Genomic DNA, 203,697 nt, shown 5'->3' on the forward strand with positions numbered 1-203,697 from the left:
AAACAAGGATTGCTGTATAGAAGAGAGACATCTATGGAAGGTTTAGTAAAAACACAGTTGGTAATACCCAAGAGCCACCGAAAGGTTGTGCTGGAGACCATTTTACCAAGGGGCGTTTATGACAATCTAAAACCCAGGCACATATTAATGGGAAATTTTACTGGCCAAGTATCCACGTCGATATCGAGACCTTCATCCAGATGTGAGAACTACGTCAAAAGACCAACACACACATCCCATTACCTGCCCCTCTGAACCCGTTGCCGATCAAAGAAGTTCCATTTTCAAGAATCAGGATGGACATAATTGGACCTCTAGAGATATCCAGACAAGGCAATAAATATGTCCTTATGATTGTGGATTATGCAACCCGATAATCCGAAGCCTTCCCAATGCAAAATAATACCACACAGGAGATCCTTAAACACCTTCTACCATATTTCTCCAAGGTCGGCTTTCCCAAGGAAATACTAACTGGCCAGGGTTTGAATTTTATGAGTAAACTTATGGCAGAAGTCAAAGAGTTACTCCACATTACCACCTTGCAAACTTCTGTGTACCATCCCCAAACCGATGGCTTGGTAGAAAGATTCAATAAAACTCAGAAGCTAATTTTACAAAAATTGGTAGTTAAGGACGGGAAAGACTGGGACTGAATGATCCAGTGGGCACTATTTGCAGTAAAGGAACCCCCTCAGGCTTCCATAGGTTTTTCTCCCTTTGGAACTGCACTATGGTAGAGAGGCTGGACATTCTCCGGGAAACATGGGAAGAACTAGAGGAGGCACCCATTCCCATCTCACAAACCGCCACCAGAATCCGAGAACATATGAAAATGGTTCGAGATTTAGTTCGTACTCATACGGAAAAGGCACAGAGCCAACAAAAATCCACATATGACAAAAAGGTGAGCTTAAGATCATTCTCCATAGGACAAAAAGTACTGGTACTCTTACCCAGCTCAGAAAACAAACTTGTTTCCAAGTGGCATGGACCCTATGAGATAGTAGAACGAACGGGAACCTGTACTTATAAAGTAGCCCAACTGGAATAGAAAACAGAATGTCCATTTTTTATCACGTAAAGCTCTTGAAAGAGTGGAAAGAGAACCTGTAAGCTACCCATGCCAAAGTACTAGCCTACCTGGTTCCCGAAGAGATAGATAACTTTGATTTAATTCCTCCCGAGCTATCTATCCAACAACAAGAAGATCTAAAAGATGTAGTGGTCTCATTTCCCGGTGTATTCTCAGGAAACCCAGTAAGAGTAAAAGGCACATACCACTATATTAGAAGACCTAAATGTAAAGTGGTTCATTTAAAACCGTATGGACTCCAAGAAACCTGTAAACAGATAGTGATTGAGAAAGTCAACAAAATGTTGAAAGCTAATGTTATCGAGCCTTCTTCAAGTCCATGGTCCTCTCCTATCTGATTGGTTATTAAACCTGACAGTTCCTGGAGATTCTGCATAGATTTCCATCTAGTTAATGCAAATTTCAGACTTCAATGTCTATCCCATGGCACACATCGATTACCTAATTGATAAACTCAGAGCAGCCACCTTTCTATCCACCCTAGATCTAACCAAAGGACGCTGGTAAGTTCCAGTGTATGGGCCAGATAAGGAAAAGACTGCCTTTTCAACGCCTCTTGGACTGTTCCAGTTCAAAGTCCTCACTTTTGGCTTACATGGCGCGCCAGCAAATTTCCAACGCCTCATGGATCAAATCCGATAACCATATTCCGATTTCTGTGGAGCTTATATTGACGATATCGTCATTTATAGTAAGACTTGGGAGGATCATCTCTACCATCTTTATACCATCATGAAAGTCCTCAGAAGCGCTGGCACAACTGCTAATCCAACTAAATGCAGATTAGCCTAGTCAGCCGTAAAGTACCTTGGCTTCTTCGTAGGGAATGGGAATGTACAGCCCCAACATTAGAAGGTAAAAGCCATACACCAACTCCCAAGACCAAAAGAGATTTTACAGATTTCCTCTGGTTAATAGGATATTACCGTGGGTTTATCCTCAACTTTTCAGACAAACCAGCCTGGCTGACGAATAAAGTTAAGAATGCAGAACCCCAGAAACTTCATTGGAATGGTGAGGATGATATATGTTATAACACCTTGAAACAGACTCTGTGCCAGAACCCAGTCCTGAAGGTAATCGACTTCTGTAAAGAGTTTGTATTACAAACAGATGCCTCCCTTACAGGGTTAGGAGCAGCCCTGTCCCAGTTTTGCGACGGATTGGAATACCCCATATTGGTTGCTATGCGCAGGTTGTTCCCACATGAAAGAAATTACTCTGTGTTGCAACTAGAGGCCCTGGCCATCAAGTGGACCCTCATCCATTTTAGATACTACCTATTAGGATGAAAGTTCACACTCGTTACAGATCACTCACTCCTAGTTTGGATTAGTCAACGCAAAGACTCCAAACCTCGGGTCATGCAATGGTTTCTAGACATACAACCCTATTGTTTCACTGTGGAACACCAAAAAGGAAAAGACCCGAGAAATGTCGATTTTCTTTCCCGGTTCCCCTGTTAAACAAATGGGGCTACATCGCATGGGGGAAGGGTATCTGAGAAACCTGAAGGTGTCTCTCTGACCAGTCCCCTGCGGTTTATCATCCAAGTGTCCAGGACACTGCCATCGATATTGGACCTAGTTGCAAATTGTTCCACATGCTGTTTTTCTGGTTTGACTCTGTATATTTTATTGCTTCTATGTTCCATGTTTGATGTTTTCTGGATGTTATGCTGTAAAGTGCTTTGGAGTAAAGTGCTATATAAACAATAAAATACAAATAAAAATACAAATCTAGTTCCTGGGGATGGACCAGTGTGGGAGGATCACCTGGATGGGGGGTCTTCGGGGAGCGGAAGTAGGACACCGGTGGGTGAGATGTGGAAGCCCCCTTCTTATAACAACTTTGCCCCATCCTACTACGTAGGATAATCAGAACTCTACCCCCTCCCCATTTTCCAACACGAACACTTTCGCACACCACGGAAGACAACGGACTAACACCAGAGCCGTTTACCTGACATGTCCCAACACATGGGTCAGGCAAAGTCAGGTGGTCGCCCGTTGTCTTTCGTGGTGTGCGAAAGTGTTCGTGTTGGAAAAGGGGAAGGGCGTAGAGTTCTGGTAAAGTCAGGTGTTACACTTCTGAAGTCGAAATTATGTTCTTTTGCGCCACGTGCTGGCAGACATGTATATCATTGGAATCGCTGTGCAAAGGTTTCCGTTTGGCATAGGTGGAAGTTGCCATGGAAACGAGTAATAACTGCGCCCACTACGGAGCGTACTTTGTGTCATGTGACACATCAACGGCTTTCGCCAGCCACGCGTCGTCGCAGGGCCTGCCTTCCTTCTGCTGTTTAAATGCAGTGTTCGGCAGAGCGGCGGCGCTTCTACTTGCAACTTTACTCTTACACACCTTTTGATATTACTTGCATTCTGACTTCGGATTCGTTAATTGGACTCCTTTCCACCTGCTCCTTTGGTACTGCAGACGGTCCTCTTGTAAACACCTCCCGGATTTCTACTGTCTCACGTTTTGCTTCGTCCTGATCTCCTGTTGCTGACCCAGCTGCTGTTTTTGGATTCCTTGTATTCCGCTACCCGTAACAGCTATTGAAACTCCAGGTAAGCTCTGTCAGTATTCCACTACTCGCAGCAGCTATTGAACTACCAGTAAGCAGTTGCATCACGTCTGTCTGTGCGGGTGCAACATTCTTTCTTTAATACTTCAGATAGACCTCCAACATCTAGTTCCAGCGAGGAGTTTATTTACCATATACGCTCTTGGACTCTGAACCTTCATCCCAACTTACTATCAACCGTGTAAAGACATTCAGAACCAAGTTCTCCAGGAGTACACCACATGCACTATCGAACACTTTCCTGATTGGTGCACCATCCCGTACCTAGTGCGACCCTCATGGCGCCCGGGTAATAATTCCTGTACTAACTTCCATTTTTGTTATTTTATCCCTACGTTGTGTTCTGGACTATGGACATTCCATGGACATTCCTTAATACTGAATCCATTTCCCCTTGGTAAGCCAATCTCATTATTCCCTATTTTGTGCCCTCTATCTTTAGTTCCCAGGAATAGGGCATTGATAGTTTTCTTGTTTTCCGTCTAGGTTCAGATTCCATACACCCTAGACGCCGACATCACCAGGTATTAGGAAGACCATTCAGGTAATTGTCTGTATGATATTCAACCTTACATTAATGCCTGTGTTTTTATTACAGCCTTGGTTTGGCAGTGTGTGTGTTCCCAGCTCTTTTGTGCGATCAACACATCTGTCGGTCTATTGTTAGAACAGCAGAGGGGTGTATTATAAAGAAGAGTTCCCTCAAGTTGTGGAGGCCTGAGTTCTTGGTGAATTCTAGCTGGTGGTTGGTCATCCAGAGAGTGTTGTCTCCTCTTTCTACTCACTTTACTCAAGATCCACTAATCAATGCCCCTAGCTGATTGGTGTGGTAACAGAAATAGAAGCCAGAGAGATCATGTCAATGGACTCCTCGGATGCCTTGGCACAGATCGTGCAGATGGTTACCAATCTACGGACTGATTTGACCACAGCACATGAGGCGCTACGCCAACGCCTTGACACACTCCAATCTATGGTGACCACTTCCGCCCCGTTAGGAGTTGATTCTGTAGGGGAGGCAGCCTCCGGTTCAGGGTTCCCTGCACCCTGACAAGAGCCTGCGCTGGTAGTACTGTCCACTCAGTTCCCACTGGCTCCCCCGGAACGGTTTATGCGTGATCCCAAACAGTACAGAACATTCATTAATCAATGCAAGTTGCATTTTCTCTGCCACCCAGCTTCTTTCCCTACCTCTACCATGAAAGCAGCTTTTGTGTTATCCCACCTGGGTGGTACAGCTGCTGCCTGGGTGAATCCATTGTTGGAGTCAGTCACTTTCTATACAACTGTGACGCCTTGATCACTGTGATGAGCAGAGTGTTTGACACTCGTTATTCCACTCAGGCCACGGATTTGGAGTTTCTGAAACACAGACAAGTTTACTCCTCACCCCTTACGTACCCGGCTCATTTCAATCATTTGGCTGCAGAGAGCGATTGGCCTGAGGAGAAGAAATCTGCCGTTTTCTATCAGGGTCTCTCTGAAGAGTTGAAAGATACCCTGTCTATGGTCCTTGTTGTTCCCACAGCCTTTGGAGAATCGCTTGATTTGGTATTGAAAATTGATGCTCGCAGTGCTAAGAGACGGGGAGAAAAGAAACCGATCCTCGTCCTGGCACCTTCGGCGAGTACCGTTCTACAAATACCTGCTCCTGGACCCATGCAGATTGGTGCTATTCGGGGTCCTCTGACTCCAGCGCAAAGGGTGTATCGCAGGTCCCATGACCTCTGCATGTATTGTGGGTCCTCAGACCACATTCTACCTAAGTACAACAAAAAACCCAAGAGAAAGGCGGGAAATGCCAAATCCCGACAGTAGACAGAGGCCCTACGTCGGGAAGTCTTGTATTGGACTCACCTATTAATGGTCAAGCACTCTTGTTCCATCTCCCGGTTACTTTCACGGTGGCGTCTGGTGTCCCTTTCTCTGCCATGGCTATCATTGATTCAGGAGCCACCGGTAATTACATCGACCAGCAATTCACCAATTCTTCGGGTATTCCTTTGATGTCTAAGGCCCAACCCGAGATAGTCAATGAAGTAGATGGATCGGCTCCCGTCTCAGGTCTGGTTACTGATCAAACAGTACCCCTTGTCATGTGTACAACTGAGGGTAATTCTGATGAAATAGGTTTTGACATCATCAAAGCCCCAGCCTACAAAGTGATCTTAGGAATTCCTTGGCTCCAATATCACAATCCTGCTATCAACTGGGCTTTCATGTGATCCAATTCCCTTCAGCTATGTGCAACAGTCAATGGGCCTCATTACAATGTAGTCGGTCGCGGAATGAACGGTGCCGGTAAGGGACCGACACTGTTCATTCCAGGCCGCCACATTACGAGGTCTGCAGCGGGTCCCGCTTTGGACGCCTGGCCAGACCAGACGTGCAGAGCGGGACACGCTAGCAGACCAGGATGCTAACAACAGGCCCGTCAATAATGGGGTCGTTGTCAGCATCCTCCCCATTCCCATTGTGCCCTATGGGAGCTACAATGGGGATGGGAATGTACCGGGTCCGGGTCCAGCGAAGGGGAATTACCGGGCCCTCCAAGGTCGGAATGGCCCGGTAAGTCCCCTTTTGCGGGACCCGGACCCGGTAATCGGTTTGGGGGTAGCCATGTCGCTAAAAACGGCACGGCTACCTCCAAACTCGCAATGAGGTCCAATGTATGTTGGCACACAGCATCACAATGGGGAGTCCATGCCAAGCACTAGTCACAAGGTCTTCTCTTATTGGGACTGGATAAACTCCAAACGGAAGCGGAAGTCGGAAGCGGCCTCAGCGTGATCCCTACGTACGCTGGAGAGGTGCGGCTTGACTTCCGGACTCACGACGCTCGAAGTGTTGGAGCTGCGACGGAGCTGCGAGTGAGAGGGAGCCGCGAGCCGGGTGTGAGCTGCTGTGTCACGGCGGGCTGGCTTGACACGTTTTAACGGGCTCGAAAGTGCGTGGCCCCAGGAGTGCTCTGGCTCTGCTGGAAGCTCGCTGGAAGGCTGGCCCGACACGGAGTAGCACTCGCAACTCCTGACTCCTGACGACTGCAATCGCGGCACCTGGAGTTTTATGGCTCCGTTAGAGGCTTGAACCGTGTGTGAGCTGCTGTGTTGCGGCGGGCTGATTTCACACGTCTCACTCCTCAGCAACACCTGACAGCTGTAGCCGGGGCTCGAACGTGTGTGGCACCCGGAGTGATCTGGGCTTGCTGGAAGCCTGCTGGAGGCGAGCAAAAGAGGTATTGCCACAGGAACCTGATCTCAGGGTGGGCCTTTGACCCAGACACAGCCGACTAACATACAGGTATCGTGTTTCCCCTCACGCTAAGCCGTTTGCTGAGTGGCCAGCCCCATGGTTGATCCAATGTACATTGCATTGCAATATTTAGATTAAGGTGACCGCTGACACCATAATATATGCCAGTACAATTGTAACATCCATAGGGAACTCGGCGAGCAGGTCTGGGGACACTTATGTGACTAAGTAGGGCGGTAAAAGCACTACTGAGGACCCTATTTTTAATTTTTGGATCTACAGCAGCACACTACAAGTTATACTCACTTTACTCTTAAGATAAGAGCATTAGGGTCTGAATTTTGGTGATAGCGAGCACTGAAAGGCAAGCGCACCTACTGTGACCCGAAGCTATTATTGTGCTGCTGAACTCATAGCGTCTATAGTGGATCAATTTTCAGACAGCACAGCTTTATATATTAATAACGACTTAAAACAGAGTAACCCTATGCCTCCACGTAAGAAGCTCCAAGCACCCTACAATCTGCGACAGCGGAAAATAGGGAATAGCCCAACGAAAGGTGAGAGAGCGTTGGACAATGTGAAGCCAACAAAGCTAGCACCGGTTACCAAAGGTGCAATAACAGATTTCTTTCCAGTGAACCGACACCCTGAAAACAACTCTACCATTATGGATGAGGGGGAGGTGAATAATATGGACCTGCAGGATCAAGAGAGCTTTGGAGATATTGATAACAACTCTCTACTGGAGCTATGCCTCTCTATGCAAAGATCGATGACACCTGCGGTGATCAAAGCATTACAACCGGCTCCGAGAGATCAAATCGAGGGAGCTATTCAATCACTGAAAGCCGGCCTTGTGAGATTATCAACAACACCTAATTTAGAAATCCACAACGACTCCGAGCTGGAACTTAGAGAGGAGGACGCAAGCTGTATTACATCACCCAGCCCCATAGACCTGGCTGAATTACAATCGTCAGTTGCATCTGTACAATGTGCACTTAAGATCCTGCTAAAAATGTGTGGCCGCATATTGGAAACCACATTAAGTATACATACACAAATCCCTGCTGCAGAAACAACTACTGTCAGACCTTCAGAGGTGAGCTCGGTCTCAATTCCAACAGTAACCGAGACAGTGGAAAACCCGGAAAGGCCTCCTAATATAGTTAGCACATTTGAAGTATTTCTCTCCCGTAAACAGCGGAGACTTGCTAAAAGAGCTGCAATGAGAAAGAAGGCTGGTGAGGTGATACCCCCGGTAATGGAGATCGAGACACCAGGGAAGAACAAGAAAAAAACGAGGAAACCAATCACAGGTGGGGGTAAACGCAAGAAGAAGCAAGCTGGCTATCTAACAAGCTGGGTACTGTCAGATGATGAAGGGGACCACGATATAGAAGGTGGAACTACCCCCGTACTTGTTAATATAGCTGATACAGAACAGCCAGAGGAGTTTTATGTAATAGATGGTGAAGGTAACATACCAGCTGACAGCGATCAAAGCTATACAGAACCTGTGGTCAACCCTAAGAATAAGGAGGTTCTTCCTAAAGAGAACAGGATATGCCTCATTAAAAATTTGTACCAACAAAGTGAAAACTGCTGTCTTGCTAGAACTGAGCTAATGACTAGATTCCACGCTGTCCCACAACTACGAGTACTAAGATCAGATGACTTTGAATTTGTTGAGCCGCTGCAAGTGCCCAATGCCAATGTCTCCGCCATCCATTGTAAATTTATTTCTTCTGCCCAATTGATACGAAGCTACAAAGAAAGTCTTCGAGAAGTCGACATCGAAGTAGATACCGATCCTGACCAGGAGGATCCAAATTGGCCACGTAAAATTCCTTTAGTGGTAAAAGAACCTACCGAAAGCCTGCCTAAACTGAAAAGCCACCAGGTAGCGATAGCTGATGTCCAAAATGTGTTAACTTGGCTAATATCAGCATTACCGAAGGTGGTGAACTCAAATTGAACTCCCTCACTTGTATCATGGAATTGCAGAGGTTTTAAGCATCTATTTGCCTCGACAGGTTCTCTCCAGCTCTTAACTGAAAACACTTGTATATGTCTGCAAAAGACCTGGTTGAGGACATCTATTATCCTTAACGGTTATTCAATTTACCAATCTCTTGCGATGAAGGGAAGGAGAGGGAGACCATATGGAGGACTGATCATAGGTATTAGAAACAATGTTAAATCTAGACAGCTGGAGACATTATCCAGCGATAAAGTGATTGCAGTGGAAATGGAGAGCATAAGTGATGGAGGCAAAGAAAACATACTCATCATTAATCTATATAGCCCACCTTATGGAAATGGAACCGAACCTCTTCAAGAAGCAATTCATGAATTACTAGCAGCATGGGTGATTGATCCGACTAATAAATTGGTAATTATCGCTGGGGACTTTAATTGTCATATGTCAGGCGTAGCTGGTTCTACGAATAATCCCCTGCTGAATCCAACAAATAATATGAAGCATAAAATTAAAGATCCAATTGGTACCTCTTGGCAGACATTTTTTAATGAGTGGGAAATGGAGATGATAAACGGTAGAACCCCAAGCGACAATCCTGGAAACTATACCTGGCATAGTAGGAAAGCAAAAAGTGCCTTGGACTATATATTTGTGAGCCCTCAGATGGCCCTGAAAGTAAGAGATTTAAAGATCACCACAAATGATTGGAGCGACCACTCTACTCTCGTGTTAATGTGTAACATAGGCGTGACAGCTACATATACTAAACCCCTGGGGGACATGTCATCTAATCACTCGGGCACTCGAATACGCTGGTCGGATAAAAACATTAACGCGGCTGGAAATTCGGTACAAACTATGGACGATAACATACTGTCCCAGCTCCAAAACATGTCCTTAAATGAGGTGGAACAATGGGCCACCACTTTTTCCTCTCTACATGCGACATCTGCAGTAAACCAAATAGCGACAGATGATAAAATGTCAGTAACATACGACAAAAGTATAAGAGATGCCAAACGCAAGTTGAGAGCTGAAATTCGACAGGCTAAATGGACTAGCAAATCCTTTGGAGACTACCATGGAGTATGCAGAATCCTACAAAACAAATACAGAGGGTGGATTAAAGCCAAAAGAATTGAGCAAAAACTTAAGCAATGGCAGTCAATGGTTCAAATCATATGCTCCAAAAACTCGAGAAGCATATGGTCTTTACTTGGCCAAGCAAGGGGCAATGGCTGTAGGGATCTGATCAACCCGATAAGTGCAAATGAATGGTCAGACTTCCTTATGTGCCGAAATATCCCCAATGAAGAGGTGGGTAAGCCGGTAGAAAAGATGACACCAAGGTCCGTCCCATTCAACTTAACAAATGAACATTTAATTTGTAAAATTAAAAAGCTTAAGTCATCTAGGGCTCCTGGGCCCAATGGTCTTTCAAATGCTGTACTGAGGAGCCAGCCGGAATTTTGGGCTAAATTTGTAAGCATATTATTTGGCAAAGTACTAGCAGTCGGGAGGATTCCTAAATCATGGCAACATGCCTATTTAATTCCAATCTTTAAGAAAGGAGTCAAGAAAGATCCCTGTAATTACAGACTACTTTCAATGTTAGACTGCACAGGGAAACTCTTTGCAGCACTTCTATTGGAGAAATTAGAAGAATGGGCGTCCAAAACTGAAATATTCAATACATTTCAAAGTGGCTTCCGGAGAGGATATTCAACAACCCATAATATTATTATCTTGGACACCCTGCGCACAAAAGCAATGAGGAAAGGAAATCCACCTTTATATGCTTTGTTTGTAGACTTTAAAGCAGCCTTTGACTCGGTTCGTCGTGAAAAACTATGGGCACAACTTGAACTATTAGGTTGCCCCGAGATCCTCCTGTACTATCTAAAATTACTGCATGAGGACAACACAGTGGCCTGCAGACTTAGTAATCAGGGGGACTTCACAGCGAAGATCCCACAAAACCGAGGCGTCAAGCAGGGTTGTGTGACGGCCCCATTCTTGCACAATTTGTTCACATATGATCTACCAGGTGTCATTTTAAGTGAACATAATTGTCCTCCTGTTGTCGGTACCATCCACTATGCGGTACTAGCGTATGCCGATGATTTGATTATTATGGATCACACATTTAGTGGCTTACGGAGGTCCGCACTGAAGCTGTGGGAATATGCTACAAACAACGACCTAATCATCAACCAGGAGAAAACTCAGGTGACGGCTTTTTCAAATAAGAAGATAGCACGACCCAGATTAATTTTGCATGAAATAGAAATTAAATATACCCAACAATATAAATATCTAGGGGTCAAAATAGAGGCCAAGTTGGGTTATAACATCTGTATTCAAACAAGAAAACATCGGGCAGCACAAGTAACGTCATTGATCAGCCAATTTGCAAGGCAGAACTGTGGAATGTCACTATATGGAATCCGTCAAATCTACACCCAGGTACTAACCCCAATGGTGGTTTATGGATTGGAAGCGCTATTACAGATGGATTTAAGCTGGCTGCAAGTGATAGAGGGGAAGTTCTGGAGAAGAATCCTAGGTCTCCCTCAATCTATCCCAATGGCATTGCTAAGATTGGAAGTTGGGGTTTCCTCACTGAGGTTTATTGTCCTGAAAAGGAGAGCAGAACTGTACTTAAAGATGGCTAATCAACCAGAGTCTCGACTATTAAAAGAATTTAGCATGGAAAGTACAAAGGAATCCACCAAATGCCATCTGAAAAAGGAGATCGAAGCCCTTCTGAGGACAATATGTTGGACTATGAGTGGAGAGAAACTTACTGATCCTCAAAAAAAAGCACTATCTAAAAAAATCGACCTTTGGGACTGGCTAGAAAATTATGCACACCTTGACAAGCTTCCAAAATACAAATTTATTCATCACATGCTCTATACATTTAAACAAATGCAGCCATACTTATCCCTCAGTCCCTCTAGTAGACTTAGACGATTTCTACTCTTACTGAGGGTTGATAACCTACCGCTGCTGACTAACAAAAGCAAACATAACGGTTTGACTTCTACAGAGAGATATTGTAGACTTTGTAAGAATAAAGGATGCAAAGAAACAGCTTATCATGTACTCTCCAGATGTGTAAATATGATGGATACTTACATAGTAAATTTTGGCAACTTTGTCCATGATACGGAGTTCATAAGGGAACCTGCCTTCTGGCAACGCCTCATGAACACTCAGAGTATGCAGTTGCAGATCGCCACCTTTAGAGTATGGTCGGAAATTGAAAGAACTTTGAAGATCTCTATATGAATTAGTTAAACAGCAGGTTATTGATTATGGTAGTGGTTCATGATCTCTGTTATATGTGTTTTAGTATTCTCAGTATGTGCAACCGTTATTAAGCTTGAATGATCTGAAGAATTGTAAGTGTAATAAGTCCAAACTATGCTGTGTTTAATGGTATTTTAAACATTTTTCTTTTTATTTTTATTTTTATCTCTTATAATTGATTAGTTGACTAGCTGACTAGAAACAATATGTAATATGTAATAAGTAATATGATGAACTTATATAATTTATCAGTATGTGTAAAGTTTAAATATAAACTGTAACACATTATTAATAAATAAATAAATATTGGGACTGTTTCGAGTGCCTCAATAAACAAGGTACCTTCCGAATACAGTGGATACTTGATATGTTCGAAAAGGGAATGGCAGAAGTACTGCCTCCTCATCGGATATACGATTGTCCCATAGACTTAGTACCAGGGGCAATATTCCCATCAGGAAGGGTGTACTTGTTGACCTTAAAGGAGGACACAATACTAAAGGGGTACATTGACAAGGCGTTGGCTATGGGGTTCATATGTCCTTCTAAATCCCTGGCTGCCTCCCCACTCTTTGTGCCAAAGAAGGAAGGCAACCTTAAGCTGTGCATAGACTACCGGGCCTTAAACGCTGGTGCTCCTCAACCAGTTGGGTTCTTCACAGGTTTTCACCAAATTAGATCTAAGTGGTGCGTACAACCTTGTACGCATTCAAGAGGGCGATGAATGGAAGACCACTTTCAAAACACTGTTCAGTCTATACAAGTAACTGGTGATGCCCTTTGGGCTATGAAACGCCGCTGCCACTTTTCAGGCATTTATGAATGACTTGTTCCATGATATATTAGATCAATACGTCATAGTCTACCTGGACGACAATTTGATCTATTCTCCCACATTAACGGAACACATTAGTCATGTCTGTTCTGTCTAACAGCGCCTTCGAGAAAACCACCTGTTCGTAAAAACTGAGAAGTGCGTTTTCCATGTAAATGAGGTGGAGTTCCATGGTTATGATCTTACCAATCATGGTATCTGGATGAGTTCCGCTAAGGTGAAGGCCATCATGGATTGGCCTATACCCAAAACAGTGAAACCACTTCAATCGTTTCTGGGATTTGCACATTTTTACAGGCGTTTTATTCATGCTTTCTCTTTCATTGCTGCTCCCCTCACAGCACTCACCAGCGCAAAGGTACCCTATGTTTCGTCCTCGCAGGCCCAAGGCGCGTTTGACACACTGAAAGCGGCCTTCTCTTCGGCACCTGTTCTGCAGAATTGCCATTCTTTGTTGAGGCTGATGCCTCAGGTTTTGCGGTAGGAGCCGTACTTTCACAGGTTTGTCCTCAATCTGGGGAGATACATCCTATGGCATACGATTCAAGGAAACTGACGGTATAGGAAAAGAATTATACCATCACTGAGCGTGAACTATTGGCCATTAGAGACGCATTCGACGAATGGAGGCACCATTTGTTGGGTGCTCGGCATACTGTCACGGTCTACTCGGACCATCTGAGTCTATTGGCATTCCGATCCATGAAGTGTCTTACTGCCAGACAGGCTCGTTGGCATTTTTTCTTTTCAGAATTCCAGTTCAACATCACCTATCATCCTGCTAAATTCCAGGCTACTGCTTACGTGCAGATGAACAACCTAAGCAGAAAGAGCCACTCCCGCTTCTGCCCAATAGCGTGATCTGTGGGTGCTCTGTCCAACCACCCTTGCGCACTATCATCGAGGAATGGGTCTTTTCCCATCCTAATGAGGTTACAGAGCTCAATCTAGATGTCGTCCAGGGACTCCCGTTTATTCAAGGCCGTGTGTTTGTACCCCCGGGACAAGCACATACTCTGGCTCTCCAGTGGGCACATCCAGGTCAACAAAAGACATTGGAATCCTTTCAACGGTGGTTCTGGTGGTTGACCATGTCTCGGGATGTTACTGACTACCTCGCTACATGTTCCATCTGTGCCCAATGTAAGTCCTCCGGGAATAAACCAATGGGTTTGCTCCAGCCTCTTCCAGTTCCTTATAAACCTTGGCAAATGGTGTCAATGGATTTCATTGTTGACCTCCCTGAATTCAAAGGAATCAATACTGTATGCTTGGTGGTAGACTATTTCACAAAGTATGCTGTGTTCGTTGCTTCTTCAGGTCTGCCATCGGCACCCACGCTGCCCAAACTTTTTCTTGCCAACGTCTTCAGATACTTCGGTTTACCATCCACCATATTCTCAGATCGAGGGTCTCAGTTCACCTCCCGTTTTTGGAAAGTCCCTCTTAATAGAAGGCCAATATTCTTCTTCCTATCATCCTCAAACGGACAGTCAAACAGAGAGGGCTAACGCCACTCTGGAGCAATATCTGAGATGTCTCCAGTTCCAGCAATCATGGCTTTCGGCCTTGCTCCAAGTGGAATTTGCATACAACAACTCAATGCAATCCGCTACTGGTGTTTCTCCTTTCTTTGCTCTTTATGGTCTCCATCCAAGGTCTCTGCCGTTGGATCCTATGCTACCCCTTGGACAACCCTGCTGTGCTTACCTGCGTGCGCGATTTAGATCAGTTGCATCGAGAGGTCTGGACCCATCTTCCACACGTGCAAGTGTGAGCTGAGAAATATGCTGATGCTCACCGTACTCCGGCTCGATATACTGGCTGGCATAAAGGTATGGTTATCATCGCGTCATCTGCGTATTCCCGGATGGAAGTCTTTGTTGCCTCGATCTGTGTCTCTAGTGAACCCGGTGGTGGTTAAGCTTTCTGTACCCGTGTCTTGGCATGTCGTTCCGGTGTTCCACATCTCTTTGATCAAGCCTTGCCACCCGGCCACTCGATTGCCTTCGCTCCCTGCTCCCATCTAGGTGGATGGCGAGGAGGAGTATGAGGTGTCTCGTGTTTTGGATTGCAAACTGTCACGAGGTACACTTTATTATCTCATGGATTGGAAGGGTTTGGCCCTGAGGATCGGACATGGGAGCCTTTGGCTCATATTCATTCTCTGAATCTCCTATGGGCTTTTCACGCCTCCAAGGGGTTGCCGGCGTCTTTGGGGGCAGATGCTGTTACACTTCTGAAGTCAAAATTGCGTTCTTTTGCGCCACGTGCTGGCAGACATGTTTATCATTGGAATTGCTGTGCAAATGTTTCTCACTCAAAAGACTCTGGTTGATTCCCCTACTGTTGAAACTACTGATACTAGAAGGCCTTAGGAGAGCCTCAAGGAAAAGGTAGGTCAAAGTGATCATACAAGGGTCTAGCACCTTACGGGTGCCGGTAATCCCTTAGCGCCATCCGTGTAATGAGGCCCATAGACTCGCACAACAGTACACGACGACTACCGACCGTAAAACACCCCAAGCGCAGCCAACGGACACACCGGGCAGAGGCTGCCAACAGCACATCACTGCTCTCTTGCACTTTTCCAGCTTATTCCCACTAACTCACCACCTCCCCTCCCCCCAGTCCCTTTTTTCAGAGCCACCAGAGTGCCAGGGGACCACTCCGGTGGTGATAGTGCACGGTACAAATATCCTTTAACAGTAACATTAACATTATTAAGATGGGGTGTAGGGCTCTCTAGGATAATACATGGACCAGCTGTGAAGCCATGTAGGTTGAAACAGGATACATATTTTACATGCCACATCATATCATAGTTACATATGTACAACTCCAGTTACTTGCAGGCATGTTAATGTTAAGGTATGTTAAGGTATTTATATAGGGCACAGTCACCTGGTATGTACATGCCAGGTGGACAGGTAGCCATAAGTAGACAGATAAGGGACAGACCCACCGGCCATCCTCTCACATCTAGCTCAGGCCTCCAACTGACATTCATGGAACACTCACACACAACACTCCCTCAACATTCTCCTGAGCTGTCCATCATGCATACACCAACATTCTATCAGTATGTATTCCTGGCCCGTGATACAGAACAAGACTAAGATTAAGAACAAGACTAAAGGCCTCATTACGAGGTCGGTGGTAAGGATGCCGGTGCCGTTAACCCATTACCGCCGCATTACGAGGTCCCTTAGCAGGTACCGCTAAGGGCTGCTGATAAAACAAATACAAACAGGAACTAGAGACCAAGAAAATACGCACATTTGGGAGAGATACACTTGACTATAAACTGGATATAGTACGGACTTCCTGAGGAAATTACAAGGAGTGAGATTTGTTGAAAATCGTGACATCCTTTTTACTATAGATGTTACTTCCCTTTACACGAATATCACCCACGAAATTGGCCTAGAGGCGGTCGAATGGATGTTACTTAGAACAAGGGATTGTAAAGCAGACCAGGTGTTTGTCATGACTCTTTTGAAACTTGTACTCATGAATAACTTCTTTAAGTTTGGTGAACACTACTTCCTACAGATTTCAGGAGCCAGCATGGGTGCAGCTATGGCCCCCTGCTATGCCAGTATATTCATGTTCTTTTTAGAGCATGAACATGTGCTAGCATCTCCAATATGGTCACGACATCTGGCAATGTACACAAGGTACATTGATGACATCTTCGGCATTTGGACAGGCCCTAGGGATGAACTCCAGCGATTTTTCTCCATGATGAATAACATGAACCCACAAATTAAATGTACAACATCAACAAGCAAATCTAAAATCCATTTTTTAGATGTCGAAATCTATGTGAAAAATTGACAATTGGAAACACGTAATTTCTCAAAAAAAACTGGTAGAAACAGCTTGTTTTTGGCAACAAGTTTTTACCTGCAGAGAACACTGGACAGTGTACCATTGAGCCAGTTTTTAAGGTGCAAAAGGAACATCTCAGAGACCACTGAATACTCAAGACAATCATCCACCTTGGAAACCAAGTTCATTGAAAGGGGTACTATAGGGCTTTGATCCCCGAAGTAAAGGATAAAGTGAGTCTAATCCAGAGGGATACCTTGCTGACACACAAATCCTTTAAGGATCGAGAGAAATTAGTGTACGTAACAACACACTCAACGCAGAGCAAAAGGATCAAAAGGATTATTCATGAACATTGGCACATGTTACGAATGGACCCTAAACTCCCACAGCTTTTTCCGGATACCCCTACATTTGCCTATAGGAATAACAAATCATTATGGAGCAGTCTGGTGAGAGCAGACATCTGTACTATAAGAACCACAACATCAACTTACAAATGAACGGTCCCATGCTTAAATTGTCAACACTGCAGTAATGTTATAAAAGGCAATGCCATCAGACATCCACATACAGGTAAAACCATCACCTTGAAACACTCATGCACATGTGATTCTTCCAATATGATTTATGGCTTGAAATGCCCATGTGGTATGTTCTATGTAGGCATGACCACCAGAAAAGCGAAAATACGATGGTCAAACATTAGAACCAAGAATCAAAAGTCACCAGTAGCTATGCATTTCCTAGAAGCTAGACATTCAATAGCACAAATTAAATGTGTAATATTGGAACAAATCAAGCCCAGCCCTAGAGGAGGTGACATAGTAAGAATATTTCAACAAAGGGAAATGTGGTGGATCGATTCACTAGACTGTCTCAGCCCTAGGGGGATGAATGTGTATTTTTACTTATGTGTTGTTTAAAATGCTTTAAAAGGGTATTTGAATATAATTTCTGATGATATGTAGATGGTGCCTGAATCTGAGGCACAAGGTATAGGCCCTATCAAGAGGACTTATAACCACTTGGCTTCAAGAAACTATGCCTTAGAATGTGAACGTCTACGTCTATATGACGGCAGGATGGTATATGACAAGTAGATCCAAAAGAACTTCTAATACTTAAGGCACTTACCATTGGTTCCACCACATATACATCGCAGCCCGGCAGACATGGGGACCCGAGCAGACTTGCTCTGCGTCATCCCCACTCAGCCGGACAGCGACATATGTAAATACTCCAATCACCAGGAGCATAGGGAGCATCACCCTCTATTTGCTTAGCAGCATTAATAAATCTATCATATCTTGGACAATGGACATATCGATACCCTGTTTCACCGTAGGATCACATTGTTTATGGATTTCTTTGGATTCCTGGACACAGGCTCTGTATAGACAGTGCAGCGTCCTCTCTTGGATGTGGCTCCGTCTCAGACTGGACAAATTTTCATTGCGCATGTGCCAGAGTTGTACACTGCGGTGTTCCCCGTCGCACTAGCGCGATTGAATTAAATACGAGAACTTCACTCTCTGATTACATAGAAATGTGGGTGCATTACCCACGCCAGTTGAAATACGCATGCGCAGGAGAGCAGTAGCCGACATGATACATCGGCACTGCTCACCTCACTCATGCATTATTTTGGGTTTTTAACCCCGGCATTGAAGTTCTAAAAACAAGGGCTAACCATCATTTACACATGAACGTAGAGTGCACGCTGTGGTGTTCACTTTTATGCAAGTCTAGTTAAAGGCAACATGGGACTCAACGTCCTGAATATACAGACTCAGAGTTGCGGCACACGCGCGACCGGCAACACGCGTGCGCAGGGGAGTAGCAGCCAGCTCCACACGTTGGCACTACTCTCCTTGCGTGTGACCAATGAGGCTTCACTTTAGTACAAAAAGCCTCGAGTCCAGGGAAGTGACATTCACTCCCACGCCAGACGCGAGGAACTACGCTTGACAGACCCGAAACTGATGAAGGGGTAAGGATTGATCCTCAGATTGAGAATCTCGCCTTTTGGATAATCACGGGCCGAATTTCTTATATATCTAAGAGTGGCAGGATTATATTTACCTAGCAAATCAAAGGGGATTTATGATTATGGATGCCTATTTACTTCATTGTTGATTGACTAAACATCTCACCGACTATAATATAGGAGTGTGAAATGTAGAAAGCATATGCAATTGAACTTCAAGGCCTATTATATTAAACTAGAAATAGTTAATATAATCAAAACTAAAATCCATTTATGTTCGTTTTTACTTTAGAACTAACTGCCCCTGATTGGACTCGATTTGGGAGTGAGATCACGGCACCCTCCTGGATACTGATGCAGTGACAGCATTTACAGCAGGGTCGGCTACTAAGCCTGGGATTATAGATCCCACCAACAGAATTCACGAGGTTGGTTATCGGTACTTTAAGAATCATTAAATAGAAAACACTATTATTGACTATAATCCTAATGGTGGGTCCTTTGTATATTCCGTCTTAGGTTTTGAAAGTGTGAATGAACACATGTTCTGGAACCAGTGGTATCATCTGCCCTGAAGATGGATTGATTGTTAGTCCGAAACGCGTTGGAAACAAATTAAAATAGACTTGGTACTTTTTGGGATCGACAAACCTCAACCTGTTGAATTTTTGTACTTACATTGATGGACAGATACACAATGCCCTGGGAATAACAGGACCCCACACCAATGATCAGCTTTTTAAAAAAAAGCAAGTTGCAGTGTGATTCATGTGAGACTCTAAGGAAAAATTGTCTTTTGAAGTTTGACAGTGTTCTGTTTTTTGGTAACACTAATGATGAAATTATTTGGTTACATTCATCCTAAATTATTTTGATTGTCCTAATACATTGACAACGATTAGTGTTGTATGCCTTTTTTTTTTTTGAAATCTAAAAATACCAGTAAAAGGTTGCTTTTCCTTTTTCAAACAAATGGTCTGCTGAATTATTTTATTAATACAATTGAAAGTGTCTAGTGAGTGCTGCAATGTGAAACTTTTTGAACTAGACAACCTACGTTAATTACTTACTAAACGAATATTCTGGGGGGTTCTCCTCCCATTGGAGTGCACTGTGGGCAGACAGGCAGCAATACATGTCTCTTTCTCTTTTTTGCTGATAAAACCAGCCAGTCTTATCGGGAGCCGCTAAAGGACCAGGGAGCTAACAACGGGCCTGTTATTAATGGGCCTGTTGTTAGCTCTGTTCCCTTTCCCATTGAGCCCTATGGGGGCTCCAATGGGAATGGGGATGGTATGGGTCCGGGTTCTCTGAATGGGGAAATACCGGTCCTTCCAAGGTCGGAATGGCCCGGTATATCCCCAGTCAGGGAACCCGGACCCGAGTTTGGCTACCTCAAACTCCTAATGAGGCCCTAACTCACATCACAACATCTCCCTTCCAATAAACAGTCACACACCACAACATTTCCCTTTCATACAGAATGTCACACACACCAGACCAAACCAAACACCTCAGACACACACAGCAGGGTATCACCCACCCTGGTGGCTCAAAAGGGTAAGAGCTATGTGACTACATGCATTTGTTGACAAGGAGAACAGGGTAAGTGGCTGTAGTTAAGTTAATGAATATCAGCAGGTTGTTTTCTGAAATGGGTCTCGCTCAGTTGTGCATATATCGCTCTGTTGAAATGTGAAAACCCCTTCTGTGTACACAGAGCTTTAGGGGGTTGCGGGGGGAGTCACAGGGGAGGAGATCTGCATGACTTCTAATGTGCATACTCCAAACACGAGTCTGGGAGAAGCATCCCTGCTTTTTGACTCATGTGAAAACCTTGCTGCCGTTCCCAATCCACGTGAAGAATAGCCCATCTCACTTTCTGTTGCTGCCCTAGCACTGTGCTGCTGGTGTGCCACGTGGAGAGCCTTGGCTCCGTGGCGCTTGCACCTTCCACATTCAAGCCTGCACCCCCTTCGCTGCTGTGCTAAGATGAAGATGGCCACCACACTTTTGCACGTCTGAACACCGCCGTTATGGTGGATTTACATGGTTTCTTGGCAACCACCTCCGCCGGCTGCCGGACACGGGCCTCACTTCAAAGGCCCTCATGTCTTGAGCCTGTCCGGAGATGCCGGAAGCCGAAGGCCAGAAACACTGCTTGCCTCTTCATCCGCCTGCATTTCTCCCCCGCAACGTCCCCTAGTTGTTACCTTACCCCTTGTTGGACTAGTACTATGCCGCTGCTAAGCGCACTATCATGATCTACTGACTCTAATATCCTTTAATGTCTCCCAGATGCCGCACTGTAACTGCATGATGACTCTTCCTCATCTTTTGTATGACATGCATATCACTGTGTAATCATCTCCTATTGAACGGCTGCTATATCCCAGCCAAACAATATCAATTGGCTTTGCCACCGCCCGCAATTACCCTGTGGTAAAGGTTTAAAGTTGACTTGCTATCTGGCCACGCTTACCACTATTTGCTAGGTCGCGCCGAGTGTATTAACAAATATATGCGCACTCGTATGCTTTGCTTGGTCGCAGACTTCTGCTAATTCCATGTGATTATTAAACACGTACCTTACCTACGATTACTTTGGAACTCTCACAGACCGGTCGCCACATTACTCGAATGGGTCATTAAATTAGCGGCACCGGCTAAATCTGTTGGGTCACCCACGCTCAGCGTACCCCAAACTGTTCAGCCTGAATTTATGCACTGCATTTAGTCCACTTGAAACTGCTTAGCCTTCCTATATCACACCTGAATGTTGTTTCTTGCCTATTTCGTTTTACATTGCTCGTTACCTTTTACATATTCTGTGAAAGCTATGTACGCTGCATCTTAACCAGCCTGTGAGTAACTTGAATGCATTTTGCCCATTTGGCGACTATATTGACGTTGCCTCCTGCCCACCCTGTGATAACCATGATTGTTGCATCTCACCTTCTTTTGTGATAACCTGATTGCTATATCCTGCCCTTCAACTCCAATGTTGAACGCAGCTGTTCATCCTTGCATAAATCCTAGAGTCGCACTTGGGCACTAAGCAGACCGCTACCATACCATACCTTAACACAGCCTTCTGCAATCTCTTGTATGGGGATTCTGGCATTTGTATTTAAGACCCTAGCTCAACGCTGCATGCATCAAGTCATGTTCATGCTCTTCCTTACCACTTCTTACCTACTCACTCTGTCTAGTTCACTGCTCCAGTCCACTATGGCCTCCTGTGATTCTAGGAATCACCTCCCGCTGCCTACCTATAACACGAGCATTATGACCAGAACCCTGAGTATTCTACTAGCTATGACATTGAGACTTTGCTTATCTAATAGCATACCGCCTACCACCTTCTTATCTTCTTGCCTGCAAGAAGTCTCTAAACCTGCACCCATCTCACAGAAATCCCATATCAATCCTTACATCAACTCACCAGCCCAGTGGACTAAACAATTTACTAGAAGACCCACTCCCAACCAACCCTGTTCACTAAAAAAAAGGAAACAAAAGATTAGCCTCCAGATTCTCGCCAGTGCCCTCTTCACCTAACCTCAAAACCATAACTATGACCAAAGACTCCCCTATCAGAACTAAGATTGCTGACATTAAGAAGAACTTAATGAACCCTTCTATATTGGCGAGGGAAAATACCACTCAGTCTAAAAATACCTCTACCTCTATTAAGGGTGCTCTGATCAGCGCCAGATCCTTGCCTGCCCACGCTCTAGATATTGCTGATGTTATAACAACACATGACCTTGACTTTCTAGCTATCACTGGCTGGCTGGCTTCATGCTGCGGCAGGGCCCTCTCTCTCACTTGCTATGGGCTCAATGGGAATGAGGAGGGTGCTACCAATGGGCCCGTTAATAACGGGCCTGTTGTTAGCACCCTGGTGTGCTCGCGGGACCCACTAAGGACGCCTGTTTTTACCAGGCGGCCTTAGCGGGTCCCATGAGAACAACTCGTAACGAGGCGTCAAGGGGTTCACGGCTCCAGCACCTTTACCGGCAATGTTATCCCCTTACCGCCTAACTCGTAATGACCCCCATTGTGCATGTGTCTAGGTATGTTCATTTCCGGTGCGAGAACAGGTGGAGTTCCTGTCTTGGTTGAGTTTTAGTTAAAGAGCATAGTTTTCATCGCTTTACGGAATGCTAGGTTGGAGACTGTAGAGATGTCGCGAGAGCCCCGCTCTCGCGAGATCTCGCTCGCGCCCTTGGCTCCGCCCCCGCGAGCTACGCGCGCAATACGGGACGAGCTGAGGACACGGACAGCTGCGTCCTCCCGGCTCCTCCGAGCACGGGACTAATTTAATATTATAGCTGCACCGTTTCTTCCACTGCTGCCCAGCCCCAGTTGGCCACGTTGGCCTTTGTAATTCTGGATGTCATTTATGCAAGATCAGTTCCAATGTTATCCGGAAAATAAAGCCCTGGTGAAATCCCTGCCTGGCTCCTGTATTCCTTCAAGTATTAATTTACTACAGAGACCTTAATGCAACGGCCTCCGCAACAGCATACAGCTGCAAATTAATCACAGCCAGCAGACTGTTTCTATCTTCATCCAACTGCATCTCCATAACCAGAGCTCTAATACTCTCAACATTAGACTACTGCAACACACTCTACCATGAAACCCGTCAATAGAACCTAAAAAAATGTAAGTTATTCAAAATAACGCCATTAGGTCTGCCTTGAATATCCCCAGATCCCAACCCATCTCCGACTCTAGACGCAACCTGAATTGGCTATCGGTCAAGTGGTCTGCCTTGAATATCCCCAGATCCCAACCCATCTCCGACTCTAGACGCAACCTGAATTGGCTATCGGTCAAGTGGTCTGCCTTGAATATCCCCAGATCCCAACCCATCTCCGACTCTAGACGCAACCTGAATTGGCTATCGGTCAAGCAAAGAATTGCCTCCAAATCCTTGTCAGTCACTCATAAGTGTCTCGCGATTCTAGCACCGAGATACCTGTCCAATAACTTCACTCTCTATACATCAGATCGCCCAACCAGATCTGCACAGGCACATTAAAATCCCGAGTTTCAAGCTTCAGATGGCAGGAGGTAGTAGCTTTCCTGTCCTAGCAGCGAAATTGTGGAACACTCTACCCATACCCTTGAGATCTGAACCGTCCTACCTTCCATTCAGGAGAAATGCAAAAATGTGGCTCCTGGCCCAAGAGTTATAGATCTACAGATAAACCTTCTGCATCTCACTAAATGTTTGTAGCAGCATTAGTAAGAATTGTTCACCTGTAAATGTGTAACTTTGCTTTGTGAATTGGTATTCTTTAATGGCGTTTTCTTTATAACATATAAAATTTAACCTTTGCTTTTGTAAATGTATAAATCTATAAATCTGTTCTGTACAGCATGTAACCTTCGAAGTAATGTTCCCAGATGCCCCAGGGCTGGGAGCGGTATACAACTAAACAAAATACAAAAATACGAGACACTTCATAGGTTAGGTGCACTAATCTCCATGCTTGCGCATGCGCAGTTTCCCGGCTTGTTCTCACTCTCGTTAACAAGTCAGGGATGTATAGTGTCTCAAACTCTGAGCGTGCGCAGTGCTTCCCAGCCGGTCTCACTAGCTGTACTAAGCAGTGTCTTCTACTCTGAGCATGCGTATTGCTCCCCAACCGTTCTCATTATCTGTGTCGAGCCGGGAAGTTTCTCCTGCTCTGAGCATGCGCATTGCCCCCAACTCATTCTTACTATCCGCGCCGAGCCAAGGATCTGTGTCCCCAGACTTGAGCATGCGCAGTACTTCCGGGCCGTTCTTACTATCTGTGCTAAGTAGTGTCTCCAGCTCTGAGCATGCGCAGTAGTAAGAGTTGCACATCAGAGAGTAGGAGGCAGAAGCTGTCCTGTCTGCTTCTCCACCGGCCTCTTGTTGCCCAAGCCCTGCCCTGGCTGTAGAGGTCAACAGTGAAAGGGTTTCCCGCGGGCACTGTGGAGATATGTCTGCGATGGGCCCAGAGGAGGTGAGTGGGCCATCATGTGTGCAGGGCAGGGCCCAGGGTGTGCGCACCCCACTACACCACGGGGGCCCCCAGGGATGTGATGGAGAGGGGCCACACAGGTCATTCTATGTGGTTACACTTCAGGGATTCGCTACTGATGATCTTCACTACGCCCAGCGCTGGCCTTCTTCCAAACAATACTTACTTACGAGGCTCCTGCCTCTGTGTCCCTTCTCCTTACTTGCCTCACATATATCATTGCGAACCAGCTCACTGCCCCATCCATTTCCACACCGACCCAGACATCGGACGGAGGCTGGATCTGCAGGGTTATAGGGGAGTGACGAGGAAGAACAGAACTAAGAGTAATGAAGATTACCAGTAAGTAATACCTTCCCGTACTTCTTCCCTGTTCCAGTACTTACTCTTTGGGGCAATAACCACGCAACACTTTACTGCAGACCCCCGACGTGGATGGAGCCACGCTGCCAGGGCTCCTGCTTTACTCTGACTGCCTCCCAAAGACCTTGCTGAGCACTTGCATATCTGTGGGTAAGCCCTCGGCATTTGTGCTGTGTACCGCACCTGTTGTGCAGATTCCATCATTAATCTTTGGAAACTCATGCATTTAATGTCGGCAGCCTGAAGATTGCAGGTATTATATTTCCGTGCCCTACCGCTCACTGAGTGCCTGGTGAACTCGATCTTTTCTGCACTTTCCACCAGGCCTCACTGTTTGTTTGGCCTTTCTAAGATGGCCGCACTGCTTATTTTCGGATGCAAGCAGCCCTGCCTGGCCTCACTCCCCCTCCCATTGGTTGCCTGACCTTTGATAGGCCAATCACTGCAACCGGGTGGCAGAAGCCGGGAGCTGGCCCTGGACTACTAAGGCCCAGACGAAGGCCCTGTCAACCCCTGTCCACCATGGTACACCACCTGCCCCAGTTGGTCGCCTGTGTGTGCATAAACCCCACCACCCTGCTGCTCGCCTGTGGGTGCATGAACCTCCCCTACCCCGCTGGTCACCTGTGTGTGCATGAACCCCCCCACCCTGCTGGTCGCCTGTGTGTGCATGAACCCACCACCCCCACCCCACTGGTCACCTGTGTGTCCATGAACAGCACCCCACCCCGCTGGTTGCCTGTGTGTGCATACCCCCCCCGACCCTGCTGTTCGCCTGTGTGTGCATGACCCCCACCCACCTCTCTGGTCGCCTGTGTGTGCATGAACTCCCCCTCCCCCACCCTGCTGGTCGCCTGTGTGTGCATGAACCCCCCCCCTCGCTGGTCGCCTGTGTGTGCATAAACCCCCCCTCGACCCTGCTGGTCGCCTGTGTGTGCATAAACCAATCCCACCCCGCTGGTCGCCTGGGTGTGCATGGACCCCCCCCCCCCAATCCCTTGCACTTACCCTGTCCCATGCATTACCTGTGTCGCCACCCGTCAATATGGGTTGGAACTCATGCTTTATGCCACCATTCATTTACCACATGCACTACTATGTTGTTGCTACCCTTTAAGATGGGGCTGGCGCTCATGTTTTATGCCACCAATTTTGACCACGTGCATTACCTTGTTGCTTTATACAAAATTCTTTGACCACATGCACTACTTTGTTGTTGCCACCCTTTATGTTGGGGCAGGTGCTCATGTTTTATGCCACCATTCTTGACCACATGCATTACCTTGTTGTTGCCACCCTTTATGATGGGGTTGGCGCTCATGTTTTATGCCACCATTCTTGACCACATGCATTACCTTGTTGTTGCCACCCTTTGAGATGGGGTTGGCGCTCATGTTTTATGCCACCATTCTTGACCACATGCATTACCTTGTTGTTGCCACCCTTTATGATGGGGTTGGCGCTCATGTTTTATGCCACCATTCTTGACCACATGCATTACCTTGTTGTTGCCACCCTTTATGATGGGGTTGGCGCTCATGTTTTATGCCTACGTGCTCGACTATCCAAACTTTATGAACCTCCCGCGAGATCTCTCCCGCCGATAAACAAAAGGACAAACTCCCAAATTTACCCCAAGCCCACCACTAACCCCGCCACTACCCAACCACATTCATTGACTACTACTACTAAGCAGCACCTGAGGCATAACCTTATGCCAGTTCCTAAACTCGCTACGCCTACACAGGACAGAGTCACCACGAGATCCACTCACTCAAAGGTGCACTCATAAACGCCAGATCGCTGGTTGCCCATGCAACAGGTATAGCCAACCTCATATTGGCTGACAATATAGACTTTGTTGCCATCTCTGAAACATGGCTACACGACGCAGCAGGACCATCCATCTCACTCGCTATCCCCGACGGTTACACCATCCTCAGACAAGACCGTGACAAAACACGAGGAGGAGGTATCGCTATCATATCTAGAATAAGCCTACCTCTGAGACTAGCTCCCGCCTTCAACACCCAATAATGCGAAACCCTCACGGTCAAACTCTCCCTCATGAACTCACAAACCCTCATCTATAGACCTCCAGGCCTACTCGGAACGTTCGAGGAGGACGTCCACATGCTAGTATCTAATAATCTTAAAACCACAACTCAACTGCTATTACTCAGCGACTTTAATCTCAGATTTAATGATCCCTCTGACAAACTTGCCTTAAACATAGGCCAAGTTCAGCTATGCTATTTGCTATCTCAAAATGTTACCAAGCCTACCCACAACAAAGGCAGAATCCTAGACTGGGTAGCGGACTATAACTGTACAGCCAACATCACGTCCATTACACCTCAACTTTGGACAGACCACCATCTTGTGACCTTCACATTATCTACTACTAAACCTCTCCCACCCACCATATACAGTGCCCCACCCCGTTTGACAAGAAATAAAAAGAATATTACAGCGGACAAAGTAACCCAGGATATCCTCCCTACCCTTAACTAACTTGCTGACAACCTTGACCCAGGCACCCTCGTCAACGAGTATAACAAAGTCATGCTAACGGCGCTTGACAACATTTCCCCACTGAAACCTAGACCTGGCAAACCCAAAGCCAACCTTAATAAGTGGTTTACACCCCAGCTAAGGGACTTACGACTTCTCAAACGGAGATGTGAAACTACATGGAGACTACTACCCTCCAAAGACAACAAATCTAAGCTAACCAAAATCTCCGCCCAATACAAATCTGAAATTTGCCTTGCCAAACGAAACTCTTTCAATGACCATATTACTAATGCTAACTCTAACATGAAGGAGCTATTTACTATCTTAAAAGAACTTGAATCTCCCATCACCACGCCTGACCTATGCACTAAAAACAAAACCTGGTGGTCCGATATCCAGCAGGCACTTTCCAATAAAATCACCACATTACAAAACAAAATAGCTATGAAAAAAGCCTCTCTCACCCAATCATCCCATTCAAACCATTAAAATCTCCCGATTAGCGAAAGTCTACACAATAGCCTAAAGCCCTCCAACTGCCAAGGTGACCTATGCCTAGCACAAATTATAAAAGATGCAGCAAGAGATCTTGCCCCTTTTATCTCTAAATGAATCAATGCCACTGTGATGCTGGAAATGCATCTGAGGGACAGGGCCTCCGTATCCTTGTCCTTTACTGCTTTTTATCGTGTGTTCTGTCGTGTTTTCCGTGCAGGAGTTCATGTGGGACTCCTGGCGGAGCAGCTCTCTTTTGGTTTGGTGAATGGACCCGTGGGATACCCTTATGGCACCCATGGGTGGGGGTACAACCCTGTGCCCCTAATGTTTTTGGGCACCTGTGGGTGGCCCGCAGAGCAGGGTAGGGGCTGGTGGCAGCTCCATGCTGAGTTTGACAGGTGTGCGGAGTATCCTCCATTTTGGGATACCCCGGCCCTGCCATTGGGATCAGTTGATTCCTGATGGAAAACAAGATGGCCTGGTGGCCTCTTGCTTTCTATTACCCATTACCTTGTTTTCCCAAAGTCCTGGGAAGCCCTGACTCTGTCCCTTCCCCCTGACTGGCTGTTGGGTGGAAATGCCATATATGGTGTTGTTGTGAAGGCACGGCCAGACTAGCTGGAGCCTTCCCGGTGATGTATGTTGTGGGTACCTCCTGTGGGTGGGACCTGGGTGAATGGAGTGGGTGACAAATATGCATTCTGTGTTGTGGGTGTCTAGTATCTGGTGGTTGACACAATGATTGAGACAACCCTGCCCGAAACCGGTATGAATGCAGCTTGGAGTGTTGAATGGCTCGGTACTTGTCCCAATACACATAACTTGTTCTGAGTGTCTGGAGAGAAGTGAATGGCCTGAATACCTCGTGTGCCTGATTGGCTGCCTGCCTGCATGAATGCCCGTAGTCGTGATTGGATGCTTGAGTGTGACCCAGTGGAATGAATGGGAGATCAACAGTATATCTGGGGACCTCTCACTGCTAGGAATCGTGTTCAGAAGCTGAAGTCCACTATGACGAGTAACTGGAGTAACTGATGCTTGACCTTGAAACCCCCGCTGGACGAGAAGGAGTGCTGTGGCTCTCCCTCACAATCTGAAGGCTGCTGTGTTTCCAAGGACTGACCCAGAGAGGACCTGGTAAGGCGCCCTCTTCCCGAGCTACGAGGGACCATCGTGCACAGCTGATGTTTGCCAACGCTCCCTGGTAGACAGACCTTCGACAGGCTGCCGAACCGATACGGGGACTGCTGCGGAACTCCAAGGAGAAGCCCTCGGACTGTTGTCCGCCACTGTCGATGACCGCCGTCGCCGACCGGAGCCGCCGTGCTCCCGTTTGCCTAAGAACTTTAATTGATCATCGGACGCTCTCGTCTGCATCGTCATCCGCTTGTCTCCTGCTGGAGAAGGCCCGACCATTGACGCGCCGAGGAGCATCCACTGGTGGGTTTCCCACCACCTAAAGACCACAGAGACGCAGACGACTCGACGCACTTGCTGGGGCACAGTTCTTCATCATCTCTTTGCGGTCCAGAATTATCGTCACCGAGGTGCCCCGCACGCCTCTTCCTTGCAGGACGCCAACGCTCTGTCGTCGACGAGCTCCGCTAGGAACGAAGTTGCCACTACCCTGCCGTAGTTCACCCTGTTCACCGTCGGACGTTCGACGACCCGTGACTCCTGCCTTAAAGGGAGGGCACTCAAGAAGGGCCGTCGATTCCCCGACACCGAACGCCAAGTTCCCCGACACCTCTCGACGATCCGTGGCTCCCGCCTGAAAGGGAGGCACTCAAGAAGGATCGGTCGACGCATCGTCAGAGAACTCTACTCCACCAGGTACATTGGGGGGGGGGGTAAAACCTTAATAGGAAGAAGTGAGACTATTGAACATATGGACTGGGCTTGTGCGATATATCTTATTTACAGGTTGCCCAGGTGGGGGGATCTCCACTCAGAACTGTGCCTCGTGGTAGGGTTCAGTATTCTGCCTACTGTTTCAACCATCTTGCGTTCCTTCCTATCTCTATTGCTGGTTTCCTCGTTATTGATCTGTGTGACATTTTAACCCTACAATTGATGCACTTTAATGAGATTTGATAACATTAGTGGTACCACTTTAGAATTGTATATATTTATCATTCTTGACTTCCGAGTACAAAGTGCGTTGTTGTGATCGTGTACATACCTTTGAATACTAATTATATAAAGACTGTGTTTTCAGTAATACAGTGTGTGGACATTCCTTTGTGGGGGTTCGGGGACTACACTGTACTTAAGAACCAGCCTGCATCACCTCCTGAGAAGCTAGGCCTTGATTGCTCGTCCATTGCTACCTTATAGAGAATCTTGGCTGGGGTCTTCTGTGCCTCTCCTCTACCATATAGAGAGCGGAAGTACAGACACCCCCTACCAGTCTTTACACTGGTGGCAGCGGTGGGATGCTTATGGTTTTAAGAATCAGTGTATAACCGCGCCACTTACAAAATATCTGCACTTTATTAGATTAAGGTTTGGGTGTGTACAAAATAACTGCATTACAAGCAATGGAGTCTATTGCGAATGGTAAATTGACTCGGATGAGCTTAGAGGCTCTCCAGAGTGCTTGTGAAGCCAGGGAGTTAGACTTTGTGGATACGTCTAGGGCTGAGCTGATAGCTGCCCTGGTGGACTACCAGACCGATGGTGAAACTCTTGATGAGGGGGCGAATGCAACCAATGAGGACTCTGCCCCTGGGGTTTCTACTGAATCTGTTTCTGGGAATGCCGCCATTCCTGCTGCCTCTGTTCCGAACCCCAGCCATTCCTTGGAACTTGAGTTAAGGATGCCTTTGAATATCGCAAGTTGGAAATAGATGCTGAACTTAAGAAGGAGGAGCTGGCTAAACAAGTTGAACTCAAGAATAGGGATCTTGAACTCAAAGACAAGGACACTGAATGTCAGAGAATCCAGCTAGAGAAAGCTCGAGTGGAGACTTCAGCGAAACCCAGTGAGAGTGTCAGGTCACCAGCAACTAAATTTATGAAGGATTTGGTTGGTGTGTTTCGGAGGGTTCTGATATCCTCCAATGGATTGAAGCGTTTGAAATGGCGTGTTCAATTCATGATGTTGACAAAAGAGATTGGGCTAAGTGTTTGCTAAACAGAGTGCCTCAAACTGGATATGACTGTATTCTGAAGCTGAGTGTGGAAGAAAGGGGTTAGTATGAGTGTATGAAATCTGCTTTGATTGCCACGTTTGGCAAGACGCCTACCCAATACCTTAAAAGGTTCAGGGGTTTTAAGAAAAGAGAGAATGTGTCTTGGGTTGACTGGGTGAGTGCTGCGCACATGAATATGATGGGGTGGATTGATGGTTACAAGGTGAAAACTTTCGTTGAATTGTCCCACCTATTGTTTTTTGAGCATTTTTCTGAAGCCTGTTCACCGGAGCTGCGTCAGTATGTTGCTCACCAGAACAGTTTGGATCCCTTTAAGATGGCTAGGTTGGCTGACAAGTGGGTCTCCCACTGGGTGTCCCCTAAGGACTCCAGTGGGAAGGACAAGGACAAAGAAAAAGGGGCCTCTCAGAAAGCTGAGGAGTCCCAAAAGCAGTCACAGTCGAATAAACCTAAACCCTCCTCTCCTAAGACCCAAAAATCTAGTGGGGATAAGCCATCTGTGGGTGGGAATAAGAGTAGTGGTCCACCTGCTGCAAAGCAGGCTCCCGGTGGTTCCAGTACCGTACCCGGCACTTGTTGGGACTGTGGGGCTCTGGATCACAAAAGGGGTGACTCCAAGTGTAAAGGTAAGGCACTCGGAGTACAGGCTGTCAGCCTGACCTACCCCTACCCCCTGTCTGAGGTGGAGGCCACTGTCCTCCCCTCCTCTACAGGGATCACCTTTGGTGCTCCCGTAGAGATTTCCTTAGTGTCCCTTGAGGCCTGGGACCAGTACGCGGAAGTACTGGCGACTATCCCACAGAACACCCGTAGATTTTTGAGAAGTGTCCTCCTGAATGGCCAGCCTTCTACTGATTTGAGAGACACTGGGGCAAGCATGACAGTGGTGGACAGGACCCTGCTCAAGCCAGAGGACTATGTAGATGCTCCTCTGAGAACCACCAGGTTAGCTGGTGGGCCTCCCAAATTATCGCCTGTAGCCCGAGTCACACTCGTAATTGGAGACAAGACAGCAAAGCTTCCTGCCTGGTTCAGGACAATGTCCCTGCTAACATTCTGTTAGGTAACGATCTAGTCGAGTTTGGATTGATTGCGGATGGTCTTCCCATGACTGCTGCTGCGGTCACTAGATCACAGGTGACACCGGGTCTGGCTGTGAGTCAGGTACCCGAGCTGAAGGCGCGGCCTAAGGCACGACGAAGGAAGAGCCAGAAGGCCACCTCTGTGGAGGGAGCTCCTTCTCTTCCTGCTGTTCCTACAGCACCCATTGGGATCCATGCTCCGGATGGGCTGGTCCAGTGGTAAACCCTGTCTCAACTCCTGTGGGAGAAGAGCCAGAAGACTCTCCTGTGGGAGAAGTTCTCAACCCGGAGGATCATCCCGATCTTCAATGCTTGTTAGCTGAAGAGGGACCCTCCCGGGCAGACTTCTGTAAAGGACAGAGAGAGTGTCCCTCTCTCGAGGGTCTGAGGAAACAGGCCCTGTCCCAGGCACAAGGAGCGGTGCCTAGGACTTTCCGGATTTATTGGGAGGGTGAGCTCCTTGTTAGTGAGCCCACTAAGCCTGAACCTGGTGCCCTCAAGAGATTGGTGGTACCCCAGGTTTACAGGCCCTTCCTACTGCAGTTGGCTCATGAGGTGCCCTTGGCTGGTCATCTTGGTACCAAGAAGACTAAGCAGAGGCTCTCTGCCCATTTCTACTGGCCACGGATGGGAGTAGAAGTGGAGTCCCACTGCAGGACCTGCTCAACTTGTCAGTTGTCTGGCAAAACTGGAGGCAGTATCATTACCCCACTGCAGCCATTGCCAGTGGTTGGCACACCATTTGAGAGGGTGGGCATCGACATCGTTGGTCCCCTTGACCCTCCCACGTCCGGTGGACATCGGTTCATCCTGGTTTTGGTAGATCATGCCATCAGGTACCCTGAGGCTATACCCCTTCGGACTGTTACGGCCAAGGTGGTTGCCCGGGCTCTCCTGAGCATTTTCACCCGTGTTGGATTCCCCAAGGAGGTTGTCTCTGACCGAGGATCCAACTTCATGTCTAGGTACATGAAAACCATGTGGAAAGAGTGCGGGGTAACCTACAAGTTCTCCACTCCTTATCACCCCCAGACCAATGGTCTGGTTGAGAGATTTAATAAAACTCTCAAGGGCATGCTAGGTGCTTTGGAAGAGCCCCTAAGGAGGAAATGGGATCTCCTCCTGCCATGCCTGCTGTTTGCTTACAGAGCGGTACCTCAAGAAGGCGTTGGTTTCAGCCCCTTTGAGTTACTCTTTGGACATCCCGTGAGGGGGCCCCTCGCCTTGATCAGAGAAGGTTTGTAAGCCACCCCTCCCGGTCCGCCAAGCAAGTGGGGGACTATGTGTTAGGCCTCAGATGGAGGATGACACAGATGATGGGTCAAGCAACGGCGAATCTCAAGGCCAGCCAGGAATTGAACAAATACTGGCATGACCTTAAAGCATCGCAAGTGGATTGGATTCCGGGACAGGAGGTCCTCGTGATGGAGCCTACCAAGCCTCGAGCATTGGCAGATAAATGGACTGGACTCTTCAGGATAATCTCCAAGGTAGGCAAGGTCAATTATCTGGTTGACGTGGGAACCCCAGGGGGTAGCCCCTCAGGTATTCCATGTTAATAGGCTTAAGCCTTTCCACAGGCAAGCAGAAGTCTCATGTCCCTTGCTAGCTTCAGAGCAAGAAGAGGATGAGAGTGAGCCCCTTCCTGATTTGCTGCATAGCAACCCTCAGGATGTTTCAGTGGAGGGAGTGAAGCTCTCTCCAGATTTGACAACCGAGCAGCAGAGGGCCTGCAGAACTTTGCTCCAGCAGTATGCCTCTCTGTTTTCGCTGACGCCAGGCCTTACACCGTGGTGTAAGCACGAGATTGACACTGGTGACAGCGTGCCTGTCAAGAGCAGGAGCTACCGTATGTCAGATACTGTTAAGAACCACATCCAGGCTGAGGTCGCCAAGATGTTGGATCTGGGTGTTATTGAACCCTCAACCAGTCCCTGGTCCAGTCCCGTGGTCCTTGTCCCCAAGGCAAGTTCCCAGGCAGGTACCAAGGATTCTGTGTGGACTACCGAGGAGTCAATGCCGTCACCAAAACTGACGTGTACCCATTGCCCAGGGCTGATGAGCTCGTGGACACCATAGGTGCTGCCAAATTTGTGAGCACCTTTGACCTCACCTCAGGCTATTGGCAAATAGCTCTGATGGACCATGCCAAGGAAAAGACAGCGTTCTCAACACCAGAAGGACTCTACCAGTTTAGGGTCATGCCTTTTGGGTTGAAGAATGCCCCTGCCACCTTCCAGAGATTGGTCAATCATGCTCTCAGTGGGCTGGAAGCCTTTTGTGTGGCTTATCTAGACGACATTGCCGTCTACAGCTCCACTTGGGAAGAGCACTTGACACATCTGGGTAGAGTGTTGCAGGCCTTAAAAAGGGCTAACCTCACTATCAAGGCCACCAAGTGCCAGATAGCTCAGGGGAAAGTCACGTATCTTGGTCATGAGGTAGGAGGGGGTCAAATCCAACCTCTCCCCAGTAAGGTACAGGATGTACAGGACTGGGAGACTCCCACTACTCAAACCCAGGTGAGAGCCTTTTTGGGCCTCACCGGGTAATATCACAATTTCATGGCGGACTATGGAACCATAGCTGCACCACTAACAGCTCTGCCTTCACCCAAGCAGCCTAGGAAGGTCAATTGGCCTGAAGGCTGTCAGAGGGCCTTTGATGGCTTGAAAGAAAGTCTGTGTCGGGCACCCGTGTTGTGTGCGCCTGACTACAGCCGACCCTTTATCGTCCAGACGGATGCCTGCGACACCGGAATTGGAGCTGTCTTGTCCCAGTTAGATGACAAAGGGAGAGAACATCCTATCATATTCATCAGTAGACAACTCAAGGGTAGAGAACTTAGGTGGGCTACTGTTGAAAAGGAATGTTTTAGTATAGTTTGGAGCCTTAGGCGTTTTAGGCCCTACCTTACGGGGTCAACCTTCAAGGTCCAAAGAGATCATTTTCCCCTGAAGTGGCTTATGCAGATGAAGGGTGAGAACCCGAAATTGCTCAGGTGGTCCATTAGCCTGCAAGGGCTAGACTTCACCATAGAGCACAGACCAGGGAAGAGTCAGGATAATGCAGATGGCCTTTCCAGAAGGTATGTTGACCGTCTGGGTGAGGGTGTCTATCCCATGGGAGATTAGACACCCTCCACCTCAGTCTGAGGGGGGCGACTGTGATGCTAGAAATGCATCGGAGGGACAGGGCCTATGTATCCTTGTCCTTTACTGCTTTTTAACTTGTTTTCTGTCGTGTTTTCTGTGCAGGAGTTCATGTGGGACTCCTGGCGGTGCAGCTCTCTTGGTTTGGTGAACGGACCTGTGGGATACCCTTATGGCACCCATTGGTGGGGGTACAACCCTGTGCCCCTAGTGTATGTTTTTGGGCACCTGTGGGTGGCCCGCAGAGCAGGGTAGGGGCTGGTGGCAGCTCTATGCTGAGTTTGACAGGTGTGCGGAGTATCCTCCATTTTGGGATACCCCGGCCCTGCCATTTGGATCAGTTGATTCCTGATGGAAAACAAGATGGCCCCGGTGGCCTCTTGCTTTCTATTACCCATTACCTTGTTTTCCCAAAGTCCTGGGAAGCCCTGACTCTGTCCCTTCCCCCTGACTGGCTGTTGGGTGGAAATGCCATATATGGTGTTGTTGTGAAGGCCCGGCCAGACTAGCTGGAGCCTTCCCGGTGATGTATGTTGTGGGTACCTCCTGTGGGTTGGACCTGTGTGAATGGAGTGTGTGACGAATATGCATTCTGTGTTGTGGGTGTCTAGTATCTGGTGGTTGACACAGTGACTGAGACAACCCTGCCCGAAACCGGTATGAATGCAGCTTGGAGTGTTGAATGGCTCGGTACTTGTCCCAATATACATAACTTGTTGTGAGTGTCTGGAGAGAAGTGAATGGCCTGAATACCTCGTGTGCCTGATTGGCTGCCTTCCTGCATGAATGCCCGTAGTCGTGATTGGATGCTTGAGTGTGACCCAGCGGAATAAATGGGAGATCAACAGTATATCTGGGGACCTCTCACTGCTAGGAATCGTGTTCAGAAGCTGAAGTCCACTACGACGAGTAACTGGAGTAACTGATGCTTGACCTTGAAACCCCCGCTGGATGAGGAGTGCTGTGGCTCTCCCTCGCAATCTGAAGGCTGCTGTGTTTCCAAGGACTGACCCAGAGAGGACCTGGTAAGGCGCCCTCTTCCTGAGCTACGAGGGACCATCATGCACAGCTGATCTTTGCCAACGCTCCCTGGTATACAGACCTTCAACAGGCTGCCGACCCGATACAGGGACTGCTGCGGAACTCCAAGGAGAAGCCCTCGGACTGTTGTCCGCCACTGTCAACGACCGCCGTCGCCGACCGGAGCCGCCGTGCTCCCGTTTGCCTAAGGACTTTAATTGATCATCGGACGCTCTCGTCTGCATCGTCATCCGCTTGTCTCCCGCTGGAGAAGACCCGACCGTCGACACGCCGAGGAGCAGCCACTGGTGGGTTTTCCGCCACCTAAAGACCACAGAGACGCCGACGACTTGACGCACTTGCTGGGCCACAGTTCTTCATCATCTCTTTGCGGTCCAGAACTATCGTCACCGAGGTGCCCCGCACGCCTCTTTCTTGCAGGACGCCAATGCTCTGTCGTCGACGAGCACCGCTAGGAACAAAGTTGCCACTTCCCTGCCGTAGTTCACCCTGTTCACCGTCGGAAGTTCGACGACCCGTGACTCCTGCCTTAAAGGGAGGGCACTCAAGAAGGGCCGTCGATTCCCCGACACCGAACGCCAAGTTCCCCGACACCTCTCGACGGACCGTGGCTCCTGCCTGAAAGGGAGGCACTCAAGAAGGACCGGTCTGTGCATCGTCGGAGAACTCTACTCCACCAGGTACATTGGGGGGGGGGTAAAACCTTGATAGGAAGAAGTGAGACTATTGAACATATGGACTGGGCTTGTGCGATATATCTTATTTACAGGTTGCCCAGGTGGGGGGATCTCCACTCAGAACTGTGCCTCGTGGTAGGGTTCAGTGTTCTGCCTATTGTTCCAACCATCTTGCGTTCCTGCCTATCTCTATTGCTGGTTTCCTCGTTATTGATCTGTGTGACATTTTAACCGTACAGTTGATGCACTTTAATGAGATTTGATAACATTAGTGGTACCACTTTAGAATTGTATATATTTATCATTATTGACTTCCGAGTACAAAGTGCGTTGTTGTGATCGTGTACATACCTTTGAATACTAATTATATAAAGACTGTGTTTTCAGTAATACAGTGTGTGGACATTCCTTTGTGGGGGTTCGGGGACTACACTGTACTTAAGACCTAGCCTGCGTCACCTCCTGAGAAGCTAGGCCTTTATTGCTCGTCTATTGCTACCTCATAGAGAATCTTGGCTGGGGTCCGCTGTGCCTCTCCTCTACCATATAGAGAGCGAAAATACAGACACCCCCTACCAGTCTTTACAGCCTCGTTCTCATCTGGCATTATCCCCAACAACTTTAAGCAATCCTGGGTACTCCCATTGCTAAAGAAGCAATCACTACATCCTTTAATCCCCACAAACTATCGCCCTATCACGACCGTTCCCTTCCTTCTCAAGATCCTTGACAAGGTGGCCTATAATCAGATCCAAAACTTCCTGGAACTACACAAACTCCTCGGAGTAAGACAATCAGGATTCTGACCCCAACCTGGGACAGAAACGGGTCTTATCGATTTGAAGGCCCAGGTAGATGAGTTAAGCGACAAAGGCAAGACAACTCTCCTCTTACTGCTAGATCTCTCTGCTGAATTTGATCTGGTGGATCAGAAGGCCCTATGTGACCACCTGGACTCGGCAGTCTACTCTTCTACTGAAGCTATCAGATGGATCAAATCCTTCCTGAGTGACAGAACAATGGAGGTCTTCTCCCGTCAGCAGCGGCGGACCCCATTCCCATCACATGTGGCGTCCCTCAGGGCTCCTGCGTCTTCCCCACACTATATAATATATTCAACAAGCCCCTGTTAGATGATCTGGACCATCTGGGTATCACCTACACTAACTATGCAGATGATACTCAGCTTCTCTTCCCACTTTCCGGGGTCTACGACATGGATTTGGCGTTGGTGTATAGAGTGTATATCATCATCCAGGCATCGATGGCCACCCACGGTCTATGCCTGAATGATGAAAAGACTGAGCCTATCATCCTGGGCACCCATACCAATCTCAAGAAACTAGGTCATGACTACTCATCATTTATCATCGATGGGAACCTCATCAAGGTGGCCAAGGAGGTGAAGACTCTGGGCTTCTACTTTGACCACGCCCTTTCTTTTGACAAGCAAGTGAAGGCTATGGCGTCCGCCGCTGCCTACACTTGCAAGCTCATCTGGGCTGGTAAATCATTCTTGTCTAACGACAATTGCATGATCCTAGCCAGAGCCTTAATACTCTCTAGGTTAGACTACTGGAATGCTCTCTACATTGGTGCTAATAAAGCAATTGTTCAAAGAATACAAATCCTTCAGAACAATGCCCTAAGAGCTGCGCTGGGTGTACCTAGAAGATCACACATCTCAGTGACTAGACGCCAACATAACTGGCTCTCAACCCAAGATAAAATACTTCTAAAGACTGCATCCCTCACCTATCAAGCCTTAAATAATGCAGCTCCTAGCTACGTTTCAGACAGATTCCAGGGAAGATCCTCTACTAGACTGACGAGACTTGGCAACACCAACTGCCTTACCATCCCCAGATACAGGCTGTCTAGGGTCGGTGGCAGTAGTTTTCATGTGAAAGCGGCTAAACTATGGAACTCCCTGCCTTTCCCTCTTAGAGAAGACCAACCATATCAGACCTTCAGACACAAGTACATTAACCTGCTCAAATCTTCGGATCTGTAGGCTTGTCTGCTGCAATCTTACCTGTTCACATCTCTGCCACTTGTACTTACACATACTAAGGGCTTCATTCCGAGATTGGAGGTAGCCATGGCGCTATTTGTGCCACGGCTGCCTTCAATAACGGGTCCGGCACTGGTCTTGTTCAATGGGGACTTTCCGGTGCATTCCAACCCTGGAGGGACCGGTAAGTCCCCATTGAAGAAACCATTCCCCATTCCCATTTGAGCCCCCATAGGGCTCAATGGGAATGGGGAAGTAGCTAATAACGGTACCGCAATTTGCGGTACTGTTATTAGTGCACTGGTCCCTTAGCGGGACCCGTAAAGGACGTGTGGTCAGACCACACGTTCTTTGAGGCTCCCGCTAAGGGACCTCGGAATTGGGTGGTAAGGGATTACCAGCACCGTTCTCCTTATCGGTCCCCGGTATCCCTTACCGCCCAACTCATAATGACCCCCTAAATGTCTAACTGTACATATTCTTTGCTCTGCCCTACTGTGTTATGTTATTTCTTTTCTTACCTGTGTTCTTATGTATTTATATGCCTGTAACCTAAGCTTCGTATCTGCTTTCAATGCTGCGCATTAGGGTCTGGTGCGCATTAGAAATAAATAAACAAACAAACAATCTTGACTATATGCATTACCTGTTGTTTCCACCCTTCAAGTTGGGGTTGGATTTCATGTTTTGCTACCGATTTCACCATATGCACTTATGTAACCAAGCAAGTATTCTTAACAGCGCCACGATGCCGAGGGCAGTGTGTGCGCTTTACAAATACTAATAAATAAATATGCCCCAAATGCCATACATACATGTGCCTGAGTGTTCAGGCGATCGCGTTGAACACATGAGTGAGGGACATTGCACGTGGAAGCCTGATAAATGACTGGTATAGATAGTGCTTGCTTCAGCCCAAGCGCTGTCATTCCTCTTGCATGTCACCATTGTATCCCTCCAGGTAACAGGCCCACTGGTACCTTACAGGATTCAGTGATGGTCTCCTTTATCCATCAGTCAATCATTGGGGGTCATTCCGAGTATGGTGGTAGCCATGGAGCAATTAGCTCCATGGCTGCCTCCCATACCAGTACCGACTCCGGTTTGGTTCAATGGGAACTTACCGGTCCATTCCAACCCTGGAGGGACCGGTAAGTCCCCATTGACCAAACCATTCCCAATTCCCATTTGAGACCCCATAGGGCTCAGTGAGAATGGGGAGGGTGCAAATAACAGGCTCGCAAATGGCAATCCGTTATTTGCACCCTGACCCTTAGTCCGACCACACGTCCCTTACGGTTCCCGTTAGGGGACCACAGAATCGGGTGGTAGGGGATTATAGGCACCGGTCTCCTTACCAGTGCCCGGTATCCCCTACCGCCTGACTCGGAATGACCCCCATTGTCACAGATGCTTTCCTGCCTTAGCTCTTCCTCAAAAGGTGATGAACTAGCAATCTGTCTTTCCGCTTCAATAAGGGTTAATTCCCAGTATTACTGGGCCTAGATCTTCCACCTATAATATCAGTGAGGAACCGGCACCTCGTTGGCCACAGTGGGAACTTATCCTCATCAAGACTTTGGGTAACAGAGCCAATGGGGGAAAGGCATACACCAATCCCATGGCAACTGTCCGAACACCCTCTAGCACCTGAAATCCGGAGAAGAATCTGGGACTTTTGCATTGTCCGGAGAGGCAACCTATTTTCTGCAAACCTCTTGCAGATCCTGTTGAGCACGATCAGATCGATATCCCACGAGAAGGACAGGAAGACTCTGCTTAGTTGGTGCTGCTCCTTTTTCGAAAGTTCCTGCTTGAAGATACCTATGATCCAATAGGCAAAAAATTAGGGCTCGTAGGTGGAATCTCTGCCCCTGCACCACTAAGACACATGCCACTATATGTTGTAGTCATGAGATCCTTCGTACTGGTTTCATCTGCAAGTATGGAGGCCAAGAAAACCTACACGTGGGAAGCCATGTCTTCTGGTAGTCCATGTGATGTAATCTCATGGTCTTAAGGTAAGTCATGAGGATGCAGGAACCACACCAGACCAGGTTAGTACAAAGGGAAAGCTTCTTTATAACGTCTTCGTTACAGATATAGTTCACGTGTAGGAGAGTGGAACGCACGCATCCTTCCAGTTCCTCTGTCTCCCTCCCAGTGTACCAACAGTCACTTCAGGAACTCTCAGCACACTACGCTCCACTTGCATCATACCATTCCAATACATTCCATGCAGCCTCTCAGCTTACTGAACATAAACATACAATTGCAGATCACTACACAATGGTTCTCCACAGTCCAGAAACCAGCCCCAATAAACGTGTGATACTGCTACAGAACTAGATGCCATGACCTCCAGTTGACCATCAATCTCTGCCTTTGTAGTCCTTTGCACAGGTACATAATCTGTCTTCGGCCATTATTAGTGCAACCACCGTAGCCTGGGCCCCAAAGACCTGGTGCCCGGACAACTGTTGTCTACTTGTCTGGTCTGTTTTTCCCCACTGGGCAAGCCTTGTAGGGTCTAGTAGACTACAGAGGGCCTGTCCTTCTCTCTATGAGATCACCCAGATGCTTATCTGACATCTCCCTTAAATTGCCTGCATGCTTCTCGGCCTTCAATGCTCTATGGACCTTTTCCTCCAGTAATGGACCAACCACAGCATGCAGGTCTTTATATGTGTTTCGGTATGCCGATCCCGTAGATGCAGTCTACTCCTGTCTTCAGCTACTGCACCTCTTATCATGCCTGATGCCATTAGCTCATCCAAGGCAGACAGGAAAGCAATCTGCATGTGGTTATCTTGTAGCCCGGGAGCGCAGTCTTCTCCTCTCCTGCTCTGAAAAATAGCCCAGTGCTCTGTCCCTCTGTATAAGAGGTCTAGCTATATGATCACGTCATAAGATGTGCCCTGTTAAATTCCTTCCTCCTGGAGTAATCTGCCTTAATAGTATCTTCTAATGACCCTTCCACCGTGGAGGTCTAACCATCCTCATGCTAAACCTCTTGGGGAAGATATTTCCCAATCCATTAGAAGATTATTGCGATATGAACTGCAGATCTCCCTGTCTGTAAGGCCCTGCCTTTCTTTTCCTTACATCTTTTATCAGGAGGAATTACTTGATGAGCCTTCATCCAAATGCCTTTTTATGTTTCATGGTTTTCCCAATGCTAAGAACGATATGATCAGTTGCTGTGGTCTAAACAACAAATCCCAGAGATGGGAGCTGAGGAGCATTGACCTGTCTCTAAGCAACGGGGACCCTAAATAACATGCTGAAAAGGGCCCCCGTCAGCATAGACACATCTTCAGCTGGCCCTGAGGGAGGGAGTGAGGGAGGGAGAGAAAGAAAAGGTCAATTCCTAGAGCAAGTTTTTATTGCGGCTGCTCTTTCCACCAGCGGGACCTCTCTGCTGATCAGAGGGAGTCTGGGAGCTCGTCAGGCCGAGTTCGATAGTTAATTTCACATCCTTACTGTTCATGGCCTGTAAGAATGTCATTGTATTTTCCCTTGTTCCCTCCCTTGCCTTGAAGCGCTTTGAAACACATTGTGTATAGGCGCTATATAAATAAACTATCATATCATATCATGGGGTGTGTCTCCGTTACCCTCTCTGAGCATCTTCCAGGAATCGGCCACAACCTACTTCAGGCACCGACCTTACCCCATCAACGCTGCATTGTCAGACCTCTAGTTCCTCCTGCATCAGGTCTTCTGTGTGAGCAGGTGCGCCCTCAATGACCACAACCCGGTTCACGCACACCCTCAGTGTGCTGCTCTGCTTAGATGGAGCAGCCCAGGGGTCCATGCTGCAGCTTATCCTTTGGGCTGGTCTGCTTCCTTCGACTGCCCCGTGGCTGCTCCTCTCAACCAGACCTCCCTGCTATGCAGAGGGAATCTGCGATAGGGCCTCATTCTGAGTTGGCAGGTACACAGTGAAAGTGCCAGTAATCATGTTTACCAGCACTTTTACCAGACTGGGCAACTACAACTTTAACAATGGGGGTTAAGATTTACCTCCAGCCGACAGCTAAGAAGTGCTGGAGGTAAATCTGACCCATACCAGCAAAATACTGCCTTTATTACCGGCACTGCTGGTAATGGAGGCAAAATCCCCCCATGGAGTCCTGTTGGACTCCATGGAAGGGGTATTTACCGCCCACACCATTACTTTTAATCTGCCGGTAATTCCGGCAGACCAACTGTCGGTAACAGTAATTCCGGCAGATTTACCACTGGAATACCGGCTCACTTGTAATGAGCAAGAAGAATGTTGATGTTACTGATGCAATATGACTTTGTAGAGGCCGTTTGTTATCCAGGCTGATACTCAGATGTTCTACTTCAATTTTGTGCTTTGGGCAAAAGTATTTGCCCACAATAGGGGAGTCCAGATGTTAGGTTCCCATTCACGATTAGGATCTCGTTTTATGAGAATTGATTGTTATGTAAAAATGTAAAATTTAATTGAGAATAGGCAATGTGGTAGGTCAGAGTTAGGACTCGAACACATTGGCATGGTTTAACCACAAAGGTGTTTATTCAGGTATTCCAGTTTGACTGACCCCCTGGCCAGCTAAGATAACAAATAAAACTAAAAATTAGATTTCCCTGAACTTGCAAAGTCCAAACCTTATTCTAAACAAAAGAAAAGTCCAAATATTCCTTTGTTCAGGACGTCTGGAATAATAAAGTCAGGTAGTTCAAATCCTAATCTAACCATCTTCATCTTGTATCCTGGCTTGCAACATTATGTGTTACTACTGACTTCTGCAATTGTATTCGCTCTCCCCTCTTGCTTCTCCACTCTTGTTGACTGCTTACTCTCTGTTCTCTCCTCCTTTCCCTTCTCCCTTTTCCTTTCTCCTCTCCTTACTTTCTTCTATGCACTTACTCTTTCAGAATTGTCCCTGGACCTAATATGATAGCAACCTCGTCTGTTTCCTCCACCCTCCCATTACTGTTTATTTCCTCCCCACCACCCCTCCAGCACTATCTGAAATGTCGTCAGGCCTAGTATGATAGTCACTTGTTTTGTTCCTCCCCTCCCTTTCTGCACCCCTCTCCCTCACCTTTTGTTTTTCTCCGGCTCTACCAGAAATGTCGTCAGGCCTAGTACGGTAGTCGCCTGTCTGTTTCCATTTCTTTCCCACTCTCCCCCTCCCTTCCTTATCTATGTCTTAGCTCTTGCACTATCTGAAATGTCGTCAGGCCGAGTACGATAGTTAATTTCACATCCTTACTGTTCATGGCCTGTAAGAATGCGGTTGTATTTTACCTTGTTCGCTCCCTTGCCTTGAAGCGCTTTGAAACCCATTATGTATAGTCACTATATAAATAAACGATCATATCATATCATATCACCTTTCCCCACTCTATAAAACAAACAAAAGAAGGCGAGCTGCTCCCTTCTGGTATCCAAGCTCTCCCTGCTTCCCCACTCCGGGGCTCTTTGTTTCTCTCCCCACACCAGGACTTTCTCCTTGTACTCCCAACCTTAAGGACTCTTGGTGCTCTCTCCACCTTGGAGCTTCTTGGCCCTCACCCAACCTTGGGGGTTCTCTGCTCTCATCCCACCTTGGGGTCTCTTTGTGCCCCCCCCCCCGCCTTAGAGCCTCTTTGCTCTCACCCTGCCTTGAGGTCTCTTTGCTTTTAATCTGCCTTGGGGTTTCTGTGGGTTCACTCAGCCTTGGGGTGTGGTTCCTCTCATCCCACTTTGGGGTCTTGGGCCTCTCACAAACCTTGTGGTCTCGCTTTTCTCACCCCGTCTTGGGATCTGGTTTCTCTCCATTTTTGGCTCTGGATCCTCTCACCTGGCCTTGGGCCTCTTACCCCGCCTAGGAGTATTGCTTCTCTCTCCCTTACCCAGGATCTTCTCTTCTTGCCAGGGTCTGTAGGTGCAGGGGTGTTTCTGGTCCTTCCCCATGGGTCTAGTCAGGCTTCCCAAGCTTCTCTGTTTCGACGTAGGAGGGCAGCTCTTTGAGTCTAGCAGCCTTCTTCCCCCTCCTTCTGGCTTCCTTCGACAGCAAGGTTTTCATGATCCTTTGCCATCTGAGATAATCACCTAAGGAGCCCGCTCTGCTCTGCTCATCGTCCCAATTCCTGGTTGGTGGAGAATTGCTGATGTTCTATTGGAGGACAGGGTATTTCCATTCTAGTTCTCCACTGGAAGCTCATTTCCCTATTGGCCTACCCAAACGTCTTTTGACTCAATCAATTTCCTCCACTAGTATTGTGTTGTCTATGGGGTCCAAACAGCCATTACTTCCAATCCCAGAAATGCATTTCAATATTTGGCCCAGACTTCCCTGTGAGTATTCAAGCCTTGGCCAGTAGATTGTAGTACATCGCAGCACTGTGAGGAAGGCTAGGGCCCTTCCTCTAACATACTGCCAGATCCTCACTGCCCACAAGCAACCCAAGGCACGTCAGCACCTCAACTCCCCGGTCAGAACATGGGAATGACGTCTTCACACCAACCGTTCTCCTTCTGCAACGCCGCCACATCTTCAGTAGTTGCATCACTGCCATTGGTCGGGCGCCACACCGTCTGGCCTCCCGGGGTTGCCGCACTAGTCTTCCACAGCACATACAATGCTCTCTTGCTGGCCTCCGTCCCCCCACATTGGGCTTGGATGACGCAAGGGTCACAGTTAAATACACTGTGGGAATTATTGTTTAGACCCCAATTTATCACGGCAGTTTCTAGTACTGCTAGACACGTTGATATCACCCCCTTCAGAGTTGTTATACTTTTCTTGAAAGTTGTTAAAGAGTGAGATGCTGGAAATCAAAGGTAGTTTCTCCAAATCTTTTCAAACAAACGTGCGGCGAGTTAGCAGAGAGACATCAGAGGAGCGCAGCTCACGATGGGAGAATTTCGATGATAATCTCCAAGATAAATAGAGAGGTGCATGCTTATTCTGGCATTTAAAGGCAGAGACAATGGGCCTCATTATGATCCCGGTGGTAGCTGTGCCGGTAAAAAGGGCATGGCTGCCGCCAGAGTAACTTTCTTTGCGGCGCCCGGCAATGGGGACTTACTGGGGCATTACAGCCCCGGCGGTCCCGGTAATTCCCCATTGCCAGGCGCTGGAAAAAATGAATCCCCATTCCCGTATGAGTCCCATTGGCCTCAATGGGAATGGGGAGGACGGTAGCACCGGCACCATTACGAATGGTGCTACCGTCAAGTTCTGCGAGTGGGTGCCATTCTGCCTGCCCAGTCAAACCTGGCGGGCTGAAAGGCACCCACTCGCAGAACTCAGAGTATGCCGGTCTGGTAACCAGCACCGTTGTTACCGGACCGGCATAGTCATAATGAGATACAATCTCTTATGCCTTATTCTCTGCCTGACTGGGAGCCAATGCAATTTCTTCCTGTTAGCAGTTACATGGTCGCGCCTGAACGGCACAAAGACTGTCTTCACAGCCCTGTTTTGAGTGGTCTGGAGGCAGCTGAGATTGCCTTGTGAAGTTCCTAATAGAAGACTATTACGATAGTCTAACCTTCAGTTCACAAGCGATGATGCCAGGAGCACTCTATTACCAATGGAAAGATAAGGCCTAATCGGATGAAGAAGCTTGATTATGTGACCACATGATGAAGGTAACTGTGAGACCTGTTTCTTCATAGATAATTCAGCATCAAGACACACAGCAAGAGTGTTAACTGAATTACAGACAGCACTGATGGTGCACACAATTTCAAAGTGCGAATATTGGGTGTGGAGCTTCTTCAGGCGAGGACCAGATGCCATGATGAAAAGCTTGGTTTTGCAGTCATTAAGGGCAAGAGAATTGTCCGTCATCCAGATCTGAATTTTATGATAAACTGAGTTTACTGTATCAGTATCTTTAGAGTACTCTCCAGATAATTCAATGAGGATATGGGTATCACCCGCATAGCTTGCAAATTGGGCACCCAGATCGTCCAAAAGATCAATAAAGGGTCTTATGTAAATGTTGAATAATAGGGGCGAAAGACATGATCCCTGCGGTACACCACAGGACAGAACTATGGGATTAGCCTGGGCTCCAGGCACAGCACCTCTAGATGTCCTAGGACCATGGAAGGAGGCCAACCAGTTAGCAACCGTTTCCAAGCAGTTTGCCACAGTCAACAATCTGTTATGTAAATGTTTGTGGTTGATAATGTCAAAAGCTGATAAGTCTAACAATGGCTGAAGCGCTGGGCGACTTCTTCCAGTGATTTAGTGAAGTCTAACAATGGCTGAAGCGCTGGGCGACTTCTTCCAGTGATTTAGTGCCACGATGGGATCTGAAACCTGACTGGTCGCTATTTAGTAGGTTATTTTCCTCTATAAAGTTCTGGACCTGTAAGTATGCAACTCTATCCAAAATCTTCAACAGATGTGGAACATTGGTTATGGGCCTGTAATTCCTTTTGAGCTGCAGGATCCAGGGTAACGTGTTTCAACTGGGGCATAACCCAGACATCCTTCAGGATGTCGGGGACAGTACCAGCTTCAAAGGATAGGTTAATAATTTTTGTAATCTACGGGATCATAGCAACCAGAGAGCCTTTCCAAGAGTCTCCCAGACATGAGGTAGGCTTCATGTCCTTAACGATTTCCAGGTCTTCATCCTCAGGACAGTTATGAAATGTAAAGCTGGGAATCGTTTTGGATACGTCTAAATCTGCACTATTCGGTGTAATGGGCTCCTTGTTAGAGGCTAATCTAGTCAGTTGATTAGAAATGGACAGGCTGTGACCCGCAATTTTGTTTGCAAACTCATCCTGGATGAATTTACACCATAAGGAATCTTTAGTGATGGGTGGAAAAGATGAGAAACGACTCTTTAGAGTTTGATTGTGCATTATTGATGCGTGAGTTGTAAGTTGTCATTTTGGTTCAATAATGATATGTTTATATCATTGAACACTTTTCTTATAATTCTCAAGGGTAGCAGAGCAAGGGTTCTTCCTCCATTTACGTTCTAGCACTCCATTTGCCCTTCTTGCTTCCACAATCTCATCTTTGAACCATGGTTTCTGTTTTTAGTATCTTTACTTTTTCAGGTGCGAGAGTGTCAATAGTCTCTCTGATAGCAGACGATAAATGAGAGACCAGGTCAGAGGAGTTGCCACTAGCTTCAATATGGCTAAGCTTCCATGTGACAGTAGCAGAAAAAGCAACAGCAGAAAGATTCTTGGTATCAATATAAAGACTGGAGGGGGGTGTCTGTACTCCTGCTCTCTATTTGGTAGAGGAGAGGCACAGAGGACCCCAGCCAAGATTCTCAATTGGTAGCAATGGACGAGCAATCAAGGCTTAGCTTCTCAGGAGGTGATGCGGGCTGGTTCTTAAGTACAGTGTAGTCCCCAAGCACCCACATAGGAATGTTCACACACTGTATTACTGAAAACACAGTCTTTATATAATTAATATTCAAAGGTATGTACACGATCACAATAACGCACTTTGTACTCAGAAATCAACAATGGTAAATATATACAATTCTAAAGTGGTACGACCAATATTATCAGATCTCCTTAAAGTGCATCAACTATACTGTTAGAATGTCGCACAGATCAATAACAAAGCAACCAGCAATAGAGATAGGAAGGAAAGCAAGATCATTGAAACAATAGGCAGAGTACTGGCCTCTACCCTTAAGCACAGTTTGTGTGGAAATCCCCCAACCTGGGCAACCTGTAAAATAAAGATATAGCATAAGCCCAGTCCATATATTGCTCAATAGTCTTGTTCTCTCCTATAATGTTTTTACCCCCCCCCCCCAATGTACCTGGTGGAGTAGAGTTCTTCGAAGAAGCGTTGACGGATCCTTCTTGAGTGACTCCCTTTAAAGCAGGAGTCACGGATCGTGGAGAGGCGTCGAAGAAGGTGAACTTGGCGTTGACGGCGTCAATGAGAAGTTCGAGGGTGCCGAGACCACGGCGACGTCCTGCGAGGATGAGGTGTGTGGGGCACCTCGGCAATTGATTGTTCAGGACCGCAAAGAGTTTCGGAAGAACTGTGGCCCGGCAAGGGCGTTGAGTCGTCGAAGTCTTTGTGGTCTCTGGGTGGCGGGAAACCCACCAGCGGATTCTCTTCGGCGCGTCGGCGGCCTTGACTTTCACCGGCAGGACAAAGCGGTTGACGTTGCGGACAAGGGAGTCCTTCGATTCAAAGGTTCTTAGGCAAAGGAGCGGGCGGCTCCGTTCGTCGGCGTCAAGCGGTCCCCGCATCTGGGCAACACAACTTCGACGGGCCTCCAGCGGTTACACAAACCTGCGAACCCTCGTCGACGGGAATGGACTTCGACAGCAGCGATGTCCGGGTGTGTCACTTCGTTCTTCTCGGCCGTCCCGTCTCGGGTCGGCAGCCTTTCAAGGGTCTGATTTACAGGGAGCTTCGGCGAAGGTTAGCAGTGCTCGATGGTCCCTCGGAGCACAGGAAGAGGGTGCCTTACCAGGTTCTCTCTCGACGGATTTGGCAGCTTTCAGATCAGGTTGAAGCAAATGCAACAGCGAGTCTTCTTCTTCCAGCTGGGCGTTGAGGATCAGCAGTTCCAGTTACTCTTCAAGTGTAGACACAGCTTCTGAACAATTTCCAGTGGTGAGAGGTCCCCAGATATACTATCCTGTCCCTCCACACTGCTGGGTCACGCTCAGCAGCCAATCATACAGAAGGGCATTCATGCAGTCAGTCAGCCAATCAGGCACACAGTGCATTCAGGCCATCCTCCTCCCTCTCAGACACTCACACCAAGGAATGTGGATTGGGACAAGTACCCAGCCATTCAACACTACACACTGCATTCAGGCCATTTTCAGGCAGGGCTGTCTCAGTCTTTGTCTCTCATACCAGGAACCAGCCAACCACAACAAGAAGTGCATATTGGTCACACACTCCATTCACCAAGGTCCCACCCACAGGGCGTACCCACAACATACAGTCACTGGGAAGGCTCCAGCCAGTCTGGACTGGACTTCACAACAACACCATATATGGAACTTCCACCCAACATCTAGTCAGGGGGAAGGGACAGAGTCAGGGCTTCTCAGGACTTTGGGAAAACAAGGTAACAGGCAATAGAAAGCAAGAGGCCACAGGGGCCATCTTTTTTCCATCAGGAATCAACTGATCCCAATGGCAGGGCCTGGGTATCCCAAAATGGAGGATACTCAGAGCGCCTGTCAAATTCAGCATGGAGCTGCCACCAGCCCATACCCTGCTCTGCGGGCCACCCACAGGTGCCCAAAAACATACACTAGGGGCACAGGGTTGTACCCCCACCCATGGGTGCCATAAGGGTATCCCATGAGTCCGTACACCAAACCAAAAACAGGAAGAGCTGCACTCCCAGGAGTCCCACATGGACTCCTGGGCAGAAAACAATACAGAACACAATGAAAAAGGACTACAGGGCAAGGACAGGGAGGCCCTGTCCCTCCAAAGCATTTCCAGCATCACAATCACGACATGTTATTTTAACTCTTGGATTAATGTGAAGTCTAGGAGGGGAACTAGGGAGGATTATAGAAGTCTGACCAGTGACATGATGATGTACTAATAGTGGTAATGAAGAATGTTATGCGACAGGATCCAGTCCAGTATATGGCCACCCTGATGAGCTGGGTCCGTTTCCAACTGTGCAAATCCTGCTGCTTCCAGAGAAAAGCAAAGATACGGCGTACGGATCAGTTGGATCGTCAGCCCATGAATTGAAATCAACCATCAAAATTGCTGGGGTTTTGTTTGGCTTTAATTTTACAGTTTAATAGTTGTTCTTCAAAAAAGCAAGAGGGCTTGGGGAGGTTTATAGAGACCTAGGGCCTCATTACGACTTTGGAGGTAGCCGTGCCCTTAATAAGGGCACAGCTGCCTCCAAAACCGTGTCCGGGTCCGGGTTCCCTGAATGGGGAAATACCGGGCCATTCCGAGTATGGAGGGCCCAGTATTTCCTCTTTCAGGGAACCCAGGCCTGGTCCTTCCCCATTCCATTCGAGCCCCCATAGGGCTCAATGGGAATGGGGAGGGAACTAACAACGGGCCCATTACAAGCGGGCCCGTTGTTGGCTACGTTTCCCTCGCGGGACCCACAAAGGACATCTGGTAAAACCAGACTTCCAGAGCGGGTCCCGCGAGGGGACCTCGTAATAGTGCGGAGTGGGTTTAACGGTGCCGGCACCATTAGCAGGGCCGTTAAACCCATTCTGCAATAGTTATAATGAGGCCCTGAGTCTAGTGAGAGATGTATTTTGGGTTGATTTTCATTTTAACAACAAGAAGGTCACAACCATCCAGATGCAGGTTGTTAGAGGAGTAGCAATCAAAGTGAGCTTTCACAATGAGCGCAACACCACCACCCCATTGATCCATACGATCAGCACGATAGATAGGGACTTTTCAATAGTAATCTGCGCTACATCGTGTAACCATGTTTCTGAAAGTGCAAGGATATCCAGATTGTGAGTGATAATCTAATCCTCAATCTCAAAAATCTGCTTTACCAATGAGCGGGCGTTAATGAAAGAAATACGTAATGGATTCTTTATGTGTTTTTTCAATTTACAATGTGTGATACAACCTTCGTTAGAGACCAGTTCCGGCTGAGTAGTTACCGGTGGTTCTAAGGTAAGGGGAGGAGGAGTTGACAGTGGGGCATAACCCGAACCTAAGTAAGGTAGCCCTTCAGACTTGTCCTTATGTCTGAGTTCAGTGATTGCCTCGATAGCTAGAATTTTGGAGGGGACAAGTCTAATAGCGTGGCAGGGAGTAGTAGGGATTGACAGGACATTTTTGGGTGTATACCACGTCATGATTTACCAGTGCAGTAATATTCTTCATTTGCGTGCACGTTCTAGGCTTAACTGCCATATTTAAGAGATTACACCAAAAATACAATGGGCCTCATTACACGGTATGCGGTAAGGGTTTACCGGTACCGGTAAGGGCACCGGTACCGGTAAACCCTTACCGCCTTACTACGAGGTCCCTTTGCCGGACCCGACCTCAACGGCTGGTTTCGCCAGCCGTTAAGGAACGGGCCCGCAAAGCGACCTTGGTGCTAATTACGGTACCGCAATTTGCGGTACCGTAATTACCTCCTTCCCCATTCCCATTGAGCCCAATGGGGGCAAAAATGGGAATGGGGAAGTGCCTTGGTGAATGGGGAATTACCGGCCCTGCTCACCTTGGAGTAGGCCGGTAATTCCGCCATCCACCAAGGCGGACACGGTAAAATACTGGCGGCAACCATGGCGCTAATAGCGCCATGGTTACCGCATACCGTGTAATGAGGCCCAATGTTAAAAAATTACTTTCATCACTTTACACGGATGGAAGCGCAAGGAGACTAAATAAAAGTACATCACCAGTGGGCTTCCAGCTATGTCCTCCTACTCCTTACTCTCTCCTTACACAAACTGGCACAAACCGGCTCGTTTGCGCCAGGCGTGGTCACGCCTGTGCTTTAAATACAAAAGGGATAGAACTACAGAGCGAACAGGGAACTGTAATTCCTTTTTGTCAGTGCGTGCAGAGACTTGCTAAAGCTCTGTTTTAAATCGCACAAAAATACGACACAAAGGAAACTACAAAGGTATAGACACTAGGGTAGGCAAGAGGAGGTATAGCAGATAATACAAATCTAGAAGCTAAAATCAAATAAAATGGAATCAAACTAATGATTGATGAATAACCTCCATTAAAGGACGGAGATAAAAACTAAACCGTGTGGGCAACAGTACAGATCCCTGTGGGACCCCCTAATTCATGGGGAGAAGTTATGAAAAAAAGGGCCCAAGTGTACCTGTTGAGATCACTCTGTCTTGAAGGACTAAATCCATTTAAGGGCTTAACACTGAATCCTAAGTTGTAGAGTTTATTGTACAGTACATTCTTGTCGAAAGGGGCCAGCAGGTCTCATATGGTCAGGCCGTCAGCCGCACATCTTCAGTTTTCTTTCTCTTAGATAGTCTATAACCAAGATGGTGGTTAATATGTTGCTGCGAAGCAGTCAGAGCCAAGTTGGGCATTATCCAGTCATCTAAAACTCTCAACGCAAGTTTGTATCTGAGTCCCTACCACTGTCTCTGCATTCATGCTCGGCTCTCCAATAGCTGGCAACCACGATGGACGTCTTTCGCCCTAATAAATCGCTCTGCTTTCAGCACAGCCTTCTGTTGGGCATTTCTGAGTCTAGATGTAAAACAAAGGGGGACCAAAGATTCTCACTGGCCGGCCATCGCCATCTACCCATTTGGAGTGTGGACTCTGTCACGTCTTTTCGAAAAGCTTCTCTTAGAAAAGATTTATGGACTTACTTGCTCGGCTAGGTACCCTTTTAACTGGCCGTTGTGGCTAGATTAAGTTCATTCTGCAAAACCGATCAAATCACTTATAGCCAGCGTTCATGCAGATATGTTCGCCACTTGCTACGAGGTCATGCAGTATCAGGCAGGTAAGGAATCTGACCATCCCCACCTGTATTCTAACCTCACCCCTGTTACCACCAGAAACCTCAATGCCACTGCTAAATTCTCCCCTGAGGCCACAGCATGGATCACGTCCTTCCTACAAGACAGAACCATGCACGTATTCTCTGACTTAGCCTCCGCCTCACCCACCATCATCCTCTGTGGTGTGCCCCAAGGCTCCTGCCTCTCCTCCACTCTCTACAACATCTTCACACGACCCCTCTTCCTCATCCTCGACGCCATGGGTATCTCCTACACCAACTTCGCTGACGATACCCAGATCCTCCTCACCCTCACTGGCAACTATGACACTGACTCACTGACCCTCAACAACCTCTACAACACCATCCAAGCCTGGATGGCAGACAATGGACTATGCCTCGACTCTGACAAGACCGAACTCCTCCTGGTAGGCTCCCCCGACACGCTAAAAAATCTAGACTCCCAATTCAGTCATTTCACCATTGACTCCATTAAAATACCTGTCTCAGACTCGGTCAAAACTCTTGGTGTCTACTTGGATTCCAACCTCTCCATGGACAGACAAGTCAACACAATAGCCTCCTCAGCTGCGTACCACGCGAAACTGATCAACGCAGTCAGACCCTTCCTCTCCAAAGAGAATTGCACAAACATAGCCAGAGCAATCACCGGCTCCCGGCTAGATTACTGCAATGTACTCTTCCTAGGAACCTCCAACAAAAACCTGGAAAGGCTACAAATCATACAGAACAATGCCCTCCGCGCTGCCCAAGGTATCACAAAAAGAGAACACATCTCTGAGGCCAGAAAACTAGCCCATTGGCTACCAATAAGGGAAAGAATCATCTTCAAAGCTCTGACACTGGCCCACAAGTGCATCCACCTCACCGCCCCGGTCTACCTCTCACAAAGAATCCACCCCGTCTCCTCCTCAAGGCCAACCAGGTCACCTTATACCAACATGCTCTGTGTGCCACTAGTAAAAAGAGCCAGAGCTGGAGGATCCAGCTTCCCTTATCTCGCACCATCACACTGGAATGCCCTACCTCCCACAATCCCAGGTGAGCCCTCCCTCATTGCCTTCCGGAAAGCTATGAAAACCATCCTCTTCACATAAGGTCTCTCGCAGCACCTTGTTCGCCAATAAACTGCCTGTAATGTAATAAGCAAAGATGCATGAGCTGTAATGACAACTATGTTTGTAGCAATCATAATGTGCCAACCACTGCTACCAATCCTGTACCCCCTGTAACTAAGTTCCTGCAAGTAACAGCGCCGCAACGCCCCTGGGCTGTCTGCGCACTATATAAATATAAATAAATAAATAAGATATGCAGACTCAGATTATTTTGATCCGCCCCACTGGGAATCAGTTTTCTGTACCTCTTTCAGGCTTGTTCTTCGGCTTTCTCTCTTTTTGGGTTCACTGGAGCTGCTTAGGCCTGTTTGTGGACTTTCCCCTCTTCTTGGTTTCACTGGTAGAGCTTTTCTTTGGTATCCGAGGACTGAGAGTTCTTCTCTGCAAGGTCCCATGCAAGTGGCTTCATGCCCGAGTTGTGTTTTGACTCTGCAGCTTCAGCGCGTCATGCGGCATAGTCTCTTCTACCCACTCGTAGCACTGGCCGCCACCAGCCATTGTCAGCCCCCTGCTATTTCACGATTGTTAACTTCCTCTGGGCAGATGACACTATCAACCCACAACTACAGCTAACAGAAGCCTGATGCTGTGCAATATCAGAAGCAGAGGCTATTCCTGTCCTTCACAGGATTGCGTCCTGCATGGATTAGCTTCAACTAGGGCAGTATTTCCTGCAAGACATGAAGTTGCTGGTGGACTCATTTGGAAAGAGCTTGGATTGAGTGGGTGAAAAGGGATCCCCAGATCCCTGTATTGCTGTTCACGCGGGATCTTTAGATTTATTATTTCTGTTTCTCTGGTGGTCGATGCCGAGTTTGTTGCCCAGTTCCTGAAGTGTTCCTAAGGGCTCCCTCTCCACCCCACGCCTGAATGCCACGGCTGCAGGTGAGTAAACTGCGTCTGGCAGGCTAAACCCCTTTAGCCAGACAGTAATGCAGACTTCCTATGTAGTTTAATTCTGTGTAATTTCTAAATGAACAGGGACCTACAGGCAACACATGGCACCGGTTGTGTCACTCAGTCCCATCGAGAAGCACGGCATGGATTGTGCCAGGACTTGTCTTATCTGCCCCCAGGAATGTGCGTCTACAACAGGATCTAATTCTATTTAGTTGTCATTAGTTACTTTTATTTGCAATTTCGTTAAAGACTGCAAAGATTATTTTAATTGTGGGTCGATTTTCAAATTATTTTCTTTTTCATGAGTGGAGCTGCTGAATAAATTATGTGACATTTTCTGTTGTTGGCACAGACGACACTCCAGGATGTTTCCGCCTATTTCTCCGAAGAGGAGTGGACGCTGTTACAGGATTGGCAGAAGGATCTTTACAGGAATGTGATGAAGGAGATCCACCTTGCGTTGACCTCACTGGGTAAGAAGCTAGACCTAGCTCGCAATCTTGCTTTATGGTTCTCAGAAAGGATTGTCGTTTTCAGCCTCTGATTTATCCCGGCACAATGTACGATAGTTCCTCACTCGTATGAACAGGCTCATTGTCATGGCCTTTAGCACCTACCTGTTGGTTTTCATGAATACATTTCAGTTTTCTTTTGTTCTAGTGTTGGTGCTGGGTGACCAGCTGATGTAGCTTACACAAGTAGCCACCTAGCACCACCTTTGCCCGGGATCTTGCACTTCATTTTACCATCGGCTTCTATTTCTATTCTATTGAATGCAGCAAACTTTTTCTTCCTGGGTATAGTCACCATATGTGTCTAGTATATGAGCGTATGCACACTCCTGCATGTTGCGCTGCCACACTTTGCACTTTGCATTGCATCTTTTGGGCTTTATTTTAACTTAACCAGAAGCATTCCTGCTTTCTGTAATGAATCCCGAGATGTCATCACTTTTCCCCGATGAGGGGCCCCTTTCCGTGAGGCCAGGGTGGTGAGGTTGCTAACCGATAGTCCCACTGGGGGTCATACTCAGCTGGAGGATCTCATTGGCAGAGACCTCCCCGCTGGAGACAAAGGAGAACCTCTCTGGAGAACAAGGTATAACAACCCTCCCCACACACTCTATACACCTTCCTATCCCATTGAAACCAACTGCATATCCCATACTTCCATGCATGTCTGAAAGCCCGAAAACATAATAACTACTGAGACGAGGAAGAACCGGGACCACCTGAGGGAGGCCTACATAACAAGTACCGGGATGAAGAGGAGGTGCAGAACAAGGAAGAGCAATGCTGAGAACTTGAATGAACAGTCTAGTCTTCTATGTCCACTTACAATAGACATGAACAAAGGACTTACATGTTGTCAAGATTACTGTCAAGCCAGCCCCTGAGCAACAACAGACGTGGAAGCTGTGAGGCGCTGGAGCAGAAAACCAGCAGGGACCGGAGAGCAGGAGAAGCCTGATAGTTATAGAAGGCAGCTCTCCAGGACCGGACGTCGGTCGTTCCTTTGACATTGAGGCCAGGCAAAGGTAAAGGCTCTGTGAGAAGGTGAACAGTGGGGTCCAAAAGCCATACTTATATTGCTGGTAGTCATGGGTCACAGAAGCAGACGCGAGAAGCTGACGACCACGGAGAAGGAACATACGGCCAACTCCAGTCCCCAGAAGAGCCACCACCATGCGCACAAGCCCCTAAAGATAACAGAGGTGACGGTCAGACCGGCTGGGAAGTAGGGAGGCTAGCAGGGCCTAGTCCATACACTGCAAGGGTTGTGAGGCCTAGCAAGAGGCCAAGGGGGGTTTAGAACCCAACAAGAAGTTGTGAAATTTAGACACAGGAACCTGGAGAGGGGACAAACAGGGTCTGGGACCCAGAAGAGAGAATTGTGAAGCTTGGAGGGAATTGCCCCCTGGCTGATGGTTCAGTAAAGCTACTGACCACTGTTAGGAAATGTTTCTCTGAAAGCAGCTTTTCCTCCATAATTATGGAGCCCCCAAACATTTTGCTTTTGTTACAGTAGCCTTCCTGCCTTTTTACAGTGGAGAACAGCCTTCAGCTGCACGCCACAGGGCTTTCGCTCATTGTTATGGGGAAATTGACACACCCTTCAAGCTATCAGTACTGAGAAACCTATTTTCTCTTAGTCATTTGACTTTGTTGCCTCTTTTTTGTAACAGTTCATCATTGTGCAAAGTAAATGACTGTACCGCACACTGGATTCTGTGTGTTTTCTGTCCCTAGACACCCTCTAAGGATGTTTTGGTGGTTATACAGTGCACCTAAGAACAGACTGGTGGCAGCAGTAGCTTTTCCTTTTATTTTTAGAACTTTTTATTGAGCCATACTGCTCTTACCGCATTTGGCTCATGACTGTGGCTAATGTGCAACATGGCCGTGCCACAAGGTCTTTTGTCTGTTCCTTTAGCCAGTTTGTCCCTTGAACTTCTGTGAGAAACCTGAGGGCTTTCTCGCTTATGGACCTCTTTGTTCAGGTGCTCAGGGCATGGCCATCGCCTTTGAAACCAGACCCTGGGAGTGGACCAGTGCGGGAGGATCATCTGAGCAGGCGGTCCTTGGGGCCGGTTGGAGGAATGGCCTCGGGAGTGACACGGTATTCCCCCCTTTCTGACAAACCCCTACCTGACACTTCCTCCACCTTTTATAGGTTGTTATGAATGAATCCTGTCCCATTGCCCGCTCCCCAATTCCAGCAGGCACTAACATTAAAGGGAGGCGTAGGAGAAGAAATATATCCCCATCCGATATTCATGCAGCCACTATTGGACATTATCATCTAAAGCCCATTCACCCACAACCATACATCTGCCCCCTTCACCCTGACAAACACTTACAGAAGTTTCCCTCCATAATTAGGGAAAACTACAACTCCATACTTCCTCTTCTGTCAAAACCATTGGGACAAAGAAGAAGGGGAACAGAGCAATGAAGATTGCCCATAGGAACCAATGTGCCATGGATTCCTATGGGCAGCCCCCATCTTGTCCCATTAACGAGGACAGGCAGGGTCAGGCCTCCCTATTCAACCACTCACACCTGATTCCAATTAACACTTGCTGTCAGTATAAAAGGTGGAGCACTGAGAAACACGTTGAGCGAGCTGGGGATGCAGTTGAGAACAGAGCAGCTGTGCAGCTGAGGAGCAGAGGAGATTGTTGAAAAAACCCTGGAGCGTCTGGAGGGGAGCTGAGGGCCAAGACGCTGATTCTGTGTTGTTGAAGGGCTGCAGCAGGGCCGAGGAGCTGTGCCTTCCAAGAGCCAGAGAGGGCAGATCTTATCCTGCTGACTCTTTCCACAGAAGTACTTGTTTCTCCTGGGCATATGATGGAAAGCCCAGGTACTCGAGAGGCAGGTGGGAAGACCTTGACACTGACCCAGAGAGCTCCAAAGAAGATGCTTGCCAGAGCCGCGCTAACCGGCTGAGTCTCATGGCAAGAGAGAGGAAATTCCAGTGAGCGTGTGTGTCGCTGGAGCGGGACCCTGAGCATTGAATTTGAGAAAGAAAGAAAGCAGGAAATTGAAAGGCATTATGAGACTTGAAGTTCTTTTTGAAATTAAGTGAAATCGAACTGTAAAATACAGTGGCCCTCATTACGACCCTGGCGGAGATCCATGGTGCAATTTGCACCATGGACCATGGCGCAGAGCTGCCAACTCCGCCATGGGGGTTGGCGGACTTACCGCCCCATTCCGACCTTGGCGGGGCGGTAAGTCCCCAATCCCCATTTACCCTTCCCCATTCCCATTTTTGCCCCATAGGGTATAATGGGAGTGGGGAAGTTTACACCATGGTGGTAAAGTTGGTGCACTTAGCACCAAGGTTGTAATGACCTCCATTGTGTTTAAAAGGGGTCCGAGCCTGAATGAGGGAGACCCAGAAATTGTGTTTGAAACAGGTCCGAGCCCGAACAAGGGAGACCCAGAAATTGTGTTTAAAGAGAGACATTCTTTTGTTAAAGCAAAGGCTGAAGAGAGCCTGAGAAGATTGTGCGAATTGTTGAATCTTGTCAAATATTTAAACTATGTAAAAGCCTACGAGTATCATAAGGCATAGCAAACGTTAAAGAATAAAGCTAGGGGAAGGGAACCCCAAGAAAGTAAAGTGAAATAGTTTAAGCCTGAAATAGGGGAACCAAGGGAAGAAAATACTCTCAAAGGAGGACCCTAAGGGGGCATATAGAGTCTTAAAATAAATTTTCCTTTGAAACTTTTATGTTTGTGCTGAAGAGCTTGGAACTTTTGTGTTGGTGCTGCAAAACACAGGGGATTGACCTGGACTTGTGGAAAAGGCAGACCTGAGAGGTCAAAACCCCAAACTTTGAGAGGGAGTATGTGAATGCCAAGCAGGCTCTGGAAGGCCAAGCCAGCTACCCCAGGTGTAGTCGCCTAGCAGAGTGTGCCAATACGTCAAGTGCTCCACCCCACCCACATGTGTATACAACGTGGACAAGAACCTTTTGATGCCATTCTGCCATCCTTTTGTTTCCCACTGATTTTCCGTTTGTACTACATTTCCCTATTTTACTAGTATGGTATTAGAGTGAGGGCAGGCAATAGGATTTCTAGTTTAATTGTTATTCTTTTGGGCCAACGACGGACTAGGACCGTTTTTTCTTTATATTTAGATGGTCTGCTCCCATCTTTAGTGTTAGGGCAAGACAGGAGTTCTTCCAACCCCCTTTTCAAGTAAATAGCACTGGTGATTTGTATCTTCTTGTGATACCATGTCTGCCTCACACCTTCCCCCTGGCCTTCCTGCCCCAGGTCCCAGGACTACCTTATTTGGACATGCAGTTGCCTGCAAAAAACCTTTTATTTCGTGGATCCCTGTAGGTCACGTGTGTGGGTACCCGGGAAGTGGGCTGGGACCCAATCCACATAACTGGTGCCAGGGTGTCTGATGTGCATGAGATAACGAGGACCCCAGTGGCCGTTGATTGAACCACAGCTGGTGTGCATGCATGGGGCAGATCTTCTCATTTGTGGGCCGGGTTGGAGCCTCCGTCTGACTTTGGATATGAGAAGGGGTCCTGAATCCATTCCAGTAGATCAGCAACAGGTCAGAACCAACTTGCAGACGGAGCTAAGTATCCAGAAGACTCGAGCAAAACAAAGGGCCTCATTGCACGGTAGGCGGTAAGGGTTCACCAGTACCGGTATTTTACCTGTACCGGTAAACCCTTACCACCTTACTACGAGGTCCGTTTTGTGGGTTGGAGAATTTAACGCCTGCTTTTTGCAGGCGTTAAAAACCAACCCGCAAAGGGACCAGGGAGCTAATTACGGTACCGCAATTTGCGGTGCCGTAATTAGCACCTTCCCCATTCCCATTATGCCCTATGGGGCAAAAATGGGAATGGGGAAGGGCAATGGGGGAAGGGGGAATTACCGCCCCACCAACCTTGGAATAGGGCGGTAATTCCCCTTTCCACCAAGGCGGTGCCAGTATTTTACCGGCATGGACCAGCTAATAGCACCTTGGTCCACCGCCATCCGTGTAATGAGGCCCAAAGGACGATCCTGAGACAGGCATAAGAAGGTTGGCACCCAAATCCCGTTGTTGTCCCAGTGGAGCTCTGCTTTGCGCTTGATCTCAGAAGACCTGCGAAGGTGCTTCGAACCTTTGGAGTGGTGGGACTAATCACTCTGGATGCCTCCTGGTTGCCCTGCAAGCGAGCGTGTTTGGAAGTGTCCCTGGACCATCCAGTGGACTGTCAAGCTCTAACCTGGTTTACCGTGCAGGAGCGTCACCATTTTGTGTTTTGACTCTTGACTTTGGGGACTCTTATCCCATGGAGAGAAATGTGTTTGCACCCGCTCCTTGTAACGTTGAAAATACGAGGAGCGGGTACAAATATCTGTCCATGAGTCTCTAAAGAACAACGTCATTTTCGATAAGACGTCTGTGAGGGAAAAAGGGTAGGGATCTACAACTATTGGTCACTGCATGTATATGAGAGTAAACAAGAGGTTTTCCATCTATGCCCCTTGCCTGCATAAGACCGGCTTGGCATGTATGATAACCCATGAAGGTGTAAGAGAAAATAGCAGCCAATGTTTGACCACCTCTTAGACAACACAGTAAAGGTTCTGATTAAGATACGTGTGTTCAGCATTTAAAATCCAAGAATCCTCAAACTATATCACGCTTACCCCATTGAAGGGTTAGGTGTCCTGAAGACAGCCTTGAACTATTACCCAAGTCTGATTCATCTAAGAAGGTTGATAGTAGAACAACAAGGCTAGAAACATATTTGACCGTCAACACTGCTTTTTCAGGGCTTTTTTGAGTTTAAACGAAATTGTGAAAAGTCACTCATAGGTCAGTAACACCACCTTTGCTTGTTGAAAGAAAAGTGATTGGGAACAGTGAATATGAAACTGTGTAAGGAACAATAGGATTTATGTTGTTAGCATTTTTAAAGTGACTCTCTTGTGTTATATTAGTGTATGACCGAGTGGTCTTTGGGCCTCATTACGACCCAGGCGGTAAGTTACCGCCTGGGTCGTACCTTTACCACCATGGCATAAACTACGTTTACGCCATGGTGGTTGGCGGACTTACCGCCCCATTCCGAGGTCGGCGGGCGGTAAGTCCCCAATCCCCATTTACCCTTCCCCATTCCCATTTTTGCCCCATAGGGCATAATGGGAGTGGGGAAGGCGTTAATTACGCCACCGTAAATTACGGTGGCGTAATTAACGACAAGGTCCCTTAGCGCCATGGATCTTAACGGCTGCAAAAAGCAGCCGTTAAGATCTCCATGGCGCTAAGGGACCTCGGAATCCGGCGTTAAGGGTCGGCGCCGTTTACGGCGCCGTAAAGCCCTTAACGCCGGGGTTGTAATGAGGCCCTTTGTCTTTTTTATAAATATATCTAACTGTGTATTATCTGACTGACTTCTACCATTCTTTATATTTGTTTGGAAAGATTGTATCATCACTTTTTGTGTCAAGATTTGTCTCCAGCTAAATGTGCAACGAACAGAGTAGCTTTTTTGGAAACTGTTTCCCATGACGTGCTCTAAAGGTTATTCACCCTTTTCCCTTAAAGGTATTGGTGGAGTCATTGGGCCTCATTAAAGGTTTGCCTGTCCGGGACCTACGGTACCGATAAGCTTGCCGGTACTGTAGCTCCTGGACCGGTAAACTACGAGTTGTGCTCGCGGGTGCCTTTCTGCCCGCCAGGTCTGACCTGGTGGGCGGACCGGCACCCGCGAGCACAACAAGCCGCATGCACCGACACCATTCACAAATGATGCCAGTGCATGCAGATTTTTCCCGGCGCCCTGGAATGGGCAATTACCGGGTCTGCCAGGGTTGTAATACCCCAGTAATTGTCCATACCAGGGCGCCGGGGAAAAAAAATCGACTCCGGCGGCAGCCGTGCCTGTATTACAGGCACGGCAGTCCGCCAGGGTCGTAATGAGGCCCATTAACTTTCTCGCACTCACTCCAGTGAGTGAGTGTGTGAGTGTGTGTGTGTGTGTGTGTGTGTGTATGTATATATATGTGTATATAAGTTTGTCTCAACAAGTTGGGCATAAAACGAAAAAGAAAGATCTAGACACAGAAATTGCGTCCATCTTATCAGAAAAAGATATAGCCACTTAAAATGTATAGAAGAATTGGATTCTGATTCTGAAAACATGAATATAGAGGCAATGGATGACAATATATTGGCAGAACGGTATGGTATCAATACTAACATGAGCTGCTTTAGCAAATTTAAGCCTAAATGAACCTTCTGCTCCAATATTGAATGTAGCCCTATTGATATTTTTGAAAAAAAGATGTGCGTTGGAAAATATTGAAAAATGACCGCAGCATAGTTATTTGACCTTCAGACAAGGGATGTAGTATAGTTGTCATGGATAGCATCAGCTATTTCAAAGAAGCCAAGAGACAACTGGATGACACCTCATGCTATGAACTAGCGGATAAATCAATTCTAGCGACGACCAACAATGAATATTATGAATTATTGTTCCATTGGTGTGAAGCAGACCTACTAAATGAAGATGAATATCATTTTCTCAAAAATGCTCATCCTATCACCCCCATGATCTACTTTAATCCAAAGATTCACAAGACTTTGATGGATCTTCCAGGACGTCCCATAGTGTCTTCAATAGGCAGTCTTTTATAAAATACGTCCAAGTTCCTGGACCATTTTCTTCAGCCATTCGTGCTAAGTCTAAATTCATATATTCGAGACACATCAGATCTTTTATTGAGATTGCACGAGGTCATTTGGGAGCCCAATTATTTTCTTGTCTCCCTAGATGTGGTGCCCCTGTACACCTCTATACAACACCAGCATGGATTGAATGCATGCCACCGCTTCTTGAACAGCAGATCTGTGAGTTATCGACAGCACAACAAGATGCTGCTAGATATGCTGAAATTCTGTCTGGAACACAATTTTTTTCTGCACAATGATGCCATATATAGACAAACCCAGGGCACTGCTATGGGGTCCTGCATGGCGCCCACTTACGCTAATATTTATATGGGATGGTGGGAAACGACAGTTGCGTGGAGTGAAGAGCTTGATACATTTACTAAGCATATAGTTATGTGGCATCGATTTATTGATGACCTGTTCCTGATATGGGATGGCACTGAGAAAGATTTAGAGAAATATATCACTATCTTAAACACCAATGCACTTAATTTGAAATTAACTAGGACTGTTAGTAAGGATGCATTGGTTTTTCTAAAAGAAACAAGCTCTAATTCCACGCTTCATGCTCATAGCCACCACCCAGTAAAAAATCAATTCCTTATGGAGAATTCCTTAGGGCTAAGAGAGTATGTAGTAAAGAGGCAGATTTCCAGAAAGAAGCCAAAAATATAGGCAAGCGATTCGTGTACAGAGGATATTCGAAAAGTACAGTGACAGAATGCTTTGAGAAAGCAGATAAAAATCGAGGAGAGATTTATTCAAACCTAATCCGAAACCCAAGAATGAAACTATAAGATTCATAACAGGTTACAACCAGCAAGCCAAAAATATTAGAGCAATCATGAAGAGACACTGGAATATATTAACAACTGATAGAGATCTATGTGAAGTATTAGAGTCTAAACCCAGTGTGACCTTCCGTAGAGCACCAACGATAAAAAATATTTTGGCACCAAGTACTGTGGTAACTGAAGTAACACAATCTAGTTGGCTTCTTGGTAATCGTGAAATTGTGGGGTTTAAGAAATGTGGTAAATGCAACATGTGTAAACATGTCTCTAAAGAATCTCCTATTAGTGTGAATGGAAAAAAGTGGAAATATAAGCAAAAAATAACGTGCCTAACTAATTTTGTAGTCTATATGATCACATGCAGTTGTGGACTACACTATATAGGATCCACCATAGGCCCACTGAAATTGAGAATTTTGCAACACTACAGACCGATTAAAAATGGAGATCCGACATACCCACTGGCGGTACATTTTGGTGAAAAGCATAACAGCAATGCATCTGAAATGAGCTTTGTGGGACTAGCTGACATACCACTAGACAGCAGACTTGGCAATAGAGAACTGAAGCTACGCCAATTGGAAGCCAAGCTAATCTGTAAATTTGATACCTTAAAACCCAATGGTTTGAATGTGGATTTAGAGTTATATGGCTTTTTATATGATTAACTATGCTTTTTCAGTTATCCACACTCGCTATTCACCTCTCCCTTGAATTCTGTCCTTGAAACCATTAAGCAAGTGATGTTACATTTCTTTTCTGGACTGTTTTCATTTAGTGACAACATGTTGAAACATCAATTTACACTGGATGCTAAGTATTTTTAGAAACACTAACCCTTTTTCTAGCTTTTATGCACCTTTTTTACACATTTTGATTGAGAACCATTTTGTACCGTTTTTAATAATGAATTATTGACTTGTGAAATGTTATATGTTATGTTGGGCGCTTATTAGTATCTAGCGTCCATTCATTGGCTCAGTCAGAATAGACTATCAGGCTTCGGCGTGCTCGCAGCACAGTGTTGTAAAGCATTAAGGACACCTGTCCCTATGAGAACGATATAGGTCGTTTTTTTATAAATGCACTAGCACTTTATATACGTTGAGACCGTGACAACATGAATACTGTATTACTTGACATAGGATGACATGCACTAGCACTTTCCTATCATGTTTGACATATCATTTTTCCAACCATGCACATGCATGAGGTTGGCAAATTTTGAACTAGCAGTACCATCATGCATGCTTTCAACCTGAAAAGTATATTCCCTTTTCATTGTAAATACACTGAGACATTTTAAATTATGTTCACATTCTGTGCGAGCAGGAAACAGCTGATGCCTGGCAGTAGGAGCCGCGGCTGCTTTGTTGCATTCAATCCATCGTGCGGACTGTTTGCCACACCTTGGAGAAATTTCTTTCTTTCAAGGTGAGGTAACGAAAATTACAGTAGCGCAATATCTCATAACATTATTGCTATTATTATTGCTATTAGCACCATGGCTGCCTCCAAACTGGGCTCCATTACCGGGTTCCTTCAATGAGGAATAACCAGGTCATTCCAACAGTGGAGGACCCGGTAATTCCTCCTTGAAGGAACCATTCCCCAATCGAGCCCCCATAGGGCTCAATGGGAATGAGGAAGGAGGTAATAACTCGCACATTATGAATGGACCGTTATTACCTCCTCTCGTAGCACTGGGAATGGAGGTCTGGTTTTACCAGACGTCTGGCCGGGTCCCGCAAAGGGAACCTCGTAATCGGCGCTCACGTAATGAAGTCCCGTACCGGCACCCTTCATTACGTGAGCGCCAGGGTCGTAATGAGGCCCATGCTGTCATCCTTTTCCTAATAATGACCAACCCAACCCTTCCCCCACCTTCTTGGGATATTGTGGGCCTCATTACGAGAATAGAGGTAGCCATGGAGCTATTAACTCTATGGCTGCCTCTGTTCCAGGCTCCATTACCTGGTTCCTGCAATGGGGGCTTACCGGGTTACTCCGACATAGGAGGACCCGGTAATTCCTCCTTGCAGGAACTCATCCCCATTCCAGCCCCCATAGGGCTCAATGGGAATGGGGAGGGAGGTAATAACGGGCAGATTACACCTGGCCTGTTATTGCCTCCCTCTTTCCCTATCGGGACCCGGAAAGCACGCCTGGTTTTACCAGGAGTGCGATCCGGGTCCCGGGATGGGAAGCTCGTAATCGGCGCTCCCAGAATGAAGGGGCCAGTCCTGTACCGGCCCCCTTCATTACGGGAGCGTCAGCCTTATAATGAGGCCCAGTGAGTCTACTCCCCTGACTTCCTCCTATATGACTACTAACAGTACTGGGACGAGGAAGAGGCAACCAGGAGTAATGAAGACTAGGTGCTTTTACCATTCTGGTAATGTGACGAGAAAGAGGCCTGCTGAGAGTAGTAGAGGTCAGGCATGTTCTCTTAATGATGGTCAGGCAGGGCTAATTGTACATTCACAACTGCAGCCTGTTAAAGGGCTGCGGGTGTATAAAAGGCCCAATCGATTAATACCAAAGAGAGAAGCAGTGGCATTGATGAAGGAGCAGCAGCAAAGAGGCCAACAGAAGAATTGGGGAGCTGTGTGTGCGTGCCACGCATACGGTTATAATATGATATGAGTCAATTAAAACGCACCTGTACACAAGTGGTTCAAAGGAATACAGGCCAGTAGCTGGGGCTCCATGGACTCGAGCAAACATTGAAAGGGGAGCTGTACCTGGAGGCTGCCCCTTTTCATGGTGTTCGCTCTCCTGGGGTCAGAAGCCAACCCAGGAGTGCCTGAGGGGCAGAAGATGGAACTCTATGTTGGAGGACCAACGGCTGAGAGATCCTCGCTGCAGAAACACAGAAAGAAGCAACCAGTGAGTTTCGATGAGAGGAAACCTGGTATGCGTGTGTTTGAAGTTACGCAGAGGACTTCTTTGTATCGGAGTAGTCACATGCATGATAAACCACGTTTTCGATTGTCTCTGATTGAAATCCTCATTAACTTTTGAATAAATCAGACTACTTTGTAGTGGAGTGGTCGCTTGTACATGAAGATACATTTTTGAAAGTGTCCGAGTGCTGGGCACGTTACAAAGGCAATTTATAAAGACATATATCAACGAGATGAAACGAAGGAAACCTTTTACAATTGTCACGAAATCTCGAGTGCTGGGCACATTATTAAAGGCCTTCTACAATGATACATAACAACAAGTTGAATTGGGGGAAGGTCTTTAACACTTATTAAACTCTGAACCAAATGTAAAGTGTTCCACACATAGCTTCATACTTAAATACCCAACGGAAAGAAAACTTACCTATGAAGATCGTACAAGAAGGAAGCTTTACAATTCAAATAGATTCATTGGGTCTTATTAGGACCCTTGCGGCATTACGAGTTCTGCTCGCGGGTTCCTGACAGTCTGCCAGGTCTTAGCTGGCATAACTCGTAATGCCGCCGGCACCGTTATTAACGGTGCCAGCGCATCAATGCTCCCCGCCCTCATTCTGCCCTATAGGGCAGAATGGGGATTGGGTGCCCGGCAATACCGCCACCCGCGAATGGGCAATTACCGCCCCATTCACCTAGCAATGGGCCGATTATTGCCCAATCGCGGGAGGTGATGCCGGTAGCGAGCATGGCGGTAGCCGTGCCTGCCATACAGGCACGGCTACCGCCATGCTCGTAATGAGGGCCATTATGTACCAAGCTCAAAAGTGAATGCAACTTTAAATACAAGTAAAATGTTTATATGTTGAATCTACAAGTAAACAAGTGAACAGAACTCCAGCAATTCAATTGGAGTGAAGGGAACTTTGGAGATGAACCTTAACAAGTGACTAAACTGCAGCTTTCAGTAAAGACATTCTTGCACAAAGACCAACCATGTCCAGAGGACGCAAGTGTGGTGCAGACCTTACCATATTCAGAAGGTGCAAGTGTGGCGCAGACCATATTGATATCAGAGGGCGCAAGTGTGGCGCAGACCTTACAATATCCAGAGGGTGCAAGTGTGGTGCAGACCTTACCATATCCAGAAGGTGCAAGTGTGGTACCTTACCATATTCAGAGGGCGCAAGTGTGGCGCAGACCTTAACATGTCCATAGGATGCAAGTGTGGTGCAGACCTTACCAAATCAATAGGACGCAAGTGTGGCGCTTACCTTACCATATCCAGAGGGCGCAAGTGTGGTGCAGACAATACCATGTCCAGAGGGCACAAGTGTGGTACCTTACCATATCCAGAGGGCACAAGTGTGGTACCTTACCATATTCAGAGGACGCAAGTGCGGTGCAGACCTTACCATATCTAGAGGGCGCAATGATGGTACCTTACCATAGCCAGAGGGTGCAAGTGTGGCGCAGACCTTACCAAATCCAGAGGACGCAAGTGTGGCACTTACCTTACCATATCCAGAGGGTGCAAGTGTGGTACCTTACCATATCCAGAGGGCGCAAGTGTGGTACTTTACCATATCCAGAGGGTGCAAGTGTGGCACAGACCTTATCATGTCCAGAGGATGCATGTGTGGCGCAGACATTACCATATCCAGAGGGCCCAAGTGTGGTGCAGACCTTACCATATCCAGAGGGCGCACGTGTGGTGCAAACCTTACCATATCCAGAGGGCACAAGTGTGGCGCAGACCTTACCATATCCAGAGGGTGAAAGTGTGGTGCAGACCATACCATGTCCAGAGGGCGCAAGTGTGGTACCTTACCATATCCAGAGGGCACAAGTGTGGTACCTTACCATATCCAGAGGACGAAAGTGCGGTGCAGACCTTACCATATCCAGAGGGCGCAATGATGGTACCTTACCATAGCCAGAGGGTGCAAGTGTGGCGCAGACCTTACCAAATCCAGAGGACCCAAGTGTGGCACTTACCTTACCATATCCAGAGGGTGCAAGTGTGGTACCTTACCATATCCAGAGGGCGCAAGTGTGGCACAGACCTTAACATATCCAGAGGACGCAGGTGTGGCCCAGACCTTTAAGACAGTTGGAAAATATCTATATATATTGAACGTGAATCTTGGGGAAGGGAACCTTGAGGTTTAACCTGTTTATTGACTTGAGGACAGAGTCTCAAGATATTTAGTGTTTGGAATTATGTTTTCAAATTTGGGGAAGGGAACCCTGGTGCTAATGGTTTAATGGTGCCGTAAAAGGCTGCGGCGCCGTTAACCCATTATCGCCTAATTACGAGGTCCCTTTGCGGGACCTGACCTTAACGGCTGGTCTAGACCAGTCGTTAAAGTAGGGACACGCAAAGGGACCTTCACGGTAAGTATGGTACCGCAATTTGCGGTACCGTACTTAGCGCCTTCGCCATTCCCATTATGCCCTATGGGGCAAAAATGGGAATGGGGAAGGGCCATGGGGAAATACCGCCCCGCCAACCTTGGAATGGGGCGGTATTTCGCCATTTCACCATGGCGGACACGTTACGATACCGGCACCAACCATGGTGCTAATAGCGCCATGGTTTAGTGCCGGTATCGTAAAGAGGGCCTATATCATTCTGTACTTACGGCATTCCTGAGACTTTTATTGGAACAGCTTTATACTTGGGAAAGGGAGGTGAAAGAAAGCTGCAATCTGAATATAGCTCAGAACGTTGTGTTGAACACTGTTTAGTTGGTTGCTGATATCCCTACACATTGTATAGATTTTGGACACAGACAGATTCCTAAATTGAACTCTTGGGCTTAGTTTTGGCTTGGTAGGGAAATTCAACCGTAGTATAGGGCAAGATGAGCATTTTTCCATTGTGACATTTAAGTTAATAAAGCTTTATTGTTAATTCAGAATCTGTTGTCTGTGTCTTACTCCAAGATGGCTTCATAGTCCCTATATATAAAATGAAAATGTGGGGAAAGTTTGGACAAGCAGTATTTTAAGCAAACAAAGGGAATTACAACTGTGATATATTTTTCAGAACACTGAAATATAAGTCCTGGTGAGAGGAGTGTACCAGGAAGTTGAATTGTATTGAATTGATATTTTATTTATATCGCGCTCGTACGCAAGTGTTTCAGAGTGCGAAAAGGTGACATTTAAAGGGGGGGGGGATACCTGGCAGAGAAGTACACCAGGGGATCTGCAAGACCCAAGCGAAGGATTCCTGGCAAGGGAGTATACCAGGCAATCCACCAAGAGAATATTACATTGTAAGATATTGTGGTGACACGATTCCTGGCAGGGGAGTATACCAGGAGTCTAGGAAGTCTATAAATAAAGTCCTGGCAACCAAATATACCTGGCAGTTTTGAAATTGAAAACAAGAACTTAAAACGTGTTGGAAGGTACCTGGCAGTGGAGTACACCATGGGATCTAACAAATCCATAAGGGAATTCCTGGCAAGGGGGTATACCAGGAGACTGATGAATCAGAGGGAATTCACCCAGGAAACCTGGCCTGGAACCCCTCTCATGTGGCCAGGGATAGGCAGACAGTTTCTGATCCTGAACCTGGGGGTGGTGTTAGCCGTGAGGATCACATGAGAGGGGAACAGGTCAGGAGGAATGGGAGACCGCCACAGGTAATGTTCCCCTAGACCCCAATCTCCTAATAGCTTATTGTAAAATAGAAGCTGTTAAAAGGATAGTCTTTTCTGTTAGGGACTTAGAGTCCCAGAATTCCCAGGGTACTGGTACGAAAAGGCACAGGTTTGCAGAGTGCAGCCCATGAAGGTTGATGACCCACTCCTGAGAGTGGCTGAGAGGCATAAAAGGCCCCCTCAGGTGCAGGCCAGGAGACCATGGTGGAAAAAGGCATGGAGAGCAGCAGCAGGAGAGCAGCAGCAGCAGCAGGAGAGCAGTAGCAGCAGCAGCAGCAGGAGAGCAATGGCTGCAGCAGGAGAGCAGCAGCAGGAGAGCAGTAGCAGGAGAGCAGTAGCAGCAGCAGGAGAGCAATGGCTGCAGCAGCAGCAGTAGTAGCAGTAGTAGTAGCAGCAGCAGCAGGAGAGCAGTAGTAGTAGTAGTAGCAGCAGCAGCAGGAGAGCAGCAGCAGCAGCAGCAGCAGCAGCAGTAGTAGCTACAGCAGCAGCAGCAGCATGAGAGCAGTTGTAGCAGCTGCAGAAGAGAGCAGTAGTAGTAATAGAAGTAGTAGCAGCATGTGAGGAGTTTTGGATTCTCCACAAAGCAGCAGAGGAAGAAATCGTGGGAGATCCAGGACGCCGGGACCAGAGGGCTGAGAGAAGTTAATGCTGGTCCTGAGGGGGTTGTATGGGCTAGAGATTTCAGCTGCAGAGGTCACACAGCGGAAAGTGCACTTTTTTCGGAGATTTCACCATTGTGAAGCGCTCAGCTGTGGCAGGTGAGCACCAGATTGCTGGGGGAGCTGCGAGGGCTCTGAGATGCGGGAGTGATGCAGTAGAGGTTGACGGGCCACTTAGGATAACTGAAACAGACCAACTGGAAGGATTGAGGTACACGGCCGCACACTCCAAACCCAGTGAGTTCACTGTTATATTGTGACCCCGGACCATTCCGTGGGCCTCATTCCGAGTACGGCGCTAACCAATGGCGCTATTAACGCCTTGGTTGACGCCGTACCCGGACCGGCAGCGCCTTGGTGGATGGCGGAATTACCGCCCCATTCCAAGGTTGGCGGGGCGGTAATTCCCCATTCACCAAGGCTCTTCCCCATTCCCAAATGAGCCCCCATAGGGCTCAATGGGAATGGGGAAGATGCAAATAACGGTGACCGTTCATTACGGTCACCGTTATTGGCTTGGAGGCCCCTTTGCGCCCTCGATTTTAACACCTGCTCAAAGCAGGCATTAAGGGCGAGGGCGCAAAGGGAACTAGGAGTATGGCGGTAAGGGATTACCGCCACCGGTCTCGTTACCGGTGGCCGCTATCCCTTACCGCCATACTCAGAATGAGGCCCCGTGACTTCCTGTTGCCTGAATCCAGACTCCCTTTTGAATAACGAAAATATATAAATCAAAATAATGATTGTGACGCATACTAACATGACGTAAACCAAAGCAGTTGCCATAAGGAGACTCTAAAGATTCCACCAGAAGGAGGTGATTGTTCTATAGTGGGTAATAATAGCAGCTAACCACACAAAGGGGAAGTATTTCACAAAGGGAACCCAAACCACTATTGCCAAAGCCAAAGGGGATGCACACTAAGGCAATTGACAAACGATCAGGGTTGCGTAAGCCAAAAGAAGATAACTGAACATACAGGTGTAGAGAATGTCTTAAACCCACATTGCCAAAGCCAAAGATGTGTAAAGGAGAGAAAGAGTTATTATCAGCAGTTGGTTGACAAAGGTGGAACAAGATTAGCAGGAGGACTGTCCTTATGATGAGAGGTTCAAGAGGAAGGAAGCATTGCCTGTCTTGCATGTGGCACACACTTAGGTGTAGTAAGTAGCACCAGTGTGATTCTTTTTTTACATTTTTTTTTATTGTCATTTAGTTTATTACAAAACATTTTACACATTTAAATAAAAATGACACCCTGTGTCTTTCTTACTTATCCCAGTTAAGGGCTTGATTCCTTTAACAACGCCAAAAACAACTGTGGTCGCAGTACTTTCTATTTCGGACTACGTGTTCCTTTAGAAGGCCATCTCATTTTATTTTTTATTGTTTCTTAGTGTCATTGTTCCCAGTTGTTTCCAGTGCTCTTATTATTCTCAAACCTAATTTTGTGACGTAGAAGACATTGTTAAAACCTTTGAAGTCGACCCTTTTCACAGAAGTAATAAGAGGAATTAGTTGGGCCTGGCAAGGGAGTATACCAGGCCATAGGACTTTTTACCAATTGTTTCTTTTCGGACAGGCGTGAATACCCGAGCAGAGAACTGCAGTAGTTTGTCTTGGCTGGCAGGAGAGTATACCAGGCCAAGACGTTTTTTAACCATTGGTTCTGTTCTGGCAGGAGTACACCAGAGCAGAGTGTTGTACTAGTGGTAAACATGGCATGAGAGTAAACAAGGTGAAAACCCATGAAGTACTGTGGTGGGGTAAAGCTAATGACGAAGTAATTGGAGAATCAATGAAGTGTTTTGGTGAAGTAGTACTGAAGCTAAAGTGGTGCCAAAATATCCTGACAGAGACATTTGTTTTGAAGCTGAAGAAGTTCTGAAATATTCTTTGTTGATGACAAGAAGCTTTCTCAAGACCTTAGCTACTGTGATAAACCAGAGATTGTCTTACCCGCTAGTCCCCCGGGATTTGTCATCCAGGTGGCCAGGACACGGCCATCGCTTTTGGATCCAGTTTCTGGGGGTGGATAACCTGGATGGGGGGTCTTTGTGGAGTGGAAGTGGGACACCGGATGATGAGATGCGGTATCCCCTTCCCTATAACACCTTTTCCCCATCCTACTAGGTAGGATACATAGGAATTCAGCCCCCACCCCTTTCCTGACACAAACACTTTCTCACGGACAGTTCACCGTGTGCGAAAAACGGTCTAACACGAGAGCCGTATACTGGGCATGTCCCAATACAATGGTCAGGCAATTACTGATCATTACACACACCTGGCTTCCATCACACTTCCCCACACGGATTAAAGGCGGGGCACGAAAGCACACTTTGAGCAAGGCAAAGCACACAAGGAAGCAGCAGTTCCAAGATGGCAGTTTAATACAATGAGAGAGACGGCGAGACCAGAGAGGGTTGCAAGGAGGGACCGTTACTTTTGTGAACCTTGGAAAGTAAGAAACCTAAGACCGGGGACTAAATCTGAAGAAACCTGGATTGTGTGTCGGAGGTACCCGGGGCTCTCCCGCATCGGTAACCAAGGTGGGGAGGAGCGAATGCCACCATAGTACTGTCCTTGGCTCCTACAACAAAGTAGTGCCAGTAAAGACAGCACAGCTGGTGAGTCAGAGAGACTGATACCAGAACAGCCTGTGTTAGAACCAAGGATACAAGCAGAAACATAGTATGAAGAAATCTAAAGAGAAAAGAGTGTGAAATGTATGCGATGAGTGATGCGAATATAATTGAAAACCAGAGAGGAGTGACTGAACTTTGGAGGTCAAGAAAGATACCATAGACAGAGTGGTCCGGCGCCACGTGGGTGCTTATTTGAATGTCTCTGCTAGCTATCCAACTGGTTGGCAACTATGAGAAGGACATTTTGAGTTCAAAGTGGTCCTACAATGGGTCTAAACTCTGTGCACAGGTCTTAAACCTGTGCATATCCGAAAGTCTGTGATACTGTAATGCAAATTGAAATTGGTCCGAGCCCGGCTGAGAGAGACTAATTGTGTAAAAAGAAGGATCGGAGCCCGGCTGAGGGGGATCCAGGGTCAACCGTTAGTCACCCGAGAACTAATTTTCTCTGAACATTGTAAAAGGGGGGATCTGAACTCGGAAAAGGAAGGGGGATCCAGGTTGAATCGCCCAAATTGAATACTGTAAAGGAACTTTGTGTTTTTGTTTTGGTACATTAGGCCCTCACAATCAGACTTGTGAGAAGTAAAGAGACTTGGGCACAGAAGGCCTTGCTGCTGGTAATGGAACTGTGTCCTCATGCTGCAGTGGCCATAGTGTGTGCTATGCTCGAGTGTACCGCCTTGTCCCGTGCCGAAAACGTAGGAAAGGGAGGCCAACGGCCCGAACATACTGACATATCATTTGTGAACACTTCTTTCTTTTTCATGAACACTACCCCACACTATTTGTATTCAGAGGTAAGGACCGGTAATAATTTTTTTTAGTGTAGGCCCTTTTATTTTGACGAGACTCCATTAGGACTGTTATTATTATTTTATGGTCGTAGCTTGTTCCCATCTGTAGATTTAGGATTAGATAGGCGTTTATCAAACCCTTATGTGAAGTACAATAAACACCCTGTGCAGAAAAGGTGCAGGCGACATTGTATTGTTTTACTTAAAAGTCTGGGGGAAGGGAATCACCCTTTGGAACCAGGGAATTCTCCTTGGAAAATACTTATCTGTTGGATTTACTTATTTGCTTTTGATCCTGAACACGTTTTGCCAATTATAGGTCAGAGACATTTCCTTGCACCCTCAGTTGTTAATTTCTGGTGTGAGGACCAGATTAGAATGTTTTGGACACCAGGACAGTTTATATGTTTAAAGATCTGACACAGACTGATCAGCTTTAGTTTTAGTTTCTTAGGTAGGGAAACTCTCTTTGGGATCGGGATAGAGAGGCCTTCATCCAACCCATTTCTGTTTAATAAACATGTCTGATATTGAGAAACCTACAACTTTTGTGTCTGCCTCTCATTTCTGACCCCTCACAAGGATGTCCAGTCACCAAAGCAACTATTGCAAAATGGATTATCAGATGCATTGAACAATGTTACGTGTTGTCCAACGAAACTCTTCCTTTTACATCAAAAGCTCATCCTGCACTTAGGAAGGGAGCAACCATCGCTCATCCTGCACGTAGGACGGGAGCAACCTTCGCTCATCCTGCACATAGGACGGGAGCAACCATCGCTCATCCTGCACGTAGGACGGGAGCAACCATCGCTCATCCTGCACGTAGGACGGGAGCAACCATCGCTCATCCTGCACGTAGGACGGGAGCAACCTTCGCTCATCCTGCACGTAGGACGGGAGCAACCTTCGCTCATCCTGCACATAGGACGGGAGCAACCTTCGCTCATCCTGCACGTAGGACGGGAGCAACCGTCGCTCATCCTGCACGTAGGACGGGAGCAACCTTCGCTCATCCTGCACGTAGGACGGGAGCAACCATCGCTCATCCTGCACGTAGAACAGGAGCAACCATCGCCTTGATTGCTAATGCATCATTGGAAGCAATTTGCAAAGCAGCAGCATGGAGCTCTAGCCGGTGCTCCAGATAAGAGTTTGAAGTGGGAGTTTTTTACTTCCTATTTCTTTTTTTAAGTGTTTTTATTATTTACTGAGAAATTGTCTTTTTGTGGCTTGTATATGCGAAGAATCATGCATCCATACATCCTCCCCACAAGACAGAAAACTAACAATTTGAGGACTTTGATGCGTGAAGGAGCGTGGGTGATAGTACACTTAGACTAGGGATTGTGGCACCTGTTGACACCTTATCGAATTTCAACACAGAATAAGATGTAACACTCAGCACCAACCACTAGATGTCTGCCCATGCACAGCGTGAGATTCTATGCAGATACAAAGTAGCATCAGGTCATGTATTCTTTTACACATCGAGTGGATTCAAGCAACACAGGCTGAAGTCACCAGTAATGTCCTGGGGAACGAGTGTAACGCCTGAGCAAAGGTAATGCCTTTAACAATGTTGCCTGCACCTTGTCTGGACAGTAGATACCCCCGCCCCTTAGTCTATAGCTATTAGTACCGCAGCACCATCAGCATAGAGCAGGTGTTCCTGGAGTACTAATCCTGAGAGACAGATGCTTATTCATTTGTATGCGTTAACAAAATGGATTCTATTGAAGTTAGTTTAAAAATGACACATATTGGTTCATATTTCTCATTGAATTATGCAATGGTCTTTAGATAAATTCATCTTTTTCCCCCAAAACAGGTCCTCTTATTGCTACAACGGTCTGTTCATTAAGAGCAAGAGAAAAAGAAAAGTGGGACGCAGTTGAGGACCAGAGCCGTGAGAAAAGGCGCAGGAGAAACGTGTCCCTGAGTGAGTAGATGATATGACCTGGCTAAAGCAGCGCTTGGCTTCCTTTCAGTCTCTGCGCGCGCAACTCCACACATGTGCACACAACTTTATCAGAAGGACATGTGTGTTTGGGGGATTGTCCAGGAGGACACATGCCAGAAAGTAAACCCTTTGGGCCATTCTGCTCCTAGGGCATTGCTTTCAGAGTGTTGAATTCAGTGCTTTGTGAGGCAGATGGTTTGCCCCAGAGGAAGAGGCACTTGCCTAACCGTTAATCAAAAGTTTTACTTATCTCGCGGTGCTTTAACCTTCGACCCCACCAAACCTTTACTTTCATCATGTAATTCGTAACCGATGATCATCAAAGCAAGTGACTCTGCAGCTTTTTGCTTCTTGTTTAAGGGAAATGTATTCCTGATGTTATGATTTCTATGTTTCTCTCTAATTGAAATATCTACGCATTGGCTGTTGCATAACAACAACCGTCAGGTTACTGCATATCAACAGCCAGGTTTCTTCATATAGAGCATGTGTTTTTCGTCTGAGTGCTTTCTTGGTGTAAGTATCAAGTCATATAACACTCCCAGTAGTGTATGGAGCCCCCCTGAATGACCAATACTAAACTGACTGTGAAAGTCTGTGCAGTGCTTCCTGGCATAACCTCATTCAGATATGTATAAGGAAAACATTTTCAGTGGTTCAAAGCATTGCTCTAAACTTCAGTATACACATCAGGGTTTGAAGTGCAGGGCAGCTGGAAGCTATTTAGCTCCTGCTTCTAGCCAAGGGGAGCCTGGTTAGCTTGAAACCAACAGCTAGCTTCCAGGAGCTACTTTTGGCTCCTCAGGCCAACTGGTGTCTTCCAAACATGCAAATGAGACATTGGGCCTCATTACGACCCAGGTGGTAAGTTACCGCCTGGGTCGTACCTTTACCACCATGGCGTAAACTATGTTTACGCCATGGTGGTTGGCGGATTTACCGCCCCATTCCGAGGATGGCGGGGCGGTAAGTCCCCATTAACCCATTTACCCTTCCCCATTCCCATTTTTGCCCCATAGGGCATAATGGGAGTGGGGAAGGCGTTAATTACGCCACCGTAAATTACGGTGGCGTAATTAACAACAAGGTCCCTTAGCGCCATGGATTTTAACACCTGCTAAAAGCAGGTGTTAAAACCTCCATGGCGCTAAGGGACCTTGGAATCAGGCAGTAAGGGTCGGCGCTGTTTACGCCGCCGTAAACCCCTTACCTCCTGGGTCCTAATGAGGCCCATTAACCTTGAGTAGATAAAAATGTTATAAAAGAGGAATTAGAAAACATCTAATATACATTTAAACACAATGGGCCTCATTATAAGGCTGACACTCCCGTAATCAAGGTGGCCGTTACGGGACCGCCCCTCTTCATTACGGGAGCGCCGATTACAAGCTTCCCATTGCGGGACCCGGATCGCAACGCCTGGTAAAACCAGGCTTGCTTTCCGGGTCCCGCGAGGGGAAGAGGGAGGTAATAACGGGCCAGATGTAATCTCCCGTTATTACCTCCCTCCCCATTCCCATTGAGCCCTATGGGGGCTCAAATGGAAATGGGGATGGGTTCCTGCAAGGAGGAATGACCGGGTCCTCCTATGTCGGAGTAACCCAGTAAGTCCCCATTGCAGGAACCCAGTAATGGAGCCCAGAACAGAGGCAGCCATGGAGCTAATAGCTCCATGGCTACCTCCATTCTCGTAATGAGGCCCAATGGCTCATACAAAATGAACACAAAGTTTAAGCAGCATCTCTGGTACCTCCTGGTCCCCGTGTGGTAGCACCTGCCTTCTGGGTGATGCCCGACACCCAGGAGCTGGCTTTAGCTCCCGCTCATCGAATCTCAATTTTGAATCCTGCACATATATAGTCGATATAACACAACCACACAGACACAGGCGCAGCTTCTTCAGGTAGGTGGCTTCATTCCCTCTGATTGCCTTGTTGAGCTCGGTGAGCTTTGCAGTGACTGCGGGGCATGACACAGCCACACAGACACAGGAGCAGCTTCTTCAGTTAGGCGGCTTCATTCCCTCTGATTGCCTTGTTGAGCTCGGTGAGCTTTGCAGGGACTACGAGGCGTGACACAGCCACACAGACACAGGAACAGCTTCTTCAGTTAGGCGGCTTCATTCCCTCTGATTGACTTGTTGAGCTTGGTGAGCTTTGCAGTGACTGCGGGGCATGACACAGCCACACAGACACAGGAGCATCTTCATTCCCTCTGATTGCCTTGTTGAGCTCGGTGAGCTTTGCAGGGACTGCGAGGCGTGAGCCACACAGACACAGGAGCAGCTTCTTCAGTTAGGCGGCTTCATTCCCTCTGATTGCCTTGTTGAGCTCGGTGAGCTTTGCAGTGACTGCGGGGCATGACACAGCCACACAGACACAGGAGCAGCTTCTTCAGTTAGGCGGCTTCATTCCCTCTGATTGCCTTGTTGAGCTCGGTGAGCTTTGCAGGGACTACGAGGCGTGACACAGCCACACAGACACAGGAACAGCTTCTTCAGTTAGGCGGCTTCATTCCCTCTGATTGACTTGTTGAGCTTGGTGACCTTTGCAGTGACTGACCTGCCCTCTGATTGCCTTGTTGAGCTCGGTGAGCTTTGCAGTGACTGCGGGGCATGCTACAGCCACACAGACACAGGAGCAGCTTCTTCAGTTAGGCGGCTTCATTCCCTCTGATTGCCTTGTTGAGCTCGGTGAGCTTTGCAGGGACTGCGAGGCGTGACAAAGCCACACAGACACAGGAGCAGCTTCTTCAGTTAGGCGGCTTCATTCCCTCTGATTGCCTTGTTGAGCTCGGTGAGCTTTGCAGGGACTGCGAGGCGTGACACAGCCACACAGACACAGGAGCAGCTTCTTCAGTTAGGCGGCTTCATTCCCTCTGATTGCCTTGTTGAGCTCGGTGAGCTTTGCAGGGACTGCGAGGCGTGACACAGCCACACAGACACAGGAGCAGCTTCTTCAGTTAGGTGGCTTCTTTCCCTCTGATTGCCTTGATGAGCTGGGTGAGCTTTGCGGTGAGCTTTGCAGGGTGTGACACAGCCACACAGACACAGGAGCAGCTTCTTCAGTTAGGTGGCGTCTTTCCCTCTGATTGCCTTGATGAGCTCGGTGAGCATTGCGGGGACTGCAGGGACTGAACCCACTCCCTCAATGGGATACAAAGAACTTGAAGGCACTGACAAAAGGGATAGGGTCGGCTCCTTCCAATATTTAGACAATAATGAAATCATGCATTGGGGAACGCACCTCTTTTAATGAAGCAAGTGATAAAGCCGCTGCAACAGTATGTAAATATGACTTGAGATGACCACAGGCCATAGGCTAACTGATGGCAAACGCAAGCCTTTGCCTAGTGACCACCTCGCTGCTTCTAAAGTCACAGACATTCTTCCATCCATCTGCGGCTATTGATAATATCTCTGCTAATGTCCCAGATGACGCAGGTGTGGGGACCAAAATGACTGCCTCTATACTACTGTTGCACGCGCACGAGAAGACCGCCTCCTGCAAAACTGAAGCCTCTTCAGATGAGCTTGATATTAAGGTGTCACAGGCTGGAAATGGTGGGGGAATTAGTACTAGTAATCCAGATAAAGTGAAACTAACTGCAGAGTGTGAAGTTCATAAAACCAGTGCAACTCGTTTAAATTGGAGTTTACTATGCACACCTTCTTTGCCATGAACTCCACGCTACCCGCGGAAGAGGATTATGAGCTTGGGTGCTCATTAAGCCCCCCTGACCACACTCAAGAGACATCCCCTACCTTAATCTTGTAGGGAAATCAGTCTAGCAGAATGCAGCAGCTTATTCTCATAGAATCAGTGGGAACCTGAGGGTATCCTCACTCCTACTCCCCTTGAATCCTCTTCTCAGGGGGCCAGGGAAAGACCATTGCTTTTAGATCCTGACCCTGGGGGCGGACAAGCGAGGGAGGATCTGCTGGGTGCCGGTCCTTAGGGATTGGAAGAAGGGTACCCTCAGGCGAGACATGGTATCCCCCTTTTCCTTATGAGAACCAACCTAACCCTCCCCTGGCCTTTAAAACAACTCCCCTAACTTTCCCCCATTCAACCTATTTACAATACTGGGACGAGGAAGAGGCGACTAGGAGCAGTACACACTGACATGTCATTTCACCACTCTAGTACTGGGACGAGGAAGAGGTGACTAGGAGCAGTACACATTGACATGTCATTTCACCACTCTAGTACTGGGACGAGGAAGAGGCGACTAGGAGCAGTACACACTGACATGTCATTTCCCCACTCTAGTACTGGGATGAGGAAGAGGCGACTAGGAGCAATACACACTGACATGTCATTTCACCATTCTAGAACTGGGATGAGGAAGAGGGCTGTGAAACATCAATATACAAGTCAGGCAAGTCCCACTAATTGGGGTCAGGCAAAAGACTTACACCTGGAGACAATTGCCAGGCCACAGGTTTATATAAGTAGAAAGAAATCAGAAGGATGGAGAATCCAGCTGGGAGAGAGAACCCAGGTTGCCAGAATCCAGCTGGGGCAGGGAGTCCTGCACGCAGGAGACGGTGTCCCGTGTGGAGAAAGGAGCCTGCTCCATGAAAAGGGCACTGAGCATTGCAGGAATAGCAAAGGTACTGCAGCCTGACTGGGCTGTGAGTGGGACATGAGTTCTGCAAGGTGTTGCGTAATAATTGGTGCAGTCACACTGTGTAAGACTACATAACACTCATCAGCTTGTTATTGGGTAACCCACCTATTGCTATAGGTCTGTACTACACAAGTTGGTAGTGTGGCTGAGCAGCCAGGCCTATCTCAAGAGGGGTACATGTAAGCTGTTGAGCTGTACAAATGACATTCGTAAATTCAAGTAACACTTAGACTCAAGGTTTCAGTGATAAATAGTTATTTATTTAATTAACAACCATTTTAAAATAAGTATTCTTTAAAAAGGCAATTCACCGGCCGCCAGGGGGCGCACGGATGCAGAACTCCTCCGTGTGAGCTCCGCTCCCCTAACCCCCAAAAGTGCCTTGAGCCCCCACTTTTGGCCCCCCCACCCGAGCAACAACGACGGACGGAGCCCCCTGGACCTGGCCCCCGACTTCTGGGCGAAACTCCGACGAAAATCGGAGCGATTTCTCCTGCGAAATCGCCCCGACAAGAGCCGCCCCCTTCGGGCCTTCTACGCAGCACTTCCTCGGAGCGCCGACGTTGCGCGAACACGCGTACGGCCTACTCGGCCTCCCGCACTCCGAAGCATCACCCCGGTCGATCGCTGCCCCCCCTCCAGATCGCAGGAGAGCTTTCGGGAACCTCGCGGACCGGCTATCGACAGGTCGGGTGAGTGTCTCCCGCCCGCACTACGCGTGCGCTTTCCAGGGCCCCCCAGAGGGCGCCCCCATTTCTGAGTACAGAGACTGCCGGCAACACCACCCCGTCAACGGAGGGGCATCCCGGACCTGCAGGAGGCGAAATCCCTTACCACCCCCCATCCAGCAGAGAATCGCCCCCCCCGCACTGCAGAGCTTGGCGCGGAACTCCCTCATCAGCCAGGCAACACTTCGGACGGGGCCCTGCACCTACAAGCCTGACCCGGGCCTCCCCTAGCCCCTGAATGTTCACGGGCACAATCCAGACAGGCCCCAAAGGCCACACCGGCACAGGGCAGTGGAACCCGAGTGGCTGAGGATATTAGACCAGGGGCCACCACCGGAGACGAACAGTACGAACGGAGGGTAGTGCCCCTGATCCCAGGGCGTGTGCCTCCTCCCGTCGCCCACTCCCGCTCCCCGGGATACCCGAGTCACGCTCCCGTCCCTCACGCCGACAAGCAATCGGGACTTGGTGCTGAGGGAAAGGCCCCCATCATAGGGGCGTGTGCCTCCTCGCATCCACACACCGTATGAGCACCCGCAGCAAACTCGCCAGGTTTGCATACATCTCCCCAGATCTGGACCCCAATTCCGACGGAACAATGACGACTGAGCACCCCGAGGCGGGTACGGCGGCCACCAAAGGGGATATAGCCGCCCTCCTAAATGAGATCAGAAGCATGGGCGCAAATTTAGGAGACAAGCTCGACAGAATGACCCAGCGGGTCGATAACATAGAACAGAGGCTTGAGGGGGTCGAAAACAACCAGGCCTCGACCGATGTAATGGAAACCCAACTGAACCTCAGAATGAGCAACATAGAGAAGAGAGAGGAAGACATCCGACTGAAAATTGACGATTTAGAGAACAGGGAGCGCCGTAATAACCTCCGCTTTTTTGGAATCCCGGAGCGCGAGGGTGAGACAGAATCAGACCTTAAACACACCATAAATGATATCATTAGGATACTAGTTGCCGATGAGAATGTGGACGAGCTCGCAATTGAGCGGATACACAGAGCCGGTGGCCCACCAGGGGGCCCGAGATCTGTCCTCGCCAAGTTCCATAGATACCAAGACAGAACAAGGATTCTCACGAAGGCTCGATCCGCGGACTCCCTCACCCTCAGTGGGGCCAAGATAACTATCTTCCAAGATCTTTCCTCGCTCACGTTGGCTCTACGACGTCTCTGTAGCCCCCTCACGAAGTGGCTCACGGACCGAGGCACGAGGTACAGGTGGGGATACCCCTTCTCCCTCAACTTTGAGCACGAGGGCAGACGGATAGCGCTCCGATCCGAAGACGACATCCGGAACTGCATTGCGGAGCTCCTGGGCCCGGACCCGCGGGAGGAAACACAGAACGACTCGGCACGGGATGGAGAGAGAAGGAGACCCCAGGGCCCGAAGCGGAATAAAGTCAGGGGAGCAAGAAAATATAGACGTCCCAATGACTCCCCGGACGTAAATGGATGAGACGGCACCCACCCGTCACTTGCCCTGAAGAATCTTACTCGGGACCCACGGGCCAGGGAGTTGGTACTCGGTGGTGGGTCGACGTCATGGGCCCGCCGGACACCCTATATTGTGCACTTTCTACTGTTGTCATTACTGAAGATCGACCGGCGAATGACGTCCATTGTACCCACACGTATCGTTGAATTTTCTTTTCTTTCTCTATTGTATACTTAAGATAATTGTTCTTGTTGCTTGTTATCCTGTGATTGATGTTCAGCAATCAAATGGGGGGGGAGGGGGGCTCAGAACCATGATACGCTACCATGGGGGGAGGGGGTTGCGAGGCTATAACCCTCACAGGCGGTCCGCCGAAAGGCCGGCTGAGTGCATCTGGTCCAACGCGGACGCCATCCACTTCAAGACTCAGTTTCACATGGGGTTGAAAGATGCAGTACTTAGATTGAAACAGAGAACACTGGGTATGATGAACAATACCCGAAGGGAGGGGGAGGGGGGTGGGTCGATCGCAAATTCGATGCCTCGCGAGGCACGAACCATTTATCGATGTACTTCCACTGTGGCAACTAATTTCCGAAGACGACGCGACACACATGATGAACACGCTACTTGCAACAATGTCCACGAAAAGTAACGTAGCAGGTGACAGGTACAGCACCCTTAAAATCGGCACTCTCAACGTCAAGGGCCTCAACTCCCCCACCAAGAGGTCTCTTGTATCTCGGGAATTCAAGAGGGCAGGCTTGGACGTCCTCTTTCTACAAGAGACTCGATACTCCAGAGGAGAAGAACGGAGAGTGTTACATCCCAAACTAGGCTCCGAGCACTGGGGTTCTGGCCCCTTGAAAAAGGCGGGGGTGGGCATCCTGATCAACAAGGCCCTACAATTCGAGCTAATGAGATCCTGGTCTGACGTGAGCGGAAGAACTATTGTCCTGGTGGGCAATATACAAGGCACCGCTGTCACGCTCGCATCCATCTACGCACCAAACACCGGCCAATTCCGGTTTCTTCACCAAACGATCCCTAAGGTTATGACTGAGGCACAAGGCGAAGTAATCCTGGGTGGGGATCTCAATACGTGGATGGATCCTGAACTCGACAGACAAGCTGGCGACCCCCCCACAAACACTCCAGTCATCGGCGCACACTCGAGGGCGGCAGATCTGATGGAGGTATACAACTTAACAGATGCCTGGAGACACCGGAACCCGTCACGCGTGGGCTACACCTTCTATTCGACCCCACACGCCACGTACTCCAGGATTGACTATATATATCTAACGCCTGCACTCACAACGGCAATGACGGACACCGATATATCTCCGGTCACCTGGTCGGATCACGATATGGTGACGGTCACACTGGATCAGATGGCCCTCCCCCGGAGGTCAGTCAAATGGCGCTGCAATGAATCGCTTTTCAGAGACTTGGCTTTTCGAGAACAACTCGAACAGGACATCACCCACTATTTTGAGGAAAACAACACAGGTGACATCTCCACGAATACAGTCTGGGAGGCGGGCAAAGCCACCTGGAGAGGGGTGCTCATCAGAGAAGGTGCGGCCAAAAAAAGGGAACGACAATTGATAGAGAATAGGTTACGGACTGAAATCACCCATCTAGATCAATTGGCACAAACCGCGACTACGGAGAGGCTACACAAGATAGAACAAGCCAATGCCAAAAGGGAGGAACTGCGCCAACTCGAAACTGGAGCCATTGAGCATCGACTCCGATGCCTAAAGCAAAGGCACTATGAACACGGTAATAAGGCGGGGGCACTACTCGCTACCAGACTCCGAGGCCAGCGTCGCGAGAGGTGGGTGCCCGCTATACAAGAAGAAGAACCACCCAGAGTCTGCTGCCCCCCCAATATCCCTGAAGCCTTTGCCACGTTCTATGAGAAGCTCTACACCTCACAAGATGCCCCTGGCCTGGAGGCAATTACGGATTACCTGTCGGCGGTTACCATGCCTTCTCTCCCAGCCGATATTGCACAGGCATTGGACTCCCCCATTACAGCAGAGGAAGTTGAATACGCTATTAAAAGACTCCCGACAGGAAAAGCCCCTGGGAATGACGGTTACACGGCAGGATTTTATAAGACCTTTCAAAGTACCCTCCTCCCCTTTATGGTTGAACTCTTCAATAACATCCTTCATACTGGAGTAGCCCCCGCGTCCTTCTCGGAGGCCCTGATAGCAGTAATCCCCAAAGAAGGAAAAGACCCGAGGTATTGTGCCTCATATCGTCCGATATCACTGCTAAACATCGACGCCAAAATATACACAAGAATCCTCACAGCCCGTCTAGAGACGCATATGCCCTCGATGATCCACAACGACCAGGTCGGCTTTATCCAGGGTTGACAAGGCGCTGACTCCACTCGTAAGACCCTCCACCTAATACATGAATCAAGAACATCTCCGGATATGCCAACATTGCTCTCAATCGACGCGGAAAAAGCATTCGACAGGGTCGAGTGGCACTTCTTGGAAGCCACGCTGAAGCATATAGGCCTCGGACCAGTCCTCCGTCGAGCGATCAAAGCTGTCTACTCGACCCCGAAAGCCTCAGTGATGGTGAACTCCCAATTTTCGCGCTGGTTCCCACTAACCAGAGGAACGAGACAAGGATGCCCCCTTTCGGCGATACTCTTCGCGCTGTCCCTGGAACCACCAGCCAGAGCTCTCCGGGCGGACTCTGCTGTGGAAGGTATCCGAGTGAACGGAAGGGAATACAAGTTGGCCCTGTATGCGGATGACATCCTGCTGCATGTACTCAACCCCCTGTCGTCAGTCCCTCGGGCGATCCAGCTCATCGAAGAATACGGAACACTATCTGGTTTCAAAATCAATAGGTCAAAGTCCATCCTCTTCCCGCTTAACGTACCCTCCCCTGAACAACAAAGGGAGTTGGCACACCTCGGCCTGACCATACAGGAATCAACGCTGCGCTATCTGGGGATCAATATAACAAGAGATCTTACACAGCTCTACGAGGCGAACTTCCCCCAGCTCCTAACTGCCCTAAAGACTGACCTACTGAAATGGAAGCCGCTCACAATCTCCTGGATGGGACGCTTGAACGCTATCAAGATGGTAAGCCTCCCACGCTTTCTGTATCCGTTTCAGGCCCTTCCAGTCACGATCCCAGAACACTTCTTCAGACAGGTTAAGAAAACCATACTCGACTTCCTCTGGGATGGGAGAAAACCACGAATAGCGTACGATGTCCTGATACTACCGAAGGAGCTCGGAGGCGTAGGTCTTCCAGATATAGAAATATATTATCAGGCAACGCAATTGAGGATCCTGGTCCCACACCTAAGAGACAGGAAGGACCTCCAGTGGGTCCAGCTGGACAATAACTTTCTCCGCAACGTCACCCTCGCAGAATGGCTATGGGTCCCCAGGAACAAGCTCGTAAAACCACTACGTGAACACCCGATACTGAGCGCCATGTGGAACATCTGGAAGAAGGGTAAGGCTATGACAGGAGTTACAACATGGCCCTCACCCCTGAGCCACCTCTGGTCACCTGGCATCCGTGAGAAGATCCCCGAACACGCCAGGTATCAAGCCTGGTTTGATGCAGGCCTAGAAAGAGTCGGTCAGCTGTGGAGGAAAGAGAAATTCATATCAATTTCGGATCTGGAAGACGCACTCCAAATTCACCCGATCCCGACCTTCCTGTACCTACGGCTGAAAGGGGTGCTCTCAAGGGAGGAATGGAAAGCCACCACGCGCAGAGATTTAACGCCCTTCGAAATAATCTTAGACACGACCACTGCGACCAAAGGGTTGATATCCAGGATGTATCGAGCTCTGATCACCAAGGACCGTTCCCCGATCCTCCGCCTCAAAGGAAGGTGGGAAAAAGATTTCGGCAGGGAGTTTGACCAACAGGCCTGGGACCGGATATGCCACACGCCCGCCAGAGTGTCTATTGCTACTCAATACAAACTGCACGCTGTAAAGCTACTCCACCGTTGGCAGTATGATCCGCTTAGGCTTTCAAAGATGTTCCAAACCTCCGACCCCAGATGCTGGCGCCATTGCGGAGCGAAGGCAGACTATTGGCACATGTGGTGGGGGTGCCCTAAAGTGCGCATTTACTGGCAGGAAGTTCTAGGGTGGATCAAGCGACTAGATGGCATAGACAGAGAACCCTCCCCCCTACTTACGTTGTTCGGTCTTGAGGAGGACGATGACGAATTGGTTCATGTGAAAGGACTGGTATCCCCCCTCCTACTAGCGGCTAGGGCGGCCCTAGTTATAAAATGGAAATCCCCACGGCTGCCAAACGAGACAGATTGGCTGAAAGTTGCCACCAATATCTACACAATGGAGAAGATAACGGCGGCCCTGCACGACAAGGCCGCGAAACACGAAGAAGCGTGGAGTGACTTCGCAAGTCATTACATGTCAAGACCGAACGCCCACCCAACACTTAGCCAATAAAGGCATTCACCAACTGCCTTCCATGATGTATGAAGAATGAGATCCTTATCGTCCAGAGGTCCGTGCCTGTCACACATCTGATCATGCTACCAACGATTCACGATTCGCAAAGACAACGACTATCAGATGTTGCCGCGTCGCAAGTTTCTTCAGACTATAGCAATCATCACGCCACGGAAGCGTTAGGAGCAATAAAAGGGGAGGGAGGGAGGGAGGGAGGGAAGGGGAGTTATATAGTTCACTCGTCCGGAGTGGACACACGCTTGACTGTATTGTCTTTGTAATTACGCTATTTGAATCTGAACTGGGAGAAGATGCAGTAGCGATATACGGTTCCTATGTATGTTTGAATTTGCTTCTTGCTCATGATTCACCTTTGCTGTTTAAAACCAATAAAGTTAAATTTAAAAAAAAAAAAAGGCAATTCATGTAACAATGTAAATGTACTTTAAAATTACTTTTCAGAATCAGAACAAGTTAGTGGATAATCTTTGGATATGCTTCTTACACAATTCCTTCACCCTGAGGCGACTTCAAGTATAAGGACAGTAATGGCATTTATATATCACAGTAGTTATACTTTGCAGATTCTGAGGTTGCAGAAAGGAAAGGTTTAGGGAAGGAAAAAGGTTTAACAGGATATGTGAGGACACCAATCTTCCAATGAAATCTAGTCAAGCCTTTCCCAGCAGTAACAGTTTAAAACAAGTTAGCACCTACGAGGGGCAAACAATATCAAAGCCAATGGGCTAGAGGAGTCTGCAGGGCGCTAGGACAGCCAAAGTCAATTTGAAACAGTCTATGAAGCTGAGGCACTTCTTAGAATCAAAGTCTTGCACAAAGTTAGAGAGTTAGTTAGAAAATCACTTTTAGGGTCACAAGCTGTTAAGTCTGTGGAAAGACAGTTGGACTCCACTTTAAACGTGACAGTGTCCCTATGAAAAGCAGGGGCTACAGAATGTCAGATAATGTGAGGAATCACATTAAAGAGGAGGTTAACAAAATACTTGGCCTTGGAGTCATTGAACACTCCACAAGTCCATGGGCTAGTCCAGTTATAATAGTGCCAAAAGCAGGGACCAAGGAATGAAGGTTCTGTTTGGTCTATAGGGCCTTTAACTCAGTCACCAAGTCAGATGCCCATCCATTAGCACAGACAGATTAACTGGTGGATAGACCTGGAGCTGCCGAGTTCCTTAGTGCTTTGGGCTTGACATCTGGTTATTGGAAAATAGCCATGACAGACCATGCCAAGGACACAACTGATCTTTCTGCCCCAGAAGACCTGTATCAGTTTAAGGTAATGCCTTTTGGGCTGCAACATGCACCTGCCACATTCCAGAGAATGGTTAACCATGTCCTGAATGGGATGGAGAACTCCTGCGTGGCATACTTGGATGACATTGCAGTGTTCAGCACCACCTGGGAAGAGCATCTTCTCCGTCTGGAACAAGTGTTGCAGGCCTTTGAACAGGCCTATCGGACCATCAAGGCAAGTACATGGCAAGAGTAAGTCCACCGTGGGCATGAGGTATGGGGGCAATAGAGCTCTTACCCTGGAATGTACAGGCTGTACAAGACTGGACCTCCCCAACTACTCCGACACAAGTAAGAGCCTTCTTAGGCCTCACAGGTGTGATGAATCCTAGGGTGTCATCACTCCTTTTCCAATGGTGAGCTCTCACCTTGTGGCTGGGGGGTGGCAGCAGCGGCTACCTGATCCTGACCCTGAGGGCAGATATGAGGGAGAATTACATGGAGGGGAGGCAAACCCCAAGGGAGTAACATGACATCATCGGAGGAGACATGGTATCCCCCTTCATTCCCCATGCTTCAATGGCATATTGCCATACCTCCCCTCACCCACCTAGGAAGGTTACTGAGAACACTTCTCCATACTCTGTACGCAAGTCATCAAAACCTGACTTACCTTTCAAAACTACGCTTCCAGACTTCTCATACAAGTCATAAAGAACTGACTACCTTTTTCCGAAATGCAAAAGTACTGGGATGAAGAAGTTGAGCCGAGTAATGAAGATCAATGGAGGCCAAAAGCACAGGCTGTGCTCTAGTTGTTGCAGGAAAAGACAAGTTTCCAGGAGATTCAAACCAGCAGACCAGCTAATACGGAGACGCTGGCTGGAGAACTCTAGTCCTCTCAGTGTTGACTGAGAGACTGCAGGTCTGGTGCAAGGTCCGTGCAGCCAACCGGCTCACCAAAGAAACCGAGAGGAAGTGACCACAGAGAACAGTACACTGTGAGGATCCCAGAAGCAGACAGGAAGCTTCAGAGCATTTGCAGTAACGGAAAGCAGCCTTGGCACCGCATGAGCCCGGAGGGATGCCAAAAGGAAGAGCTAGAACTGCAAGAGGCACAGAAGCTACGAAGTAGAGGCGAGAAGGATAAGAGCCAGTGAGTCCACCCAAGGGAAGTGGGGACACTGGGATGTGTGTTCCGTGTTACCTGTGCAGGAGACCGTGGATCATTTCTATTGCAGTCTGTTTCTACTTGCTATTGTTGGAGGAGGAGGAGCTATTGGCCGGCAGAGCTAGCACCAGACTCTAAAAACACACTTTTAGAACGGAGCGCGCGCAGTGTGTGCCGAGTGTGCTCTGTGTTCGGTGGACGGCTGGACCACTGTGTGCCTCAACAGAGCCAGTAATACAAAGCTGCTGTATATTTGCTTGCTTTTGTACACGTGACATTTTAGCTTCTTGTATGCTCATTTGAACTACGAACTGAGTCGATCAAAAGTCTGATAATTATTGGTTCATACTGAATTTGAATATCTATGCGTATCGACCACGGACAGCATTTACTCTCATGACACTAATGTTCCTCGTAGTGCTATGTTTAATTACAAATGAACTTGATGTAACTTTGCTGATTAAAGGGGAGCTGTCAATGTTCTTTTGAGCTTTTTTCTCTGAACTCTCGTACCGGCTGGTATACGAGTTGGATAACTTTGCATCTTTGCGGTAAATGCAGCCATTTTGAACATTTGAGTATTCGCGGGAGTGTGTGTCGGAGTGTGGAACTTTCCAGGAGTTATCCAGAGGAGTCCATAGCCTTCTAAAGCCCGCGACACGCTCCTCCCATTGGAATGTGGCTCTAAAACTGTTTACTAACTTAAGAATAAGTTGGATCTTCAGCCTTCAGCCCTGCCTACAGTGGTGTGAATTTGTACTGTAAAGTATTTGCTGTGATATAACTGTACTCACCTTTGTTTGTATAGCATAAATATATGGCGATCTGTCATACCTCAGCCTAGTTCGATACAGTGCCTTTTACCACTGCAACTGTCATTGGAGACCTTTGGGACGTGGTGACTGTGGAATGTTTGTCCTTTGAACCACGCCATAGGGTGGATGTCGGGCTTGGTTTAAGTAGAGAGAGTACCTTGTTGAGGGACAGACAGATTCCCCCTGAGTCGATTATAATAAAATAAATTGAAGGCAGATATAATAATATATGGTGGTTGGGTTGAGGAGCGGCATGTGCCTGAAAGATCAGGCTCTGCCATTTAAGAAAATGATGAAGACTATGGATAGCGTGAACAACGCTGAAATCAATTTGGTTAAGACACTACATAAGGAGGATAAAACAAGGTTGGGATATGATTTGTTGTGAAGTTGGGTCTACTGCTTATGGGGTCAATAAGGCCTTTGTTAAAGGGGACGATATTAAACGATGTAACTACCTGGGCGCAAGTGCATCATGGATGTATTTTGAATCAGGCCATGTTGAATAGTGGTTCACTTGTGTTGGATGACCATGGGAGGATGGACAAACCAGTGCCTCTTTCAGGGGACGCCTCCTGCTCCTTAACACATGTTGATCCAGATGACCTTTTAAACTGTGTAGACAATCATTTTGTGTCTGATGTGTCAATCCTAGCTCCTGTAGTGATGGCTGAACTGGGAAAAAGAGTGCCATTGTCCATAGGGCCACCTACCACATGATCAATGTTACCACCTGCGGTGGATGAAGTCTGTTTATATAACAAAACTAGTGCACCTCCAGTGAGCTTGGTGATGTCAACTTTAACTAATTTGATCACAGCTGTTCCTTTAATGCTTCGTTTGATACTCACTTTAACCAACCACCTAAGTCGAAGTACAGTGAGAGTGCCATTTTTATTTGATGGATTGAATGAAACACAAATAGGTCAGCAAGTTTTGGACTCTAGTCAGAAAGCCCAACAATCCCCGCCGGTGGGAACGAATACTCGCCTTTTTGAGCCAACTCCCATTGATATCTGCTCCTTTCCAGTTTTAACCAGAATTCTGAATTTACTGGACAAGGGGCATGATATTAGTCAATACAAAATTTGCGATGTCAAATCCTCATTAGTTGAAGTTCTTGCCAGAATGAGTAAGATGGAGGGTTTTATTTTGGCTTGGAACACAGAAGCGGAATAAAGGTGAAGCATCAGAATGGAGAGAAAGATATGTGTTACCATGCTAGACGCAGTTGAGTGGCAATGACATTCGCTACTCCACTACTCATACCACTCAGGCATCACAAACATCATCAGAAAGGTCCAACATAAAGTTAAGGCCGCTGCCTGAGATTAAATCGTGATACACCTGCGTGTATGCAGACAGATCCAGATGATAACCAACAAGAAAATAGGGGAGATTTATGGGGCATAGTTAATTCCAATGTGGCCAAACTTGCCTTAATAGAAATGGATATAAAGGCGTTACTGAGTTCAATGGGAGGTGGTGTTGGGTCAGTATCGATGCAACCTAGGGAGTATCAGAACACAGAGGAACAGGAATTTCTTCCACCTTACAGTCCAACGCCATTTGGAGATTTATTGGAGCAGAATCTTGGCATATTCGATTTGGCGGTGGTCGATATTCCGATTTCTCAGCCTGAACTGCTGGAGTCTCCATCTTTTATGATTTTAACTCGCGTAGAATTAGGCGAATGAAAAACAGAGCTAGAGGAAAAGCTAACAAGAACACTAACGACTGCAATAACAAAAAAATAAACCTATGCAAGCAGTGAAAATTCAAGGACACAATTCTGTGGTTAAACATCTATATAACCTGCCTTTAGTAAATGAGAAACTGACCTAAATATAAAGGATACGAAGATGGAGCGGGCGGTGGAGATACAAAAGGAAGGGAGGAAAAGTAAAAATGTCAGGGTTGTTTCTACTAAAATTCAAATTTGTCGTATAAGACCACTGATGAGGTCCTTGTGGTTGAAAAGAACAATGACTCACAGGTTGATTTCATGGGCCTTCCAAAGCAGTTTATTAATGGTGGGGTGGGAACCAAGCAAAGTAAACTGTCTGCTTTTTTTTCCATCTGCGCTGACAAAGGGGGAGATCTAGTAGCTGCAACCTTGGGAACAGTCTCAAAACAGAATATTTCTCACATACATATCCTGCCCTTTGGCATTAAGTACATTAAACTCAAAGGTCATAAGCACAGAGGTTATGGAGGTGGCTCCAATTCAGATTGATGCCCCAGTAGCCCTATCCCCAGCCGCTTCTCAAAGTGTCGCATTACCAGAGTCTTATCCCCCAAAGATCATGGGATGACAAACCTACTTGAAAGTGAATGGGGCGGTTAGAGCTAATAGATCATGCCAATTGGATATTTTTAAACAAATTCCAGTCTTAAGATCTCTGATGACATAGCGTGGATCACTTTGCCACAACACAACAATAACAATCGAATGTTCTGTGGGCTCCGATCGAATATAATATCAAAGCCATTATGGCAACATCGCCAAGACCTGATGAATTTGTGTTATTTACTCTGTGTTATGAAATCCTTAGATGAAGCCAATTAATTTATATCATATCGCATACAAATGTCCCCTGAGGTTGCCGCTGACTAGTAGTTGGAGAACATACATTGGTAACAATTGGATCGGTGGAATATCAGATTGCAACTCTAATGAAAGGAAGGCAGGATTGGTCATGGGTTGAACCAGCATTGAAACAATCATGGCCATACAATGTGAGCTGTCACAATCCTAGCAGTCAATCAATTAGTATAATGACTTGCAATGTATGCAAGTCTAGGAATTTGTACTCATGGTTTTATAGCCCTCCATATTGTGAGAGACCAATGATCATGATATTTCAAGAAACAATGGTGGGATTGGAATTTAAACTCAGTGGATATGAAACTTATACCTGTCCGACGAATCAAACCGATGACGGTCGTCCAAGTGGGAGGCTTGCAATTTCAATCGATAGGAATTTAAAAACATAAACACAACTGTTCCACTCCTCTAATGGCTTGCTAGCTGTCAAAGTTGATTTTGTGGAAAGAGAAAAATACACAATCCTATTTGTAAACTTGTACTGGGACCACGTTAGAATTAAGTTGAAGGAATTCCTATTAAAAATAACAAAACCTCTTGAGGACTGGGCTATACTCTATCCCAATAGTGGAATCATCATAGGGGGGGATTTTAATTGTGATTGTTTGGAGGGCCACAAAACTAATAATGGATCGATTTTGAACAATGCAATCACGAAGGTTGGTCGAAAGGGCAGTATATGGGATACCTATTTTGCTGACTGGGAGCTATTGCAATTGGATACGAAAGACGGAGATCATACTTTCCTATACACCGAGCACAGAGGTCGTTTATATTCTAGGATAGATTATTTCTATGTGTCCACATCAATTAAATGTAATTTTGGCAAGTGAAAATTGTAGATCCCGGCTTAGGTGTCATATGATGCTGGAGTTTGATCTATTAACCCCTTAACTGCCAGGCTATTATGCAGGTCTATGCAAAAAGGACAGTCATACTCATCCTTGGCACTTAAGGGGTTAAAAAACACCTGTACATGAGATCAATCCTACAATTTCATACCTCGACCATGACCGTTCAGGTCCTTCTCTCAGATGGAACAATAGGATATGTATAGATTTTGTGAATCTATTGGGCACAGAGGTTTATACCTCTGGAGTCCTTAATAGCATAAACTTGGTCCCTTGAAATAAGGCTGAAATCATTTCTGAGATTGTTCTGCAGTGTTTAAGGACAGTTGTTGGATCATTCAGAACAAGATACCTGAAACCCAATCGTCATGCTTCTAATAAAGCAGTTGATGAGTCTAAACACATAAAATAGAAAGATTAGATCTTTACAAAAGCGAAATCTCTCTTATGATGAATACATATTAGAAAAAAACGCATATGCCAGGCCCATAAGAATCTTGTTAAATCCTTAAGAATTGGTATCTATGTAGGCGACAATCAGGCTATGATTAGAAATCTTTGTAAAAACAACTTGAGGCCATTTTAGCCCACAATGAATAAAATGATTGGTCAAACTAGAGGGAATATGGACTCTCTCATTGGAGAGGAGGTGTGGGTTAATTACTTTACAAAAAAAATCCAAATATAAAAAAAAATCAAATGCTGTTAACGTTTCAAGGAGAGTGAGATCCCTGTGAAGGAACTTGTCTGGTAGGACCATGTCCTTGGGAAGAGGATGAGATTGTTTGGACCATCAACAAACGTAATCCATCTAGCGCTGCTGGCTGTGACCACATTCCCGCCTTGTGGGCCTCTATTTTTTAAATAAAATTTTATAAAATATTTTTTTCTAACTGTATTCCAAGTATATATTCAAAAAGGGTGAGCCTCTCGATCCTTCTAATTACAGACCCATAGCTCTTACGGATGCCTGTTCAAAGGTATTTGCTGTTCTAGTTCTGAGGGATTTGGAAAGTGTAATGCTGCAATTAGACTTTCTATCACGCTTTCTGGTGGGTTTACTTAAAAGAATGGGGACTCCACTTAAAGCAAACATAGTGGCACATCTGTTGGAGACAGTTAAGCACAGTCAAACAGGTCCAATCTGTATGGCATCGTTAGATAGGGCCTCTGTGTTTGACTGTGTAATTAGGTCCACCTTATAGCAGAAACATCTGAGATATGGACCCTCATTACAACACCGGTGCTAAACCATGGCGCTATTAGCACCATGGTTGGTGCCGGTGTTGTAACGAGTCCGCCATGGTGAAATGGGGAAATACCGCCCCATTCCAAGGTTGGTGGGGCGGTATTTCCCCATTTTACCATGGCCCTTCCCCATTCCCATTTTTGCCCCATAGGGCTCAATGGGAATGGGGAAGGCGGCAATTACGGTACCGCAAATTGCGGTACCCTAATTGCCTGCTAGGTCCCTTTGCGGGTCCCTACTTTAACGGCTGGTCCAGACCAGCCGTTCAGGTCGGGTCCAGCAAAGGGACCTCGTAGTAAGGTGCTAAGTGGTTAACGGCGCCGTAGCCTTTTACAGCGCCGTTAACCACTTAGCGCCTGGGTCGTAATGAGGCCCATGGACTACCAGTGAGCTTAGTATAGATGGTGTCAATGCTTCATCGTAATACCTACTATTGAATCCGGATCACTCAGGAAGGCTCCCTTACAAGAAAGATTCCGACGTTTGCAGGGGTGAAGCAGGGCTGCAACATGGCTGCAACTCTGTTCAATCTTTATCTTTGTGATATGGATGAAATATGGACCAGCGAAATAATCACTCCTGTGAGATTGGTGTTAGGAATCTGGGATGGAGGAGAAAGGGCATCAGGAGACGGTATCTCCGTGCATGAACTACATTGCCCAGCATTCCTTGAGGCATTTTGTAGTTCGTGCTGTGCGCACGTGTTGTCAGCTGACACTCATTAGTACAGCTTATAAAGGGCCAACGGCGCACGGCAGGTGTGACTGATTCTGAATTTCGGGGCAAAGCCATGCCGGAGGATTAGGAGACTGCTGACACTCGCTGGGCCATATTTGTAGGATTTCCTGAAGGATAATGCTGGAAACTTTCACGCCAGGTGCTCGGTCTCCTTGAAAACAACACGTTCCTTTTGCAGCGGGTGAAAAACGGACTCACGCTGCTGTTACGAGCCAATACAGATTACGTCCGGGAAGTCTTGCGAGCTTCCCGGTCGACAGATAAGTGCTGCATTTATTTACTATGCAAAACGCTGCTGTTTTTTGTTCATTTACTGGTTTGCTATGAACGTTGACTGGCATTTTCAGGCAGACTGTGATACAGGGGTTATGCGCAAGTCCAGCAACACAGAACAAGTAGCTCTGGCACTTAATTTTGGTTTTCATTAATACAGGCGTTTGGAGGACAGTAAACCCTCTCGTGGTGCAGTGTTTCCAGTGCATTGAACTGAATATGCAGGGGGGAGACAAACTATGACAGTCCAAGGGCTGTGTTGTGATATGTGTCGACCACTGTTTTGTTTCTATGGGCCTCATTACACCTTAGGCAGTGGACCAAGGTGCTATTAGCACCTTGGTCCATGCCGGTAAAATAACGGCACCGCCTTGGAGGAAAGGGGAATTACCGCCCTATTCCAAGGTTGGCGGGGCGGTAATTCCCCCTTCCCCCATTGCCCTTCCCCATTTTTGCCCCATAGGGCTCAATGGGAATGGGGAAGGCGCTAAGTACGGTGCCACAAATTGCGGCACCGTACTTAGCACCAAGGTCCCTTTGCGGGTTGGTTTTTAACGCCTGCTAAACAGCAGGCGTTAAAGTACCAACCCGCAAAGGGACCTCGTAGTAAGGCGGTAAGGGTTTACCGGTACCGGTGCCCTTACCGGTACCGCTAAACCCTTACCGCACTACGTGTAATGAGGCCCTATGTCATGTAAATGTGCAAAAGCTTGCCCTATGGGCCATGTGTGATGGTTTGTTCATGTTGTGAACTAGTCCCATTTACATGTTTCATCCTGCTTGCTTACACGTAGTCCATGCCATGTGTGTGCCTGTATAAAGGGGTACTATATAAATGTGTGGTCAGGAACCAGTACATTAAGACCTGTATTAAGAGGTTTAGGGTGTTTACTGGAAGTAGAGTTTGGGTCTATGCTATGTTAAAGGTACTAGATAGAGGAGGGTTTTTTCCTGTTGCTTCCCCTGTCCTATCCACACTAGCAGGGTAATTCATAGAATTCAGCGCACAAGTAGCGCACGCGGCTGGCGCACAGCGTGCGCGTGCGATAGTCTGCGCCAGCCGCGTGCGCCAAAACCGAATCCGGCGCACAGCGTATTCATGGATTTTAGCTTCCCCAGGCAGCCGTGGCGCACAGTGGCGCAGCGACTCGCTGCAGCGCCAGTTACGCCCCCAGGAACGCCCCTTGCGCTGGGAAATCTCATAAAAATCCCAAACCAGCGCAAGGGGCTGCGCTAACCCTGGACCATCACGGCAAGCGGCCCATGCGATTTTCAAGGGTGCGCGGGAAGTTTCACACGTCAAATCCCAGGCTACGTCCATTTCAGGGGTGCGCGGGAAGTTTCACACGCGAAAAGCTAGGCTACGGGAATTGCAGGGGTGCGCGGGAAGTCCCACACGCGAAAAGCCAGGGTACGTCCATTACAGGGGTGCGCGGGAAGTTTCACACGCGAAAAGCTAGGCTACGGGAATACCAGGGGTGCGCGGGAAGTCCCACACGCGAAAAGCCAGGGTACGTCCATTACAGGGGTGCGCGGGAAGTTTCACACGCGAAAAGCTAGGCTACGGGAATTGCAGGGGTGCGCGGGAAGTCCCACACGCGAAAAGCCAGGGTACGTCCATTACAGGGGTGCGCGGGAAGTTTCACACGCGAAAAGCTAGGCTACGGGAATTCCAGGGGTGCGCGGGAAGTCCCACACGCGAAAAGCCAGGGTACGTCCATTACAGGGGTGCGCGGGAAGTTTCACACGCGAAAAGCTAGGCTACGGGAATACCAGGGGTGCGCGGGAAGTCCCACACGCGAAAAGCCAGGGTACGTCCATTACAGGGGTGCGCGGGAAGTTTCACACGCGAAAAGCTAGGCTACGGGAATACCAGGGGTGCGCGGGAAGTCCCACACGCGAAAAGCCAGGGTACGTCCATTACAGGGGTGCGCGGGAAGTTTCACACGCGAAAAGCTAGGCTACGGGAATACCAGGGGTGCGCGGGAAGTCCCACACGCGAAAAGCCAGGGTACGTCCATTACAGGGGTGCGCGGGAAGTTTCACACGCGAAAAGCTAGGCTACGGGAATTCCAGGGGTGCGCGGGAAGTCCCACACGCGAAAAGCCAGGTTACGTCCATTACAGGGGTGCGCGGGAAGTTTCACACGCGAAATCCCAGGCTACTTCCATTTCAGGGGTGCGCGGGAACGTTTCACACGCGAAATCCCAGGCTACGTCCATTTCAGGGGGGCGTGGATAGTTCAACACGCTACTCCGATCGTTGGGTCTTCACAGGTCTTCCCTGTACAGCCTCCACGTCCCCTGCATGCAGTCCACACCACAGGGGATTACCCTGCACACCTGCTCATGACTCCCACCCCCCAGCAGTCATGGGGCACCCTCCACCAGGCCCCCACCCATGTCTCCCACCACCCCCACCCCCCAGCAGTCATGGGGCACCCTCCACCAGGCCCCCACCCATGTCCCACTCATGCCTCCCACCACCCCCACCCCCCAGCACTGTGGGGCACCTGCCAGCAGGCCCCCACTTATGTCCCAGTCATGTCTCCCACCACACCCACCCCCCAGCACTGTGGGGCACCTGCCAGCAGGCCCCCACTTATGTCCCACTCATGTCTCCCACCAACCCCACCCCCCAGCAGTCATGGGGCACCCTCCACCAGGCCCCCACCCATGTCCCACTCATGCCTCCCACCACCCCCACCCCCCAGCACTGTGGGGCACCTGCCAGCAGGCCCCCACTTATGTCCCACTCATGCCTCCCACCACCCCCACCCCCCAGCACTGTGGGGCACCTGCCAGCAGGCCCCCACTTATGTCCCACTCATGTCTCCCACCAACCCCACCCCCCAGCAGTCATGGGGCACCCTCCACCAGGCCCACACAGATGTTCCCCTGCCAATAGGAAATCACAATACAGATCCCAGGATCCCATGGGCAACCACATCCCACCCCATGTCACCCCAGTCCATACACACATCCAAGGTACACATCCATTCAAAAATCAAATACCCATTACATGATACATAACCAATGAGCAGTATGCGCATGAGTCCAAGTCCGTCAGACTCACACAATGGCAACACATGACTGTGAAAACCCAGATTGTGACAGTCAACAAACCAATGAGAGAAGTCCACACAATAGAATCAAAAGAAAAATGTATTAAAATGTAAGAAGGAAAAGAAAAGAAACACCTAAATGAATACACAAAGTAACAGGTAAAAAACAAAAAAAATCAAATGAAAGGTGAAATCCAAAAGAACGGGTGCAAAGTCAATCAAAATGGAAATCAAAATCAAACACATTGCCCCATGGTCCAAATAATAAAATCGAAAATATCCACAAACTATGTACAAAGATGATTGTCCGGGTCCAATATCCCTAAAAACCATAAAATGAAACCTACCCAAAACCTAACTAATGCTAACTATATACAAAAAACGTGGGCCATTGTCCAATCAACCCAAATAATAAATAAAAATAAAGGAAACCTACTATCTACATAACTATATACAAAGGCGGCGGGCCAGTCCTGCGGCTCACTGAGAGATGTTATGGGCCAGGGCATCATCGAACTCCCTTTCTATCTCCCCGAGGCGTTCATCCTCAATGGCCCCGAGGGCCCGCAGGGCTGACGCAGTGTCCACCTCCAAGCCCCTGCGGATCTCCTCGAGGCACTCGGCACGCCTCAGGGCCCTCTGCATGGAGTCCACCGCCCTGACCATAGCGAGCCGCCCCTCTTCTGCCCGCCGCCTCTCCGCATCTATTGCGTGGCCTAACCGCTGCCACACGGAAGACACATTCTGTCCAGGGTCCTCCTGCCCTCCAGCCGATGGCTGCCCCTCCGATGTTGATGGCCCCGAGCCATGACGCCTCCCACGTCGCTGCCGCTGCCTCTGCAGCCACTGCCTCTGCCAGCACGACGGCATCCAGGCTGATGGTATCCACCGACGCCGTCGTGCACGTGCCCTGCCTGATGATGCCGGCACATCCTCCACCTGCAGGGGTCCAGTTGCCATGGTGTCCACACCTGCTGGACCACCGACTCCCGACTGTGGCAGGGATGGGATCCCCACTGAGCCGGCTGCATTGGTCGGGGCAGGTCCACAGGGGGCCCTGGTGTCAACTGGGCCGGAAGACGGCAAGGAGAACGACCGGCGCATACTTTACACAGAGGAGGAGATGCCCGACACATTGGCCATCACCTGCAGAAAACCCGCGGCAATGGCAGATCCCAACTGGGCCACGTCGGCACGGTGCTCTTCGTGATAATGTGCGTGCTCCTCCCGGGAAGCACGCACGTCATCACGAATGACCCCCGTGCGCAACGCGACCCCAATCAGGACCTTTTCCATGCGCCCACGGGTCCCCTCGTCCGCAGGTGGAGGGGAGTCAGATGACATAGACACCCCCTCCACCTGCGGACGGGCCTGGGACGGGGCATCCATGCTGGTGCATGGTGGTGCACTCACAGGGTCAGGGACAGCGACATGCACAGGCACCTCCACGGCGACCTGTGCTGCCTCCTGCCCCTGGCCCTGGACTGCACCACTTGCACCAGCAGGGATGCCCCCACCAGGCCTCAACCTGGATGGCTCCTTGCCCTCTTCCGCTGTAGCTGGCCCCTGTGGGGGCTCACCCACCCCTTCCGCCGCAGCCGTGGGGGCATCCCCGGCGTCTACCTCCACAGCGCCGTCTCCGCCCTCTCCATCACTAGCCGCTGCATAGAGGGAGACATAGAACACAAGCATCAGGGCACTGTACAATGGTCCCCTACACAGGAAGCAATATCAGATGACTGGCAATGGTAAAGTACACTTCTATCATGTCCCTCCACAACACATGGGTCAGGCAATACACACACGCAACACCCATGGTCCATGGCATGCACATCAACATACATGTCCACTGCACTCTTCTAAAGTACGATGTCATGGAACTCACATGCATCATTGGTCATGCAAATCACACGCACACACTTCACCTCTGTCACATCCATGTGGCCTCGTACATCACAAACACAGTGGATACAAGGATGATTAGGCAGCATCAGTGAATCTGTACAGTGTCACAGACATGTGTCATGCATCCATGCCATTCAAAAGTCACAGACATGCAGGTCAAGCACACCGACCTCGACACCATACATGTACCTGGCATCAGCATCCATCCCTCACCCACAACCATGTCCACGAACATACACTTGCATGCTCACATGTGTCCAATCTGCATAGGCCTCCTCAGGTTGCATAGCAACACATACAACAACCATGTGATCCACAAATTACTGGTCGCACATGCATCGCCATGACAACACTGCACACATACATGCCTACAAGGCCCATTCCACACATACAGCATCACACAACCAGCACACTGCAACATGCACTGTCTCACACAGCAATGCCTGCACACTTACCGCTCAACTTCAGACGGGTCTCCCTCTCAAGGACCTGGGAGTGGAGCGCTGGGTGTATGCGTGCCAGGACCCTCATTTGGATCGAACTCATGTGGCCCCGGCCTCCCACCACGAGGCGCCGGGCCTTTGAGAGGGTCCTGGACCTGCAGTCCTCCCAACGCTTCCTGACATGTCGGTTGTCGCGGACTGCCACCCCCTCCGCGTTGATGGCAGTCACGATGTCGTCCCAGATCCGAGTCCGTCCTTCATAGTTGGCGCGGCTACTTCCGAAGAGGGCATCATACTGCCCCAGGACTCGCTCCACCAGGACCCCAACCTCGGTGACACTGAAGCTGGGGCCCCTCTGCCTCTCTGGCTGGGGGTTGCCAGTGGTGCCAGATGTTTCAGTGCCCGACATGGCAACCCCAGAGGCAGGAGTGGGTGGGCAACTTGGTCCTGGGGCTGGGCTGTGGAGTGGTGTTCTTCCAGTCGGGAGTCTTCAGTTCCAGCAGGGGTGGACACAGCAACTGTACGCCTGCAGATGGCTGATGTGCAGGCACCAAATGGCAGGGCACGGTGGCAGCAGGCAGGCAGGCAGGCAGGCAGGCAGGCAGCAGCAGATGGCACGTGGGAGGCTGCTCGGGGCACTGGGGGGCAGTAACTCGGCCTTCTGGGCAGGAGCGTGGTCTTCCGTGTGTGAACGCGTGGCCAGCTTGATACGGAGTGAATTGGCACGTGAAAATCATGCACGTCTGCGTGGAATCCGAGGAAAGGCCCTCAGCGCGTAAGCACGTCAGCACGCGTACGCGATTTCATTGGTCCAAAGGGCCAGGCGCGTAAGCGCGCCTATGACGCACGGGTGTTTCCCAACCCATGTGAAAAAAATACACGTGCCGCGCGAGCGCGTCAGCACGCGTACCCGATTTCATTGGTCCAAAGGGCCAGGCGCGTAAGCGCGCCTATGACGCACGGGTGTTTCCCAACCCACGTGAAAAAATACACGTGCCGCGCGAGCGCGTCAGCACGCGTACCCGATTTCATTGGTCCAAAGGCACACAGCGAGTAATCGCATATTCAACAGCGCGCGTGAAAAACGCCCGGTTACCATTTACATCTGAATACAATTACAATATTAATAACGTACATTTAACCTGGTAAACCTCGAGCATGTAGTCACACGCTCGGCCACGACACGTGCAAAATTACAACAGGCAATACGGAAAGACGTACGCCTGCAGGAAGCAGGCGTACGTGACCCGGCACGTCTAAATATTCACGTGAAAACATCCTACAAGCTCAGTGCAAAGATGAACATACCGTTCCTAGCAGCAGTGGCTGTGGGTTACCAAAGGAGGAGGAGGAGGAGGAGAGTCAGGGCCAGAATTTTCTCACCCAGAACCAGCCTATTCGGGATGCCTGATGACCAGGTGTATGGGAGGTACAGGTTTCCAGCACACATCATACTGGACCTGGTCAGTGAGTGGGAGGATGACCTCACATCACCCACCCTGTGCTCCCAAGCACTCAGCCCCCTGCAGAAGGTCCTGAATGTACTGCACTTCTTGGGCACTGGATCTTTTCAGTGGACAAGTGCCATAGTGGGTGGTGTGTCACAGGCCACGCAGTCACGCTGTCTACACCAGGTCTTGAACATCATCACTGCACGGCCATCAGTCCGCAGGCACATATATCTCCCCAGGACTCCTGCAGAAAGGCGGGCGTGCATCCAGGAATTCTATGGTGTGGCTCAATTCCCCAAAGTGCTTGGTGCAATTGACTGCACCCATGTGGCTCTACGTCCCCCCAGGGCAACAGAGCACATCTATAGAAACCGCAAGCACTGGCATTCCATCAACGTGCAAGTTGTATGCAATGCCAAGGGAATCATCACATCAGTATATGCCAACTATCCCGGGTCCACCCACGACAGCTTCATCTACAGAATGTCTACCCTAAGCCGGGACCTAGAGGCTGGCCGGCATGGAGATACATGGCTGCTTGGTGAGCATGAATGCCACTGCACATGCATGCATGCATGTCAGATACAGGGTCATGTCACAACACCACTAATGATACCCATCACCACCTCCGCAGGGGACAGTGCCTACCCTATCAGCCCCCACATGATGACCCCAATCCGGAACCCCACCACGCCACCCGAGGTAAGGTACAACACAGCCCACATTGCAACACGGGGCATAGTGGAGCGCACATTCGGAGTGCTGAAGTCACGCTTTCGCTCCCTTGACCGTTCTGGCGGGCAGCTGTTATATGCTCCCCCACTAGTGTGCAGGATCATAGTGGCAGCATGTGTCCTGCACAACGTTGCAACACGCCGGGGCCTGCCCGTGGACATGGTGGTGCCCCCACATCCACAACCACATGCACGCCCGCTGCGCATGGGAGGGGAAAGGGCACGGGGGGAGGCAGCCCGTACGCAACTGGTGGCCAACTTCTTCACCTAGGAATCACAGTGCTGGCTAGTGCACACTGCTCTGGCACATACCATCTGACGATCAATGATGACACTACCTGACAATGTCACAAAATTTCTTGACAATAAACTGTCAGAAACACATCAGCCTGAGATTGTTAACATGGAAGTGTCACTATGTGTGCACCCCTACCTACACATACACCAGCAATGCATAACTACGAAAAGACACAACTCCATTCATCAAATATGCATTGGCACAGGCGAATTGCTACATGACAACATTGCCATGTCACCCAATCCCTTCACAGTCCCGCCACAGAGGACACCATGTCATGGTATGTGAGAGCAAACAAACTGACCCTCACAACATGACACCGGTGTCACAAATTGCAGTGCCCCAAATGGAACATAGCCGCACTTGAACAGCTAACCGTGATGGAGGCACTACTACACACCTGTGTAAGAGTCATTTCAATCAAATTACACACCAACCCACCCTGAAGCCCACCCAAACAAGACACAATGCATGTAATCAATGGTAGTCTCATTACCTGATTCTGCTGGTATGTCCTCACCGTCCAGATGTACAGTGATGGCGCCACGCAAAAGTGTCAGTGCACATCTACCGACATGTAGTCTGACTCCAGAGAGTATGCCCGTGTGAAGAACTGTGTGAAATACCTGCAAAACATGAGCAACATATGTAAGTAGAGGCACATATCAAACCATCATGCATAGTTAGGTGCAACAACAATGTACACTATGAATGTCTACACAGTATTGACTATGGACTGGCCAACAGCTCATGGGAGTCCAATGTCACCGTGTAATTTGCTGTCACTTGGGCACACCCTTTGCAAGCCCATGGAAACGGAAGCAGGAGGGGTGTGGATGCCAGGTACCCAAGCATCGAAACCAAACTCAGGACAAGCCTGCATGTGCCCAGCCACAATACAGTGTATGCCCAGGTACCCACACAAGGCAACACACTTGAAAAAGAAAAATATGATAAGAAAAAATGGCCATGAAAGGGCCGGCGGGGAGGGGGGGGCCACCTATGAGGTCCGAGGACAGGATGCACGCCACAATCCACCTGTGTGGATCATGGGAAGTAAAAACACCCCATAGGCTCGTGGCCCACACGGCTACTCTGTTGTGGGAGATGAGTCGCTATCCCTCTGGCCAGACCCTGCAGCTGACTCAGGAGGTGGGGGAGCTGCCTCAGAAGATGGTGTGACAATGGGAGGCAGCCCACGCAAAGCCCGAGTTTGCTCCTCCATGGCTGCAAGCAGGCGGGTCTGGAAGGTCTGGTTCTGGATTATAATCATGCGGAGGTCCCCATGCAGTAACTTCCGGGATGACCTGACCTCCGCACGAGTTGCCTGCATCTCGGCCGAGAGCGTCCGTGTCAGACGCTCCAGCTGCTCCTCTGTCCTTCTATGGGATGAAGCCTCAAGCTCTAACAGGGTCGACCTGAGGTGATGGAATTCTTCCCTCAGGCCTTCCCTGTGGCGCTGGGACTCCATGGAAAGTGATTCCCGCAGAGTCGCCAGTGCCGCCCGCCTGTCCATGTTGGACGCCAACATATCCTCCCTGTGTGCCTGGCAGATGGACTCTGTAGCCTGCTCCAGTCGCTCCATCAGCCTTTCTGGGGGGACAATGGAAGTGGCCACCCTATCCATGGCCTGTGCAATCATCTCGGATGATGCTGCCTGTTGGGTGGCCATACCGTAGATGGATTGCTCCCAAGCGGTATTGCCAGGTGGCATACGGCCACCACGTTGGCGGGCACCACACCTGCCTGGGGCAAGGCGGACTGCGCCTTGCTGTGCCGGCAAAGCCTCAGGCTGCAGGACTGCATTCCCTCTCTGATCTGCAGCCCCAGGAACAGGATCAGAGATTGTGTGGTGTGGCCCTGCATCCGTAACCACCGGAGGCTGAGCTGCCGACACTGACATCCCCATTGAGGGCAATAACCCGGCTGCAGGTGGGTCGGACAGAGGAGATTCTCTCCCAAGAACACTCACCTGCGACTGCACATAGGTGTCATCCTCCGAGTCTACACCTGAATACTGCTCGGGGGAGGAACCCCCAGAGACACCCCTCGACAGCACGACCTGCAGCACTTGTGGGTTTTCACCCACAAACACACCACGTCCCTCACTTGTGGAAGGTCGGCCCGGGTTGCCCTCCTGGGACGGCTCCACCACCACATCCCCAGCATCAACAAGTGCTTCGTCCCCTGCAAAGACATGAAAGAGAGAAATGGAAACAGGCATTAGCACCATGGCATACAACAAGGGCTGATGAACAACAGAGGCAGTAGTTCAATGACACATGTCCCACATGACTGGGAAACCTCCTATGCATTCACCATCACTGGGTCTGGAGGGGAGGCTCAGGGCACACAATGATGACACAGAGAATGGAGAGCAACGCCTGCTCCCCATGCTGCCTAGCACTGGCATCACACATTGGCCGGTGATTGCCATGTCAAATGCACATGCCATCACACACATGGCATGTGACATAGCCACCAAGTGAAGAGGGAGAGGAGGGCAACTAATTTGGATTTTGGCCACTCTGGTCCTGACATTGCTTCATCACATCAAGAAGTTAACATGTTGGACATGGATCTGCTAGTCCCAATTGGCCACGATGCACAGTGCCTTGTCAACATTAACAAAATGCAGTAAACAATGAGATTCCACCTCCCCATCACCTGTAATGGAATCATATAGCATTCGTGAAGCACCTGTACAGAAATGTATGAAGGTACAGCGGAGCACTGAGGGGTGGTGGGGCAGAAGGGGATGCCATTCAACAATCCTACTGGTGCTGGTGTCATTCATGTAACGCAAGTGCAGAGGTGGGTGGCACAATGAAGTGCAAGGGGAAGTGGCGGCTGGAAGTGCTGTACAAGGTAAGTAGGACTTAACGTCGAGGGTAGATGGTGGTAGGCGCAGACAAGTGCTGGGGGGGTGGCCTATAGGGGTACAGAGACAGTCATGCAGTGCTGTGGGCTCGGAGGGGACAGGGGAGGTACACACTGCATCTGGCTCGGCAAGGTCCTTGCAGATTTCAATGTGTCCTGCAGAGTTGTCAGATGCCGCAGATATGTGCCCTTGGATTGGGGCTCTCATCTTGGTGAGAAGGGTGAGACGCTATTGCCTTTGGAGCAGGCGGCAGGCCAGTTTGCCAGAGGATGAGCATGATGCAGGCCATTTCCTCTCTGCCACCCGGCACCTGTGTTTTGGGTTCACAAGATCCGAGTCATGCCAGGAGTCAGCATTGGCATGGGGCTTCAGGCGGATTGTCATGACCGTGGCAAAGACATCCAGTGTACCTGACATAGAGTGGAGCATGGAGTGGGCCCTGTCAGGATGGGAGTGAGCCTAAGGGGGAGCTGGATGGGGGGGAGATTTTGGCAGCATAAGCCTCGACTGACACACACTTCATGGGTTGGAATACCAAGAAGGTGTGTGACAGTGGTGAGGGTGGCTTTGCCTGTGGGGTGGTGAGGGTGAGGTGGGAGGAGAGGAGAAAGTGATCACTCCAGGAGAGAGGAGTGCAGAGAGGGATGGAGAGGGGAAGGTCAGATGAGATCAGAGCATCAAGAGTGTGCCCTGCAGAATGAGTAGGGACAGACGGGAGTTTAGAGGGTGATAGGGAGTTGCTGAGGTCACAGAAAAGTCACGTGGGGGGGACAACAAGCATGCAGGTGGATGCGTACATCACCAAGGAAGAGGATTTCAGTGTCTGGGGACATGAGTGAGGAGGAGAGGTGAGGCCACTCAGAAAGGAAGTAGTACATTTGACCAGTTTTCCGATACACAGTACGCACAGTTTGTGAATGTCGAGGTGAGATGGAGAGAGACGTCACACAAGCCATTCCAGAGGGGAGTAGGTCTACGTAGGAGTGACAGTGGCAGGAATACCCTCAGGGAAGGCAAGGGCACCCCCCCCCCCCTGCACAGTAGTGCCGGGCCAAGGAGAGGATCTCCTGAACGTCAGGTAGGAGTGTGTCAAAGATGCAGACAGAGCTGGCCGTCAGACATGTTTCCATGAGACCAAGGATGTCAAGGTGCATTACCTCATGTAAGTGACATATATTGGAGGAATGCCTGATGCAGCGGCAGAGTAAGGAGTGTAAATGTGGAGGAGGTTGACAGCCTTGTAGGACTTATGGGGAGTGCTACAGATCAGAGGTGCAGCATGTGTAGGAGTTGGAGTGGGAGGCGGAGAAGGATCATGAGAGGGTGCAGGGAGGCAGTGCAGGATAGATGAGGAGAGAGGAGGGGGGACAGCAGGAGAGGAAAGGAAGTTGATGAGATGTGGGTAGCATTTGTCAAGGAGAATAAGGTTGGCCTGAGGGCCTTGGACTGAGATGCTCCCATTACCATACACATCAATTGTGGCCTCTGAGGATTGGAAGGAGGCCAAGAGTACACCCCAACGGGTCACACCATTGATGGTGGAAGAGGAGCAAGGAGAGAGGACTGGGACCATGTGAAGGGTCCATGGGACAGGCAAAGGCATGTATGAGCAGATGTCAGTGAGAGTTAACCTTGAGTAGGCTCAGATGTACTTGTCAGCAATAGGGTGGGTCGCATTGGAGGGCAGGGTGCCCTCATTTGACTGTTTGCAAGCAGGTGTCGTGAGTAGGGCACGATGGTCTGAACAGTAGAAGTCAGGGAAGATGGACCATGAAGAGCAGCATGGAGTGTGAGGGAATGGGGCTTGAAACCAGACGGAACAAGAGCACACAGGTAGGAGGTGGGTGTCAAGGCAAATTCCAGAGTATGACAGCATGTTGAGTGCCATGTATATACAGAGGACGCATTAGCATGTGGTATCATTGCATGTCAGGCATGTGACGATGGAACTTGAATGGCTGGGGGAAAGTGTAGGAATGGTATGTAAGACATAAGATGAATAGACAGGGGAGAATGAGCAACAATGTCGTGACAAAATGACAATTCAAGGGGAACTTCCATGGTGTAGGGCCATATGTGCACTGTTGGCAGTAGGGATAGTGCTGTGGGCACATGGTGTTGCACTGAACATACTGGATGAGGCACATGGGTGACACTATCAACTCTGCCACACACCCCCTTGACAGGCACCCAACATGAAGGCTTCGCACACACACCATGCACATGGATATAACACACATGCATGTGCACTCACCGGATGATGCCTCGTAATCAGGGAGATCTCCCACACCTTGGAGTTGTCCCTCGGTGACGTAGGATCCAGCTACGGACTCGTGTGGTGTGAGTTCTATTTCCTGTGCTGGGGACCCACCTCCAGTCACCAAGGTTGCGGCATGACTTGAGGCCAGCTTATCCTTTGCCCTGCGCTTAAGGTCATTCCAGCGCTTCTGGCAATCACTAGCTGTGCGCCTCACTACTCCAAGGGCACTTATTTTGTCAGCAATGGTCTGCCAGTGTGCCTGGCGTCTGGCATGTGTGGTCTTGGACCCTGCAACGATGACCATTTCCCTATCATGGTCTGACACATACTGAACAAGTGCATTCAGTTCGGCGTCTGTGAAGCTGGGCTTCCTTGATGGGCCGGACTGTGCAGCCGTGCCTGGGGCATCAGCCTGTGCCGGACGTGCACTCTTCCTCTTCCGCTTGGAAGGGGGTGGGGATCCAGAGTGTCCTACGCCGCTGTGGACACTAGGGGCAGGAGCCGTGGTGGACTCAGTACTGGGTGTGTGGGATTGCACACTCAGCATGGGAGTAGGTGCAGGCATTGGGGGTAGAGGGATAGGGTCAGGCCTGATCTGAGGTGCATGAACTAGGACCGACACAGTCTTGGCAGGGTGTATGAGAGGTGGGGTGGATGGAGCCACACCCTGCCCACGGGGGGCAGCAGATGACCTATCTGGCATAGATGCGCGTGTCCTGATGACACCAATGTGCACCGGTGCATGTGCAGTGGACCTGCTGACCTGGATGTCAGCGATGGAGTCACCCTCGGACAGGTCTGGTGCCACAATGGGCTGGTCCAACAAGGGCTGATCAGGGTTGGTATCAGCCACATGACCCTCAACCTGGGGGGGGGGAAGGGAGGGGGGGCATGGGTGTCCCTGACTGGTCCTCCAGACTGGGGGGGACAGGGGCACCCTGCAAGTCACAACCACGTCCCCTAGTGGATCCTCCACGGCCACCACGTGTGGCTCGGCCACCTTTGCCACCCTTACGGCTTGCACGCCTCCCAACCATGGCACTGATGTTATTGTGCGTATGGGAGTCGGTGTGCACAATTGTCCTGGGCAATTGGGTGTCAAAGGGGTTGGGTACCAGATGGTATTCGTACCCTAGTGCAGTGGCAAGGCTATATGACACCCCTGGGGAAAGATGACGGGTCACGCAACGCACAGGCACCCCAAAAAAGTTAAGGAACGTGCACGATACCCCTCCTAGACCACGTGTGCGTATAAAAAACCCTGCACTACGCTGTGGCATCCAGTAACACAAGAATGAACGTATGCGTGTCACACGCAGCCTAGATTGACCTCTGAAGAGGTACGTGACACACGGGGCAAGCACAGATGATAGATGCGTGCGCAACTCACCGTCTGCCAGGGAGAAATGCGTCAAAAAGACACGCGTGTGCGCGTTGGCAACACCCCCGCCAAAAGAAGAATGGTACGCTGTCTGAGGAGACAGGACAACAGTAGAAGGGAACGCTGTGTGAGGAAACAGGCCCAGGAAAAAGAGCAAAAGAGAAAAAGCTGTCAGAGGTAACAGGGAGTACGACCTTTGAACGCCGTGAAGTAAATCGCGTGTCAACTGACAAGAAGTACAGAATACACCAACTCGCTCTCCACGAAAAGCACGTACAAGGAAATGGCGTTCTACATGTACCTTTTATGCAGGCCCACAGGTCCTGCGTCACTTCCGCGTGTAGGCGCTGAAGGGCCAGCCTCCAATCACACGCATTGACACTGGCTTGTGTTTCTTTCACGCGGGATGGGAAACGGCCGTGTCATGGTTGCGCTTACGCGTCTGGCCCTTTGGACCAATGAGATCGCGTACGCGTGCTGACGCGCTCGCGCGGGAGGTTTATTTTTTCACGCGGGTTGGGAAACGGCCATGCGTTGTAGACGCGCTTACGCGCCTGGCCCTTTGGACCAATGAGATCGCGTGCGCGTGCTGACGCGCTCGCGCGGGAGGTTTATTTTTTCACGCGGGTTGGGAAACGGCCGTGCGTTATAGACGCACTTACGCGCCTGGCCCTTTGGACCAATCACGCGGGTTGGGAAACGGCCGTGCGTTATAGACGCGCTTACGCGCCTGGCCCTTTGGACCAATGAAATCGCGTACACGTGCTGACGTGCTTACGCGGCCTTTCCTCGGATTCCACGCAGACGTGCATGATTTTCACGTGCCAATTCACTCCGTATCAAGCTGGCCACGCGTTCACACACGGAAGACCACGCTCCTGCCCCGAAGGCCGGAATCCTGCCCCCCAGAGCCCCGAGCACGCTCCCACCTGCCATCTGCTGCTGCCTGACTGCCTGCTGCCCACGTGCCCTGCTGTTTGCTGCCTGCACATCAGCCAGGGGTGCAGTTGCTGTGACCACCCCTGCTGGAACCAAAGACTCCCGACAGCCGTACCATTGCTCCACAGCCCAGCCCCAGGACCCAGTTGCCCACCCACTCCTGCCTCTGGGGTTGCCATGTCAGGGAGCACAACATCTGGCACGACTGGCAACCCCCGGCCAGGGAGGCAGAGGGGCACCAGCTTCAGTGCCACCGAAGTTGGTGTCCTGGTGGAGCGAGTCCTGGGGCAGTATGATGCCCTCTACGGACGGATGCGCCTCGACAAGGAAGGACGGACCAGGATCTGGACGGACATTGTGACTGCCATCAACGCGGAGGGGGTGGCAGTCCGAGAATTCCATCAAGTCAAGAAGCGCTGGGAGGACTACAGGTCCAGGACCCTGAACAAGGCCCGGCGCCTCGTGAAGGCAGTGGATGCCAAGGGGCGGCGGGGCCACTTGTCGCAAGATGAACTTCGGGTCCTGGAACGCATATCCCCAGCGCTCCATGTCCAGGTCCTTGGCAGGCAGACCCGTCTGGAGTCGAGCGGTGAGTGTACATGCATACTGATTGTAAGCTGTGTGTGTGGTGGTGTGCCAGGAGTGTGCATGTTGCACATGTCTTTGTGTGGCCATGTATAAATGTGTGTGTGCAGGGCTGTGAGACAAGCACATGTGTGCCTGTGATGTGTGAGACAAGGATGGTGCATGTGTGTGTGTGTGTGCTTGCAGTGCAAATGCTTGTGTGTGGGCACATGTGTTTGACTGTGCATGTGAGTTGGCATGCTTGTGGTGTGACACATGGATGTTGATTCCAGGTGCATTAGTCTGCAGCGTGTGCGTGTGTGTAGTTGTGAAGGGTGCAACAGTGTTGCAACATGGATGCAGGTGACACTGTCATGTTGGAGAGTGAATTGCAAATGTGACATGGATGTTCATCTCATGACTGACAGTTTGCAGAGTGGTACACATGCTTGGATGTGTGCTTTGCATGTGTGCATGTGTATTTGAGTCCGTGTGTATCATGTGATGTGTGGCTCACCTTTGTCTGCTCATGCTGCTGTATGTGAATGTATGTAGCGGGCTGTAGCAATATGGCTGTTGAATGACTCATGTGTGTGCGTTGAGGAGACAAGTGTGTTGGGGATTGTGATGCCAGGTCTGGAGTATGACAATGCCACTCTTGTACAACTGTTATGTGTGTGAGTCAATTGTACAGTGTCCTGATGCCTGTCTCCTGTCTCTCCCTGCCTGCAGCGTCATCTGATGTGGAGGGCGGAGAAGGTGCTGTGGAGCACAGCGGCAGGGATGCCACCGCCAGCCGGAGACGCAAGGCCCGGCTCCCCTCCCCTGTTGTCATCTCGTCGGGGAGTGAGGAGTCCGGTGCTGTGTCCCAGGTCGCAGCTGCCGAGGGGAGGTCCAGGAGGCGCAGGAGGAAGTTGGACTCCTCGGCAGCAGAAGGGGCAGCTGAGACCCCACAGGGTTCCGCGGCGGAAGATGGCAGGGAGTCATCCAGGTTGGTGGTGGGTTTGGTGGAGGAGGAGGCCGTGCAAGGGACTGAGATGGGGTCTGGAGGTGGGCATTCCACTGGTGCTAGTGGTGCAGCACAGGGGCAGGGACAGGAGGCAGCACAGGCCGCCGCGGAGGTGCCTGTGTGTAATCCTGTCCCCGGTCCTGTGTCTGCATCATCTTGCACCAGCAGGGTTGCCCACGTCCGGACCCATTCTCAGGGAGACCAGGCTGTGTTCCTCCATACACTGGGCCTTGTTCCGACCCCCTCCTCACCTGAACCCCCTATGCGCCAGTCGTCCTCCGTGCCATCTTCCTACCCACCTGTCACCTGGGTGCCCTGTGGAGCTGCCTCTGACGATGGGGCCAGGCTGGTGGAGGACACATCCCTGCCCCAGTCGGGAGTCGTGAGTCCAGCAGGGGTGGCCACCGCAACAACAGCACCCCAAACAATGGAGGATGTGCAGGCAGCAGGTGTCAGGGCACCGGCACCAGCACGTCAGCAGCAGGAGGAAGAAGGTGGGAGCCTTGATGGCTCGGGGCCATCACCATCAGAGGGGCAGGCATCGGCCGGAGGGCAGGAGGACCCTGGACGTCAAGTGGCTTCCGTGTGGCAGCGGTTGGGCCATGCCATAGATGCAGAGCGGCGGCGGGCGGAAGAGGCGCGGCTCGCTATGGTCAGGGCGGAGAACTCCATGCGGAGGGCTCTGAGGCGGGCCGAGTGCCTCGAGGCCATCCGCAGGGAGTTGGAGGTGGGTACATCGGCGTCCCTGCGGACCCTCGGGGCTGTGGAACGGGGCCGCCTCCGGGACATCGAGCGGGAGTTCGATGATGCCCTGGCCCGGAACAACAATCAGTGAGCCGCAGGACTTGCCCGCCGCCTTTGTATATAGTTCTGTAGTTTAGTTGTAGTTAGGTTTCCTTTGTTTTAATGTTATTATTTGGTTGCCAAAGGACAATGCACCACATTTTTGTATATAGACATTTTCTTAGTTAGTGTAAATAGTTAGGTTTCATTTATTAGGGCTCATGGACCCGGATCATCATGTTGATAGTTTGAGGGATGTTAATATTTGTTTTAATTTTTCACATGAGGCAATGTGTTTCTTCTTTCATTTGTACTTGGATTTAATTTTGGACTTTGACTTTGGACCCCTATTTTACTTTTTTTTTGTTAATTAGTGTTCCTGATTTTTTTGGTTGTACTTTTTTATTATTTAGTTTGCATTGCCTGTTTATTGTTATTTTTTATTTTAACCATCCTTGTTTATTTTTAATACATTTTCATTTGATCCTTCAATGTGTTGTATCATCTCATTGCTTTCATGCATGACATGTGGGGTGTTTGGACATTCACTTGCAACATCTGTGTGTGACAGACATGTGTTCATTCATATGATTTACATTGGGTGTGTCACATGTCATTGTGTTTGATATGTGGGTGGATGGGATAGTTGTTTGGGAATTCTTGCAGGGCAGACTGTCCATTACGGTCATGATTGTGTGGGGTTGTGACCCAGGTGAAGGTGGACATGGATGGTACATGGGTGGGGGCCTTCTGGTAGGTGCCCCTGACTGCTGGGGGGTGGGGGTGGTGGTAGACATGGGTGGGGGCCTTCTGGTAGGTGCCCCTGACTGCTGGGGGGTGGGGGTGGTGGTAGACATGGGTGGGGGCCTGCTGGAAGGTGCCCCTGACTGCTGGGGGGGTGGGGGTGGTGGTAGACATGGGTGGGGGCCTGCTGGAAGGTGCCCCTGACTGCTGGGGGGTGGGGGTGGTGGTAGACATGGGTGGGGGCCTGCTGGAAGGTGCCCCTGACTGCTGGGGGGTGGGGGTGGTGGTAGACATGGGTGGGGGCCTTCTGGCAGGTGCCCCTGACTGCTGGGGGGGTGGGGGTGGTGGTAGACATGGGTGGGGGCCTGCTGGAAGGTGCCCCTGACTGCTGTGGGGTGGGGGTGGTGGTAGACATGGGTGGGGGCCTGCTGGAAGGTGCCCCTGACTGCTGGGGGGTGGTGGTGGTGGTAGACATGGGTGGGGGCCTGCTGGAAGGTGCCCCTGACTGCTGGGGGGGTGGGGGTGGTGGTAGACATGGGTGGGGGCCTGCTGGAAGGTGCCCCTGACTGCTGGGGGGGTGGGGGTGGTGGTAGACATGGGTGGGGGCCTGCTGGAAGGTGCCCCTGACTGGTGGGGGGGTGGGGGTGGTGGTAGACATGGGTGGGGGCCTGCTGGAAGGTGCCCCTGACTGCTGGGGGGTGGGGTGGTGGTAGACATGGGTGGGGGCCTGCTGGAAGGTGCCCCTGACTGCTGGGGGGTGGGGGTGGTGGTAGACATGGGTGGGGGCCTGCTGGAAGGTGCCCCTGACTGCTGGGGGGGTGGGGGTGGTGGTAGACATGGGTTGGGGCCTGCTGGAAGGTGCCCCTGACTGCTGGGGGGGTGGGGGTGGTGGTAGACATGGGTGGGGGCCTGCTGGAAGGTGCCCCTGACTGCTGGGGGGGTGGGGGTGGTGGTAGACATGGGTGGGGGCCTGCTGGAAGGTGCCCCTGACTGCTGGGGGGGTGGGGGTGGTGGTAGACATGGGTGGGGGCCTGCTGGAAGGTGCCCCTGACTGCTGGGGGGTGGGGGTGGTGGGAGGCATGAGCAGGTGTGCAGGGTAGTCCCCTGTGGTGTGGGTTGCATGCAGGGGACGTGGAGGGTGTGAATGGGACACCTGTGAGGACCCACCCAGCAGAGCCGCGTGTGAAACTTCCCGCGCACCCCTGTAAATGACGTACCCTAGTTTTTCGTGTGTAGGATTTCACGCGCACCCCTGGAATTCCCGTAGCCTAGCTTTTCGCGTGTGAAACTTCCCGCGCACCCCTGTAATTGACGTACCCTGGCTTTTCGCGTGTGGAACTTCACACGCACCCCTGAAATCGACGTGGCCAGGGCAATCGCGTGTGGGACTTCCCCGCACCCCGGGATACACGTACCCAGGGCAATCGCGCGAGTGACTTCTCGCGAAACCCGTTGTACACACACGCGCAAATTTTTGAACAGTGGGTGTCCGTGTTAATGGCGTACACCTTTGCACCTCATTTGTCCTTTGGGGTCACGGTATGGCCCATTGCTGTATGTGGGTGGTATTTGTTGGCGCAGGTTTTGGCGCACTTTCGTTAAGTGCGTCGGGACGCTACCGCCTGCTTACTTGTGGCGTACGTTTTTGGGCCTGTGCGCTGGTTTGATCGAGCGCTGTTTTGCCCTGTTCGAATCCATGAATACGTGTTGCCGGAGAGCGTGTGGGCGTTCCGCGCACTTGCCTCCTGTACTTCCCCGTGCCGCCCACATTCTTCCCCATTCCGAGTGTTGTGCCCCATTTTATTCCCCATTCCGAGTGTCCCACCCTGTGTTCCGCCTACTTTAGAGCTGTGCGCTGCGCTCGGAGTGATAGCGCAGTGGCCGTGGCGCACGCCGTTGGTTGACCTGTGCGCCGGCGTGCGCCGCGCACTTTTTCAGCGCACATCCTATGCTTTTCTTACGCACGGACTTCCATGAATCGACGTGCGCTGGTTTCCCTACGCTTTTCGCTATTTTTCGGCGCAGCGCACGTATAGGCCCCTCTGCGCCGGAATTTTCGGCGCACATTTATTCCATGAATCGGCCTGTAGGTGTTTCCTTAACCTCTTTCCGGTGATTCTATACTCACTTCCCCGTCCACAACCTCCCGCTAACCCTCTTCCCCCCCACTGGCTGCCACGTGGTATTTTGTAAGTTATAATCAGATACCTGTGCCAACCACGGGTGGAGGGTCGACTTCATTTGGCTTCTGTGGTTCGGGGGAGAGTGTCGACATCACCCCGCCCTCCCCCCCCTTAGTTACGACAATTGGTTAGGATAAGACTGCATTGGAAAGCATTTGCTGATTACCTGTTTTTTTATTTTTATAAAACAGCTATGGGGTTGCAAGCAAAGTTAATTCCTGCAGTATGCCATTGATAATAATCTATGGACAAATGCAGTTAAATCAAAAATCGTGGTCTTCTTAGGGCCGCAAAGAATATCAACTACGGTATAGACTATGAGGTCAGAAAGGATCGAACAAGTATTGCAATTACGATATTTGGGATATAACTTCAACTCATCATCAATGATTATGTGGAAAGAGGCTTTAGTGGTGAAACTCCGACCGCTGGTATCTCAAACGAAATGTCTCTTTGGCAAGGTCTGCAAATTCTCATTGTTTCCAGCATTGAATTACTATGTGTTAAAGGTCGAACTGATCCTACTTTATGGCCTAGATATGTGCTTGATGAACTTGGGTGATTACCTCAACTGTCTTCAGGGGCTTGTATGGAAAGAGGTGCTTGGGTTGTCTTGCTCTGCCAAATGTAATTAAGAGGCATTATCTGGGGTTAGTCTCCTTATCTTCAAGGCATCTTTGGAGACAATTGCTTGTTTTAGAACTGATTATGGCCACCAGTCCAAGGGACAATTGCTAAACTACTCAAAATGTTCATGTCCACCTTGTAATTTTTTATATGAGGATTTGAGTAGTATGCTGAGGGAATCTTCCCCCAAGTCTCTTCTGTGACGAGGAACTAATGTGTCCTCCAGAGAGCACTAAGAAGGTACCTATAAAGGTTCTCCATAAAGAATATGCATGTTTTCGAGGAAAAGGAATCAAATATGCCCCTACTATGATTCCCATACAACCATGCACATGCACTTTATAGAAGGTTTCGAGTTAATCCTTTTCTAAATGGGGAACGTTGTAAACATTGGCCTACTTTTAAGGCTAAAGGTATGAATATATATTGTCGATTTTGTACTAACCCTTCAGAATTGGATACCTTATAACAATGGTTAACAAACTGTCCCTACTTTAGGCCTGTAAGTATAAACGTATTTGGCTTTGACAATGCAAGTGAAAGCAAATTCTCCCCAAATCTTTTTTGGCTTGGCCCATGTGGGGTGAGAATAACGCACCTATAATAGCCTTAACTTGATTTTTAATTGATATGGATTCACAATTATAGAATGGTGTATTAGCTAAATTATTTAAATGCTTTTATATACGTATGAATGTAATGAAGTGTTGAATGTGTTGAATGATTGTAAAGGTTTATATAAAACAAATACAAAAAAAAAAAAGAATTGGCAATCCTCCCGAAAGCAAATAACATTGAACAAAGTGTATGAGAGCAAGTTTATATTTTTAAAGAGACAGAGTTAAGAAAATGTAAGAGACTGTCAAGTTTGTAAGTGTATGCCGTATACCAATAAAGAAAGTCCCAGCAGGACAGTATGCCAGGCAGATTCAAGAAAGAACAAAATAAACATAAGAGACAATTAAGTCTCTATGGGTGCGCAGTGCACATATGAGGAAAGCCCTGACAGGCGAGTATGCCAGGCAGATACAAGCTGCAAAAATATTCATATAAGAAAGTCCTGGTAAGGAAGCACATCTATCAAGGTCAAGTTGTACAGTGTGTAAAATACATCACCTAAAGCAGTCCTGATAAGGATACAGCAGGACTGGCAAAAGGCTGACTTAAAATATACCAAAGAGGAGAAAAAACCTGGCAGGAGAGTACACCAGGTATCCTACGCAGATACAGTCTAACAGCCAAGTTGTTTTGTATACCAATTGTGTTGTTGATCAAGAGAAACCTAAGTAACTGATATTCTTGAAATTATAAAAACGAGTGAAGAGAAATACAGGGCAAGGGAACCTCCCTCTGGAATAAAGAACTAATTCCTTCTGGAACATTTTGTTCTGGAGTTACACATTTACTTTCTATTTACTTTTTGAACATGTATACACTAAAGGCCAAAGACATTACCCTTTTCACCTTAGAATTAATTTTGTTAGAATGGGAAGGCCAGAATAGTACTTTGAACACAGAACACTTTGCTTTGGCTATCTTGACATCGGACAGACCCTTAGTTTTTTGTTTAGTAGGGACAAAGGGGAAAGTCCCAACCCCCTTTTTATTTTAATAAATGTTTTTGGCCAAAACCATGAATCTGTCAAGGAGTTCCCCTCTTCTCACCTGGGTCCGTTGTTTGCCGGTGTCTTCGATCGCTGCCTTCTTGCGAACGGACCTGGTCTTGAACAGTGCTGCTCGAGTCTCGTCTGGTTCCAGGTTGCGTTTAGTTCCGGGAACGCGGAGTCCAGGAATCCGGGAGTCTGGGAAATGCTAGTAAGGCTCGGAATCAGGAAGGGGGAAAGGGTCAGGAGTGAGTAATAGCACTGGGACAAAGGAAATAATACCGCGAGCTACGAACACACGCCTGAGGGCTACTTTGCAATAGCATTGAGACGCGTGGAGCCGCGGAAGGCGTGGTCTATAAATAGATCACGCCGCGTTCAGCGCATGGAGCGAGCAAGGGCTTCAGCTCTGGACGGCCATGTTCGAAGTAGTACGTAATGTAAGCCCCGTTGATACAAGGACCAGGAGGTCCAAAAGGGGTGTGATCTGAAGTTCATGACAGCATGCCTCCTCCAAAGGCCTTTTCCTCCAGGTTTGCCCGGTGTATTAGGTGAAATCTTCTGAGCAACCGAGGAGCCTTGATATTTGAAACAGGTTCCCAGGTCCTTTCGCTAGGAGGATATCCTTTCCACTACACTAGGTATTGAAGATGGACCCGCTTATACCTGGAGTCACAAATCCGGGACACCTCATATTGCAGTTGGTTGTCGACCAGTAGAGGAGGAGGTCTACTGGATTTTCGAGAGGATTGGATGTAGGGCTTCAATAGGGATGTGTGAAAAACTGGATGAATTCTTTTCCAGTAGTCGGGTAGCTTGATTCGATATGAGACAGATATAATCTCCTTGATGGGAAATGGACCATAGTAGCGGGGAGCCAGCTTGTTTGGTCGCAGGTGTCGGGGGAGTAGTTTTGATGACAACCACACTCGGTCACCGACCGTATAGGAAGGACCTGGTCTTCTCTTGGAATCCGCATACATCTTGGTCTGTAATCTGGCTTTCTCTAAGTGTTCTTTAGCCTCCCGGTGAATGTTGATAAGAGTTTCGATCCAGGCGGCAACAGTAGGTACTGATGTAGGGTAAGGAAGAACCGAGGGTAAAACCGATGGATGGAACCCCTGACTACAATAAAAAGGGCTGGTCTGTAGCGTAGCGCTGAGTGTCGGGAGTTGTTGTAAGAGAATTCCGCAACGGGTATCAGGAGAGACCAGTCATCCTGGACCTTGGTGGCGAAACATCAGAGATATTGATCCAGGGTCTGATTTGCACGTTCTGTGGCTCTGTTGGTTTGGGGATGATATCCTGAAGAGAGGGCATGTTGGATTCCTAAAATCCGACAGAGGTGTTTCCAGAATTGTGAAATGTATTGGGGACCCCGGTCAGATATGATCTTGGAAGGAAGCCCATGTTGTCAGAATATGTGTTCCAGAAATATTCCAGCTAGCTCTGAAGAGGAGGGCAGTTTCATCAGTGGCGTAAAATGGGCCATATGGGTGAACAAATCTATGGTGACCATGATGGTAGTATATCCTCGGGAAGGTGGTAACTCCACTATGAAGTCTGAAGCAATGATTTCCCATGGTTTAGTGGGTAGAGTGGGCTGCAGAAGAATACCTGCCGGTCTTTTGTTATCATGTTTATTTTGGGCACAGATCACACAAGCCTGGATGTAGGCCATTTTAGGCCACATAACTGTCTCTGTATAAGACGGAGGGTGTTGGTGATACCTCGGTGCCCGGAATGGAGTGTGTCATGACAAAGGTTTATTATTTTCTGCTGTAACTTCTGTGTAGGAATGAGCAGTGCATTGTCCTTGAATAGGTAGCCTTCCTTGGCTCTTAATTTCCACTGTTTCTTCTCGAAATGTTCTTCCATATTTCCGAGGATTGGGTTTGCGATCAGACTTCTTCCAGGAGGTTAACTGCTTGGGCTACGAAGATCGTGGGAGAAAACATTTTAGGATATGCCTTATCTTCAGTGGTCACGTAGTCGGGACGGCGAGACAAGGCGTCAGCGATCAGGTTCTGTGATCCAGGGACATGAGTGATGTGGAACTGATACTGGGCAAAAAAGTAGGCTCAACGTGCCTGACGACTGTTCCTGCACTCCAGTGACTGTAGAATCTGAAGGTTTCGATGATCAGTACGGACCTGGACAGGATATTTAGCTCCCAGAAGTAGGTGTAGCAATTCAGTGAAGGCTTGGCGAATGGCTAACAGTTCCTTTTCCAGGACGGAGTGGTGTGTTTCACTCTGAGTTAAGGTTCTTGAAAGATAAGCAATGGGGTGTTCCAAGTCGTCCTCCATTTTCTGCTTCAACACTGCTCCTATAGCGTAATTAGAGGCATCCATTTCCACTAAAAAGGGTCGACTTGTATCGGGTTGAGCCAAAATAAGAGCTTGTGTAAACTCGGTCTTCAAATGCTGGAATGCAGTTTCTTGTAATGTTGACGAGACAAAAGGGGTAGCCTTCTTTAGCAGAGCCACTATAGGTTGTACAATCTCGGAAAAGGTGGCTATGAACTTTCGGTAGAAATTGGCTAGTCCTAGGAAGGATTGGACTTGTTTCATGGACATGGGAGTAGGCCATGCGAGAATGGCTTTTACTTTTGAAGGATCCATGCCAATCCCCTCTGGACTAAGGATAAATCCCAGATAGTGCACAGAGGTAACGTGAAACAAACATTTTTCAGGCTTGGCTAAGAGGTGATGTTCCCGGAGTCTTTGTAGAACTGCCTTTACATGTCCTCCATGCTTCAGAGGATCCTTGGAAAAAATCAATATGTTGTCCAGATAGACAATGACGAAGTGAAACAACATGTCAGAGAACACCCTATCCATAAAACGTTGGAATACTGCTGGGGCGTTGGCTAGTCCAAAGGGCATGACCAGGTACTCGTAATGGCCAAAGGGTGTTCTAAAGGCAGTCTTCCACTCGTCTCCTTCCCGGATACGGATCAAATGGTAGGCACCCCTGAGATCCAATTTGGTGAATATTACTGCACCTCTCATGGCTTCCAGGATATCCGATATCAAGGGTAGTGGGTATCGGTCCTTAAGAGTGCATTGATTTAGGCCACGATAATCGAGGCAAGGTCTGAGTTCCTGGGTATCTTTCTTAGGAACAAAGAACAACAATGCGCCTGCTGGTGATTTTGAAGGTCTTATGGTACCATTTTCAAGGTTTGTATCCAGATATCTTTGAGGGCCTTTTTCTCGGGTTCGGAAAGGATAAACATCCTATCGAAAGGGATCACTGCCAAGGGTTCTGTTTCAATTGCGTAGTCTTTGGGTCTGTGTGGAGGTAAGGCCTGGACTATGGCAGTTGAAAATACATCGGTAAATCCTTGGTAGGCCTCCGGAACCTGTATTATATTGGAAACCATGAGTGGAGTTTCTTGCTCCTTAGGTGGTTCTTCAGGGGGTGTTAAAGGAGGTTCCAGGGATAAACAATGAGACATACAAAACTCAGAGCCTAGGAATAGTGATCCTGCTGTCCAGTTTATATAGGGATTGTGTTTTTGTAACCAGGGCATACCCAATACCATGGGGTAGTGGGCGGACTTACTGAAATCGAATCTGATTAGCTCTTGATGGTGGTTTGAGAGCTGGATTTCCTTGGTCTGTAGGCTTATGGGCCCTGAACTGAGGGGTCTTCCATCAATGGTTTCCACAGGCTGCATGGTGCTTCGTGCCTCATATGGGATTTGATGACTGGCAACCCATTCCTGATCAATGAAGATTCCCATAGCTCCGCAGTCAACCAAGGCCAGAATGGGACAGATCTTACTCTTCGAGGGTGAAAGAAATGCCTGGAGAATGACCAGTTTGTTTTGTCCAGGAGAGTTCAAGGATGGAATTGATGTGGAGCAAACATCTCTCTCCCGAATCTCTGCTCCATTTAAGATCAGGAGCTGGCGTTTACCGAACGCCGAGGAGGTGCCAGAGGACATTCCCATACCAAATGTTTGTCTGAAGCACAATACATACACAAACCCGTATGAATCCTTCTCAACCTTTCTTGAGGTGATATGGGTCCACGAAAGGCTACAATTTGCATGGGTTCTGGTTCTGGGGCTGGGCTTGGGTTTGCGTCCGTTCTGACTGTGCTCTCAAAGGATGTCTTGGGTGGGTTTCCCCTGGATTTCTTCTTTTCGGCCTTCCTTTCCTGGATGCGAAAGTCTATTTGCAAGGCAAGGTCCATTAGTGCTTGGAATGAATTTGGTCGAGCCACCCTGGCCAGTTCATCCTTGATCTCATTGTTCAGACCTCTCCTGAACAGGATAGAAATAGCCTCAGAGGACCAGTCTGCTTCCTTAGCCAATTGTTTAAATCTGGTCACATAAGTGAGCATATCTTGGGAGCCCTGTTGAAAGTCCAGCAAACGTTCTTGGGCAGTATAGACCTGCTCTGGACAGTCAAACATGCCTTTAAGGGCCTGTATGAACCCATCATAGTCGTCTAGGAGGGCATCGCCGGAGTTAACAAAGGGTCCTGCCCAAGTTAAGGCGTTGCCGGAAAGGTGGAATATGATGAAACCCACCTTAGCCCTAGGAGTCGAGAAATAATAAGGCTTAAAGGAAAAGTGTACCAGGCATGAATCCAGGAATCCGCTAAGTGTTTTTGCCGAACCATCATACTTGTCAACAATACCGCCCAACAGGACACCCTCCTTTGTGGCAGAATCCCGGGATAAGACCAATTGTTTGAGCGCTGCGTTTTCCGCCTTAAGATTTTGGACCTCGGTTGATAGTTCTTGCATGCGTCGCATCAGGTCCTGCACGGCAGCTTCCATCTCGTTTTTAGGTTCGATCGGGTGGCATCTCAAACTGTCAAGGAGTTCCCCCCTTCTCACCTGGGTCTGTTGTTTGCTGGTGTCTTCGATCGCTGCCTTCTCGCGAACGGACCTGGTCTTGAACAGTGCTGCGCGAATCTCGTCTGGTTCCAGGTTGCGTTTAGTTCCGGGAACGCAGAGTCCAGGAATCCGGGAGTCTGGGAAATTCTAGTAAGGCTCGGAATCAGGAAGGGGGAAAGGGTCAGGAGTGGGTAATGGCACTGGGACAAAGGAAACAATACTGCGAGCTACGAACACACGTCTGAGGGCTACTTTCAATAGCATTGAGACGCGCGGAGCCGCGGAAGGCGTGGACTATAAATAGATCACGCCGCATTCAGCGCTTGGAGCGAACAAGGGCTTCAGCTCTGGACGGCCATGCTGGAAGTAGTACAGAATGTAAGCCCCGTTGAGACAAGGACCAGGAGGTCCAAAAGGGGCGTGATCTGAAGTTCATGACAGAATCCCCTTTGTCCGTGTCTCATTCCTACCTCCTCACACAGGATACTACAAGAATTTCATAGAAAACTATGGAACCATAGCACCTCCTTTGAATACCATATCTTCTCCAAAATATCTGAAGGGGGTGAAATGGAATGAAAAATGTGAGAAAGCTTTTCAGGGGCTATAATATGCCTTCGTAAAAGCTCCAGTGCTGAGAGTTCCAGATTACACTCGGGCCTGCTTAGTGCAGGCCGATGCATCCAGTACAGGAATTGGGGCAGCCTTGAGCCAAATGGATGACAAAGGCAGGGAGCACACCATCTGCTTTGTCAGTTGAAATTTAAAAGATAGAAACAAGGTGGGCAACAATTGCGCAAGAGTGCTTTGCCATTGTGTGGGCATTGAAGACATTTAGACCATGATGGTTTGGATCTACTTTCTGAATTCAAAACGACCACCAACCCTTGAGATGGTTAATGCAGATGAAAGTGGAGAACCCAAAATTGCTCAAGTGGTCCATTAGCCTCCAAGGCTTGGACTTCATCATAGTGCATCGGTTAGGTACCCAACATAAAAATGCTGATGGTCTTTCCAGAAAGTATGACCAACTGAACCAGAGATCCATCCAGGAATGGATTAGATCCCCCTGTCCCTTAATCTGGGGTGGGGGTAGGCGAGAGCTAGGGAGATTTTTCATTTTTATGCCAAATCCTCTCTACATGTGAGACCCCCAACACTTTTTGCTGAACTCTCAGGACTTGTTCTTGTTCTCCTGAATCATGGGAGCCGTTTTGCCTTCATTCATTCTTTTTGCTCTGACATTGGAACCCTTGTTAATTCTGTTTTTACTGTATTGTATGGAGTCTTGCTTTACTCCATACTTTATAAGGCATCTGTGGATCACTTTTGCAGCACACAGCAACTTTTGTGCAGTGTTACTCGGAGCCCTTTGGGCTCTCCTTTTTATATTCCTTCATTTTCCTTGAGAACTACTGTTCTCAAGTTAAGAGGTATACTTTTGATCCTTCTTTAATTTTCCTTTTGTGAGATCAGCACACATCACCCTATGTGGACTGCTCCTGTAATGTTTCTGTTACAGTGACAAGCGTACCTGAATGGCTGGGGAAGTGGACATGTTCTACTGACATTTGTGTAATGTTCCTAGGCTGGCTGTGTTCACAGCCGCGGTAATGCACTGAAGGGTAACCATTGATCCAAAATGGTGGGCACGTTCTTCTTTCACCATTTCTTCTGTGTTTGTCCTTTCTAGGTCCTTCTTCTGCCATCCTGGTTGGGGGAGGTCCTGGTTTAAGTTTTATTTTTGGTGGGATTCCTTTCGGAAGCCTGCAGAGGCTCCAGTGTGTCTGCGAGGACAGGAATCATGGGAGGAGTCAGAAACTCTGCTGTTCTTTGTCGTTGGGATACCTGCCTGGAACCAGTTACTACTAGGAGGTTGGCTGTCCTAAAAGGACAGCCACCCCCAAAACGTTTAGTGTAGCATAACTGTTGATTGGCTGCGTTCCTGGATAAAAGGTGAGGATCCTGAGACAAAAGACAAGTCGCCCACTGGAACAGAAGAACCAAAGAAGACAACGACCAGAGATGCATGCCTGCAGCACCTTCCAGCGACTGAAGAAGCCTGCTGAAGTACCGCTGCTGCCCTGACCCATTTTCAAATTGGCAGGGAAGTTCCAAAGAAGATTACTTCCTCCCTTGGACTGGTGGCCATAATCAGTTCTATGACGAGCTTCAATTTAAGCAATTGTGAGGAGCGAGGAATGAGATGCCGACACAGAGGACTTTCATCATTTTGGCCATAAACCTTTATTGAAATAAAAAGTGGTTGGAAAATGCCTCGCTGTCCCTACTCTAAGAGGTATTTCTCTACCTAAAACAAAGGGTCTGTCGGATGTCAAGATGTCCAAAGCAAACAATTTGCAGTGTGCCGAAATACTATTCTGTTCTTCACATCCTAAAAGTAACTCTAATGTGAAAAGGGAAATGTCTTTGGCCTTGTAAAGTGTGCAAATGTTCAAAAAAGAAAGGTGTAGCTCCAACACAAAAAAAGTTCCAAATGAATAAAGTTCACAATTCCAGAGGATGGTCCTCTCTCCTGGATTTCTCTTCACTGCTCTTTAAACTTTAAGGATATGAGGTCCCTTGGGTTTATTTTGCTCAACTAAATAATTTTTTGACAAAACAACTTGGCTGTCAGTTATAATTGTTAGTAGGATACTTGGTGTACTCTCCTGACATGTATCTTCTCCTCTTTAATATAATTTCAACACAATCCTTGGTTATTTCGGATGTATCCTTCTCCTTATGTGATTTACTTTACACACTGTCTATCTTGACTTTGCCTGGTATATTTTCCCGCCAGGACTCTCTCACGTGTTGCACTTAACACACTTGCAACTTGACTCTGCCTGGTATATTCTCCTACCAGGGCTTTCTCATATGAACACACGTGCAACATAAATCTGCCTGGTATACTCTCCTTCCAGGGCTTTCTCCTAGGCTTCACTGTGAACACTTACAAACTTGACAGTGTCATATATTCATTTTGTTATTTCTCTTTAAGGAATATTGAGTCTTCCCCTGGGTACACTCAGCGGCTCTCTGCGGTGTGCATTGGCTCTCCTAAAGCAAGCCTGCTGTGGGTCTCCAGCATCCCGTTCATAAATCTAGTGCTCGCTGCTTCTGCTCTGCATCTTCCATGTCCCTCGCAGCTCTCGCTTGCTTACTCTGGGTCTCTCAGGGCTTGAGTGGTGTGGAGGCTGTCCGTAGGTACCGGTTTGCGCCAGGAAGTCTTCTCATCCCCTCCCTTCCTTTCATGGCGTCCACAGAGCGGGCCTGCTTCCACAGTCTGTAAGTAGATTCCCCCATTATCAGCACAATTCATAAATAATCCATGTCATGCAGTTTATATATTGTTCAAATGTATGTGTGAATTCTGCTTCATTACATGAAAATTGCAGTGGGTTAGTAACTTTGTAACTTTAACATCCTGATATGTTGGTAAAGTGTACCGCCAACTCTGCTCTCGTCCTAGTCGTAATCTTTTTCTTGGCTGTTGCAATGCTCTTTTGTACATATCCTCGTGTTATAAATATTTCTTTCACTAGGTTTAGTTTTTTGCTCGTAGACCTCTTTCTCATTGCAGTTCCTTTTCATCCTTATCCTTTCTTGGTATCCAGTTAATACGTCGAATATTTTTTTCTAATGACAAATATGTCAAACATTTTACCGAATTTCTATTTTTTGAAATGTATTCTTTTTTAATTTACATGTTTTTTTTGTTTCGCGAGTAAAAAAGGGTTAAAAAAGAAAGAGGGTTTGGGGAGGAACCCCCCCCATTGCAAACAAAAAATAACCAAAAAAAAGACATTGGGGGTCATTACGACCCTGGCGCTAAGGGGTTAACGGCGCTGTAAAAGGCTGCGGCGCCGTTAACCCCTTATCGCCTTACTGCGAGGTCCCTTTGCGGGACCTGACCTGAACGGCTGGTCTGGACCAGCCGTTAAAGTAGGGACCCGCAAAGGGACCTTGATGGCAATTACGGTACCGCAATTTGCGGTACCGTAATTGCCGCCTTCACCATTCCCATTGAGCCCTATGGGGCAAAAATGGGAATGGGGAAGGGCCATGGAAAAAGGGGGAATTACCGCCCCGCCAACCTTGGAATGGGGTGGTAATTCCCCCTTTCTCCATGGCAGACTCCGGCATGGACGATGGTGCTAATAGCACCATGGTTTAGCGCCGGAGTCCTAATGAGGGCCATTGTGCCTCATTATGACTCTTGCGTAATGGGTTAACGGGCTCCGCTAATGGAGGTGGACCCGTTAAACCCGTTACGCAAAATTACGAGGTCCCGCAAGGAGAACACAGAGCTAACAACGGGCCGGTCGTAATCGGCCCGTTGTTAGCTCCCTCTCCCATTCCCATTGAGCCCTATGGGGGCTCAGAGGGGAATGGGGAAGGTCCGGGCCCGGGTTCGCAGAGGGAGGAATTACCGGGCCCTCCAAACTCAGAATGGCCAGGTAATTCCCCATTCTGGGAACCTGGACCCGGTTTTGGTGGCAAACATGCCGCCAATAGCGGCATGGCTACCGCCAAACCCCTAATGAGGCCCATTCGGGAAAAGAAATTCAGTGACATGTTTTCGACATTATGGCATTCAAAAAAATGTCATTCGAAATAGTCACTAGGAACCTCATTTCTCCTAGTTTTCTATCACATGTTTTTGGTGGCAACTTCTGTAGTGTAGGGTTGAGTTCACTTCCGTGGGTTTGAGAAATGTTTGGGCCTCATTACGACCCTGGCGGTACGGGGTTAACGGCGCCGTAAAAGGTGCCGGTACCGTTTACCCCGTACCAGCTCATTATCAGGTCCCCTCGCGGGACCCAGGAAGTAACGCCTGGTCAAACCAGGCGTGCTTACCGGGTCCCGTGAGGGGAAGAGGGAGCAAACAACGGGCCAACTCGTAATGGCCCATTGTTTGCTCCCTCTCCCATTCCCATTTAGCCCTATGGGGGCTGAAATGGGAATGGGGAAGGACCGGGTCTGGGTCCTTGGAGGGAGGAATTACCGGGCCTTCCGAGTTCGGAATGGCCCAGTAATTCCTCATTCTGTGGACCCAGATGCGATTTCGGCGGCAGCCATGCCGCTAATAGCGGCATGGCTACCGCTGAGGTCGTAATGAGGTCCTTTGAGGTCTTTAATGTATATGTGTAGATCGAGAAAGTCGATCTCCTGGCTACTGATCTGTCCTACTAATTTGTCTAAATGTGTTGTACATATAACTGGTGTAGTCTTGGAATTCTGTTACTCTGCCATCCCATATTATGAGAACATCATTGATGTACGGGTGTCACCCAGTCATGTGAGTGGTCCATTCTTTTAATCCTCAAGGCATGTGTTTTTTAAAAGTTTGACATAAAGAGGTTGGCCAGAAAAGGTGCGTAGCTAGTACCCATTGCCACACCTTTAGTTTGTTGAAAATAGGTATCATTGAATGTGAACACATTGGGCCTCATCACGACTTGGGCGGTAACGGTAACGCTATTAGCGTGGGCGGTATTAGCCCTACCGCCGAACTCCCCGGCGCTAATATCGCTGGATCACGAGTTTGGCGGTAAGGTAAGTCCCCATTCCCCACTGAGCCCATTCGGGAATGCCCCATTCCCCATTGGGCTCAATGGGGAATCTTCACGCTAATACCGCCGGCGGATTTCCCGCCGGCGGTAATAGCGCAAATTTTCGGCGGATTTCCCCCCAGCTCAGAGCTGGGGGGAAATCCGCCGAAGCCCTGATTCGGCGGACCCTTAAATCCGGCGGTAATAGCGCTACCTCCGGATTTAAGGGTAACTGTCATGATCTCTGCTTCCAAAAGGTCAGGGTTTTCCCAACTCCCTTGGAAGCAGATCCATAACCCAGGTTCCGAGTGCCAACCAGTCCCAATTGGGACCTTTTGGACCCAGTCCTGGCGCCAGTGGCACCAGGCTCATAAATATGCCCAGTCCCAGCGCTGGAAGCGCCGGGCTCATAATGCTTGGGTGGACTTACCTTCAGCAGACCATGCTGCTTACTTGCCTGCCAGTTGAGCCTCTGATCCTCTTCTGTTTGGAACTACTTTTCCTGTTGGGTGGGGCTGGAGCCACTCCCTAGATTCAGAACACTGGAACTCTTCTGGAAGGCAGGAACTCTTTTCTTACCAGGAACTCTTTTCTTACTTAGGCGTGGCTGTGGAAGGAGACACCTAAGCACTACAGGAGGCTATTTAAACCACACCCGGTGGATGAATCTTGCTTTGCGTTATTCTGCAACCTCTGCAGCAGAACGCTCATCGTGTCTTCTGCATCCGGTCCTGGGCCTAAGGAAAAAGGCTTACCATCCTGAATCCAGTCTTCAGCAACACCTATAAAGACAAGAAAGAACAGGTTAGCATTCCGGCATCTGAAAGGCAAAGGCTTACCATCCTGAATCCAGTCTTCAGCAACACCTATAAAGACAAGAAAGAACAGGTTAGCATTCCGGCATCTGAAAGGCAAAAGCTTACCTACTCTTCGTGCGCTCCGGAGGTCTTCACACTGCATTCCGGCATCTGAAAGACAAAAGCTTACCAACTCTTCGCACGCTCCGGAGGCCTTCGGCGCTGCATCCCGCATCTGAAAGACAAAACAAGGTGCGTTTAAAGACATTGGGGAACTTTAATACTCACGTGCCATTACTCCTTTCCACATCTAATCCAGTGGGTATTCCGGCACCCTGCAGCCGCTCCGAACTCGTACCTGCAAAATAAAAAGACAGTTAGAGCGCATCGTGAAGCAGGCAACAAGCGCTTACTTACGTGCTTCCAGGCGCTTCTATTCATCACTCGGGCTCCATCTTCAACTCACTTCAGCCCGTCATCCGCCATCGCCGGAACCCTGCAAAACAAGAGACATCATTACTAAAGACTTTAAAGACATTTGAATGACTCGAAACTTACCGTTCGTGCAGTAAACGACGGACAGCAGTCCTCTGAAGTCAAGAGGCCTGCGCTACCTATCCAGTGAAGAAACTGGTTACAGCACCCTGCCCCGAGGCAGATGGAGAGCTCGGCATTCACTTACCTAAGGTGAGAGCGTTAACCTTTGGGGGTCTACAGGAGAGGAGAAGAGGAAAGAGATAGGGACACCCCAATAACCCCAGTTCATTAATCCCATATTTTCTATCTGCAGACCTCTTACTCTACACGTCAGGCATACAGTGCACAGAGGTCCAGCCCAAAGAGCCAACCGGGTGCTACACATCACCTTTGAAGATACGGTAGTCGCCCAGTCAAGACCGGCGCCTCTGCGAGAATCAGGTGAGCGTTACAGAACGCAAAGCCTACCGCAAAACTCTCGCCCAGGCGCTATGGAAACCTCGGATACTGACCCCCTAGCCCGGTTACTTGGGGAACTAAGGGCAGAAGTGCATGCAGCTCGTCAGGAAACGAATGCTCTAAGAAGGGAACTAATTATTTCCAAGGAGAGAACAGACAATCTTGCTAGACAAGTGCTACAGTCACAAGCCGGACAGACCCCGTTACCCGCATCAGGGGCAAATCTTCCTTCAACATCCTCTATGAATCCAGTGCAGATCAACCTACCTGGGAATGTACCTCTGGCTCCGCCCGAACGATTTTCTGGTGACCCAAAGAGGTTTGCAGTATTTATCAATCAGTGCCGGTTGCACTTCTTATGCCGGCCAGCAGCCTTTCCAACTGATCAAGCAAAAGTAGCTTTTGTACTTTCGTACCTTAGTGGCAATGCGGCAGACTGGTCGATCCCTCTAGTTAATCAAGATGATCCGGTTCTCCATGATTTTCAAGCCTTTCAGCTTAGTATGGAAAAACTGTTCGCAAGACATTCACAGGGGCAGGCCTTGGACAATGAGCTTCTTTCGTTGCGACAGGGTAATCAAGACCTTTTGGCTTATATTGCATCTTTCAATAGACTAATAGTGGAAACTCAATGGCCTGAGGACAAAAGGATTACGCTGTTTTATAGAGGTCTACGTGGAGAGCTCAAAGACGTTTTAGCCCAAGTAGTGAATCCCCCACAAGACTGTTCGGATTATATAGACTTGGTCGTTCAAATAGATCACAGGCTGCAGAACAGGAAGGCCGATCGTTCCAAGTTTGATGCTCGAGTATTTTCCAAACCGCCAACTCCTTCCAAAGGAGTAGACTCCGGGGAACCCATGCAAATAGGGGGTCTGAAAGGTCCTCTAACACAAAGGGAGCGGGAAAGGAGGAAACAGTTGCAATTATGCCTATATTGCGGAAACTCAGGACACTTTCTTCGAGACTGTTCGGTGAAACCTGCCAAGAAGGCAGTAGGAGCTGCAGTTACCAAAGTTACAAACTCTGAGCAGGGAAACGACCTCGCCCGACAAGAATAGAGGTCCTCTTGCCGAGCGTGAAAACCAGTTCCGTGACCTCGCATTTCGTGATACCTATGGTCCTCATTAGCCCTGATAATCCGGATCGATTACATGCAATTGAAGCTTACGTCGACAGCGGTGCCATCGGCAATTATGTGGATCATGAAATGGTTTTGAGGATGAATCTAACTCTTTGTCCCAAGGCTGTAAAGGACGTCATTACTACGGTGGATGGTACGGAGATAGCCTCCGGGCCAGTAACGCATACCACTCAAGAGGTGACGCTAGTAAGTCAAGATGGACACCATGAGAAGATCGTGTTCGATGTGATCAAGGCCCCTCAGTTTCAGATTATTCTAGGAATACCTTGGTTAGAGAAACACAATCCTCTGATCGATTGGCGAGCAAGAACGGTCCAGATTCCAGAATGTGTCTCTACTTGTCACCCTCCACCTGGTGTTGCACTGGCCGCAATTTCTTCAGAGACTCCCCAGTTACCTCCCGAATACCTAGAATACCAAGATGTTTTCCGGAAGGATCAGGCTAACTCTCTACCTCCTCATAGGTCTTATGACTGCCAGATAGACCTGATACCTGGATCTACTCCTCCTTGTAGTAGAATTTATGCCCTCACCGAGCCTGAGAACCTTCACCTTCGACAATACCTGGATCAATACCTGGCAAATGGGTTTATTCGTCCTTCCAAGTCCCCTGCTTCTTCAGCTTTGTTCTTCGTTCCAAAAAAGGAAGGAGACCTTAGAACTTGTATCGATTATCGCTCCCTGAACCAGATCACCGTTAAGAATAGATATCCGTTACCTTTGATCCCTGAACTCCTGGACCAAGTCAGAAAAGCATGCATATATACAAAGCTGGATCTTAGAGGAGCTTACCACTTGGTACAAGTAAAAGAGGGCGATGAATGGAAGACGGCCTTCCGCACCAAGTATGGGCTATTTGAATATCAGGTCATGCCCTTCGGACTTTGCAATGCCCCGGCCGCCTTTCAATATTTTATGAACGATGTCCTCAGAGAGCTCATAGATGTATGTGTTGTTGTTTACATTGACGACATCCTCGTTTATTCTTCGTCGGAATCTGAACATCGGAAACACGTGAAAATGGTCCTCGAAAGATTGCGTCAACACAAACTTTTCGCTAAGTTGGAAAAATGTGTTTTCAACGCGACTGAAGTTGAATTCTTGGGATTCATATTATCACCTGGCGGAGTGCGTATGGATTCAAAGAAGGTCGATGCAGTTCTCAAATGGCCATCACCATCCTCCGTAAAAGGTGTGCAAAGCATGTTAGGCTTCGCTAACTTTTACCGCAGGTTTATCCCCGAATTCTCTCGAATAGTCCAGCCCATCACTGCCTTGTTAAAGAAAAACAAACGTTTTGAATGGTCTACCGAGGCGGAACAAGCTTTCCAGGATTTGAAGACTAAATTTATCTCTGCACCAATCTTAAAACACCCTCGCCCCGAACTCCCCTACATCGTGGAAACTGATGCTTCAAGCCTTGCCATGGGGGCAGTTCTATCACAAAAGGACCCGGTAACCAATCAGTTGCATCCCGTGGCATTTTGGTCCCGCAAATTCTCGCCTCCTGAAATCAATTACACGATTACTGACAAGGAACTTCTGGCTATCAAGTCTGCCTTTAAGGCTTGGCGGCATTATCTGCTGGGGGCCCGAGACACCGTTACTGTGATTACGGATCACCGAAACCTGCAATATTTGAAGACCGCAAAAGCCCAATCCTCTAGACAACTCCGTTGGGCATTATTCTTTGCCGAGTTTGACTTCATAATTACCTATCGACCTGGTACAAAGAACGGTAAAGCCGATGCCCTTTCTCGGATGGGAGTGGAAGAACACTTGGTCAACCCTAAACCTGTACCAATCATTCCCGAACAAAGAATTCTGGGTGTAATCGCCACAGAATCCATAGAGGAAGTTAAGGATAAAGCCAGGCAACTTGTAACTCCAGCAGACATACAGAATTGGCATCTGCAGGGAAAGGACTTTGCAGTAAAGGACAACTTATTGTATTTCCAAGAACGATTATACCTACCCAGCACAGATTTACAGAAAAAAGTAATCTCTTGTTATCACGACTCTTTAATGGAAGGTCATCCCGGTATAGCCAAGACCTCAGAAAAGATTAAGCGCTACTTCTGGTGGCCGTCTTGGAAAAAAGATATCAGAGACTTTATAATGTCCTGTGGAGTATGCGCCCAAAACAAGAGTCAAAAGGAAAGACCAGCAGGCCTCTTACGCCCTATTGACATCCCACCTCGCCCTTGGCATACGCTTTCTATGGACTTCATCACCGATCTACCTCCATGCTCCGGATACAATACGATTCTAGTAATCGTGGACTTATTCTCCAAGATGGCGCATTTCATTCCGCTCAAAGGCTTGCCAACAGCAGCAACTCTGGCCCGAGAATTTCTCGAAAACATCATCCGACTGCACGGTTTTCCTTCGGTTCTAATTTCGGATCGAGGTAGTCAATTTATTTCTCATTTTTGGCGAAGTTGCTGTCGGTCGGCTCAAATTGATGTGAGACTATCGACCAGTCACCACCCTCAGACCGACGGACAAACCGAGAGGACCAATCAAACTCTGGAACAGTATTTACGCTGCATGCTGCAACAAACTGAAAAAACTTGGAAAGATATCCTTTGGATAGCTGAGTATGCCTACAATAACTCTGTCCATTCGGGAACTGGGAAAACCCCGTTTTTTCTTTTGTACGGCAGTCACCCTCGAACCTCGGAGTTGGATCCCCTCCAAGATCTTGAAACACCAGCAGTAGACTACCTGCATTCTACAATCACCCAAGCCTTTAAGGAAGCTGTTTCTCACCTTCAAAGGGCTAAAGAACAATACAAGAAAGGAGCAGATCAACATCGGAAGGAAGCCCCTCACTATCAAGTAGGGGATCAAGTCTGGTTATCCACCAAATATCTATCTCTAAAAGGGCCACGCACATTCAACCCAAGATACCTTGGTCCCTATTCCATCACTACCATAGTAAACCCAGTAGCGGTCAAGTTGGACTTGCCCCCGCACATGAAGATACATCCGGTCTTCCACGTCTCTCTATTAAAACCCGTGCAACCTCAAACCCGACTAACCAAATCTCCAAAACCTATCCTAGTGGATGGAGAACTCGAGTTTGAAGTCAAAAGCATTCTGGACTCCAAGATCTCCAAATCTAAACTATTCTACCTAATTGACTGGAAAGGCTACGGCCCCCAAGAGAGATCCTGGGAACCTGCTGAATATGTCCACGCTCCTCGCCTAATCAAAAGATTTCACCGAACATTTCCTGACAAGCCAAAACCCCCGGAGAAGCCCGGTTTGGGAGGGGCCTTGAGGGGGGGTACTGTCATGATCTCTGCTTCCAAAAGGTCAGGGTTTTCCCAACTCCCTTGGAAGCAGATCCATAACCCAGGTTCCGAGTGCCAACCAGTCCCAATTGGGACCTTTTGGACCCAGTCCTGGCGCCAGTGGCACCAGGCTCATAAATATGCCCAGTCCCAGCGCTGGAAGCGCCGGGCTCATAATGCTTGGGTGGACTTACCTTCAGCAGACCATGCTGCTTACTTGCCTGCCAATTGAGCCTCTGATCCTCTTCTGTTTGGAACTACTTTTCCTGTTGGGTGGGGCTGGAGCCACTCCCTAGATTCAGAACACTGGAACTCTTCTGGAAGGCAGGAACTCTTTTCTTACCAGGAACTCTTTTCTTACTTAGGCGTGGCTGTGGAAGGAGACATCTAAGCACTACAGGAGGCTATTTAAACCACACCCGGTGGATGAATCTTGCTTTGCGTTATTCTGCAACCTCTGCAGCAGAACGCTCATCGTGTCTTCTGCATCCGGTCCTGGGCCTAAGGAAAAAGGCTTACCATCCTGAATCCAGTCTTCAGCAACACCTATAAAGACAAGAAAGAACAGGTTAGCATTCCGGCATCTGAAAGGCAAAGGCTTACCATCCTGAATCCAGTCTTCAGCAACACCTATAAAGACAAGAAAGAACAGGTTAGCATTCCGGCATCTGAAAGGCAAAAGCTTACCTACTCTTCGTGCGCTCCGGAGGTCTTCACACTGCATTCCGGCATCTGAAAGACAAAAGCTTACCAACTCTTCGCACGCTCCGGAGGCCTTCGGCGCTGCATCCCGCATCTGAAAGACAAAACAAGGTGCGTTTAAAGACATTGGGGAACTTTAATACTCACGTGCCATTACTCCTTTCCACATCTAATCCAGTGGGTATTCCGGCACCCTGCAGCCGCTCCGAACTCGTACCTGCAAAATAAAAAGACAGTTAGAGCGCATCGTGAAGCAGGCAACAAGCGCTTACTTACGTGCTTCCAGGCGCTTCTATTCATCACTCGGGCTCCATCTTCAACTCACTTCAGCCCGTCATCCGCCATCGCCGGAACCCTGCAAAACAAGAGACATCATTACTAAAGACTTTAAAGACATTTGAATGACTCGAAACTTACCGTTCGTGCAGTAAACGACGGACAGCAGTCCTCTGAAGTCAAGAGGCCTGCGCTACCTATCCAGTGAAGAAACTGGTTACAGCACCCTGCCCCGAGGCAGATGGAGAGCTCGGCATTCACTTACCTAAGGTGAGAGCGTTAACCTTTGGGGGTCTACAGGAGAGGAGAAGAGGAAAGAGATAGGGACACCCCAATAACCCCAGTTCATTAATTCCATATTTTCTATTTGCAGACATCTTACTCTACACGTCAGGCATACAGTGCACAGAGGTCCAGCCCAAAGAGCCAACCGGGTGCTACACATCACCTTTGAAGATACGGTAGTCGCCCAGTCAAGACCGGCGCCTCTGCGAGAATCAGGTGAGCGTTACAGTAACCGCCGAAGTCGTGATGAGGCCCATTGTGATTTAGGGTAAAGGTGAGTAATTCCTTTAGGCATTCAAAATGCATTTAGTATGTTGCTGATACGTCAGCAAAGCTAAATTCAAAGGCCTTAATAACAAGATTGTGGTCTATTGCTGTATACAAGGCCTTAACATCAAGCTAACTTGTAGTTTGTCTGCCATTGTGTTATCTCTAATGTCTGTGGGATATGTTTAGACTCTCTCACGTAGGTGTCTAGCTTGATTACAAGAGGCTGTGTACTTTGACATGTTTTAGTTGGTCCTCCTATTCCACTAGCCATCGGTCTGACCTGTGGTTGTCCCTGGTATGGTTTGTGCACCTTAGGTAAAAAATAGATTGTTGATATTATAGGCTTGTTTTTGCCATAGGTACATTCTCTTGTCATCTAGCAGTATTCCCAGCACATGCCAGTATTGAATTAGTCTGCTGCTATGCTCATCCATACAATCTTTTACTGGGTTAGTTCCAAGCTTGAGGTAACAATCTGGTGTGTCCAAGTGTGCAAGTCCCATTTTTATATAATCTGTACGGTTGAGAATGACAGTGTTCCCACCTTTGTCTGTCTCCTTAATGATTATTGTATCATCATGGGTCAGATCTGTCAGTGCCTTCCTTTTTTGTGATGTTAAATTGTTCATCATCCTGTACGTTCCTCTGGTAGGATTTCGGTCAATTTGTTGGTGTCGGTCTGCGACGACTGCCATGTGGAAGGTTTCGTTCTATGGTGCCCTCCTGTAATGTTGCTGGAATAAACTTCTATTTTTTGTTCTATTTAGAGTCTGCTAATATATCTGCCTCGATCTCTAAGTCTCTAATATTCTGCATGCTTGATATTCTGGTGTCTTTGTCAATTGATAGGTTGTTTATAACGCGCTTAATACCCAGAGGTTTCCAAGCGCGGACCTGTGGATCGAACCTGTGTTGCTCCGTGTCGTCTTGCTTCCAAGCTGAGCACCTTGCCCCTGAGCTATCCTCCCAAGTCAATTGAGAGAAGTAGTCTGGTGTTGTCAATGTCTTTCATGGTAATGGTACTGGGAGTTAAATTTGTGTTCCCCTCTTCTGTTTTCTCGTCAGTGCTGTTATGAAAAAGCCTTTTTAGTTTCAGTTTTCTGACATATTTAAAAAGATCAATCTCTGCAGTCTGCTCTACGGTTGGCACCAGGGACCTTTTGACATCATCGCAGTCCCTTGGCCAACACCGAGAGCAAGAGATTCTCCCAGCCAGCGTCTTTCTTCTGTCAGCTGGTTCTGTAATGAAATGTCCCGGCATCACGTATGCTCTTACAACTGCTTGCACTTCTGGTCTCCATCGATCTTCATTACTCGGTTTAGCTTTCTCATCACACTACTTTGGGAACGGGAAGTTAGTTCTTGATCATTTGTATACAGAGTTTAGGAAATATTCTCAGTAGCCTTTGTGGATGAGTGAGGAGAGTTGTGACAGCATGCCATTAAGGCATGGGGAATGGAGGGGGTATCCTCAAGAGAAAAGAGGGATACCATGTCTCGCCTGATGTTATGTCACTCCCCTGAGGGTCGCCTCCACCCCATGTGGTCCTCCCTCATATAGCTGCCCCTAGGGTAGCTGCCCCCAGGGTCAGGATCAGGTGGCGGCTGCTGTTCCCTGGCCACATGGGGAGAGGCCACCACTGGGAAAGGACTGATGAGATGATCGGATTCATCAAACCATCCCACGACGTGCTGCGACCTTCCTGGGCTGCAAACTGTCAATACGCTGGGACTTCGAGCCTGATTGCAGTGCATCGTCTTTCTGTGGACAAACTCTCCCAGAACTTTGGACTCCTTCCGGACCACCAGAGGCAAGATCTCCCACCTCAAAGTCCCCTCACCCGAGTGCAGAACCGAGCAAGCGAGGTAAATCGTTGGATGAGAACCCTTCCCCATTGGATTCTGCAAAAAGTTGCTTAAAACTGCAGACCGATGCTAGAGCAGGAAGAATCCTTTGCTGGGAGTCCTTTCTCTCGACTGCTGCTGCGACATCTCTTCCGGAGTCCTTCCTTTTGCCACCACGACCAAGGAACAAGAGACGGGGTCCACCGCTGCTACACTGTGAAAGAATCCAGCAGCCTCTTCTTCATCACTCCTCAGGTACTGTGGGACTCGCAATAGTACCTACCTCGGGTCATTCTGTCGCTCCCTTGCTGCTGGAGTGCTGGGTCAGGTGTTTGGGTGTTCGCCCATACCGTTCGACCAGACCTAATGCTTGTACGCCCATAGGGAGTCTTTCCCAAGGTCCCTGAAACCTTTTTGACCAACAAAAGCCCTTTACTTACTTGTAATTGAAGAATCTTCTGGAACTTTGCCTTTTCTGCTGCTGTGCCTTACCTGCTTTACCTCCTATCTGACTTGGAAGAGCTCCGGTCTAGATAGAGATGGATGAGGATACCTTAAGGCCTCTGAAAAGTAACACGCTTCTCTTAAAGTATTATCCTGCTATTGCTGGTGTTGCTTAACCTTTTTATTCCTACAACAGAACATGTTCTGAGTTGCTATAACCAGTGATTTTACTCATCTCTGAACTGTGTTCATTAACTGTACACGTCTTAACTTCTGGTTTACTCACGTCAAGTATTGCTTTGATTTTATATTGTGTACTTTCCCAAATGTAGCTTTACCGTGTGTATATAAAAGAAATATTGATTTTACTAGAACTACAGGTGTGTGCAAGCTTCGTTGGGCCGATGTATTTACTGAGTTCCTTGTTATTACCTACAGCTCACATCTCCCTCCTAAGATAAGGCTGGCTGCTCTGTCACCCTACCAACTCCTTGACTAGTGCAGCCCTATACTAGAAGTTGGAGATTGTATATCAGAGGATAGTTTTATAAGGTTTTACCACAGGTAGACTTTATGAAAACTCCTCTAGCAGTTCTGCATATTGATCAGAGCCTGGCTTGTGCTTGCCTTTGATAGAAATGGCCACGCAATGGTGGGGGAGTCCCACGAGTGGATGACCTCTGACTGCCTAATGTTAGAAAATAATAAAAACCAGGTATGAAAGAAATATCATGATCATACTGTTTTCTCGAATTTGCAGGAGAGTGCAAACAACTTTATAATGATAGCATATCATGATCTCTAATAAATGGGCAGTGTTGGGCAGAAAGCCCACCTTTTGCCAAATGTGAAAGCCCCCTGTACGTTTTGCAGTGGGGGGTGGGGGTGGTTGTGGCTTGTTTTTCTCCCTACCAGGCTTAATCTGAAGGCCGACTGCACATGTGTCTCTGTGCCCAGACTCCTAAGGCAGAGGTGACCCACAGGTACCCCATAGTTCCCTAGTGAGGGTCCCCTATTTCTGTTAGGCATGTTGCGAGGCTGGTGGTGGCCTGGTTCCATAACCTACCACGTACATGCAAGTTTGACTTATCTCGCTGTGCCTTAGCTTCGTACCAATATTATTTTTGACATCACCCCCATTCATCAAAATGGAGGTTGCACTTATTTGCCTCAAAGGTCCGAGGGGTATTGTGACTATTCCGAATACCCCGGGATCCTCTGTTCAGGTGGCCAGGGAAGGGCCATCGCTTTTAGACCCCGACCTTGGGGGTAGACACGCGAGGGAGACTACCTGAGTAGAGGATGAGTTGCAGTGAAATCAAGGTCAGTCCGAGATGACAGTGTGGAGTTCTCTGTTTCTCCAACAGGTGCGACCACGTCCCCGCCCGACCATCTGCTCAAAACCGATAATGAGGAAGAGGCCGACCCACCGAACAACCCTCTGAAATCAGAAGCAAGAGAAGGAAAGGACTGTCTGCGAGCAGGTGAGTAGTACTGCTCCCAAAAACCTTAAAGATAGCCCATTAATAGCTTATAATCCACAAGGGAAGAACCCAACTGCAGTATGAAAATGTGCATAGCCGCACATTCGCAATGTGCACAGTTAAGACATGAAACGGTACCTCAGAAGAGTACACTCACAATACAGAAGGTTACAGTATGTCTGACAGCAGCTCTCACAGTATATCTCGTCAAAGAAATAAGGCACACGATACAAGAAGTAAAAAAATGGCAAAACATAATTGACTACACGCGCTATCGAAGTAACCGTGTGAGGGAATTAAATGGGCACATAGGGCCTCATTACACGGTAGGCGGAGGACCAAGGTGCTATTAGCACCTTGGTCCATGCCGGTAAAATACCGGCACCGCCTTGGAGGAAAGGGGAATTACCGCCCTATTCCAAGGTTGGCGGGGCGGTAATTCCCCCTTCCCCCATTGCCCTTCCCCATTCCCATTTTTGCCCCATAGGGCTCAATGGGAATGGGGAAGGTGCTAATTACGGTACCGCAAATTGTGGTACCGTAATTAGCACCCTGGACCCTTTGTGGGTTGGTTTTTAACGCCTGCAAAAAGCAGGCGTTAAAGTCTCCAACCCGCAAAGGGACCTCGTAATCAGGCGGCAAGGGTTAACGGTCACTGGTACCATTACCGGTGACCGGTAACCCTTACCGCCTTCCGTGTTATGAGGCCCATTGTCATAATTCACAATCACGAGGGCCATTCATCGCATGCAAAGGTGTGGAGAGGAATAATTGAATGGGAATGCGGAATCGGTGTCATGAAAACAACCAACACAGAAAGACAACACTGTGAAGGCCAGAGACCTAAGAATGTCCTAAGGTTTGCATTGGAGCAGGCAAGGCCCTTTTCTTTGCTAAGACATTGCAGCTCATCACAGGCTTGGCAGTATTCTAGAGGTAACTCCGCTGGAATACCACCAAACGAATTTACCTTGTCACCACTTGATCCGGCACAATTACCGCCAGATCACATGTGGTGGTAGGCGTTCTTAGTTCCCATTTATGGACTCCATGGGGATTTTGCCAATTTTTGGAAGTAAAGCAGCGATATTACTGGAGAGTTTTCCTCCACTTCAGCGTCAAACCTATAGTATAGTGCTGCGGTAATGCAGCGCTAATGGAGCCACACTTGAGGCCCAGTGTTTCTTCAACTTAATCAATAAATCATTTTATTATCTCTGCGAGATGAGTCTGACATCACTTCTGAATAGTAATTTTCTTTAAAATCATAGTTTTGCATTATTTAACTGGTCCATTTTCCATTTTCCATTTCTTAAAACATACTTTTTGTTCCCCCCTTTTTCTGCAGGGATTCTGTGTCCAGATCCTGGTCTGGTTTTGAGGCGAGAAGAAGAACCAGTTTCCGTGTTTATTGATCCGCTCGGTGCAGAAGCTGAAGAAAGTATGAGTGCCACAGCCTCCGGTGAGTAACCAATCATGACCCCTTTGCACTACAGACACTCCACCGCCTCCGGTGAGTAACCAATCATGACCCCTTTGCACTACAGACACTCCACCGCCTCCGGTGAGTAACCAATCATGACCCCTTTGCACTACAGACACTCCACCGCCTCCAGTGAGTAACCAATCATGACCCCTTTGCACTACAGACACTCCACCGCCTCCAGTGAGTAACCAATCATGACCCCTTTGCACTACAGACACTCCACCGCCTCCGGTGAGTAACCAATCATGACCCCTTTGCACTACAGACACTTCTAATTGTTACCTCCCCCTCCGAGGCTGAGGGAAAAATAGGGGAATTCTGGACCCAATGTGCGCCTTAAATGCTGCCAGTGATATTTGACCAAACCCTGGATGGCACAAGTAGCAGAACCGGCTGGTGGCTCTTCCCTGCGGTGCTTCGAGGCCTCTCGCTACTTTCCAGGATTTAAAAGGAGGCAGCGCCGCCTTAGACAGACTTTTGGTCTACTCCACTTAAAAGTGGACATTAATGAAAATCAATTCGCCGTAACACGCTTACATAGTTATATGAACAAACCGCTCAGTCTATTTATAATATGTGAAATCAATTTATTTACAAATGCAAAATGGTGTCAGCTCTAAAACCTGTTTCGAGCTCTCCTGGGCTCCTTTTGAAATCTTTCTTGGTCAATTTATTGCTAAATTGCTGCTTTAGGTTCCATAACTAAGTATCCAGAGACATTATTGTTGCTGACCATTAGACTTGATCACCTTTAATGTTCTCAAAAGGATGGGGACATGGTTCCATGTTCGTAATATTCCCTGCAATTTTGCTTGTTTGAGTATTGTGTGCTATTATTTCAAGGGTCAAGCTTGTCAGCCTTGTGTTGCATTCGTGTCGGACAGCCTTTCAGCTCAGTGCCTTTTATATTTTTAGCAGACTCACCAGAAGTATTAAAAACATGGAAATAGCTCCCTTTTGAGAACATGTGCAGAACAGTAATGTTAGGGGGTTGCCAAAGTCCTGTCTGGGCCAAGACTTTAGAAAGCCCAACCTGGATGAACAGGGTTACACCTCTAAGGCTTAGCCTGAATCACCCAAAGCTTTGGTAGCATTGGCTGAACAGCCAGGCTTAGTCTAGGAGGGAGGAGGGCTGTAGTGAGGCACGCAGAACCCAGAGCAACACTTAGTTCGAGGGAACTCTTACACACTTATGGTTATATAAAAAGTAGGTATTTATTTATGTAGACTAAGGGCCTCATTACACGGTAGGCGGTGGACCAAGGTGCTAATAGCACCTTGGTCCATGCCGGTAAAATACTGGCACCGCCTTGGTGGAAAGGGGAATTACCCCCCTATTCCAAGGTTGGCGGGGTGGTAATTCCCCCTTCCACCATTGCCCTTCCCCATTCCCATTTTTGCCCCATAGGGCATAATGGGAATGGGGAAGGTGCTAATTACGGTACTGCAAATTTGCGGTGCCGTAATTAGCACCAAGGTCCCTTAGCGGGTTGGTTTTTAACGCCTGCTAAAAAGCAGACGTTAAAGCACCAACCCGCTAAGGGACCTCGTAGGAAGGCGGTAAGGGTTAACGGTCACCGGTACCATTACCGGTGGCCGTTAACCCTTACCGCCTACCGTGTAATGAGGCCCTAAGACTTATAGCATTCAAGTAAGTAAGTACTATCACACACTAAAACAAAAGAACACTTGCAATATTCAGAGTTAGATACTTCAGGATAACAATAATAGCATCAAATCACATAGTCAACCCTCCAGAAACATATATGTAAACTTTTTGAAGCTTTGATAACTTCAGCTCAGTCTATCTTAGAAAGTCCAACCCTTGTCTTAGGTGAGTCTCAAAAAGGTCAGAGGGGACAATGGGGCACCAGTGACAAGGGCTGACAAAGGTAAGGCAAGAAATTAGAGTTCAGGGATCAGAAAAGCAGAGTCCAGCAGCAACACTTCATGTTTGCAGGCTGGTATCAGTCGGGTTTCACCAGGAAGGAAATTAGGAGGTTCCCTCACCAGATTGCCCCTAGGACCAGTGTCATAAGGCAAGGTAGAGCGCTACCTTTTCTCACTTTCCTTCAGCGGCTCCATGTGACTCAAGCCCTGGTTCTCTCTAGACTTGACTACTGTAACACCCTTCTCCTGAATCTTCTTTCTTCCACTCTGCGACCCCTCCAGCTTATCCAGAATAGAGCAGCAACACTTAACCTTGGCCTTAAGCCCAGGGACTGCATCTCTCCTGCACTAAAAAGTCTTCACTGGCTCCTGGTTGTTGCACGGATTAAATTCAATTCCATCTGCATCATCCACAAGGCTTTCTGGGCCTGGGGACCACACTATCTTCAACTTTATCTCACTAAATACACTCCCTGTAGACCACTTCGCTCCTCTGGCACCAACTCTTTGTGTGTAAAGCGTTTTTCTAAACAGAGGGAAGGGGTCGCTCACTTTCCTCTGCGGGCTCCCTCCTGTGGAATACCATCCCCCCTCGTCTTGATCAGGATCATCTTAAAATCCCGAAGCTCCTTAAAACGTCCTACTTTTCCTCCACCTTATCTCCTTCTCTCCTCTGCCACAGTTGCTGAATCAGTGTCCTTGGCCCTTATGCGTCTTCGAGGCCTTGACCTCCCATACCAATTCTTACCAGCTCCTGCCTTTCCACAGCACTTTGAATCTGCACACCCTCCGCTCTGGAGACTCGCACTTACACCCCCCACAGCCCAGGCCGTGCAGCACTTCAACACTCCTATCACTTCGTCCTTGGCTCCCCCACAGGTCTGGACGCCCCAGCACTTACTGCCTCTTCCCTCTTCCTTTCTGCACTTGCACGTTCTGAATACTCACATGGCATAGTAGGCTTATCCCCTCTTCCCCCCCTTTCCCTCTCTGCCCTTACATATTGTATTGTATTGTATTGTAATTTATTTCCCATTCTCGCCTCTGTGCCCTGTGGGCGCTTTGAAACAGTGGGCCTCATTACCAGTTTGGCGGTAGCCTTGCCAGTAAAACCGGCAGGCTGCCGACAAACTTGCATTTTTTCCGGCACCTGCAAATGGGCAATTACCGGGTCATTATGGCCCTGCCGGACCCGGTAATTACCCATTTGCGCACACCGGAAAAAAATGCTCCCCATTCCCATGCAGGAATTCCCCCATAGGGCCGAATGGGAATGGGGAGATTGGATGCATCCGACATGCTGTGCTCGCGGGTGCCATTCTGCCCGCCAGGTATAACCTGGCGGGCAGAACGGCACCCGCGAGCACGACTCGTAGTTTGCCGGTCCGGGAAGTACGGTGCCGGCATGCTTACCGGTAAAGTAGTGCCCGGACCGGCAAACTAATGAGGCCCAGTATGTTCCTATTGTTTAATTGCCTAACAAGCAAACAATAAATAAATAAATGGCTTGTCCTCTGAAATGTAGCTCAAGCTAGGCACTGGATAGTGTGAGATGCAGCTATCTGCAGCCCCCAGAAGCACAGGATCAACAAAGTAATGCCCCTGGTAGGTAACTAGGAGGAGGCGAGTACCTTTAAGCAAAGAAGCTGATGCTGCAGGACGGTACCCACGGTGAGGCAACGGCAGACCCTGGTTCAGGATTCTCGGTCTTGGCTACAGGCAAGAAGAACTTGGACTGGATCTGGTTGTTGCTCTTGGGTAGTTGGACACCCAGCAAAGAATCTTCGCAGCACTGGCTCATTGGTGCCCTTTTCAAGGCTCTATTGAATGGTGGTTGTTCTGCGGTCAATTGTGCTCTGCTCTGGTTCTTGGTCTTCGTCTCGGCTGAGGGGACTTTCAGGAGCTCGTTCTAGTCTCTGTAGGCCAAGAAGGATGCTCACAGAGTTTACGACCAAACCGTGCTTCAGACCACTGCAGAATTGCACAGGACCTTGGGCATTGGTGAATTGCAGCTCTTCCAGAGAGGGCAAACAATTTAGTTTGGCTTGGGACTGGTTAGGTCCACCAGTCCAAGGGAGGGACTCGCTCTATTCAGAGCTTCCCTGTCGCATAGAAGTTAAAGTTGGGACAGCAGTGTTTACTCAGTCGGCACTGGGGATCACTGGAAGTGGCTGCGGACATCCTTCTTCTTTGTCGAAATATTCTGTTTCAGTAGTCGACTCTACATTTTCAGCTCCAGGACCCTTGGCTTTATCCAGGAACACTGCCTGAGTCCACCAATCCACACTCATGCACCATTCAAACTTGGGGGGGGGGGTGGCTGTCCAATAGGGACAGCCAGCCCCCCAGTGCAGACTTGTGTCAGGCATTGGATTCTGGCAGTGAAGAGAGAGGGCAGGGAGTGCAGGTAAATTGGCAAGGGGGCTTTAGAGATGGAGGACTCAAAGGGTTAGCTCCATTATTCATCACTGGGAGAGGTCCTTGTGTAAATGTGTTCTTTCATATCTACTATAGTATATTGTATCGGCTGTCGAGGACCAGCTCCCTGAGGTGCTTGACTCTTATTTTTGGAAACTTGACCAACTTCTCTAATTTCGACTCTAGCCTTCCTTCAGTCCTCATCTCCTTGAACTTTCCTCTGCTTTCGACATGGACAACCATGCCATCCTGATCAGTCGTCTCCGTGACAACCCGGGCATCACGGATCAGGCCCTAGATGGTTGACCTCCTTCCTCTCCGATTGACCCTAGCAGGTCCAACTGAGGTCCTTTCTCTCCACCACCTCTCTATCCACATGTGGTATTCCCCAGGGCTCTAACCTCTCGCCATGGCTCTTCAACCTTTACCTGGCACCTCTGGCCCACTTCATCCCTACATTCTGTCCTAACTTTCAGTGTTATGTGTGACACTCAGCTCTCCTTCAGGCTCCCCTCTGTCTCCTCTCCTCTCTTGCTCATTCCTGACTGTCCATTTGCGATTCAGGATTGGTGTGCCTCCAACGATCTCTGCCCTAATGCCAGCAAGACTGAGGGCCTCATTACGACCCAGGCGGTAAGTTACCGCCTGGGCCGTGACTTTACCACCATGGCGTAAACTACGTTTACGCCATGGTGGTTGGCGGACTTACCGCCCCATTCCGAGGTCGGCGGGGCGGTAAGTCCCCAATCCCCATTTACCCTTCCCCATTCCCATTATTGCCCCATAGGGCATAATGGGAGTGGGGAAGGCGTTAATTACGCCACCGTAAATTACGGTGGCGTAATTAACATCAAGTTCCCTTACCGCCATGGTTTTTTACACCCGCTAGAAGCAGGTGTAAAATCCGCCATGGCGGAAAGGGAACTCGTGATTGGCGGTAAGGGGTCGGCGCAGCTAACGCTGGCGCTAACCCCTTACCGCCAGGGTCGTAATGAGGCCCTGAGATCCTTCTCATTGGGACCCCTGCTCCAGCTTTCCCTCGTTCACTCTGGCCGCTCTCCTTGGGCCCTCTATCTGCACATTCCTGCGAGGCAAAAAAACCTTGCTGTCATCTTCGACTCCACCCTCTCCTTTTTGCCTCACACCACGGACCTCTCTAAGAAGACCCACTAACACCTCCTCAGATGTATTCTTCCTTTTCTCACTTCTCCCAGAAGCTCACTTTCTCCAGAGCCTTGGTTCTCTCTAGGCTGGACTACTGCAACAGCCTCTTTCTAAATCTTCCTGCCTCTACTCTTCGCCCTCTGCAACTAATCCAGAACAGGAATGCAAGATTTGTCCTTGGCCTCAAGCCAGGGATTGTATCGCTCCAGCCCTGAACTCTGTCCACTGGATTCCGGTGGCTACAAGGATCAAGTTCAATTCCCTCTGCATTGTCCACAATGCTTTCAGTGGCCGTGGGAAACCACTACATCCAACTCTCTCTTCCTAAGCACTTCTTCACGACCAGTGTGCACTGCCTCCGGTCATACCGCACACTAGGGACTGTATCTGCAACCCTACTGCCCTCTGCCTCCTTGCGCTTACGTAGAGCCGGCCACCCCAGCGGCACTTACTTGAGCTTTGCTTATTGCACTCTCCCCTTCCTTCCCCCTGGCACTTCTCCTCTCCCCCTGCACTTACATGATCTGAATGACACAAGGCCTAGTAAGATTGTTTGTTTTGTTCCCCTTCCTTGTCTTATCAAGCTTAGAAAAACCTGTGAACAGGAGCGTTGTAAATGACATATCTTATCCCCACCGTATAGTATGACTCCAGCCTGAGCTTCTGTATCTCTCATTTCAGGGTAAGAAGTCAGGTTGTTGGCTAAGAGTATGAATGGCAATACTTGCCCAGGCCTTCCCTGCCGTCCATTTGAGTTTACCTGACTTTTAGGGGCATCCTTACCTGTCTTGGGTGCTCTCTCTAAAGATATACTAAGAAGAGGTTTAATTTTGGAATCTATGACCTTCATCTTGATAGCATTTTATACCAAAGCACAAGTTTATATAAACCTGTACCCCCTGACTCTCCTAAACTCGGACGTCAAGCCCCTGCCAAAGATATGAATATTTCGGGTCAATAGAACAAAGGGCCTCATCAAGAGTTGGGCGGTAATGCCGGTGCTATTAGCGCAGGCGCTAATAGCCCTACCGTCAAACCCCCCGGCGCGATTAGCGCCGGATCACGGGTTTGGCGGAAGGGTTATTGCCCATTCCCCATTGGGCCCATTTGGGAATTCCTCATTGCCCATTGGGCCCAATGGGGAAAATTTACGCTATTACCGCCGGCGGATTTCCCGCCGGCATTAATAGCGCCGAAAATCGGCAATTGTGCCGTGGATTTCCCCCCAGCTCAGAGCTGGGGGAAATCCACCAAAGCCATAATCTGGCGGACCCATAAATGCGGCGGTAATAGCGCTACTGCCGCATTTAAGGGTTACCGCCAGACTCGTGATGAGGCCCAAAGTCTAAGCAGGCGTTTAAGAGTATCAGGAATGGTAGCAGTAACATAAGGGGGCTGTTTGCAAGGATGTCATGTATTGGTGGACGAGTAGATGCTTTTCTTTAGGCTATTTCAAATGATAATTCAAGCAGTTTGATAGGGAATTGTGCAGGCAGTAAATGTCCTCGCCATCCTCCTGGAAGGCCTTCTTCCAGTGCATGACGTTTAATTGGGCAAGTGTCCTACTGTTCTTTCATTGTCATGCCTTCTTCACCCCCTCTCATTATCTTTGGTATGAAACTGTTTTTCAAAGGCGAGGGGAGGCTGGACTGGGTAACTTTTATGAGAAATGGTCTATGGCCAAAACCTCAGCCTCCCGACTTCATCCAAAGTCTGCTCCACTTCACGAACCATTAAAGCAAGTCTTCACTCGCTCTACATTCAATAGAGGAATAGTTAACTGGTGACAGTAAATATTCAAATATGTTTTTGCGAAATTGTACAGAACAACATATATAACATTTCTAAAATGTGAATTAATTCAGCAGGTCTGGCACAAAATTATATGCGACCGTTCAAGGCTATGTAGCAGGAAATTCTCTATTTTAATAGGAATATTACAAAATTCGAGTGCTCTGATTACAGTATTGACATGATTTGCTTTTTTAATCAGAATCTGCCATTTCCCTCGTAATTGAGTTTAAATGGGGCAGACAAAAAGCTGCTTCCTCGTGTATGTTGCCACACGACTTGAATATATCAAACCACTGTGAAATAAGGACATTCTGAAATATTGGAAACCTGCCATCAGGGAGTGTTTTGTTGGTTTGATTTTGGCAGTTATGTTTCAATATATATATATAAAACAAATATAAAACAAAGTTGTGTTTGTTTGTGGGTTTGTATATGGCGATGATCTTGGGGATGTAACTCCTTATGAAGGGTGAGGTCTGATGTCATTTATTTTGCATGGAATATTCTTTATTACATTGCCGAATGAATGCAACTATTTCTAGCTCGAGATGATAAATCTTTTGGTTTTTCTGCATTTTGTTTTGTGGTGTTCCATGCTCCATTTACAGTCATTTGTAGAAAGTGCTCATCATCTGTGCTAAACTGGTCTTGTGTTTTTTTTGTTTAACGGGCCCGTTGTTAGATCCCTGGTCTGCTAGCGAGACCCGCTAAGGGCACCTGAATTTACCAGGCGCCCTTTGTGGGTCCCACAAGCAGACTCGTAATGGGGCAGTAAGGTGTTGACGGCTCCGGCACCATTACCGGCGCCGTTAACCCCTTACCGCCAAGGTCATAATGACCCCATTAGTGTGGCTTTCTTTTTATTGATTTGTTATGCAATAAGCTCGATACATGTTAATTTCATTAATTAATTGAACACCACATTTTTATTTACCTCCGATTTAAATTATCCGATGAATATCATATTGGTATGCTTACTCTGATTATTTGCAGTGTGTGTTTAGCAGAGAAAATGGCCACCACTGCTAACACTGCAAATAATCAGTGTAAGCATACAAATATGATATTCATGGGAGAATTTCAATCGGATATAAATGAAAATGTGGTGTTCAGTTAGTTTGTGAAATTAACATGTATCGTGTTTTTCCTTTGTGGCAATCAACAATGTAAATCTTTTTCATTGAAATAGGAAAAAAAATCTGAAAATAGACCTCTCGGGGTAAACCGGGTACTTAAGCTAGTGTAATTCTAAAAATGACATGGGAAAATATGAACTCTTTTGATGAGCTGCATACCTGAGGGAGATTGTTTACCATCTCAATTTTACTTGCGTTGTCTGTCCTTCTCTTATCAGATCTCTGCTATTTTCTTCTATCAATCCCCCCGTATTCATAGACCAGTAGTCTTAACTAGGCTGAAGTGTTTTAATTATAGTTTGGTACAGGAGAGGACAGGGGGCAATAAAAACATAGTGGCCCATGCAGCAGCAGCTCTGGGTGCAGTGCTCTGGGTGCAGTGGCTGTAAACACTGAGCTCTCTTTCAGGCTCCCCTCACAGCCACCTTTGCTTCTGCTCTCATACCAGTCTGTCTGGCCAAAATTCAGGAATGTAATCTCTGCCTTAATGCCAGTAAGACTGAGATCCTCCTCATTGGGACAACCGCTCCTCTCTCTCTCTCTCTCTCTCTCTCTCTCTCTCTCTCTCTCTCTCTCTCTCTCTCTCTCTCTCTCTCTCTCTCTCTCTCTCTCTCTCTCTCTCTCTCTCTTTCTCTCTCTTTCTCTCTTTCTCTCTTTCTCTCTCTTTCCCTCTCTTTCACTCTCTTTTTCTCTCTTTCTCTCTCTTTCTCTCTCTTTCTCTCTCTTTCTCTCTCTTTCTCTCTCTTTCTCTCTTTCCCTCTCTTTCCCTCTCTTTCTCTCTCTTTCTCTCTCCTTCTCTCTCCTTCTCTCTCCTTCTCTCTTTCTTTCTCTTTCTTTCTCTCTCTCTTTTTCGCTCTCTCTTTCTTTCTTGCCCTCTCTCTCTTTCTCTCTCTCTCTCTCTCTCTCTCTCTCTCTCCTTACATCTCTGACGTCTCTAAGAAGTCAGAATACCAGCTGCACCTCCTCAGAGGTATTCTTCCTTTTCTCACTTTCCCCCAGAAGCTCACTGTCTCCAGAGCTCTGGTACTCTCTAGTCCGGACTATTGCAACAACCTCTTTCTAAATCTTCCTGCCACTACTCTTCAAACTTTATAACGTATCCAGAACAGGACTGTGAGACTTGTCCTTGGCTTCAAGAAGCTCAGATCTGTAAGACGGAGCAACAGGTTACACAGCGGGCACATATACACGAAATGGAACTAAGCAGCGAAAAGAGCCACTGGGAGGAGGAGCGGCTGGATAGGGGAAGCTGAGAGGTAGGAGAGAGCTATGGATTCAAGAGCAGGAATGTGTACGCTAAAGTGGATGGGAGTAATACACAGATTTAGGTTACGTGGTGCTTACCTCGGGGAATAGATGGCAGTGGAGTGAGATCATTGAGGCAGCTTACCTATATGGCAGATAGCGGCACTACGGGGCATCTGGATCGGAATCATATAATATTCAGTTTGACCGACGGTAAGAGTTGCAGCCTTTGAGTTGACAGAGAGAAAGGCATGCATACAGAGTAGATCAATGTGTTGGAAACTGCAGGAGTGGGCCAGAAGTGAGATTTGTCTAGAGAAGAAAGGCGAGGGATTGTGTGGAGAGTTTAAGAACAGAAGAGGGCCAAGGAGATAGAATAGGGTCTAGAGATTAGACAACAGGGGTGACAGAAAGTCCAAACATCCCATCCTGCCAATTTCGTATGATCTACCAGGGATTCTTGACTGTTCCTAATATCACAATTGAGGGGTCAACTGACAGCTCAGTATCTAAAAATAGTGGTTTCTTTTTACAAATTGAATGCGCCATGGTTAGACTGAAATTTGTATTATATTTAATTGTTTTTTTATAACGCCCCTAATACCGTACCTGAGTTTGGTTTCTAAGCGCGGATCCGGGCTTCGAACCACTGTTGCTCTGCGTGGTCTTGCTTCCAAGACCAGTGCGTTGCCCCTGTGCTATCCTCCGTTCAAGAGTTTATGGTATATTCAATTAAATTAAGAATGGGCAATTCCCACTTGCTTATAGGCAGTAGTTTGTCAATCATTCCCCTCTCTCCTCTTTGACTCTGGCCTCTGGCAGGCAAGTCAAAGGACCCCACAGTCTTGGGGTTTCAGTTCCTCGGCACATCTTTATTGTCTTGGCTGAGTGGTGTCTCCTTTGTTTTGTTTGTCAAGTCTGTTGCTTTTCTTGATGTCGAACTGCACAAGCCAGGGCTCAAATGACCCCTTAGTCATAGGCCAAATTCCAGAACTTGCAGGCAGTTATGCTAAACTTCTCTTGACCTAGGGATAACAAGGAAGAGTCCTGGGTCTCTTGGCAAGCTCTGCCACGGTTTTGGTTTGTAGTGGGATGGTATTGTGACAAATTCCGGGATGTGGTCACTGCTTCCGTAGGGATAGCCCCTTCCCCCGAGGCCAGAGAGGTGAGGTTGCTACCCGATAGACCCCCTCTCCTTCACCCTCACTCTCCTCACCTCTACCCTCCTATCCTATACACTATTGTAGTATGCAAGAAGTAGAAAGGTTTGAGACAAGGACAAATAGAAATTAATACAATGAAGATCTGAAGCATGAAACTGATTAGGAAGAGGCGCAGAGCTGTGCGGATCACTCAGAGGAATCTATCTGAGCAGTCTAGTCTTCAGTCACAGGGCTTACTGGTTAGTAGCATAAAGACTAAGGGCCTCATTACACGGATGGCGGAGAACCATGGCGCTGTTAGCGCCATGGTTCATGCCGGTAAAATATCGGCACCGCCTTGGCCGGAAAGGGGAATTACCGCCCCATTCCAAGGTTGGCGGGGCGTTAATTCCCCCTTCCACCATTGCCCTTCCCCATTCCCATTTTTGGCCCATAGGGCTCAATGGGAATGGGGAAGGCGCTAATTACGGTACCGCAAATTGGGTGCCGTAATTAGCTCCCTGGGTCCCTTTGCGGGTTGGTTTTTAACACCTGCAAAAAGCAGGCGTTAAATCCCCCAACCCGCAAAGGGACCTCATAGTAAGGCGGTAAGGATTTACCGTTACCGGTATTTTACCGGTACCAGTAAATCCTTACCGCCATCCGTGTAATGAGGCCCTAACAATGGAATTAACCGATTGTCAAATGCTCTGGAGAGGAACCGCGAGAGGGACAGAGGCTCGCAGAGGAGGCTGGCAAGAGCAGACCCAGGCGCGGAGACGCTGATGGGGTGGTCTCCACCGTAACCGCTAAACAAACTGAGAGGATGGCTGTGGAAAGTGGGAGCAGCACAGTCCAACTGGAGCATGCGGGCCGGTGAAGAGGGAGACGCCTAAGTGGGTCTGAAGCAGTGGGCAGCTGCAGCAAGCCGACAAGAACGCCAAAGTAGCGGCAAAGCAGAAAAGAACATGGGAAATCCCACAACGGACTGGAGGGCTACAGCCAAGACCCTGCAGGTAACTGGGTGGCTGAGTCTGTGGTTAGGGGTCACCAGAGGGTGAAGGAAACCCTGAAATGCATAACAAATGAAAAGTCGGGGAAAGAAAACATGCCCCTACGCAATCGCAAGGGACAGTTTACCAAGATATGCAAACAAGGGATACATGGTCAGGGACCCTTCTGAGAGGACATATCAAGTGACAAGAAGGCATAATCTTTGTGGCGGTACTTGGCCGGAATGTGACCCAGAACTGTCACATAGGAGAAACCACCATGAGAACTGTGACAGCAGTACATGTGAAGATAGTACTTGGCAAGTGATTTAAGGAAGGCATGCTATCCAGAATAGACAGACACAAGTGATCACAGTTTAAGGGTGTTTATTAAACTGTATAGGTAGTGTGGAAAAAAGCCTAATCTAAACCTAAATCTAAGATTGGAGCACGCTACGACCATCAAATCAAAAATAAGGCAGTCCTAGTGGTATCTTGTCAAATAGAAAGGCCTATACTAAAAAAAAGCAATTGCCAATCCTTACACTAAATACAAAAGAATGTGGGATAGGGCTCACAAGAAATAAAGAAGTGTTCACAAATAATAAGTCAAGATGCGGTAGTCGTGGCCTCCCTTCTCCACGTTTTGAGCACAGGACAAGGCGGGACTCCTGAGCACAGCACACGCTTGAGTTTTCCCAGCATGAGACGACAGTTCCGTTTTCAGCTATCAGGCTCTTCGATGGCCAAGTCTCTTGCTCTGTAAAAAGTCTCTTGCCTTCGAGGGTCGGATGCATTCAAAATAATAACAGAAGTTCCTTTCTGCTTGTACATTGGGTGATGCTTTTGCACCCCTAGATCTCCCTTCTATGGCCTTCACAAATCTTAATTTCTTTTAAAACAGTTCAAGGTGGACAACCCTCTGCCGGGTTCACTCTTGTCAACACACTGGGCCTCATTCCGAGTCCGGCGCTAACCAATGGCGGTAGTAGCGCCTTGGTCGGCACCGGACCCGTACCGGCACCGCCCTGGTGGAATGGGAAATTACCGCCCTATTCCGAGTTGACCAGGGCGGTAATTTCCCATTCCCCAGGGCTCTTCCCCATTCCCAAATGAGCCCCCATAGGACTCAATGGGAATGGGGAAATTACAAATAACGGTGACCGTACTTTACGGTCACCGTTATTGGCTAAAAAGCCCCTTTGCGCCCTCGTCCTTAACGCCTGCTAAAAGCAGGCGTTAAGGACGAGGGCGCAAAGGGAACTCGGAATGTGGCGGTAAGGGATTACCGGCACCGGCCTCGTTAACGGTGACCGGTATCCCTTACCGCCATACTCGGAATGAGGCCCACTGTTCTTTGGGACTTTAGACTCCGGCCTTTTCATCTGCATCCCTCCTTCGGGTTCACTCTTGCCAACCTTTGCCAGTATCACAATTCCTTTTACTTTCTTACAATGTTGGGTTCACTTCCCTTATTCACGATCAACTGCCGGTCAAAGGCTTTCGACTGTACAGAGGATTTTACTAGACCTCCGTATGACCACTTTGACCCTCTTCTCGCCTTTCCCAAGGCTTTCTGGTAATAGTAGTTTCAATAATCGGGTAATCACCCAGAAGTTCTCGAGTGAGCACCCACGTGGTGCCTGGCTCATCTGCAGCTGGCTTACATCAACAGTTCTTTGTACATTCTGCAATCAGCCGTTTGCTACTTTTGTTCAACACAGTTCAGTTTCTTTATCGGTTCTCCCCTCGACTCAACAGCAGTGATGAACTGATTGGCTCTCTTCGTATCGGTAGTCAAGGCCGGTACCACGGTAGCAGGCGTATCCCTCTGTCCTGCTCATCAGCATAGGCACGCTCTGTGTACGGTTGACATCTGCTGCAACACACTTGGGCTATTGTTCGCGGTCTTACGATTCCTTCCACAGAACTCGGATGAGGGAGGCTGAAAGATTCGAGAGGGGTCTGCGCCCGGAAGAGGGGACTCAGGGGTGAAGCCATCACGTGAGAGATTTAAAGACCAGAACATTGGGCCTCATAATAAGTATGCCGGTCCGGTTTCAACGGTGCCGGTAAGCTACCGGCACCGTTGATACCAGAACGGCATACTCCGAGTTCTGCGAGCGGTTCTTTTCCGCCACCAGGTCTGACCTGGTAGGCGGAACGGCACCCGCTCACAGTTCTTGACAGTAGCACCGGCACCATTCATGAATGGTGCCGGTGCTACCGTCATCCCCATGCCCATCGAGTCCAATGGGACTGGAATGGGAATGAGGAGTAATTTTGACCGGCGCTCGGCACTGGGGAATTACCGGGGCTGTAATGCCCCGGTAAGTCCCCATTGCCGGGTGCTGGAAAATAAATGACTCCGGCAGCAGGTGTGCTGTTTTTACCAGCACAGCTACCGCCGGAGTCATAATGAGGCCCAGTTTGTTAGTAGTTTTGTGAATCTATCAGGCCCTCGGAAACAGGAGACTCAACCACCAAAGGCCTTGATATCGATAAGGACTGTTTTGGGATCTAAGCCCAGAAGAGGGAGATCCAAGGGTTGGAAAGCTATCACCCAACACCACACGGAACAAGGGTCAGTGCCTGGAAGAGGGGGGGACCTAGAGGTGAAGAATTGTCACCCTAAGTGAAACCAAGAAACAAACTTTCATTTTATTGAAGGAACTTTTGTTTTTATTACTTTAATATGTCAAGCCCTCGAAGGAGAAACAAGACTTACCCATCGACGATCCTGATAGCTGCAAGTGGAACTGTCATCTCGTGCTGGGGAAGCTCGAGACTGTGCTGTGCTTTAAGATGCCACCGTACCCTGTGTTTAAAACGACGTGGGGAAGCGAGACCCAGGCTACCACATCCTGACATATTATTTGTGAACACTTCTTTCTTTTCTTGGAAACCATCCCACACCCTTTTTTGTATTAGTTGTAACGTTTGGCAATAGGTTTCTTAGTATAGGCCCTTTTTATTTGACACAACACCACTACGACTGCCTTATTTTCATTTCATGGTCGACGCTTGCTCCCATCTTAAGTCTAAGTTTATGTTACGCGTTTTCCAACCTGCATACAGTTTAATAAACACCCTTGAACTGTGATCTTTTGTGTCTGGGGGTGATTCCGAGGTTGGAGGTAAGGAATTACCGGCACCGGTAAGGGTGCTGATGCCGGTAATCCCTTACCTCCGTATTCCGAGGTCCCTTTGCGGGTCCTTCCTTACCTCCGGCTTTTAGCAGGAGTTAAATACGGGACCCACAAAGTTACTTCGGAGGTAATTACAGTACCGTAATTTACGGTGCCGTAATTACCTCCTTCCCCATTCCCATTGAGCCCTATGGGGCAGAAATGGAAATGGGGAAGGGCAAAAGGTGAATGGGGAATTACCGGTCCCTCCAACCCTGGAATGGACTGGTAATTACTCCATTCACCATGCCGGATTTGGGACGGTTTCGGAGGCAACCATGGAGCTAATTACTCCATGGTTAGCTCCAAACCCGGAATGAGGCCCTCTGTCTTTACTGTGCCACCATGAGTTCCTTACAGAGGTTTCACTGGCCTTGGTCAGAAAGGGCTGGTTGCTTCTCTCCTTGTCAACCTCTCGGTTTGTGCCGTCTTTCTCCTCCTCTTGAACTACCGTGCCTGGATAGCTGTCTCGTTGTGCAGTCTGCCTTGCTGATATGGTGCTCTTGTGCTCCACCTTTTATCCCTGTGGGGAAGGGAAAGGGCCGTCAGGTGTGTGTGATTCCCGTCAATTTCCTGATTTTGCCAGACCCTTGTATTGGGACACGTCAGGTAAACGGCTCTGGTGTTGGTCCGTTGACTTTCGTGATGTGTGAAAGTGTTAGAGCCAGAAAAGGGGGAGGTAGAGTGTTTGAATTTCCTACAGGGTAGGATGGGGAAAAGATATTTTAAGAAGGGGGATACTGCGTCTTATCTGTCGGTGTCCCACTTCCACTCCCCGGAGACACCCTCCCATCCAGGTGATCCTCCCTCACTGGTCCACCCCCAGGAACTTGATCCAATAGCGATGGTCCTGTCCTGACCACCTGGATGACCGATCCCTGAGGACTAGTCAGGAAGACACGGTCAAGTTTCTCACAGTGAGTGAACCAAGTCTGTATGTGAAATCAAGACATCATACAGAAAACTGTGAGAGTGATACATGTGAAGACAGTACAGGGGAGTAAAGCAAGTCTGTGGGCCTCATTACACGGATGGCGGTAAGGGTTAACGGTCACGGTTAATGATACCGGTGACCGTTAACCCTTACCGCCTTACTACGAGGTCCCTTTGCGGGTTGGAGAATTTAACACCTGCTTTTTGCAGTCGTTAAAAACCAACCCGCAAAGGGACCAGAGAGCTAATTACGGTACCGCAATTTGCGGTGCCGTAATTAGCACCTTGCCCATTCCCATTATGCCCTATGGGGCAAAAATGGGAATGGGGAAGGGCAATGGGGGAAGGGGGAATTACCGCCCCACCAACCTTGGAATAGGGTGGTAATTCCCCTTTCCACCAAGGCGGTGCTGGTATTTTACCGGCATGGACCAAGGTGCTAATAGCACCTTGGTTCACCGCCGTCCGTGTAATGAGGCCCTGTGTGTGACATCAATGGACCATAAAAAAGAACTGAGAACAATACAAAGGAACACAGAACTTGGCAGACGAGTGAACCAAGTCTGTGTTTGAAACTAGGAGATCTGAGGAAGGAGGAAACCAGGTCTGCCAACCGGGTCAGGGACCCACCACAGCTTGGAGGAGCATCCAAGCCACTCTTCTTGATATGATATGATATGATATGGCATTTGTAACGCGCCTATACACAGGTGTTTCAAGGCGCAACGAGGCAGGGAGGGGAGGAACAAGGGGAGACAGACAACGATCCTACTAGGCCAGGTGTCATTCAGATCGCGCAAGTGCAGGGGTGGGGGAGGGGGAAAAAGTGCAAGGGGAAGGGGAGGGGGGAAGTGCAGTACAAGGTAAGTGGCGTAAAGTAATAAATAAATAGGGCCAGCTGGTGGCAAGTGCAAGGTAGGTGCAGAACAAGTGATGGGAAAGGGGGGGGGGCTGTAGGGATACAGAGACAGTCCCGCAGTGCAGAGGGGTTCCAAGGCATCAGTGCAAGTGGAGAGTGGCTGGGCCCAGGACCGAGGCCGTTAAGAGTGGTCCAGTTGCAGAATCAGTGCAGTTTCAGTGAGGACTATTAGCTGTTCAGCAGGGGAGAGGGAGAGAGAAAGCAGAAGCAAAGAGGAAGGTTTTGAGGTGCTTCCGGAACCGGAGATGGTTCTCCTCAAGTTTCAGGGAGGCAGGAAGGCTGTTCCAGAGGGAGGCCCCTTCCGCGGAGAGAGATCTACCCCCAGCTCGTTGCTTCGAGAAGCGGCTGACCCTGAGGGAGTTGGAGGCGGATGAGCAAAGGGCTCGGGAAGGAAGATATTTGGGAAGAGAGAGTTGAAGGTATTTAGGACCCAGGCCCCAGAAGGCCTTGTGGACAATGCAGAGGGTTTTGAACTTTATCCTCGCAGCCACTTGGAGCCAGTGTAGAGATTTCAGTCCTGGAGAGATACGGTCCCTGGGCTTGAGGCCAAGGACAAGTCTCGCAGTTCTGTTCTGGATGAGTTGCAGAGGGCGGAGAGTGGAGGCAGGCAGATTAAGATAGAGGCTGTTACAGTAATCCAGCTTCGAGAGAACCAGGGCTCGGGAGACAGTGAGCTTCTGGGGGAAGGAAAGGAAGGGAAGAATACCTCTGAGGAGGTGCAGCTGGTAGTGTGACTTCTTAGCGACGTCAGAAATCTGAGGAGAGAAGGAGAGTGTGGAGTCGAAGATGACCCCAAGGTTTTTTGCCTTGCAGGGAGGGGGCCAAGGGAGGCAGGACAGAGAGCTGCAGGGAAGGAGGGAGTGGGTGTACCGATGAGTAGAATCTCAGTCTTACTGGCATTAAGGCAGAGGTCATTGGCGGAACACCATTCCTGGATAGCAGACAGACAGTCAGAGATGAGGGAAGGAGAGGGGGAGGCTGAGGGTAGCCTGAAAATGAGCTGGGTATCGTCCGCATAGCACTGGAAATTAGGGCAGAGAGCGGCGATGCGGTGGGCAAGGGGTGCCAGATACAGGTTGAACAGCCAGGGAGCGAGATTAGATCCCTGGGGGACACCACAGGTGGAGAAAAAGATGTCGGAGAGGAAGGACCCCAGTTGGACCTGGGAGGGTCGATTTGAAAGGAAAGAGGTCAGCCACGCCAGAGCCTGACCAGTGATACCCAGGTTTTCACGGAGACGGTTGAGCAGGATGGCATGATTGACAGTGTCAAAGGCAGAGGAGAGATCAAGCAGAATGAGAACACACGGAGTGTTGGAATCAAGGTTCAAGAGCAGGTCTTCACGGATGTTCAGGAGAGCAGTTTCCGTGCTTCTGGCAGCTCTGAAGCCAGTTTGATGGTCATGAAGACTACCAACAGATTCAGCATGGAGGTTAAGCTGGGAGATGGCCAGTTTCTCCAGGAGCTTGCCCAGGAAGGGAGTGATGGAGATAGGGCGATAGTTAGCCGGGCAGGAAGGGTCGGAAGAGGGTTTCTTGAGAAGAGGGTGCACAAGGGAGTGCTTGAGGGGGGAAGGGAAAACTCCAGAGGCGAAGGAGTGGTTGCAAAAGTCAGCCAGGGCAGGAGCCAGGGAGTCGATGTGGTCCTTGATAGTTTTGGAGGAACAGGGGTGAACCTGTTTAGACGAGACTTTCATAGATCGGACTTGTCTGGAAACCTCGTCAGCAGAGAAAAGTGGAAAGGCAGAGAAAGAGGGAGGAGGGGTGACTGCAGAAGGGCCAGAGGAAGAGCCGGGAAGGGAGGGAGGGGGGTGAAAGGAGGAGAGCGAGGACAGGATGTCCTGAGTTTTAGAGATGAAGTGAGAGGCCAGTGCAGTGCAGAGGGCCTGGGAGGGGACAGGAGAGGTAGAGACTGCAACAGGGTTGGCCAGCTCCTTGCAGATTTTAAAGAGTTTGGCGGAGTTGTTAGATGCCGCAGAGATGCGGGCTTGGATAAGGGCTCTCTTCTTGGTGAGAACGGAGAGCCGGTACTGCCTTTGGAGCAGGCGGCAGGCCAGTTTGTCAGAGGATGAACATGAAACACGCCATTTCCTCTCTGCAACCCTGCACTTGCGTTTTAGGGTGACGAGATCCGAGTCATACCAGGAGTTACATTTGGCCTTGGGCTTCAGGCGGATTCTCATGACAGGGGCAAGGATATCAAGAGTAGCAGATATAGCAGAGTGGAGCATAGAGAGGGCTGTGTCAGGGTGGGAGTCAGCCGAAGGGGCAGGGGGGGGCGAGAAGGTAGCAGCGAAAGCCTCAACTGACACACGCTTCATGGGTCGGATGACCGAGAAGGTGGGTGGCAGTGAAGAGGGTGGCTTTGCCTGTGGGGTAGGGAGGGTGAGGTGGGAGGATAGGAGAAAGTGATCACTCCAGGAGAGAGGAGTGGAGAGAGGGACGGAGAGGGGTAGGTCAGAAGAGATCAGAGCATCAAGAGTGTGCCCAGCAGAGTGAGTAGGCCCAGACGGGAGAATAGAGAGTGAGAGAGAGTCGCAGAGGTCACGAAAGAGACCAGTGGGGGGACTGGAGGCATCAAGGTGGATGTTGAAGTCGCCAAGAAAGAGGAGTTGAGTGGTTGAGGACAGGAGTGAGTTGGAGAGGTCAGCCCACTCACAGAGGAAGGAGGAAATTTGACCAGGTGGCCGATAGATAGTAGCCACGGTAAGGGAATGGCTAGGAGAGAGAGAGAGTCGGCAGACAAGACATTCAAAAGAGGAGTAGGTCTGCGTGGGAGTGACTCAGGGAAGATAAGGGCAACACCACCCCCTGCACGGTTAGGCCTGGGCATGGAGAGGATCTTGTAACCGTCAGGTAGGAGTGTGTCAAAGCTGGTGGCAGAGCTGGCTGTGAACCATGTCTCAGTGAGACAGAGGACGTCGAGGTCCAGTTCCTCAAGAAGGTGACAGATATCAGAGGAGTGCTTGATGGCAGAGCGAGAATTTAGAGTGGCAATGTGGAGAAGGTTGCCATCCTTGAAGAACTTCCGGGGGGGGTACAGATCAGAGGTCCGCCCTGCGAAGGTGTTGAAGAAGGAGGTGACGAAGGAGCACGAGAGGGGGCAGGGAGGGAGGGTAGAGGCAAGGTAGCCAAGGACAGAGGAGGGGGGACAGCGGGAGAGGAAAGGAAGTTGATGAGGCGTGGGAAGCGTCTATCAAAGAGGTGAAGGTTGGCCTGAGGGCCTTGGACCAAGATGGTCCCATTAGCGTAGACATTAATGATGGCCTTAGAGGAGCGGAAGGGGGCCAAGAGGACATCCCAACGGGTGCCACCATTAATGAGAGAGGAGGAGAAAGGAGAGAGCACAGAGACCATATGAAGGGTCCATAGGTCAGGCGAAGGCACGAAAAAGAGGATGTCAGTGAGTTTCCTTAGAGCAGGCACTAGTGTAGGTGTCAGCGATAGGGAGGCCTGGGTTGGAGACCAGGATGTCCTTTTTAAACTTTTTCCTACCAGATTTAGTGAGGAGAGCAGGATAGTCAATGGAGAAGCAGTTAGAGAAGATAGGCGAGACAGAGAGCACCATGGAGTAGGAGGGAGGGGGGGGAGACAGACGAAACGAGAGCACGCAGACAGGAAGTGAGCGGCAAGCACAAGTTACCACAATTAAAGCAAACAAACAGTAAAGCGTATTAGGTACCGGGCCACCTAAGTTTGAGAATCCTGCGAGGGGAGAAAAACACCCTAGTTTACCTCAGCTGTGAATACAGTGAGGCAAGGCCCCATGCGGATGTAGCCAGGAGTAGGAGGGGTGGGCCGGGGAACGGAGAACAGGTGGAACTGGCGCCTGGCATCCCCTGCGGACACCTGCAGACACACAGGGAGCCGCACTGTAGGAGTAGCCCTTGGCCTGGGGCCCTTAGCCGCGGGGGCTGCCGGGCGGAGGGCTGCCCAGGAGGGGGGAGGTTATAGGCAGAGGGAGAGGAAGGGGGGTGTGGGCGGGCAGGGAGGCGGGGCGGGAGAGGAGGACCAGGAAGTGGGAGGGGGGAGCAGGAGCAGGCCAAACACCGCGCTCAGAGCGCGAAAGCAATTATACAATATTTTTTTCAAAATCACTCACGGAGGCCCAGGCAGGGCTTCCCAGGCCTGCTGTTCCCCTCGGGCCACCGGCGACCGCTCTCCACGCTCAGCTGAAGAAAGAAGCGAGCGGGGGGAACGGCCGTCGAGTAGGCCAGAGGGGAAGCAGGCACACAGCCAATCAGAGGGGGGGTGGGCGGGCAGGGAGGCGGGGAGGGAGAGGAGGACCAGGAAGTGGGAGGGGGGAGCAGGAGCAGGCCAAACACCGCGCTCAGAGCGCGAAAGCAATTATACAATATTTTTTTCAAAATCACTCACGGAGGCCCAGGCAGGGCTTCCCAGGCCTGCTGTTCCCCTCGGGCCACCGGCGACCGCTCTCCACGCTCAGCTGAAGAAACAGTACTTCGTCACAGTACTTGGTAAAAGGAAGACTGGTCTGCCATCCAGAGTCGGGGACCTACCACAGTTTAAAGAAATCTCTTCTTTGTCATAGTGCCTGGTGAGAAAAGAACCTGGCTTGCTAATCCAAGGTTCGGGAACCCCAGAGACAGAGAAGAAGCCTGAGCAGGGCTAATTGCAGAACAGAGATTTTTCACCACCAATTGTTGAACTATGTTGCCAGCCTGAAGAAGGCTGGGGAAGGGAGACATTCCCCCACCCCTTAATGGAACCAATAAACCCTGAACTGTATTTTTGTCCTGCGGAAGAGTCATATCTCTGGGCCAGAAAGACCTCCTTTTTATTTATTGTAACTTAGAGTGTGAGGGACAGAGCTAGGATTCTGACATTGGACACTGAGACTTTTTGCTTTTCACATCCCGACGGTGGCATTAGTTATTTCAGTGGAGGCAGGGAACCCCCTCTTAGAGTTGAGGTAAGATAGACTTTTCTTTTCATTTTGTAATATATTTAAAGGTTTATGCCATCCACCATGACCCCTCCATGTCAGAGTCTTACTACTATCCCCTTACAGTATTGACACATTTTCTTTTTGAGCAACATTCTAGTCAACCATTGACTAACACGGTACAAGGAAACTGAACTATAGATACATTTTTTCTTGTGCTTTCGGACTCTGCATGACAATGGTAATCTACGTTTTCCTGATGTCACAATAAGTCTGCTCTGTCCCTCAAATTAAAACCCAACCATGGCTCTCACATCATCTTACAACATATGGTGTCATTGATTCTGTGCTGTGTAGAGGGCATGAAGGAGCCTGTTGAGGGCTGTGAAGGTTGTTTTCAAAGATGTGAAGGTGGAAACCGTACTTGATTCTGATTTTGTGCCTTATCACATAGAGCCCAGCAGAATCTGAATCTGGGCGCAGGTGATAGAAAGTGATGGCAGAGGCTGTTACAAAAAAACAAACAAAGATTTTTAGATAAAGAGATAGGTTTTCAATTTTGTTTCTGAAAATGGGTAAAGAGTCAATAATGCGCAAGTCAAGTGACAGCAAATTCCAGGTGCGTGGTCCACAATTGGAAAAATGTCTGCCACCCCAGGTGTCAGACCTGGATACGAGAAGCACCAGCAGACCTTTCCCAGTTGATCGAAGGGATCGATTGGGGCAGTAGGTCGCCACGACAGGTGACATTGATAGTGTGAGCATCATGTTTTTTATTCTCACGCATTCATTACTTGTCTGCTCACAAAGCCCTACGGCTCCTTGGTAGAGCTGTGTACAGTGAGCGGCTGCCCTACCAGTCAATGCCGACACATTGAAATGGCCATTGCTATCATGCTTATCATCTCCATCAGTATGCTGCTTACAGATTCGTATGCTTACGGTTTACCATCATGCTCAGATTATGTTCTTTTATTGTACACAGCAGAGTATGAGGTGGTTTCGCTCCACATAAAAGATGAAAACGAGGTTTATGACATGGAGCATCGTGGCAGCCAAGCAATGGATATCACCAGCAGCCCCACAGGTGAGGAACGAACACCTTGTTATACTCTTGATAAAACCGTGTCTGTACTAACTCCATGCTTGCGGAATCATGGATTGTATATCCTGTGATGAATCCCAGGGTATGGTCACTGCACCCGTGATGCCAGGGAGGTGAGGTCGCTACCCGATAGTCCTCCTGGGTTGGTACTCAGCAAGTGGATCTCATGGGGAGGGAAACCCTCCATGGGACCAGTGATGATTACTTTGGGAGAACGCAGAATTCACCCCTTCCATTTCTATCCCCCTCTCTCCTCTTACCCCACTGAGCCCACTGTGGGTCATCACTGATCCCTAGCCTAAAGTCTCCTCCCATGTGGTCAGGGAAAGGCAGACGCTACCTGATCCTCACTCTTGGGGTGGTATTATGAGAGAGGATCACATGGGAGGAGATGCTGTCAGGGTCAAGTTGTGACTCACCTGGGAGGGACGCAGTTTTCTTCTTCTTCTTCTTATGAGCATGAAGAACCTGTAATTCCCAAATACCTAATCACGTACTGTCCCTGCGCAAGTCCCTCCCATCTTAAAACCCAAAGAACATTCTATAAGAAACCACCTGATTAGAATACATTAGACACCTTAGTAATTGTGGAAAACCTGAAGGTGTCTTAACCGCTAGTCCCCAGGGATCAGTCATCCAGGTGGCCAGGACACGGCCATCGCTGTTGGATCCAGTTCCTGGGGGTGGACCAGTGCTGGAGGATCACCTGGATGATAGGCCTTCAGGGAGTGAAAGTGGGGCACTGATGGGTGAGACATGCTAACCCCATCCTCCTTGTAACACCTTTTCCCCATCTTATCCTGTAGGACATTTAGAAGCCCCCCCCTCCTTTCCGACACGAACACATTCTTACACCGTAACAGACAATGGGCCTCATTCCGAGGCTGGCGCTATCCATGGAGTAAATAGTACCATGGTAAGCAACCATGGAGCTATTTACTCCATGGAAATCCGGCATGGTGAATGGAGTAATTACCGGTCCATTCCAAGGTTGGAGGGACCGGTAATTCCCCATTCACCATACCGGTTCCCCATCCCCATTCCTGCCCCCATAGGGCTCAATGGGAATGGGGAAGGAGTAAATTACGGCACCGTAAATTATAGTGCCATAATTTACTCCAAGGTCCCTTTGCGGGTTGGATTTTTAACGCCTGCTAAAAGCAGGCGTTAAATGCCAACCCGCAAAAGGGAACTCGGAATATGGTGGTAAGTGTTAACGGTCACCGTTGCCATTAACGGTGACCGTTAACCCTTACCTCCAACCTCGGAATGACCCCCAATGGACTAACACCAGAGACGTTTACCTGACATGTCCACATACACGGGTCAGGTAGAGTCGGGCAATTAACAATAACCAAGCACACGTGACGGCCATTTACCTTTCCCACAGAGATAAAAGGCGGAGCACGAGAGCACACTACAAGCAAGACCGAACACACGAGGACACCGCTGTACCGGACTGGCAGTTCAAACTGAGGAGAAAGGCGGCAAGACCTGGAGGGATGACAAAGGGAGAACTGCCCTTGCCCTTTTCACATGAGACCCGCAAAGTCTCTGGGCCTCATTACGACCCAGGCGGTAAGGGGTTAATGGCGCTGTAAAAAGTGTCGGCGCCGTTAAACCCTTACCGCCTAATTACGAGGTCCCTTTGCGGGTCCCGACCTTAACGGCTGGTTTTACCAGCCGTTAAGGAAGGAACCCGCAAAGGGACTTTCGAGGTAATTACAGTACCGCAATTTGTGGTACCGTAATTACCGCCTTCCCCATTCCCATTGAGCCCTATGGGGGCAAAAATGGGAATGGGGAAGGGCCAATGGTGAATGGGGAATTACCGCCCCGCCAACCTTGGAATGGGGCGGTAATTCCGCCATTCACCATGGCGGAGTTGGTAAAATACCGGCGTCAAACATGGCGCTAATAGCGCCATGGTTAACTCCAGGTTCGTAATGAGGCCCTCTGAAAGGGAATTCATAAGACCGGGAGTTACAGCTGGCGTGTGGAGGAACAGATGTCAATGGTGCACGGGGGCCTCCCGCATTAATAACAGGTGGGGAGGCACGCTGGCTACCGTTGCACCGTCCCATGACTCCAGAAGCAAGACAAGCCAGCGGGTTCAACACAGCCGGTGAGTCGGAGGAAGCTGATAGCAGACCGAACTGTGCTGAGGCCAATGTTGCATGTGGCAACATTATATGAATGCAAGGAACATGAGAAGAAAGAACTTGTGTGTGTGTGTTTGAACTTTTGGGAAAAGCCCAGACAAGGGCCAGCTGCAGAGTGGTCAGGTGCCACTGGAGTGCTCAGTCGAAGGACTCTCGCTGGCCCACTTTGTGTGTTGAAACTGCAAGTACCAGAAAGCCCTAGGAAAGGGCAGCGTGAGATGTCAGAGTGGCCCTACAAGGGTCACATCAAATCCCTTGTACAATCAAAAGTCTCTGACCCATCGCCGAGAGAAAGCTACGGAAAAGGAACCCTGCTTTCTGATGAAAATGAGCAAATCATGAACTGTGTTAGAAATTCATGAACTGTGTTAAAGAAAGGCCGTAGTGAACCCGACGGAGGAAGGCCCATTTTGCAAAGAGGATCCGAGCCCAGCGGAGGGAGGTCCTAGGAGCGAAGAGCAATTGCCCAGAGGTGCAAGACCACTGAATGAACTTTTGTTTGTTTGTTGTTTTGATCCAGCAGGCCTTCTAAGGCAAGAGACTTTGAAGAAAGAGACTTGGCCCTTGAACGTTCTCAAATCGTGAAATAGACTTGTGAAACTTGTGCTGTAGAGGCCCAGGAGTGTGCTGTGCTCAGGAGTCCCGCCTTGTCCTGGGCTAAAAACGTGGGGAATCGTGACCCCGCCATACCATCCTGACTTATAATTTTGTGTCCAATTCTTTGTTTTCTGGTGAACATTGTCCCACACTCTTTTTGTTACTTAGTGGTAAGGATTGGCAATAGGTTTTTTAGTATAGGCCCTTTTTATTTTGACAAGACGCCACTAGGACTGCCTTATTAATATTTGATGGTTGTAGCTTGCCCCCATCTTTAGATTTAGGATTAGATTAGGCGTTTTTTTACCCATTATAAAGTTCAATAAACACCCTTGAACTGTGATCACTTGTCTGTCTTTACTGTTGCCACCATGAGTTCCTTACAGTGGGCACCTACCATGGATTTCATTAAAAGATGTCAAACTCACCAACACAGCTTGTAAAATATATATATTGCTCCTGAAAATGTTTCCATAAGGAACATCAATGTATACTCTAATCCGATACTGAAAATGCACTTTTTATATATATGTTTTAAATAAATGTCATCAAAACCGTTTTGAAAGTTTCACTTGAATTATGAACGCATCCTCTCAATATAGCATTAATTTGTTGGTCTTGTTTTTTCCGAACATTTGCAGATTAAATGTGTGCACAGCAGCGATATGCAGAATGATTGTTCTGAAGATATTATGAAATACACTAGCTATTGCCTGATGCTGAGAAGTTTAGTGACTGTCTCTCGTTTTAATCCAACAGGCCATGAAAGCATGAATAGAAAAAACAACACTCCTGAGTGTGCCAAATTGTTGGAAAAAACTCCATCATGCCACGCTTCTCAAGGGAGAACCAATGAATCGGCTCTACAGAGCTACAACAAGGAAGCACACTCACGAAGTATGATGTGGCCAGGCTATTATCAAGACCTCGGAGGAGAGAAAGCTGCTTATTGTGATGATAGCTTCAGCAATCCTGTACATTTCAATGTACACCATGGAGGCACCAAACTGGCAAGGTCGGACCAATACAGTGAATTTGAGAGTAACCTAAGTAGTTCACTGTTCCCTAACAATGTTCGAATCACACAGCAAAATAGGAGGACCTACCCGTGTAATGAAGGTGATAAGAGCTACTGTCTGAAGGGAGATTTTTCTAGACCAATGAGAACAAATTCAAGAGAAAGGCCACATGCCTGTAGTGAATGTGAGAAGAGCTTTTTCCAGAAGAGTCATCTCATTACACACTATAGGACACATTCAAGTGAAAAACCCTATATCTGCACTTTCTGCCCCAAAAGATTCAGCCGCAAAGATTACCTGGATGGACACACAAGAATACACACTGGTGAGAGACCGTACAAATGCAGCAAATGTGAAAAAAGCTTTGTTTGGAAAAGCCATCTTAATGAACATCAACGCAAGCATTCTTGAGGAAAAACTGTAACTAAGTAAATTTGAGAAACTGGAAGAATTGGAAAAAAAGAAGAAACATACAAGTGTATATGTGTAAATAGTATACACGTAAAAATAAATACTACAATGTTAACCGAATTGTTCCAGTTTTGGCTTTTGCCTGGCATAAGACAGGTGTTTGTTAGGCACTTGCATAATGGTACTACCTAAACACTTTGTTAGCGGAGCCACGTCTTATGCTTGCATGTCTCTGCCTTTGGCATATTCTCTTTACTTTATTTACTACTCTGCCAACCAATTGTAGGCTCCAGTGGTTCTGCCGCACAAGACAGAGAGAATCATAGGTGTGGTGCTGTACTGTTCAGGCCGTGCTGCTCTTACATTGAAACAACAGAAAATATTAATTAACTTTGGTTTGTTTGTTTGTTTGGTTATTTATTTGTAATGCGCACCAGACCCAAGGGTATCAGGGCGCAGAGGAGACATGCATACTTTCAACTTATAGTTACCCAGGTTACATAGTAGGGATACAGTTTACAGATAAAGTACAATAAGGAAGCTGAGTGTTCGTGCACAGGGGAATAAACAGTGTGTACAATTACATAATTTACAAGGTAAATTTGTAACATATACTAACCTGTGCACTATCTATTTACAGTGCAATCTGGTGGGTAAAGCTGTGAAGCATTAAGATAGCAGTTGGTCACTGGGGCGAGTTGGTGGTCTTTATCTCTGAGCCATTTCAATGGTGTTATGTCTGAAGTTCAGAAATGTTTGATTGGCCCTCGGGGGGGGAGGAGTTCCATAACTGGACTGCTTTGACCGGGAAGCTGCTCCCTCTGGCTTTAGTCGGTTTAAGCCTGGGGCCTGGGTACCATTAGACAGTCTGTGTTAGCAGTCCTAGAGGGCCGGCTTGACATTCTTCTGTTAATTCTCTCCACAAGGTAACGAGGATCAGCGGTGTTCAGGCATTTATGTGTTAGTGATGCAGTTTTGAGTAGGATTTTGTCGCTGATGGACAGCCATGTGTTCTGTCTCCTTACCTCTGAGATGTGCTCTCTTCTAGTAATGCCCTGTGCCGCTCTCAAAGCATTATTCTGGAGGGTTTGGATCTTGGTAACAATGTACTTGCTAGTGCCCAGGTATAGGGAGTTGCAGTAGTCCAATTTGGACAAAAATAGGGCTTGATCCAGTATAGTACAGCTATTCTTGCATAGATAGGGTTTGCCGGCTCTGATGAGCTTTCTTATATATGAGGTGGCCGGGGCCATGGAATTGAGGGTGGCGTCCAGGTAGAAACCTAGAGTTTTTACTTCTTTAGCAACTTTAATAAGGTTACCATCGATGTTAAACGAGGAGTATTTGTGTCCAGGTTTATTGAGGTTGAATACAGTCCCCAGAATGAGGAGCTCAGTTTTGTCATCATTCAGGCAAAGACCGTGGGCCGCCATCCATGCCTGGATGATGATGTAGATTTTATTTACCAAAGCCGAATGGTTCTCATAATGCCCGGTAAGCGGTATGAGAATCTGGGTGTCATCTGCATAGTTAGTGTAGGTGACACCAAGATGGTCCAGATCATCAAACAGGGGCTTAGTAAATATATTGTACATTGTGGGTGAGACAGGTTAGGTAGATTGAGAGAAATACCCCATCAGTGCTCTTAATTGGAGCATGTATTAGTCTGTCCCGGTGTAAGCAGAGTGTTCTGAAAGCAAAAGGAGACTCAACACACTTCTAATTAGATGTAAATAATGTACATTATTGCAAGCATTTCTCTGCTAATTTTTCTTGTTGTTTGTTACTCATTGGGCCTCATTACACGGATGGCGGTAAGGATTTACCGGTACCGGTAAAATACCAGTACCGGTAAATCCTTACCGCCTTACTACGAGGTCCCTTAGCGGGTTGGGGGATTTAACGCCTGCTTTTTGCAGGCGTTAAAAACCAACCCGCAAAGGGACCCAGGAGCTAATTACGGTACCGCAATTTGCGGTACCGTAATTAGCGGTACCGTAATTAGCGCCTTCCCCATTCCCATTGAGCCCTATGGGGCAAAAATAGGAATTCGGAAGGGCAATGGTGGAAGGGGCAATTAACGCCCCGCCAACCTTGGAATGGGGCGGTAATTCCCCTTTCTGCCAAGGCAGTGCCAGTATTTTACCGGCATGAACCATGGCGCTAACAGCGCCATGGTTCTCCGCCATCCGTGTAATGAGGTAAATTGACATCTCAAAGTTATCTAGTAAAGCAGGCAGCATTCTCTGTGTGTGTTTTTTGAGGGCTACTTTGGAAGCAACTTCAATAACAGGAAAACATGATCACAGTGGCTTCTATACCGATTATGTAGACCACCCACATATAATGTTATTGGGCAAAGGCTTGGGTAAGAAAGCATAGGGCATGTTTTCAAGTACAGAGGGCAGCCATTCTATTAGGTTTTTTGAAATTTATGTTTTACCTTTATTTATAATTGCACACAGATAGGGCATAGACACATTTGTTTAGGGTTCAAAACATTACATCATTCGCGATTACATTCTGTATCCATCTGGGTCCTCGGCTTCAGCTTTGTCTGACAGGTATTGTTTGTATCTGGCCCATATATTCTATTCGCTTTTTAAATGTGTTCTTTTCTGTTTCATAAGAACCGTTTAAACTCTTTATTTCCTTCCTCATAACGGCCCTCATTACAACCCAGGTGTTAAGGGGCTAACGGTGCCGTAAAAGGTGGCGGCGCCGTTAAACCCTTAACGCCTGATTACGAGGTCCCTTTGCGGTTTGGAGAATTTAACGCCTGCTTTTTGCCGGCGTTAAAAACCAACCCGCAAAGGGACCTTGGTGCTAAATACGGTGCCGCAATTTGCGGCACCGTATTTAGCGCCTTCCCCATTCTCATTGAGCTCTATGGGGCAAAAATGGGAATGGGGAAGGGCCATGGCGGCATGGGGAATTACCGCCCTGCCAACCTTGGAATGGGGCAGTAATTCCCCATTCCGCCATGGCGGAGTCGGTAAGTTACCGGCATGGACCATGGTGCTGTTAGCACCATGGTCCAACGCCAGGGTAGTAATGAGGGCCAACATCAACCATTTCTACTTGTGACACTGATTCTAATAAGTTCTCAACTCGCTGGGAAACTGAAGATGACCAGTCAAATTGGATTTTTTTAGCACAGATCTACTTGGAATTCTTTTATTGTTTTATTTGTAGTGCGCGAAAGCCTGCAGGCATCAGAGCGCAGAGCATACAAAACACTCACACAATATGATGAACACAAAGACAGGGTTGGTGCAAGAGGGAAATACACCAATAAGAAGTAAGGATCCCTTAATCAAATAGATAGGTGTTCTGTTGTCGACGGAAGTTAACCTGGTTGGTTTCAAGTCTTACAGGCAGAAGGAGAGAATTCCAGAGTCGGGCTGAAGTTACTGGAAAAGCCTTCTCTAAGCCATTTACACGTTTGTAGGTGGGTTGAGTCACCAGTGGCAGGTTGGAGGAGCGAAGAGCTCTTGCTGGATGATAAGGGGTATAAGGAAGTTCAAGGGTGTTTATTGAACTTTATCAGGGGTGTGAAAAATGCCTATATAAACCCAAATCTAAGATGGGAGCAAGCTACGACCATCAAATAATAATAATACAGTCCTAGTGGGGTCTTGTAAATAAAAAGGGCCTATACTTAAAAAAAAAACTATTGCCAATCCTTACTGCTATGCTACAAGTAGAGTGGGATAATAGTCACAAAAAGAAATAAGTGTTCACAAAGTCAGTGGGCCTCATTACACGGATGGCGGTAAGGATTTACCGGTACCGGTAAAATACTGATACCGGTAAATCCTTACTGCCTTACTACGAGGTCCCTTTGCGGTTTGGGGGATTTAACACCTGCTTTCTGCAGGCGTTAAAAACCAACCCGCAAAGGGACCCAGGGAGCTAATTACGGTACCGCAATTTGCGGTACCGTAATTAGCGCCTTCCCCATTCCCATTGAGCCCTATGGGTCAAAAATGGGAATGGGGAAGGGCAATGGTGGAAGGGGGAATTACCGCCCCTCCAACCTTGGAATGGGGCGGTAATTCCCCTTTCCGCCAAGGCGGTGCCGGTATTTTACCGGCATGAACCATGGCGCTAATAGCGCCATGGTTCTCCGCCATCCGTGTAATGAGGCCCAGAATGTTTCGGCCATTGGCTTCCCTTCCCCACGTTTTTAGCGCGGACAAGGCGGTTCACTCGAGTACAGCACACTCTTTGGCTTCTTCGGCACAAAGTCACAGTTCCTTTTACCAACATCAGGGCCTTCTGTGCCCACATTTTAGTCAAAGTCTCTTGCCTCAGAGGGTCTGATGTACTAGAAACCACAAAAATAAGTTCCTTTCCAAATATTCAAGTCGGGCGATTTACTCTTCACCCTGGATCTCCCTCAGCTCGGCTCAGAGCCTATTTTCACAATGAGTTTCTTTCAGTCAGGTTCTGACCAACTTTATTCACAGGCATCCCTCAGTCGGGTTCACATTTGCCACAGCAATATATTCTCTGGTGTGTTACTCTTGACCCCAGATCCCCTCTTCCGGGTTCAGACCCCTTTTCTACAATTAGTCCCCCTCAATCGTGCTCAGACCAATTTCAGTTTGCAGATAATCAAAGACTTTCGAATGTGCAAAGGATTAAATTTAACCGGCTGCAGGACCACTTCGATTTCACAGTTCAATAATTTTTACACGCTCAGGGGGGTACCACACAGAGACCTTCGAGTGAGCATCCACGTGGCGCCGGACCACTCTGTATCTGGTACCTATCTTGATTTCAGAAAGTTCAATCGTTTACAAGTTCTTTTTCTTCATACAATGTTGCCACTTGCAACCTTGAGCATAACGCAGTCTGGTCTGCTATCAGTTTCTCCAACTCACCGGCTGTGCTGAACTCTCTGGTGTTGCTTTGCTGTCAGAGTCAAGGATAGTACCACAGTGGCAATTGCTTCTCCCCGCCTTGCTATCAATGCGGGATGGCCCTGTGTTCCTTTGACAAACACTACACCGTTTGGCAGCTGCAATTCCCGATCTTATGTTTCTTTTCCTGGAGGCTTCTTGAAGGTCACGGTCCTTTGTTGAAAAGGGCAAGGGGAATTCGCTCCTGGTCGTCCTCTCTGATCCGCCGCCTTTCTCCTCGGTTTAAACTGCCATCTCGGAATTGCTGCTTCCTCATGCTTTTTGCCTTGCTGAGAGTTTGCGTTCATTCTCTGCCTTTTAGCTGTGTGAGGACGTGTGATGAAAGTCAGGTGTCTGTAATTATCAGTAATTGCCTGGCTCTGCCTGACCCTTGCGTTGGGACATATCGGGTATACAGCTCTGGTAGTAGGGGAGGACCATGGGCTCGATAATATTTTCTCTTAACATCTTATTCACTTCCTCAACAACTATCTGTTTACAGGCTTCCGGGAGTCTATCCAGTTTTAGATTAACCACTTTTCTCTTAGGTTTTCTAATATAGTGATAGGTGCCTTTTACTCTTCCTGGTTTTTCTGAGAATACATAGGGAAATGATGTGACTTTAGATCTTCTTGTTGTTGATTAGATAGCTCTGGAGAAATTATTTCAAAGTTGTCTATTTCTTCTGGAACCAAACAGGATAGTACTGTGGCATGGGTGGTTGACGGGTTCTCTTTCCACTCTTTTAAGAGTTTTACATGATATAGATGGACCTTCTGTTTCCTGTCCAGTTGGGCTACCTTATAAGTTTAGGTTCCCGTTCGTTCCAATATTTCATATGGCCCGTGCCACTTAGAGACAAGCTTGTTTGCCGAAGGTTGGTAAGCGGACTAGTACTTTTTGTCCTATGGAAAACAGCCTTAAGCTTACTTTCTTGTCGTAAGTGGATTTTTGTTGGATCTGGGCTTTTTTACATATGGGTACATACTAGATCTAGAACAAGTCTCATATGCTCCCCTAATCTGTTAGAGGTTTGCGAGAGGGGAATGGGTGCCTCTTTTTGTTCTTCCCAGGTCCTCCCGGAGCATGTCCAGGGCATCTCTAGGTTCTCTGCCATAAAGTAGTTCAAAAGGAGAGAATCCAGTAGAGGCCTGAAGTGTTTTCCTTTTTGTAAATAATAATAATAATTTAACATTTATATAGTGCTACAAACCCTCAAGCATCTGAGCGCTGCTTATTATCCATGGTGTGTGGTGCTCCTTTATCGACCTCGGAAGGATGAAAGGCTGCGTTTGGCCCTGCCGGGATTCGAACCTGCATCAGCAGGCTCTGCACAGATGTCAAAGCGTGCTATCAGAACGGCAATAAATAGTGCCCAGGGGATCATTCGGTCACAGACCTTCCCGTCTTTATCTACCAACTCTCTTAGGATCAATTTAAGTATTTTATTGAATATTTCTACCAAACCATCTGTTTGGGAATGTAATACAGAAGTTTGTAAGATGGTACTATGGTGTAGCTCTTTGACTTCAGCCATGAGCTTGCTTATAGAATTTGAACCTTGATCTGGCAGTATTTTCTTAGGAAAGCCAACCCTGGAAAAATACAGTAGGAGGTGTTTGAGAATTTTCTGGGTGGTATTATTCCGCATGCGGAAGGCCTCGGGGTACCTGGTTGCGTAGTCAACAATCACAAGGACATATATTTGCCCAGTCTAGATGTTTCTAGAGGCCCAATGATGTCCATCCCGATTCTTGAAAAAGGGACTTCTTTGATTGGTAAAGGATTCAGAGGGGAAGGTAACAGGATGTGAGTGCTGGTTTCTTTACTTATTTCGCACGTCTGAATAAAGGTCTTTATATCAGTGTGGATACCTGGCCAGTAAAACCTCCCACTGATATGTGCCTGGGTTTTGGATTGTCCTAATGCGCAGTCTCTAGTACAACCTTTCAGTGGGTTTTGGGGATTACTAATTGTGTTTTTTCTAAGCCTTCTGTAGATGTTTCTTTTCTATATAGGAACCTCTGTTTTAAGAATAAAAAAGGGCTACCCTTCTCTATACCTTCCCCTTCTGGGATAGCTTGGAAAAAAGCTTCAGCGAGGGCTGGGTTGTTTCTCTGGGTGAAGGCTAGGTCTGGATAGATGGTAGGCTCATCTCCCTTTCTCTCTTCGATGTTAGATGGTTTATTAGCTTCCGCAAAGCTTAATGTACATCTTTCTGTTTTGTCTGGTTAACTTCCTTTTAAAATGAGGAAATAGAGTTTTTTTTCGGAATTCCTTGAGCAATTTGGTCCCCACGATGTACTTCAACAAGGATTTCACCATGATTCTGTAAGAGAACCTTTACATCTCCCCGGAATTCCGGATCGATGATGCCTGCTAGAACGTCTATACCGAACTTCCAAGCTAGGCCAGATATTGGGGCCAATTTTATGTAACATCCCAGATGGGTTATTAAAACTAAACCTGTAGGAATCATTCCTTTTTTCCCAGGGGGATAATAGCTTCTCTACTGCTAAAGATATCAAAGCCTATTGATTCTTTTGTGGCAACAGAGGGGTTGGAAGCTCTATGACTAAGCTTCTAAAATTGTAGGGTTCCCCAATTTGTTTCAATTGAGTCACATCCCACTTCTGACACCATATGTAAGGAAGGCATGGTATCAAAGTAGGACATACACAAGTGATCACAGTTCAAGGGTATTTATTGAACTTCATCAGGGATGTGACAAACGCCTATCTAAACCTAAATCTAAGATGGGAGCAAGCTACGACCATCAAAAGGGCCTATACTAAAAGAAACTATTGCCAATCCTTACCGCCATGCTACAAATAGTGTGGGATAATGTTCACAAAAAGAAATAAGTGTTCACAAAATGATAAGTCAGGATGTTTAGGCCTTTGGCCTCCCTTCCCCATGTTTTTAGCATGGGACAAGGCGGGTCACTCGAGCACAACACACTCTTGGGCTTCTTCAGCACGAAGTCACAGTTCCTTTTACCAACACCAGGGCCTTCTGTGCCCAAGTCTCTTTTAGTCAAAGGGCCTCATTACACGGATGGCGGTAAAGATTTACCAGTACCAGTAAAATACCGGTACCGGTAAATCCTTACTGCCTTACTACGAGGTCCCTTTGTGGGTTGGGGAATTTAACGCCTGCTTTTTGCAGGTGTTAAAAACCAACCCGCAAAGGGACCCAGGGAGCTAATTACGGTACCGCAATTTGTGGTACCGTAATTAGCACCTTCCCCATTCCCATTGAGCCCTATGGGGCAAAACTGGGAATGGGGAAGGGCAATGGTGGAAGGGGGAATTACCGCCCCGCCTACCATGGAATGGGGCGGTAATTCCCCTTTCCGCCAAGGCAGTGCGGGTATTTTACCGGCATGAACCATGGTGCTAATAGCGCCATGGTTCTCCGCCATCCGTGTAATGAGGCCCAAAGTCTCTTGCCTCAGAGGGTCTGATGTACCAGAAACAACAAAAAAAGTTCCTTTCCAAATATTCAAGTTGGACGATTTACTCTTCACCATGGATCCCCCTGAGCCGCGCTCAGATCCTATTTTCACAATTAGCTTCCTTCAGTCGGGTTCAGACCAACTTTATTTGCAGGCATCCCTCAGTCAGGTTCACATTTGCCACAGCAATATCTTCTCGGGTGTGTTACTCTTCATCCATGATCCCCCTCTTCCGGGCTCAGACCCCTTTTCTACAATTACACCTCAGTCGGGCTCAGACCAATTTCAGTTTACAGATAATCAAAGACTTTCGAATGTGCACGGGATTCAACTTAACCTGCTGCAAGACCAATTTGATTTCACAGTTCAATCATTTTTACACGCTCAGGGGGGTACCACACAGAGACCTTTCAGTGAGCACCCACGTGGCGCCGGACCACCGTGTATCTGGTACCTTGGTGTCATAAAGTTCAATCGTATACAAGTTTTCTTTCTTTATACAATGTTGCCACTTGCAACTTTAAGCATAACACAGTCCGGTCTGCAATCAGTTTCTTCACCTCACCGGCTTTGCTGAACTCGCTGGAGTTGCTTGGCTGTCAGAGTCAAGGACAGTACCACGGTGGCAATCGCTTCTTCCCGCCTTGGCTATCAATGCGGTAGGGCCCGGTGTACCTTTGACACAAACTACACCGTTCGGCAGCTGCAATATCCAGTGTTTCTTTTCCTTGAGGCTTCTTGAAAGTCGCGGTCCTTTGTTGAAAAGGGCAAGGGTAATTCCCTCCTTATCGTCCCCACTGGTCTCGCCGCCTTTCTCCTCAGTTTGAACTGCTATCTCGGAATTGCTGCTTCCTTGTGTGTTTTGCCTTCCTCAGAGTATGTTTTCGTGCTTCGCCTTTTATCAGTGTGGGGAAGTGTGATGGAAGTCTGGTGTGTGTAAGTATCAGTAATTGCCTGACCCTTGCATTGGGACATGTCAGGTATACGGCTCCGGTGTTAGTCCGTTGTCTTTCACGATTAACTGTCCGTGGGAATGTGTTTGTGTCAGTAAAGGGGGGGGTGGCGGGGTTGAGTTTCTAGGTATCCTACCTGGTAGAATGGGGAAATGGTGTTATAAGGAAGGGGATACTTCATCTCACCCTTCAGTGTCACACTTCCACTCCCCGAAGACCCCCCATCCAGGAGATTCTGCCGCACTGTTGCACCCCCAGGTACTGGATCCAATAGCGATGGCTGTGTCCTGGCCACCTGGATGACAGATCCCCGGGGACGATGCAGAGCAACGCAGGTTCGATCCCTCGGTCCGCGCTTAGAAACCGCTGGGAATTAAGCGCGTTATAAATAACCCATTACAATTACAATTACATTAAAATAGAATCAGGCATGGTCATGATGGGCCTCATTCCGAGTCCGGCGCTAACCAATGGCGGTAGTAGCGCCTTGGTCGGCACCGGACCCGTACCGGCACCGCCCTGGTGGAATGGGAAATTACCGCCCTATTCCGAGTTGACCAGGGCGGTAATTTCCCATTCCCCAGGGCCCTTCCCCATTCCCAAATGAGCCCCCATAGGACTCAATGGGAATGGGGAAATTGCAAATAACGGTGACCGTAAAGTTATTGGCTAAAAAGCCCCTTTGCGCCCTCGTCCCTAACGCCTGCAAAAAAAAGGCGTTAAGGACGAGGGCGCAAAGGGAACTCGGAATGTGGTGGTAAGGGATTACCGGCACCGGTCTCGTTAACGGTGACCTGTATCCCTTACCACCATACTCGGAATGAGGCCCGATGTCTACTCACTTAGAATAGAGCAAGATGGCAGCCATGAAGTGGGCTATTGTGAAGCTGTGCAAGAAGAAAACAATTGCAAAATGTCCCTGGGAACCGAGAGAGCTGGGGCTTTATTTAATTTCCCAAATCACATTTAGAGTAATTCTAGTCCTCAAGCATCTGAATGTGCTCATTAAGGGGGGAAAGGTTCAAGATGGAGACCTTCCAGAAAATAATGTAACGGGTAGAAAGGGCTGAGTGGCTGGCATCAGTAGACTTGCGGGATGCCCACTACCATAGAGAACCACCCAGCAGGAGGTCCTCAGGTTTGCAATAGGAGGGACATATTATAAGTTCCAGGTATTGATGTTTGCTCTGAAATCAGCTTCCAGGGTCTTTACCAAGTTGGTGGCCTAGTTCTTCTGCAGGGAATTCAAATGTTCACTCGAGCCATTTCAGAAGAGGGCAGCGGATGTTCGTCTGTCGAGATGCCAGGCTTCAGAACAATGGAGTTTTCTGCTGCGTTATCAGAGATCACAGTTATAGCCATCACAGGGCCTGGTGTTTGTAGGAGCCTAGTTCAGCCACCGGGAAAGGGGCGGTGTTCCTTCCAGCATGCATGGCAGTATGCCTGCGGGCTGTATAATCAAGGGCCTTTTCAAAAGATTGGTTATTGCAAAGGATGTTTCTGACGGTACCATGGGAAAGACTTACCTCTGGCTTCTGTTGTCCCATATTCATAGAACCAGGCTCTCAGAAATACGAGGCTTTGATTCCCATATTCCTGGGTTTAAGGGAGGATCTGGCATGGTGGTTAAGCACTGCAAATCTGAGGACGGGAGTGGGGTTGCATACCCCCTTGAAGTTTGGTCTTACTGCCCGTCCTTATTTTCCTTTCTAGTGGCTCCAAGTGTGAAAGATGTACAGTTCCTCAAAGGTGTCTACTGTGTGAGCAGGCACTTTTATACAACTCCAGGGCCCTCATTACAAGTCAGGCGTTAAGGGGTTAACGGCGCCGTAAAGAGCGTCGGCGCCGTTAAACCCTTAACGCCTGACTCGTAATGAGGGCCCAGGTGTATTCTAGATCATCCAGGTGTATTCTATATCGTACTCTCTCTGGACCCAATTCAGTGGTCCATGTAAAATTAGAAAAGTGTTGTTCCCTGAAGGAACAACACTTTTCCTAAAAGCACAATATTCTGTGAGAGCAAGAATGTGTGTATGTCATCAAAGCCTTGACTCTTGCATGTGCCTGATGCATGGCCTGACAACGCCTGCAGTGGGCCTAAGTACTGCAGAGCAGACACTGCGAGGGATTCTTGTAGTGGAGCGTGAATGTGCTATGAGGACATAACTGGCGTCATGCATGGAACTTTAGGTGGCTTCTTCTGGGATAAGAGTTCCACCGGTGTCCGTTGACTAGAGAGAGCCTGAGATAACAGCAGCCTGGGTGGTGGGCACCGGTATCTCTGTACTCCCAGCCTGTACCTGGATTGCTGGAGTAATGAAGACTGCAGACCTACACCGGAACACGTAGCTGTCTTCCTTGGCTCCTGCCTTCATCTCTCAAGAACGTGTATTTATTTATTTATTCACATTTGTTAAGCGCATAGCAGCCCGTAAGCATTGTGTCGCTAGTTACAGTGGTTACTCAAAGCTTAGTTACATACAACATACAGTAGGTGCAAAGGAGATGATGTGCTTGTTGCCGTGGAGTGACATAGCCTAGTTGCATACAAAAACATACAATAAAAATTAGCATACTGGCATGGCAGTACAAGTTGTGGAACTTGGTGCAGAAGGAAGGTGAGCAGGCGTGGATACAAGTTGAAAAGGGCAGTTTTTAGGTTTTTACGGAAGGCATGGAGAGACGTTTCGGCTCTGAGGTTGGTAGGGAGCGTGTTCCATAGCTTGGGGGCAAGATGTGGGAAGCCTATTCCTCCTGCCTTGGCCCTGTTAATTTGGGGCACTGTAAGTTGGTTGACGTATCCAAGTCTGATGGGCCTTGTTGATAGTGTTCTGGATAGTGTATCCGATAGGTAAGAAGGTGTAGAAAAATTGATGCATTTGTGGGTGGTGGAGAGTATTTTGAACGTGATAAAGTCTTTGACTGGGAGCCAGCGGGCCGATTTTCTTGCTTGTGTAATGTGTTCTCTTTTGGGTATACTGAGAGCTGCCCTAAGAGAGTTGTTTTGGGAGGTTTGGAGTCTAGCTAGGTTTTTTTTTTGGAGGTGCCGGCTAGGAGGGCATTGCAGTAATCCAGTTTGGCTCCTATGGTGGCTCTGGCAATAGAGAGGCAGTTGTCCTTCGTTAGTAAAGGCTTTATAGCATTGATGAGTTTAGTGCTCAATGCAGAGGCCGAGACAATGGCGCTAACTTGTTTGTCCATGGATAGTGTAGCATCTATGTGGACTCTGAGCGTTTTGACCGAGGAGAGAACTGGGATGACACAGCTGTCGATACGGAAGTTGAGATATGTAGCACCTAGTTTGGCTAAAGTAGCTTTTTGACCAAGAATGAGGATTTCCGTTTTGTCCCCATTAAGGGAAAGCCCATTCGTGGCCATCCAGGCTTGGATTGTCGAGTAGATTTGCTGAAGGGTAGTAGCGTCTTGGTGATAAATCCCTGTGAGGGGAAGGAGCACCTGGGTATCATCAGCATAGTTTGTGTATGTGATCCCAAGTGCATCCAGTTTATCAAAGAGAGGCTTTGTAAATAGATTGTACAGAGTAGGGGCCGTACAGGAGCCCTGGGGGACACCACAGTCGATGATAGTGGGTTCTGCATTGGCTATGTTGGAGAACACTTTCATAGCTCTGCCTTCTAAGAAGGAAGTGACCCATGTTGCTACGTGATTAGAGAAATGTGCAGCATGCGTGAGATGTTTGGTGAGGGTGTTGTGATCAACCAGATCAAACGCTGCTGAGAGGTCAAGGAGCAGGACAAGGGCAGGCTTGCCCTTGTCTAGGATATTAGTGATTTGGTTTTTTAAGTCTAGTAGGGCGGTTTCAGTTCTGTGTCCTTTACGGAAACCCCGACTGTCTCTTACCTAAGAGAGAGTTAGTTTCGAGGTACAGTTGGATTTGTCTGTGAGCGGCCTTGTCAAGTATTTTGAGGAGAAACGGGACGGTTGTTATGGGTCGATAGTTGTTAGGTTGAGAGGGGTCTAGTGTTGGCTTTTTTTGGAGCGGGCGCACCCAGGCCTCTTTAAGGCTGTCTGGGGCTATGCCTGTTTTGAATGAGGCATTGATGAAGGCGGTAAGGAGAGGCGTGAGTTGCTCAGTGCATTCTTTGACGATATTAGGTGGGCATATGTCGCCCTTGTATTGTGAAGGTTTGAGATGTTCGAGGATGTCTATTACATCTACTTCAGAGATTTCAGTAAATGAGAATTTAGGAAGGTTGCTCTTTATGGGTTTGGGCCGGTTCTGCTTCTGACGATTCTGTTTAGGCAAAGCTTTGTAATGGTCTGAAATTTTGTGTTGGAGGAGATCTATCTTTTTTAGCATAGCGGATTGTATGCTGTTGCACCAGGCCTCATATTTAACAATCTCGTCAGTGCATATGAGAGGTACTGTTAGTTCTTTAAAGATAGTAAAGAGTTCTCTCGTTTGGGAGTTAGCAGAGACGATCCGGTTGTTGTAGGCATCCGATTTAGCATTGAATATGGACTCTTTGTATTTTTGGTAAGGTAATGGATTGGAAGTTAGCTTTGGTGATGTCACACGGGTTGGTCTGCCATTTTTTAAGCGCCTGGCGTTTAGAGATGCGCATGTTGTGGAGTTCTTCGGTGAACCCGGAGTTTGAGTGCAAGGATTTTTTTCTTTTTTACTTTCTAATGGAGCGACAGTGTTGATAGCATTGGTGAGTGTATTTTTGAATAACTCTGCTAAGATGTTGGGGTCTAGTGAGAATGGCGGTGCTAGGCATGGAAGGTTAAGACCAGCACTAACTTTCTCAGCAGTGAGTTTTTTGGTGCTGTAGCTAAGGTAGCAGGTGCTGGTATAGTAGATTTGGCGCATGGTGTGGAGGGGATGGTGAATTGTAGGCAGTTGTGGTCTGTCCATGGGAGGCAGATATTGGATACAAGGGCTGTGTCACAATTATGGCCTTTGATCCAGTCAAGGATTCGACCCTTCGAGTGAGTGGGAGAAGTGACTTTCTGTGAGAAGCCCAGGTCGATTAGGTCTTTAGTGAGGGAGGAGGCCGTTTTGTCATTTGAGTCATTGTAGCCTAGATTGAGGTCGCCTAGGACTAGTGTCTTAGTGGATTTTTCGATATTATTCCCTAGGAGGTGGGTGACTTGACACTGGAAGCCCATAGTGGCTCCTGGTGGACGGTAGATAACATGGATTTTTATGGTATTTTTTGGAGAGAGAGCTAATTTACCTGATAGGATGTCTACATTCCCTTCTCTTTGGTGGGGTATAGGCCTCATGGAGCTATCCTCATTGAAGATTAGGGCTACTCCCCCTCCTGTTTTGTCAGGCCTGTCCTGTCTGAGGATAGAGTAGCCTTTCGAAAGTGTTAGCGTGATGGCCGGGCCGGAGGCTTCGTGAAGCCATGTTTCCGTGAAAACTATTATGTCTAGGTCTTGGCTAGTGATTAGATCATTCACTTCTAGCTTATGGGCATTGAGCGAGCGGACATTGAGTAGAGGCGCATTTGTAGGGTAGAGGCTGGTTGTAGTTTACAGTGGGATGGGGGTGCCTTTTTTTTTGATGTGAGGAGTGTTGTTTAGTGGAGTTGTAGGCAGATATTTGGTGATGTGCTTTAGTGATAGTGTGTTTACTTAATGTGGTGCAGTGGTGTCTGCTGTATGTTCTGTAGGGGGTCCGTGATCCTAGGCGGGAGTTTCTGGGTGCTACATGAATAGGTACGGTAGCAACGTTCAACGGGTGGGAGCGTGTCCTAAGTCTGTGTTGTCTGGAGTGAATTGAGGGTGTTAGCGTGGCTGTATGCGATGTATGTTGGGTGGGGCTGGGGAGGTAGTTCATGGTGTCAGGGTTCTGGCTGCTGGCGTAAATGTGGCTGGTTGGTTCTAGTCTGTGCAAGTTCTGTGTACTTTTGGGGAGGGTGAGTGCAGTGCCCAGCATGCAGATGAGGAGAGGCACGGTTTACATGCTGATGTAGAAGTTACAAACTTATACGAGATGTGCTGAGGATGCAACGATTGTCTAATAAATGCAGTATGTTCCATGTAAGAGTAACATGTGAGGCTCTAACAGTTCGAGGAGAGGGAGGTCTGTCCCTAGTGGAGGAGGCACTGATCCCTAGGGTATGCAAAACTTTGCTGTATGTCAAGTTTCCGGCAATGGCGCTGGACATTACATGCAAAGGGCCTCATCACGAGTTTGGCGGTAACCCTTAAATCCAGCGGTAGCGCTGTTACCGCCGGATTTAAAGGTCCGCCAAATCAGGCCTTTGGCGGATTTCTCCCCAGATCTGAGCTGGGGAGAACTCTGCAGAAATTTCGCACTCATACCGCTGGCGAGAAATCCGCAGGTGGTATGAGCGCAAAATTTCCCCATTGAGCCCAATGGGGAATGGGGCATTCCCGAATGGGCTCAATGGGGAATTGGCATTTCCAAATCCGCCAAACCCGTGATTCGGCTTCTAATAGCGCCGGTGGGTTTGGCAGCAGGGCAGATAGGGCCAGCGCTATTAGCGCCAGTGTTACCGGCCAACTCGTGATGAGGCCCTTTGTCAGGTGTATCTAAAGCGAAAATGTTAAGCTGGTCAGGCAATTTCTGGGAGTGTTTGGTAGATAGCACAGTTGGTGAGACAATTTTTCTAAATGCAGTATTTAGGCTAATCAACATTTACTAAGGCATTTGGTAGATAGCACAGTTGACATACAGTATAGTGAGGAAGCTTAGAGGCGACAAGCAGACAATTGCACAATATGGCATTTTAAACTAGACATTCTACTTCTTGAGGACACAGGAAGTCATGAACGGGAGCACATAGCATGAATATTTATTTATTATGTGTTTGTAAAGCGCCGAAAGCCCGCAGGCATAGCCCTCAGGTACAGCCCAAGGGAGAGCATAACAATACTTTGCAAAGCCCTTGGTTGGCACTGAATGTAAACTGTCTGAAATGCCACCTCTGAGGAGTTAGCAGCTGTTGTTGCGTAGTACGCATATTGTCTGCGCATGCGCGAATTTCGTTCAGTCTCGCGCATGCATGTTGTTAATAAACGAGGACCCGGGACGGCAGTTGCCGGTGGGACCACATATCGACAAGACGTGTCCTGTGTATCTCTACCGGGTGGGCGTGTGTGTGTGTGTGGGGCGGCCTGGGGCACAGCTCAAGGCTAACACTGGCGATGAGGTAGTGCTGCAAGTGTGGATGCAACATCTTTTGAAGACACTTACAGGTCGGAAGAAGTATTCCGACACGCTACGCAGCTACAGACCTGACATGGAGATCTGGCGGCCATTTTAGCTCCTTTGATCACGACGGTTGCGGCCCGAAAGGGTGCTCGTGCGCTGTTCGTGGTTGGGAAAAAAGCAATTTTTGGAACTCCCATGGCTGTCACATGTCTGATGACCGTGGCAACAACTTTTTGAATGTTTGTGGTATAGGCACCTCGCGTGTGCTGGCTGACAAATAAGCTGTCACTCAGGCAAAACTGCTATACAGAGCTGCTGGATTCCAGTCATTTTGCCTCAATACACAGAGGAAGAGAAGGTCAGTGGGGACACAGGGCCTCATCACGACTTTGGCGGTAACCCTTAAATCTGGCGGTCGTGCTATTACCGCCGGATTTAAGGGTCCACCAAATCAGGACTTTGGTGGATTTCGCCCCAGCTCTTGGCTGGGGGGAAATCCGCTGAAAATTTGCGCTATTACCGCCTGCGGGAAATCCGCCGGCGGTAAGAGCGCAAATTTTCCCCATTGAGCCCAATGGGAATGGGGCATTCCCGAATGGGCTCAATGGGGAATGGGGAATTACATTACCGCCGAACTCGTGATCCGGCGCTATTAGTGCCGGGGAGTTCGGTGGTAGGGCTAATACCGCCAGTGGTAATACCGCCGGCATTACCGCCAAAGTCGTGATCAGGCCCACACTCTTGAACTGGATGGCTATCACTGTGGAGGAGGATCCCAAACCCAAAAAGGGACAGCATACACCATCTCAACAAGGGAGTGTGGGCACCTGGCAGTTTTGGGACTGGTAACACAGGGAAGTTCTCGTGCAGTCCACTGATATGGGGGAGCAGGATGATGGAGCTGTCGCACCTGTGCCAATACCACGCAGGCAACAAGGTACTTTGCCTGCGTGGCAAGTCCCCCTTCCAAACTTGGACCTAAATGGCTGCTGTGGGTGAAAAAACTCAAAATGTTCTTCAGAGCCACAGGGGAGACAGAGGACGATGCAAAAGTAGCAACACTTGGGTACTCAGCAGGAACAGAAGTACACAGGATATTTGACTCTTTAAACCTACAGGTGATCACATAAAATGCTGTCAAACAGGCCCTCCAGAACCATTTCCTCCACATGGCGAATGTGGATTTCGATAGATTCGTTATGTGCGCTGAGAAGCAGCTGGGAGACTAAGGCACCTGGTGAGCACCTGCAGGTGGGTGAATGAAGAAGAGATGGTGCGGAATCAATGAATCCAAGGTTGCAGCTCCGGGAAACAGCGGAGAGAGGTCCTCAAAGAGCCCGGCCTGACGCTAACACAGATCCTGGACACTGGGCGGGCGTATGAACTGGCTGAGAACAGAGGGGCCAAGATGGACGCTGCGGTGCACCCAGGTAGGAGTGAGGAAGCTTTCGCTGTTGGTCGGCCCACACAGGTGAAGTCACTTAGGGCCAGAAAAGATCTGAGGGCCCTCCGACCTCTTCAAGCCTGCGTCTTGTCAATACTGTGGGTATGATCTGCCTCACGTGGGAGAATGCCCGACGAAGGCAAGAGTTTGTGGCAGATGCAGCACACCTGGACATTATGCAAGGGTGTGCAGAGCAGCTGTTGCGGTGACCACATCCAGGGGGCCAGCGAGAGTGAGCGAGGGTAACCCCAGATAATTTAGGAATGTAGCAGCCATCGAACAAGGGGTGCAAGAACTAGACATTGTGGAGGAAGAGGAAGATAAGGAGGAAGTCTTTTTCATCTCCAACATTGCCACAGGGGCAAAGAGAAGACAACCAACATGCACGGTAAACATTGGGGACACACCAACGCCCGTTTTGATTGACACGGGTGTGTCGGTATGTGTCTTGGCAGCAGATCACTATGAGGCCCTCCCAGGTCCTCCTGAACTTGAACCTTCCAAAGCAAGGATATACACTTATGGGGGGGTACACCGCTGCCAATCCACGGTGTCTTCGTAGCACCCGTCTCCCATGGCCAAAACACGATCAAGGCAAGGTTCTTTGTTACCGATGTAAGCCCACATTCTCTATTAAGCTGCGCCACCTCAGAAGCCTTTAAACATTGTCCATTTTACCATGTCGGTGTACCAAACTAACATTGACCGCCTTCTTAGCCGGTACGAAAGCCTGTTCCATGGAGTAGGCAAGCTGAAAGGAGACCCGATCACATAGCTCTCAACTCACACGCTTTTGGCGGGTGTCACCCGCCTTGTAAACAGCTGACTCACCCGCCAAGCCTCCAGTACCCCCATTCGTTTCAATGGGCCCCTCACCCGCCAAAAATAAAATCGGGTGTTTTCACCCTGTCGGGGGGAAATTCTGCCGGGGTCGGCCGGGCCGTCCGTAGACCTCCGGGCAGGGAGGCCCCAACTCCTTCCGTATATCCCAAAAGAGATAGAGTATGAGACACATGCAAGAAGCAAGGTGATTCTGCTGTTTATTAGACAAAACGGCAGGGATGGGTCAAGGATCGTACGCGTCCGTCCTGACACACACACAATCGTGGGGCTCGCAGGCCCTTTTTACCTTAGTATGACGCGCTACTTGCGTCACCTTAGAAAGTTTAGCAAAAAACCTATTTCCACTCTGGATTGGTTACTCGAGTGGTAGGGTTAGTATAGCATACATATAGAGAACGGTGTTAGTGGTTGAGGGTTAGTCAAGTGATATACTTGGGCTGTCCCTTCAATTTGATACATGAAAATTGTTACATGAAGACCTCTGAGGATTGGTCAATGTTAATGGCGTCAGTGATAAGAGCCCCATGTTCTGATTGGTCCGCTCGCGAGCCTCCCAGTCTGGGACTATCGCTGTTCCCAGCTCGCGGTGCACCTGTCATTTGCAACAATGTTTTACTATGGGTAGGTGTAAACAATGTGAGGATTTATTCATATGATGGGAGGTCGACTACTCCCACTGCTGCAGATGTCCAATGAGTCTTTTAATTGTATCTGCCTGTGTCTTGAAACGTGGGATTCAGGCGTCTCCTTCCTCCTGGGCTTGGCATCCTGTCAGGTTTGGCTTTGTCACGTGAGGTGGGACCGTGTTTGAGGCAAAATTCAGCACAATTAATATTGTTTTTCCCACTGTGTGCCTGGTTTATCTTGCAGGTGCGACCTTGGCGTCGGCTTGCGGCGTGCGAGATTGCAACATCGTGCCCTTGGCGGTGTGCTTTCGCCGGGCTCATTTTGCAGGGTCAGCAACTGAGCTCTTGCTCATTCAATGTTCATGGAAGCTTTTGCTTGCGGCCTACTTGGGCCTGGTGCATAGGTGGAACCGTTTGATGCAGAGCGCTTTAGGTTACGGTATCATATTGCTCTATCCTCAGTATCGTGTCTCCGTTATATTCTTCATTATGGTACATGGCTCTTAGAGGAAGCGTGAGCAAGCCTTTTTTATATAAGTTCATGATGCGTCTTGCGTTTCTGCATTTTGAGAGCCTATGTGGAAAATAATAAAGATGCACGTCCGTGGGTATGTCTGTCGCCTACGTCATAGCACTGAGTATGTTCTTCGTGTGGATTTGTGTGGAAGTGTCCGGTGTGCATGTTTGCACAGGTGTGCTGACCGTTGGCTAGGTCGTCATGGCATCTCTAACGACGTGTAGGTTTAGTCGAGTTGATCCATGCCGCAGGTGTCGGCATGGGCAGGGCGGGCTGCTGGGCAGGTAGGTGGGCACATCCGTATGTTCCTGTACCAGGGTATTTGGTCGTCTGGTAGATAGGCAAACTCCTCTCGTGGCGGGTGTCTAGGCCGTGATCCTCTAGGCCAAGCGCGAGAGGGGAAGGGCGGGAGCCTGTTCTTCCATTCTCCCACTTCAGTCCCCCCTCTGGTCGACTTGTCGACCACAAACATATCCTTTTCTTTATCTCCTCTCACTCTCCATATTTTAGTTATTCCTCCCAAATGTCTATAGTGGTTAACATGGTCTTCAAATGACCAATACATATATGCACAGGTTCCTCCAGGAGTGCAGTATACCCATTTCCCTATGTAGCTCCTTGGGTTTCTTGGGTTTTCGAGCTTCACAGATGGTGGGTCCAGGTGGTTGGTGATGATCTGGTTGCGCAACTTCTCTCTCTCTTTTATGATTGTGCCTGTGTGTTGGCCATCATCTGTTGGCATCAAGAGGTGCATACCAACCATTTCGATCATCTCGTCTGTGGTACGTGCCTTCCGGGCCTTCCAAAATCTTATTATGATCAGTGTAGCTCCAGCCAAAATAGTACATCCAACTATAATCTTCAGTCCATCTGACAGCCAAGATGGCATCCATGACCATAATATTGAAAACCAGCTCTCATCCTTTTTCACACCTTTACTTTCATCCATCATTTTTGAGTGCATCTGGGCCAATTGTAAAACTGCTTCTGTCAGTGTACCATTGTCAGCATCGTTGGCAGGGATGAATGTGCAGCATGATTGTCCTATCTTAGCGCAAACTCCTCCTTCCATTGCTGTGAGGAGGTCCAGTACATATCTGTTCTGAAGTGCTACCATCCTCACAGCTCGCAGTTCCTCTTTTATTGCGTTGAATCCATTTACCGTGGAATTAATAGTCATCATTAGTTCCCATCGAGTTATCTGGAGCCATTTTGCGTTTGCGTAAGCCTGTAGTCCTGGATGTATTATTGAGGAGAAGAACATTGCTGCTCTGCTGAATAGTCTGTGTTCTGGTGGAATTGAAGTGAGTGCTGTTTCTGACCTTCCCCATAGGTAATTTCCTGTCAGAGGTTCTCCTTGTCTTTTCTTTCTATTCAGGACAGTATTATTGCCGTCGGTTTTGCTCTCTGGCCCCTTCTGAGGTTGTACAGATCTCTTCTTCCTCTTGTTCCCTTCATCCATTTTGGGGAAGTTCGCCACATTGACATGTTTCTGGGGTACTAGTGATGGTACATTAACGTGCACCATTGTGCATATACCATTCCACAGAGGGGGCAGTGTGTGGTATGCCTTTTTTCCACGGGCCCAGTAATGGTCCATTACTACTGCTGTTCCTGCTCCCCCCTCAGGTAACTCCATCACGCTCTCACAGTTGGTGTTGTATCCTACGTCCACCTCCCCTTTATGTTGGTAGCATACCTTAGGCGCAGTTAGCGGCAGTATTGTTATTGGGTCTTCATCCTTCTCCATCCACGTGAGCATGGGTACGTACTTGACCCAAATCGTCCAACATCTATGGTTGTGTCCATCAATAGTTGAAATATTTTCTCTTGTTACCATGTTGCTGCCAACCACTCCTATGTCCCATTTGTTGTTCATGTACACCTTCCCTGTTATTATCACCAGTGGTCTTTCCCAACATCCGTTTTTACCAGGGACTTCAGTGGCGTACCAATCACATGGTAGGTACTGTAGTGTTACTTTCTTTGTTTCTCCTTTTTCAGGACCACTTGTTATGTATCTGAATCCTTCAGCATGTAAACTGCTCTTGTGGTAACTCAAATAAGTCTTGAGGAAGTTGTTTTCATATGGATATGTATCTCGTGTTTTCCACACCAGTTGCACCACTGTCCCTTGAAATCTTCCTTTCGTCTGGAACAGTGCCAGGTATATTCTACATCGTGCTATTTTTTCATCTATCCCCGTGGCCACAAATGTTCGAGAAGCGCTCATGGCGTATGGGATTAATGAGCAAACGTAGCAGCTGTCTTCTGTTGTCTGCTTACCTATGCGGGTCATGTGTTGGTACCATATGTTGTTTGAGATGTGTGCTGAATCTTGTATGTAGTTGTCAATACCTTTATTATCTGAGTATGTGCTGCGTTTAACTCTATCTTCTTTGTGTGGGATTTTACTAGTACCACCTGACGTAACACCTGTTGCAGCTGTGGGTGGGGGTGTATTAGGTTTGGGTACAGCAATAATATTGATAGCATAGCTGTACTGCCATACAGAGGCAGCCAAGAACCCGGTGGTCATTAAAATCCCTATCAATTTTATTACAGATGCTAATTTCACCGGCATTTTGCTCTTACCTTGCTGCAGTCCGGCAGCTTATTCTTGCAACGTTACAGTTGCCCGCCTGAAAATTCTTAATATGCTTGTTATTAGTGTTAGTTGTCGTTTTTAAGCTCTCCCTATCAAGTAGTCATTCAGTGCCCAGGCGAAGAGCTTTTCCCACGCCAATCTAAGCGATCTATCTCTTAGGGCAGGCAAGTATGGTTGGAGGTGGGGCATTGAATGTTCTATGGCCAAGAGGAATGCTATGTAGTAGACACGTACCCTCCTTCTTTTCAGGTACGTTGGCCTTTTTATTTCATATACAAATTGGTGTGACAATTCTTCCGGGTAATTATCGTCTGAGGGTACCATCTACTCCTGGGCAGTGAACTTGTTAGTTATCTACTTTCTTAGTAGTACAATAATACGCTGTACCTGCATGTGCGAGAGAAAAGAAAGAGAACATTCAGGTGTTTACATGTGTATATGTGCAAGACAATGGGCCTCATTACACGGAAGGCGGTAATCCAGGGTGCTATTAGCACCCTGGACCATGCCGGTAAATTACCGGCACCGCCTTGGCGGAAAGGGGATTTACCGCCCCATTCCAAGGTTGGAGGGGCGGTAAATCCCCTTTCCGCCATTGCCCTTCCCCATTCCCATTTCTGCCCCATAGGGCTCTATGGGAATGGGGAAGGCGCTAATTACGGCACCGCAATTTTGCGGTGCCGTAATTAGCTCCGAGGTCCCTTAGCGGGTTGGTACTTAACGCCTGCAAGAAGCAGGCGTTAATTCCTCCAACCCGCAAAGGGACCTCGTAGTACGGCGGTAAGGGTTAACGGTCACCGTTGCCATTAACGGTGACCGTTAACCCTTACCGCCGTCCGTGTAATGAGGCCCAATGTCCTTCAGTTCAGTTATTACTGCAGTGGGTAGGGGGTCAATGGGCAGAGGGTTTGGGGCTCAACTGGCAGAAGTCTCTTTACTCTTTAATCGTGTAACCATGGGGTGGGCTGTATGGGGATCACCCCTTTCTTTTCTAGTAGTTGTCTCTGGGGAATCTGAGGGGTGGCAGGGCATGGGGACACTTAGGCCGTTAGTTGTGGTAGAAGTCTCTTCCTCCATTGGTGACGCTGTTGTTGTTCTTCCAGTGGCCCTGTCGGTGGCGCTGGGGCGGGTCTGGAGTTTGTAGATCTTTACGTCGTGTAGGTGGTTCCAGGCACGTTTGTCCTGTAGCTTTACTGCTCTCGTTGATACCTCCTCTACCAGATGGGGGCCAGTGAAGCGTGGGCTGTTCCACTTTCTGTTAAAATTGTGAAGTAGTACGTTGTCACCTTTAGCAACTTTGCACAGTCTTTCCTTTTCCAATTCTTTATCCGCGTCTTCTTGTTGATCGCTGTTAGACCCGCCCCGCGTGCGCTCGAGCTGTTGAGACACAAACACTACACTAGTAATCAAAGAAGACACATATTGGTACATTTCATCACCAAGGACATTTGCAGTACTCTCATGGTCGGTAAATGCTCTTGATGTTGGCGTTAGGGGAAGGCGCATTTGACGTCTGGTAACCACCTCGTGAGGGGTGAGGTGGTGGTCGGAACCTGGTCTATTCCTTAGCTCAAATAGGGCTAGTGGAAGGCAATACAACCAACTCTTCTTTGTTGTTTGCTGTATTTTTGCAATTGCCTCCTTTAATAGGCCATTCAGGCGTTCACATATACCGTTGGCCTGTGGGTGGTATGCACATGCAAATCTATGCTTGATGTTCAGTAAGGATGTGATGTGCTGGAACATTTTGTTTGCAAAATGTGGGCCATTATCTGACCGCAGTACCTCGCACACTCCCCACCTGGGGAAGACCTCCCTCACTAGGAATTTAGCTGCTCTGAATGCATCTGGGTGTGAACAGGGCCCTGCTTCAATCCACCTCAAGAATGGGCATACTACTACAATCATATACCTATTTCCTTGACATACGTTGATCATATCAACATAGTCAATATGGAGATGTCGGAAGGGTCCCTCTGGCCGGGGTATAGTACCTCTTATCACCTTCAGAGTGTGACCGGCCGTAAATTGTTGACATGTGAGACAATTGCTGATAAAATTTGACACATGAGAATTTAACTCGGGGCAGAACCAGTCTTCCCTAATTCGTGCTGCAATTACTTCCTTGCCTGTGTGGGCTGGGTGGTGTAGTTGGCTCAGGGCGGTGTTCAATAGTGCCAGTGGTATTACAATCTTTCCAGTGTCACCCTGGCGCCATAGTGCGTCAGTTGGTGACATTGTGCATCCTCTTTTTACCCATATTTCTTTTTCTGCCATTGGTGCAGCCGCTTGTAGCTCCATTATCTGTGTGGCTGGGAGATGGGTGTACCCTTCTCTTATCAACATCTCCTTAGCCATTCCCCTCCCTCTCCCTCTCTTTGACTCTGGGGGGTTCCATATCTCACCAAAATATGCAGCATACTTCGCATGTGCGTCTGCTGCTGCATTCCCTTTTGAAATGTGGTCTTCACCATTGGTGTGTGCGGTGCATTTGACCAAAGCTAATTCTTGGGGGTCATTTATTGCTTCAATTAGTTCAGCCAATAGGAGGGTATGTTGCACTGGAGTGCCATCAGCTCTCCTAAACCCTCTTCTTCTCCATTTCGACAGCCCTGAGTGGACAGTGGACGTAACATATGCGCTGTCGGAATATATGGTCACTCGTTTGTCAAAGCTTTCCTTCAACGCCAAGATTAGTGCAATTAATTCTGCTGCTTGAGCGGAATAATGCTGTGGTAGTTGTACACATTTCATTGCCACACACACCGGTACCTCCATCATTTTTACCACTGCTGCCCCAGTCCTCCTTATACCATCCCTTTGGTCGATTGTTGATGACCCATCAATGAACAGGAGCTCACCTCCCTCTAGTGCGTTCTCTTCAATCTTTCTAGTACATGAGTACATTTCAGTGATTTGCGTACAATCGTGTGCATAATCTCCTTCCTCAATTACTTCTGCTAGGAACCTTGCAGGGTTGACCGTGCTACATCTAACAATTGATAGTTCAGCTCTGGATAAGATGATCTCATAACCTGATGCCCTTTGCGTGGTTAGGGTGGACTTAGGTTTATTCAATATTGCAAATAGTGCATGTTCCACAAACAGTGTAGTTGGGCACCCCATGGTGATTGCTGATGCTTTCTCTACCGCAAAAGCAGCTGCGGCGAGACCTTGTTCGCAAGGGAAATGACCTAACATCACAGGATCTAAGTGGCCGCTGTAAAATGCTACTGGTTTGTAGCCCATGCTTGTTTTTTGAGCCAACACTGCTTTCATTACTGCTGAGTCGCAATGTGAAAATATAAAGAATTGTCGCTCATAGTCTGGGGTTGCCAGTACCGGAGCAGTTGATATCGCATCTTTTAGTTCATCAAAAGCCTCTTTCATTTCCATTGTCCACCCCAACTTTTTCTCCCCTTTATTAGCTTCCTTTAACGCCTCAAGCAGGGGTCCTATGTATGAGCTGTAATCAAATACCCATGCTCTACAGTAGTTGCACAGACCCAGGAACTGCTGCAGTTCCCTCACTGTTTGTGGCACTGACGTTTTTGAAATGGCCTGTGCTCTTTGTGGTGCAATCTTTCTTCCATGTTGGGATATGAGCTGACCAATGTAAAGTACCTGCTCTTGACAGTACTGTAACTTTTCCATGTCTACCTTGTAACCTTTTTCAGCCAATATTGTCAGCATCTTTAATGAGTCCTCTCTGCATGTTCTTTCGTTTGTACTGCAATTTATTATGTCGTCGACATACTGCAACACTGTGCTTTCCACTTCAATGTTACCCAAATCCATCTGTATTATTCTGTTGAAGATTGAGGGTGATTCGCAGTACCCTTGTGGCAATCTGGTGTGTTTCCACTTTGTGTTTCTGTAAGTGAAGCTTGTCAGATCTTGTGAGTCTGGGTGCAATGGTATTGAGAAAAAAGCATTTTTAAGGTCGATCACTGTAAACCGTGATGCTTCTGCTGGAATGCCACACAATATTGTGGCCGGGTTTGCGGCTATGGGGTATTCTGCTTCTACTATGTTGTTCAAGGGCCTGAGATCCTGTATGAAGCGCCAAGACCCCCCTCTAGCCTTGCGCACTGGGTATACAGCCGTGTTACATGGTGATTCTGAGGGGACCAATATGCCATTATCTATAAGGGCCGTTATGGTTTCATATATGCCCTCATCTGCCTCTTTTGATAGTGGGTACTGTTTCACTCTGGGGAGTATTGCACCTTTTTTCAATTTTATCCTTACTCCCCCTATGCTTTTTATGCACCCTACGTCATAGGGGCTAGTAGTCCATAATGATGTGGGTACTTTTGTCATATCCTCCTCAAAGAAGGGAACTGGGGTGGATGTGGGTGCCTCAAGTGCCATTGCAATTTTCTGTGCCACTTGATTGTATGCCACTCTTAGCCATATTTCCACACTCATCATAAACACCATTTCACCTTCCTCCTTTTCTTCTGAGAACAGCTCCTCATCTGACACCTGGGTGAATCTACATCCTTCGCTAGTGCTATCACTGCCCTCCATGTTCTTCCTTCTCTGTCTTGGACATGTACCGCAATGTAATCAGCTGTTGCTATAATGCTCTCAATGTCCACTGGAACCACCTTTCCTTCTGGTTCATTGGCTGGTGTTTCTGGTCTGAACAAATAGGCTGCTGGCCTCCTCCAGATCTTTCCCTCTATCCCTGGCATCCATGCAAATGCCATGTCTGTCCCGGACTGGAATAGTTCGCCATCTACTGGCTCAGCCCTAATCGCTGTCTGTCCGCAGTATGCTTGCATAATCTGTCGTGCTGTGAGCATGTTAATTCCTGGAGTAGAGCAAATTATGCCGTCCTCCGTAAAGGAGATCGTCATATTCAACCTGTTCATGATGTCTCTCCCCAGTATATTTACTGGTGAGGCACTATAATATAAAAGTGGGACTGACATGTCATAATCTCCTATAGATAAGGGAATGTTATCAGTAAAGGGAACCAACCCTCTAGCCCCAGAGAATCCTTGGGTGTTCATGGCTTCGCCCGACATCTTAAATTTACCTTCCCTTATACAAGACCGGGTCGCCCCGGTGTCAACAAGGAATGATAATTTTTTGTCACCTATCGTTACCTCTATGCGTGGTTCCTCCGCACTATTAGGTGTTACTGACAGGATGGGACACACCAAGGCCGTCTGTGGGCTGTCCTATTGAGGGTACAACGATTGACCATTTCCTGTGTAAGGGTTGTGTCCCAGGACCGTCACCCTACCCAGTTGTGTTTGTTGTGCTTGGGGTTGTTGTGTTATCGCTACCTGTTGTTGTGGCAGTGAATACATCTGTGGCTGTTGTTGTGTTATTAGTTGTTGCTGTTCATTTCCCTGTTGCAACGTCTGCTGTTGCTGTATGCCCTGCTGTTCCTGTGTGGGCCTTGGTTGTCCCTGTTCGCTCCATGATGGTGTTCCTGGTCTTACTCTACACTACTACTCTGCCATGGAAAGCTTCCTGTGTTGTCCTGGTATACTGGTTGCCCGGTGGGGTAGGAATTTATAAGTCCTCCCACCTGCTGTTGTGTGTTATATCTGTATCCTCTCCCTCTCATAATTCCTCCTCTTCCCCTGTTATAATTATAATACCCAGCTCCTGGCATTGAGTATCCTCCTCCCATGTTGGTCGTGTATGGTTGGAGTGGCGGCACCTGTTGTGTTATAGTCTGTGAGGATGGTATTTGGGAGGGATTTTGTGCAGCCACTACTTGTGTGGGGATTTGGGTCATTGTTGTAGGTGTAGTTATTAGTGCCCCTTCCATTGTGTATTTAGTACGTTTTTTCTGTATTAGTTTAGCCTCTTCCGTTTTCCTGTCCTCTTCCTTTTGTTTCATTTTTCCTTGCCATGTCCTGCAATGATGCACTATTGTCAGTTGTATTTCTGGCCATGCTTTTGCTTCCATTCCCACTACTTTCTTCAGTTGTTTCTGAACTCCTTCTGGGAGCCCTTGTACTAGTATATGATAAAATATTGCTGGTGTTTTGTCCCATTGTTCTCTAGTTTCCATGCGCCACTTCTCTTGGATTTCCTGGATATAATCAACAGGATCTTCGTCCTCACGCATCTTGCGTGAGGTGATTGCTCCTATGTCTGATGTGTCTGGGTACTGTACCCTCAGTGTCTGCCATAGTGCATGTCTGCAGTTTGCGAATGGTGCCCCATCGTGCGATGTGTTTGCTATTGTTACCCCAGTGAATCCCGCTCTCTTCCAAATGTCATCCGCTGCATCCCCTAATATTGATATTAGAAGGCCCTTTACATCTCCCACTGCCAGTTTCTGTCCTGCGGTGTGTTTTTCCATTTCATATATCCATTTACCCGCACCTCCACTTAATGATGGGAGCCTGCACTTTATATTTTCTTTGTCTGTATGCTTCCAAGGGACGTATTGTGGTCTAACTCCTCCCCTCTCCAGAAGTGGCATTAAGTTGTGTCTCGTTTTACCCCTTGGGTTCCATAAAATCGAGTCCTCACACCCCTCCTCTTCTTCCCTCTCTCCTACATCGTCAATTTCGTCCGTATTTCCCCTGCTCGTAACTCTTTCTTCTCCATCTTTTCCCCTTCTTCCATCATTTCCTGTATTTAATGTGGGCGTGTGTATTCGTCCTTCCTGCCTGCGTCTAGGGAGGTCTCTAAGCCTACCTGCATAGGGTGTCAGTTCGTTTGTGAAGGGCGCGAGTTTGATTGTACGTAATGAGCGTGAGGTGGTTGAGCATGTAGGGTGGGATGGGAGAGGGTGTGATGGTGACGGTGTGGCATCATGTGTCTGTCTTTCCGCTATTCCTTGCTCTTCCTCCTCACTTCTCTCCAGTTCATCCTTTCTCCTACAGATCCATGGTGAGTCTGTATTGGTCCGGGTGGTGTATAGTTTATCTAGGCTTTCCCTTCCACTGTTTCTTCCTTCCTTCTCCATTCCTTCTTCTTCCTCAATACAAAAGTCATTCGTAAATGGCAGCCCCACTCTGTCTTTTTCCCCTTGATTGTTACTGTTTTTAAGTCTATTAGGTCCGGTTCTCCCTTTTCTCCTTTACCAACCGCTCCCCTTTGCTCTGATGTTGTTGCTACTTCTGTGTCTCTATATACATACCCCCTTACTTCACTCTCCCCTCTCCTATCTTCTCTTTCCCCTTCATTTCTCTCCTCCATCTCTCTACCAATTTCCTCCCTTTTCCTTTTTAATTCCTCCATTACTTCACTACTCATCTTTTCCAATATCCTTTCATCCTCTTTCTTCCTTTCCCATCTCACCCTCTCCCTTTCTAATATACTCTCTATCACCCTCCCTTCTTCGTATTTCCTAGTCGTTTCTGATAGTAATCTCTTCTTCCATATTGCCATTTCCTTTTCTTTCTCTTCCTCTTCCTTTTTCCTCTCTCGTAGTACTGCTCTTGATACCCTTTCTGCTGCTGCTTTTACCCTTTCAGCTTCTCTCCTTTGCTCCTCAGTTCGTTCCCTTATTTTTTCCAATTCGTTCTTACCTTCTTTCCTTTCCCTCGCTCTCTCTCTTTCCTCCCTCTCGAGCTGTTTGATCAGTTCATTCTGCTCATCCCTTAACTCTGCTAGTCGTTCCTCCAAAATCTCTTCCTTTTGTCGTAACAGCTCTTCCCCTCTCATTCCACTCTCCCTGGTATTATCCTCGTCTATTTTCCTCACTACCTCCTTCTCTTCTCCTGTTAATAAACATCGTAATTTTAATAGTATCTGCGCAGCTACCCACTCATCATGTCCTATTTCCACAGTTTGTTCTTCTCCAGTCCTCCCCTCCCCTGCTGGCATCTTCCTATGAGCCACATATGGTGGCGGGCTGTATGCCGGGTTCGAGTACCCCTCAGCCGCCCTTAACTGTCCTCTTTCTATTTCTCCTAATTCTCTTAAAGGGTACAACCCCCATCCCTCTGTTTTCACTACCTTTGCTAGGGGTATATCGTTGCTCTGTTCCCTTTTTATTTCATTTTCTTTTGAGTTATTATTCTTTTCTCCTCCCTCTTGTCCGTTCCCCGTGTTCTTTGGGTCCTCACTCCCCTTTTCCCCATTCTCTCCTTCCTCCTTAATCTCTTTTTCTTCCGGTATTTCCCCCACAGTGAACATTCCATTTGGTCCTGGTCGGGACCCTTGGAACATCCTCCATAAGTTAAACACCTCCACGTGGTGTGTCAACTTCTTCCCTTTGTATGTATTATGCAGATGGTTTAATAGTGAATGTTGGGTATATGGATCGAAGCTACCATTAGGCGGCCATGGTGTTATCATTTTGTTGTCCGTCCCCTGTGTCCATTCTATGCTATACTTGATCAGTTTCTCCCTATGGGGTGACAGTGTTGTACATATGTGTTGTAGTGGGGTAGTGAGGGTGTTCCTCACCCTCCCGATCCTGTCCCGTATGACATAGTAGCGCTTCACTTGTTATCCTTCCCCTATTTGGTAGCTATTATCTTACTAACACTTACAATACACAGCCTTATACCTTTACCTGGCCCCTTAAATTTGGGGACTTGCGATAGTCCGCTAAGGAAAATTATTAAAATATAGTATTTACAGTTGTATATTTTCTTCTTTCTTTCTTCCTTTACACAACACCCTTACGGCCCCCTGCGGCCGAGGTGCACGTAGCCCCCTGCGGCTGCGTACCCCTTGTGACGTTCTTATACAGTCATCCTATTTTCATTTGCTCCTCCTCCTTCTTCTACGCTTGCCGTGGCCGGCGTTCTCCGTGCACAGCCACGTCCCCCGTTCCGCCTTTCTCCGATCAACTCATTACCGTTTATCTCCGTTTCCACTTCCTTACCACAGTTCTCTTCCCCACCACTCTCAGAAAGAAAGATGCCTTGTGCTCGGGATATCCTATGAAAGCCCTACTGGTGACGTCACCGATCCCTTCGAACTACTGGTAAGTTCTTCATATATTTTTTTTAAGTCCAAAATACACTTGTAATCTACCCCCGTTAACCTCACAGCTGTCTTCCTGTCACTCCTGGAACAAGATAATCAATAATATAATCGGACTGCGCACGCTGCGTCGCCTCGCGTGTGATACGCCCCTCGACAGGAGGGCTTAACCAGCCAATTATCTTCCGTATTGAGCAACTAACTAGCTACCGCCTACAGGGAAACGTCATCTACCTATCGAGTTTCTTGCTCGAACAATAGGGATCCTCATCTACTCATTGATCAATAAATGCCAAATCGTAGGAAACCACACACACACACCCTTACACGTAGTCGCGACCTAGGCCAATCAGTGTCTACGAGCGGCCGCACGTGGTGTTTTCGTGCTCCACCCCCCGCTCTCGCGTAATGTAGCCGACTGCTCTCGCACTCGTTCGGCTACCATTCATTTCATTGCCAATACTAAATTGTCAACCCTTCGCCGCGCACCTGTGCAACACCTCCCACCTCCCGTATTTAATTCCTCCCCCCTCCCTCACAATTTCACATTGCTTGTTGTGCGTGGCATGCTCACCAAGTTCTCTTGATGCGGAGCCGCTCGACTGCGTGCACCCCTCCAAGCGGCTCGCCACCTCCCCTCATCTGGACCACGTCTGGACACTCGCCAACCGCGGGCGGGATACTTCTCAACCGGCTCCCGAAGGCCAATATCTGGATTGCGCTGTCCGGTCTTCTCGCAGTTCCGCGATGGTCCTGTAGTCCTCAGAAGGGGGCAACGGCAGAGGGGGCCGCGCCGCCGGACCTCCTCGCAACGTGACTACCTTGGAAAATAAAAACCAGATCTTAAACAGATCTCAGCAGTGCCTCCAACTTGTCGGGGGGAAATTCTGCCGGGGTCGGCCGGGCCGTCCGTAGAACTCCGGGCTGGGAGGCCCCAACTCCTCCCGTATATCCCAAAATAGATAGAGTATGAGACACACGCAAGAAGCAAGGTGATTCTGCTGTTTATTAGACAAAACGGCAGGGATGGGTCAAGGATCGTACGCGTCCGTCCTGACACACACACAATCGTGGGGCTCGCAGGCCCTTTTTATCTTAGTATGACGCGCTACTTGCGTCACCTTAGAAAGTTTAGCAAAAAACCTATTTGCACTCTGGATTGGTTACTCGAGTGGTAGGGTTAGTATAG

At 48.4% G+C, this 203,697-nt stretch overlaps 1 protein-coding gene across 2 annotated transcripts; it reads left to right on the forward strand.

Moving 5' to 3' along the window:
* The first annotated feature begins 24,759 nt into the window (after positions 1-24,759).
* LOC138564366 (zinc finger protein 583-like) lies at positions 24,760-171,199 on the forward strand. Of its 2 annotated transcripts, none has more exons than XM_069642904.1 (7): positions 24,760-24,904; positions 56,252-56,372; positions 77,421-77,531; positions 142,462-142,578; positions 143,927-144,040; positions 166,776-166,877; positions 170,414-171,199. In XM_069642904.1, the coding sequence occupies exons 1-7, from the start codon at positions 24,881-24,883 to the stop codon at positions 171,082-171,084; spliced, it is 1,260 nt and encodes a 419-aa protein (XP_069499005.1). In that variant the 5' UTR covers positions 24,760-24,880; the 3' UTR covers positions 171,085-171,199. The 2 variants fall into 2 exon arrangements, with proteins under 2 accessions (XP_069499005.1, XP_069499006.1); XM_069642905.1 differs by having other exon boundaries at positions 166,779-166,877.
* Positions 171,200-203,697: the final 32,498 nt, after the last annotated feature.

The sequence above is a fragment of the Ambystoma mexicanum genome, chromosome 1p (genome assembly GCF_040938575.1).
Source record: "Ambystoma mexicanum isolate Mex_15411 chromosome 1p, UKY_AmexF1_1, whole genome shotgun sequence".
Taxonomy (NCBI): domain Eukaryota; kingdom Metazoa; phylum Chordata; class Amphibia; order Caudata; family Ambystomatidae; genus Ambystoma; species Ambystoma mexicanum.

Excerpts from the sequence above, each read along its gene's own strand:
- LOC138564366 (XM_069642904.1), top strand. The coding sequence starts at position 24,881 with ATGTCTGCGATGGGCCCAGAGGAG. Across the intron at positions 77,532-142,461 it reads CAGGAGAAACGTGTCCCTGA|GTGCGACCACGTCCCCGCCC; the intron begins GTGAGTAGATGA and ends TTTCTCCAACAG. Across the intron at positions 144,041-166,775 it reads TATGAGTGCCACAGCCTCCG|CAGAGTATGAGGTGGTTTCG; the intron begins GTGAGTAACCAA and ends TATTGTACACAG.